The 287306-nt window shown below is 42.6% G+C and overlaps 14 protein-coding genes and 2 long non-coding RNA genes across 31 annotated transcripts in view; 14 read left to right on the plus strand and 2 right to left on the minus strand.

The window, feature by feature from the left end:
* Nucleotides 1–18535: 18535 nt before the first annotated feature.
* Nucleotides 18536–35961, plus strand: dcn (decorin). The gene is made up of 8 exons (XM_034578261.1): nucleotides 18536–18602; nucleotides 25455–25678; nucleotides 29294–29406; nucleotides 30623–30836; nucleotides 31955–32068; nucleotides 32425–32518; nucleotides 33372–33510; nucleotides 34408–35961. Exons 2-8 carry the CDS (start codon nucleotides 25474–25476, stop codon nucleotides 34606–34608), a joined length of 1080 nt encoding a protein of 359 aa, XP_034434152.1. The 5' UTR covers nucleotides 18536–18602; nucleotides 25455–25473; the 3' UTR covers nucleotides 34609–35961.
* A 7203-nt stretch (nucleotides 35962–43164) lies between these two features.
* lum (lumican) lies at nucleotides 43165–46901 on the plus strand. Its single transcript, XM_034578572.1, has 3 exons — nucleotides 43165–43322; nucleotides 44223–45101; nucleotides 45597–46901. The coding sequence occupies exons 2-3, from the start codon at nucleotides 44228–44230 to the stop codon at nucleotides 45749–45751; spliced, it is 1029 nt and encodes a 342-aa protein (XP_034434463.1). The 5' UTR covers nucleotides 43165–43322; nucleotides 44223–44227; the 3' UTR covers nucleotides 45752–46901.
* Nucleotides 46902–50788: 3887 nt separating this feature from the next.
* On the plus strand, nucleotides 50789–56569 carry kera (keratocan). Of its 2 annotated transcripts, none has more exons than XM_034578351.1 (3): nucleotides 50789–51115; nucleotides 55036–55910; nucleotides 56009–56569. In XM_034578351.1, the coding sequence occupies exons 2-3, from the start codon at nucleotides 55049–55051 to the stop codon at nucleotides 56176–56178; spliced, it is 1032 nt and encodes a 343-aa protein (XP_034434242.1). In that variant the 5' UTR covers nucleotides 50789–51115; nucleotides 55036–55048; the 3' UTR covers nucleotides 56179–56569. The 2 variants fall into 2 exon arrangements, with proteins under 2 accessions (XP_034434242.1, XP_034434243.1); XM_034578352.1 differs by lacking the exon at nucleotides 50789–51115 and adding an exon at nucleotides 53798–53862.
* A 1652-nt stretch (nucleotides 56570–58221) lies between these two features.
* epyc (epiphycan) lies at nucleotides 58222–70982 on the plus strand. 3 transcript variants are annotated; one of them, XM_034578227.1, is made up of 10 exons: nucleotides 58222–58525; nucleotides 61043–61241; nucleotides 66434–66602; nucleotides 66937–67428; nucleotides 67701–67913; nucleotides 68545–68676; nucleotides 68904–69062; nucleotides 69157–69359; nucleotides 69894–69989; nucleotides 70530–70982. In XM_034578227.1, exons 2-10 carry the CDS (start codon nucleotides 61050–61052, stop codon nucleotides 70698–70700), a joined length of 1827 nt encoding a protein of 608 aa, XP_034434118.1. In that variant the 5' UTR covers nucleotides 58222–58525; nucleotides 61043–61049; the 3' UTR covers nucleotides 70701–70982. The 3 variants fall into 3 exon arrangements, with proteins under 3 accessions (XP_034434118.1, XP_034434119.1, XP_034434120.1); XM_034578228.1 differs by having other exon boundaries at nucleotides 66937–67389; XM_034578229.1 differs by lacking the exons at nucleotides 66937–67428; nucleotides 67701–67913; nucleotides 68545–68676.
* An 855-nt stretch (nucleotides 70983–71837) lies between these two features.
* On the minus strand, nucleotides 71838–73799 carry si:dkeyp-38g8.5 (uncharacterized protein LOC568385 homolog). Of its 2 annotated transcripts, XM_034578233.1 has the most exons (4): nucleotides 73709–73799; nucleotides 73155–73248; nucleotides 72888–72975; nucleotides 71838–72795 (listed from the first exon to the last, which is right to left on the minus strand). In XM_034578233.1, the coding sequence occupies exons 1-4, from the start codon at nucleotides 73779–73781 to the stop codon at nucleotides 72073–72075; spliced, it is 978 nt and encodes a 325-aa protein (XP_034434124.1). In that variant the 5' UTR covers nucleotides 73782–73799; the 3' UTR covers nucleotides 71838–72072. The 2 variants fall into 2 exon arrangements, with proteins under 2 accessions (XP_034434124.1, XP_034434125.1); XM_034578234.1 differs by lacking the exon at nucleotides 73709–73799 and having other exon boundaries at nucleotides 73120–73248.
* A 959-nt stretch (nucleotides 73800–74758) lies between these two features.
* LOC117757265 lies at nucleotides 74759–78349 on the plus strand. Of its 2 annotated transcripts, none has more exons than XM_034578231.1 (10): nucleotides 74759–74805; nucleotides 75229–75306; nucleotides 75370–75570; nucleotides 76010–76154; nucleotides 76426–76558; nucleotides 76663–76783; nucleotides 76880–76958; nucleotides 77261–77363; nucleotides 77457–77565; nucleotides 77862–78349. In XM_034578231.1, exons 1-10 carry the CDS (start codon nucleotides 74790–74792, stop codon nucleotides 77921–77923), a joined length of 1047 nt encoding a protein of 348 aa, XP_034434122.1. In that variant the 5' UTR covers nucleotides 74759–74789; the 3' UTR covers nucleotides 77924–78349. The 2 variants fall into 2 exon arrangements, with proteins under 2 accessions (XP_034434122.1, XP_034434123.1); XM_034578232.1 differs by having other exon boundaries at nucleotides 74761–74805; nucleotides 75247–75307; nucleotides 75371–75570.
* Nucleotides 78350–79634: 1285 nt separating this feature from the next.
* depdc4 (DEP domain containing 4) lies at nucleotides 79635–92793 on the plus strand. 2 transcript variants are annotated; one of them, XR_004613070.1, is made up of 10 exons: nucleotides 79711–79800; nucleotides 80704–81127; nucleotides 81488–81636; nucleotides 81744–81939; nucleotides 82120–82367; nucleotides 82575–82717; nucleotides 82860–82985; nucleotides 83223–83301; nucleotides 83645–84251; nucleotides 92782–92793. XR_004613070.1 is itself a non-coding variant. In XM_034578230.1 (9 exons), exons 1-9 carry the CDS (start codon nucleotides 79725–79727, stop codon nucleotides 83842–83844), a joined length of 1641 nt encoding a protein of 546 aa, XP_034434121.1. In that variant the 5' UTR covers nucleotides 79635–79724; the 3' UTR covers nucleotides 83845–85390. The 2 variants fall into 2 exon arrangements, 1 of the variants encoding a protein (XP_034434121.1); XM_034578230.1 differs by lacking the exon at nucleotides 92782–92793 and having other exon boundaries at nucleotides 79635–79800; nucleotides 83645–85390.
* Nucleotides 86203–95774, plus strand: scyl2 (SCY1 like pseudokinase 2). Of its 3 annotated transcripts, XR_004613069.1 has the most exons (20): nucleotides 86211–86366; nucleotides 87761–87957; nucleotides 88607–88764; nucleotides 89120–89264; nucleotides 89843–89992; nucleotides 90118–90339; nucleotides 90487–90603; nucleotides 90708–90833; nucleotides 90957–91133; nucleotides 91375–91386; nucleotides 91601–91723; nucleotides 91909–92022; nucleotides 92187–92319; nucleotides 92439–92557; nucleotides 92967–93067; nucleotides 93453–93522; nucleotides 93640–93723; nucleotides 93815–93937; nucleotides 94032–95246; nucleotides 95314–95477. XR_004613069.1 is itself a non-coding variant. In XM_034578224.1 (19 exons), exons 2-19 carry the CDS (start codon nucleotides 87781–87783, stop codon nucleotides 94659–94661), a joined length of 2781 nt encoding a protein of 926 aa, XP_034434115.1. In that variant the 5' UTR covers nucleotides 86211–86366; nucleotides 87761–87780; the 3' UTR covers nucleotides 94662–95477. The 3 variants fall into 3 exon arrangements, 2 of the variants coding, with proteins under 2 accessions (XP_034434116.1, XP_034434115.1); XM_034578224.1 differs by having other exon boundaries at nucleotides 94032–95477; XM_034578225.1 differs by lacking the exon at nucleotides 91375–91386 and having other exon boundaries at nucleotides 86203–86366; nucleotides 94032–95774.
* Nucleotides 95775–100242: 4468 nt separating this feature from the next.
* Nucleotides 100243–104173, plus strand: LOC117757255 (alpha-(1,3)-fucosyltransferase 9-like). Its single transcript, XM_034578217.1, has 3 exons — nucleotides 100243–100457; nucleotides 100609–101414; nucleotides 103386–104173. Exons 2-3 carry the CDS (start codon nucleotides 100618–100620, stop codon nucleotides 103756–103758), a joined length of 1170 nt encoding a protein of 389 aa, XP_034434108.1. The 5' UTR covers nucleotides 100243–100457; nucleotides 100609–100617; the 3' UTR covers nucleotides 103759–104173.
* A 2882-nt stretch (nucleotides 104174–107055) lies between these two features.
* Nucleotides 107056–109253, plus strand: LOC117757729 (alpha-(1,3)-fucosyltransferase 9-like). The gene is made up of 3 exons (XM_034579110.1): nucleotides 107056–107059; nucleotides 108075–109149; nucleotides 109206–109253. The coding sequence occupies exons 1-2, from the start codon at nucleotides 107056–107058 to the stop codon at nucleotides 109070–109072; spliced, it is 1002 nt and encodes a 333-aa protein (XP_034435001.1). The 3' UTR covers nucleotides 109073–109149; nucleotides 109206–109253.
* A 1843-nt stretch (nucleotides 109254–111096) lies between these two features.
* Nucleotides 111097–115164, plus strand: LOC117757254 (alpha-(1,3)-fucosyltransferase 9-like). The gene is made up of 2 exons (XM_034578215.1): nucleotides 111097–111236; nucleotides 113904–115164. The coding sequence occupies exon 2, from the start codon at nucleotides 113913–113915 to the stop codon at nucleotides 115080–115082; it is 1170 nt and encodes a 389-aa protein (XP_034434106.1). The 5' UTR covers nucleotides 111097–111236; nucleotides 113904–113912; the 3' UTR covers nucleotides 115083–115164.
* Nucleotides 115165–116480: 1316 nt separating this feature from the next.
* tcp11l2 (t-complex 11, testis-specific-like 2) lies at nucleotides 116481–125031 on the plus strand. The gene is made up of 10 exons (XM_034578214.1): nucleotides 116481–116630; nucleotides 119123–119303; nucleotides 119412–119544; nucleotides 120582–120702; nucleotides 121265–121488; nucleotides 121573–121709; nucleotides 121980–122149; nucleotides 122782–122963; nucleotides 123058–123230; nucleotides 123333–125031. Exons 2-10 carry the CDS (start codon nucleotides 119135–119137, stop codon nucleotides 123593–123595), a joined length of 1572 nt encoding a protein of 523 aa, XP_034434105.1. The 5' UTR covers nucleotides 116481–116630; nucleotides 119123–119134; the 3' UTR covers nucleotides 123596–125031.
* A 1077-nt stretch (nucleotides 125032–126108) lies between these two features.
* apaf1 (apoptotic peptidase activating factor 1) lies at nucleotides 126109–161089 on the plus strand. Of its 3 annotated transcripts, XM_034578212.1 has the most exons (28): nucleotides 126153–126239; nucleotides 126902–127087; nucleotides 127170–127354; nucleotides 127577–127766; nucleotides 127929–128129; nucleotides 128323–128512; nucleotides 128778–128890; nucleotides 128992–129123; nucleotides 129389–129627; nucleotides 129827–129994; nucleotides 130177–130308; nucleotides 130666–130779; nucleotides 131926–132110; nucleotides 132486–132612; nucleotides 133069–133194; nucleotides 133284–133424; nucleotides 133618–133743; nucleotides 134311–134457; nucleotides 135079–135207; nucleotides 135479–135604; nucleotides 136425–136544; nucleotides 136940–137065; nucleotides 139679–139804; nucleotides 141371–141502; nucleotides 141596–141721; nucleotides 143386–143511; nucleotides 144929–145075; nucleotides 159481–161089. In XM_034578212.1, the coding sequence occupies exons 3-28, from the start codon at nucleotides 127211–127213 to the stop codon at nucleotides 159625–159627; spliced, it is 3780 nt and encodes a 1259-aa protein (XP_034434103.1). In that variant the 5' UTR covers nucleotides 126153–126239; nucleotides 126902–127087; nucleotides 127170–127210; the 3' UTR covers nucleotides 159628–161089. The 3 variants fall into 3 exon arrangements, with proteins under 3 accessions (XP_034434104.1, XP_034434103.1, XP_034434102.1); XM_034578213.1 differs by lacking the exon at nucleotides 126902–127087 and having other exon boundaries at nucleotides 126109–126239; nucleotides 127173–127354; nucleotides 127932–128129; nucleotides 159481–160813; XM_034578211.1 differs by lacking the exon at nucleotides 126902–127087 and having other exon boundaries at nucleotides 127173–127354.
* A 14427-nt stretch (nucleotides 161090–175516) lies between these two features.
* anks1b (ankyrin repeat and sterile alpha motif domain containing 1B) overlaps nucleotides 175517–287306 on the minus strand; it is a 163369-nt gene continuing 51579 nt past the window's right edge. The window contains exons 4-29 of one of the 6 annotated variants that reach the window (XM_034579033.1): nucleotides 283973–284125; nucleotides 281881–282024; nucleotides 275734–275809; nucleotides 273975–274076; nucleotides 270962–271084; nucleotides 270004–270191; nucleotides 265604–265735; nucleotides 256507–256663; nucleotides 247254–247390; nucleotides 237145–237331; nucleotides 224185–224840; nucleotides 223490–223612; nucleotides 221497–221566; nucleotides 219055–219161; nucleotides 211375–211473; nucleotides 209501–209653; nucleotides 190685–190792; nucleotides 189288–189491; nucleotides 187392–187517; nucleotides 184154–184225; nucleotides 182253–182339; nucleotides 181791–181928; nucleotides 181524–181691; nucleotides 179152–179271; nucleotides 177907–177998; nucleotides 175517–176786 (exon numbers count right to left, since the gene is read on the minus strand). In XM_034579033.1, the coding sequence (XP_034434924.1) occupies nucleotides 176738–176786; nucleotides 177907–177998; nucleotides 179152–179271; nucleotides 181524–181691; nucleotides 181791–181928; nucleotides 182253–182339; nucleotides 184154–184225; nucleotides 187392–187517; nucleotides 189288–189491; nucleotides 190685–190792; nucleotides 209501–209653; nucleotides 211375–211473; nucleotides 219055–219161; nucleotides 221497–221566; nucleotides 223490–223612; nucleotides 224185–224840; nucleotides 237145–237331; nucleotides 247254–247390; nucleotides 256507–256663; nucleotides 265604–265735; nucleotides 270004–270191; nucleotides 270962–271084; nucleotides 273975–274076; nucleotides 275734–275809; nucleotides 281881–282024; nucleotides 283973–284125 (3771 nt within the window). In that variant the 3' untranslated portion in view covers nucleotides 175517–176737. Of the gene's footprint in view, nucleotides 177999–179151; nucleotides 179272–181523; nucleotides 181692–181790; nucleotides 181929–182252; nucleotides 182340–184153; nucleotides 184226–187391; nucleotides 187518–189287; nucleotides 189492–190684; nucleotides 190793–201130; nucleotides 201452–209500; nucleotides 209654–211374; nucleotides 211474–219054; nucleotides 219162–221496; nucleotides 221567–223489; nucleotides 223613–224184; nucleotides 224841–237144; nucleotides 237332–247253; nucleotides 247391–256506; nucleotides 256664–261223; nucleotides 261340–265603; nucleotides 265736–270003; nucleotides 270192–270961; nucleotides 271085–273974; nucleotides 274077–275733; nucleotides 275810–277364; nucleotides 277384–281880; nucleotides 282025–283972; nucleotides 284126–287306 lie in introns of those variants that run through there. The other 5 variants (XM_034579029.1, XM_034579028.1, XM_034579030.1 and 2 more) reach the window with 5 other exon arrangements.
* On the plus strand, nucleotides 178010–184059 carry LOC117757680. The gene is made up of 3 exons (XR_004613184.1): nucleotides 178010–178096; nucleotides 183166–183379; nucleotides 183982–184059. It is a non-coding gene; the product is annotated as an uncharacterized LOC117757680 (long non-coding RNA).
* On the plus strand, nucleotides 199717–201201 carry LOC117757679. Its single transcript, XR_004613183.1, has 3 exons — nucleotides 199717–200491; nucleotides 200599–200817; nucleotides 201095–201201. It is a non-coding gene; the product is annotated as an uncharacterized LOC117757679 (long non-coding RNA).

Here is a 287306-nt window from a genome sequence, read left to right on the forward strand (position 1 = left end):
CAGCGATGGTTGTAAATGACAGCGTGTAATTTGTGGTTGTTATTTTTCACATTGATAACTGAATGCAGCTTCAAGAAACACACACACACACATGTAGTTTTGCTCTCTTTCTCTCTAACACACACACACACACAATCGGTTTCTCTCACTGTGCTGTACCATGAAAACCTCCCTTTTACTGCATTCAGCCCCTAAATCCATCCCAAACCCGAAACCCACCCATCTCAGCTAACTTAACCTTTAAACCTCAAACCAAAGCAAACCCGAATTTTAACTGTAACCTTAGGACCAAACTCATAAGTTAGGATTGACCACAGTGACCTCACCCGCCTGTGAAACTCTAACTTAATCTCACAGGGATATAAAGGTACGTGCAAAGGGTTAAACGGCCTCGGGAGAGAGGAGCAGAGTGCTATTGCTTGAGCGAGAGGGAGGTGGCGCTTGAGTTGAGCCGAGAGACGGGGGTGACACTGCGGAGGGAGGGGAGAATGAGAGGGAGGAGGGGATAGAGAGAGAAACCATGGGAGCCAGAGGGACCTCCAGACACACACACATACACACACTCTCACACACACACATGCATACAGCCCCTCATCTGCTCCTGGTCTGGACACACACACATACACAGGAGCATACAAATCAGTCTTTTGCACCAGGGTCACACACATGTGCAGGAAGAAAAGCTGTGCATTGTCAAATTGTCATGTTTTTCACATACAAAGCTTCTCACTCACTTTTAAAGACGACTTCTGCTGCAGCCTGTCCCCTGCTCACACACACATTCATGTGCACACATATGCACTCTGTTACACCGAGGCTCCACAAGGGGGCCTGTGAGTGATCTTCTTATGCACAGATATGGCAAAACAGAGAAGCAGTCTCTTTAGCTTTTAGTTACAGTCTTGAAAAAAACTTTAATCAGTTATATAAAGATAAAAAATCGACTTAACATAACAGTTGGTGCGGTTAAGAGAGATTTGCATGCACACTCATCAGGTGGCTATTGGAAGAAAGCAAAGACTGAGTAGTGTGCAGCAAATGAGACTCTACAGACGTCTCATTTTAACTAATGCAGATTTCAGAGGTGCACTGATCTCCGGACATTCTCCTGAAATTAACAGGAGGGGCTATAAGTGAGAACGCAAATGCAAATCCAGGTTTTTTTTTCTGCTAGCCCCCTAGTACAATGGCCAGCAAATGTCTTGAGTGAGCCCATGTGAGAAAACAGCAGGAAAATGTCCAAAGAATTCTCAGCGAGCGAGTGGGCGTGTTCATCACATTTCTAACTCACGACAGATGCAAAACTAAGTAAAAAAGAAAGAGAATACAAATATTTCAGAATGAAAAAGAGGTGGATATGTACAAGATGCTGGCAAAGACGTCAACTTGGAAAGACAATGAGATTCGAGAGCATTTAGCGAGAAGGGGCGACTTCAGTGTTGATGCTGTAAACATGTCCTCCACCCCTCGCCTGAATGTTCTGGACATTTTCCCATTGTTGTTTCTGACCCAAACAACTGCTGCGTTCTTCATATGGGAATTTTCTGGACATTTTTCCAGAGTTCATTTTTAAAACGAAACTACCTTTCAGAGTAGATATCATTTCCAACAACAAATAATTTTGTGTATTCAATCAAAAAGACCCTACTGTTGGATTATATGCAAGGTTATTGGGAGTAATTAATTACATAATTGTGATATTAACTTTAAACTTGTTTGCATTGAGGGTCTTAAACACACAACATTTAAATCGGCCAAGTCAGGGATACTAGTTGGACGTCTCCCAGGTTCCACCTCAGACCCGGCTAAACCCTGCGAGCCAGTTCCATTTACATAAAATGAAGCTGCCAACTGCCAAGTATTAAATGTGATGGTTGTTTACCATGAAGTCAATATCTGTTTAGTTTTCAACATATTTTCCTGCCGCTGGCCATTTGTTTCAGATTGTTTGCCCAGGGACTCCTGCAAATAGTAATTACTGTAGGTGCCTGGAGCCAACCTCAGGTCTTTGTTCTCCCTCGTCAGGGTGAGGCTCTTACATGAATATTACTCTATTATAACTCTGCAACATTACAGATTTTCATGTTTTGATTACCGGTTCAGACAAAAAGAAACACTGTGCCTCCAGATTCGTGTCTCTTGCCGAAGGATAATGCTTTGCCTCCTTCAGACGGACTCTTTGTGGAGTTATTTATTAGACAGACAAATTTCCCTCTGAAATATTCAGTGGTCAGTTTTCACTCAGCTTCCATTATTATTTACCCAGATATTTGCTGCTGCTTCATTAAAACTATGCCACAGTTGATTCAGGACGGGACTGTTTTCTTTCTGTGGGAATAATAAACACATATAACTCTGTATAACCTCAATGAGGTCGAACCTACCTGCCAGATACAAAACAATTTGCACAGTTAAATCAGTAAAGAGCAACAATATGCATTTTTACTATGTGTTATCTTTTAAGATGGTACGACCACAAAAGAGTATTTTTTTTAAATCAGACAGATCACCTAGGTGTATAGGATTCATTTGTTAGTTATTGTTAACCACTACAGGTGTTTATGCCCGGTATTTCAGAGTTTGTGTCAAGATTTAAAGAAAAACTCTTAATTTGCCCCATCAGGAGTTGGTCCATCTCTTTAAAATTCCACCTGAATGCACTTCCATCATCTCCTGTTCCGTTTTGATCATTTCATCTCATCTGCGAGTCAAAGGTTAGTCTTTCCTGTTGACGTCCGGAAAATTCCTGTCTTTATACTGGGCAGGCCAGTGAAAGTAAAAAATAAAAAAAAACCCTTAGGCCTTCAGGTGTCCTCCCCGAACATGAATGAAAACAAACAAGTCAAAACCACAGAAGGTCTTTAATTGCATTCCACTCATCGCTTGTAACACATTTTACAGAGTTCATTAATGGACCAACCCTTTTAGTAACTCCTTTTGAGAAGAGCGTTGTGTTTTTAATCATTTAAAACTATATCAGAATCTCCGCTGGCACGATTGTTTTTGAAAAGAATCAGGTGGTTTGTCCTCCACCATCTGTCTGCCCCAGGCACAGGACACTCGCACTATAAACCACCATCGGATGCACTTCCTCCGTTTTTCTCCGCTTCCTGTGTTGACTATTAACATGGTACCACACTTAATCAAAGTCTAGACAGGTTAGCATGAGGCAAACTGGGCCACTAATAACAAAACCCTGTTCAAAGGGCCTGAAATAGATGAGAATAAAGAGACAGACAGTGAAAGTAACACGCTGAGCAATTAAAATAAATAATTAAGGTTTTTGGTTTTGCATTCCCCCGGAGGATGACAACTGGAACACAGGGTTTTCCGTGCTAAGCAGCAGACATTACCTAAGCAATCATTTCCCCCGCTGCCTTTTTTACTGGTGTCTGTTCTGAATGTCAATGAGCAGACAAAACCAGCTGGGTCATTAAAGAGGATGTAAGAAAAGAGCTGGTGAGAACTAACATTTGCAGCAGCAACACATAACGTGACCCAAATACATTAAAATACAGTAGCCAACTAGAATGGCACTCTGTAGAGGGCAAACTGCAAAGGCCCAGAAGTCCCCTTGAAGTCTGCACAAAAGTTCACACACACATAGATATCAGTTTTCCATTTTTTTCCATTAGTATCAATGAATTATTCCCAGATAAAGAGCTGAAAATGTCAAATAAATATCTCACAATATTAAAGAAAGTGAAAACAAATCCCGGATCCCCCTTTTTGTCTAGATCAGTGCATGTCCCATCTTTCCACCAAGTTTTATGAAAATCCCTTGGGAGGTTTTAGCACAATCTTGCTAACAAACCAACCAACCAACTAACCAGCTGGTCAACCAACCAACATACCAGCCAACTAACTAGCTGGTCAACCAACCAACTAACTAGCTGGTCAACCAACCACCATACAAACCAACCAATTAAACAAACATACCAACTAAACAACCAACCTACTAATTAACCAATCAACCATGTAACTAACCACAATCGATGGTGGTAACACATCACCTGATACCACCGATTATTTTCCGTCATCACCCAGCACTAAAACATCTGACACGGAGTTTGGCTCCACTTCCTGCTTCTCCTCTAATTTGACAGCCATAAAACAAATTAGTAGCACCGGCCCTAAGATGGCAAAGGAAGGAAGTCAAAAGGGAAAGTTCAGAAGCTATGGCACAGGTGACTGGGTGCTTTGCTGAAAGGGAAGGCAAGTCTAAACACAATGAGATACTGTTGAGCTTTGGAAAGTTGCGCACTCTGGGAGTTTGTCCAAAAGATTGTCAAGGCTAATTTCTTTTCCTTCAACAACCGGAAGAATGACACATTTCTCACTTTAACAAAAAACCCAACAGAAGAACTAGATAATCTGGATGTTAATATAACAGTAAGATTAGTGGATTGGCTAATGATGATAACAAGTTTATCACTCAGAAAAGATATTAAAGTCAAAACAGTGACTGGAGGAAATGATCTTATCTGTAAGAGAAGATCAAGGTTACTTGCTATGAGCTCTGTAATGCTTTACTTTGCCAGATTAGATCTATTATGTTGTATTTTGGTTATAAAACAGCATATAATTAATGGTTACCTCCTCCATTTTAGCTGTGTTTATCTCATATCCCTGTTTTATGACTGACAATTACACTGATTGCTCATACTCACCCATTGTCATGGCGATTTGAACACGTTTCAAGGATTCACTGCTCCGAGTGTGGAGCAACACTTGGCAACCACATGATACACTTAACTCCTCAACTCTTCAAGGGGAAACGCTTCCAGGAAGGAGGAGTGCGGAGACAGAAAACAGATGTGACAAAGTTGTGATAGCAAGTTATCATAGACGCAAAAGCCAGAGCATTGAGTGATCCCACACTGAAGTGGTTGTCCACGCTGATAAGTCATCTTCATCTTGATTGCAATTTCCTTCATCAAAAAGCAAACATTCGGTTTGGTTTCTTACAAATCAATGTTTTCTCCTTAGTAATAAATGTGTCATGCCTTAATATGAATCTCTTCTAATAGGATTCAAATAGGATCCTTTCATCCAGCATCATGGTCTTTTTTATATTCATTTACAGTGGTTATTAGCACTGAGATACACAGTTATTATAGTTTCAACCGTTCCCAAACACAGAATCTACAGAGTATAACAACCAACTTACCATAAAAACGTGTACTTGTTAGTCTGCATCGTAAGACCGGCCTGATGTTTTTGCCCAGTACTATAAAACTGTGACCTGGTGCCAAACACAGCAGTTGTACAACAGTCAGTGTTATTTAACTCATTTCATCCACTTTTAACTTGTAAAAGTTTCTAAAAACAAAAGAGGAATGTAGAAGGATGATGGGAAAGCACCTCATTGAGCGACCTGGGAATTTTCCATCCCACTCAATGGATCATTGTGTTTTCTTGACTGTGACTCAGGTCCTAACATTAACTGGTTACAGAGATTGTTTTTCTCTATTCACATCTGGGTATTTTACATAATTGTATTAATCTAGAGCATAGGTTGAGGGATAAAGAATCACACCACTGTGGTGAAGGGGTCCTGATCATTTAGTCTCTCAGACTAAGAGTATGTGTGTTTACTTTACTCTCAATGCTCCCACCATCACAGCATCTGAATCTGATTTCGATCAAACCGCTTATCGCACCTTTTCTAATTTCCTTGAATTTTAATCAAAACCTGTGGCTCTCAGCTCCACTGCCATCCATTACCTCATTGATTTCCGAATGGTAGAATGAGAAAAACATTTGATCTGTTCACAAATGCTTCTGCAAAAGCGGATTTGTTTCATTGCAGACAAGTGTTTCACGGCCTCGTAGAGAAAGTCTAAACACCTGCATCTGGCACCTGATGTTCCTCCTCTCCAGGTCACGGATACAGACATCTTTTAAGGTGGAAACATTGTGACCACAGCTCTGTTCTCTTGTGGTCATCTTTCCCATCGGTTGCAAACATTAGACAGGAGCGATCGTGCAAAGCCACGTAAACTTGGATGTGAAAATGTGAAGTATGTGGAAAGAATGGGGGCAGACTCGAGAGTAAACGCAGACTGATCCAAGAGCAACTGAATGATCCTCCTGCCTGCTGGTCTTTCAAGAACTAAAATATCATCCAGACGTCTCTGGATGAGAAACGTTGGACCCAATAAGTAAAACCTTAGAGTTAGTCATTGGCTCCTGACCCTCTGATTTCCTGCCATAGATGCTGGCTGCTACGCCACCAGTGAGTTGGACCGAAAAGGCCAGTAGAAGAATATTTAATTTCATCTTACACTGGAATACACATGGACTGTTTAAAGCTTTGGAGCGGTCCGGGGCGTTTTGGAAAGCGCCATGAGAACGCTGGAGAAAGGTCTGACCACATCTCATCCGTTCCAATGGCAAAGCTGGTCTGCCATTGACCACAGATAAATTAGAGAGAGTCGGGGAGAGAACAGTTGTGGCCAACACCTAATTGGCTCCACCAACACTGCTGTCTGCTGATCCCTTTCCCCCCTCTTGTTCTGCCTTGTCCTGCTACTCCCTTCCTCCAAAAGCTGCCTCAATTTCTCCTTTGCAACAGAAAAATCGGTGCAGCATCCATCACTGTTTTGAAGTTGGCCCCAACATGTGTCTTGCACATTACAAGCACTCGAAAGCACTTTCCATCGTCTGGCGAGTGGTCCCTTGTGTCGCTGTGCAAACTAGTCCTACCACCTGAAATGCAATCGCGTGGAATATCCAGCGTTCCCAGCAATCCCATTTCTACCTCCTGTGAGTTGTGGAATTCATGGATGCATGTGTAGCAGTAAATGAGATATGGCCTCATACTTGCGCTATGATGTCACTGAGGAATTGGGAGTGAAGAGTTAGCCTGCCCTTTAGAATAAAAACAGGAGCCTGAAGAATGCTCGCTGCTCGACCAAAATACTCACATCAATTCATTCTGCCGTTTACACAATAAACCTTAGAATATTTATTTTACTACATTCAAGTAGCAAAAACCAACAGAAAATCCTTCCCAAAACTCACATAATGTACTGTAACAAACCTGCAGGTTCCTACCACACACTCTGGAGAAATAAACTTAAAAGCTAAAAAGAGAAGTTGGCCTGCTTCTCCTCTGGCACGTAAAATGATAAATGAGGATGGAACAGGAGAATATTTCCCCGGGAAACAAACAGTGCCTCCTGTCTGTCTCCGTGTCAGTCTGGCTGGAAAACAGGTCCTCCTACATATACAAAGGAAGTGTTTTGTCTGGTGAGGAGACTTATCTGGCACTCTCCGTTCAATTAGGATCAATGCTGGCTCTTGAGATTCATTTCTTCCGAACTCAACGGTGAAGAGAGACGGTTGACCTATTAACCAAAGGTCCTGACACACGCAGCTCCTGCCAGGACAGGGTGTAGACGGGACACTTTGGTGGCATAAGGACGATGTAGGCCAGATTCCACATTGAAGTTGTTTTTTTCTTTTATGGGCCTGTCTGAACAAGAGCTGCCTATTGAGACCACCTTTAAGAGTAGTTACTCCCACAGAACAGCAGTATTCTCTGTATTTTTTTATCCCTGTAAATGTTCAAAAAAGCAGGAGTCAAACATTACGCTTGATGAATAGGTTAAGACACCGTCCATGTTGTTGGGTAATGGTTCAAGTTGTTTGGTGAGAATTTTCCAAGAGAACTGCTGAAATTTTAGCCAAAAACCGAGTCAGCAATAAAACTGAATGGGAGTGTAGTGGTCTGCTTGCAATAACCGTGCAGGAACACTCAGAAACCCAAAGTCAAGTTTCCCACTGAAAGTGAAAGGTTAAGGCCATATAAACTAAAGACATGCATAAAAGTTAAAACTGCTGATTCTGAATCTACCTGGAGCAAGAACAGGGTGGAAAAAAAACAAGGATCCAAAACCTGACTAAAGAGTAAATGTGAACAAGCTAAAACCAGTCGCCATTGACCTATTTCCACCATTACTCTCTAACTTTGTCTATTCAAAGTGAAGGAGGTAAAAAATGAAGAGGAACAGAACTGTTTGAGCAGAATTATATATAAGAACAGTTTGACATACCTTCTGTAAACCAAATATGAAGCTAGCCAGCAGCTGGTTAGTTTAGCTTAGCCAGGTTTGGAAGCAAGAGGAAACAGTTTTTTCTTGGTTTTACCCAAAACACGAGCAAAATCTACCTCCCGGCACCTTCCATCCATCCATTATCTATACTGCTGATCCTTCAAGGGGTCACAGGGAGCTGGGGCCAGTCCCAGCTGACGTTGAGCGAGAAGCGGGGTTCATCCCAAAACATGGCTCGTACCAATTTTTGCTGTGAGGAAACTGCACCACTGTGCTGCCAAACTCCGTCAGTACTATATACAAATACAAATATTTAATATCATCAAATCTCAGTGACTTAACATGGAAGTTATGTCAAGGGCAAATCAACATTGTTGACTTGAGGGAAATAATGATTTAAATTTTCCATTTATATCATAATCATATAATGATATTTATATTCCACTTCTCTGTTTACAGCCATTAATTTGTTCCTACAAACAATATTTTTTCCTCCAGCAGCCTCCTGCTGCGTTCGGATTGTAACAAGATGGCAGCCCCACATGGTGCTGTCATCGTGTTGGCAGCTTGTTTATAATCCGTGTGTTGCTCTCCAGCCGTGTGCTGCTGGGCAGTTAACTGTATTTTTTATGTAATTCTGTGTTTGTGCTCTGCTGAAATATGTTTAAATTATTCTTTAAGAACCAACTGACAGGGCCTCTTTATCAGAACATCTGCTCCGACCAGACAGGACATTATCTCCTCTGGAATGATGTGTTAAATGTTGCCTAATACTGTGTGTTAGTGCGATGTCAACATCTGTTTATCCAGTTATTTGGCAGTTGTGTTTCTGCCAAATAACTCAAAAGTCAAAGAGCGTCCTCGCTAGAGTGCAAATGGACACTAGCTCATGATATTGCAAATTCATATTCAGTGTTATTAGCAGAGGGATGTTTAAAAAAAAATCCTGAGTGACTTTATTCACTCTCTCTTCCCATTTAACAGTATTTTACATACTCTCATTCCCTCTTTCCTTAATATCATCACCACATTAGTGTCCATAAACACTCTCTTTGACTCAGTGGGACAGACGTGGTAATCAGACACAATCCAGCCCTTGTTAGGGATGATTGTCTCCGACACGCCGAGCTGACGATGCCATGGCAGCGTTTGGCTCGTAATGTCTTTGCCATTCAGTGGCTTTCTGCTTTCCTGGCGAGCCAAATGGCGCCCGAGAGCTTTGGATCACCTGGTGAAGACATCACCCGTTTTACAGCCTCTCTGATCGCTTCCACTAAAGCGCTGTTAAATTCTCACCTTATTCAAGGTTAAAAGCACGGTGGATCTGTATCAAGTGAAGTGAATACAAAATACATTCAGAGAGAAAAACATACAGAGTTGACCTTTTTTTAATTAGGTTTGAGGGCATACATTTGATTTTTGCTTTACAAAACACTCCCGAGGATAAATAAATCTAATTTATTTCATCTGCAAAGTTGCATGTCAGATCTTTTTTTTGATAACCCTGACCCGAGCCAAACTTTGCGTAATAAATGCCATTGAAGAATTTACAGCGTCAGCAGTCCTTTGACTCTACTGACTCATTATTTCTTTGCACAACTCTCACACGATCGACCTTGTACTGAGAACTGGCGGGTTTATAAAAATATTGTTGGATGTGCGGAGAGTCTGGATGCTTCATTTTGACTTGATGAATTATTAGATTAAACCAAGATTTTTTAAGGAAAGCTCCTATCTGTTGTGTAACAAAGAAAGTTTTCAAAAGTTCAGGGGTTTACAGAATTCACATGATTTCATAACCGTAAATCTTATACTATAAAATCTTATCTTGTCATCTTATAATTCTTCTAATCACAGCTGATAACACATGAATTCCTTTTGACAGGATGCTTCAACCACCCTGTAACATCTCACTTCACTGATTTGGTGGCTTGTTTTAAGGCCTTCGTGCTCATATTCTCCATATGTACCACAGTGTTTAAGCTGTTACAGAGAAAAATGTGTTTATTTTACTCTCTGCCTACCTTGGGGTTTTTTAACCATAGGGGATTTTTTTCCACCCCAATATTTCAGCAAGTCCAAAAGCATTGCCATCTTTATTTGTTATCAATTTTGAGTGTTGTTGATGTTCCGTCCTCGCAAAATGCTGACGTGGTGCTGTCTTTGTTTATTGGATATGATCTGTCAAGATGCAATAATCTGACCTTCTGCTGAAATTCAATTGTTTTGTCTGAAACTTTGCTGGCATGGTGGACAATGACCATTTAACAAGCTGAAGAAAACAAATGCACACTTGAGTCCAACCTTAATTAACAGCCTTTAATAACAGAGCGCTTTAATGTCAGAGATAAAGGAATTTGGGAAACCACCTCCTCATTCGCAATATTTTGTTTGAGAGAAACAGCCTTGATATTAGACACTCTGATGGTTTGTGATCTGAACAGCTCAGTCGTCACAGAAAGCACAGCTACAAAACATGCATGTCATGTTAGGTAATACAAGAGGAGCACAAATCAAACTTTATCCCAGCCTGCTTCATATCAAACGAGGCTGTTTCCTTTCAGCCTCCTCACAAACCATAAATATTACTTGACCCGTGTTTGGAGTCGTTGGAGTTAATTTGGGTCCTTCGAGCACAAGTCAGTGAGTTTCCACCACAAAGATCTTTATCACCAGAGTTGTTTTCCCTCATGAATATCCAACGTAAAACTTTTCCAAAGGCTTGGAAGCCTATAGATTTTCCACCCTGGAGTGATATAAATAATGATGTATCAGTAAAGCTTTCTGTGGAGACAGAGTGTAATATTTGGCCGAGTAAAGAGTTTTGCCCTCATCAGCATCTGTAATTGCACCACGGTGTTAACTCTGCAATTTATTTCCATGACACACAGTTATAAGATGGAGGGGAAAATGTAGATATATAGATCTCAAAGCTCTTTTCATTGAAAGGCTTGGAAGCTAACGTATCATACTTCTCTGTTTAAACGCAAACAGCTCTGGGAGGGTCGGCGTCGCTTTGTTGGCAGACGAGAGAACTGCTTGGCTGCTCACCTCGGCCCAGTAAAACAGAAACAGACCGGAGTGGAAAAAAGAAAGACGAGTGCCCACCAAAAAACACGTCCAAACCAATGCAGGAGAATAATGAAGTCAATCAAAAAAGGCCCAGTTTGTACGTGCAGCAACTTCTGGCCCAGGACGGTGAACTCTGCACTGCGGATATGCGAACATGAGTAATAAGGGGAAAATACTGCACCCCTCCAGTGTGAAAGGATTATTGGATTAAAGGATTATTTGGCAAAAACAGATTGTTCTCCAAATTTTTACAGGTTTATCACATGAAAAGAGAATCTGGCAGTTAAGATGATGAGGGAAATAAAACAGCTTTTGGTCACAAGTTTGGTCGAGATTACAGTTAGTTAGTTAAACCGCATGAGTTTGGCTTCCACACCAGCACATTCACAATATCTTAAGCTGCTCTCAGACATGCAATGATGTTCAGACATTTGCCTAAAATCTTTTCAGTGCGTTTTTAAGTGTCCGAGTAAGTCGCTCAGACATCTTCTGGAACTTTTCTTGCCTAATAATCTCCTGTAGTTTAAACGTTTAATGTGCTTCTTTAGTTTTTTTGTAGATGTTGTTCCTCCATGTGTATTTTCTTCTAATATTCTTATATTCTGTTGAATCGCAGCCAATCTGAAATGTATTTTTTGTAGAAGTGATGGTCCTTGAATAAAGCTGCGACCGTGCATTTAAACTGCTGCATTTCTCCACAGTAACTGACAGAACTTCAAAGCTGAGCTCCCTCCTAACTTGACTTTTGACATTTTCCAGCATAGCCTGCAAATGTTAGATGCCATGTGTACTCATGTTCATCACAGCTATTCAGGCAGAGCTGACTCCGATTTCCAGTAACTGTCAACAGACAAAGCTGCATATTGAAAACGGCTTTCAAAAAAATCCAGAAAATAAAAATAACTGAAATAAACTTATTGCACTTGAATTGAAAAAGTGCCTTCACTACTGTGCACGTACTGAACTGTAGAAAGTGCAGACTGGATTATTCCAGGGCCACGTTTTTACAGGAAGGTTGCCTGAAAATAAAAAAATCTCTGTTTACAAAAGGTCTTTTGTTTCAAATAAAACCAGTGTTTCTAATATAATTACAGTAATTATGATGAAAAGATTTTAATTTCATCGAGAGTTCTTTTCCAACTACCGACACATCCCATCGCACAAAACTAAAATAAACATTTCTGAGGTTTTATGGATCATCCAGCTATTGATTCCCGGTATCAAATTAATAGGATGTGATTAGGTTAATTACTTGATGCGAAAGAAGAATGCATTCCATTCAGGTTGTGAGGAGAAGACTGGGTGTGGATCCGAGTTTAAGCCCAGCCCTGCAGCACATTCACAACCCACTAACTCCCGAAGACTCAAATTGTAAAGGCAAAGTTTTAAGCTGGTACAAAGGCAGATCCACTGAGTGCTGAGGTAGTTAAAATCCATTTGTTTGCAAGGTCTCTTATAAGCGATTCCACTAAAATATTACATTTCACATTGTAAACTGCTCTTCTTCTTCATAAACCTAATCCTACTTCCGCACTTTAAAACCATGCAATCACATTAAATCAGCTCTCTAATGCCATAATATTCAGGTGCCAGGCAGCTGTGTCTGACTAGGTATTTATAATGAGACTCGGTGAATGATTCTATTATGTGAGGCTCTGCACGGAAGACACTGCCGCCTTAGGACTGGGCATTAACACACATTTTTCATTGTTGTCGGTAACTCGTTACGCCACAGACTGAGTTGGTAAGTGCTCGATCTCTAATCACGCAGATCCTTCCCTTCTTCTTAAAAACCATCCAATCCCAATTAATCAATGTTTTAATGCTACACCGCTCACCCACCAGGCAGCTGTGTTTGCAAACTCAAACCATTTCCCTCTCGCTTATTACAGGGTGCGATGCAAACTTGGCCACTTGTGAAGTGTTTCCTCTTTTTACTTCGCTTTCCGCCAAGCAGGAGTCTGTCGCCATGGAGACAAAAAGTCCCGCTGGCCTTGAATGGCCACGTTTATAGCAAAACAGCACTTGAGTGTTTCCGTCACCCCCTTTTATTTTTCTCCCGAGAGCCATGTGTGGCCGAGGCGGAATAGTGAATGAGTCGCCTCCCTTAAAAAGGCCTTCGTGACAATTCAGTGTTCTCATCATCCACTTTCTCTCACATTCACTGGAGCTCATTTGGAGTAAAATTCTAAACGTGGCATGGGTTGGATCAGCGTTAAAGCTGCAGATTCACCAAATAATATTTTTTACTACGGAGTCTATTCATCCAGTATGAGTTCAGCCTCCCCAGTGTCTGTTTTACTGCTGAATCTGATCCTAAAGGTCAAGTATTGGATGATACATGGTTGTAAATGGGAACAACATGACCTTCAGTGCTTTGAGTCTCTAGTTAAAAACTTCACTAGGCCACTAATGGCAGAGTTACTGGTTTTTATTTCGCTGTAATGGTCTATCAGAGTGGCAGTGCTCATCTCACCCCAAACATGAAAAATACCATTAAAGCTGGCCAAGCTTTGTGTGTGTGTGTGTGTGTGTGTGTGTGTGTGTGTGTGTGTGTGTGTGTGTGTGTGTGTGTGTGTGTGTGTGTGTGTGTGTGTGTGTGTGTGTGTGTGTGTGTGTGGCCCCTCGTAACTTAAAGAAAGTGTGTAAACAGTGAACCAAACTGACAGGATTCCTCCAGAGCAATTATCATATGAATACGTATCAACACACAGTCTCACATTGATTAGTCCAAACAAGGTCATTTCCCACAGTACCACTGGCCCAGAACCTGATTGTCGGCCTGTCACTGCCATCTCTGGTGCCTTTGCTCTGCGTGTGTGTGCGTGTGCGTGTGTGTGTGTGTTTGTGTAGAGGGTCTGTTCTGTCCATCACGGCTGAGATACCCCAGTCACAGACGGGAATGACAGAGCTCCTTCGCCTCTCTGCTGCCAAATCACTTTAGAGTCTGGGATTGAGATTTGTGTGCGCGGTCCTGCTCCCGGGCTTCCGTTGGTTTGTCACTGGGACTGACAAGCGTACGAGAGACAAACAAAACTGTCTCCATAGAGGAATGTGTATGTTTGCTATAAAATATTAATGTTGTGAAATATTCAAGAATGAGAACAATTAAAAAAAAAACATGCTAGATGCTAATTTTGTGGCATTTTTGAGAAAAATAAAACGTATTTCAGCAAACTTGGTGAGTGGGGTCTTCATCATGCACCATCTGGCTTTACAGTTTTACATCACATCCCCCTCCGCAGGAAAACTCAGGCCACATCAAGGCCCCCTCTTGCACTGACTGTAAATGAAACATCATTTTTAGCTCGTTATGGCGAAGGAGAGTTAGCTGTCTCGCTCACCACAAACGATTCTCGGCACATGAGAACATGACAAGGATTTTTCTCTGCGGCGTTGGTGACTCTGCGGTTTGCATGTTACAGAGGAGCTAGTTTTTTGTGTTTTTCTGATGTGAACGCCACTTCACAAGCAGCTGATATGATCTTAAGAACAACACATGTAAGACTAACCTTCCCTTCACCCAGCAGCTGCCATCAAAGTGCTCTTGAGCAAGGCATTGAGGTTGCACACCGGCCAGCACTTGGGAAGTATTGCATTCTTTAAATTGAATGTTCAAGACTTGAATCTGTTCAACTCCCCTCGAAAGCCGCTGCAGTCGGATTGTACTCGATAAACTTTAATCAAACTCAAATTGGAACTGCTGTCAGATTTCTGCTATATTGGGAAGATGACTCATAGGTGCAAAAATGAAATACTAGAGAAAAAGTGCAAGGTTTTCCATCAAGTTGTTTATCTAGTCATCCCCAGAGGGTACGTCTCTTATCCAAGCCACACCCACCACCTCGCTTCCATCTGTCAAACCTGCCCAGACTCAAGGACGTTACCTGCAATATCCTTTTTTTACATGTTTGCTTGGAAACATTCAGATACATCATTTCACTTTATGGCATCATTAACTGACTTAATGAGCTAAAAAAAATGTAGTTTGCCCAATCATTTGCATTACAGAGCGGAGATGGTGCGTGTGAGTGAGCGTAGTAGTAGGTGTTGTTTGGAATGGCCCGGAAAATGTGAGATTTATAAGAGGGACATAGAGGGAAAATCTTCTAAACAGATTTTCCAGAGGAAAAAACGGTAGGCATGGTGCCAAGTAATAGGAGCGACCAAAGAGTCGAGACAGAATGTACAGAACGTTTAGTCTACAGCTGTCTTCAGAAAACTGTGAGTGTGAGTTTGCATGTGGAGCGATGGGGCAATGAGGTGCAGGTTAACCCCGCTACTGAACATGTCCACACAGGCTAACCCACCTACCAATATGTAAGAGTAAAGAAGCACTTGTTTTTATAAACTGTTTTTGGAACTACCTGTAAAACTACATTTCATCTATAACCCTTCTTTATGTGAAGTCCACACACAGAGGCATTAGCTTCCTTGAGGCAAGTTTAAGGATTAAGGACCTTTTACTGCACCCAGACACACAACTGTCGACAGCTCGATCACGGAATTGCTCTTTTTTCCCGCTTTGGGTAAATCCTTGGTGGTTTGCGGCAATAAGAGAAGTTGCTGGTGTCACAACCTGATATCAAACCTTTGACTCCTCTTTGAAGCGAGAGTACAGGTAATCATTCCTGCAAACTTCTGCTCATTTTTCCATCCTCTCTTTTGGAAACACATATAAAACTTAAAGCTACCTGAAATTCCACTTTAAAAACCCTTTGACCCTCTCTGTTTGATTCATTTCTCTTGTTTTGACCTCCCTGAACTACCTTTCGCCTCTTAATCCCATCAAACCTTTTACTACACCATCTCTCTCCTTGTATTGTCTCTGCAGTGGGACATTAACACCTGAGTACAAAGGTGGCAGGTATAGTTCTAATTGATAAGATTCTAACGTGGCACTTGTTGATCCACCAGAAACCTATTCTGCTTTGTTTTGCCTGAGGGGGGGTGAGACATCAATTTCAGCTCCAGGATTTGTGTTTTCTCTTTACACTCTTCTGCTGAGGCCACGTAGTAACCAGAGGTTCAGAGGTTAAATCCCCACAATACGTCCACATCTCCACAACAGCCATGTGTCTGCTCCCTCCCTCTAATATCAGGGGCCTACTTTCCATCATCTGTCACAGATTGAAGGACGCACACAGGATTTTCTCCACTCTTGAGCCCTTCATTGACAAATTTTCCTAGTATGATCTCAGCATTTGCATTGGACACCTGGCTTTATCCAATACTACACGTCATGCCGTAGTCCTCCCGTCCTTTGACCTTTTTCCATGCTGGTCTCTTCCTCTTTTCCTTCCTTCTGTGGACTCAATTTGAGCTTCTTTAGGTCTGCAGAGGATTACAGCTTGGACCTCAGGCAACAAAATTCATGGCAGCTTAGGTCATTATTTTCTACAAAATGACTTCTACGAAAAAGCAGTCTTCTTCAGACTAAGATGGACTATTTCAATACATCTGGGGTCTGTTCAACTTTGGCCTGCCCTTTGCCTCCTGCAGAGAAAGACTGTCAAGTTGAGAGAGACGAGGCCAGACAGGATGAGACCTGCTCTTCTGCTATCTGATCCTTTTCAGCCTTGAAGATAAAGAGCAAAAGACGAAGCGAAGATAGAGGGAGAGAACACTGGGAGGTAGAAAGTACTTTTTGCTGAGCCAAAAGTACTAGATTTGATTGTTAACGATTGAAAAGGAAACAAGATCTTCAGTTGCTGCAGGTGTGACAGGTGTTTTTGTTTAAACTCCCGTCGCTTGCGCACTTAAAAAGAACTGTGAACAACATCAAACAAAAAGTGTCACACACACAAAAACGTTTTTTTAATCAGGCTTTCTGCAAAAAGATATTCCAAAGAGATGTGTCTGAATTTTCACCGGAATAGAGTTGAAGTCTTTATTCATGGCTCATCATTTCCAGTCAAGGGTCAATAGCTGGTTTTATGAACCAGAGTAAATTACATCAAGCGAGCAGGTAGAGGCGGAGAGCCTTGGTCGCTGGTGGAGACATTAGCTAACGCACAAGTTAAACTTGAAACATTCGTGCACCAGCATGACACAGCAGCCCCCCTGACGCCATCCAGACACAATGATAAAATGAGGTCTGGTTCACTTGGGGTTAAAAACGAGTCCGCTGCACCCCCACCCCCCCCCCACTGCTGACCTGATTAGATCCAGCTTTGGCAGGACCAGTTCAACGTGCACATGGTCTAGATTTACATCCAATGGCAATACAGGAAATTGTGCCTTAATCGCTTTGGGGATCCCCTGACTTTCCTTGTAGCACCACCATAAGAACTGTCACAGATAGGGAAGACAAATTCATGGTACAGAGTATGAACTTTTAAACAAGAGATGAAATCTCATAATGCTTTTGAGATGTTGCAAGGGCCTAGTTCTCTTTTTTTAGCATAAAAATGGATCTAAGTGTAAATGTAAATCTGTGGTTATTTTGACTAAATTGCAAATACTCATCATGCAGGTTCAGCAACAAAATTGAATTGAAAAACATATCTTAAGTTTTCCTTGGCCACAGCATTGACAACGGGGGTTTTACCAATTTCATGAGGACAAAGAAAGGGACAAAAGTGTGTGTGGACCTAAATCTGTTCACCCACTCACATCGTGGGGACTTGTCTTCCTTATGGGGACCTTCCCTAAGATTCTCCCAAATGTAAAGCGTGAGAGTTTAGAGTGAAGACATGTTTCAGGGAAGGGTAGGTGTCCATCAGGATGAGAGTAAGGGTATGGGTTCAATTTGGGCATTTACTAATGATGGATACGTTTTGGATGAGGGGACAGGGATTGTTGTCACAGTGTTCCTGCGGGGATAGTGGAACTAGTGAGTGTGTGTGTTTGTGTTGTTTTGTGTAGCCTCTGAAAGAGGATGAATGGCACAGCGAGTGTGAAAGAAGGAGAAAGGTTTTTGTGCAGAGTTCTCAGCGAAGCTCCACAGAGGACCTATCATTACCAGATGTCACAGCGAGCGTGGCTGCCAGCCGAATCACTGCTTTTTGCTTCAAACTCCAACTCTCTGCCTCTTTCTTCTCTCTCCCTGTTTCTTCTCTCTCTCTCTCTCTCTCTTTGCTCCCTCTTCCTGCACTCTCTCTCTCGCACTCTTTTTTTTTTTTCTTCCACCCTTCTCCATTTCCAGCTGTTTTCGGAGCAAGCACGGGGGAAGTCCTCCACCAATTGTTTCGGTCCTGAGAGGAGCTCGACGGCCGGACCCCTCCCTCCTTCTGTCTCTCTCCTCTCTCTCCCCTCTGTCTTCCCTTCCTCACTTGCCCTCTCTCTCTCTCCTCCCCTTGTTGTGACAGAGCACACCTGCTTGATCTTGGCTGCACGCGCTCCGAGTCCAATTACCCCATAGGCCCTCGCAGCCACTTCACAGTCTCATCCCCCACTCGACTGGATTTTTGGGAGTCAAGCTCATCTCGCCCACTTCTGCTCTCTTTGCCTCACTTTTACTGAGAACAGGTAGGTGAATCCTTTAGCTCCTCCAGAGGAAAAGTCAGGGTTTTAATGAGCTTAAAAAGCAGGAGTTAGGTTTCACTTTGGACAAATTTTAAAAAGAGGGAGAGAAACATTGAGAATGTGGCAAATTTTCTTTTCTTAACTGACTTTCTGCATAAATGCAAACATGACAGGATCTGTTACTCATGATTTGAAAGTCACATTGTTTGCAGATGATGTTATTTCCTTTCTTTTATATAAGATGCATGTGAGGATGTTTGATTCTCTACTTCATACATTATGTTGCCTTTACCTCTCTGCTCAGCTTTTCCTGTGTACTTTTGTATGTGTGTGTGTCTCTGTGTGTGTTTGTTGTGTTGTGAATATTCCAAATATGTTGCCAGGTCTTGTTCCCACAACGCTCTTGGCTTTGTGATGAGAGACCTTAATCATTTCCAGTCCAATCTGCATGCAGCTCAGTGAAAAGACCAGCGGCTAGCGAAGGGGGTGTGGTGGTGCCGTTGATGCTGGTACCTCAGCCCTCTGCCAAAAAAAACCTTATTCTTCTGGCCTAGAGGCAAAGTATCTCCAAAGTATCCACCGCTGAGGGCCATGTGATATTTTCAGTTTACAGTTTGCGTTTGCAGCAATTGACCAAATGAAGTGTTAGGACAACTGTTTGTTGATTGTTTGGATGTAATCCATATGGAGCTGCCTTCCTCAAGTGTGTTAGTTTTGCGCATGCACAAGTGAGTCCGAATTGTTATGCTTTCATAGTGACAAGTGGTTGAAAGACTGCCAGGCTGAAAAGTTAGATTTTCTTTCTGCAAATCTAGCCTACTTCTTCTTTTTCCTTTTCTCTTTTTATTTTGCCCCCTTTTCTCTTTTCTTTCTGTCCCTGTGGGGTTTGAATAGTCGACACAGAAATGAGGGCAAAGAAAAGCTGAAACAACAATGAGCATTTCTTTGTGTTAATTCAACCCATTACTCCATGACAAGACTTACTGGAATAGCTGTGAGTTCTACTTCCCCTGACACGTTCCATCTCAGTGGTTTAGTTTAGATTGCATCCAGACCACTTCCACCCCAATCTCTTATCTGTCTGCTCTGGAGCTGTGTTCCTCTCTGTGGCGCTTGCTGCTGTGTTTTCACAGGAGCAGAACAGGACCCAAATTGCTAGGGGCAACTTAAAGTGCGGGGCTTTGAAGAGGATATTTAAAAAAAGCTGTACCTGGCAACACACAGTGCCATTAATCCCATAATGGTACAGCTTCTTCTATCAAAGAGAGGTCTGAAGGCTTCCCGGGAAAGCCACCACACAGCTCTCAGCTAACTCATTACATCCTTTCTGCCAGCAGGGAGAAAAAACCTAATAGGGTTCAGCTGCACTGAATTGCATTGAGTGAAACTGAACAAGGGAAAAACCCGAGACAAACAAGATAGGATCAAAAGTGGAACTTAGAATAGAATATAGGTTAAAAGGAGCACAAGCCCTGTACAAACATATACTCAAAGCAATAAAAGTATCTCACTGGTTCATATTTTGGAGTCAAGCTGAGCATTTGATCCAGGAATGAGTGAACCGAGGCTTTGGACGAGACATGGCCCAGATTTGCACTCAGGGGCTGCATTTTTTCCATCTGGACTTCAACTCTTCAGGTCAAAAAGAGCAATAGAACAATGGAATTGAATGGACATCAGCCATGAAGGCTTTTTTTTTCGCTCGCTGGAATACAGGAAAGTTCCACATGTCAGTCTTTCTAGCCAACGTTTTAAGGGTCAGAGAGTGAAAGAGAAATACCATAAGCTATGGGAGGGAAGGAGCGAGCTTTAATTGGGAGGAGGAGATGGAAAGAGAAGAAAGGGAGCGAGGGTTGGGCAGTTTGTCCACGTCTGTGCAGCGCAGTCTGTTGATAATGGGACTGAGGTTGATGGCATGCCGACAGCTCTCCTCATGGAACGGCTAAACTGTGGCTTAACCACTTGCTTGCTTTCTCATGCTAAGGCTCCAAACAACAGACGTGTTATAATATTATTCACAGTTCTGACTAAAGAATTTATATTGATCGAAGGGAGTGTCTTTAGCATTCTTGAACTCAAAAACCTCCCATGCAGGCATTAACGACGGGCAGCTCTTTTTCCAAACACGACTGTTTTGGCCTGACCCCTTATTACAAAGAATGTTTTGGCTCTGAAATTGTTTGTTGGCCGCGTCTTTGCATATTTTCAGATGAACAATCTCACTTACAAAATCCCCCGAATATATCAGACATTTGCTGAGGATAATGATCACTGACTCCTCAGACCACGGCCAAAGAGAAAACTCATAAAACCAAGTTTCCCAAGAAAAACTTCAGCATTGTTATCAATCAGCCGTATGTGTCTGAGCATGTGTTTGTGCAACCGTGTGGGAGGGGAGCTCACATTCATTTGCTGATGGGTTAAAAGGGCCACACGTTTTTTAAATGTCCTGTGGCCTTGTAAATACCTTCCAGTGATTCATGGCTGACAGACGAGCAGCAGAGATGGATGGAGGCTTGTGGAGGTGGTGGTGGTGGGGGTGGGGGTGAGGGGGGGGGGGGGGGGGGGGGTAGTGGACGGGCGGCGTGTGGGATGATAGCTGGTGTCTGCTTTATATTGCTTCATCACACCATGCTTTCTTTTGCTAAAACCAAAACTTGGTGCATAATCTTCAAATCTGTTTCTTCTACGCTGCAGATATTTCACTGAAAGATTTGTGAATGTTCAGCTAATGATTTCGCTTGATTTTCTGAGCTCTGTGGTTTCAGTGAAAGGGCCGTGACAAAGAGGAGAAAGTGACAAAGCAAAGGAGGGAAAATTACTTTACTCCCTCATGCGAGCTCTGCTTCCTGTCTGGGAATCATTAGTAATGCTGGGGCCAGACTTTGGGGGGAGGAAAGTGGAGGAAGGGAAGAGGGAGAGAGAGAGAGGAGACAAAAGAAGGAGACAGGAGATTTGACAAGGATGCCGCCGTCGCCGCAGGAAATGTCAGCCTCCGCCCCTTTTTTTTCTCTTGTCAGACACGGGATGATGAGTCGCAGGTTTCGGGGACTCGAGAGATGAAATAGAAAACGGTTAGCGTTCCATTTACCACGTATCGTTTTCTGGGATATGGTGGAGTGAAAATCTTTTGGGAATTCAGACCAAACTTTATCACATCTGAGCCTTATTGTTTTTTGATAGAATTTTCAATACCTCCCATCGTCCTTATGTGCAGAACTTTCTGTACTTTCCCCTTCACTTTCTTTGGGATTGCTTTCAAACCAGCATTCGCCTCAGTGCAGTTGAAGATGCAAAGTGAATCATTTCACCGATGATTGAAGTTTAGAGGAACATGGCTTGCAGACTTACTTTCCAAGGAAATCCTGTTTCACAAAACATTAATTTTTCAGAATCAGGTCCAAAATTAAATGGCCAAATTCATTGGATTCATCCTCTTCCAATATTTCCTGCTGCTCAAGCAGATTTTCTATTTATGCACGTTTGAGGGTTTTTTTCAGTGACATTTCAAAAGTCCATTACTAGGAAACTTGAATGTGAACCAGTTATGCACTGATTAGTGTCAGTCTACTTCTTGTGAATAAAGCCTGTCCCATTTTCATCTTGTTAACTGGCTCAGAGTTGTGTTACGATGCGATACTGGCTGAATGAAGCAACAAAGAAGTGATGCATAATGAAAAAAGAAAAGTTTAATTATCAAAATCAGGTGATTCTACAAAATTTACCCCAAAAAAAACTTTCATCTGAGTTGTGCATCAGTTTGGAAAAAAGAGCTACAGGATTTAAAACCGACATCTTTTTGTAACTTTGAGGTTTTCATTCTCTGATTTGATCATTAGGATTCTTCTGTATACGAGAAAATGATGAAAGAAGAACGACACTTATCTCAGAACAGAGAGTTGAATCTTCTTTGAAATGCTGATACTGGCAAGATGTGGAGCTCAAATGTTCAAGTCATGTCCCAGCATGCTGTGTTGACAGCCCTCTGGGTTTAGCATGCACACACACACACACACACACACACACACACACTATGTTCTGTAGATTCTTCAGGTGTGTGTGTGTGTGTGTGCGGCCTTCCTTCAGGGCCTGTGGACACATTAGAGCAGATGGTAATGAAGAAGTGATGCCTGGGGCGCAGCAGGTTGTCTCATGCATCGTCTTCACAGGTTCATCCCTGCTGGGAAAAACTTTGAATTTATGTTTTTTTATTTTTTTTTGTTGCATTTGACCAAAATGACCTTTTCTGTTTTTTAAATTTAGAAATACAAAACCCCCCCAGACGCAATAATATTTATGCCACTTATAGTTTAAACATAGTTAATTCATGTCCCAATTAATAATCCCTGAAAATCACTCCCATTCCCTTTTCCTGGTTTTGTTTCAAATTATTGTTTAATCTCATCATCAACAACTCCTGCATCTAATGACAAAGTAATAACTCTTGTACTTGGATTAATCATGCAGCCATTAAATGTTCCCAGAGCTCAGTCTGAGACTTCTTCTTCACGCCTGTCTGGCTGACATTAAAAGCTGCTGAAACGTTCAAAGTGATGGATTCATGGCAGGACACATGGACCCTCTGAGACCCTCCTATCTACCGAGGAACATGTGCATGTATATCTGTTTATGTGCTCGTGGTCATGGGTCAGAGCAGGGAGATGCGGTTCAGTAATCAGCAGCGAAACCTCCTGTTTTTTTTGTTTGCTTCGCTGCTCCTTCGGGCAGAGCTGATGCTACACAGGCTTTGTAGATAATCCTGAATGTTTTAGCCTGCAACTTGTGCCAGATGTGAGGAGTTCATGGCACCGGCACCACAATGAAAGCTTGATAAACTGACTCCCAAATACTTTTATTGGCATTGAACATATCGTACTACAAGACGAGCCCAACCCATCTGGCATCTTTTCAGGATAAAACAAACCATCAAAAAGCATCTACGAGCGCTGATGGACCCAGGAGCGCTTCACGTCGCTGAATCCAAAAGAACGGCTGAGCATTCCTGCCAAGTCTGCAGACAGGGTTTTGGTTGGATTGAGCTTTCAGCTGAGATACCAGAGTCCAACGCAGCCAAGATTACTCAGTGTGTTGAAGACTAGAACAGCGTGTCCTCTGGAGCGTCTGTATGTACAGACCAGGGCTTTTTGTTTCAGCGCCTCCCACTATAGAACCTTCTCCATGTTTCCGAGTGGAAAAACTGCTTCTAGACATTAAACATTGTTGTGACACTTCCAGGCTCAGAGTGCCGACGCATGAAATCACCCTATTGGGTGTTCTCCAAGTCTTTCCCACTTCATAGCAACAGGACAAGAGCAACAAAATAGAAATATTAAGAGGCAGTAGATATCCCGTCCAACACAAGTCTCCTCTGGGTTGAAGTGATTTCAAGTTCGGTCATACTGTATGCGAGCACTGTAACCACTGGCCTGAAGCTGTACAGTGTGTCAAAGCGGTGGCTGTTTTGTGGACGAGGTCTATAATTAAAGTTTGTGTTGAGAGAGTCATTCTCAGCCGTGATCCTTGTGACCTGATGTAACCCGAACCTGTATAATACTACATCAGCACTTCTCTTTCTCTTGCTCTCTCTCTCTCATTCTCAGAGAAACGGAGCACGAAAAACTATTTTTTGACACATAAAGTATGTAAACATATAAAGAACTATGTACAACCTGCTTTAGCCTTAAAATATGAGCTTAATTCTTTATTCGCAGTTCTCAAAAACTAAAATAACAAACAGTAAATAGAGATAAGCATCAAACAGATGTACATCATATAAAACGGCACAGAATGACTTTTGACTACCAAGGTTTTGGGTTAGTTTCATCATCCTGGTCATAATGTTCAGGTCAAGGGCTGCTGCAGACCAACTGCTCCCAAATCATTTGTTAGCAGCCGCGGCTAAAATCCGCCCTTCAATTATTGTGGCACAGAGAGGGAAGCAGCAACTTTTGGCTTCACGCTTGACAAGCAGATTGCTAGGTCTTTGAGACGTTGGTTTGTGTGTGCGTGAAAGGTCAGGGAGTTTGCGTGGATGTACACGCTGGATTTGAATTTTGTGTTTGGGTCAAAAGGGTTGTGGTTGTGTTTAGAAATAGACGACTACATGAAGAATCAGGATTCTCCCGCTGACTCTGGACACTCGCCTCTGCCTTACTGTATCTTCTGACACAATGACACCATGAAGTTCTTGGCAAACACGTGAATCACTGTGATTCATTGCTGCAGAGAAGAAGATGTGGTATTCTGCAGTGTCTCATGATGTATCCCCCGTGTGTCGCTGCAAAAAGCTAATGCAGATGTTACTCATTCAGCAGCTGGTGTTGTTTCGACATAGATCAACACTTTGAAAGAGAAAAGACAAACAGCAAACATTACCGGTGAATATTATCGTGGAAAAACGATAGAGTAGCTCACTACTTGTGTTTGTTTTGTCTTGTTGAAAATTCCAAAACGTCTCCCAAAGTTTGGTTTTGGCTTCACACCAACCTCTGCTCCGTCACCTTTGACCTTCTGCTGAAAAACTGCACTGTTAAATAGCTTATTAGGTCGACCTCACCAAATTGTTACACCCAAGTGTTGAACTCTCCAGCCCCCGACCCTCCACCTTTCACCTTTGACCTTTGCCTCTCTGGACTTCACGTCAGTGTCTCTTATTCTGTCTTTCTCACGCAGCGTCCCTCTGTCTGCCCTTGAGCCGCTGCCACTCTGAAAATCTATTTTTCCCTCTTTTCTTCTCCTTTCGATGACAGTAAATCAGAAACAGATAGTTACTCAAAGCAGTTTACGAACTAATCATAGGCAGACTGTTTTCAAAGTCTCCACTCAAACCTTTGAACTGTGTCCTCTCGTCCTCAGGCTCCCTGCTAGCAGCGCCATGAGGTCGGCCTGTCTCTCTCTGCTCCTCGTCACCGCCTGCTGGGCTCTGCCCTTCCGCCAATCTGGCTTCCTAGACTTCATGATGGAGGATGAGGCGGGATCAGGTGATATACCGGTTGTCAGAACCCCTTTCGTGCCCGAGGGACCCAAGTGCCCCTTCAGATGCCAGTGCCACCTCCGTGTGATCCAGTGCTCTGACCTCGGTAAGAAAAGACACCTGTACGGTACCATTCATGTTCCATTCACATTGCCATTCATTTAATGTGCCACATTTTTGTACTAGTGGTTCATTAAATACATTGAATCTGCTTCGAATGTGTAATTAATTATTTTCTATTATTTGTATTATTTTCTAATGCGATTCACAATCACCCAGAGCTGTGACGTCTTAATACAAAACGGATTAAGACAACAAATCCACATAGAAACAGGAAACTGGTCATTTCAGCTCCAGCTAAGATCACATAGTTTGCTTCTAGTGTTTTGTTTGCTTTATCACAAACTCCTCATGTATCTCCATCAGTGTTTTGATGTTAATTAATATAGTTAGGAAACAGTTTCATAATCCTCGTGTTCACATCCATTTTCTTCGCCCAAGCCTCCATTTGATGCCGTGGCCTGGATTCCAACTGTCAGATGCCGAGTCCAGACGAGCGTCTGCAGCCGTCTCACTGTGCTTTTATGGTGCTGAGTGACATTGCTGCTTTTTAAGAGCAGAAAGAGTCTCTGACTTTACAAGCCTGCCTGTCTCCTCCACCCACCCGAACCCACGGGGTCATTCCAGGGGTGTATTATGTTCCGCATTAGACTAGAGAACATGACACCGGTGTTGATAAGTTAAATGCTCCCAGATGTGAGTCTCATTCAGCTTCCTGTAACAATTACAGTATTTCCTGACTCTTGGCAAAATGTTTTCTCAAACAACGATGAAGATTAAAGGTTAGCCCGGAGAGTCCTGAAACAAATCCTCAAATGTTCCAAAACTTGTCTCCGAATGCAACGTTTATTCACACACTCAGTCAGCGTTTTGCTCCAGCAACAGTCACAACAGTTTACTCAGTTGTGATTGTCGGAGTTTGGAGTTGATCAATTCTGTTTGTTTAACCTGATGTATGGCGAATACAAGAGCGTGAGTCATCTCGTAAACTTCGCCACAGAAACGTCCCTGACCTCATTTATTCTTGTACATTGCGTAAACCAGCTTCTCGACACAGTAGGGTTGGACAGTTTTTTTTTGCTCAGCCTTTGTTTGCACAGGGAGGGGCACAAGCTGCGAGGAGACACAGGAAGGAGAGGGGGCTGATACAGATGGACAGACCGGGAGGACAACATGAAAAGAGAAGAAAGACATAACCAGACATGGACCCAAAACTGATAAAAACAGAAAGAATACAAATATCTATAGGTTGGTAGAGTACAATGAAAGATGCGACTGATTCAGGACACAGATGATGCGAGGAACGTAGAGGATGTAGACAGACAGGTGGCGGAGGAGTCGGAGCGACAGACAGGCGGTCGGAGCGACAGACAGTTGGAGGGAGTGATGTGCAGGAAAGGACTGGTTCCATTACATCAGTGCTGCTGCTGCCGGGGCCCCAGCCGCCAGCAGCAGCAGCAGCACTCTCTCCCCGGAGATGCAGCTCATTGGCCGGATTCTCAACTTCTGCATAGGCGATGTCGGCCCCCACTCCTCCATCTGTTCCCCAGACCCGCTGGCATCCACGCAAACACACACTCGAGACACACAGGAATAAACACGTGATTTTCACACACACACACACACACACACACACACACACACACACACACACACACACACACACACACACACACACACACACACACACACACACACACACACACACACACACACACACACACACACACACACACACACACACACACACACACACACACACACACACAGAGACCCGTGCAAGGCAGCGTCTGCTCACCATCACACATGCATTTCTTTTTCCCAGTGCATTTGCTTCTGGCAGGATGATGGAAGAGAAAAACTTAGCCCGAGGTTCAAATGAGTTGTGATTACTTTTCCAGTTGTGTGACTCAATCAACAGCTTTTTCTGTTCTTCGTTGTAGAAGTGTAAACTTTACTCTTTACTGTCTAACGGCTCAATTCTCTCATTGGAAAAACATGTATTTTATGTGCACTGATTGTGTAAGATGTGCAGACGCATCCACCCACACTTCTGGATCACCCTCCAAAAACTCCAAACTTACTCTGGCCTATGAGGCAATCAGGCCTTTGACGTGACGACTCAACTCGGCCAGAGCAGCGGACCAGGAGAGGACGTTACATAAACACTGAGAGAAAGAGCTGAAATGTTCCAAAGCAATCATTCACCTTCTATCCCAATTCTCTGTATTAGAATAGAACCATTTATAATGAAGGCGAGACGAGTCCCAGTCAATTTTCTTTTAAAGATTAATAAAGGGAAAAGTCCACACATTCTCTATTCATTCTCTCTAGTTGGTTTTAAGCCATTTTTAAGAAATCTGGGTAATATTTGAGGAAAATCCACTCAACAAAGCATTTGCATTACATATTGAAATCTTTAATTTCTCTGATTCCACACACACACACACATTCTAACAGATTAGCTTCACAATGGTGAGAATACATCTGCAGAAAGTACGTCCAGCTAATTGGTTTAATTTGAGACAAAATGGAGAACAGAGTATAAAAGAGTATTCAAAACTGCAAAGACTGAGAAAGTCTGACCTCGAGAACAATGAGAAATGTAAGTGATAGTATAGCGGTGCATCGTGTGGTGCTGTAATGATGGTGGTGACCACAAACAGCTGTGATGGTTTGTGGGTCGTCCACTGCCGAGTTGGACAAGCTGACAGAAAAGCAAACATGGATGGAGCTTTTAACAGAAGTCCTCACGAGCTCTGAGGACAAAACGTGCGCAGACGTACCGAGCGTATGTGGACTGGCGATGCCGAGGTTTAAGCTTCTTTGTTAAACAGTTTATTCTACGCCTCTTCCCCTGAAATGTAAACTGCACATTATGAATCTCAGTGTATTTATTTGTGTTGCCACGGACGCCTAAAAGCAAACACAATAACTTCCAGCTGCCTTCGCTCCCATCAGCCAAACAGACTTTCACTACAGATGATGTTTCCTGTGTCACATCAGCCATGACGTACCATATTTCAAGTCCAAGCTGAGCGAGTGAGTGTTAGCTCAGTGTCCAGGTATGCAGGCGCTTACACTCACTCCGGAGGAAATTAGTTTTAAGGTCCATTTTCACCATTTTGTGCCTCAGAGCACATCAAATAGTTATTAGGTCGCTGAAGGACGTCACCATAAACCCCACCATGCATAGGACCCTGTCATTGAGACTTTATGTAGCGCGCTACACTGACAAAGCAGACCTTGTTATTTCAGAGTGTTTCTCCTGTAAACGCCATTTAACTCTGTTTCCTGATTCTGTCCATTTGAGTTTGGATCCATAAGAGTTTAAAAGAGCTGAAAGTCGCAGAAAACCTTTTAAAAATCTAAAGTATTTAATAAGCAACATATTTAGTTGAAAGTCAGAAAAAAACATGTTTAGCTTCTATTAAAAGAAGCTGATGTACTGAAATATGTGACATTAGCCTTTTTCCAACTAAGGCCGAGCCACTTCAAGAGAGCAGCAGGAAGCTAACGCAAAACAGACTATTCTCAAGTACTGTTTTAACTTGCGCAGAATTTATCTAAATCATTCTGAGATTACTAACAGCGATGGTCCATATCTTGGCTCGAACTTTAATCTCAATCTTTTAACATTAACGATGTGTCTCATCACCAGGTCTGAAGTCTGTTCCTGGGGACATCCCCGACGACACCACCCTGCTGGACCTGCAGAACAACAAGATCACCGAGATCAAGGAGAACGACTTCAAGAACCTCAAAGGGCTGCACGTAAGAGACGTTTGACTTTGTGTGTTCACTGCGTGTGATTACCGAGGAGGATTGTTTGACCGTTTGTTTGTCAGCAAGATTACACAAACACAACTGATCGGATTTCAACGAAACTTGGTGGAAAGGTTTTTTTAACTTTCTGTAACATTGCTAGAAAGGGCGTTTTTCACCGTTTTCTTTAATTAATGGATGAAAGAAAACCCGACACATTCAGGGAACTGATATCCATGAGTGTTTGAAATTTGGTGCAGCTTGATTGAATTTAAGGGGACGGTCGGACCTGAGGGCCATTCTGGTCCCTCATGTTATGTAATGTGGTCTTATGTAACCATTACACTCTCTGCAGCCCCTCTTCAATATGAAAACCTGATGATCATCAGGAGAACAAAACAGATGCAACAAGAGAAACTGAGAAATATATGATTATAAGCAGCTGTGATAAGTGTGTTGCCTAAACACTGTCAAACAATTCGCAGCTCACAGAGTGAAACCAATCAATAACCATCAGGCACCATGAATCATCTTGCACCTGAGTTCTCTCCTCCTCCTCCTCCTGCCCAAAACACTCCTGTCTTCGCAGCTTTTACCAGAAACAGTGAATCCCCATGTCACCAGGTGCATGGAAACTATTCACCCGTATGCCGCCGCAGTCTCGCAGCCCCACACCTCCAAACTCCTGCAGCTTTCCTGCTCGCAGTAAATACCTCTGTCGGACAGCTGTGGCTGTTTCCACTGTAATGCAACCGGCCTCTCGAGGGGAAGGGACCACATACCTAACGTTTGGCTTGCTTTCACAAGAGCGGAACAGCAGGAGTGGGACTCCTCTGAAAATGCATTAACTTAAAGTAGCCTCAAACTTGGCCGTTCCATTTGAACAAAGCAGACACCGGGTTTGAGTATCGATGAGCCGCTGAGCTCCAGATGTTTTGTTTTTGTTTAATCTAATTCGGAGAGTGCATATTTTCTACGGTCTTGTGGTGCGTTTGGCAGCAGTGGTTGTTTCTGAATTCCATAGTTTAATTCTAAACGGTGATGTGGATTTTAACAAAAAACAGACTGGATTTGAAAAAAAAAATCTATAAACTAATACCCAGACTTCTGACTCCTCCACATTAATCCAATAAATGTTTGATGCCGGACTGAATTCCTTGAATTAATCTTTTGAGTAGAGACGTTCAGATGCATTTCACTAACTTGCTCATTTGCTCCATTACAGGCTCTGATTCTGGTGAACAACAAAATCACAGTGATCCATGCCAAGGCCCTGAGTCCTCTGACCAAGCTGCAGCGCCTCTACCTGTCCAAGAACATGCTGAAGGACGTCCCCGCCAACATGCCCAAGAGCCTGCAGGAGCTCCGCATCCACGAGAACGCCATCACCAAGATCAAGAAGTCCTCCTTCCAGGGCATGTCCCACATGATCGTCATGGGTACGAGATTAAATACACTTCCTGATGTGTTAAGGGATGTTTGTTTGGATAGTGGGAAGAGGGTCGACAGAGAGGGGATGGCTTATAGTTTCCAGCGGTAGGTCACATCCTCTGAGGTGCTGCATGTCCAGGATCTGTGGATGGCAGCTCAGCAGGAATGATCAAAATATTTACACAGAGTGAAACCCGTGTTTAAATGTTATATTCCACTATGTTTTATTCAGATTGTTTTGTTTCTCTGACGGTGGGTTTGACAAGGACATCTGAATGAATCGTATTACCTGTTTCCACCACAATAGATTTACTGGGAAAAAATGTTTTAACTCTACCTGTGTTTTAACCAGAGGAACCAGGGTCTAAATTTATTTTTAGGGCCTCAGGACACACATGTCTGAGGACTGCTCAGATATTTTCAGTCGCTCTCCATTTGTTAGATTCAACAAATCGTCGTGGAAGTGCAAATGGAACTGGACTAATGGGAATTTCATTTTCAAAGCTGGTTCCTTAGTTCGGCCTCATATTTCCTGGACTATTCGGTCAAAGGAGTCCTCCGGCGAGTTAACAGATTAGGCTACATAAAGAACCTGCTGCTCTTCAATGAGTAGAGCTTATTTTATGGATGTAAATGATGGTTTAAAGGGAAAACAACTGCTTTTGGATGGTTATTAGTGAGATTTTCCCATAATTGATGTTAAAATACAGCTTTATCAATGAATAGCGATTGTCAATGGTTAATGAGATTATTTTTCAATAGTAAAAAGAGGCTTATCCACAAACATGAGTAGAAGAAAGGTTTTTTTTACACATCGTACTGTATCTCTGACTTTTCAACCTTCCTGTTCCACAGATGTCATAAAACAGTGTGAACTGGAGAAAGTGCAGATTGAGTCACTTAAAGAACAATAATGTGAGACTTATGTTCCCGCCCTGACAGCTCTGGGAATCTGCTGCGGAATCTGTGTTTCAAACACAAACTTTTCTCTTGCACAAGACTTTGTTTACTCATGACTCAGCTTCCCGTAACACACCAGGAAGGGAATTAACTTCATAGATGTGATCCATTACTGCTGTTTTCTTCTTTCTTTCTGTGGTATCAAGCTCTCCTTTGCTTTTTTCAGAGCTCGGCTCCAACCCTCTGAAGAGCGCTGGAATCGAGGCCAGTGCTTTCTCTGACCTGAAAAGAGTCTCTTACATTCGCATCGCAGACACGGACATCACTGACATCCCCAAAGGTACGCGGCTGATATCTTTTTTACACAAATAATTTGGCTTCAGCCAGTTCAACGCGGCCAAAAACATCAATCTCCTTTCAAAAAGAATGCCCGCAGTGAAACAAAGGGCTTAAAGTGGAAAGAAACACAAACTGTGCTACGTAATGATTCAAAACAATCCCCCCTCACACGAGAGGTATTTAGTAAAATGATACATGTAACGAGAAGCATTTTTTTAAGTCGTTTGATTTGATCGACTTTGAAATAAAGTCTCGCTACAATCATCATCTTCTATGTGAACGTGCTTCCATCCCTTTTTTTCAAAGAGGACTATTTCTTGAGTTATCGATTGTAATCTCTGTCTCGTGGGTTGCCAGGTCTTCCCAGCTCTCTCTCCGAGCTCCACCTGGATGGAAACAAAATCAGCAAGGTGTCCGCCGACAGCTTCAAGGGCCTGAAGAACCTGGCTAAGTACTGAAAACTATCACCCTCTTCTTAAACCAGAAAACGTTACGATTTCCTTTTGACTCTTTGTACATTGACTGAGTAGTTGTGGGAAAAGGTGCAACTGTCATTACCACTCTGTGTCCTGAATACAAATGCGTAGAAGAGTAATGTCATTGAAAACCAGTGTTTGTCTCCCAACATTCAGCAAGACAACGTTTAAAATATCAAGAGTTCTAAAGGGAGTTCGGTGTGTTTGTCACGTGTCTGGTTGGGGAAGCTGGAGATCATGAGGAATATGAAGCCCTGAGCTGTAGTTCAGTTCAGTGAGTGGGACGACGCCAGTTAAACTCTCAGCTTTGTTTTCTGTCCATTAAAAACCGTTTAAACTGCTCAGACTCGGAGCCAAACAGAGTTAATTACTTGTGGCTGCAGAGGCTCAGCAAAAACTCTACGGTGTTGCTTCAAGTTGCATTTCATTCCTAATGACTTCGAAAAATGCAACTTGTCAGAGGGACACTGCATTATTTTTATCTTTTGTAAAAATAAGAATATGTATTTCTCGTGCTGTTTATTACATCTCACAGTTTTCAGATGTTTCAGCTTCACTCCAGCTCTGCAATCAGCTTTCATCTGATTCACTCTACATCAAAACCTAAAACCTAAACAGTAGTTTTTGGATAATCAAAATAACTGGTTTAGCTCATTTAACTGGTTTAACTGTGTTTATTTTATCAGGAACATGAAATACCAAGGGAGAACAGAGATGTGTCTTTGTTGCAGCTTGAGTACATGATTTGTTTGTTCTCGTGCACTGTGTTCTCGTGGGTTCCTTCCTCCTCTTCTTCGCACACGTCTGATGTTCTGACTCTTCCTGCAGACTGGGTCTGAGCTACAACGAGATCAGCTCTGTGGAGAACAGCACCCTGGTTAACGTGCCCCACCTGCGCGAGCTGCACCTCGACAACAACGTCCTGACCAGCGTTCCCCCCGGCCTGCCCGACCACAAGTACATCCAGGTGCGGCGCCCGTCACTCTGAACACACCACATGATCAAATGAACTCGTCACAGTCGTGCTGCTCATCCTCTCTCGGCTGCGTTTGCTTTGTTTAGCTTCTCTCTGCCCGATCACAAGTCGACCTCTGTAACAAACTGAGGAGAGTGTCGGTAGCTTCTCATACGTGATGAGACACGATGGTAACTTCTTTTGGCAGAAGAGAAAAGTGTAAACAAACCTGATTCCAGATCTTTTAACTTAAGCTTTGCTTCCAGTAAACATTTATTAACTGGTTTACTAGTACGTACAAGAAAATAGCTCCCAACAAACTGTGGGAGTGTTTGAACACAACAATGGAAACAGAATAATACAAATCTAAAGCAGAATTTAAAACAACTATCACATCATAACAGTAGAAGGTGAAATCTCTGAACTAAGCTTCACGGCGTTTTCACATTGTTCACAATTGTTTTTTTAACATTGTAGTTCTCTTTTCTTTAGTATCGTTCCATTGGATATGAAGCCAAATGTAATTCATTATGACCTTTCTTTGTGTATAATTTTGGATCTGGTGGCGTTAAACTCGACTTTTATTGTCTGAGTCGTTGAGTTTGTGGCACTTTCCGTCTTTTGTCTTATTTCTAGGAGCTTTCTCTTCCCCCTCACTTTTTAATCTTCTCCCTGCTCAGCTGCGGGATGTTTTTCAGCCACTCTCATGTTCATATATGTTTTCTTCAGTATCTCAGAGTGTCCTCGTACAGGACGCCCTTTCTTCTTTTCATCATTGTTTTTAGTTAAACTTCCTCAGGGATGCTGAGCTGTCATTATTTATATTCTGACGTGTTATTATCTCCTTCATCTGCCATCCGACTCCTCGTCAGTGACTGAAGATTGTCATTATTTTAATCCCTTCTCTAGGTGGTCTACCTCCATGTCAACAAGATTGCCGCTGTGGGAACAGAGGACTTCTGCCCCCCCGGCTTCAACACCAAGAAGGCCATGTACTCCGGCATCAGCCTCTTCAGCAACCCCGTTCCTTACTGGGAAGTCCAGCCGATCACCTTCCGCTGCGTCTTCGACCGCTCCGCCATCCAGCTCGGCAACTACAGGAAGAAGTAGAGCGTCCCCCTGTGCGCCTCCGCAAGGAAGTGTGTGTTTGTAAATGAGTGTGTGAAAGTTTTGTAAGCGTGCGAGTTTGACCGCAGCCCCACAACACTGACCCCTTACCGACACTGCCTCCCCCACAAAACGATGATGTCAATAACCCGCGCACTCGTTTCAAAACCTTTTAGTGGACATGGACCTCAAACACAACATATCATTCTTATTATTTGCAACAGTAGTACGTACACGGCTTACAGCAAACACCAGCATACGACGGTGGCGCTCTCACTCCCAGCACGTTCATAGCAGAACCAGTTTAGCAAACATCGCAAATAAGCTCCCCCATTCACGCCGCGACATATTTATGTGCATAATATGTTGAACATCAGAGATGAACCCAAACCAAAAAGATTTCCGAATCTCTCTCTCAGTGGAATATAACCTATTCCTGTTGTATGTCCCAGTTTCTGCCTATTGTCCAGTACGACGTATGAGCGCGCTGACCTGTAGAGCAGGCAGCAGGGGGGTCAACTTGTGTTTTTTACCTTTAACAGCTGGTATACTAGAATGTACTAGATATTGCCTGTGTAGTAGGAACCGCATCCGGAGTGTACCATCAGCACGCTGCCCTCCGGGAGAGAAACAACCCAACGTTTCTATTTGTATTGTGCTCAATTCAAGTAGAGATAAAAGCAACCGTGACTTCTATCACATTGTGATTTCTTGTGTTTACTTCAGTGTTGATTTAGTTTCTGGGTGTTTTTTTTTACACTTTTTCTTCATCACATTCCACCCCCCACCCCCCCACCCTCCCCAGTTCTTCTCCCTGTGTGTGTGTGTGTGTGTCATTCCCTTTAAAAAATAAATACAATTTTTTAAAAAAGGTGAAAATAGCTTCTAAAAATGTAGAATAAACCATGTATGTTTTAAACAGAAGCCATTCCCAAAGATTTATATGCATGCTCTTATTTTTTCTCCTTTCAACTTGAACCGGGTGCTTTCTGGATTCTCTTGTTATCGCGTGTATGTACGTCTCTTAATGTTTTTTTCTGCCTTTTTATTTCTTTCTTTATTTTTTTTAAGAGTACAGTAAAAATCTGAGGGTGTACGTGGACTGGCATGCCCACAGCACTCATACTGGTATGAATGTTGTATGTATAGACGCTGTATATAAATGCTGTATAAAAAAAGAAGAAAAAAAAAAACCCTCTCATCACTTAAAGGCACAAGCACTTACCATAGCGCAGACTTAATATATCAGCAAATTTAAAAAAAAAGGTGTTTCTCTCTTCTTTTTTTGTTTTCTTTCCCCGGAGCAGGGGCTCCAGCTAAGGTGTCCTGAACAAAATAAAAGTACTAATGGAAAAAGTAGCAGTTTTTGATGGATGTAATGAGCAGAAGTTGCATATTGTGGATGATGTGAATGGATTATTTGTGCGGCGCCGCGGGAGCTACGGCACAAAGTAGCACGGCGGCCTCCTGGGACACAAGGTCAAGAGGAGGCTCAGGTAAAAATGTACAGGTGAGAAACCTTCACACACGAGAACCACAAAGTAAAAGAGCTTCATTCGAACAGGGTGCGTATCAATGAAGGTGTCAACGAGGCGATTTAAATCAGTATGTGCAATTTGCTGCTTATCCAAATAAAAATGGGGATCTAGTGAATTCGTATGCTCCCAAACAACAGATACTTCATTCGAGGTATTTCACAAACAGTCCGACCACCTGACAACTGCACTTTGAAATCACGCCCGGCGAAAGAAATCTGGCTTTTTTTATGTGTATTTCCGCTTCATGTGCCCTTTTCGAAGTCATCCATCATTTCCACTTCTATCAGACACGTTGAACAAAGCGCTGCCTTCTTGTCATCTGGTAACAATAAGACTACAGATGTTACACCAACGCACCAGCGAGACTGAACTCCTCCGTCCTGTCGGAGATACCGGTCCAATTCTTCTTCTTCCTCTGTGTTCGGCTGTATCACAGGTGTTAGTTTGACCTTTTTGAATTTGATCAAAACAGCATTGTAAATTCCATCTGTGGCAGCGTCCTGTTATAGAATCCCAAACTAGACCTTCTGGAGGCTGCTGCTATTCCCAGCATGCATTGGCCAAGAGTCAGGTTCCATCACAGGATGTACTGTATATACATTTATATACGTCTGTGTAAACATATACACAGCCAACGCATTCAGTTTACAGCCTCCAGTCGCTCGTGTCTACGGTTTGTTGGAGGGAACCGGAGCTCCATGAGGGAACCACACAGAGAATATGCAAACTCAACACACTCCAGGAGGTTCAACAATAGGACTTGTCGCAGCACGGCAGCGAAGTCGGTCACTGAGTCGTCCCGTCGCCACATTCAGGCCCCGTGCTGCTCGGTGGAAGGGTCTGAAAATACATGCATTCACTTCTAGTTAGCTCTAATTCATATTGATGGGCTATGAGACTGAAGGGAACAAAAATATTTGCACAAGGAGCATTTCTGCCCCGTGAGCCACCAGTGATTTAAAGCCCTTCAGTCATTTACGTTACTGTAATGGGAAACGTTATGGTTAAAGAAAAAAACACCACCCGGAGACGTGTGGTGGTTGAGACGTCTGAAATACGTTGTATAGTTTAATGATCAATGATCGTAAAGATTTAGTTTCTCACTTTGTCCCCTTTGACATTATTCTCATACTTAACTGTGTGGTATGGAATCTCAAGAGTGAAAAAATGTGTTTATATCATTGATTTATTTTCAACTTTTTTATCATCAATCCAGCCCATACATATTTTATTTTTAAATGTAATCCTTTTAAACACAAATGTTAGACATGCACCTAGAACAATCAAAAATATTCTCATGATAGATATTTATCTATCTATTATTTATTATTATTACTATTATATTTTTGTATTTATTTATTAGTATAGTTTGTGTATATAATAACAGAAATAAATAAAGACATTGACACAAAAAGGTGTAGGCTGAAGGTGAGCCTATAATAATAGTAAAATATATAATTAAATAATATATATTAATTTATATAGCACTTCTGAAAACATAGTTGCAAAGTAAAAATGTGTGAGTGAAAGTTATATAGGAATAAATAAAAGGATAGAAACACTGTAATTCAAGCACTTAAAACTAGAATTAGGTCAGATCAGGGTTTGCTGTACAAGCTGTGATTTAAAGGAAGGATACACATGACTGCACATTACTCACTTATTTACATCTATCAGTGCATAAGAACCAGTATCACAATAATTCATTGATTATCAAATCCTCATTCATCAGGTGTCTTAAATGTATCTATAACTATTTTTAAACAATATTTGAAAACTGTAAATTGCATTAGATTCTCTTAATTCTCACTCAGGACTTTTCACTTGAATGTGGGGAATTAAGTGACCAACAATAAAACATATAAAGGAACAGGAACGTTTAAGAGTCTGTCTCCGGCTCCTCGGCCTCTGATATGACTCAGGTCTTGTGTGTTGTTTTTCAGACTGAAAAGCTTCAGTGTTTGAGCTCTGGAGCTGATCCCAGCACCTCAGAGCCATGACTGCACTTCAATCTGTTGCCCCCTGGTGGTGTTCATCAGTACTTCTTATTTCTACGCTCTCTCTCTCTCTCTCTCTCTCTCTCTCTCTCAATGCAGCTTGACCCCCTGGTCTGATCTGCTGCACCATGAGCACTTGGAGTTATAGCTTTAGGCTCCGTGCCACTGTCTGTGTGTGTTGTGATTTAACTGTTTAACGTGCACATGAGAGTGTGTCCCTACGTTAAGTTGCTGCCTTGTGGCACGTTATGCAACCAACGTAACCGGAGCTGCTTCACCAAGTCAAACCCTGAGTGCTGAGATCTCTGCGGAAAGCAAAATGTGCAGAGCAGGTTATTTCAATCTGCGACTTCTGACATGGACCAAACACAGTCTACGCACACACACATGGGATTATACCCATTTTCTACACTCTAATGGTCCAGTAGACCCATAATTAAGAACTATATCAAATCAAACTTTATTTATATAGCACCTTTCATGCAGGTTAGTGCAATTCAAAGTGCTCCACATTTGATACAAATGTATGAAAAAAAAACAAGCAAGAGAGGAAACAATTAAAACAACTATTTGAGATAAATACATGCAGTAAAATTTAAATAAAATAAATAGAATAATTTATAATATAATAATAATAAAACTAAATAAAATAGAGTTAAACAGAAGTTGAGATAAAACTGATACAGTAAAGAATAAGTGAAAGTCCTTAATGATGTGAACAGAGAGTGAACTGTAAATAAATAAAAACTAAAAATGTCTAAAAGGTTGTTGTTAGTCAGAAGCCCGACTGAAGAGGTAGGTTTACAGTTCACGTTTGAAAATGTCAACACACTCCGATCGCCTGGCAGACAGATACATGGAGGACTATGTGACTCAGGCGGCAGTGAAGCCTTGAGCGGATCTCCTCGGTGCCGGTTGACTCTCGCGGCACATGAGAGTCAATGCGACCAGGTGAGAGAATCACCCGGGCCTGCACGGGGATGAGAGCTCTAAGCAGCGCTTACCACACGACCGCATGGTGGGAACAGAGGGTGGTGTCTGGGCGACGTCTGAGATTTTATTAGAAGCTTCTGTGTGTCCGTGCCAAGATGTCCAAGAATATCCCTGTTTGCTAATATGCTTGCTTGGATCTCCATCTGTGTACCTCTGTCGGAGCATGTGCACGAGTGTCTCAGTTGTAAAGTTTTTTCCTCCGTGTGGCAGGGACGATGGTTTGTGCTGCACTTTCACACGTGCCAGATCGACTCGTGTGCCAGTTCTTGCCTTTCATTTTTCATCTTTGATTTACGGCGTGATATATGCAGTGCTGCTACTTGTGCTGTAAATCATGCAGGAAGGATGATGTCACTCACTTGAAGGAAAGAAAGAGCCAAAGCTTGAAGTTAAAAACATCAGATGTTGTTTTTGAAGAACCCCTTCTCATACAGAAGAAGACAGATTTTTTTAATTAAAAACAGAGGTGAACAAAAACTAATTTCTACCCAGCAACTGATGACCTTTATTGGAAAATATGACTACTTATAGATAATTGGTTACTTAGCTAATTATGCTAACATTAGCCCCATTATTCGGCTGAGCTAGTTGATTGTAAATAAAGATGGACGATGCATCTTCACCTTCTCCCACTGTACAAAAATGAAGCCTAAATTCCCCGTATATAGGAGCAGCCATCTTGTGCTCATGACGTAATTCGTAGCCAGAGTTTGTGCATCACAGATTTTCATATATGACATTTCACTCCCTTTTTATTGTGCCAAAAAATAATTACAACCAAAATTAGTGCAACAACAGACACTTGAACATAAATCAGTGTCTAAATGACAGAAACCATCTTTGGAAAAATGTATTTTGTGCACTTAAACTTTTTTAGTTTGGCCCATGTCCCATCTGCTAACATGGAGAGAGCAACAATAATGACCTATACTGTAGCCATGGCCCAACACCAGCCACCAGGGGGGCGATCCAGATGATGGCTTCACTTTGCTGTCATGTTGTCCATCTACTCTATACAGTGTTGCCAGATGTACGATAATAATCGTATTTGTACGATAATTTGTCCCTCTGTACGATTTCGATGTTTTGTGTTGACGCATCTCGTCTCACTTGACGTCTTTTCAGCCATTCATGCTTCTGATGATGAACATGACCTGTCTCATGTTTCAAAATAAGATCCTTGGGCCTTGAAAAAGGATTGTTTCTGTAACTAAATCGCTTCGGAATCTCGACACAGCTTAAAAAATATTCAAATACAAAACTAGTGTGAAAAAATACAGCACCTTGTATTAGGCTACTGGAAATAAGGATACAGCGTTACTTCACCATCAAAATCCACATTACACCAATAATAAATGCTCTTACTGTCTGAAAACTACCAGTGAGTTTCAAGCATTTCCTGCTTTGTTGCTCAATCTCGCTGTTATGGTCAAAAGCTACATAAATAAATTCTTCTAAACTAAAAAGTAAGAAAAACTCACATCACTGAACCCACATGGTGTCATAAAAAGCTGTTTCTTTTTTCTTCATCAGATACTGATCAAGTGATTTGCAACATTGCGTTATTATAACCTCTCACACTTAGAGGAGAATTACACAACGTTACGGTTAAGTGCAAACAAAGTATCTGGAAAAGAAATCTGAAAGAAAGTCGACGTCTGCCATCTGGTCGAATGGAAAGGACACGAGAGCACGAGACATCAACACAAAGCACTGTGACTAAGCAAAATGACAGAATGTTTGTTTTCCATAGCCGTCTGGAACAGCTTGAGTCTGGGTTCACGGAGGTGACAACACACCAACCTCAACCAAATAAATGTTTTGGGCTGTTTGCTGACGAAGGGCAATTGTGTCCGGGAACAAAGGAGCAGATGCTTCTGAGGGGGTTTGTCCAACCTCTGCCCGTATGAAGAGGATAGTGTGACCATTAATGCAAATTATGGAAAAAATATGCTTTGAATTTAAACCATGAATCAGTGCAGTCGAGGAGATATTGGTTGAATGGGACATCTACATGAAGCTTGTGAAAAAAGGGGCATCTATTGGATAACATGCAGAACAGCACGTATGTACCATGTGTTATGAAGCATTATGCAACACCTGCATCGCAGACGTAGCACATCTGGCTTCTCTTTCCCCACATCTCTTGTGAAGATGTCATGAAGAAGAACTGCAGTGCATAAAGATGTCGACCTTTCAGACAAAAGAGGGACCATATCTAAAGAAAAAGGGAAATTTAACAAGCCACCTGTGCTGCACGTCCCTACATGACACCAGAGCTGTGTCCCAGTTCAGGGGCCGCGTCCTAAGAAGGCTGCTTTTGAAGACTGATGCGTCACAGCAGCGTGACCAGGCTTTATCCAAGGTTTCTTGAAGGTTTCCAATGGGTGGATCCTTCCCAGGCCAAACATATCCCAGGATTCATTAAGAGCAGAATCGTGCTGGAGCTAACGAACTAGCTATGCTGGCGGCCAAGCTGCAGAAAGTTAGTAGCAAACCACTCCTATAACATAACCTATTGTTTTTCATAACATAACCTATTGTTTTTTCTGTATATATTGTTGTTGTATGTCCAATTTGTTGTTTTTATGTCCAAAGGCACCAACCACACCAAGGCAATTTCCTGTATGTGTATATATACTTGGCAATAAAAAGAATTCTGATTCTGATTCTGATTCTGATTCTGATTCTCCTCTGTTCCGCTGAAGGATTCACGTTCGCTTGGGACAAACTTGAAGTCAACCCTGAAATCTACAAAGACTTGATTGTTTCCATCAATTTTGGGTCAGAGTTGAGTTCCACAGATTCAGATTAAGATGCAGATGATCTAGTCACAGAAAGGTTAACAGTTGTTCCACATTCCTCTTCTCTTTTGTTAAGCTGAGAGCTTCTTTAGATGTATGACTTGGCTGCAGTTGTTTCCCAGTGAAAAGAGGTGAGATGACCTTTCAGATGCAAGAATTGGACATAACAATTTCTGGAAAGGGAGTTGAACGGCTCAAATTACTTTGGTGTGGGAGAAAAAGAAAAATGTGCAACAATCAAGACATTTTCCCTCCTACATGTGCTGGGAAATCAGATTTATCTGAGTTAGAATGTGAGGAATGAAGGTTTTCCACAAGATGGTCTCTTAGTGTGGTATGTGAGTAGAGTAACAGACCGCACTGCGACCAATTAAATCCAGCCGTCAATTCCCAGCATGCTCCGACGGCTTGATGGATGTCCACCAGCAAATGGCAGAAACATTTGGCCATTTTCTCCCCCCTACTCCATTCTTCTTCAACTCCATCTTACAGATAAGTAGAACCCCACCCCTTGTCAGTTGTATCCATTTGCCTGACTACTTGCTTACTGTAGAACTGGATGATTGCAGGGCTTTTAAGTGCATGGGCAAGAAAATGTGAGGGTGCAAGACTGAAAAAAGGAACAATTCGTAGCAAAGACATGTGGGATCAATTGGATCTGCTTCAACCTCCCACCTTTCTGCCATGCATTCGTCAAAAACAGTAGAAAAGAAGATGTTTGCTTCAAGGGTTATGTAAGAACTCTCTGGCCGTCTCGGAACCTTTTTTCCGTCAGATTTTCCGAAGCCTTATTCACAGCCCAGCAGGCACGATTGAATTTAGTCTTCTCCATAACCGGCGTCTGGCCCAAATGGCTGCCAGAGATAATTTTCACAATTTTTTCCACACATAGCTTCCCCTGCTGTTTAGACTTTTCCATGCGCCGTCTACCCAGCGCCAAGGTGAACATGCAAACACTTTGTCGGGAGGACAATTAAAGGAAGAAGCTGATTTGTGAAAGTGAGGAAAGGGCGGAGGAAACATCAGCCTCTATACATATTTAGAGGTGAAATATCCCCGAGTCCTGTTGCACCTGCTCCAGGTTAGTTACCACAGTTTTTGGGATGATGCTCCCCAGACACTGATGTCACCTTCGATTGATATGACGACTTGACCAACTCCAGGAAGCAGAAACCTCCTCTCCTCCCACCTCCTCTGTTTTTCCCTTTTCTGTCTCTCCATCTACCCCTCTCTCTCTCTCTCTCTCTCTCTCTCTCTCTCTCTCTCCTCCCCCTCTCTCCCTCTTTCCCTCTGTGTTTTTCTCCAGAGACCTCCAGTTTTTGAACACCACACTGTTCTTACCTCCTGGCCCTCCACCCCACACACACAAACAGAGAGAAGCTCAGGTAAGCTTGCATCTGGTGGCAAGGCTTTGTGATTTCCTGTTGGATTATTCCTCTTTATTTCTGTTTTCCGGATGGGGTTATGAGATGGGCATGGGCTAGTGCTAGAGCAGAGGAGGCTTGAATACTAATGCATGGAACAAAAAAACAAGCTTTATAGTTTGCATATTGAATTAAGAAAATCAACAACGATGTATTTGCCTGAATCTTACATGTTTACATGGATCTAAAGCGGCTTCTTAATGACTCTTTCAAGGCTTTTAGGTAACTTCAGTCATGGAAAATAATCTGTTGCACTTGGATCCAGTGTCTGTCTGCATTTTTCATGGATCTGGAATTCATTATTCTCGTTATGCATTGTCTGCATGGTGGATTTTGAACAGCCACGATCCAGAACTAGGTCTGGATTTAGTTCCTCATGCACTTTTTTTACTGTTTCAAATCTTAAACACATCTTTAAGATTTCTATTATATTTATTACTGTTTGTGTTTTGTGCATCATTGGAACATCTGCATTGTTCCCATTGGTGGTTTATGTAGAAATCAATCAAGATGATTTTGGTCCAAGCTTCAATGATGTGGCTTGACACAAACAACTGAATCAAGAAATCGGTTGACATGAACTCTTGATTGATTATAGACACTAACACTCAGGAGAGTGGGTGTGGCAGGGGGTATGGTTTGTGTCGGGGATGGGGGGGGGGGGCAGGACTGACATCCTTTTTGTCATGTCAGTTTGAAAATGAGTTTATATTTCCTATTTAATCATGACTGATGTGTTGTAAATCTTTTTTGTTTTAGGATTTGGAGTTTATTGAATTGTGTTGCTCTTGGCAACTCCAACCTCTAACTAATCTTTCTGTTTCCCTGCTTTCCCCTCGTCTCTGTTTGTTGGATCCCCAGGAGCCATGTCTCCTCTTCGTTTACCCCTGTTGGCTGTACTGGTCAGTGTGGCCCTGTGCCAGTATTATGAATACGACTACCAGCCTGTTTCCATGCTGGGACCCTCAGGGCCCAACTGTCATCAAGAATGCGAGTGCCCCGTCCTCTTCCCCTCTGCCATGTATTGTGACAACCGCAAGCTCAAGTTCGTTCCCGTAGTCCCATCAGGTATCAAGTACCTGTACCTCCAGAACAACCAGATTGAAGAGATCAAGGCTGGAGTGTTTGATAACGTTACTGCGGAACTTCGCTGGCTCATACTTGACAACAACCAGATCACTAATGCTAAAATAGCAAAGGGAACAATCGACAAACTCACTGGCCTGGAGAAGCTGTATTTCAGCTACAACAACCTCGAAGAGCCAATCATCCCTCCCTCAAGGGCCCTCGAAGAGCTGAAGATGATGAATAACAAGTTGTCCAAGTTCCCCTCTGGACTTCTGTCCGACAAAGAGAATTTGACCTCCATCAACCTTCAGCACAATCAGCTAACCTCTGATGCCGTCTCTGGAGCTTTCAAAGGGCTGAAGAAGCTGCTGTCCCTGGATGTGAGCCACAACAAGCTGAAGAAGCTGCCAGCCGGTGTCCCCAGTTCACTGGAAATCCTCTATGCTGACTACAACGACATTGACAGTGTTGGAGCCGGATACCTGAACAAGCTGCCGTCGCTGCGGTACCTAAGGATCTCCCACAACAAGCTGGCCGACGCTGGGATCCCTGCCGGAGTTTTCAATGTGACGTCACTGCTGGAGCTGGACCTGTCGTTCAACAAGCTGCAGTCCATCCCTGAGATCAACAGTCAGCTGGAGCAATACTACCTTCAGGCCAACGACATCAGCAGTGAGTGGCAGTAAACAGCATTTTCAGATATTTGCCTCAAAATGTCTTTTCCCAGAGGTGCCTTGCGGAGTTTTCTCAAAGTCACAGTGAAATGGAAGTTAGAGAATCTTTAGCTTCATCAATGACAGATATTTGCAAAGGGAACAGAATATGTGGGAAAACCTTCTCTGAGCAAACAGTGTAAAATGCAATAGTATAGTTTTTGCTAACATTACTGAGCTACACACAAGCTAATGGTCCAGTGTGGTTTTGTATGATGGTCGGGTTTAGCCTAAATCACATTTGATTGGATAAACTTATATGTGGCCGAGTTCAAGGTAAGTTATCAAAACAAGGACCCGCTTGGGAAAACATTGCTCTTTAGCGCTACTAGTGGTCAAAAACTCACCATGGCACCTTTAACTCTGAGCATAAGGTTTTCAAGAGGTATTTAACAAAGAATTTTGTTTTTCTACCAACTTCCATAACTTTCCCTCTATGTTTCATTCTCTGCAGAGATCGACATGACAAGTTTCTGCAAGTTCGTCGATTACATCACGTTTTCCCATCTGAAGCATCTGCGTCTGGACGGCAACAACGTCACACACAGCAACATGCCCCCCGACGCTGTCAACTGCCTGCGCCAGGCTTCAGATATCATGTTTCATTAAGGACCTCCCTCCAATCTGTGCCCTTTATGATATGATTCAAATCCAGGGTATTATATGGTATCTTCATCCATTAGATACACACGAATCTTCAACAAATCTAAAGCTGGGCAAATTGGAAAATAATTTTGAGTCAAAAACTTCAAAAAAAAACAATATAAAAAGTAAATTACGAAAAAGTTGTATGAATAGAAATCAATGTATATGCTTTGATTAGAAACACACACTTTAAACATTCCTAACTTGTATTCGAATTGAGATTTAACGGAGTAAGCAGCGGCTAAAGTTCTCCACAGTCTCTTTTCAGTTGTCATTTTGTTGTCCGTCTTGTACGTTCCAGTGTTTAGCATGTAGAATATAATATGGGTACAATGATGAATCCATTGCTGTGCAAAGGACCAGCTATAATGAGGATTGCGTACTCAGTGTTTAATGCCTTTGGGGAGAAATGATGATCAAATTGTAAAATAGTTGCAGTTGAATTTTCAGCATCTTACAGGATTTTTTTGGGGGGGGGGAATTCCAGCGTTAACTCCTTGTCTGTCAATATTTACCAACTTAAAACTCGATACCTTGATGCAAATGAGTCCCAGTGATTGACTTGAGTGATCATCTTTCCTGTGGTGTCTTTTGGGAATCACTTCAAACCCTGAACTAAAGCAGGATTTTCATGTTTCTGGTGTTGGAAATGGAATGAATGACACAAGTAACACTGGCGTTGACCTCAAAAACACATCCTCTCACTGAATGTCTCTTTTATCTTTCAGAAATCACGAGTCAGATTGTTTCTTCGTGTGACTTTAACTCCTCGCTGTCCCCTGTCATGCACATCGCTGCTTTGTATACAACATTTGCATTTCTTGCATGCATCCCATGGTACCATTCTTTGATAATAAACTACAGCTTTTGCAGTTAAGGTGTTTTTTGCAGTTGATAAATGCTTTTTTTTAAAAGAAGAAGAAGAAGAAGAACACAAAGTCAACTTGGCGACACGGTCGTGCTGATTGAATTCATGTTCTGAGAAAATGACATTTTGTTCAGGTTTGTCTTGTCATCGTGATTTCTCATGTGGCCTTTGACTCAGTTACTGCTCTTGGATTTTTTTTTCTGTGAGGAAACCGAACACAGTTGAATAAACTATGTTTCCAAAATATTTGTATGATATCGCTTTTTAAATTTCCTGTAGTTAATGTAGAGCACGTACGGAAACATCATGTTAAAAAACACATATCCTGAACGAAAGTTTGTGCTTCATCATATTATATTATATTATATTATATTATATTATGAATAGAGACAAGTTTGGTAAAAAAGTCAGATAGTTAACGATGGCCGGTGTAATAAAACTTTAAGGTTACACAGTATTGTTAAAGATATAAATGAAGTATCTTAATTGGTTTGTATAAATACCCAAATGTGGTTTTATATATATGATCAACATCAGAAACTATGCTCTTAGTCTAGTTTTAGCAACAAGTAAACAAACATTTTAGTTAATACAACAATATTGTTGTGTATCATATTGTCCACAGAGATAATTCAGTATATATATATAACTATGTGTAGTAGCAGATATCAGTATTAAAACAACCTTGTGTTAGCCACGGTTCACAAAAGGCTAAATGAGCTTCTGAGATGGATGGAAAGTCCTTCCAGGTATTATTCAGAGCCCGTACTTGTCTCTCTTTTCACTCTTTACGTTCTTGGCCCAGTTGTTTTTAAAGCTCCCTACATTGTGGTCTAACTTAGCATTTCTCTATCCCCCTGTTTGGAGTCTCTCAAGCCGTTCGTTTACATACAACCATCTTTGTTCGGTTTGTAGCTGGAGTCAAACAAAGGCTGCTGGTCCTGGAGGGATGCAGGGTCTGCAGGGTTTCGCTTGTTCCTGCAGCTTTCAGATATTTCCTGTGTAAATCTCCCGTCAACTGTCTCAGATAGAAACCACAAATTATCTACGGCTGTTTGAAGACTATTTTATTTGGTCTGTAAAGCTTTAACGCAGGAAGTTTAATATTAGTATCCCTGAGAGAGGACTGTAGCTTCCCTGTTTCCAATAAGACACATCACGGTTTGCATATTTGGCTCGTGTGAGGATCTGCCTGCTGTGGTTAGAAGTGATTCTACTAAAACCTTCATCTTCCTTTACAGCCAATCGTGAACCATTCTAGGACAAAGCATGTAGGTTTATCAAGGCTAAATCCTGCAGAGAGAACCATAAGTAATGAATTCTGTTTTCTCTCGCAGGTCACTTGAAAACAATACGTAGGAATGAGAATTTATGTTGTTATTCATATTCTTAGATTCTGTTCAGGTTTATTTAGGTGGAACGCGTTTTGTCTTGTGGTGATTGGAAAAGTGTGAGAAATGTGTGTCGAGCGTTGTGCCAGATGGAACGAAAACCATACAAACCAGCACATTCCTTTTAGTTTCTGCACCATGTTTCAAAAGCTTCCAAGAATCAATCGTATTTTGTTCTATTTTTTTTGGCTGAAGTCATTTTTTATTAAGGGAAGGTTCAAGATTTCAAGATTCATAAGATCCACTGCTACCCCACATTTCTCATAGTGCTCTGGATATTGTGTTTGTGGACTTGTCATCATCAGGTTAAACTATAGTTCAAAACCAGCAGTCGTGCACATGTTATTGTGTCATTTACTCATAATAATGACGACTAAACTGGACCAAGAAGATGAGTCTGGATTCAGTCAGAGCCTGAAAAGTCTGTTTTTCATTATCATTCATGTTTTTTCCAAAGACTCTTTGCTCCTTTTTAAATCATTAGATTTTGAAATAATTTAATTCGTTGTCTCTTTGGTCTCTCGTCCTTTCCTCCAATGTAGATGGTAAAATATGACAAAGACATTTAAGTGCTAGAAATGACAGAAATATAGGTTCACTTGAAACTACTTCAAACCACAGCCCCTTGTTACATCCTCCGAAATGTCCCCTGTGATATATGAACGCACTGAAAGTGTGTGTAATAAATCAGGAGCACAGTCTAACACACACTGTCTTTTGGTGTGTGCTTGACATTCACTTGTCACTTTGGTTTTTACAATATCAACGGTGCCTCTGCAGAGCCGTGCACTAACAGTAACACTCATCCCGGCTGATGTGCACCACATGTGCTGGATGCGTTTGGCTTCTTTTTCTTCTCTGTGCATTAGTCAAGAGTTCCTCTTTCGAACAGACGCTATTCAGAGCCAGTAGATTAGTAGACTAGATTCGTGGCAAATAGTTGTTGTGTAAATAGTTTCCAGATGTCCCATTCGATTCCTGCCAGGTGACTGTAATGTATTCCAGCTGCTGTACGTACAATTGGACCCACTTATGTAAATGCAAGTCAGTAGCTGTGTGTGCATTGGACTGTCATTAAGTGATGAGGGGGGGTGATTTTATAAACCCACAGCTTCCCTATATGCCACCCAACACTGGTATAATTTAAAGGTAAACCTGACACAAGTCTGGGGGTTAAAAATATTAGCAATCTACTCACCGCCACCGCTATTACAACACGATACATGTTTATTCTGATCCCTTTTTCACATTTCACATGTTTTTATATGGTCACTCGTACCTGTTCCCAATCTGAGACAATTTCCTCCTCTTCCTCCTGAGTGGCCCTTATTTAAATCCCGAGCAAAGCTTCTGCTGCCCCAGTCTAGACAATAAAGTCTTTTATAAGGCCTTAAGCTTCACATCCTTCTGCTGGGGACGTCGAGTGAAAGTAGAATCAGCTGCTGCAGCCTCGCAGCTCAACTCCAAAGGTCCGTCTTTCAGTCCAGACTGTTTCTGATGATTCTCGGACATTTCCATTCTTCAGGTCATCGTGCAGCGAATAACATAATTTACATCTAGTGTCTGTTGTGGGGTCACAGCATGAAATCATTTTAAACAGAGCATTGCCACAAAACAACCACTTTTGATCCATTGCACTGAAGAACTTTATAGTTCAGCTGCCGTAATAAATTACTCGTGTTCTCCAACGTTCATAAAGTTCCCAAACAAGAGAAGGAATTTGTCAACCAACACAGCAGTTGTGAGGGATTGACTAATACAACTTGTGTTTGGTTATTCATCATTTGGGAGGACATGAATAAATCAATACCAACATTTCACATCAATCATCCAATAGTTTTAACAGATTTTGGTGGAATGGCCCATTGGCAGATGGACCAATATTCTCAGCGTCTATAACGTTCCCCAACAACAGGGAATTTCTCACCCGCCACCACAGATGTGAGGGATCACATCATTTTTTTATCTCATTTAATGGGAAACCATCCAGCATTCTGCTCAAAACCACATGGTGGCACTAGAAGAAGAGTCGGGGGATCATTAAAATCATTGGGATTCATCATTTGGGAACCCTGAATAACTCCAATCCAATCCAATTGCTTTAAGAGTTTCTGATAAACCCAGCTGCTGACACACGGATCTTTACAAACCTACAAATTCACATTAATCCTAGTTGGAAAAAAAGGTTGCTGACTCTGCCTTGTCTACTGGGAATAAAAGGGTCCATGGGAGCTCATGGGTGAGTCACTACAAAAACAATACAGTTTGACGTTTGCTTCTAAAGAAGTGGTTCACTTTAATTGTGGTCTGAGGCTCCTGTTCCACCACAACACACAGTGTTGTATTGTGAAGCCCATTCTGGCAATGACCTCAAGTTTAAATTCTCTTAAGTGATGTCAGCGAGTCATTTATCATCACTCACGGACATTAACTACAAAGAGAAGACTTGGGTTGTTAAAAAGAGGGGAAGGGGTTGGGGGGGGGGGGGGGGGGGGGGGGGGAGTTCTCCTGTAAATAGTTGGGTGTGAACGTCTGAGCTCAAACTCCTCTAGGCTCCTCTCTGGCCTCACCTGACAACCCAGTAAACCACCACGAGGCCTCTGAACCGAAATGAACCATAAACGGGTGAGTGATGGGTAGACAGCTCAGTTAGAGACCAAATGGTTAAGTTGGGTGGGGTGACAGCCCTTTAACCCTCAGGAGCACACTGATGACTTCCATGTCTACACTGAAGAGGGGACAGGACCAAAGAGGCAGGAAAAAAAGGCTGCAGGGCTGGCAGGAGGGTAGACAACCCAAACTCTGAAAGGACATCCCAACTGACACACCATCGCTCTCCCACCCACAACAACACACGCTCCATCCTCGTAGTTCCACCAGTGCATGTCTAACGTGCAGCCCTAGTGGGACTCAGACCAACAACAATACAAGGCTAACCAGGTTAGCTCTGTCTTGACTGGAAATCAGAGCCACTGAAGCTGTGGACAATCATCAGACCTAATCACTGGAAGAGCAAGAAGACCAGTCCTCACCTGGCTGCAAGCAGACCACTCAAACCAGGAGAAGCAGGTAAAGATCTTATCTTTCTTTTGTAATAAATCAATTTGAAAGAGGAGAAGTGAGACATTAAAACAAACAGCTAATGGTTACTTTGCTTTATCATTAGCACTGATGTGCACCTTTCCAGCCTTTCAGAGCCTAGAGGTTAATACAAAAAAAATGATGTTAGTGTTTAGTGTCTTTTTTTGTTTCAGTCACTGTTACTTTATAACATCAATATCTGGATCTACACTTTCATAATCGATCAATTCACAATGTTTACACCCGGAACTTTGTAAAAAAAACAGCTGTGGTTGTTGGACACACATCTTGGAAAATCACTGTCACTGCCAGACATGTTTTATTTCCCTCTACACTTACACCCATAAACACAGTTACTTTCTCATTACTGGATGCAGTATAAGTCATGCTAACTCCTCCAAATGTTTAATGAGGTGGATTTTTTGCAAAGCCATCGACTGGAGCCCATCCTGCAAAAAGCCCGTGCAGTCCAAATACAACCCGTGGTGTAATTAACATAGCTGGCTCAGACACAAAGCCCCTGGCAGGAAATTAGCATTATCATATTCCTCTGCATGTGTTTCTCTTTAGTTTTTTAGAGTGATTTCTGTTCAGAGATCTGTAAAGTCTGACTCATCGTTTTCAGCAGCTGGAGTATTTAATTGTGAAAGCACATGTCCTCATTGGCTGTTGTTTTGTAATTAGGATGCAAGGGTGTCCCGTCTGTGTGGGCAAATATATAAAAAGTTTATTTCAGTGGAATCACACATCTTTAACTGTATTTTTGAACTTTATTCACATTTCTGACACCTTGAATAAGTGTTATTCTCACTTTTCTCTCAGTTATAGAGAATTCTAAGCGTAATTTCTTATCACATGGACATTTTCGACTGATTCTTGATTTAATCCACGAAGCTTTTATGAGGCTGCTGGACCTGTAGTAGTCATAGTGGTGGAGTGGAGGTGTATTTTCAGTGCAGAGGTTACAAGCCAGCTGTCCTGTTACTTAACATGTTGCATGCTAAGTAATTGTAAGGTTAAAAGCCTCTGCAGTCTGTCAGCAATCAGAGAGCGTATCAATCATATACCTGTACTTCAACAACAAAAATTAGCATCTGTAAACAACTAGAGATTTTAGCATTATACCATAAAGGTGTGGAGAGTGGTACACTCACTTTAGGCCAACCAGCTACATTTGTTTGGACGTCACAGGGAAAGATGCAAACATGTGTCTATTCATCTAAATGTCAATTTGTCGTTGACTTACAGTTCCTTTAACTGTCCCATGTCTGTCTGTGTGAGTGACCATGTGTAGAGGAATGATCACTGTGCACAAATGCCCTTTGGCTAACACAGGAGGAACTCTAATGGGCTTGTATGGCTGATGGCAAGTGCTGCTCCAAGTCAGCGAGGATTATCCTGTTGCATTCAAGCCTTTGCCGTCATTGCTAGAAATTAGCACAATCTCATGCTGGCATGTGGAGAGGTCACCAATCCTGACGCTAGCAATCTTCTGCAAAAACAATTTGCTTGGCCAGCGTGCAGTGAAATCCCCCCAGATTAAGTCTGACCTCCATCCCATAAAACCATTACCTCTCATGTCTGCTGACAATGTTTTGTGCGTAAGAGAAGTGTGTCATATTGGTGCTTTATGCTTTACCTGTAGAGACCAAACTAAGTGCCTTCCCTCTTATGAACATAAACTCATCACAATCCTGATAGTTCATCATTAAACAAAGTGTGTAATATTCAATTACACTATTCATACTCACTTTATGTACAGATTTCCCTCGAGCACTACTTTGAGAACACTTCTCTTCTATTCATATCCCTTCATCCTTCAGTTCCGGCAGATCTTTCAGCAAAATATTAATGATGCTCCACCTCATCCCACTGCCCAGTACAATGAAGCTATTGCAGTTTCTTTCAGAGCTGCCTTCCACCTGCTTCAAGGTGACACTGCTGGAAAGGAGGTCAACCGTGAGCATGAAAAGACACACACGCCTTTCTATATATATACATACATATCCAGTGTCAGCCAAATTATTTTCTCTGTTACGTTGTACTGCATTATCTATAGGTTCTACTTTGTTTATAATTCCACTTTCTCTACTAGTTGTCCTGTTTAACATGAGGCAGTTCTTGTACACATTTGGGGATCACGTGCTTACAGTCTTGGCAGCGAGGCTACATGGCCTCTTGCTGGTTCCACTCCTGTGAGCTGTACATTTGAAGACAATATTGTGCACATTACAATTATACTGAACTGTATTTTTGCTTTTCTTCTTCATCCCACATCCTCTGTTGCCTACAATCAACCAGATTCATTAATCCTGATCACACTGTGGACAGCAACAGCACAAAATTAGGGCAAAAGTGCAAAGGTCAGTAAGGATTTGTGAGTGGAGTTAAAAAGAGATCAAGCATGCACCCAAGGGAGGAAGGGTTTGTACATGTGGAAGTCAGCAAACAAAGAACACGAAGGCTTGCATCAGCCTGTTTCTAAGTGGGCCAAGTCTCATGCACTGAAAAGGCTTAAGTACGCTATACCATGGGATTATGACCTTTGATCCGTGCCGCATCTGATTGGCCGAAAAGGAGCTTTAGTGTTATCAGGAGTGACAGGCTGGCACACGTTGAATGAAAAAGCTAGTGGTACAAATACAGGGAGGTCAGAGGGATAGCCTCATCATTTGCGACAACACTTGTTGACTTGCTGAAGGAGGACAGGAAAGAAGGAACGTGCTAAATTTAAGGTAAGCTGGATATCTGGATGGCACTGATGGGTTGTGTGGGTCGGTTTGATATAAATCTGTCCAGCAACTTCAACTTGGTTTTATGGAAGAAAGAATCGCACTTTTAGCATTTGTGCAACACCTCGTACTCCGAACTTGGGTCAAGAAGCTTCGACAGCTGCACAATGAGAAAACAGGGGCACATCTCTCAGAGCAGATGTGCCGGGTTTGTCTTTGAAGTGTGCCCATCCATGGCCGACCCAGAATGAGTTCCAGAGGAACGTGGAGTGCATCAAAAATTTAAACAAGCAGCAGATGGCAGCTGAGAGGGATCAAGTTCAGGCTTAAGAGATGGATGATGGAAGATGGCAGAGCTGGACTTGGATTTTGTTACTTGCTCCTTTCTTTTTTTTTTTTATTGTACTTGACATTGTTTCAGGCAATAATACATCTATCCTCAGTAGAATATCTGCAATGCTTAGCTGAAATGTGTGTGATTGCATATCCATTTGTTTGCAATTAAATCAGCTGTACAAACCAAAGTAATAAATCTAAGAGTTGCATGGCATAGTTAGCCACACACTTTGCAATCAAACCATGAACATGAAGTTCAGTGTGCATTTTATAACTGACATGCAAAGTCAATTCAAGTTCGTAATTCAAAGGTTTTCCAAATGCAATTAAACCTGACCTGGGTCTGCATCCTGTCTTTGGAGCTTTACCTGTCACTCGCAGACACAGTGATGACCCTGAGAGAGCAGACTACCTTGACCTGCTGGCAGCTGCCACTGGAATTTAAACATAATGACATTAGCGGCAGAGTAAGCGACACGCGCTGGTTTTGGCCTATTTTAGGCAACTGTTTGCATTAGTGAATACTTAGTCAGCTGTTTCAATTGTGACTGAATCAGGCCACATGATTGATAGATTGGTGGAGATTGATAGGCCTCCTTAACCAAGAATCACAAAATAGACATGTGTTCTCACGTGCAAACAGTTGCATGGGTCATCACAGTATTGTCCTAATTCCTCAAAGACCCCAATCCTTTCTAAACGATATCATCTTATCTGATCCCATTTACCATGGATATGGAGCATTCACGTGTCTCGTTGCCTTAAGGCCCCTGTAACCCTGATCAGCACCCTACGCAGCAGTTTGCCTATAACATTGCTTTTTCTCTCTTTCTATCACAGATTGGATTTCAAAATGGCACATCTCACGAGCCTTCTCTGCATCTTGTGCCTGGTCGGGTCCGTCATCGGCCAGGACATGCCTTACGAGGAATACATTGCCCAGATCCAAGCCTGCCCTAAAGAGTGTCACTGCCCCCCAAACTTCCCGCGTGCTGTCTACTGTGACAACAAAGGCCTGAAGACCATCCCCCAAATCCCTAAAAACACATGGTATCTCTACTTGCAGAACAATTTAATAGAAGTGCTGTCAGCTGATGCCCTGCGTAATGCCACACAACTGCGCTGGCTGACCCTAAACCACAACAAAATCACAAGTGAAGGAGTGGAAGAAGGTGTCCTGAGTGCAATGTCTAACCTGGCGCACCTGTACATGGATGACAACCTCTTGTCTTCGGTGCCATCGCCCCTGCCAGCCAGTCTGGAGCATCTACGTCTCTCTCGCAACCGCATCTCCAAGATCCCCGCTGGTGTGTTCATTGGTCTGGATAAGCTGAGCCTCCTGGACCTCCAGGGGAACAAGCTGATGGATGATGCTGTGACTGAGGTGAGCCTGAAGGGTCTAAACAACCTGGTACAGATCAACCTAGCCAAGAACCAGCTGACAAGCATGCCTCTTGGCCTCCCACCCACCACCACTCAGCTTTTTCTGGATGGCAACAACATTGAGAAGATCCCAGCCGGCTACTTTAAAGGATTGCCCAAAGTGGCATTCCTGAGGCTCAACCACAACAAACTTGGGAGCAGTGGAGTTCCCCCAAATGTGTTTAATATCTCCAGCATTTTGGATTTGCAACTGTCCCACAACCAGCTGACTGAGGTGCCCGTCATTTCCTCAGGCCTTGAACACCTTCTCCTCGACCACAACAAGATCAAAAGTAAGTCTATGATTCATTTCAGTTCAAGATGCATTGAGGAGAGTTCTTTCATCCGTTGCATGTAATGTAACCTTGATTTCCTTTTGTTGTTTTTACAGGTGTAAGCGGCTCCAATATCTGCCCTGTCTCCATTGACAGTGTTGACGACTCTATCAATGAAAGTGTCCCTCGATTGCGCTACCTCCGGCTGGACGGCAATGAGATTAAACCACCAATTTCGAGGGATGTCATCCTCTGCTTCCGTCTCCTGACGTCCATTGTCATCTAACAAAATGAAACTCATCTACATGTCATTGGCTAATTCTTATTTCCCCCAATCAATGACTCTGCAATTTGGATGCTGGTCTAAAGTAATTGGACTTGTGACATAGGTCAAACTTGCATGTTTGTGAAATATTTTTACACTAGTTGGCATCAACTGACTTTATTGTTGTGTCTCGGGGAAAAGCTCATTTTCAGTTCCAGAAAACATGAAGATTTCAGTTTGTTTAAAATAAAAGTAACAACAAAGTCTTGAAGGAACCTTCGAGTTAGACGCTGAACTGAGGCGGCTGTTGCCCACTAGTTGTGCCTTATGTTGTTGTAAACATCCGCATTTAGAATTATGAACCAAAATCTCTTACAACATAGCATGACAGTGATTTAGGGGCGAATTATCATACTTATGGTATGTGAATATCTTAATGATAGTGACTTAATGTCATTATTGGTTTTTTTAGCAGGAGGCAGAACCTATGAATGCATAGGGAAATATATCTTTGGGTTTTTTATCTGCTGTTTCAGGAAAACCTTTCCTTTATATCTGTAGACTTGAAGCCAAACAAATGTTATTGTGTTCTTTTAACCTTAGAACATTATTCTGTTCTACAATTATGAATATGTACTGTAGGTAATTTATTTTTATTTAATATTGTTTGAGAAAAATTGTCCAAAAAATGCAAACATTTTAGAGTCCTGTCTATATTCATGGCCAATATTCCTTAATGTTTTGTATGCAAAAGAATGCCAACACTACTTTTTAATTCTGGTCATTATTGAATAACCAGAATTAGAGGAGCAAGAGATTCAATTTTAATTATCTTGATTTGAATAAAATTTCCAAAAAGGAAAATGTAATTTTGTCCTTTTTTATATCTTTCACCAAAATGTAAATTATTTGGTAGAAATACTATTGACAATCGGGTGTTTTTAGCCACGTCACTAAAATGTTTTTTTTTCCATTCATTTAACATTTTCTATGAATTACCGGACTTCCATTACATGAGTAAAGTAGCCTTGACCTAAATGTTGTGTTTGTCTGTCTTCACTCATTCACACCTCTTTGGCCTATAAAACAACATAAATAGGAAATAACATGCCCAGATCACCTTCACACCTTCTACTCCCAGTCAAGTCTCAGGTCTTTTCAACACATAATCCATGTTTTCACTGACACAAACATGGTATCCCAGCTCACTGTCAATTATCACATGAATTCCCAGGCTCTGTACAATGCACTCTGTCTTATACTGTGGGCATCAGTGACTGGGATAAGACATTTGAGGCCAAATTTCATTTAATTCTTTGTCTTTTTTGAGAATGTTTGGCAGAAGAAAAGCTCTGAATATAAACCCCAGCCTATGTAGCAGGTGCAGACCAATTTCTGGCAGTTCCCCTATGTCCTTTTCCCCTCACTCATCAAAAGGTCTCAAGTTACCATCGGAGTGAGAGGAAGAGGTGGGCAGGTTGAACGTTGTGGCCAAATAAAGCAGACAGGCTGAAGCTCGCCAGCAGCTTCCTGTGTGTCCATTCTTTTCCTTCCATCAATGGACACTAATGACAGATTGAGTATGTGCATCTCTTTGAATTCATCTGTGCAGAGTTTGAAAAAGAACCACGTGCCTTGCTCCGACCCCAGATCAGCCCATTGTCCGTGAAGTCAAAATATGTGATCCCTCAACTGACTGCAGATCTGCACATTTAGCCAGTGACGGCGCAAAGAGAAACCAGCTTCAACCAAAGAGGGAGGGCAGAGGCCTTTCCTCCAAGCGGGGACTTCCTCTCAGCTCCATGCTAACACGGGCTCCTGACAGAGATCCCATTGTGTACAAGCCCCCCCCCCCCCCCCCCCCCCCCCATACATGAAAGCAACACATGCCAAAGTTTCAAGTCGCACAAATATTTCAGTCTGATTGAGTCTTATAAAAATAAAGGATACTCTTGTAAAGGACAAAAAGGTATTTCGTCACTGGGGGGGGCCTTCGCTCTCTCTTTCTCCGTAGGCCTGGTGTGTGTGCTGTGTGTGTGTTTGAGAGGGTCCTGCAGGCTGGTGTTCAGTGTGGGGTGGGTGCTCTCCGAGTGACCAAAAGCAATCTGCTCTGGTCCAATCAGTCTCAGTGCCTACCTTCACACATAAGCGGCAGGGCACTCAGGTCTGCCAGAGCACACAGACCTACACACACCAACACACTCGTCACATTCACACACACACACACACCTTTCACACACTTCATACACACACACACACCCTCCCTCTTCAAGGCACCCTGCGCGACCTCTCACCATTGGCCAAGTCCCGGAGCCCTCAGCATCTCCATCACGGCTGAAGGGACCATTCGGGAAAGCAGGAGACAGAGGTAAGTGTTCTTGGTGCTATCTTCACGCTGGCTCAATGGCTCTGTGGTGCGGGGGATTAGACGGGCAGGCAGGTTTAACTAGCCCCTCCGAAACATGCTGCTAGTGGGGCTTTGCACTGGAGCTTCTGGTCCATTGGTTGGAGATGCAGCTGTTGATTTTCACTCAGGGGTTTGCTGTGGAGGGTTGCAGGTGTCTGCAATGTGAATGTGTTTCTTATCCTAAAGCAATGATGGTGATTGTTAAATGTTGGCGGGTGGTTTTATCAGCTTCAGTAGATTCAGGTGTCCAACAGGTGGTTTGGATCTGTGACAACTAATGACTTATTTTTCATTTTTTGCACTTTCTTCTGCCAGTTTTACTCAAAATACCTCCTTCCAATTTAGGGGAAAAGTGATTAAAATGTTTTGCTTGTTGTTAAAAAAGTTTTATAGATCCCCTCTTAAATCAGAAACAATTTTTCTCTAACCACGTTAAATTCTGTGTCACCTGCCTTTTGAAAATACCTGTTAACTTTTTATGTGAGACAAATGTACCAGTTTCCTCTGCTACAAGCAGCAAAGGGACGTCCGTCATGTTTGCTTGTGGCTTTTGAGGGAAAAAGGTAGAATCGGTGGATATCTGGAATGCCCAACGTGGAGCCAAGCATAACACAGAGGTAGTCCGGAGGCTACACTCATACACACACACACACAGTTTTCCACACACTGCACACTGTGATGGCCTGTATAAAAGCACACCTCTGTCTCCAGCATAGTCCTTCTTTCAGTATAGACATGCTGCATTTCTCAGGCTCGTGACAGAAAGTCAGTTCACTGGAGATGCTGGACTCGTCCGTTTTTCAGTCTGATGCATGATATTCACGTGAAAGTAAAAATAAAGAAAAACTGATTTGCATCGTTAGTCTATCGCTCTCATTTCCACAAAGATTAGATTGACGACTTAAATAACTCAGGGATGGTGTGTGCTTTTTAAAAAAAAATCTGTCCTCATCCTAAAATAGCAGCACAGTTTTCTCAACTTTCTCCCTCTCTGAAAAGATAGGTGTGTTAAGACACAGTGTGTGTCTGTGAGAGGATGTGTCTTTCCAAGTGTGTGTGTGAATGTGTGTGTGTGTGTGTGTGTGTGTGTGTGTGTGTGTGTGTGTGTGTGTGTGTGTGTTTGACTGCTGAATGAAGCTTTTCCTTGCAGGCGTAACTCACTGCCATCCTGTCCACAAACCTCGGTGGAATTTGGAGTTTGAGTGCTGAGACATGCAGCGACCGGGCCTCATAAAGCCCCTCTGTAAAGGGCGAGGGGTCGAGTTAGCTTAGAAACCTGTCTCTCCCTCTCTCTCTCTCTCTCTCTCTCTCTCTCTCTCTCTTGCACTCTCTCCCTCAGTCTTTTTCCTCACTCTCTCCATCTAACCCTGAGGGCCAGCGTCTTGTCCACCTCTCTCTCCATCTTGCTCTTTTCTCCTCTTCCTCCCTTCCCTCGCTCTCCATTTCTCTGCCCAGGCCTGGAGGACTTTCTTGAAACTGCTTCAGGGCCTGCAGCGATGTGGCTACACCTGCCGTCAGTGTGCTGTGAAAATTCCCCACTCTCAGATCATCTTTCCCCAGTCTAATATCTGGGATGCAGCTTATTAAGTGCTAATTAAATATACTAATCCTATCACAGCTTCACAGTTGTTATTCACATTTTTTAAACTTAGTCAACCTGGCTTAGCTTAGCAGGGAAATGAGCTACTATCCAGGTCAAGCCAGCAGTTAGTAGATCTACACTCATACCGGCTAATTTTATATTCCTGTAGAAGAGGAACATCTTGCCTGTGCCCTCACTTCAGATTTATCGGCCAAGAATCTTGCTGCAGGATTCTGCCAAAGCCTTTTTTAGTATGATTGGAAGAAACAATCGAAACCTCAGCCAAAGACACAGGAATTCAAACAGAGCTTTCTCAGGGTTTTACTGGAGAAGGAGCAAACGCAAAATCTCTGCTCCTCCGAAAAATCCTAAAAAGGCCGACAGTAGATGTCTAATAGAAGTTTAGCTCTGCAGAATCAAGACTACGTCCCCATGGTTCCTCATCAGATCAGCTGTGACTTCTGACCTTTGACATGCCACAGGAAAGCAGCGATTTAAGCCAAGATGGCTGCTCCCTGGAACAGTGAGCGTCCGGCTCAGTGAGGCGTGAGGCCCTCATACTCTGATCTCTTCAGCTGTCTGCACCTCAGTAATGAATTCACCAACCTTAGTGACCCAAAGTCAAGCCCTGATCTGTAACAATATAGAGATGCTGTACTGTCAATGGAGCCAATACCAGAGAGACCCGTCCTGTTGAAGTGCACCGATGTGGAACTTAAATCCTCAGCAGCAAGTTTAAAGCTGATTATCTGAATTTGTTGGTGAAAGTTTGCCACGTTTGTTCTTACTTTTCAATTATGTGTTTTGCCAGTAACATGGGAGAAATAATAAAAAATAGTGAATTGGAAATAAATGATGTTCCCTCCTCGATCTTACCTCCCTCTGTCCGTGTCCAGGTGGACGATGAGGATGCTCGTGCGGCTCGTGTTGGGACTCTTCGTCCTCAAAGCGGTGGTGGCCAGCCCCAGATTTTCCCGACAAGCGGACTTGGACTCATACGACGGCGCCAACTACGATGTGGATCTAGACAATTTAAATTTGGAGAACCCGGATATCTACGACTACGAAGATGGGCTGACAATTGATGATCCTCTGGTGAGAAACTGTACAGGTCCAAGACCATTTCAGTGATCCACTCTGGATTTATTTCTGTTTTCCTGGGATCATTCTATGTTGCCATTTATCTTTATTTTTTGCTCACCACCAAAAGGCAGACCAGGATATCTATGATTCAGCTGCTTAGGAGACAGATATAATCTTTGAGAGAAGGTGGAGACCAAAAACGGAGCTAAAAGAGAGGACTTACAGTCACCGGGTGGCTTGAAACATAACTCCAAATGAATGCTAATATGAATGATTTAATAGGCAACTGTTTGCTAACAACTTTGCTTTATCTTACAGGTGATATAATATGTCGGGTTGTGCTTATAGATTGTTGCCCAAAAAAAGTTTGACATGTGGAGCTGACGTAGGATTTATGCAACTTTTACCAGTTATCAGTTTAGTTGTTTGACATTACACACAAATATGCTCAATATCTTGATCTATTTCTGGAAACCTCGGGGGTGACAGACAGATACAAGCTGCCTCGAATTCCTCCGAAATCCAGATTTTCTTCAGATTTCACAAATCACAGCTGTGTTGGTGTAATAACTGGCTGGTTTTGATCTGAGGTCACCAGGTTCAGGGAGCAGACAGGCACCATGCTGCTACCAACAGGAGCCATTTGGAAAAGGGACAAACCGCTTTACAGCTTTACCCCAAATACTTCACATTCATACCTTGGACAGGCTCCACTCTAACTTACATGCCCTGGAGTCCATCTGGGCATGGAGAAGTTTTATTCCTGGAATCAAACATTATTTATGGGCATATTTTTTATCTTGTTTTTTCTATCTTTTAATCACGTCAAATTCAGAAATGTTTGCTTATGCGTGGCCAATTCTTAAAATCCCCAAATTGCTGCCAGAGTGTGTCAGGAAGGGTTACTAACGTGATAAATGGATTCGGGAAGTTCACTCTCTTCAGATCTCAATGAGTGTCATGTGGCACGCCTGCAGGGCATGCTGGGACGGCAAGATGTTTCATGTTCCCATTTATACTTTTATGCAACGAGGAAATTAAGCTAAAGTGATGTCAAATTGGCACGAGGCAAATGGCCCCATCCACATCCACATAGGATTTTCATGCTTCCTTTGAGTTAAACGTGATGTGGATTGCACTCACACAACTGGAGCTGTCCCACAATGCATTGCAGATTTGGCAGAGTTGTCGAGATGTGGTGGTACTGAGAACATAAAGCATAAAGTCGTAACCCACAATCTTTTGTCCCGAGTTTGAAATGTTTGACTTCTGGTCTGCAAATCTTGTGCAGACATGACAGAGCTCACTGTGGGAGAGTTGTCATGTGTCGTGGGGGGAATGGTTTTGATAATGTGTCTCTGCTTAACACGCCTGGATGTGACACAGCACGTTGCATAAGAGTCCGTGGGAGTAGAAACGTTCGAACTGAATAAACACACATTTATACACGCAGATTTGAGACGGAGCCGAATGCAAAGATGTGTCTTTTTGTTTTGTTGACAACTTATTTAAATGTGAGACGACAGAAGGTTGCTTGAGATTGAAATGGTTCCATTCACATGTCAGATGTCGGGGTAGAAATGAAGCGATGATAAGCTCCCTGCCTCTGGAATGCTGAGTCTTTACTTTCCACATCCAGCTCTTTGTTAGTGCGTCTCCTCTTTCCCCTCGAGGAATGAGAAGTTAAGGCTCAACTACGATGTTATGTAAGCAAGTATCCTCAGATCTGCCGCATTCAAAAGTCCCTGCAATTGCTTTAATCGCAGACTTTAGGTATATTTATCCATCCTTCGTTTGACACAGACTTTCTGTCTTTCGACATGTTTCCTTGAGTCAGATAACAACTTTAGAACTAGGTGGTTTTGTTCATTGCAGCTGGTACCTTGAATTTTGAACCTTTGTTGTACAGATGCTGGAGAAATTAACATTTACTCCTGTAAAATATAGATTCTATACAGAACTTCTGTATAGTAGAAAGTAGTTATTTTGTGAGCCTACTGTGGTTCTTCATTTAAAAAAAACATAATAACGATAGCTTTATTCATATAGCACCTTTGAAAACAGTCTTTACACAGTCCTTCACAAAGAGGACAACATGAAAATAAGAAAAACAAAACATGAAAGGTAACAAGTATTTAGCAATAGCATTTAAAATTCAAAGGCACGAATAAAATTATACAAAGTACACTAAAAGCCTAAAGCCATTCGGTAAAAAGTAATTTTCTTAGAAATGATTAAAAAACACACAAAGCCTTATCTGAAAAGTTCATGATCTTTATCTCATATAATCTTGTCTGTTGATTTACTCAAATATGGAGAATTTTGTCCCTGTATTTGTCTTGTTGGGAGACAGATGAAAAGATTGACACTACTGTCATGACTGTGCATTACACATGAAGCTACAGCCTGCAGCCAGTTAGCTTAGCAAAAAGAATGGAAACAGGGGGAAACAGCTAGCCGTGCCATGTCCACTCAAAATCTGCCCACCAGCATCTCTACAGCTCACTATTCAACTAATTTACCAGATGACCAGAACCCTTCATCCAGGCTGATGCTACTTTTGGCTGTGACCAGTATTTAAGCAAATCCTTCTGTCGTTCTGTCGCTTGTAAAAGATGCAGCTGGTGAAGCAACTGAATTTCAACTGACTGACATACAACATACAACATACAGCATACAGCATACAACATACAGCATACAACATACAACATACAACATACAGCATGCAACATACACAGCAACAACGTATTGATGCTCAGATTCAGCGTCTCTGCCTGTGCTCTCTGCGTTCCCGTGCAGTTTCCAGATTTTTCTGTATTTTTGGTGGCCAGCCTCTCGCCTCTTCTTTTCCCTCGAGTGTAAATGTTTGCTTTTGGGAAAGGGGGGAAATGAAGGGGAGGGCTGCAGTGAGCGAAGTCTGTGCAGGACATTTCAAAGGCCCACCTTGTTGTATCTCAAACTGTGCCTGTGCCAAGCTTTAACACTGCTGAATATCTCTTCCCCACCTGATTTAATGTGTCTACGTTGCCCTTTTCGAATCACTTCTATTTGTCTGACTTCGTTCATCTGGACGTTTATTTACTTTGACTTCTCCCGGCTTATTGGCATCTGATCACTTTGGTTGAAAGTGGCTGAAAAGACTCAAATATGGATTCTTGCAGCTACCATGTGTGTCTTGGTTCCACAAGGACCATTCCCTTTTCTGAGGGTTGAGTCAGACTCATTGGACGTGAGAGAGAGTCAGGTATTACCTGTGCTGGTGTGTGGGGTTTCAGGGCCCTCGTCTGGACAATAGTGGAACTGCAGGTTTAGTCAATAACCCAAATATTATAGGAAAAAAATGCAACGACTTTACATGCATGAATAATAGGAGATGCAAATAACTGGACCAAAAGCACTGTCATTCATAAACATTGCTTGAGTTGTCTTTTAATTGAATCCCTAACATAAAGCCTATTGTATAAACAAAAGTGCTACGCCTTTAATTTACAAAGTAATTTGATATTTATGCAAATGAAGGAAAAGGTAGCACGAATATAGTTTTACATCTAAGTCTTTGGTTTTGGCCTCTGCAGCTTAAAGTTTAGTAAAAGGCTCAAAACAAGGTCTGCAAACACCATCACCATCATCAAAAAGAAAGTAATAATGCTGAGAATTTCTTACCAAATATTAATTTCTTAAACAGATATTTTTCCCTATGATGTAAGGTTGGTGAGACGTTTGTTCTTATGTTAAATATTAAATATACAGGAGATATATGTGCAGAAATCATTGTTGCACTGTGGTCAGCTTCCTACTTTTTCTACCTCGAGTTTGCTGCCATCTAGTAGTGGAGGAAGGAAGTTATACCGTTCATCCTGAGGGGATGGACCAGTGCTGATCTCCCTTTCACAGATGATTCAGTCAGTTAAAGTGTTTTTTCTGTTAAACAAAGTAAAGGAACAATAGAGAGGGAAGGGCAAAGAAAAGCAATATACAGAAATATAATGTAAACTAGCAACTAACTGTGAGTGTAAACATATATGAAAAACAAAGATACACTTTTCCTGTTCAGGGTCAAGGGGGAGGGGCTGCTGCTTACACCAGGGTGCAAGAAAAAATATTTTAAAAGTTTGTCATTAACATTAAAATCTATTTTATGAAAAATATAACATTTATTTATTTATTTTTGCTCATATTGTTTTTTATTATTCTTCCTACAATGGTCCCAGATGTTTAACTATGAATCTTAATTTATGTTATTATTAACTTTTGCTCATGATGGTTCCAAATACATCCTATGATCATGTGACGCTTCGGCCTCAATGACTCAGCTGTAGCTGCTTGTTGGGAATAAATACATAAATACACAAAGTGTTAAATTCTCTGCTGAGTATTGTAACTGTAGATGTTGACGAAATAAAACAAACACTGCGAGAGATTTGGATTCTAAACATTACATTTTCCTGTTTCCTGTTTACTTACTGACCGTCAACACGTACGCACATAAATGCCAGTGTCTGTCTTTTGAGACAACGTCCCACTGGGACCTGAGGCAGAACTCGTGCTACACAACGTTCAACGTTGAGTTGTCAAAGATCTGTGGTTGGAAGCATGTGCATGTTTTAATAGTCATATACTGATGTGTTGTACCTCATACAAATACATGATTCATGACGTTTATTTGTCCAGAGCTGAAATAGATTTTTTTAGGCTTTGCAGGTTTTATCCATCTGCACAGTGTTAATGTCATTTAATCTAAATTTAGTCACTTTCTCAAAACGGTGTTAAGATGGAAAACTACAGAGGGTGTCTTCATAAATGAGGGAAAATCAGTTTTCTGAATACACTTTTAAAAACAACTGACAGACTCTTTAATGTCCAGTCTGTATAATTTGCTCATAATAACTGGTAAATTGATAATAAATCAGAAACTGCACCGACCTGCCCACCTTTAAAACATTAGGGTGAACTTTCACTTAATTATATTGTGTGTGTGTGTGTGTGGAATTGGAGCTTAGCTGTTGATATGTGTATGTTCACTATTTTATTTTGTAATAAAGCTAAATATCTGGTTTTCCCAATGAGAAATAATCACGTTTCCTTACTTCTTGGAAAATTAGCGATCCGGACGAACAAATTAGACCTCGTCTATTTATTTATTTTTATGGTGCTCATTTCTAAAATCTTACATTTTTGACTCACTGCTGCCGTCTTTCCCTCAGATAGAGATTGGAACGCTGGCCCCACCTGACTACAACTACCCCGTACCCGAGGCCTCGCTGGAGGAGCAGACAGAGGAGGAGGAGGAGGAAGAGTTGCCGCTAACACCCCAGCTCATCCCTCAGGGTTCAGGGGGGTCCGGGGTCCTCATGGGCCCAGACACACAGAAAGGTCTGAAAAAGCACAAGCGTTTAGGTTCTGCACACCCAAAAAAACATCAAGTCATTCGGTACAAGCGAGTTCAGGAGGGTTGAGAAGACTCGCTCTTCTTCGGGGGTTATATTTGTGAAAGCAGCCCATAATTAACAAAAAACACAAAACACTAATCTGTCCTCACATCTCATTTTCTGCATCTTCATCAATCATTGTGTCCATGTGCATGTCTTCCATTTAACTGTCTGTTTAAATGTGTCCAATCATTATGTCTCCTTCTACTGAACCTGATTCATGATCCATGTCTGTCTCATGTTTCTGTTTATTAATACCTAATCTTGTCTCTAACAAGAGGTGGAGCTGCGTCTGACGCCCATTGACATCCTTCATGTCTCCGGGGATTTTGGGGGTTCCCTAGGGTCTGGGGCCTCTGGAGCTTCTGGGGCCTCTGGGTCTGGAGGTTCAGGAGATCCACTGGTCTCTGGCTCCTCTGGGGGTTCAGGTGACATTGTCCTAATCTCCGGAGCCTCCGAGGAGCTGCTGAGCTCCGGGGGGTCTGGAGAGTTCTTGGTATCTGGGGACATCTTGATATCTGGGGATTTCTTGGGATCTGGAGATCTCTCAGGGTCTGGGGTGGGATCCGCAACCTCTGGAGCCTCTGGAGACATTGGCTCTGGAGGTTCTGGGATTTCAATTGAACTCCCCCTGGGCTCTGGAGGGTCTGGGGACCAGTCTGGTTCTGGGTTCTCTGGGGATCTCTTGATCTCAGGGGCCTCCGGAAGCTCTGGGGTTTCTGGGGACTCTGGTGAGTCTGGGGACTCTGGAATAACTTTATTATCTGGAGGTTAGTACCTTTACAGAGCAGATGTTGATCTGTGTTGAAATGATCTGTCTCTCTCTGTGATTTATGTTGATTTTTCATCTTAAATTCCATTTAACTGCTTCTTTTGTAAATGTAGTTAAATGTTGATCTTACTTGTTTATTCGTCTAAATGTCGTATTTGTTCATATTCAGTCTTTCTAACAGTGTGAGTGCGATTGATTGGTTAATTGGTTGATTGATTGTCTATCTCCCTAACTGCGTGTCCCCTAACCCCAACCTTTGGCTCTAACAAGAGGAGGAGCTGCCCCTCATTCCCGACACTATCCCCCAAGAGGCATCGGGTGCTTCTGGGGATTTCTCAGGAGCTTCAGGAATCTCAGGGGCCTCAGGGGATACAGGAGTTTCTGGAGACTTAGGCATCTCTGGAGCCTCCGGGGCCTCTGGTGTCTCTGGCTCTGGAGACGCCGAGGTCCCCGAGGTTGTTCTGGTCCCTGACATTGACGAAGGTCAGTATCTACTCTAGCTCTGTGTGAGATACGTTAAAGGAAGTGTAAAAAATCTAAAACTATATCTCACATGCCTAAAAAGAGAATTTATTACCTGAGCAAAGTGCTGAGCCAGCTAGTCTTTATTATGAACATTAGAATATAAGTGATATATGTTTCCTTTAAATAAAACTCCACAGAGTACCAAAATTCTTTAGAACAGGTCAAGATTTATTGTGAAAGCTTTATTTGAGCAATAATCTGTTTTATTCACTTCAAGAACTACTTTCACATTAATGTTTATACCAAGTCCACTGTGATTATCTATCCTGTTATCCCCTCATAGAGCCAAATTATACCACAGACAGATTTGGAATAACTTCCCTTAAAAGTGTTGTGTGTTCTTTTCTAACAATCATGTTTTTCGTACCCACTCAGCAAATCACATTTCATGTCATTAACACCGAAATACATTTTCATTTAACCCCCATTCATCCACTAAATGCTAAAAACACAATATATTAGCAGTGATGAACTGACGATATACTGGATGTGACTTAACCACAGCGGCAAACAGCTGATTGCCAGACTTCCTGTCCATGTCCTACTCATCTAACCTGTTTCTTTAACACCTGATCTTGTCTCTAACAAGAGGAGGGGCTGCTTCCCACTACACCAGAAACCCCTCAGGAGGGTACTGGCGGTGTAGAAGGGTCAGTGAGCTCTGGATTGCCAGAGTCTGGCGAACCCGACGAGCCCGATGAGCCTGTGGTTGACAGACGAGGTCAGTACTGAGCAAGACAGGGACAGAATTCAAAGAGGAATCAAATGAAATCTCTTCTGCGAGATCCTGATAACTTCACTTTGTTTGACTTTGGGGATTAGAAGCTCTTGGGGCTTTGAGGGAGGTTAAGTCCCTAAACAATCGTCCACTCTACCTCCTATTTCGTCATAATTGTCTCTCTCCCTTCTTTTCTTCTACTCCTCCTTCTTCTCATCCATGCACTCCAGGTATGCCCACTTGTTTGCTGTGCACGTGCCTCGGTGGTTCGGTCTACTGTGATGACTTGAAGCTGGACAGCGTTCCACCTCTGCCCAAAGACACCACTCACTTCTATGCACGCTACAACAGAATCACCAAGATCAACAAGTCCGACTTCGCCTCCATGAGTATGTTTCCCTTTCCTTGAATGAAATCAAGTGAATACTAGACCGGGCACCGGCCTTTAGTGAACGCCCAGTGTCTTTTCTCGCCTCCTTCCAGACAAGCTGAAGAAAATCGACTTAACCTCCAACGAGATAACCAGCATCGACGACACGGCGTTTATGGGTCTGCCCAACCTGGAGGAGCTGGTGATCCGAGAGAATCACATCTCCCAGCTGCCTGCGCTCCCCGAGACCATGACCCTGATCGATGCCAGCCACAACGACATCGGCACCAAGGGTCTGCACAGAGAGGCGTTCAAGGTACGTGCACGTTACTGTCCCACACCAAGGCCTTAAATCGTAGGGTTAATCAAGTATCCCATCGATGCATCAATCAGCTGAATATCAGACATAAATAAACACACACTGATTGATTATGGCGGTTATTAAATGTATTATTGATCAATAATTAGGAGACAGAAGTGACACAAAGGGTACAAACCAATAACCACCTGCTGCCTACACAAAGACAGAATAACCTTCTTACATTGGTTTAACAATCAGTTATTGGCCAATACTCATTGCATAGTTTGTCCACCAGGGGGCCCCATGTCCATTCCTACTTCTTGGAGATCCACATAAAAAGAAAAAAAATTTTTTAACATCATCAGTTGATGTGACGGTACAGTATCTGTTTCTGTGATCACGACTCAATATAGAGAACAATGTCGTCGGGAGGCAGATGTTACAGCACGTTCCTCTTTGAAATAATACTTTAAAGGGTTCTGTCATAAATGGTGACATCTAAAGATCAGGGATACTGAAGATCTGTGTCTTTGTTTTCTTTGTCTCCAGGATATGACTGGCCTGCTGTACCTGTACATCACAGACAACCACATCGACTACGTGCCTGTGCCTCTGCCAGACAGCCTGCGATCCCTACACCTACAGGTAGGTCGGCTTTGGCCTCACGTTTCATCGCTCTCCAAAAGGTCGACACTGAAGATGAAATGTTCAAAGCACTTAGGGTTAATCCTCTTTCTATTTCCAAATAGATAGGAAATAAATAGGATAGTCATCTGGAGTAGGATGTGATTATAGGTCTTGTATAAACACACTTAATCGGATGTCTGCTCGTGTTACAAATCAAACACTCACACACCCACGTAGTTTCTGAAATCACCTGTGTGTGACAGCGTGCATAAACTTTAATTATACTTAATATTTATATATTATATATACTTTGATTAACTTAAATCCTTTCAGGTATATTTGTATAGCCCATATTCACAAATCACAATTTGTTTAATAGGGCTTAACAAGCTGCGACATCCTCTGTTCTTAACTTCAATTCAAAACATGATCAGCCGTCGACCCCCTCTGTGCTCCAGTCTCATCTATAATCATCATAATATAATAAATGAAGTTTCATCGCAGCAAATCTAAAACACGTGGATATGTCTCATGCTGTGTCCTCCTCTTATCATGCAGCGCAACAATATTCAAATGATGCACGGGGACACGTTCTGCAACCTGAAAGATTTCAACTACATCAGGAATGCGCTGGAGGACATCCGTCTGGATGGCAACCCCATCAACCTCAGCAGGACCCCGCAGGCGTACGTCTGCCTGCCCCGCATACCCATCGGGGATCTCATTTAAACCACACAGACACATACTCTTGCACGAATGCAACCACATGCACACACCCTTTGTACATATTGACACACAAGACCAAACACACACACACACACAAACACACACACAGAAACCATTTGTTGACTCTTCAAATATTAAGAAGTCAGTCAAACTTTGTGTTGACATTTCATTAACGTCCACAAACACGTAAATTATGAGTCAGACTCTGGTGATCAAGCACATACACACTCTACTGCTCCTTTTTCCTACTGTTGTTCTGACTGCTATTTTCGGTATAACACACACACACACGCACACACACACACACACACACACACACACACACACACACACACACAGTGTTACCATCTCGAAAATTCAATTCCAACCAAGATGCATGTACACACACACACATATTTACACACAAGAACTTTGTCAAAAGCCAAATTGTTCCGCAACTTGATGAAGTGACAACATTCAGAGAAATCAGTTTATTAAAAAAAAAAAAACCTTGAACAACATGTACGTTTCTGTTTATTCTCTGTACAAGACTGGCAAAAGAAAAAAAAATATCTGTAATATTGTTTAAAGATGTTTGTTTTGTAAAAAATAAAAATAATATTAATATTAATAACAAATTTAACACTTTTGGAAATGTATACTAGCATAAACTTATTGAAGCTGGAGCTTAACGAAAGGTGAATTGAATCTAATGCAATAAAAGAAGCATTTAAATAAATCATCATTTGTTGTAAAGTCTGTACTGTAATATACAAATATATATTCTGAAAAAGAAACAAGATTTTTTTTACATGAACTGCAATATTTGGTTTATTACATTTCAAAAAATGATGTTTCAACCATGCACAATAGCTTCTACCAAGGACTCTAATGTCTGGAGTCAAACAACTAAAGACTATTGTTTGATTTGGGAGGGGGGGGGGGTGTTGATTTTGATTGTGGATGGGGTTGAGAATAATGCTAATAGCTTGCTATTGTGTGCTCTGTATGGAATAACCACAAGTGAATAAAGTTGTTTTGAAGACCTCTCTGAACCAGGAGTGGCTCAACGTTTTTCATTGAGAAGTTGCAGGTTTAAGAAAAGTGTGGATTTGAAAGAAAAATAAATTTTCAGACGTGACCTCCGGACGATGTGCAGACAGGGTGTAACGTATTCATTCTGCTCTGGAGATCACATGTTGTTTACAGCACATCTGGGTTTTATCATATTTGTATCTGTGACGTCATCAACACCCCCACTCGCTCGCAGGGAATCCATCGGCTCCTCCGGAAAGCCCGCAGAAAGTCCGGAGGCTCTCACTCGGACATTTGCGCTCACGCGGAATGTTCAGTGCGAATCCGAGAGCAGCTCAAAGTGAAAACTGATTTCGTAAATTCAAAAACTTTCAATGAGTTTTTCAAACAAATAAAGAAACCGCTCCTTCCTGTCCATGTCCACAGCGTGTGAGTCTTTCACCTCGCCGTGGTTTCCCGTAGCCTCCTCTGTTGTTTCTCTTGGTGCAAAGAGTCTCTCCAGCCGGGCTCTCTCCCGCTCCAGAGCCCGCCGCTCCCTGCACACAGCATCTTTGTCCTTCTCCACCATCGCCTTCTCCCTCTCCAGCACCACCTTCTCTCGCTCCACCGTCGCCATCTCTCTGTCCAGCGTGGCCCGGTCTCGCTCCAGAGTGACGACCTCCCGATCCAGCACCGCCCTCTCCCTCTGCAGAACCAGCCGCTCCCTTTCCATCAGCCGTATCTCCTTGTCCATCACCTGTCTTTCCGTGTCCATCACGTTCCTCTCGTCGTCCACCTCCTGCATGATGAGATTCACGTCCAGGCTTCCTTCCTCCTCCTCCTCCTCCTCATCTCCGTTCAGTGAAACCTCGATCTCCGGCCTGTCTGCTACCAAAGATACAGGGGGCGATGTCCCCATGGATAACCTCCTCCTCTTCTTGGGCTTGGAGATGGGTAAGAAATCACGAGTGTCTTTATCACCAGGGAAAACCTTGAGGGCAGGGGCGCTGCCTTCCAGTCGACCCTCTGTGGCTTCGTCCATCAGGTGAAAGTGAGCCCACATCTCAGGGAACACTTTCATCCCATCTGAGGGGTTCTTCAGGGCCTGAGGAGAAAGAGGTGATGATGACATCAAGTCGAGATGAAAACCAGCCTGAATGTTTTATCAATCTAATGGAAATATAAACTCAGGAATACCTTGTACTTCTTCTTCATGTTCTCCCACTTTTTAGATGCTTGACTGAAGGTCATCTTGTGTTGTAATCCCATGTGCTTGAGGATGGCCCTGAAAATATCACGAGTAAGGTGTTAGTTACAAAATGATAATAACTGAAATCTAAAAGCAGAGGATGGAAATGGAGAAAAACATTAAAATAAACAGTTTCGACAGTAAAATGCATCTACACATCTACATCCCTGTCACATAGACCTTTGCTTTTATATACATTTGACTCTGTGACGTACTTCCATGCCCGCCTGGACGTGTTCCTTTTTCCAGAGAAGAGGGAGGTATTACAAATCCTCAGCTTCACAAACTCCTCAACTTCTCTCGGACTCACTGAGAGAGAAAGAAGGGAGGAAAAAAAACAAATTAAATTTAAACTTGGGAGAGTTAAAAACAACGACAATTGACCGTCCACTCTTCTTAAGCTCAATAACATTTAAAAGATAGACAAATAAAAAATTAAACTGCAATTGGAGCTTGTTATTACAGTGTGCACGTATTACATAGATAGATAGATAGATGGATAGGTGGATAGGTGGATAGATGGATATAGATGGATAGATACATAGATAGATACATAGATACAGTATATAGATAGATTAGAGTGGTTATTTGTTTAAAGGGGAGGATGCACATTCATTTACATGTGCACTTAAGTCTAAATGATGACGTGCTTGTGTAACTTTTCCACATTGATCCATGCACTTCCCTCTGCGCCGAAGCTAACTCCAGCTGAGCTTGGCTAGCCTCTATGGTTAGCTTCTGTGGTTAGCTTCTATTCGCGTATACTTACTTTTATATATAAAGTCCACGTGGCCGCCATTAGGAGAAGTGGTGCTGATGTAGTCGTGATCACTGAACTCCATCTTCCCCGTTCCCCGTTCTTTGTTGTGGCCTTTTTTTTTATCAAGTGTCCTTCGTGGCTCGTTCCTCCTTCCGAGGGACCCTACTTTCTTCACCGCCGCCTGTAAAAACAGGACGCACCGGAGGCAGAATCCCATCACTGTCGCCACCCAGCGGTGTGGAGTGTTTATCACACTGCGAAATAAAGAATGACTTTTTAACTTTTTAACTTTTTGTTACAATCGACAAATACACATTGAAATAAAATACATATACACATTGCATTTGTGTATATACAAGTGTACAAGCAAAATCAATAGTAAGTAAATAATATGAGTAAATTATTAATATCAGTAAAGACCAATTTTACATATTGAAAACAAAACATATAGAAAAAGAAACAGTTTGCTTTCACTAATGCACAAATTTGAGACACACACGTTTTTTTACACACAAATATTTAAATGTCCACTCCACCACTTTTGATAGGGAAATATTTTATTTTATTTTTCATTATTTATTCATCACAATGTAGTTTAATATTTATATATTTCTTGACATGGAGGAAAAGTAACATTTACATTTACTTGTGCACAATTTTAAAACTCTTATTTTCCATTGAATGTTTTCATGAAGCTGAAAATGATTCAAATGTTATTTATAAATATATTTTTTTATACCTTTGAATGGAAGTTTCTTTTGTGATATTTGTCACAGGAAGATTTTTCATTTAAAACACGTATGACAAGTTGATAAGGTAAAAAAAAAATGTTTAGCTTGTGTTGGGACCTTTTGTAAAAGTTCAGTGTGTGGCTGGGGTCCCTTTCACATTTCATATATTAAAAACTAAGGTCTAAAGAGGTTTAAAAAGTTTCCCATCGATGAGTCACCAGCAACTTGACAAACAGCTGTGTGTGTGTGTGTGTGTGTGTGTGATGTCCTGGAGAACTCAGAAACGAAAGCGTTTTATACAAACTGCTGTAATCCTTTCGTTTTCATGTTAGGTATCACAGCAGAGAGCAAACTGCAGGATGGCGACAGCTCGCAGTGAGTAGAGCCTCTCCACTTTATCATGTTTTATTGCTTCCTGTTGTTCCCTGCAGCGTTGACTGTGTGTCTGTTACTGATCTAATTGATATTTGATGTGCGTGTTTATTGGCTTCTTGCGGCTTCTTTCGATCAGTGTAGCTTTTTCTTTGCCTCGTGAGAACAGCAGTGTGTGGAGACGTTGTTGTGTGTTGACACTGTGGATCACATGAAAGCAGAAACAACAGGACAACAACAATAATCTTCTTATTTTCTAATATAACGTATAATATAATATATAAGGGCTTTCGTCGTTTACACTTTAAGTTTCACTTTCAGTTATTGTGAAGTTCCATATGTACTCATAAGTACAAGTATAGACCGAACTTATTATTATTATTATTATTAATATTATTATTATATATTATGGTGGTTTTTTTACAGCTCCTGAGGACGAACACCCCCCTGAGGACGGTGATGAGTCGCCCAGAGGCAGAGATTCAGATGTAGACGCTGATTCTCAGGTTAGTCTGCGGACACACAGGATGTTGGAATCTGTATCAGTTTCATTATCACTTATTTACACGGTGACTGTGAAGGAGCCCTGCAGGTATTACAATAAGAGCCGCTGTCGGGACGGTGCCAGGTGCCCTTACCCGCACGTCTGCAAGTTTGCCCTGAGTGGAAACTGTCGATACGGGTCCGGATGTAAGCTGATACACCCCAGAGAAGGAAGGAGCTCGACTCAGGCCGGCGGGGGCGCCAGAGAGCGATCTACATCGAGAGGTGAGGAGCAGGAGGGGAGAGAATACCTGAGTGGAGAAGGACTTAGTTTAGTTTATATTATATATATATATATTAATTATATCTATCTATCTATCTATCTATCTATCTATCTATCTATCTATCTATCTATCTATCTATCTATCTCTCTCTCTCTCTCTCTCTCTCTCTCTCTCTCTCTCTCTCTGTCTCTCTCTCTCTCTCTCTCTCTGAGAGTTTAAAGACAAAACGAGTATATGGATAGAAGTAATATAACACACACACACACACACACACACACACACACACACACACACACACACACACACACACACACACACACACACACATATAAATAAAAATAGTACAAATGTTACAAGAGTATTTATAAAAGTATAATAGAATATAATTTAGTTATAATACGTTTATTTAATTCTGTTTACATTCATTATATTTTCACCAGATCCAAAGATTTCTGACAGCCGGCTCTACCAGTGGCAGATGAATGAAGGAAGCGGCTGGATGGATTTTAGTAATGATCACGTAATCGAGGCCCAGTATTGCCTGCCCCACACCAAAAGTATTACGCTCTACAACACCAAGTATGGGTAAGAGTTTAAAAACACATTGTTAATTATTTTTATTAAATTTCTTTTTTTTAATTGCTTCAATCACTCAATATTTGACGGCAGGTGGTATTTTGTTTCTCAATGTCGAGAAGGTTGGAGCTGAGTGTAGAAAAATAAGAAAGTATTGATAAATATACTTTCTACTATTGGTGCTGATATTTAATGGCACTAAATAGAATTTGAATGACACTGACCTCATCCTCTGAGTATTTGGTGCCAGTGGAATATTGATCTCTTTGTCTCTGTGCAGCGCCGTGAACATTGATTTTAAGTCGATGACAGTGTCTGGGAAGAACCTGAGAGTGAGACGTCTGGATGATGGAAACACCGAGTGGGTCTGGTTCTGTACTTTGTATAGTAAGTGGATCAAGTACGGAGACAAGGTAAATGGCCACTCAGTTTTGTTCACGTGTCCACAAATGAATTAATAGAACAGTTTTGAACCCAAATTCTGAACACGTTTAGATCTGTTTGTCTTCTCTTCCAGGATCCAGACGGAAAACCCACTCCGGCGAACAGCACAGACATAGAACAGAAGTTCCAGAGTAACCCAACAAGCTCTTTCACTTTCAGCATCGGCGCTAAAACCTTTGAAATCAAATTCGGAGGTGAAGTTTATTTACATTAACGTCACAGAATTTAGATTTTGATATCACTAAATACTGCATACAAGTATCTCATTGTTCCTTCTTGTCGTTTAACAGAAATGCGACAGGTGAGTTCGGACAGAAAGAGGAAAGTCACTCGCCGTCCACTTTACCGACAGCGCCAAGCAGGGGCAGGGTGAGTTTTATTTGTTGGCCAAACTGATAAAATTTCATTCCAGGGGGAAAAGCTCCCTGTGCACTATCCGTCTATCACAAAATCTGCCCACAAGAATATACTAAGGATCACTAGCCGACACATTATACGTTGTTTGTTTAATCTTTACAAAAACTTCAAGTGTAAAGACACAATACACAGTTTTTACGGGTGAGTTCTTGCCCAGGGGCAGTTGTCAGGCGACCTCCATTGTGTTTGTGCTTCCTGTGCCTTGTTATGTGCATTAGGAAATAAGCTAATTTTACGAAATGTTGTTGTAACAGGGTTCCTCAAGGCCAATCAGTTTCCCAGAATATCACTGTGGGCACCAAACCTCAGTGGCAGTTCGAGGGAGACAATCGAGTTTGGCACAACTTCAAAAACACGGTGGGTTACCTTCCGAGTGGCATTTACAAAATATTATATATATAATAGTTCTAAGCTACTCAATGCTAAATTTTGCTGGTCTTGTTTCTGCAGCGCGGCACAAATGAAACCAGCGATGACATTGAGCAGACGTTCCAGGACGACCCCAACCAGACCATGAACGTCAAAGCCAACGGAAACACCTACAATCTGGACTTCGGAGGTTAGATTTTGTTAGAAAACATTAACATTTTATTTTACAGGTATTTTATTTCCTAATTATTTATGAATAGATATATAAAAGGCCCATCTAACTCCCAGCAAGAAATCAAAAAACATATATTCAAAAAGTATTTTAGTTTAAAATCCATAGTTTGAGGTTTTTGTTATTAGCGTCACATTGTTCTTACAAGAAGAATCTCAGCTGGATCGTCTCTGTAATTTTCTTAAATGGGAATCCTGAAACACGACATGGAGAATTTAATCTATGTTGGTTTTTTTTACTGTTATTTTCTCCAGCAATGACCCAAACCAACCTCAAGACCAAGTTCACACGCAACATCAGACGTGTGCTGGTGTGAGCGTCGAAGAGGAGTTTGACCTCCAGAGGACAGCCCGGACGAAAGTTTCATTAATGTGGGGAATGCTATTTGTCACTGGCTTTCAATAGAATATGATCTGGAGTATATTGGTCTTATAATGGGTGACTTAATATTTTGTTTACATCAGAAAGGAATTCAGGATCAGATTTAATTTTTCTGAAGAACGTTGAGTATACCAAAAACGTTTCCAAAGAAAATTGTGCCAAATGATTTTTCCACCTTTATGGTGCAGAACAAACCTGCACTCCAATAATGTACTGCCAACTTGCCTTAACTTACGAATTTACAAACTTGTCACGATATGTTTACTTGATCTCATTCACATTGCTACATTACTACCAGCACACTGCCATAACACAGGAATGCAAAGTATTGTATGTTGACAGATCTGAGAAAGAAAATACACGATGCAACACCCCCCCCCCCCCCCCCCACACACAAATTAATATTTGATGTTGCAACACATTTCACACGGCTTCTTTTGTAACAGAAGTGACTCAAATGTAATGCAAATGAATTGAAGGCCATTTTGTATACTACCTTTCAGGGTTTTTTTATGACATTTAAAGCCATAACACAGGTTTACACAATCAATACTATGCAATTGTTAAAATTTGTTAAAATTATTTTAGTCAGTTTTACAAGTCCAGTCTTTGGTCTTATATATGCTGCTGAAAAAATATATATGATTATGAATTAAAATATATATCCTGTTTATTTTGCTGTTTGTTCTTTATTTGTGTGATTCTGAAAGTTACCAATCCTGCACATAATGACTCATCCACAGACGGAATCCCTGCTGTGCGAAGCAGAGCGGCACTATGTGACCTGGACACAGAGACAGAACTCAATGCAGATCACACTTTCATTTTCAGTGTACAAATATTAAAACCATAAATGAGAGAAGCACTACTGAAACAAAAAATACAGAACTTGCCTTGGATGGTGAAATACAGGCATCATTAACAACATTAAAGATCACTTAACATTAAGAAAGTAAATCTCAGATAAACTTTGTATGACGATAAATCTACAACAGGGGTCGCTGATCTACATTTTATTTTTATTCTTACATTCTTTTTTAATTTGTATTTATTCCTAAGTCTTTGTTTTATTACTAACATGTTCTTATTGATCTCTTATTTCATGTCTTAGATTTTCTTGATTTTCTTGTAAAGCACTTTGAGCTGCATTTTATGTATGAAAGGTGCTGTATAAATACATTTATTATTATTATTATTATGTGAAATAAATAAAGGATGAAATAACTCCAATGATAAAGTCAGTAAACCTCTGTATGTTTGAATGGATTCGCTGGGAAAATGTCTTTATATGTCTATATATTAAGTCTACAGGTCAGTTATTATGGTGTAGATATATGAAAATGCATGTGTGACAGCACATACTGGAAGACATTACTTTAAATATAGAAAACAATTGAATAATCTATATTGTGTGTGTCCTTTTACTATAAAGGTGAGTTGCATTTATTATAATTTTTGAATTTTTGTTAATATGAAGAAGATTTTACTCTTTTTTAATGACAAAATAACGAGATACATTGTTATTTTTAATGAGAAAAACTTTGTAAATCTAAATCAACGCAATTATTTTCAGAAAACAACAGAATTTATTCTCAAGTGTCTCCTAATGATATAAACTGTAATGCGTGTTGCTGCCTGTAGAGGGCAGCAGTGCGCGAAAGCCTGTCGGTCGGGTTCACGTTCAGGAAGGAGGAAGAAGAAGAGGGAGCGCGCTGACGTCACACGCGGAGCTCATCATGGCGGTGGATTTGACTCCTCGCTTCAGGAGGTTGAACAGCCAAACAAGAAGCCTGCGCGAAAATATACAGCACGGTGAGTTCTGGACGTTGACGCTAAACACCTTTCGCGTGACGTGGTTTCATTTTACGTTAAAAAAAAGTAAGCGAACAAATAAGAATCGGCTCAACTCGTCAAAACACCGTGTTCCTGCTGTTGTTTATGGATGTTTTTAAGGGACATTGACATTTGAATGAGCCCAAATGTTGTTTTGTATTGTAGTAAAGGGAGATATTGCAATAAACATACGTATATACAGCGTAGACTGGTTTAAGTGGGAAGGCATAGTAAACATGATGAATATAAACGCTATCTGCTGTGTATAAATGTGTATGAATTCACTCTAGTAAACTAAATAGTATATTGTATATGTAATACACGGTAACACTGTGTGTATATATGTACAGGGTTAGGGTTTTTAAACTCTTCTTTAATGATAAACAGCAAAACATTTTTACAAGCAATATATCCAATTATATTGGGGACTGTTGCTATTGATGAAGGTTGTGATAATTATCGATGTTATTTTATTTGACCGCGCTCAGTAAAAGTCCTTCAGTAACGTTCAAGTAGCGTTACTTCAAAATGCAGAAAAGCATCGTTTGAATCAGTCACATCATTACACATTCTATTATTAAATAATTGTCACTAATGCATCAATGCATAAACATACCACTGGAGCTGGTTGTAACTAATGTAGACTCATTTCCCAATTTCTAAAATAACTAACTATGTAGCTAAACACAAGCCCTACATTTATACTTATAATACTTATAATCTATTTATGTCTCTTTTTATTTATACATATTTAACTGATTTGTTTGTTTTATCTTTATCCTTTTAAGACTGACATGTTACAAACTGTGTAATTACTTTAATGAAGTCCACCCGACTAACCTATTTTAACCTGTTTTCCTCTAACACTGTGTCTTCTTATAGTTTTCTCGGGGCCCTTTGGTGCCACTCAGCTATGGCACAACATCATCCGGGCCCTGCAAACCCAGGTGGAGGTGCGTCGCTGCAGGCGGCACCTACGCGTCCATGCCGAATGTTTCACAGGCTCGGATGCTGTGGACGCCATCCTCAGCTATCTGATGCAGAATGTGGTGTTTTGCTCGAGTGAAGTGTCTCGTCTCAAAGCTGCTCGGCTCTGCCAGGCTCTGATGGAGGCGAAGGTGTTCGAGCCAGTGGGCACAAAGCTGTTTCGCAGAGACAAGGAAGTGACGTTTGAGGACAGCAGCTGCAGCCTCTACCGTTTCCTGGAATATAAAGTGGTACCCAGCTCTTCCATGAAGGGATGCAGTAGTGTCACAGAAAACATGTCACCAGAGGAGCCGGAGACTAAGAGAAAGAAGAGCTCCAGGTTTCTTTCACATTTAATTTATTATACTGAAGCTTCACTAATTATACTCAGTATGGAGGACTTGTTACAAACTATGAATTTGATTTGAGTGAATATTTACATAAATATAAACGTGTATATATATTGTTATATGAGACTAGATAATGTCTCGCACTTTGCTTTGAAAATCGTTAATGGAGTCATTAAATCAAGTAAAAGACACAGCTAAATAAACTATGACAGTCTCTGCATGCGTGAATGTTATGGCCATATTGTTAAAGTTGTATTCCCTAGGGTCATAAACCTTCTAAAACTGATTTTAATATATATATATAAGCACTAAGTCTTCAAGACTTCAAAAAGATACTTTTTTTTCTGCAGATACGAACTGAGAACAATCTCCAATCCTCTTGCTGTCGGACCATCAGATAAGAGGGTTGAGAGGCTGCTGAGGAACATCAACCTGCAGCCCACCATGTCACCGGGTTTAAATACAGCTGCAACATCTTCCGTCTTTCTGTCCAAGGCTGGTAAGACTGCGCTGGTCTGTCAGTATTTGACAGTACAACAAGTGTCCTGTACAAGATTGATCAGAAAACACATTGTACCAACCTTATTATTTCTATTCCATTCACAGTGGTAGAGGATGTTTGGAAGCAGCAGACACTGCTGCAACTGCTGCAGATAGTGGAGTTGCCCATGCTGGACTGCATCCTGACCTCTCCTTCCAGCGTTGAGCCTCAGGCCTGCAGAGCTCTTCTTCCCACCCAGGACCTGGTTATCTCCAACACGTGCCTGGAGAGAGAGATGCCCGACGCCCTTAACCTGCCACAGTTAGTGCTCTGATTAATACTTTTTTGCACACTAGACAAAAACTGATCCTGCTTAAATACACTCGCAAAAATTATAGAGAAAATTAAATGAGATAATGCTCTGGTAGTCCACATATTTTAGCTCCTGTTCATGGACAGTCAAATTGTATTTTGCTCTGTTTCATCACCCGTTTATCTCAGGTTGGATGGGTGGCTGTCGGCAGCAGCAGACTGTCTGGAGCTCTTCCCCGACCAGCTGATTGTGTTTGCAGGGGAGCAGCTCCGCCAACGCAGCGATGCCTCTGCAGAGGATGGAAATGCAGAGCAGATGTCCACCCAGAAGAGACTGCTCTTTGACACCATTGCCAAGTACTACAGTGGACAGGAAAAAGCTCCACTTCTCTCCGGACGCTACCTGGATATACATGTTGCAATTCTGAATCTCCTTGGTGAGAGTTGAAATGTTTAATGGTGATTTGTATGATTAATGTGTGAGAACCAATTTATGACCTTCTTGATTTCAAATAATGAGTGATTGTGCATATGAAGCATTTTGTCCCAGTGCCTACATTTCTGTTCTTGTCAGAACTTCCTCTCTTTGTGTGAGAATCCTGTCTGTTTGCTCCCTCTCCTGACCATGTCTTCTCTCTTTCTAGATGGAGGGAAGGTGCAGGATTCCATCAAAGCATCTCAGTTGTGTTTGCGACTTCTGGAGAGAAATGTGAGAGATGAGCTGCGGAGATTACTGGCCTTCATGGCCACAGCAGCTCACCCAGATGCCTGTCGTCTACAGAAACAAGTAGGTCACTCGTCTCCTCCTCCTAAATCATACCATCAGCTCCAGCTTTTTGCACACACTTATAGACATTGAATTAATGATTAAGCTCTTTTTATATGTTGTATTCTAACAATCACTGATATTCTGTTATGTTTCCTTTCAGACTGATAATAAGGCCTGGGTCTGCCGCACTTTTCAGAGAGCAATTGTCCAGAATCATGAACTGACTCGATCCCAGAGTGAAACCCTGGTTCTGTTTCTCATGGACAGTCACACTGAGCTCTTCAAGGTGCACTTCTCCTCTCTCCGTCTTGTTTGTGAACATTGTAATCAAAAACAAACAACATAATATTCTATTAACAGCAATCTGCGTATGAATGCAAATAAATTAAACAGACGTTAGCATCTCGGTCAATATGTTCCTCCTCTTATGTTATGGTTTGGTGTTCAAACTAGAAATACAAACCAGAAGGCTTCCATCGCCAAATTCTTGTCCTTTTTCTTTTTTTTCCTGAAATAATTACAGACCCCTACGTCCCTTATTGAAGCTGTGAGAAGAACACTGAGGACTATGCAGCTGGGAAAAGACCCTGATTCAATTGCTAGTAAGTCAAACACAACAGTGACTAAATATGCACAAGTTACACCATCACAAGAAACTCATGTATATAAAACCCTTCAGAACTCTTAATGGTTTTATTCTACTTCATGTTAATTTGGACGATGTGTTTGGAACAACAGACAGTCCCTGACGATCTTCGAAAATGATTTTTAGTAATAGTAAATGAGAAGTTTTAATCTTGAACTGGGGTTGAACTTCATGAGCTTAATTGTTTTGTCCACATTGTGACACTGTTGCTCCAGATCCACACCAAAAACAAATCACTTCTTCTATGCCCAATGTTCATCAACGCTCACACCAGTCACTTTCTCCTATGTGCTTTGCAGCGTTCACCTTCTGCCAGCAGGCGACACCGCAGGAGTACGAGGACCAGCGTGAGGCTACCACCCTGGAGAGCCTCAAACAGCTTCTACGTGATATTTCCTCCAGTAAGAGCATGTCTGCCAAGGACAAGAGGAGGCTGCTCAAAGAGTTCGAAAAGCATCACCCTGTGGTTTTCCTCCAACATTTCTGCGGCACCTTCTGAAGCGTACAGCTGGAGGGTATCGGTTTGATTTTCAAGGTGCACTTGACAAAGCCAAGTGTGTGATGGTACAGCGCTTACACTGAGGAATGATAATATTTTAACTAGATCTGATAAAACATGTTGGCCTTATAATTCTGGATGCTTTAAAAACTGCCATACTTTTAAATCTAGTGTGTAGAGATGGATTGATGCCTTATATAAATGTTTCCGCAGCATGTTGTGTGGCTGCGGCCTCCCTAATTTCTTTTAAAACACAGTGGGCTTCAGTAGTTGAGGTTTTATTTGTCGCTATGCTTTAAGTATTGCAATGGGTGTTTTGTAAACAATGAAGTTCTTAGAGTAATACATGTATTTTTCAAAGAAACTGTAGTGGTGACAAGAGGGTCCGGTGGTTAGCACTGTTTCCGGTTTGAATCCCAGCTTGGCCAGGCACCTCTCTGTGTGGGGTTTGCATGTTTTCCCCATGACTGTGTGGGTTTTCTGTGGGTATTCCAGCTTCCTCCCACAGTCCAATGACGTGCAGACTGGGGTTCTGTCAATTGGAGACTCTAACTTGACCGTCGGTGGGAATGTGAGAGTGACGGTTGTTTGTCTCTGGATGTTGACACTACAATATGCCAGCTACCTGTCTGGGATTGGCTTCAGCTCCCCCTGTGACCGTCAAAGTATATGTGGAGTAGATAATGGATGATTGTCACTGGTTTTGCACTAGTCCATGAAGGATAAATGATCAGCTCATCTGATATAATCAATGTCTAAATGTGGTAGTCTCTGAGCTGGGACATCTCCAGCTGTGGGTAGCAAGGAAACTGCACTGGTTGGTGGAGGCATACAATTTAGTATTTTTCGTTAGTTGAGTAACAACAGTAACACTGATTTTAGGTTGCAGAAATTCAAGATTTTATGAAATATAATTAAGTTATAAGACATAACAAAAGGGATCACTGGAAAACGTTGTATTGAGGCTGGGAAACAGCTAATGTTCCAACTGTTGTGTATCTTGCAGTTTTGGAAAAGCGATTGTGCACTTTGATAAGGAATTAATATTCATACATATCTAGTGAAGAATAGCAATAATATAGAAGCCATTTTCTTTTGGTTTTGAAGTTTTACTGTAGCTTGCTATTGTGCGTTTGGAAAAAAAAACACTAATGTAGCTGAAGTTTAACACAGGATGTAAATTGTTTTTGTCAGAGATGAAGCACAATGTTTTCCTCCTGAGAATGAATATGAAATGTGTTAAGCTAACAGTAGCTCAGGTTAATATGCTGTTTATTATTTTAATGGTGATTTTAGTCGCAGTAACTTGGTCAAATATGTTGGACTTTTAACTTTGTAGGATTTTACATGAACGATGAATATTAAAAGGCTAATAATCTAATCTTTGCTGAAGCACAGTACCACGCTCATTAAAACAAAAGTTGCTCTCAAATCGTCAGACAGCATCTTTTGTTGTGTGTGCCAACACTAAAATCATGTTAGAATGCACTTTATAATGCGGAAACATGCTTTATTTTCTGTTCGAATAAAATGTGCAATTGATCCAAAAAAACTGTTTCCATTCAATTATTTAGTGAATGAATATCCTCCTCCTTTAGGTTATTTTAACTGAATAGGAACACTGCAAATGGTTTTATTGAACTTCAAAGCTGTACATTAAAATCTATATGTTTACTGGTTATTCCCTGATCTCGGTTGCTGACTAAAGGCGACCGGGCCTTTGCTGTTAGAGCCCCGAAACTGGAACAGTTAACCTATTGAGCTCAGACGGGCAGCATCCAAGTCTTTGACCTCTCTTCTTAGAACATTTTCTATCGCAGAGCTTCTTCTAGCTCCATCATCTCCATTTTGTTTTGACAGCTGTCCTTTTAATCTTTACTTTTTTTTGAAGAAAAGTGCTATATAAATGAAGGTTTTATTCTATTGTAGTAATGGTGTACAGAATGTAGATAGGGTCACGAATTCACCTAAAAGTGACAATATAAATATAATGACGAAACCAGCTATTAAAATATATGATTTAAAAACAGGGTCACTATACAATTGTAGCTAATGCTACAGTTTGATCACCACCAGGCAAATCAAATATTTTAGAAGTAGATATTAGATGGCGGAAAAAAAAGAAATTGAAGAAATCACAAAACAGTAGAATAAGAGTTAAATCTGACAACGATAGTTAATGACTCAGCTATTTGTAATTATATGACATGAGGATATTAATATATATACTGTATAAAAAAATGCACATCCTTAAAATAGAAGTGAAAGTGTAACAACCGTAAATAATTGCAGATATCACACGTGAGGAGTTTTGCACTTTATTTTTTTGATGACGTCGATGCACCTGACGCCATCACTAAACCCGGAAGTGGGGTTGTTAGCTCCTCGGCGCGCTAAGCTAGCTCCTGTCGTATGCGGCTGGAAGACATGGGGGCTGTGTTTATCAGCCGTCACTGACAGCGCCACCGCCGAGAGGCCACACGCTACAAGGAAAACCACCTGACAGACATTTTCATACAAAGGCAAGTGGCCGGAGAGGAGGGAGGGGTGAGAATATTGTTGTTGATGACAGTAAACGCCACTGTCTTACCTTGCGCGTTGTGTTGCTAGCTAGCTTTGGCTACGTGACCACCGGGATCTGCTTGTGTGTGTGTGTGTTTAAAACAACAACAAAAATAAGGCTTTAGCTGTTAACCACGGGGGTGTCAGCTGTCCGGGCTACACGGGAGAGGTGGAGGGAAGATGGAGGTTTCGGAAACACTGCCCCATTACTATGGTTTCACAGCGCTGCGCCAGTTTCTGTTCTAATGTGTGCGTAGAGGCTCAACAGGACGGCTAACGTGGCTAACGTCGAGGTGTCTTGTCAACCGGACGTGACAGTCACGCTAAGCGGACACAGCGCAGGGTTAACACGCTAAGATGTGGTTGAGGTGACCCGTCGAAACACGGCCGAAGTTAGCAACCCGGGTTAGATAAACCGCCTCCTGGGGGGGCTAACGCGCTAGCCACTGTGCTAAGGTAGGCTCTGCGGTGAGATGACCAGCTCTGTTAAGTGGTTAGTTAACGTTAAGTGAATTGACACTAAGCCCTTTGTAAGACAACGTGTTTAACGATTTATTAAAAAGACCACTGTTGAAACTATATGAATTTACTTTGCATACACTTGTCACTTTGACTTCACACTTGCATCCTCTACTCTATATAGTAGTGCATGTTTTTACATTGAGCTCTCTCACTTTGCTTGAATCTAATCAACTCAATATTTCTTCTCTCCTGTTCTAACTTTATATAAATACTACTACTAATAAACTTTATTTATTTAGCACCTTTCAAAACACAGTTACAAGGTGCTTCATTAGAAATTAACAAAACTGGGGTAAGAAACACTGACATAAATGCCTGACAGCATCAGATTGAGCCATGCATATTAATAGACTGCACATTTTGTATATATAAAGCTTATTCAGCCTTGTTTCTATGTAGTGAAATAAACATTAAAGCACTAAAAGCCTGTTCAAGGCAGATAAAAAGATGAACAAGCTGTTGCCATTATTGTTACTGTCGGTCGTGTTCTTTTGTCGGACTTCCTGTTCCCTAAAACTCTATCAAGTACTCTGAAATATTTTGAAAGAGATACTTCACTGTGGTGTGCATGAGTTTGCCCTGAATCATTTAATATTTCTGAGGACAGGTTGTCCTATTATGGCGCATATTCTCCTCAGCTCAAGCTGGACGCTGACTGGAACTTTAATGTGCACATTTTTAAGCAGGTTTCTTGTATTGCATGTCGAGTGGATTGCTTGGCTTTTGTTAGGCTGTTAAAAAGGGTTCAGCTGCAGCTGTCTTCGTCAGTAACTGCAAAACCTGGTTTATAACTCTTTAGATAAACCGAATTTTTCTCCCCCTCACTCCTCAGCTGCCAGGTCCGGCCTGAACATGGAATCCATGCTTAACAAGCTTAAAAGCACTGTCACTAAGGTGACAGCAGATGTCGCAGGTGCTGTCATGGGCAACCCGGTGACACGAGAGTTTGAGGTTGGACGACATATCGCCAGCGGGGGTCCTGGAATGTGCTGGAGAATCTACAATGGCACCAAGAAGTCCACCAAACAGGTGAGTGTTAATATCCGCCCCTTGATCAGATCAACTCCAACTTAATTCAGCTATGGATACGCCTCGCGTCCACATTACCCCAGAGTTTTGGAGCCGCTAAAACAGAGAAGTCTAGAAATGCTGCTGGTCCTGTTTTAGTTTGAAACCTCAGGAGCTGCATTTTAGTACAAACAGGCAGACATTAAGATGTTTGGAAACAATGATGTAGACACTCGCAGCTGCTTGTTGATTGGATCTATTCGGTCATGACACAAACCTTCCCTGATTTGTCAGGTTCCTGTCACGTGACCCCCTTCTGGAAGAAACCACTGGCATTTGCCTCAGCTACCAGTGTAGAACGTAACAAGAATGATCAATTACAAGCATGGCTGAGCCTGTTGTCTTTGCTAAAAGTTGTAGTGCAGAGTGTAGGAGACAAGCTATTTTTCAAGCAATTTGTGAAATGTCCAGAGGGACACGTGTGCCTTCCTGTGTACATTAACTTGCGCAGTGTACGTTTTTAGGCATGTTGGTATGGAATGGGATTAAAACTGATAAGAAAGTCAAAACGCTTGTGTGCACAGAGTTCGTTTTAGTTTGGAAACTTTCCATACCAGAAATTACTTTGGGACTCATTTCATATCCTTATTGTTTGTCTTTGACCATAAAGGAAGTGGCAGTGTTTGTGTTCGAAAAGAAGGTGATCGACAAGTATCAGAAATTTGAGAAAGACCAAATCGTTGATTCGCTGAAAAGAGGAGTGCAACAGCTGACCAGACTGCGTCATCCCCGTCTCCTGACTGTGCAGCATCCTCTGGAGGAGTCACGGTGAGAAACACACTCACACATGTATCAAGGATAAACTGAATGAGTCACAAGTCAAAGGGGGCCTTGACATCTAAGATTTAAAAGGAAAATGGGAGCAAACACATTTGTCTTCTTCTGTGTGTGTGATTTAGTGTGTGAACAGATGGTTGTCAAAACTAGTTCCTGCATAATGTATATGCAAAATAAGGTAGAGATATTCTTGTCCTTCCTTTTTTCTTCCACTGTCTTTCTTTAAGTTCCGTGCAGGTCAGCTCTTACTTCACAGTTCTTGCCTTTTGGCTGTTTTGTTTATTTTCTCTACATGTTCAATACATCAACCTTTAAAGTGATGTTATTCCTTGTGTGTGGCCATCAGGGACTGCCTGGCGTTCTGTACAGAGCCGGTGTTTGCAAGTCTGTCCAATGTGCTGGGCCACTGGGACAACCTGCCGAGCCCTGTGCCCAACGACATCAAGGAGTACAAGCTCTATGACGTGGAGACCAAGTATGGCTTGCTACAGGTGAGAGTGCTCTGACTCAAATAAACAAATAAAAATAGAATAGAAACATCTCAGGAAGAAAAAGGCGCCTGAACGCTCCTGATTTCTGTGTTGTTGTGAACGCATCTGAGCGGAGAATCTCCTTCTGCGTTTTTCCATGTGTGAAATGCAAACTCCGGAGAAAGTCTGGACCCAATTCTGCGGACATCCTCTGGTGTAAACTTCATGTCTATACTGTTTCCATAGCCTATATAAGTTTTTTCAAGTAACCCTACTATGTTTGTCAGGTGTGTCACATAGCCAAGGGGAGTCCTTCTCTCCAGCAGAAAACACTGCGTCTGAAGCACCTTGTTTGCACTCCTGGCTTTTCTTTGACTACATCCTCAAATCACATGACCGCCTATGTACAGTTCTTACTGTGACGTAAAGCGATTGTACAATTATAATGTTACACCCTGGGTCCTTACTTTGTTGTGACATGGGCGTGTGTTTATCATGTCTCAAGTCTTGGACTCTGATCTTTACCCATGTGAGTGTAGAACAATGTGCTCGTACTGTGTCTATCATACCCTGACATTTTAATGTGTCTGTCTCTTCAGATCTCGGAGGGTATGGCCTTCCTTCACAGTGGGGTGAAAATGGTTCATGGCAACCTGTGTCTGGAGAACATAATCCTCAACAAGAGTGGAGCCTGGAAAATCATGGGCTTTGACTTCAGCATCTCCTCGTCAAACCCCTCAGATGCTGAGGTATGCTGGGGAGTTTTGTTCCCTCAGTCTGGCCTGTCAGGCAGGGCCTACAAGAAGCTCCACCAAATCCATGTCTCATAGTGTTGTCACATCTTTACATTCTCATATCCTCCTTTCCCCTTCAGCCCAAGTACACATGTAAAGAGTGGGAGCCCATCCTCCCTCCACTCTGCCTCCCCAACCCTGAGTACCTGGCCCCTGAGTACATCCTGTCTGTCAGCTGCGACTCTGCCTCCGACATGTACTCACTGGGTGTGGTCATGCATGCCATCTTCAATGAGGGCAAGCCCGTTTTCCAGGTCAACAAGCATGACATTTTCAAGAGCTTCAGCCGACAGCTGGACCAGGTAAAGTAGACGTGTGCGGAATGTGGAGCTGTGACAGTGGATGAAGAGAGATAAAATGTGACTAGACACTGCTCATGTGTTTTACTGTTACCAATCAACCTCTGAGTTTATGTGCTGTTCCATCATTTCTTTATTTTTCCATTGTAGCTGAGCAGCATGAATCCAGCATTGCTGAACAAGATCCCTGATGAGGTGCGGGAGCACGTCAAAATGCTGCTCAGTGTCGCGCCCAATGTCCGGCCGGATGCTGACCAGATGACCAAGGTTTGCAATAACATGTACAGTCACCAAACACATAGTATATTGTTTGCACTTGTGTTGGAACACGTTTCTTATCTTCAACATTTTCTTGGTGTTGACTTGTTCAGATCCCATTTTTTGATGACGTGGGCGCTGTCACTCTTCAGTACTTTGACACCCTTTTCCAAAGGGACAACCTACAGAAGTCTCAGTTCTATAAAGGCCTCCCCAAAGTCCTTCCCCAACTGCCCAAGGTACATGCTTGTATATTTTGCAAAAGGAAATGTAGTGTATATTGGGTGGAAAGGCTTTCCAATGCCCTCCAATGAAAACGCAGTATTACAGTCTGAAGTCGTTGCTTCTTCAACCTTTTGCAGAGGGTGGTGGTGTATCGAATCTTGCCGTCATTGACCTCTGAGTTTGTCAACCCGGACATGGTTCCCTTCGTGCTGCCCAATGTTCTGCTGATTGCCGAGGAGTGCACAAAGGAGGAGTACATTCGTCTCATCCTGCCTGACCTCACACCTGTTTTCAAACAGCAAGAGCCTATTCAGGTACAAAGGCATAAACCACTTACAGGAGGCTCTAGACACTGTACTGTTAAAATAAAGCATTTTTGGATAATATGTTCTAAGCTAAAACATTGTTTCCGTTTTGAAAAACAGTTGTTTTCTCTGGTGTGTTTGAGGTTTTGAAAGTGAGATTAATCTGAGTGAAGAACATTCTCTGTTTGGGCTCATTCTGTTACTTCATCAAGACTTGTCTCTCTGTATTTTTCTTTCCATGCCACCTTAGGCTAGTAACATGGTGAGTGGTCTCTGTTGTGAATATACTCCAGTTACATCAGCTAGTGTATTTGTTGTGTTGTCAATGTTGTAGCACTAAAAAAGACGTACTAAAGCCACTGAAATCACAGACTCCACCTACGTCCACTTAACCACCATACTTTTGAGTAGAAGGTAGGACAGTGTCCTCTTGCTTTTGACTGTAAAGTTTATCTAACTGTCCCTGTGCTGTGTAGATCCTGCTGATCTTCCTGCAGAAGATGGACCTGCTGCTGACCAAAACACCGCCAGAGGAAATCAAGAACAGCGTGTTGCCTATGGTCTACAGAGCTCTCGGAGCCCCTTCTGTACAGATCCAGGTACAGGGCTGAACTTCACTGATGTCTATTTTTAGCAGTCGACTTGGATTCCTGGGATTTTTTTTTTGTCACCTGCTGCTACCCTTTGTCTCTTTGAGTGTTAATCTTGAGAGAACAGTGAGAATAGATGCTGTCCTAGGCATCATAAAAATGTCATATTTCATGTCTTATCTGCGCCCGAGCAGGAGCTGTGCCTGAACATCATCCCCACATTTGCCAACCTGATTGACTACCCGTCCATGAAGAACTCCCTCATCCCTCGGATCAAATCCGCCTGCCTGCAGACCTCCTCGCTAGCTGTGAGTCTTGATTAGATATTTTCTGCTCCCCGTGTGCACCTGCCTCCTCAAAAATTAGATTTTCTATTGTGTTGTTATGTCTTTTAACTGTCTTTACTTTTTCCTTCTCCTCTCAATATATATGTACTTTGTCTTAATTTGTTATTTCCCTTGTTACTGTACAGGTACGAGTGAACTCTCTGGTGTGTCTAGGGAAGATTTTGGAATATCTAGACAAGTGGTTTGTCATTGATGAGATCCTGCCCTTCTTACAACAGATCCCCTCTAGAGAACCAGCAGTGCTCATGGGCATCCTAGGTAAAGATGAACCCCCCCATTCCACTTCCAACTCTTGTGATTCAAAGAGTCAAGCAACCTCTTCTTCTTCTTCTTCTTCTTAATTGTTGGTTACTTTAACTACTTTCTCCTGTCTTTAGGAATCTATAAATGCACTTTCAGCCACAAGAAGCTGGGCATTCCCAAAGAGCACCTCGCTTCAAAGAGCCTGCCCCACCTCGTCTCTCTTAGTATAGACAACAACCTCAATCTGAATCAGGTACTATACAGCCTACACATTTGAATTTCGAATGTAATTCACAAAGAATCCAGTTCTGTCTTAAGCTGCTTTCACACATGCACTGAACTCCAGAGAACCTCTGGACCTTCTCTGGAAAGGCTGTATGTGAGAATGCAAACATCTGTGTTAGACCCTCCAGACTTTCTGGGGAGTTTCTCCAGCCAGCCAGCAGAGTAAAAATCTGCCGAATGAGCCGGTGTGAGAACACAGCAGGAGATCCTCTGCAGGTTTCACTGCGAGCGACGCCACTAGTTAAAGCCTATGGGGTCGTGGCATTTACCTGCAAATCTGACAAGGACACATCATGTTATCTGCATCTGTTTTTTTTCTATCATCTTTACAATTCCGTTTTATGCAAGTTGCATCTAATTTCATCCACTCTGTTTAGTTTAACTCGTTCATGGCGGTTATACGCGAAATGCTGAGTCGCATGGAGACTGAACACAAGACCAAGTTGGAACAGCTGCATCTCCTGCAGGAGCAGCAGAGGTGTGTGTGTGTGTGTGTGTGTGTGTGTGTGTGTGTGTGTGTGTGTGTGTGTGTGTGTGTGTGTGTGTGTGTGTGTGTGTGTGTGTGTGTGTGTGTGTGTGTGTGTGTGTGTGTGTGTGTGTGTGTGTGTGTGTGTGTGTGTGTGTGTGTGACTTTACACTGTGATTTACACTTCAATACTTTTAACTTGGATTATTAATCAAATAGTCATAAATATTCATGGTAAACTTTCAGAAAAATTTGCTTAGACACCCGAGGTAATTACATCTCCAATTGAAAGCAATGAACGTTCAATGCTGGCCACATGTTTGACTAATGAGGTTTTTATAAATGAGTCTATCTATGTTCCCTTTGTTTTCTGATTTCTGTTGTCTTTTTTTAACAGGAGTATAAACATTTCAAGCCCAGGGAACCAACCAGAGGACACAAAGAGCCCACCAAGCTCCAGCAACCAGGTGAGAGGTCGATTCCATGTTCAAAGATCAGAGAACACGATTATAAGATCCTGAAAGGGCTGGAAATGTCATGTTTTTAAATCGCTGTAGTGTAATGATTCAAATTTTTTCTTTCAGATTGACGATATCTTTGGCAGCAGAGGGGTTAATGGAAAAGAGAATGGGTCTGCACCAGCTGCAGCAACCTCACAGCCTAATAGGGTATGGAAATGATTCTGCACCTCATTTACACAAAATGTCCCCTTTGCGCTCCAGTTATTTCATGGTCTCTTTCCCCCTGAACCCCCTCTAGATGTCTCTGACTCTCGAGGAGAAACAGCGATTGGCTAAGGAGCAAGAACAAGCAGTCAAACTGAGGAACCAGCAGCCGTTGGCACCACAGACCATCAAACAGGCCGCCACCACCAACTCACAGGTACAAACTGCACACTTCAGTGTACACAAACTCACCATTAAGCTCAAACACTGCTGATTCGTGAAGATCAATCTCACCTTATTTGACGTTGCAGACTAAAGATCTGACCAGCAGCCTTCTCAACATGACGACGCTAAACAGCCTGTCTTTGGCCAACACAGCACGACCAGCCCCAGTGCAGGGCAACACCATGTCGGCCTTTCCCTCCTCCAGCCCTGTGGTTGGCTCCATGGGCACCCCAGTGTCTAATGGCTTCAATGCACCTATGGGCTTCCAGACAGGGGGCATGGGGATGGGCATGCGGCCCACCGGCCCTGGCCTCTATGGCGGCATGGCCACCACCACCAGCACCCCAAACTTTGGCGCGCTGACACAGAATCACCCATCCATTGGGCAGACAAACAAAGCTCCCGACATGTCAGCCCTGGACAGTCTTTTTACACCCAGCAAACCCAAAGTCAGCCTCAACCAAATGGGTCCCATAGCCGCACCTGCAACCAACACACCCTGGCTCAATCAGTACGGTACTGCCCAGAACGCTCAAACTCAGATGCAGGGTATGCCAGTAGGTTCTGGAGGAGTACCCACTGGGTTTGGGATGCAAGCAAACCCTTTTTTCAGCCCACAGAACTTTTCTCAACCTGCTGCTGCCCCAAGTATGAACCAAAGTGGAGTTAAACATAGTGCTTCTGTCAACAATGACCTCAAAGACTTATTTGGGTAAATTTATGTGAACGGATGGCCGGTGAAGTATCTTATTTTAATAACTTTAGACAGAAGAGCCTTGAATTCTCACAGAAAAAGACTGATTGAATGTGAAGATTTGAAATCCCCTCAAGGATGTCGCTGTCTGTATTTTTAAATTCAACCTGGTTTCAAATTCTCAATCTTGCTCACATTCTGCTGGCGAATTAACCTGCACCTGAATTCAATATCTACCTGACCAGAAGGACTAAAAGGTTGTGGTGGGAACTTCTTCTATACTGTGTTCTTTAAATGCTGAGGTTTTCTTACTGTTTTGTACTCAAAATTCTTGGGAGTCCAAATGGCAATGGGTTGAGATGAATCCCAACTCAGTTTATTCAGGAAGGTGTTGTGCATATCACGAATGAGTGTTTTTCTCCTCTCGAACAAGCTGCAGAATCAGAATCATCCCCAAGGTGGCGCACATCTGCTCACTTTCAGGCTACTGTACCTTTTATTGTGTCTCCAGGCTGTTTTAGGATTTGCTGCATTTCATAAGTGATCAGACTGTTTTGTGGCTTGAAAAACAAATGTACTGCATACACCAAAATGAGCTCAGTGAGAGGTGGCTTCAAGTGTAGCACTGACACGCCTGCAGTGACTGATCTGCTTCCAGGAGACACCTCACACAGGGAGGGGGGTGTAGAAAACAAGCAGCCCAGCATATGTGGGTTAGATGGGGCAAACAAGAGCAGCCCCTCTGCAGAACGTCACCTTGGCAACCGTTTCTCTGCAGCACCTCCATTTAGAGAGCACAGGTTGGATTTACGGTCCTGTCTGCTCTTCATTTTTACCACAGAGCTGTTTCTCCTCCCCCCCATCACTTAATTTGATATTCAAGCATGTTAAAAAGGGAAAGATGTTTGTGTCAGGTCAATGTTTAAAACCACCACTTCACCTTCTTTTGTTAAAGCGACACTATGCAACTTTTTAACCTTAAAACAGCAGCTTCAGAAGTCATTAAAAAAACCTGCGTTTATCTCCAATATCCAGTGAGGAAACTTTTTAAATATGAAGAATTCTAAACAGAGATTGTGGTGGCTCTTCTGGTTCAGGAAGCTGGGGATCATGGGTATTATCCACCATTCAACAAGTTGTTAATGTTTTGTTTTTTTTCTTTATGAAAAAACCTCAATCTCCTGAATTTGGAGCCCAGCAGAATGAATAACCACATTTGGCTGCAGGGGGCGCTGCTGGTCACAAAATTACATAGTGTTGCTTGAACAACAAACATTGAATCGGTGTCTGTAAATGCAGTATGAGCGGTTTGTGTCTGATTGTGGGTTACGATGTGTTGACATCTATCATACCAGTGTCTTTCAAGCGATTTAATCTTTCTTTTTTCAAAGATCACATCTGCTGCTTAGGCTGCTGTGCCTTACATGGGTACATGTGTGGAACTAGACAGACGGCACTCATCTGTTACTGGAGTATTAATATTTCCCCTGTTAATCAGCTGTCTGCTTTTCAAACTACTTACTTTATCGCATGTTACTGATCTCGACCACTAAATCATTCCTGATTATTTCAGCGACCAATAACTTTTTATTTTCCGCAGCTGGATTCCTTCAATCGACCATTTCTGTTGATTTTGCACAGGTAAAGATATCATTCTATATTTTGATTTCAGCACTTTTCAGCTGTCAGAGGATATGTGCTGGCGACATATTAAGAAGTGTAAATATATAGTCATTTAAAAAAGCTGTCGCTCTGTGGGGGCCCTGGCTTTTTTATGTTCTGTTGATAGTGGTGAAGAGGCCTTAGATGAGTCGTGTGCAATAATCCTTCTCGGTTGTTGAGGGTGGAAGTTGATTTGCTCGAGCAGCTTTATTTCCACTGACCTACAGGAACGTCATAATCTTTCTGATTTCCTAAACGTGCGTAGTGTTGATCTGTGCTCATTCTAAATCTTACACTTTTGAAATGGCACCATTTAAAGTTTTTTAGATGCACCTGGGACACAGTTATCATTAACACGCTGAAGTGTAACGTCTTCTACCAGATGAACTTTTTCGTTGCCACCCATACAGGGTGAGCCGTCTCTCCAACTGCATGGCATCTGCACGCTCATGAATTTGACTCTTCAGGTTCTGATAATTCCCCCATTTTTGTCATACACTGCAAAAAAAAAACGTGTCTGAGGTTGAAATCTGTTTCATCACTAGAATCAACATGCACTGTGGTAGTTTTGATTTGATCTTTGCAGCGTATCTCACACACTTCCTGGCAGAAACCCAGCTGAAAACTAAAATCTTATTCTTCTACGAGATTGTTTGTAAACTACTGCTGTCAAATACTTGTTGTGTGGCCTGTGTTCTATGTGTTGAGGTGCTGGTCTCTGAGGTGGCTCAATGAAAATCTGTACATATAAAGGACAAGTACACAATCTATACTCTCAGAGCATGGTCATTATTTGCACAACATATGAAACAAACTAGAATTACCGCACTGTGGTTTTCTCAGTGTGGTTTTTTTGCCTCCGTCAAACTGCTGTTTCCGTTCACATATTTGTTTTTTCTTATCACCAGATAACAATACAAAAAGAACAGCATTAAATTCTCTTTTAAGCACCTTCTTAAGAACAGTTCTTTGACACCTGTAAAAAGCCATCCCATAATTTAGCTCCCTTTTATATTTAGTTAAAATTTTTAACATATATATATATAGATATATATAGATATATATCTGTACTCTCTACTCATTTGCAAAACAGGCTCGTTACCTTCGTCTTAATGTATTTGACAGGAGCTATCAATTTTCTTTATTTTGCAAGCGCCGCCTTCCCAACATCAAGACAGATTTCAACTTAAATTGACAATAACACAGAAAAGAGAATTCTTTGTTGTATATCACAAACGTGCGTAACTCATATGTCTGACAATTGTACACATTTCGTCCGGGTTAAAAGTTTCATGCTCACAAATCTTTTCTTGTTTTTACCCATTTGTACATGATGATCGATAAGGATGAATTAGGTTATTATAAGGAGCCTAATAAGAAGACTGTTTGATGTGACAAGATGACAAACACTCCTTATTATACCAGTAGTTAGGGCCCGAGCACCGACAGTGCGAAGGCCCTATTGCTTTTCGTGTGATTATTCAGGAAAATGAATAGCAATTTTCACAAAGAAAACTCACCAAACTACGCAGGCGCGTCAGGCCTGATAAAAGATTACGTATTCTGGAGTAATTTTAAATGGTTGTGGTAAAATGTACCTTCACGAAATTCGGTAAGCACGTGTATCATGACCGGACGAAAAAAAAAGTCCCTGGCACCAATTTGATTAACGCAACAGGAAGTCGGCCATTTTGGACTTTGTGGCCATTTTGGCCGTTTGTGTATTTTAACTAACTCCTCCTACAGCTTCATCAGATCAACGTCAAAATCAGTGAGTGTCATCTTATAAAGATGGAGATGAAAACTACCTTGATTTTTGAGTTTTCTTCAAATGGTGTGACCGTGGCTTGGCATCAAATTTTGATGAGTCGCCATCAAAACCCAAAGGTTAGGTCCTCAGCATCAGAGATTTCACACTCAGAATCAAGACCAAGAAATGCCTCCTCCTCGTCCTCCTGCTCTTCATGCAGCATCTCCTCTCGAACAAGCTGCGAAATTAGAATAATCCCCAAGGTGGCGCACATCTGCTCACTCTCAGGCTACTGTACCTTTATTGTGTCTCCAGGCTGTTTTAGGATTCGCTGCATGTCAAGAGTGATTATATTATAATTATATTTACATATGGAGCGGGTCCTCTCTACGGAGGCAGCCATGTCATATCACTGCCATTATGTGACACATTTTGTACAGTGCAATACAGAACATGTGCAATTGAAGTTTTTAACTCTTGACTTTAAACTTATTTATATAGTTTTTACATGTCTGTTTTTTTAAGTGTGTATGTGATCCACTGTTTTTGATGTGTGTGTATATGTGTGATCCACTGGAGACACTTCATTTCATTGTGCACTGTACAATGACAATAAAGGCATTGAAATGAATGTTATTGTGTCTTGCTAATTGCACACATGTAAATATGATGCATTACTTAGTCTCTCTGAAAGGTAGCTAAGGAGTGACAGTCATTGTGTGGGAGAAACATTGAGAAAATGGGTGATGATGAAACAGGACAAAAGGCTAATTTGTGTAACTCCACTCTAAAAGAAAACATACCATGCTTTTTCAGTGTGTACTTCGTTATATATATATATTTCTCTTTCTCACTAGTAATGGATTGTAAAATAAAAGTGGAATGAATGGTAGCTGATCCGTAGTGAATACATACTGTACGGGTCATTTTTGACCCACGTGTGTAAAAGTGATGGAGAAATACAAAATTTACGTGTGTTTATAAAGAAAGAAAGGACAAAGGAAAATGATTATTTAAGAATATTAAATGATAAAATACATTTATTTCAAACATATAGAAAAGAAACACTCCTGCATAAAATAACACAGGAAATGAATACGGGTCATTTTTGACCCATGTTGTGTATCAAAGGGTTAAGATGAAAGAATAACACCTGTTTCTCACTATTTAACTCAGTCTCCTCTAAATAAATTCTGGTTGTCTGTAAACCTCTTTCCTTAACTCTTGCAAGGCCTAACAAGACGAACAATGAATCCTGGGACAGTTCATTTGTGTTTTTATCTTGATTTTTTGTTATTAACTAATCTTTTATAGGAGAACTAAATTTGTTTAATCGGAGTCTAAACACGACCGTAATTGTACCGTACGTGTTAAGTGCTCTTTTTTAAAACAGCATTTAACTTCAACTTCCTAAGACGTACACTTTCAGAGTTGTGCAGTATGATATTTCAGATACATGTACAACCATTTGAATACAGATAGATTTTGAGATATTGAGCCCAGTGAGTCTTTGCCAGTACAGTAGTGAAAGCTCTGGTGCTATCTAGTGGCCATTTTAATATGCCCCAGTAGGAAAGATCCATTCACAAACAGTATAACAAAAAGAATGAGAGTTTTTCTCCTCTCGACCAAGCTGCAAAACAAATTAGAATAATCCCCAAGGTGGCGCACATCTGCTCACTTTCAGGCTACTGTACCTTTATTGTGTCTCCAGGCTGTTTTAGGATTTGCTGCATTTCAAGAGTGATCAGACTGTTTCATTTTTCCCACAGAGCTGTGTCCCCCCCCCCCCCCCCCCCCCCCCCCCCCTTTCTAAATTCTAAAATGCACTGAAAGCTGAAATCAGACGAACAATCAAAGTTTTTGCAGATTTTGTAAAGGAAGTCTGTCTGCTGTGTAAATTACGTAGACTCTGTTGGCTCAGGCAGGTGAAGAGGGGGAAGTAGAGGAGATTATTTTGATTGCACCCAAACTGAAATTTGAATACTTTTGGGGCACGGTTGATAGTGAATGGGTGATGTGAGAAACAACTGTTGAGGACATGGTTGAGACCTGTTCAACCTGTAGACCTAAGTTTTACTCTGGGAAGTGCACAGAGCCTCAACGTATGCTGTTTTTGCCCCTTAAAATGTAAGTGTTTTTCTGAATCTCTTGTTATAGATCTTGTACTTTATTGTAAATACATCATCTAGATGCCATATCCAGTTGGGAAAACATTTTCCTTGCGTGCGCTGAGTCAAATGTGGGCACTGCCATCAAACCAAGTGATAGTGATCAAAAGACATTCCTACGAGTGACGTGACAGCTTGCCTTATAAAAAAACAATTGAGTCGAACTGTAACCAGAGTTTAAAGAGAGAGGGACATCCCAGTCATTGTTATCTACCTGTGCTTTTTCTACATCAAGGTGAGACTGTTGCTTCATGTTTGTAGCGAACTGATTTGTGGGCTCAAAATCAAGCTGGAGTCATAACCTGTGTATACAGAAATGTTCAAATAAAAAATGGAACAAAACTTAAAATTACTGTCTTCAATAACCAAATCGTTTCTCTCTCCAGAGGTGAGCCATGTCCCTCTCAAGCTGCCAGATGACTTGTCAGCGGCAAATTGCCTTCGGCTGCTTACTGTTGGTGTGTTTCCTGCTAATTTCTTTGACATACTACAAGTCAGATATCGAGTTCCCGGATTTTAGTGATTATCTGAAGAGAGGCAATCATTCTTGTGTGTGCCCTGTGGAAGCACAGACCCAGGGCTCAAACCCAAACCGTTCCTCGGAGCAGCACGTGGAAGCACCTACTGATGGTCCCCAGCTGATCCAGGACGTGCAGGTGGACGCTGAGCCTGATACTCTTCTCTTGATTTGGATGTGGCCATTTGGCTACAAATTCGATATCACCTGCGATATGTTCAAATATAAAGGCTGCCGCTTGACCGATGACAAGTCTCTTTACCACGAAGCCCACGGGGTTTTCATCCACCACAGGGACATTCATGGAAATCTGGAAAACTTGCCGAGTGAGCCACGTCCCTGGTTTCAGAAATGGGTTTGGTGGAACATGGAGTCACCTTCAAACTGTGCAAAATTACCCGGACTTGATAACTTGTTCAACTTGACATCCTGTTATCGCTCAGATTCAGATATCCCAGTGCCTTATGGGATTTTGGTGCCACAAACATCTGAGGTGGAAAGTTTCCAGCTGCCAACCAAGGACAAGTTGGTCTGTTGGATTGTGAGTAACTGGCATGCGGGCTTCAAAAGAGTTCAGTACTACAACGAACTGAAAAAACACATCCAGATAGAAACCTATGGGAAGGCTTTTGGCAAAAATGTAGATGACCAAAACTTTGACAGCATTGTATCTAGTTGTACTGTAATTGACCATAATATTTTATTACAGAGACTAGAACAGTTAATTAGCATTAAAGGAACCGCCCTAAAATGGTTTAAATCCTATTTTTCAGACCGCTCCCAATTCGTGCAAATTAATGATGAGTCATCTGTGCGCACCAAAGTTAACCATGGTGTTCCACAAGGCTCTGTGCTCGGCCCAATTTTATTCTCATTATATATGCTTCCACTTGGAAACATTATCAGGACACACTCGGTAAATTTCCACTGCTATGCGGATGACACCCAGTTATACTTGTCAATAAAACCTGAACAAAGTAATCAAATAACTAAACTCCAAGCATGTCTCAAGGACATAAAAACCTGGATGACCCGCAATTTTCTCTTATTAAACTCAGATAAAACAGAGGTTCTAATACTTGGCCCTAAACACCTTAGAGATACATTATCTAACGATATAGCTGCGCTAGACGACATTGCCCTTGCTTCCAATGAAACAGTCAGGAACTTGGGAGTGATCTTCGATCCTGATTTATCCTTTAATTCTCACTTAAAACAAATTTATAGGACAGCCTTTTTTCACTTGCGTAATATCTCCAAAATCAGACATGTCCTTTCTCAAAAGGATGCAGAAAAACTAATCCACGCCTTTGTTACATCCAGACTGGATTATTGTAATTCCTTATTATCAGGCTCCAGCAGTAAGTCGTTAAAGACTCTGCAGCTTGTCCAAAATGCCGCAGCACGTGTCCTGACAAGAACCAAGAAAAGAGAGCACATTTCTCCAGTATTAGCTTCGCTACACTGGCTTCCGGTTAAATCTAGAATAGAATTTAAAATTCTCCTCCTCACCTTCAAGGCCCTTAACAATATGGCACCATTATATCTTAAAGAGCTGTTAGTACCTTATCAACCCACTAGAGCACTGCGCTCCCAGAATTCAGGCTTACTTGTCGTCCCTAAAGTCTCTAAAAGTAGAGTAGGAGCCAGAGCTTTCAGCTATCAAGCTCCTCTCCTGTGGAATCATCTCCCACTTTCAGTTCGGGAGGCAGACACCATCTGTACGTTTAAGAGTAGGCTTAAAACCTTCCTTTTTGATAAAGCTTATAGTTAGAGCTGGTCCAGGCTTGTCCTAGACCTGCTCTTAGTTAGGCTGCTATAGGTTTAGAAGGTCGGGGGACACATGACACACGGAGCTTCTCTTTCCAGCTTCTACTTCCTCTTCTCAATCTTTATCACATCAAAGTAATTCATATCCCATCAATACATGTTACTGACTTGACTTCTTCCCCGGAGTCCCTTTGCCTTATCGTCCGCAGATCCAGGGCCGCGGCTGTGGCCACATCATGGATTAGGATCTGTGGATCACGTATCAGAGGTCGTAATGGTGGATCCAGTATGGCGGATTCTGCATCGTGCTGGCTGATCGTGATAACAAAGGCAGATCCTTTATCGTGTTGGCATCAGATACTGGTAGTGGACCACGACCGAGGTGGCAGCTGATGATGGATCCTAATGGCGGCAGTGGACAATAACTGTGGACTATAGTGGCATCCGATCTTGATGGTGGATCATGATCTTGCTGGCTGCTGACCATGGACTATGATTGCAGCAGGACTGCTCGATACATAGTATTTCTCCTCAGACACTTGACCATTAATGACATTAATCCACCAATTCACTGACCTTCAGTTATACTTCAAAATGTTTACCCTAATCAATGCTGCTAAAACCTTTATCTTGATGTTCTCCTTTACACTTGACATCCATTGCACTTCTGTCCGTCCTGGGAGAGGGATCCCTCACATGTGGCTCTCTCTGAGGTTTCTACGTTCTTTTTTCCCTGTTAAAAGGGTTTTTAAGTAGTTTTTCCTTACTCTTGTTGAGGGTTAAGGGCAGAGGATGTCACACCATGTTAAAGCCCTATGAGACAAATTGTGATTTGTGAATATGGGCTATACAAATAAAATTTGATTGATTGATTGATTGTAAATTCTACCTCTCCTTTGAAAACTCTCAGCACAAAGATTATATCTCAGAGAAGGTATTCCATCCCATGAAATTTGGAACTGTACCCATAGTTCTTGGCACTTCAAGAGAAAACTACGAGGATCATATCCCAGGCGACTCCTTCATTCATGTCGATGACTTTTCCTCTCCAAAGGAGCTGGCAGAGAGGCTCCTTCACCTAGGCCAGAATACGACCGAATACATGAGATACTTTGACTGGAAAAAGAGGTATAAAGTTGAAAGTTCACAGTTCGGCAGAGACCATGCCTGCAAAGCTTGTCGTTACTTACAAAAAAACAGAGGATACCATGCTAGTCATTCTCTTACCAAGTGGTTCTGGGATCAATAGCACTGAATATAAGAGCATTGATCAAATTATCTTTTAGTTTGGTTCACTGATGAGAATGGGCTCAAGGGAACTTCTTTGGTGAAGGAATGATAATATTAACTGGATTCTAACCAGGACCCAGTATTTCTTATGAGGGTTTTCACCCCTGTCAGTTTGTCTCGTAGAAGGGTGAGGTCTGGGCCATGGAAGAACTCATTCACTTCTGGGGCGATTTTTAATTAAGGGGGCGGATCAAGTAAAAAAAATGTTCACCTTCTCTCACATTGCAAGACAGGGTGTCTTTACAAATCTTTTGTGTATATCTTAAGAAATTGTGAATCTTTAAGAAATGTGAGCCGGGAACAATTGGATGCAGATATGGATGTACACTATCTAAGTTTGAACCAATGTCAAACAGCTCCATGTTGTTGTGGTGGAATCTGAATTTAGATAGCTTGTGAAATACAAACTGCTAAATAAACTTTGTTGAATGTGTCTGTATGTGTATTTTTAACAACGAGGTAACATCGTGGAGATATTAATATATTAAAACTACAGCCAAAAATCTAGGTGTCACATTTGATTCTCATCTGAACTTCAAAACACACGTTAACCAAATCATTAAATCCTGCTACTTTTCTATGAAACATTTCTAAAATCAAATTGGTTCTATCTTTCCCAGACTTAGAAAAATTAATACATGCCTTTGTTTTATCCCGCCTAGATTATTGCAACGCCCTGTATACATGATTTTAAGTTTGTTTTAATAACCTTTTAAGCTTTTACAACACACAGCACACACTGTGGCAGCGTCTCCTGATGTGGGGCAGTAAACCAATAAATCCTGTTCCTTATGTCACGTTTCATTATTATGTACCTCAGTCAGCCCTCGCATTGACATCAAACCTGAAATACCTGATCGTGTTCCACTTGCACAGGAACTATGTCAAAGCTAGCCAAGCGATTGTTGGCCAAAGAAGTTCATAATAAGGGATTACACTGCACTATGTTTGCACATAGTATTGACATGACACGTTTAATGACAGTAATGCCAACAGTAAAACTTTAGCTTGATCCACAGGGCAGCCATCTTGTTTCTTTACTGTTTTGAACAGAATATTTAGCTTCACCTTGAGCTAAAAACAAAGGTAAAAATGTTTTCTTCTTTATGATCTTTGATTAATAATTTTAGTTCATGAATAATACCATTTTATAAGATGCTTTTTTTTAGACAGTAAGAATATGTTGTTGCAGGAACCATTCAAAATGGGGGCTGTGACTCAGGAGGTACAGTGGGTCATCCACAAACCAGAAGGTCGGTGCCGGCCATCTCCCTGTTGCCCGTGCTGAAGTGTCCTTGGGCAAGACATTGAACCCCAAATTACCCACAGGGCTGCAGTGTATTCTTTGAGTGGTCACCAGCACCCACAACCCTGAACAGCAGTGACGTAATACCCCCTTCCATTGAATTGTACCGAGTGCCAGTGCATGGCTGGTGCTCGTGCTGGTTCGGCGCTGGTTCAAATGGGAATTCTTTCAAGCACCAGTTTGCTTTTCCGTGGGCTAGAGCAGGGGCCGGCAACCTTTTTGACAATAAGTGCCAATGTGAAATGTTCTTGTTAATTAGTGTGCCATTTCAACATTATTTTTAACATTAAGTTTTATTATTGAACCACATTAATATTTACAACAGACATGTCATTTTATTCCATCCATATTGGCTATATATAGAACAACACTTTAAAGAAACACGTTTATGTCATTATGATTGCAATAATAAGTCTGTCATTAACCCCACCAACCACACTCATATTCAGAATTGCAAAAGCTTGCTTGAGTCTCATAGTTTTTGGCAGTGGCAAAGACTTTGAGAGAGTTGGCTTGCTCCCATACCTGGACACTGCACGTTCGATTGATTCTCCCTTGTCTGCCTGATCTTTGAAACTCCTCTCGTCTTTGGTCTCAAAGTGGCGCTTTACACTGGACGTTCGGCCACACAACATTTTCAGAACGTAACGTGCACACAGCACCGTCCTTATGAAAAACAGCTGTAGTCTTCTGCCCTTGAAGGCTGACCCGTGGCCCGTGCCTTCGTTTTTTTGGGCTCACGGGCATGCCATCACCAATACACCTGAACGGCTGCACTTCACGGAGATTCATGTGGGAAAATTCGAGCAGTGCCGGCTGGGAGGCTTCTTATTATTATTATTCAGAGGCGATTGGCATCCAGCCTATGGTGCATTACTGGCACTTAGTGGCTGGAAGGTGTTAACATCAATCAAGCTAAATAATACAGGCAACATGACTGTTGGTTCGGGCAGGTGAAGAGACGTGAGGGAAGGAGATTCTTTTTGACTTTTCAAGCCTAGATCTGTTAAGCTGAAGAAGGATTCGCAATGTTCTTGTAAAACAGATAGTTGGCAAATACCTTTCAAACAAGAGGGAGGAAGCTGTTCAACTGTAAACGCAGACCTCTAAACATACCCTGTTTAAGTGGAGTTACTCGTTATGCATCCTGTCCTTTGTTGTCAATATATGATCTACTTGACACATCTGGTGTGGAACAGTGGGAATCTGGAGTCACATGTGGCCACCGCAATAAACCAGAAGACATCATTTTGGTGACAATATTCAAATGACATGACTGAAATTCCTGTTAGACACACGAGACTTGGACAGAGACACTAAAGAGAGGGGGACGTCACAGTCATTATCTACCTGTGCTTTTCTACATTAAGGTGAGACTGTTGCTTCACGTTTCTAGCTTTACCTTAATGGAGTCTCTGTACAATTTTCATACATTTTATAAAACTCACATGTACATTTTAAATTGTAAAAGTACCGAGCAGTTTGGTTTAATGCGCAGAAGAAATTCTGACCGTCTCTTGTAAATTGTGCCGAATAAAGCTGTGATTATTGTTTTTCTTTCTGCTTGTGCGACCCTCTCATTGAGAACATATGGAGCATTTAAAAAAAATTGTTCAAACTGTATGTTCTTCCCGTTTATTAAACTGAAAGAAAGAAAAATCTTTTCCCATTTTGCTTTAGGTGTAAAATCTACTTTGAGTTCAATGTTAGGTTCAATAATGCATTTCTCTAGTTATTAGTTTCTCCCATTATAGTTTGGTCATTTGCATTTGAGGCTTAAAAATGTCAGCAGTCAAAATGTATTATTATATATGTATATTAGTAAATATGACAATTAGTTTTGAGGTAGCTTAAGGAATATAGACTTTCTTGTCATTTTAGTAAAAAGGACATGGAAAGGACTTTAACATCACAGCATAGCATGCGCCAGATTATGGTCTGGAATGGTACATGGGTACGTATGCAACTGGAATGACTTGCCACTTTCTCCAAAAACAAGTCATTCGGTAGTGTTACGTCCCTAAGACGTCTAGGGCATGAGGGACAAACAATTAAAAAACAAACCGGGCCAAAAAGAAGAAACCAGTAGGATGCTTTTAAATGAAACAAGTATTTTATTAAACAACTATAGGGTGAACACAAAACACCCTTCCCAAAAAGGAAGGGGGAAAAGAAACACAGCGAAAACCTAACAAGGAACAATGTCCATGACTTCAAAAGGAACCTTGGAAACAGCTCCACAGCCCGAACGCCAGCGCCTGCACACAGCACGTCCACACGCAGCTTCTCCAAACTGCTGCTTGGCCCACTGGTGCCAGATGACCCCTCTGCTCAGGGTTTTATCGGCCACACCCTGATTCCAGAGTGGCCCCAGCTGTGCCAGTGGAGGTGCTTCAAGAGCAACCCACCTGGAGGAGATGAGAGAGAGAGAGAAGCACAACACGGCACGTAACAGGCAGCCACGTACAACATTTAAACTCCTGAACGATTGACTGAGAAAGGACACAGGTATTATGATAAGGTTTTTTTTGTAAAGAAAATGTCCAATAACACCACCAAGTGGCGCAACAATTACTGCAGGTCACTTTTACAGTTTCAGAAAGAAAAGCTGAAACTGTTAAAGGCAGATTTAGAAGTTGAAAAAAAAGAAGTTATTATATTAACTGATTAGTGGGCTCAAAATCAAGCTGGAGTAACAACCTGTTCATACAGAAATGTTCAAATAAAAAAAAAAATGTTTTCAAATCAAATGTTCTGTCTTCTATAACCAACTCGTTTCTCTCTCCAGAGGTGAGCCATGTCCCTCTCAAGCTGCCAGATGCCTCGTCCACGCCAAATTGGCTTCGGCTGCTTACTGTTGGTGTGTTTCCTGGTAATTTCTTTGACATACTACAAGTCAGAAATTGATATCACTGATTTTAGTGATTATCTGAAGAGAGGCAATCATTCTTGTGTGTGCCCTGTGGAAGCACAGACCCAGGGCTCAAACCCAAAGCGTTCCCCGGAGCAGCACGTGGAAGCACCTACCGATGGTCCCAAGCGGATCCAGGACGTGGAGGTGGACGCTGAGCCTGATACTCTTCTCTTGATTTGGATGTGGCCATTTGGCTACAAATTCGCACTCACCTGCGATATGTTCAAATATAAAGGATGCCGCATGACCGATGACAAGTCTCTTTACCACGAAGCCCACGGGGTTTTCATCCACCACAGGGACATTCATGGAAATCTGGAAAACTTGCCGAGTGAGCCACGTCCCTGGTTTCAGAAATGGGTTTGGTGGAACATGGAGTCACCTTCAAACTGTGCAAAATTACCCGGACTTGATAACTTGTTCAACTTGACATCCTGTTATCGCTCAGATTCACATATCCCAGTGCCTTATGGGATTTTGGTGCCACAAACCTCTGATGTGGAAAGTTTCCAGCTGCCAACCAAGGACAAGTTGGTCTGTTGGATTGTGAGCCACTGGCAAAAGGGGCTAGAAAGAATTCAGTACTACAACAAACTGAAAGAACACATCCAGATAGAAACCTATGGGAAGGCTTTTGGCAAAAATGTAGATGTTCAAAACTATGACAGCATTCTATCTAGTTGTAAATTCTACCTCTCCTTTGAAAACTCTCAGCACAAAGATTATATCTCAGAGAAGGTATTCAAACCTATGAAATTTGGAACTGTACCCGTAGTTCTTGGCACTTCAAGAGAAAACTGCGAGGATCATATCCCAGGCGACTCTTTCATTCATGTCGATGACTTTTCCTCTCCAAAGGAGCTGGCAGAGAGGCTCCTTCACCTAGGCCAGAATACGACCGAATACATGAGATACTTTGACTGGAAAAAGAGGTATAGAATTTATAAGTCACAGTTCGGCAGAGACCATGCCTGCAAAGCTTGTCGTTACTTACAAAAAAACAGAGGATACCATGCTAGTCATTCTCTTACCAAGTGGTTCTGGGATCAATAGCACTGAATATAAGAGCATTGATCAAATTATCTTTTAGTTTGGTTCACTGATGAGAATGGGCTCAAGGGAACTTCTTGGTGAAGGAATGATAATATTAACTGGATTCTAACCAGGACCCATTATTTCTTATGAGGGTTTTCACCCCTGTCAGTTTGTCTCGTAGAAGGGTGAGGTCTGGGCCATGGAAGAACTCATTCACTTCTGGGGCAATTTTTAATTAAGGGGGCGGATCAAGTAAAAAAAATGTTCACCTTCTCTCACATTGCAAGACAGGGTGTCTTTACAAATCTTTTGTGTATATCTTAAGAAATTGTGAATCTTTAAGAAATGTGAGCCGGGAACAATTGGATGCAGATATGGATGTACACTATCTAAGTTTGAACCAATGTCAAACAGCTCCATGTTGTTGTGGTGGAATCTGAATTAAGATAGCTTGTGAAATACAAACTGATAAATATACTTTGTTGAATGTGTCTTTATGTGTATCTTTCACAACGAGGTAACATCCTCACATCCTTCATGACACTTTGTTATTATAATCTTGATTACGGTGGTTCTACATTTCTTTCAGTCTGACTGTTTCCCTCATGCAGTGCAGCAGCATTATCATCAGGTTCTCTACATCGTCAATAGTCTCCTTTTAAACAGATTCTGATTGTTGTCTGTAAACCTCTTTCCTTAACTCTTGCCAGGCCGAACAAGAAGAACAATGAATCAATTGTTTTTTTTATCTTGATTTTTGTTATTAACTAATATTTTTTAGGAGAAGTAAATTTGTTAAATCGGACTCTAAACACGACCGTAATTGTCTGGCAGAAATGCGTGTTAAGTGCTCTTTTTTAAAACAGCATTTAACTTCAACTTCCTAAGACGTACACTTTCAGAGTTGTGCAGTATGATATTTCAGATACATGTACAACCATTTGAATACAGATAGATTTTGAGATATTGAGCCCAGTGAGTCTTTGCCAGTACAGTAGTGAAAGCTCTGGTGCTATCTAGTGGCCATTTTAATATGCCCCAGTAGGAAAGATCCATTCACAAACAGTATAACAAAAAGAATGACTGAATGTCATCTAGCGACCTCATTTTGAGGGTCCTGGTGTTGTGGGGGCTTACTGGGACAAAGACAGGGAAATAAGAAGTAGTAGTGGTCGTAATAATAGTTGGCTAGTAGTAGAATAGCTCCTCCAATTGTTTCATAAAGCACCTTTAGAAGCGCAACATATATTGCTTATACTAGAGACTCTGGTCCCTTTTTTGACACATCACAGTATAGGAAAAGTATTAATATAGTAAAAATAAATACTATAAATGAAAAATACAGATTGTTTCCAAGCATAAATTTTAGCCTCAGGGTTAAATTCAACCAGAAACTGCCTCAGGTTGTATTCATTCCTACATTTTATTTAATTCTATTTATTCTGAAAAGGATCTATATTTTTTAACATGTTTGTCTAAGTGGATGCCTCTCTACTATATTTGGCATAAGTAAAAACTACTTGTTGAAGTAAAATACAGGTCAAATTACCTCGAACAGTTTCTGCAAGTTTTTTCCTTCTGTCCTTTGTGGAATCTCAAACAAATTAACTTTCATTCAGGTATTAAATGGAGCTACGCCTGCGAGCTAGTTCAGGCAGGCAACTCGGGCTGCGCTGCTCCAATCATGTGACATACATCATGTGACAAACCTCACTCTCCACAACCATCTATAATACAACCCCACCTTATCAGGTGGTCTATTTAAGTAGAAAGAAATATCCCATCATCCCCTTTGCTCGCACTGCTTCTGCAGTATTGCTACCAGTTGTTCCAGCCCCTCCACCACCCCAGCATCCACCTGTAGGCTCTGACGGGGCGGGGGGGGGGGTTACAAGTATTTGCACATCACTCCCATCAATCCTGTGTAAACATATGGGGGAGGGACTAAGGTGGAGCCTAGATGCCAAACACTAAACCTGTTCTAATTCTGCAATAAATGTGAGTTGTCTGACTGAACTCTTGTTATTTCATTTCCACCATTCATATGTGATCGTTGTCCTTCGACGATGCAGGAAAGTACCAGCTTGTCGAGCATCAAAGGATATTTTAGACTCTGCGTTTACAGCATTTTCAGATAAATAAATAAATAAACTTTTTAAGAAACTTGTTTTTCTACTTCAAGGTGATATTGTTGCTCTCTTCCTCTTATTCAATGGATTCTAGTGGTGGTTACAGAAGAGTCTGTGAATTGTGCTGAACAAATGGTTAGTTCGTTAGTTCATTTCCTTATAGATTTAAAATCAATTTTGAGATGTTTACAAGAATTTCCCTTTTTACTTTTGAAGCTTGTTTGGTAACACATTTGTATTACATTTTCAAATATTAAATCCTGCAACAAAGCTCCTGCTCCATATATTTTATACAATTGCTTTTCTATTCTATGCTGTTATTTTTTCAAATCAATCTAACCAATCATTCCTCTGTTCTAATCCTTTTATATGTATGTACGGTGGGCAACACTTTCAAAAAATGCACATGCAATTTACATTTAATTCATGTGCAGAACATTTAGGTCCAATTAGGTTTTGTGCACTTTATTGAGAAGTGTGTAAATGGGCTTTCAGTGAATGATTGCAGAAACACAGGGTAGCACTTTCCCAAAAAATATAATACAAGTGCACTTAAAAACTTGCCAGAACAAGTGTACTTAAAAACTAGAATATCTCAGGATGAATACTTCCCGTAAGGCCCAACAGTCTCCCAATGACACCACATTTAAATTCCCTTGATCCTCTGTTTTATTTGGAGACACACCAACTTGCACACAAATATATCAGTCATGTCCACGCATTATTCCTGGGAAATCTGTGAAAGTGTCAGAACAGACACCCTCAAAATGTTAAAGAAAGTAATATAATAAATATTCCTGGTCTGCTGCTTTCTTCAGATCCAATGCCAACATTTAATGGGTTTTTTCTTGGACCATGTCCCATCTGTCCATTAAGTTTTGCAGGAATCTGTCCAGTAGGTTTTGTGTAATTAAACAAACCAACCACCAAACAAAATTAATTTGATCTTTTTGCTTCAGAAAAACTGAGCAGATCTTTTTCTCTTTGCCATTAAAGGTCACACAAAAGAAAGATTATTCAGTGTTTTTTTAATTTGAGGTAATGTTTCAGGTACATGCTGCCACACATAAATAGCAAATTGGTTTCAATTTTGTGGCTCTGTTGGCTCAGGCAGGTGAAGTGAGGATTATTTTTGACTTTCTGACTGCAGCCTCAATCTGTGAAACTGAAGTTTGAATCCCATTGTTCTTGTGAATTGGGAAAAAGACTTTACAGACAGTAGAGAGGGTGAGCTCAGTGAGGTACAGTACATATCTTGAGGGAAGGGGCCTCAGAACCTGTTCAACCTGTCCACCTTAGGCCAACTAAGTGAAGTGGACAGACCATCAACAACTATGTGTTACACATCGTGTCCTTTATTTTCCATACAATACCTAGCGGCCACACCCAGCTGATAAAATGTTTAGCTTTGACCGGAGTCCACTTACAAATGTGGACACTGCCATAAAAACATAAAAAAAAGGCATTTGTGTACATTCAGGTGACCCTATTCAAATGACTCTTGTCAGAGTGACGTGCCAGAAAGGCAAATAAAACCGAGCAACATTTTCTATCTACCTGTGCTTTTCTACACCAAGGTGAGACTGTTTCTTCGTGTCTTTGGCTTTACCTTAATGGAGTCTCTGTACAATTTTCATAGTATCATTTTGAATATTAATAGTACAGACCAGCTTGTATTATGCCCGGGAGTTATTTTATGTTTGTAAATTGTGCCGAACAAAGCTGTGATTGAGAACATACAGAGGAACCCTTATTGAACTGAAAGACAGAAAAAAGCATTTTCCCATTTTGCTTTAGGTTTAAAATCTAATTTGAGTTCAATGTTAGACTTAAAAAGCACTTTAAACGTTTTGAAAACATGTCTGACACCAGTATAAATTGTTAGGTTCAGTAATGCATTTTTGTAGTTATTAGTTACTCCTATTATAGTTCGGTCATTTGTGTTTGATGTACTTGAAAACACACAGTATCTTTGTCCTCTGCTGTTCCTATAGACATGAGCCTATAGTGATAGTCATGGCTGTAAAAGTGTAAGGTGCTTCATCTTACTCATGAAGGCACACATCTTGACACTTTCCTCAAAGAAAAGAACAACTCTTTATTAGATTCTGTGCTTTTATTCTTAGTGCAATAGATTGTGACCAAAGTTTGTTGGAAATCTGGCTTTTGTGTAACAAATGTTGAGGCTTACAGATTTTAGGAGACAAAATGTGTAATGAAGAGAAATTCGATAAAGGCAGGCAGGCGAACAGAAAAGTCAAAAAATAGTCAAAAGAACTGAGCTGAAGCAGGAGGTGAGACTGGGGGAGATTGACGGACACACAGTGGCTGGTGTGATTTGGACAAGCGATATGTTTAATATTACTAAACTTAAATAAACAGACAACCAGCGCTCTGTAGCAGCGGTGACCAGGACTCATCCCCATCAATGATGTTGTCGTTCACAACAACAGTGCCTCATTTGCATCAACATCAGCTTGTCTTTACTCATCACAGCTCAATTACAGCAGGTCACTTTTAAAGTTTCAGAAAGAAAAGCTGCACGTCCAAATTCACACATTCATGTAACTCAGTAGCTGTTAAAGGCAGATTTAGAAATTGAAATAAAAAGTTATATAATATATTGACTGATTAGTGGGCTCAAAATCAAGCTTTAGTAACAACCTGTGAATACGGAAATGTTCAAATTAAAAATAAAACACAACCTTTTCTCTCTCCAGAAGTGAGCCATGTCCCTCTCAAGCTGCCAGATGACTTGTCAGCGGCAAATTGGCTTCGGCTGCTTACTGTTGGTGTGTTTCCTGCTAATTTCTTTGACATACTACAAGTCAGATATCGAGTTCCCGGATTTTAGTGATTATCTGAAGAGAGGCAATCATTCTTGTGTGTGCCCTGTGGAAGCACAGACCCAGGGCTCAAACCCAAACCGTTCCTCGGAGCAGCACGTGGAAGCACCTACCGATGGTCCCCAGCTGATCCAGGACGTGCAGGTGGACGCTGAGCCTGATACTCTTCTCTTGATTTGGATGTGGCCATTTGGCCACGAATTCAATCTCACCTGCGATATGTTCAAATATAAAGGCTGCCGCTTGACCGATGACAAGTCTCTTTACCACGAAGCCCACGGGGTTTTCATCCACCACAGGGACATTCATGGAAATCTGGAAAACCTGCCGAGTGAGCCACGTCCCTGGTTTCAGAAATGGGTTTGGTGGAACATGGAGTCACCTTCAAACTGTGCAAAATTACCCGGACTTGATAACTTGTTCAACTTGACATCCTGTTATCGCTCAGATTCACATATCCCAGTGCCTTATGGGATTTTGGTGCCACAAACATCTGAGGTGGAGAGTTTCCAGCTGCCAACCAAGGACAAGTTGGTCTGTTGGATTGTGAGTAACTGGAATGCGGGCTTCAAAAGAGTTCAGTACTACAACGAACTGAAAAAACACATCCAGATAGAAACCTATGGGTTGGCTTTTGGCAAAAATGTAGATGTTCAAAACTATGACAGCATTGTATCTAGTTGTAAATTCTACCTCTCCTTTGAAAACTCTCAGCACAAAGATTATATCTCAGAGAAGGTATTCCATCCCATGAAATTTGGAACTGTACCCATAGTTCTTGGCACTTCAAGAGAAAACTGCGAGGATCATATCCCAGGTGACTCTTTCATTCATGTCGATGACTTTTCCTCTCCAAAGGAGCTGGCAGAGAGGCTCCTTCACCTAGGCCAGAATACGACCGAATACATGAGATACTTTGACTGGAAAAAGAGGTATAAAGTTGAAAGTTCACAGTTCGGCAGAGACCATGCCTGCAAAGCTTGTCGTTACTTACAAAAAAACAAAGGATACCATGCTAGTCATTCTTTTACCAAGTGGTTCTGGGATCAATAGCACTAAATATAAGAGCATTGATCAAATTATCTTTTAGTTTGGTTCACTGATGAGAATGGGCTCAAGGGAACTTCTTTGGTGAAGGAATGATAATATTAACTGGATTCTAACCAGGACCCAGTATTTTGAATGTTTGTGTGTAAGTAGGATTTAAAAATAACTGCTGGATGGATTTCCCCTTAAGTAAAAGGAGATTAAGTTTCCGTTGCTGTTTGAATGGTTATGCAAGAACTACTGAACCGATTTTATAATTTTTTAATGATAATCAATATTAATGAATTAATGTATATAAGGGTGACATGTGGGCCATGGAAGAACTCATTAACTTTTGGAGCAGATGTGATTTAATGGGCTGATTCAGATTTTAATTTTTTTACCTTCTTTTACATTGCAAGACAGGGTGTCGTTATCTTTTATTAGATACTTTTAGATAGGTAATATCTATGAACAGGTACAATTTGAAGTGGATATGGATATATCTGATCTTAATACATGTATATGCAATATATTGTGAAAATGACCTTTTGCATAGTTATGTGTTCTCCAAGTGCCTTTCTAGCTACCTCCGCCAAGGAGATTATGTTTTCATCTGTCTTTGTTTGTTCACCAGATTGCACAAAAACTACTGAACGAAATGCTTTGTGTTGGACTTTGTTTTGGGTTAGTCTTTCTGGTGTTTGATCACAGATAACACCGTCACGTCCTTCATGACACTTAGCTTAGTCAGTCACCTGTGAATCATTTACCCCTGAACCAGTGTGGATACATCTGCTTTTTTATAGCCTACATTTTTTGTCTGCCTGTGTATGCATCTGCACAGAGTCCAATTTGACAGGCTATTGGAGAGCATGTGAAATAAACAATGTAAAGCACTTCCTCACGTTTTACATATCCATATGTCAAACCTTGTTCATATTGCATTAAAAAGCCGACACCAAATGGATTCTGATGTGCATTGTCTACACATCCAGTATTTCATTTTTAAAATGTTTTTTTGGGGAAACTTGTTTTTATTAACTAATGAATGTAACCTCTGGAGTGAAAGAAGGAATTTGCATTTGTGCATGTTCGTGGGTGTGCGTGTAACAGTGTTTCCTCCGAGTCTGTGCAGACAGCGTGTGTCGAACTGAAGCTCATTATAAAGGCCACATCCTGTGATTAAATGAAACGTCCCATCTCTCATCCAGGAGGCTTCTTCACTTCAGTTCCACACGTGTTGTTAGTAAACAACACACACACACACACACACACACACACACACACACACACACACACACACACACACACACACACACAGATAGACACGCACTCAAACATACACACGATGATGTCACATCCGTAAACAAAGACGTCCCACATGAAGCAGAGCCAGGTGTACCCCCCCCCCCCACACCCCTCTGTTAGTTTGGAATGGTCTCGCCTGTTTGTCCACCGAGCCAGCTGGGACTCGACGGATCTTTAAAGCGCAGAACGGAAAAGCACGAGTCCTCCCTTCGCACCTCAGACAGTTCTAGCCTCGGTCCCTCTTTTCCGGACATTTCGAATGAGGTAAAAATCCGTTTCCTTCCGCACACTCGGTTCTTCTCACGACTACGAGCCAATCGGCTTGGTCGGCAACTTTGTCCACGTTTAGTGTCCTCGCTTTGTCGCGGAGCGTGAAAAACGAAAGGGAGCACGGAGCCCTAACGTCAAGAGTTAGCATTGGAATTAGCCAAACTCGTGATTTGTGTCCCAGTGGGGACGTTTGGTTCAGCAACCAAGACGCCTCCTCTGTCCTAAACAACATGGTGGAGTTCGACATTCAGCAACAACCAAAAGCTGTGAAAGCTCATTTACTGCTCCGTTAGCTCCGTTTATATATTGTTAGCATCCCAATAAAAGGCTCTGTTTGACATGTATGTGGAGTTGTTGTTGTTGTTGTTGTTGTTGTTGTGGTCTGCATCGGGGGATCACGTGTACCCACTGTTTTTATTCGCGTGCCTCGTAACCAAACATTTTCCATGTAGGGGTGAGTGACGGGGAGCTGCAGCCAATGAGGGGAGCAGCCCACGTTTGTTAGCCCCTCCTCCACCGCTTTGTTGACATTATGCTGCAGTCGAATCCGGATCGCAGGAGGCTGTCTTTGTTTCTGCAGGAGTTAATGTAACAGCAGGTCACCTGTGGCAGAGCAACGTAAACCTCCATTGTATTCATGTGCTCTTCTTAGTGCGCGTGTCATGCATTTGTATTTGGCCACGGCCGATAAGGATAATCCTGCAGATTGTGATGATGTTGTTCAACCATCCCATCACAATGATGTATCTTGCAGTCAGCAGTTTATTTTGTATTTAAGATAAATGAGTCAATATGACAAATAGAAAAGGCATATCTCCGCCAAGGGCCAGTAATCCCCTTATGAAACCACATTTAAATTCACTAGATACATATTTTTAAATGACATCTGCACCAAATTGCACACACACACGTATATATCAGTGCCCTGAATATGCTTGATTTTCCATGCATTATTTCCTGGGACATTGGAGGAAATGTCAGAACATCCTTTTTTTCTCAGGTGACTGTGCGACACACTTCTGTTGTAGAAGGAAGCACAATAGAGAAATGTGCCTGAAATGTTAAAGAAAGGGGGGGGATTCCTGGATCTGCCTCTTAATCCATATCAAGATTTAATGGTAATCTGTAATTTTTTGCTAACAAACAAACCTGACAACAAATAAGGGAACAAATATTTATAAATACAACCATTAAGTATTCTCCTATCCGTCAATCATTAAGGTTTTACTTTGATGTGTTTGTCTGCATTTTACTTCTTACTTTAAGTGGATGACAGACAGAGTCCACATAATCTGTAATACATTTTCTGGACTGCACTCCTCCCTTCACTCTGGATAATCTCTGAAAATTGGCCTGCGTTGCTGCGTTGCTGTGACCTAGCTGTCAAGTCTAGCAGATGATGTAATGAATGGGCTTTGGGCCACGGCAGGGGGGTACACGGAAGTTGCACATGACCCGCACCCACCCCCCTAACCTCCTCGAGCTATCTTTAAACCAAAAGAGCAGCAAGGGAGTGTGCTTTCAATTTTGGCAGCAGATAACTGAGACCAGAGACAGGAGCAGGAACACCCAAGGGTCACCCTGTCAGCACGATATGTCTTTGATATTATTAGAAAGGCAGACGCCTGCTTATCTGTAGACGTTACAGTAATCAACAAACATGCTTGTGCTTTTTTTTTTAAAGCTAAGTTTGCTGATTTGCTTGTGTGTTTTTAATGATGAAAACATGTTCATAACTTCCATGGTAATTTATAGTTGGTCTGAATTTATCTCAGTTTGTTTACACACGGTGCACTAAGGTGTTTGTTTCTTTGTGTGGACGACAGACGGCACCGGTGTAACAGGACCGTTGAGAAGCCCACTGTTGTCTCATGTTGCCCCGGAGACACTATAGACACAGGGCTTTGTTAACCTGAAGGAATACAGGCTTTTGTGGAAATAAGGTGCTTTGGTGTCCTGACTTTGCAGATTATCGTCATCCCCTGTTGCAGCAAACAAACGGTCAGAATGAGAATGAGTTTAATAATATGTTGAATCTCGGAAGGTTGCTATCTCTGTTTCCATAGGACCGGCTTGCCAGCTCTTTTATTGTGTGGTGTTTTTGTTTTTCTGTTTACAGCCTTGGCAACAGCAACTATTTAGAAAGTCAAAAATGAATGTGCCCTTATTCACAAACAGTTACACTGTTAAATACTTGGAAAAAGCACAGGTTGAACTAAGGTAGAGTTGAATTTTCTTTGTCTCTCAATATGTCCTAATCTACCTACTTTGTCTGTACATTCTATCAGCCTTTAGCAACACAGAAAAGACTTCTTTGTGGAATAAATTCATGGTTGGTTTTAATCCTTTAATTGGATTTTCTTGGTAACAAAGAATATATAGACTGTCACTAGTTGTGAAAGAAAGAAACACCTACTGACAGGCAGAGTTAGCAAACGTGTTAGGAAATCCAGTGGCTCTTTGTTCACATACTTGTCATGTTGCAGCTATAACCCAAGATGCCTCTAAATGATGAGCGACCCACCTCCACATCCAGCGGTGAGGACCAAGGCAGTGATGTGGAGTCATCGTCAGAACGCTGCGACAGCATGACGTCTACCGGCTACCCGGACTGCTCCCGTGAAAGCTTCACCATCGACGGCTCCAGCAAGCATAGCACGCCATCCTGTGAGTTTGTCTCCGGCACCTCTTTCTCTGGGCTCTTGTCCGTACTGTCCACACCGCCGCCATCATGCAACTCCACCGGTTGCACACTAATTTCTTTGTTTTCCACAGCGAGTCCACCCAAAACCTTAACCATGGATGAAGTCATGGATTCTGCCAGTGACCTCTTCAAACTCAGCCTCGCCCATGAGATCACTGTGAACCGCAACTTCCATCTAGAGCCAGTCAGCCTACCTCAGGACAGGTAAACCAGCTGCCTAAGATCTAGTGTCTCCATTTCTTCTATATTTGATGGTGTTGAGTATATTTCTTATACTGAATATGCATATCAGTTTGTCCTGTTTGCTGATAATGGACAAAACACCCTCTCACAATGTTAAAGAAAGTGGGGGGGACAATGTAATGTTCCATCTTTCCAGGTTTTTTGGTAATGTCGAATTCGATCATTAGAGATTTTCCCTTCAATGTATTATTAGATAAAATGTTTATTCTGATTGTTCTAAATGGGTGTATTTCTCACAGGTCTTTGGGTATTTTTGTAACTCAAAGTAATAATACTATTTGTTTGTAATGTCTGCTTGTATATTTTTAAGTGAATAAAAACTTTAATTACAAAAAAATAGAAAAGAAAAGCTGGTAAAGGGGTCTGGCACGTGACACTCATGGGATTTTTTTATCAGCAAACATGAGATAGCAGAAACACAGAGGCTCCATTATATGGGACCAAACTGCAAGAGAAACAGTCAAAACAATGCTGCAACAACACAGTAAAATAAGAAGTTTAGCACTGCACATACTGTTTGTACATCATAAAGGTGTTTTATCTATCAATACAAATGATAAGTATGCAACCTAAGATCAAGTCAACTTTCTCTATCAAAGTAAAAGAGGTTCAACTGAATTCAGTTAATTATTTTAAGAAAAGCAAGTCTTAACCCTGAAACAGCCTATGGGAATTGGGTAAGAAAGTAAGGGCCTCTCTGTCCCAAATTGTCGTCACTCTGTAAGTTCTAGGCACAAAATTGACCTCACAATGTCTTTACATGTACACACACACACACACACACACACACACACACGTACACACGTACACACGTCCTTTTCTCCTGTATTCAGTGATTTGTTTGCAGGGATTTTTTTTTCTTGTGGAATAAAAGAATACATGTCACACTTCTTGGTGCACCCTCCTTGCCAGTGATAACATCAACGACTGACGGTCATGGCAGCTTCTGACAGATGATATACGACGCTCAACCCTTCATTTCTTTTTGTGTTTTTCAGTTTATGGAAAATGGTTTCAGACAATGTCCACAAAGCTTTCTGGGACATCCTGGAGGCAGAGCTGAACGATGACCCGCCTGAGTATGGCCACGCTATCAAACTGTTGGAGGAGATCCGAGAGGTCAGCATGCACACTATGCTGCTTTCAGACATGTACTGACCTCTAGATATCCTCCTGATATTCTCCTGAAGGGATGTGTGTGAGAACGAAAAATATCCAAATCAGTTGTTCCAGACATTTTCCGGGTTTTTTCCAGCTTTTGCCAGCTCTCTAGTAAATTGTCAGGAGAATGTCCAAGTGAGCCCACGTGAGGATACGGCAGGAAAAAAAATCCAGAGACTTTACAGTACAGACGACTGTGCGTGTTGATGACATTGCAAACACGGGACGGAAGGCTCGTGTGTCCCGGACAATCTCGTATGTGAAAGGCAAAAACTCCAGACTAAATTTTCTGGAGTTCGTGTCTGAAAATGCCTACTGTCTGTTCTTTCCAGCTACACTCAGTAGAAATGCATTTTGCTCTGATTAAAATGTTCACGATGTTTAGTTATAACCATCCTCTTAAGTTTTTTTTTTTTGGTTACATTTTCTCCATCACCTCTTTTGTGACTAAAACACGAAGACACAAATCATGCAAAGTCACAGATGAGTGAACAGATAAATCATTTTCCTCTTTTGACAGATCTTACTGTCATTCCTCAACCCGGGTGCCAATCGAATGAGGACTCAGATCCTGGAGGTGCTGGACATAGACCTGATTCGTAAGCAGGCTGACAACAATGCTGTGGACATCCAGGGACTTGCCTCTTACATTATGACCACCATGGGCAAGATGTGTGCACCGGTCAGGGATGAGGAGATTAAGAATCTGCGGGAAAGCTCAGATAACGTCGTGACACTGTTCAGGTAGACACAAAGTTTGTTTTGAAAGCATTTAAAAACTTTCAAGTGCTAAAATTATACATTGTCTTGACTGTTTCTTTTCATCAGGCAAATTTTCCGTGTACTGGACTTGATGAAGGCGGATATGGTCAACTTTAGAATTGATAATCTGCGACCGGTGCTGCAGAGACAGAGCGTTGAATATGAGAGGGCAACGTTCCAGAGCATCCTGGAAAAAACACCCAGTAAGTAAACAAGAAAACACTTTTCACTCTCATACTTTGTTATTATGTTTGTCAAATACTTTTATAGTATTATAAGCTGCTTTAAGACATGCACTGAACTCTGGGGAGCCTCTGGAAATTTTCTGAAGGGGCTGTATGTGAGCAGCCAGGCCCTCTAGTAAAACTTTAGCAGAATGTCAGAAAAAGCCAATGTGAGAACACAGCAGGATAATCTCGCGAGTGGGGTTGTTGATAACAGCTGTACTGAGTTAGTATGATAACTTTATTCAGATGCTCTGGACCACACCACCTCCTGGATTAAGTCCGTACTGGAGGAGCTGCAGTCTGCCACAGAGCAGAGTCGGGGGAAAGAGCGAGCTGTGCCGGGGCCTTTCCAGATCCTCAATGCTGCCCTCCTCCATATCCTCATGTGGGACTACAGTAAGAGTCCACTGCCTGAGGTAAGATTGTGTTGAATTTGTGTTTTTAAGAGAGAAAGTTTTAGTTTTTTCTTTTGTTGGCTTTTATTCATGTGGCTAATTATTATTCGTGAAATATATAGGTTGAAATGCTTTTGTGGAATAACATTTTTCAAACACCTTACACATAAAACTTTTATCTGAAGGTCTTTTCTAAATGTCTCCTAGGATTCAAAATCTCATCATCGAAAGAACAACAGAAATGTCTGTTTTTAGAGAGTGTTACATGCTGTTAATACGTCTCTGTTAAAACAGTGATGTCAGACTTGTTGCTGTGAGGTTGGGAAACCAAATATTGAGCTTTAAAGGAGCTTGAACTTAGATTTTTTAACTTTGGACAGAGCCAGGCAGAAGCAGGCATCTGGGGGCTCCTTCTAATGTTTAACTTTTACTGTCTGAATCTGTTTGTAAAGACAGTGATCAACAGAAAGAGAACATTACAGACGAGAGACACCACTGTAGTTTAGGCATCAGTTGAGACAGAGAGCCTTGTGTGTCCCCAACAGCTCCAACTGTTAATTTACTCAACACAACAAACTCCATAACCATAAACAAGTGAATTTCCCAAAATGTTGAACTATTTATTTCAGTCTCTTGTCTTGTTTCCCCTTCAGACGTGGATTACAGATGAGGTACGTTTGCAAGAGATTCAATGGAAGCTCCAGCAGTGTCAGGCGGTGAACGAGGTGCTGCTCATTGTGCACAGCACAATCGGTGGACCGATCCAGAGTTTACCCTCCCTGTCCGACCGCCTGAAGAGGATGACCAGTGTGTTGCTGGAAGGCATGCACAGGCCGTCAGTTCACGTTAATTCATCTCTTAACTTATCTGCTGTCTACTTCACATCAAAGAGGAACTCAAACCTTACCTCCTTTCTTCTTTATCTTTAGGGGCTTTAACCTAAAAGAGGCACTAGAGAGCGTCAGTGCTCAGATCTGCTGTGAGCTCAACAAGTCTCTTACAGAGAGGAACTACCCTGCACTGACCCCGGCGTTGCAGGCCACTCTCGCAGGCCAGATCTGCAGCATCACTCAGAAGGACAATCCCATCCGAACTCTAGTTGGTGAGGCAGAGAGAACACAAAACGCAAAATGAAGATGATAACCAGCCAGAAATCGTGGCTGGGATTTTCTAACCTTGTGTCATTCTTTTACTTTCTGTGCAGAGGATCGTGTGCAGCAGTACTTCATGATGCTCATCTGCAATCCTAAACCACAAGCCAAACTTGAACAGGTACCAGCTGGCTTGACTTCCATAAAGCCAGAACTCGCATTGATGGGAGCAAAGTTCATCACCCTGATCAACTATAACAAGAGCGTCTATGGACCTTTCTACGCGGATATCATCAGGAAGGTGATGTTCAGCGGGAGCCCACCAGCAGCAAACTCTCCTCAGAGCACGGCTCAGGACGCCGTCGCCTCCGATTAAAACCAAACATTGGCTCAAGGAGTCTTGTAGCTACTTGATATAGCTGAAGCTAAGGAGGTACCACAGCTGCACAGTACTACTGCTTTGCTCAGCCAGTGTTCTCCAATAGTTGGAGTTACCTTCAGTGTATTACAAATGTAGTATTTATCGCTACATTGAGCAGTGAAGGCACTGCAGTGTAGGCTCCATTAGGTCAACATTTAATGTGAACCTACATCCTTTGTGATCAATGTTCTAATATAGGCTTTCCTATGAGCATCCACAGCTTATACCAGACAATGATTCATATCTGAACCAGAGAGAACCTGCATTGTGAGTTTGTCAGTAGACCATAAACTGTATATAAAGATGGACGAAATGGCAGCCCCAAACATAGTAACTGCAGTATAAGTCATAATCCCTGCCTCCTCCATGTTAGCAGATGTGACATTGACCAAACTAAAAAGTCTACATACACGACAAGTTTCTTAGGATAAATTTTTCTTTATTTGGTTCTGTGAAAACAGGCTGAAATTTAAGGATTGTCAGCTATGACTGACTCACGATTGTTCGAGCGTGTGCAGCAGCGGGACCTCACGACATCCCCTGATGCTCCCTCTGGCTCAAAATGATGTCATTGGTGCAAAATGGCAGCGTTCATATCTGCAGTATTTTGGTTTCATATCTGGTTAGTGGGATGATGTGGAGACGTGTCGTCCATCTTTATTTACAGTCTATGCCATTGTCAGTTTCCTGCTTTGTCAGAGGGAAAAAAGGGTAAAACCTTTGTATGTCTGAGACATACAATAAGCTTTATGCAGCAAAGATGAATAAAATTCAAGCATATATATATATATATATATATATATGTGTATATATCTTAAAAATTAGCAGAGTAGCATTTACCTATGGTTAACTATGACCGCCATTAAACATACCAATGCAAATCATGAGGTAGCCCTTTTTCCATTGAATTAGATTTTGATCGTTCTCCCTTTTTTAACCAGCCACAGAACTAAATATTTCTCTGTTTGTAATCCACTGATATTATGCTATTACAAGTAATTTAGATCTAGAAATGGATATTTGACTTTTCAAATAAGCAGTTGTCTGCATGAGTAGCTTTTTGTTTGGATTTTGTCCTTTTAGTTTTTGCTTGCGAGTGTTTGTCATATGTTTTAATGTTCTACTCTTTTACTTGCATTCTGATGGTGGAATACTTGTTATATTGATGTAGTTGCAATTATTGTTACATTTTGAGGTACCGTCGTTTTTACAGTATTGTTATGTTGTCTGTTGAGGCTGAATTGGTTTTGGAAGGTGCTGAACTCAAAGTGATTTTGTGTCCAAAATTTCCCGCAGACCCAAATATGCTCAAAGAAAAAAGCAATTATGTGCTTGGGAAGTTTTTGTCCTCTGTACCACAGTTAATATAATAAAAAAGAGACACATTTGAAGTTAGTTGTTATGTATTTTACGTGTGCGTGTGTGTGTATGCGTGTGCACATGTCTTAGGGGCATGTGCGTGTGCGTGTTTGGGTTAAGATATGAATTGTGGTTAGGAATGAGACGGTTAAGGATAAAATATTAATTAATTTATTAATAAATTAGTTTGTCTACAATGAATTGAAGTACAAAACCAAAATGCAAAAAACAAGCTACACTGGACTCAAAGTACATAAAATATTCATATTAACATAATATCTGAAATGCTACCGCACAATATATTTACACTCATGTAATAACATTGTAAACATGCTGATAAAAATATATGTATCGTAATTGTCATTAAAAATACACTAACCTCAATGGTTTTCTAAGCAAACAAATAGACATTAAAGTGAGGTATGTGTAGAAACGTAACATTAAATAATAATGCATTATACTGACAGTCTTTACAGTGAATGTATCAGATATTCAAAATGATAGAAATCATGATTTTTGCTCAGAAAATTAGGAGGGAACAACCCATTTGAAGTACATCCTTAACGATTAAATATGGACCAGATTAAATTCTGTTATTTTCTCTAAATGGAAATACATTTTAATTTAATTAATAATAATCTCCCCGTCATTAAAAGTTAATTATTATTCAGAAATGACTTTTGTAACAAGCTTTATGTTAAGTTCATCTGTTCAAGGCCCCTGTTGAGTAAACGTGCTGTCACCATGCAGCACTGGTACCTTTACAGGAAAATCAGGAAAATCTTACAAAACTGCGGAGATTTGATTAAAAGTCAACGCTTTTTACACGAATAGAGTTGTCTAATTACAGATCGTGTGTGTATTCAGCCCGGAAGGATCTTTCTGTGAGCTCGTTTTCTGTTTCTTCGCGAGGCCGACGCGTCTAAATTGGTCGAAACAGATTTAAACGAGCAAAATCAACGATCCGTGAAGGCGGCATCGGTTTGCCCAGTTACAGGATCTCGAAACGCGTGAGCTCATTCGGTCACGTGGTCGGAGTCTGGGCCGTGCTATTGGCTGCCGCGAACCGAGGACAGTTGTTTTTGTTGTGAATCCGGAAGCAGCCCTTCTCCTCGCGCTGGGCGTGTAGTTCAGCGTAAATACAGGGAAACAACGCGTTGTAAACTTTAAAACGTCCAGTCACCTCCCGGATATTTACACTTCAACACACACCTTGGTCGTTCCGGAGAAGAAGCTGCCGGTAAGTATCCACAAGTGGCTTCTGTCTTTGTTTCCTTGCAGCAGGTCTGAAGGAGTGAACTTGTTTAAACAAGTACGAGGAGGAGGCAGGTGTGCGCTGTTCAAACATGTAACCAGACTTGTGTGTTTATCCCCTGTTTCACTTCCCTGTTGTGGAGATGTGACCTGTCAAAGTCCGGGTCCCTCCTAAAAGTTCAAATCGTTGTCAGCCCCATGCAGTAGCTCGCTTGATTCAGATCTGGGACACAAACAATGAAGGTGTCTCACACGATCCAAAACATCATGCCAACATTTCATAGGGATCCGTGAGGGTGCGGCTCAAGCTGTGCTGATCTGACACAGATTGACCCATGTTAAGATCTTTTTAAATACACAATAACAACTTGTCAGACTCCCTGGGACCAGCAGAACTCTGTAAGCAAGATGAGATGTCATCATTTCTTTATATATGTTTGAGGGATGACAAGCAACAAAGGGGCCAAATGAGAGCATCTGCTCAGTGTCTCCCGGTTTACGGAAAACATGTTGTAGTGTACAAAGATATTTTACAAAATGTGGCTCTTTGTAGCAACAGTGTTTAGACTTCTCTTTCCTCTCGGTGTGGAAAATCTTGAATGTATAGATTTACCCCCAAAAGGTTGAAAGGTATATTTACTGTTGTAGCAATGCCTGGCAGACCTTTGTGGCTTTTAGGGAAAATGAAACAGCTGCTGGGAACCAGGCCTTATCACCCAGTGTCCCCACTAATGTTCTTGTGACTCAATGACTCAGTCAGGGTGTGTGAAAAGCATTCATAGAGAAGTGGAGTAGCAGCATGTTATTATCTGTGGCTTTGCAAGGACACGTTCAGTATTTCACTTTCCCCTCATGTGGGCGATTCATCTGTCATTACCCCACGTCATCGTTTTTCCTTGTTTTAATTCTTACTATGCAGTGCAACGGCATCCTGAATGGTCGGTGAGTTACGCAGAGATGGCGCTGGAGGAAGGGGCGCGGAGCTGTCTGCTGCGCTTTCACCACAGACTGGAAGAAGACATCAAACCCTCATACCTGATGGACCACATGATCAGTGATGGTGTGATCAATGGAGACGAGGAGGAGAGGATCAGGACTCAGGTGAGCTCTGGACTCAAGTCTCAACAACTGACGGTTTAAGAAGTGAACTGTCAACTTAACTGATATCTGTGTTTCAGATACTTTACTTTTTAGATTGCTGTATCTTAGTCATGGCAAATCATGAAACTGTTCATCTGCTCAAATGAGAACCCTCAAAGTATCAGCATGTAAAATATATATTATACCGTCCACCTCTCATCTCTACTGTCTCTCTCCATCTAGCCCACCAGAAAGGATCAGGCTGCGGCTCTGCTAGAGCTGCTGCTGAGGAAGGACAACCGGGCCTACATCTCCTTCTACAACGCCCTGGTTAAGGAGGCATATAATGATTTGGCCAACATGCTTCACGATGACCTTCCGCAGGTCTCACAAAATGCACACAAGAGCTCCTCTGATGGTTACACATCTAATGGTGAGGAAGGGGGGACATCGTGGGTGGAGAGACTGGAGGTTTGGAAGTTTGTTTTGTGGGTGTGTAGGTGTCTGTGAGTGTGTATTATTAAACCCGTAGGTGTTATTTTATGCATGTTGGAAAGTTACACCTTTAATATCGATCCCCTTCCTGTTTGTATAACAGTCCAGGCGGTGCTGAGTGAAGGCGGTGTGCCACAGAGGCCTGTGGTGTTTGTCAGCCGACCGGAGCTTTTGAACCGGGTCAGAGAGAAACTCTACCGGCTGAAGAAAGAACCTGGCTGGGTCACCATCTTCGGGATGGCTGGCTCAGGCAAATCTGTACTGGCCGCAGAGGCTGTCAGATACCAAGGTATCATTGAAGGTGAGTTATCTTTAACTGATTCACTGAATCAACACTAATTCACACTAACACTGATTACTCAAGTAATCTTGGAGTGATTCTCATTGTCACTGATGCTACAGTTTCAACATTGTTGCTTAGTCATGAGCTTCGGGTAGCTTCTCACCTCTTTCCCTGTTTGACCTCTGTCGTTTCACTCTCTGTCCCTCTGCAGAGTGCTTCCCTGGAGGCGTCCAATGGTTGTCTGTCGGCCAGCTGGACAAACCAGACCTGCTGGTGAAGATCCAGTCGCTGTGTTTCCGCCTGGAGCAGCACCTGGACACCCAGTCTCTCCAGCGCCCCCTCAACTCTCTGGATGAGGCCAAGGAGCGCCTGCGCTTCCTCATGCTGCGCAGATACCCCAGGTTGTCATGCTCAGATCATCGTGATGTACCTTTTAAAAAATTAAGCAAAACACAAAATTATGAAGAAAATACGATAAATTAAGATTTTTTTTTTTTATTCATTTACTGAGCCATGTGATTTTCAAGGTTTTCAGTAAATAGTGTACTTGATAGCTGCAAGAAGGTCAGATGATATATGTCATTATTTACTTTTATGTACTTTCATTTCTGTTTCCAGTTTATTCCGTCTGATCACTTGAAGGTGTCTATTCTGGATTATTTTTAGATCTCTGCTGATTCTCGATGATATCTGGGACAGCGCGGTGCTGAAGGTGTTTGATATCCACTGTCGGATTCTTCTGACCACCAGAAACAGAAGCCTCACTAACTCAGTTAGCGGTACGCACCCTGTTGTTTACTCTGCTCACTACACATTTGCAAACTTGAATAAATGAAACCGTAGAAATTGTGTACACTGTAATTGTGCTATTATTTTATAGGGGCTAAATATGAGGTGGAAGTGGAGAGCGGACTGGATGAAAACAAAGGACTGGAGATACTCGCTCTCTACACTCAAACTAACGCCCTGCGACTGCCCGAGGAGGCTCGCAGCATTGTCCGAGAATGTAAAGGTCTGTAAACTGAAACACACTGAACATGCAATCTGTAAAAAGTGCAGATATTATTACGTATCTAATTTTGGCTTGCAGATAAAATATACACATTTCTTATGGGGTCATAGAAGGAAACAAAAACCTCTAAATTATGCGCCTACAAAAATCTGACGTAAATTAATCTTTAACACCACCAAAAAATAAAAGCAGTTAAAATTGAGTCCTCCTCAGCTTCTGCCGACAGATTTTGCCATAACACACAGTTGTTGCCCCCCCGCCATAGGCTCCCCTCTGGTGGTGTCCCTGATCGGGGCCCTGCTCAAGGAGAAACCCGACCGCTGGCGTTACTACCTCTGCCAGCTGCAGCAGAAGCAGTTCAAGCGCATACGGAAGTCCTCATCTTATGACTACGACGCCCTGGACCAGGCCATGGCTGCGAGCATCGAGGTCCTGCCTGACGAACATCGAGAGCTCTACAAGGACCTCGCTGTGATCGAGAAGGACGTTAAAATCCCAGCGAAGGTTTGGCTTAAACTTAAGTGTTTCTCTGTGGTCTAGCATTAAACAAATTAAGCATGGTTCATTCTGCTACTTGTAATGGACTCATCTCACTATGGTCCAGTGCTTGGAAAATATCCCATGATTCTCCTCTATAGAAGAACTAAAACTCCCAGTCTTTTCAAAGGTCACACAGGGTAAACCACGTTGTCCCTTCTCCAAGGTGTTGTCTGTTCTGTGGAACATGGAGCCCGAGGAGGTGGAGGACATTCTCCAGGAGTTTGTCAACAAGTCCCTGCTTTTTGTGGACGCGAACAATAAACCCTGCCTGTATTACCTCCACGATCTTCAGCTGGACTTCCTGGTGGAGCAGAACCGTACCCAGCTGGAGGTGACATCTCAAACTCTTTGATTCTTTCTGTTAAGTGTCAATTCAACAACTTAAACTTAAAAGCAGATTTACAGACGTGGTTTTACTATAGAGGTGTTGGTAAGCATAATGCCAAGTGGATATAATTAAAACATTTAACAGTCAACGAGACATCAATTCATATTTTTAATATTTGATTTCAGAGTCTTCACGCTAAAGTGGTGCGTCAGTATCAGCAGCACTACAGAGACGGTCCTCCCATCTTCGGAGACGAGGAGTGTCTTTATTGGATCAGATTTCTGACCTACCACATGGCTAAAGCCAACCTTACCCAGGTAACACACACACACACACACACACACACACACACACACACACACACACACACACACACACACACACACACACACACACACACACAGTTCAGTTGTAAAATTGTATTGTTTTAGGCATGTGCAGAGATTTTTAAGTGTGTGTGTATATATATATATATATATATATAGATTCCAATTCGTTTCATAGCTTCATACCAAAAAAGCTTTTCATTTCTTAAGTTTTTATTTATTCCACACATTTTAACAGTTATATACAAAACAAAGGAACATACATGTTTCTCGTAAACTGAAACAGTTTTTCTCTTTTTCTCACCATGACTGTCCCCATGTCTTTTCTCATGGTGTCTTTCTGTCCAGGAGCTCTACTCCCTCATGTTTTCTCTGGACTGGGTCAGCATCAAGGCCCAGATAATGGGTCCAGCTCACCTCATCAGTGACTATGTGGAGTATGGACCAATTCTGGACAAAGAGGTCAGCAGATTATCCAACTTTACTTTGCATGAAACAAAGTGTGTGTGCGTGTGTGCGTGTGTCTGTAAGTTTTTTACCGTCACAAGACAAGATTTAAAGGGTCAGAAGGTAATGGTGTCGCTCACAGCCCTTCATTAAAATGTGAGCTGTATACTATATAAATAAATATACACGAGTCCCTCCCCTCAGGGAAAATACAAGTTTAGAAGTCCATCTGTCCCTCTTGCCCTCTCCATGAAACTTTGTGAATTAAATAAAAAGTGTGACCATCTGTTATTTCCCCCCCAAAGTTGTTCATGATTATCTCCTTTACAAAGATAAGTGTTTTTGCCCTTCCACATTTTGGCTGTCCCCTGGTCCCTTTCCAATTTCCATCACTACAAGAGAGAGGGCAGATTTGATAAAGGTTTATTTGACACAAGTGAGGACGCGTGGGGCTACGCAACTGATTAACCAGGACGTGCATCGTAAGAGGACATTGTTCTTCTTATAACAGTAATTTAATCTCAATGTGAGTGCATAATGTTTTCATGAGTAATTTTCAACCTCCTCCGCACCTCTAGAGATAAGTGAGTTTATTTATTTTTATAAAAGCACAATTCAAGAGTAACAAAGTGCTTCACTACAAACTACAAATACCGCACTGTGGTTGTATGTGTCCGTCCAACCAGAGAAGTTTCAGTCAACATAATTTATTTTTCCAAATTCATATGACGTCCCTTTGACCGTTGACCACTGAAATCTTACCAGTTAATTTGTGAGGTTAAGTGAACATTTGTGCTAAATTTGGATTCTCACGAGGTGTTAAACATTATTGAAAGACCACAAACAAATTAGAAACAGAAAATTCATGGGTGACAATGATTTGATTCACTCTTGTTAATGTAGAAGCAGTCCTGAAACAGCATTAGAACACCAATAACTTACATTCAGAATTAGAATTTTTATCATGTTCAACAATGACAAAGTTTACAATAGGCTAAGCAAACAACTTAGATAAGAAACAAGGTCAAACAAGCAAGCAAAGAGGATGATAAGGGCAAAACACAAGTGTTAGGGTGATAAATATGGAAAGACTTGTCCAAAGACATTTGTCGTTTTCCATTTAACAGACTCCAGTGGACTTTTTCTTTTCTGTCCTCCCAGAACAGCGAGGTGCGCAGTCAGTTCCAGGAGTTCCTGTCTCTGAACGGCCACCACCTGGAGCAGCGTCCTTTCCCCGACGTGGTGCAGCTCGCTCTGTCTCAGCCACACAGCTCCGAGGTCTACAAACAGGCTCTGCTGCAGGCACAGGAGCGGACCAGCACGGGGAAACTCTACTTTGACTGGCTGTATGCAAACAGTTTTACACGGTGTTTGACGTGTTCTCAAATTATACGTGCAGATCAGATGTATTATAATTTCCTTCTTAGGTGAAAACTGTGAGCACAGTTACACAGAAGAGTTCTGCAGATGTACATAGGAAGATAAAACGCGAATTGTCACATCACTCATTTAAAGTGACATGGTGAGATAAATGCAATCAAGTCAGTCTCATACTTCAGTTGAATGATTTTATTGCAATTTAAATTTGTAACCTGAACATTTTATTCTAACCCTGTCTGCTTTCAAATTGTTATCGGTGATCATGTGTTGTGTGTTCTAGTTTTGACTATTCTTTGTGTATTTATGCGTGTGTGTTTGTGTGTATGTGTGTGTGTGTCCAGGAATAAGAGCAGTGTGGAGAGTCTCTCCCGTCTGGTGATCCACCCCCACCAGGGCTCCATCTACTCTGCCTGCTTCTCCCATGACGGAGCCAAGATCGCCACCTGTGGAGCCAGCAAGACACTCAAGGTATCAAAGACTTGTTTCTTTACGAATATATATATGTGTGTGTGTGTGTGTGTGTGTGTGTGTGTGTGTGTGTGTGTGTGTGTGTGTGTGTGTGTGCAGGAGAGAGATAGAGAGAAAGAAATTGTGAAGGGCAAATAGTTTCCATGGAGACAAAATAGTGGAAAATATGAAGAGTGATCCACTCTTAAGGGCAGAAGTTTGTGTATAAATAAAAAAATGTAATAAAATGGGATTTGTAAAGATACAGAGATTTGAAGTGTTGATCTAGTCCTCGGCAACAGATAAGATTAGGGTCTGATTGTTAAATCTTATGATGATATTGAAGGGTCATATACTTTGGACCTTTGAAACCAGAAGTGAATCTGTAGTAAATTTGTGCTAATGAGTTCAGTCAGTACTTTTACTGCACATATATGTGTTGTAATTGAACTGCTGTAATCGTACCTCACTGCTCAGGTGTTTAAAAGCACCACAGGCGAGAAGCTCACAGAGATCCCGGCCCACGATGATGAGGTGCTCTGCTGCGCCTTCTCCCCGGACGACCGTCTCCTAGCAACCTGCTCTAGTGACAGGAAGGTTAAGGTAAGGAGGATTGTCCATCATAACCAGCAACAATCAGGCAATAAAAATAAAAACCAATGCGAAAATATCTGTATATCATTTGAAACCAGGTTTGGAATGTGGAGCGAGCCAAGCTGCTGAGGGTCTTTGCGGAGGAGCACCAGGAGCAGGTCAACCACTGTCAGTTCACAAACACCAAACGACAGGTCCTGCTGGCCACCTGCTCCGACGACAATGTCTTGAACGTCAAGGTGAGTGAGTGTGTGAGTTCTTCTTAGACACAACACGACCCTTCCTCCTTTGTGTTGGCTGTCCCCTTCTTTCAATATTAGTCTTTGTATAACTTGCACTAAAATTGTAAAATGTCAATATATATGTGAAAATAAGTTATTGTTCTTTATTAATATTTCTCCCCTTTTTCCTGTGTTTTCCCTGTTTCTGTAGGTGTGGAACCTCAACAGACCGTCCTCCCAGAACACCATGTTTGGTCACTTTGAGCCCGTCAACCACTGTTGTTTCTCCCCCGATGACACCTATCTGTCCACGTCTTCTAACGACGGCACTGTGAAGGTGAGTGCTATGAAACTGGATACATGTAAAGCTCTCAGGCAAAAACTGTACTTTTTCGAGTATGCCGTATTATTTATAACATCGGCGCAAAATAATGTTCAGTACAGAAGTCATTGATTTTGGCTGTAAAAAGAGTCTCCTGCTGTCTCCTGGTGGATATGTCAAGAACAGGAGTATCAGATACTAAAAACAGAGAGCATATTTTCTTATGTGATAAGTAGATAAGTTATTTTCTAGTACAAATAAACAAACAAATGGACCTTCTTGGCAGAGGTAATAAAAGATGCAGTCATTATCTTTATCCTACATCTGACCAATGAAATAAGACCTTATAACTTATTTAACTTGCACGATATTGTAAAAGCATCTATTTTTACAGTTAAAAAAAAATATAGGATGTTGACACTTATAGAGATATCGCCAGGAATCACTTCCAAATCTGTACTTTCTCAAAACTCAGTTAAAAAATATACATATACTATATGATGCATCATTTCGAAATGTACAATGCATGTGCAGGTCTTATTCGGTGCTGACATGCGTCTGTGTGTTCTCGTGTGAATGCAGCTATTTCAGGTGTCGTCCGCCAACGAGTGGAAGACGATCAACGTGAGCAGCATGTTTACGGAGAGCGACGAAGCCGTCCTCGTCAAGTGCAGCACCTGGTCTGCGGATGGCAAGCGTATCATATGTGCTGCCAGGAACGGTGTTTTGGTGAGCGTTTTGGAATGTGAATATTATTCAGAAAAGTATATTTATGCTTTCTTAGTGCAGAGATGCATGCCATTGTTCACTGTGTTGTGTTGTGGGCGTCGTGCTCGTCTCAGCCGTACAGATAAATATCCATCACCTCGAGGTTCGGTTCGTCGTCGTGTCATTTCGGTGAAGAAGACAGGAATGAGAGGCTGTTTGTCAGGTTGTCTTTTAGAGAGTCTGAAGAGCGTGTGTGTCCTGGTTGTGAATGCGAGCAGCCCCTCCTCTCCAGAGCTCTCCGAAATCAGTCAGTCTTGTCCTGTCATCGGTCTGTCTGCATCCTCCATGTCTTCATTCATTCGTATTCTGGGAAACGACGCAAACACTGCGGCGCTTGTGTCTCTGAGGAAGAGGAGACTCATGATGAAGTTTGCCTCAGGTTGAAATGTTCAGGCACAAGATGGTACTTCTGCTTTTTATAATCAAATCTGTAGTTTTTGCAGTGATTATTTGTGTTAGTTTGTACTGACTTTTCTTATTGAAATCAACTTTGATTTACAATGTAAGTTATGGCAGCTTTAAAAAAAATGTATTCACCAAGTGCAAGAAACTGATGTGTGTGTGTGTCCGTCTGTTTCTCAGGTGTTCGATGTGGAGACGTCGGACATGTTGTTGGAGATCAAAACGAATCGCATGAGCACCGTGCAGTACTGTGACGCCTGTCCGACCAGTAACCTGCTCGCCATTGCATTCTCAAACTACGCTGTGGAGGTAGAACACGCATACCCTCTCACATACACATTTATATTTAGTGTCTGTTTTTGGTTCTTCTGGTTTCAAAAAACCTCAAATGCCACGAACCCATCGGTGATTGTTCTTAATCCTCCAATTGTGTGTGTGTGTGTGTGTGTGTGTGTGTGTGTGTGTGTGTGTGTGTGTGTGTGTGTGTGTGTGTGTGTGTGTGTGTGTGTGTGTGTGTGTGTGTGTGTGTGTGTGTGTGTGTGTGTGTGTGTGTGTGTGTGTGTGTGTGTGTGTCTTCCAGCTGTGGGACCTGGAGTCCAATAAAAAGATGGCTGACTGCAGTGGGCACCTGAGTTGGGTCCAGCGTGTCCAGTTCTCTCACGACGGATCCCAGCTGCTCTCGTGCTCCGATGACCAGACTGTCAGGGTGAGACTGAGATTCTGCTCCATTCGTGTGTGAACATCCCCCGATACTGTCACTGATGTTATAATTACCTCTTGTGTTTTCCTAGAGAGATTTTTCAGCCCCTAAGGAGGAAATTCTCAGGAATGAAAACACAATTATCCAACCAGGCCACAATATACTGAATACTGAATAAAATTAGCTTTATGTTATTGTTTTTGCACTCGGGTACCTCTACAAAGTCTGAGACCGTATGAGTAGTGTAAATATATATTTGTTGCTCCATTAGGCCTGAATATGCTCGAAATAAGGAATATACAGCTGCTGTATGATTAAAGAAACCGGAGGTCTGTGTCCTCGCTGCGTTTACTTGCTTCAGGCTCTTTCCATTATAACTGAGGTTATATAAAAAAATGTCAACTGATTTGTCCTAAGTCATAAAATAAACAGCCTGAAAACAGTTAAATTAACATAAACAAGGACATGAGTCTGTGGATCTGAGCCGGTTGTTTAGTTGGAAGGTAACAACACTGACCTGAATAATGTAAAACAAGAGCGGCAGACAGAATTTGTTTTGGAGCTGTTAGAAACTAAGAATAACCAACCATAAAATTCATGGGACAGATAAACAGTATATGAGAAACCTATTTATTGCCAATGACTGTCTTTCTCTGCAGCGTAATGATAAACAAATAAGGATAATCAATGAATTAGTAATCATCAATTATGTGAAAATTTGAGACGACAGACAAAGAAAAGTGAAACGCAATTTCATATTTTGCTCTTTTGCTGCACATCCACAACAAATTCTACTCAAGCTTCACGTGTGTTTCTTGTGTTGTAGCTATGGGAGACGAAGAAGGTTCACACCACCTCTGCCGTCCGCCTGAAGAGAGACTCTGACGTTCTCTTCTGTGATGGAGAAATCACCGTATCGGCTGCCGACAACTGCAACAGGCTGCAGGTGAGAAAACAAAGGAGAGGGGTTTGAATAATTTCTAAATAGAGTAGTTTACTTGTTGAAGCAGGATTGTTTCTCTGAGAATGCGATCAAGTGCAGACATGTATGGGTGGTGCTAAAATCTAATATTGGGTTGTCTTGAGCTGCTTCCAGAGAATCTGCAGACATTCTCTGGAGTTCAGTGCATGTCTGAAAGCAGCTCACGTCGATATTCTGTGAATTAAAAACATTACCTCTGTAGCAGAATTAATACGTCATGTCCTGCCTCTGCCTGCTGCACCACCCCTCAGCTGAACACTTGTGTTGTTGTGAACGTGTCTGAGAAGAGAATCTCCTGCTGCGTTGTCCGGACCCAAATCGTGTCTGAAAACAGCTACATAAATCAATGTGTGTCACAGGTACGTGACGGCAAGACGGGATCAGTGCTGTTCCAGTCAGAGGAGCTGTCGTCCAGGATCCGGTGCACCTGTATGTGCAAGCAGCCCTCTGCTGTGGCTCTGGGACAAGAGGATGGAACCGTACAGGTAGAAAAACACATCTTCCCTACAGTACTTATGTTTCCTCTTTTGTTTTTGACAGGGCAGTCAACTTACTTTCAGGGCACATTGAGTCATGAGATCTGACACGAGCACTGTCGCCCTTTTTTTTTATCTGTCCTGTCAGCTGCTCACCAGGTCAGCCTCTTTCTTTCATCCCTCTTTCTCTACACTCCTCCTTTTTGCCTGTGATTTGTTCTCCCACTCTTCTTCCCACCTGCTCTCAAGTCTCTGTCACACACTGCTCTTTCTTTTCATCCCTTCTTTTGTTTCCTTTATCTTTCCTCTCCGTGCTCCTCCGCTCCTTGTCTTTGTGGTAAATTGTTGTTTGCAGGTGGAGAAAGGAGTCCTAGTCTGCTTGGTGGTACGGTTTATTGCACACAACAGCTCATAGAAGCACAGAGGATTGGTGATTTGAGTTCCTAAAACTAGAAGAAAGGAGAAGTTATAGTTTTTGTGCAATCAAGTGATGCTCCCAAAATACGCAACAAAACGTTTATATCGTTGGTTAGAAATCCATTTTCCTGTGAAGTAAAGTTCCTCCTTTTCTTTTCCTGCGAGTGTATCAGTTTGTTTTTCACTCACTGTCGAGCCAAGACTTTTGCACCAGTGGTGTTAAAGAGTAAGAGAAGACGACACGTCGCTTTTATTAAATTTAACTGTCTAACAAAAGAAAGAAGCTGCACCAACATGCTGCAGCCTTGTTGTATATCTTGATCACTTAAGAAATCCTATAAGTCAAATTACAAATTGAATATTACATTAATAATTTATACTTAGTCACTTACCTCCAACACTCAGTTATAGATTCATTCTTAGTGTTCTTAATCCTGAGGAAGTCTGTACTGCGTTTGCTGTTGTAGTGCCCTGAGCTAACACCAGAGGGGGCTGTGGTGCTACATGGAAGTGGTACTGACTGCTGCAGTGGGAGGTATCCAGTTCCTCTTCCCTCCTCTGGTCTTATTCACCATCAGTTTACTGGAGAGAAAAATGACTTCATAATAATTCATGAACTTCATTCACAGCTGCTGGTGTCTGACATACCAGCTTTGTTCTCTTAATATAAACGTTGAAGTCTTCATGACACACATGCAGGAGGAAACAGAAAGCCACTGTTTGTTTCTTCATGATCGTGGAAGTATGCAATCGTGAGTGTGTGTCTGTGTGTGTCTGTGTGTGTCTGTGTGTGTTCTGTACCAGGCAGCTGGGCTGACAGCTAGTCAGGTACTGTGGACGGTCGGCGGTTATGTGTTCGAATATCAAGTGTTGTTTGTGTGTTTGTTAAATCTGTTAAATTACTTTTCCAAAGGGTAACAGCAGAATAGGCAGATTGTTGTTGTTGTTATTGTATGTGTCATCAATCAGCGAAGCCTCAACACTGACCACCAGACATGTTTACTCCCTTGGCAGTGGTACTTAAAACAAGTCTTTCCTCCGGTTTTAAACATATATATATATATGTGTATATATATTTACATATTTTTTGCTGAACACCCTCTGGAATATTTGCTCACTTCACCATCCCAGAAAAGCTGCATGTGTGAAACCTGCCCAAGCGTTTTCTCTCGGGGTCTTTGAATCTCACGTCTCAGTGCTGAGAGCTTTAGGAAACCTGGTTGTCGTTCCCCCGGGCTTGTTCTGCTCAGACAGTTTAACCTTGTCCACTGAGATGTAAATATTTCAAACATCACAGGTCTGTACTTTATACTGTCAGAAATACAGTTGCTCTGCTGCAGTGAAGAAAATGTTGTGCTGTACTTAATAAGTTTTATTCCATTTGCAGGCGACTCTGGTTGGAAAAACAAGTCATTTTCTATAGAAGTCTGAGAATGACTAAAAACTACAAAGAGGCTCTAGAGGATGTTTTTCTCTGCTGCCATGTTGCGTGTGCGTGTGCGTGTGTGTGTGTGTGTGTGTGTGTGTGTGTGTGTGTGTGTGTGTGTGTGTGTGTGTGTGTGTGTGTGTGTGTGTGTGTGTGTGTGTGTGTGTGTGTGTGTGTGTGTGTGTGTGTGTGTGTGTGTGTGTGTCTCTCAACTGACAGAAAAATGAAAAATATTTATTTAACATTTACTTTGACTTTTTAGTGTGGCCCAGGTCCCATCTGCTAACATGGAGAAGGCAGGGTTTATGACCTATACCGCAGCCAGCCACTAGGTGGTGATTACAACTCTTTGGCTTCACCTTTGGGTAGCAAGTCTTCCTGGACCTTCCCTGGGTCGTAGTGTTTGCATCCCACTTTTTTGAAGAAGTTGCAAAATCTTCCAACCAGCATCAAATTGCCTGGGACAGAATCTCGAGGGCTGTCAGACCCTCAGCAGCTGCTCCCTGCTGTCCCGACTGGACTGGACACACTTGATGTGCTTATCACCATCAAGCCAGCAGCCGCACCTCACCTCTCCCCTCCTCCAGCCCTCCCCTCGAAATGACAGGAGTTTTTTAAAAGGAAACTCCGGGGGACAGTTTTCCTCCCCGAGTATAAATCAGCCATCACTCAAGGCTTGCAGAAGTTCTCGACACCGGGGTCGAACCTTACGTTACCTAAGAGTGGAGCAGCTTACAGGCAGTTTTGCTGTTTACTTATATTTGGGTTCTTTCTTGCAGGTGTTGGCGGTGCCCTCTGGGAAGCTTCTGGCCACTCTGCTGGGACATACGAAGACGGTGCTGCACTGCCAGTTCAGCCAGAACGGCCAAACCCTGATCACATCCTCCGAGGACACCACCATCAGGGTGTGCGGCTCTTCTTCTCCTCCGTTTATGCTGTTTTTGTTTCTCTCTCTCTGTCTGCGTCTGTTTGTGCTTCTTCCATTCATCACTCTCTCCCTCACCCCACCGTCCTTTTCTTGCCTAATTCACGCCGTGTTCTTTTACCTCCCTCCCCCAACCTGCCTCCCATTTCTCTTCCCTGCTATTGATTATTCTTCTCTCTCATCCCCATTCCTCACCTTGAGTAAAACCGTCGCTGAATCGCTCATCCCCACAGTGCTTCACTTCTCTGTGCTTTTCTCGCCTTCCCCTACCTGTAGCACTCTGCCACCTCTTTTTTCCCGGGCCTCTTCACCTCTCCCTTCTTCATCCCCCTCTTTCATCTCCTTTGCCTTCGGCTGCGTCGCTCTCGATAACTCTTTATCTTCCTCCCGCTCTCGTTTTGACCGGAACTGTCTATGTTTGTGTGTGGGTATGTGTGTGTACTTCGGCCCATTACCCTCTCTCAACCCCCACCCTTCATGCTCTGTTGCTCGTTTCCCCCTTTCCTCTTCCCCCCTCTCATCTCCTCCTCTTCATCTTTTCTTTTCTGCCGACAGACCTGTCCACTGCAGCACTTCCTCCTCTCTCTCCCCGACAGCGCGGGGCCTCGTTCCGTATTCATGCTGCAGCTTCCCGCAACATCCTTTTTCTCGGGCCGTCCGCTGCTTATTCATAAGCTTCTCAAATTTATGCTGTTTGACGTGCGCTCGCTCGGAAATGGAAGTGTGGATTTAGATGTTAATGCGGACGCAGAGTGAATGTAGAGAGATCTAATGACACTGATGTTAGCCGGTGATGGATTATAACCTTTGGACACATGACAGAATCTATTCGGAGGAAGAAAAGGGGCGACATAGCATAAGGGCATGATAAAATGATCTGGATGATGCTGTTTGCCCTGGCCTCATTGAGCTGAACTCTGATCTCGACTCATTCACCTGCCTGCATGCTGGCATAAAACAAGCACTATGTAGACCAGTGTGATGTTGCATTGGCATAAATTCTGCACCTGAGACACCAAAAACAAAACTTTTACAGGACAAAATGAAATACTGTGATCTGCTGTACCACAAGCAGTGTTGTACAGTTTCTCCTGCACTCAGAAGCACACTGATGTATTACCTCCCTGTGTATGTGAGGCCGCACTGCAGCATCTATAGCTCCCTCCCTGTCGTATGATTGGTGGACGCTACATGGCTGCGACGCTCTTTTTCTCTGCTTCTTTCTTTGCCACTACTTTTATGTCCTTTTCTATCTACGTGAATATATCTGGAGACTTAAAGGAAAAGTCTGGTGTTTTTGGATCCAGGTTTTTTTCATCATTATTGTGTCCTTTCGTCTGCCAAGGCTCAATTTTAAATTCAACCAAGCTGCACCAAATTACACACACTCAAAGATCAGCTCCCTAAATGTGGCTGATCTTTTTTTCATCAATGTCTGTGAATTATTCCCTGGGAAAATGGTGAAAAATACCCTATCTATACTTTGACTTTTTTAGGTTAGCCCATGTTCCATCCACTAACATGGCATCTCTGCTGCCCCCTGTAGGTGTGGAGGTGGCAGTCTGGCGAGGGCAGAGTACTCCAGGGTCACAAAGAGCAGGTCAGGTGCTTCTCTTGGCTCAACAGCTCAGCGGCAGACACAAGACTCCTATCCTGGTCCTACGACGGTACTGTCAAGGTGACGCTCACACACACACACACACACACACACAGTCACACTCAAAACAAACAGCAAGAAATCAAATATTGAATCATCTCTGTCTTCCTCGAGGTCTGGGACATAGAAAGTGGAGAGAAGCTGCAGGACATCGACACTCATCAGGGAGCCATTCTGTCCTGCCATGTCTCACCAGACGGTTGCTTGTTCGCCACCACCTCTGCTGACAAGACGGCTAAGGTTCAACACACTCTCACACACACTCGTAGTCATTTTTATAGGATGAGCCATATCTGTTGGTGCTGCCAGTAACAAGACGACCTATTACACATCAACATCTTCCCTCTAGCCTTCTTCCGAACTTGTTACTTACAGCACATTGCACATAGACGCGTTGCTGCGGGTGATGTCTGAGGCTAAAGGCTTCACCAGCAGGGAGGCGAGGGACCTTAGAGACTAAAGCGTGCAGCAGCGAGAGCGCCAGGTCTGGTGAGTTAGCTGCTGGTCAGCCGGTCCTTCAACGCCCACATTCTGTGATTATTTAGTCTGACTAAATGGCAGAGCCCGTGGACCTGCTGAACCACCAGCCTGGCAGATGGGCTGACTTGCAAACTGACCCACTTCGCTGTCTGGTTGTAGTTTTTGCCAGGATTCTGTTCACTAACACTGCTGTGCTCGACTTTGGCCTGACTTTGACCGACTCTGTAGGCTGGATATTGCCGTTTTTCCCCAAACTGCTCTTAAATCATGGCTTTTCCTACTCAACGCTGAACTGCACTGCGACTGTATGCTATTTGAAACTGGCTTCTTCTCAGTGTCGCGGGTTCAGTGTTAGATTCGTGTCTCTCCGTCTAATATTCAGACACGGATGACAACTTGTGTTTCTGAGTGTCCAGCATAGAAGAAACAATAAAAAAGCTGCAAGCAGTTCATCTCCAGCCACTGCCACCGAGTTTCACACGGGAAATTTGGGTTCGGTCTTCCTGTAGACTGCAGCCACTAGGTTGCCGGCCAACCTGGCTTCTGTCGGTCAATGGTAGTGAGAGAGAATGTGTGTTTTATGGATTTGGCAAAGACGATAATTGAGCTTCGTGTGTGTTTGTGTGTGTGTGTGGCTGGTTAGCAGCCAGCTACATAGTCCATGCTTTACAGACCGAGGGGCTTTGGTAGCTCAAAACAAACACGCCCCCGGTCTCCATCTATCTCGAGGTCAAACCAAAGCGCTTAGCCTTGAGTGTCTTTGTTGAACACCACAAAAAGAGAGACAGTATGCTCTTCCGATTATCCCTCTTCTTCCGTCTCTTTTCTCCTGACCTTCAGATGAATGGGACTTTGTGTGCAGACATAGTTAGCCGGCTGCCAAATGAAGGGTCTAATTATGAGCTGTGTTATTTTCTGTGCAGAACACGATGCAACCAGGTCAGGATGAAATACGGTGAAAGCAGACTAGGATGGAAAGAGAAAAGACGGCAGGAGTAGAAGAAATAAAAAAGGGAAAGTCAAAAGAAGTGAGGGAATGACAACAGCGGAGAGTGGGAGAGTGCTCATTAACAGTTGCATCGTTCTTATGCGGTGCTCTAACAACATTAACTCTGCATTTGGCACAATTATATGTCCTGTTATTTCCCGGTAAACACTTCTGTGTTGGTTTTTCTAATTATACCTCATCCACAGTGCAATATCGCACTCTTTCCAAGAGAAATCCAGCCAGTTTAGATGCCCTGTGTTACAGAAATAGGTAACCTAGTCTTATTCTAAATGGGTTACGATGGGATCAGTCGCTCCCTTTAGTTCTAGTGTGACTTTTGTATTAACAAAGTCGGAATATGACCATTTTCATATCATTTTTGAAAAAACTAAAGTACTTATATCAGTTTTTTTTCTTCATTATCTTTTGCTCTTAGTTGTGGCACTGTGAGTCCTGGCAGTGCCTCCACACGCTGAGCGGTCACCAAGACTGTGTCCGAAGCTGCAGATTCTCCTGGGACAGCCGATGCCTCGCGACTGGGGACGACAACGGAGAGATTCGGGTGTGTGTTCAAATCAATTTATTTCTTGCTATTGAGCCCTAAATGCAAAAAAAAAAGGTGACAGGTAGAGGGAGGGAAGAAGAATGTTTACGAGGAAACTGAGGGAGCGAAGAGAAAAGTGGACTGATGGAGGTGATATGAAAGAAAAGATATCGGGTGCAGGAAAGACCTCCTGCCTCAAGAGGCGAAGGAAATGACTCAGGCTGCCAAATTGGATCCCAAAGGTTTTGACATTGGCACCGTTCGTCCACTAACAGAAAGTAAATGAAAAGTTAAACTGTGTTCAAAGATGAAGACGAGGAGAAGTCGCCAAGCTCCGGTTGGCCTTCGTAGACCGCGTCAGTCAACACGGGGTTAATGCCCTTGAGTGGCCTCCGGGCTGAACCTGCTCCGTTATCCAGAGATGGCCCAATCCCTCAGATCCAATTACATAAACCACACCGAAATCTCACCCCTGTTTCTATGGCAACAAATCTGAGTCATTCAGCACAAAGGCATGCCAAGAGTTAAATATAGCCGTACATGTGATGTGTCATTGTCAAAGGCGCCTGGCATCTGAACACTTGCATAACAGCTGCAATATACGTGATTTTCTGCACCAGGGATCACCAACCATCATTTCGTTATGGTGCTTTGTGGGTAATTTCTCATTTAGGTTAACACAAGGTTCATTCGTGACTCATTTGGTGTCTTTCTGGAGCTCTATGAAGTTCATGAACATGCTCAGTTGCCATGGAGATGGTTTGGTAATCATCACTTGACCTAAGGTTGACATGTTGGTCATATCTGATGCAAGAGACCATCCTTGAACAGAGACACCGGTTGCGGTCTACGTGGCCCCGGAAAGAGGCGGTTTTCATGGATGAGAGTCTGGCCTACAGAGGATTTCCGTGATCGGCGCCACCAGCCTGTCCAGAACTGCAGTTGGACGTAACGAGAAAGTCGTAATGCTTCTTGGTTTTTCAACATGTGTCCTTTTAGCTGTTTGGTTGATTTAAAAACTTGATTCTCAAGCATCGGACGTCTCGTCGCTTGCCAGCGCCATTACCTCTTTGAAAAACTGTTGGTCACCAAAGCGCAGTGAATCCTGGGATAGGTTGGGCCAGGAGGGATCCACCAGTTGGAGCCTTCATTTCTCAGAGAGGAAAGGACGCGTTCTCATATCATGACCACCTGTATCACATGATCAAAACAGTTGAGTCAAATGAAAACAACTGAACCATCTCACTGGCAACTGAGCAAAATCCGTCCACCTCAACATGTGGCTGAAAATCGAGTTAGTTCATAGGAAGGAATACATTTTTATAAAACCTTTTATTTTTCTGACAAATCTTTAAATACCATCACAGCTGGCATCTTTGTCATTTGTTAGGGGAACTTTCCTTATGGATGGTTTATAATGTTTGGATTTTCACAGCTCTGGAGCGTCAAAGACGGCTCCTTGCTGAAGATTTGTTCGCGGGACGGTAAAGACGGCATGGACTCTCTCCACGGCGGCTGGGTGACTTGCCTGCACTTCTCCCCAGACAACTCTCTCCTGGTCTCGACTGGTGGCTATATCAAGGTACGATAACACAGCAATCCTACTGTTAAGATCCACGATGTATTCACTATGAGGAGTTGAAGAGAACTAGACTCCAGTCACGATGTGGAAACAGGTCAATTATGATCTTGATATCTGAATACAGGCAGTGTATACATGTATGTGTGTGAGAGGGAGAATCCAGGTTGAGTTGATTTAGAGATGTTCAATGTGTCACAGTATCAACAACACAAATACTGTGTGTCCCAACATGCACCGGTGATATATTACCTAGAGGACTGAACTGCATCGGCTCAGGTTTATATAAAAACGCTCGATACCTTGGAGAATGATATCAATGCCTCTTTGTGACGAGACCACAATAGTGTGTGTGTGTGTGTGTGTGTGTGTGTGTGTGTGTGTGTGTGTGTGTGTGTGTGTGTGTGTGTGTGTGTGTGTGTGTGTGTGTGTGTGTGTGTGTGTGTGTGTGTGTGTGTGTGTGTGTGTGTGTGTGTGTGCGCGCGCCTCTTATTGCTTTTACCTTTACAGGAGATGGGGTCACAGAGCGGACAGCCTCAGCTGGGCTCTGATTGGCTATTTGCTGGGCAATGATGTAATCCTCAAGAGAGAGCAGTTCTGATCGATGAGGCTTTATATCTCAGATTAGTGTGTGTGTGTGTGTGTCTTTGTTTATACCTGTGTGTGTGGGTCGACAGAGATGTTACTGTTAAAGTCAGTGATGCTTTTCTTCAGGATTTTTGTGGACAGACACACACACATTAAATCAGAAACTTGAGACACTGGCCTGCTCTGATTGAAGCACTCGTCCGTCACTCATCGTCTTAGTCCTCCGTTACATTACCACGACAGCCATGACTATTCTGTTAATCAGCTTCTAGATCACTCCATTCCTCCATTGCGCGGACATTTTTGTGTCCTCCTCAATAGAGCATGCAGACTTGAGGAATCAGCTCGTGGATGTGGGGAGCAGTGAGGGATTATTATGCCTGTCTTAAAGGATGAACCCCCGAGTCGGGAGCTTTGATTGATTAATTGTACTGTGTGTCGGCTGGACAGCTACGAGGGGCCACGCTGTCCGTCACAGTAATTACCGTGACAGAGTGTGTACCTCTCGTATAGCCCCGCTGAGTGAGGCAGCACGATGATAATCTAACTGTCAATCTGTTTTAGTAATCTTTGCCGGGCGTGTCTCCGCGCTCGCCTATTTTACAATTAGCTAATGTCCTGAACAGAAAACTTGGTAACTGCGTTGCACTGACTTGTTAGTTCTCCCATGTTTCTGGGCTGCAGATATATAGATAAAAAAAGGGAGCAAGAATACCAGCGTTGTCAAAAAGAAAATCATGGACGTCAGTCTTGGAAACAGGCTTGGCAATCGTCTGAACATCCCCATAAGGGTCTTTGGTTTGTGTTTATCCTCAGCTGGTGAAAGGGAGAGATTTCGTTAGGGAGGATCAGTGGGATTGTGTTAAATGTGCCTTTGAATCATAGTTGTGGACTGATTGATATTGAAGTTTGGCTTGGATACAATACAGCCCCAGAAAGCTCTGAAAAAATGCCTTTACTGAGAGTTGAAAACTTCTTTAGTTTTTCATACTTAGAAACTAGAGGTTAGAAATCATTTTTTACCACATATCTTGATATTAAGATAAAGGGTCAGGTTTAAAATACAGATAACAACATAGATATAGTATCTCTTTGGTATAGCATACTGTACATGTGTTATTGAACGATGCTCATGTTGTCTTCATAGTCATGTTACAGTAGCAGACTAATAACTGAACAAACTCACGTTGAGACTCACACTTCAGGTCTAAAGTTTTCGAACACCTGCGTTTTTACCTCCAGGAAAAAACCCACGAACGTTTGGTGCGGATTCAACAATTTGTTTTTCAACATTCTCCCTGATTTTTCTCAATGAATAATTCATGGATCTTGCTGAAAGAAAAATCAGGCATGTTTATAGGACTGATATTTATGAGTGTGTGGGCAATTTGGTGCAGGTCCAAATAAAAAATCTGGATCTAGTGAGTTTGAATGTGGTTTCATGAGAGGACTGTTGGGCCTTGGCGGAGGTTAAATTAACATAATTTTGTGTCTCGGAGTTTCTGAAATTCAAACAGATAACAGATAAAAAATTGGAGATTTTAAAACCATGGAATCATGGAATGGGAGATCATGGGGACCAAAAAAGTCAAATGTTGCTGCGTGTTTTTTGACCACTGCAAAAGAGGTTTTACATTCAGCAAATCAATGCTAATATTGCTCTGTGTCTGCCGGATGTTAAAAAAGGCGTCTGTTTGCCAAGATGTTCCCCATAACAACTTTATAAGGTTGTGTGTCAGTGTTGTGTTTACATCTTGTTGTGCTGCCACCAAGAGGCCCATCAACAAACCTGATTTAAAACACACGACAAAAGCAATGAGTACCACACGAAAATGGGAAATATTCTGTTCTTACAACGTGTGATGTTTCATTGTGTACTATAGTCCCAGAGCTACTGTGTTCAATATTATTTTGGAGATGAGAAATAAAGAGACTCAAGCTCAACTTTATTAGACAGCAAAAATAAACAGTAATCCACGGCTCTAAGCTCCAGTAAATTATTATGCACACACAAAAGAATTTGAAGGCAGTCACAAATCCGTTTTATGGACTTCTCGTAAATACTGGTGAGATAAGAACATTGTGGATTATGTGTTACCATAAACACAGCCCCTCGAAGCATTGTTTGTTTAATTACTATGATGATAATTTTATTAATCATAATATAGATCAATTAAAAATCTGTTCTACAGCAGATCCATACACAAATAAAAACAAACCGTATAGTTTATGTTAACCATCATTGCAGTGACAGCGTTCCTGGAAGAGAATAACTCGGGAAAATAAACAAAAACGAGCAGAGAAGACATGTTTTTCTTATCATGATATGATTCATTGGAGGGTTTTCAGCTCTGAACATCAGAAGCCCTTGTGCACAATGACTCAGTGTGTTGCTGTTGCCGTTAAATGGGATGATGTTGTCATTGGTCGGATAAGAGCAGGAGAAGTGACAGCAGGCGCTGTCTCCCATGGTTCTCGCTGAGTCAATCAGTTGAAATGATGTAACACGACGCTCGTAGCAAATCATTTTGCCTCTTTCTACTTTTGTCTTTGGCTCCACATATAGAACGAAGCTTGTCTTGTTTGTTCCAGTATTTTTTTGATAAACTCATTTCTGTCAGTACTTCTGCCCTAATCAGCTCTCGAGCTACTTTTTTTCAGCCTCTCTTCTTCTCCCTGTGTTTCACTCCCTCTGCCTGCATGGTCGGCTGAATGGTGTGAATGTAATTAAAAGCAGCGGGCTGTTGTGCGGGCTGTGTGCTTGCCCAGTCCCCTGTTGTGCGTAGTTACCTGTGCAGAGTGTTTAATTAAACATTTCTCATGCTCCTCATCACCAGCGTTTCACTTTACACAATAAAAACACAACGTCCGTGCTTGTGTCGGTGCATTAGGTAAGCGTACATGCTTGTGAACAGATAAATGTGTGTTTTTTTTGTGCATGTGCGTCAGGAGGTGATGAAGCGGTGCTTACTGAAAGAGGCCGTTATATCCGACACTGATTCCCATCAGTCCTCTGTCCTTCTGCTCCACATCCTGCTAGGAAATACCTGTCTCACACCTGGCCTTGATGTAGACGCACACTACCAATGACACACGCGCACACACACACACACACACACACACACACACACACACACACACACACACACACACACACACACACACACACACACACACACACACACGGACACACAAACTGTAAATGCTGATGAGTCGATCTGTCACAGAGGGATCCAAGAGGGAGGCAGCAGGTGTGAAAAGGCTCATCCTAACTGCAAGAACACACAGGCCCAGCAGCCCAGAATAATTCACACCAAACTGTAACAAAGACACAAAAGCACGGAAAAAAATTATCACTTTCTACTAAAATTGACCATAGACATGCACTGATACTGAAGATCCTGTCAGCACCTCCCGTCTTCCTCCGTAAAGTCCCCGAGTAAAAAGTCAGCAGAATGTCTGAAGGAGCCGATGTGAGGACACAGCGGGAGATGAACCGCAAGCAAGTGGCGTGTAAATGATGTTTCCGACACGAGACAGACGCAAAGATGAAAAAAACTAAAAGATAACAAATATCTCAGGATGAAAATGTAGTGCCGTACTCGTAGAAGACACAGACGAAGATGTGGAGAGAGTTCTCCACACGTCGCACATCTGTATTTACAGTCTATGATAATGACACATCTTTCTAATCGTACCTGCTTTTTATGCTGTGAACAGTTTCTCAGATTCTAACGTGTCTTTAATTAATCTTAATCGATATCTCTTGGGTCTACTTCATTAAGCCAGCTGTCTGAAGTGCTATCTCATCAGCCGGGATGTCGGACCTGGTCTGAACTGTTAATCCCCCTGTTCCAGCTGGTCTCTGACTCACTGATACGTTCATCATTCTGCTGTTCACCTTGTGGGGAAATCTGTACGGGGGAAAATAATAAGAGTCTGCTTTATTCAGACCACTGATTTGTTTGGTTCACTTTGAGCAAGGCACTGTTGCTTCAGCCGCGAACAGGCTTGTGAAGGGCAGTTCGTACGACGTGTAGTTTGACGTTTTGGGAATTATTATGAGCTGTGCTGTTTACTTGAGCACTGTAGTGAACCTCCCACGGGTCATATGCTAGTAATAAAATATATATTCACTGTTGTGGAAATTTGTGCCAACTGATTTACACATCAGTACTTTGTGATCATGTGACATCCGGAGGGAGCCTCGTACTTCCTCTCAAAGCACAAAACTACAAACACTGTGTCAGATGTGTCGGCGGCTCTACTTTATTTATGCCAGTCAGTCGGGACTTGTGCGACCCGACAAGCGGATGAACTTCTCAGCAGCAGAGTGCACAGAGAGTCCCCACTCATAACGCATATATCACCTGGATGTACCTGCAGATCTCTGAGGATGCAAATGATGTTGTGCCGTGAAATAAAATATAAAATAGAGGGTGAGCAGCACATCATTTGTTTACGTTTTACTTTTTATCTAGTTTTTCCATCTTATTCTATAACAGATCATTCCCTGCAATGCTATGTTTCTAGAACTGTTATTGCCAGCGACTATTGATCAGTGTAAAGGCTTGATCACCACAGTATTTCACACATATTTAAATATTTCTGTGGCATGTGGGATGTCATGGGTGTAGAAAACATTTGCGTCAGTGCCCTCTGAAGTCATGACAGCTGCATGTTTGTGCACATGCACGTGCGCGTCCTCAAGACACAGGAAAAACAACCTGCTCTTCAAAATATTGCTCCACAGAACGACTAAAGGCCAAAAAACCCAACAGGATACAAAAAAAAGATAGATACAATTTCTCTTCTTTTGTCTCCGAGGCTCTCGTGCACACGCACACACACACTAACCCCCCCCACGTTCGCACACTGACATTTGTAATACACACTCACACTTCCGAACAGTGTATCCCCAGATGGATGGGAGTGTTTTAGATGATAGTTCTCCCCTGCCACCACTGTTGTCAGACATCACTTATCAGCCGAGACTGTGATGGAAGAGAAAGAAACAATTTCACCTTATCTCACCTTCCTACCCTTCCCTCGCTTTCACTCCCTATTTCTCTGCCTCTGTGTTCCCACCAGACCTCCGCCTTCCGCCGTCTCCTTCATTGTTATCTCTCGGTTTCACACCGTACTTTTGTTTTTCTGTCTCTTTCTGTCGTTTTTCTTCATCTGTCCATTTTGGTGACCTGACATTTGAAGTCTTCCTCCCTCGCTGGAAGTTGGACATTTTTCCGTTATCACACTCAAATCCCTTTTCACCGTGATGCTGTTTTGATGCCTCCACGCCTTGAGGGAATTTTCTCAAATTAGGTATAAACATTCACGTGGACTTATAAGATGAGCCCAAATACTCAGTGGAGGATGTCGAGGTTCAACGACCACACAAAACCCTTTCTTTCCTTGTGAACGCGTTATCTTGAGAAGGCCTCGAGAGAATCCGATCAAATTTGGCACAAATGTTCACTCACAAATGAACTGATCAGATTTTAGTGGTCAAAGGTTACGGTGAACATGATATCTCAAGTCTCCACTTCCCTCAAATTTTGACCAGTTGTCACCTTGGACTCAAAGATCCACTAATTAGATTTCAGTGGTTAAAGGTCACGATAACCTAAAACAAAAAGCTTGTACTGGCTGGTGGAGGCATTCAACAGCAGGGCAGTAATTCTATTTTCCAGCATATCTGACTAAAGCTCCTTCAGATCAGTTGAGATTGCTTTCACCCAATAGGTGTTAAGTCAGCCTCCCGCCTTCCTTCTCAGCCTGAGCCATCATCGTTTAGCGCGTCCTAATGAGGCCTCTGCGGGGCAATGAACTATTACCGTCAGTCATCAAGCCAAGCCAGAGTCAAAACGAAGCGGGGGGGGAGAAGGAGGTCTGGGATGAACGTAATGAAATGAAGGAGAGAAGGTTGATCTGACCTTCCCTCAGGAGATGTTTGATGGACGGCCGGATCTGTCAAAGATCGAGAAGCGCTCGGTTAGCGAGGAGCAGCTGAAGGGAAAGGATGGAGAGTGGAGAGAAAGAGCAGTCACCTCTGAGGGATTGATCGGGTTATCAAGCTGTCAAGATTTTTGTATAATGATATTGGCTAAGCCCTGAGTAAATGTGTCTCCATTTCCTTTAACGGCAGAGCAGATGTTAGGGTTTTTGATCAAGGCTGAACATCAGTCAGTCCAAGTAGCGATTCTTATTGCTCAGGCTGAAGTGATGTTGCCTGTAGGTGCCTCTGCCTGAGGTCTGTTTTCATTTCCGAAGTCATAAATATACATTTTTTTGCAAATGCAGTCTCTAATGGTTGAAAATAACACAGCAGGTTATTTGTAAAAATAAAAATGGTATTTTAGATACCAGGGGGTTTGTTTACCGGTGTCTGAGCAGAGAGCATAGAAGAATCCGGAAAATCCGTTTATATAATTGATGGATTTCTTTTCGAGAGTCACTGCCATGTTTTAAGATGCTTGAAAATATATAAAACACAAAATAGAGAAAATGGCATCTTTGAGAAAATGCCATGTGATCAATTTAAAGGAGACATATGATTTCAGTTTTTCTTTCCTTTAGTGTGTTTTATGTTATTTGTGTATGTCTGTAGTGAAGGGAGCTCCTCTCCCTGAAAACACTGAAACTCCTGAAACACCTCGTCAGTAGTTAAGAAGTTAGTTAGAGTGGTTGACCAATTACAACTGAGTGGAAAGAGAAGCTGCAGCAATGGCCAGTAGAGGACAGGGATGTGATTCCCTAACATTAAAGCATGTAAACCTTTACACGTAATAACACAAACTCAAACTATGAACCTGAAGATGAGCTTTATATGTCTCCTTTAAAATACTAATTTTGTTATTTCATTTTTCACGTGGGCTGCATCTCGAAACATGTAGGACTCTGACCCTCTCCTAGCTAAAAATCAGTTCCTTGATGTGAATGGCCAGTAGTAGCCAAGTCACGTTCATTTTATTTATTTATATATTTATAAGTTTCCCTTAAAGAGTGATGTATTGCATGTGACAGCCTCTATGATTAGTTTTAATTTGACAATGGGGAAACCCCCCCCCCCCCCACAAACCTCTTGCTGGTGGGAATAAATGAGAAAACTCTGGAAGAACAAATAAGGAAGGAACCGTCTTTCAGGACAGAAAACTGTGGATGTAATACAGCAAAATTCAACTTTCGTTTGATCTCCTGCAGCACTTCTCAGAATATTGACCCCTTTGCATTTCTCTTGGATATTATTGCAACCGCACAGACTAACCTCACCCGTCGGCTTGTACTTTCATCCCTGCACCGCCCTCCCACTTCCTTCAAAGTTGTAAATAACATTCTGACAACTGCTGTCTTCTGAGAGGACACGTATGTGTACGACCCAGCGGAACGAAGCCACCGTGTTGGTTCCAGCAGCACTCGCACTTTTGATTTCATTCAGCACGTTTCTCTCGTCTTTCTGCCGTTTCAGAAGTAAGCACCCCGCAGTGCTGTGGCAGCGTAGCAGCAGACCTACCTCTAAAAATAACTACACACACTCACAAGATGCAAAACAGCCCCTGAAAGTGCATTCATCTTTTTTTTTTCCATAGTCCATTGTTCTATTTTTCCACCATCTCTTTTTCCAGAGGTATCAGAGGTTATTAAAAAAATGTAAATCTTATAATTCACACCTTTATTCCTCATGTGGTCAAATCACAACCAGAGTAGATGTAGTTTACATACGTCCTTGACATCCTGCTTCGGCATCTGCATTTCTCTCCCTCACCGACGAGACAAAGCGGGAGTGAAGAACTTTGAGCGAGTTGAGCTCAGAACGAACTTGGCCTGGATTCTGTGCTCTTGTTGTCAGGCTCGGGGTACAAACACAGGCTGGTGAAATATTTATCCGTCTCTGGGAGGCAGTTGTTTCCCCCGCGCTGCTCATTAAGCCGGGGTTAATTGTGTCTCTCACTGAAGAAGTGAGGGGCCTGTGTGTGTGTGTGTGTGTGTGTGTGTGTGTGTGTGTGTGTGTGTGTGTGTGTGTGTGTGTGTGTGTGTGTGTGTGTGTGTGTGTGTGTGTGTGTGTGTGTGTGTGTGTGTGTGTGTGTGTGTGTGTGTTGTGCACCAATCACACAGAGATGAGTTGAGGCAGAGTGGAGATGGTAGAACAGTGATGGAGGAGAGGATGGAAGGAGATGTTGTTGGTGTATTCTCTGTAAAATGTATTTTACACAGATAAATATGTTTACGACATAAAAAACTAAATTTACAAATCTGGTCAATTTCATTACCATTATTAAATCATTATAGTATTACTGACAGCATAATACAAGAGCAGTATTTGGTACAAGTTCGAATGCACCTAATGAACGAACTTCAAACTTTATATTATCAGAGGTGAAGAATGCAAACAAATGAACCGGTTCAGTTTGAGAAAACTAATTTTCTTCAAACGAGTATTTAACCTAATAATCTTGATGTAGGCAGGAGAGACGGACAACTATAAACTGAAGGAAGGAAAAGTAAGTCAGTAAAATATTAAATAAATAACCTTTCCCACATTTCTATGAGGACAACTTTTATCTCGTATGTTTTTATACCACCTATAAAGTTCTAACACATCTTTGCCTTTCTGTGGTTTTAAGGGCTGAGTTCTGAGAGCGAATGAAAGGACTTGACTGAAAACACCAGTGCTTTGTTTATCTGTAGATCTCCATCTATCCAATCCATCAATCCAGATTTCCTATTAAGCTCCCACTCTGTACTTCAACCTCCTCTCTCTCTTCATTATTTTCCTCTTTTTCCCGCTCACATCATCGTTTTATTCCCTCTTTTATGTTTCTGTGTCGCTTTTTCTTACTCCCCAGCTCCTCTTCACCCCCCCCCCCCCCCACCAACAGCTAATATTTTCTCTCTGACTTTCTTCTTTGTTCTCTCTCTCTGTTCTGGATTCTCTCTGACAAATCTGGGATCTGCCACTTTCGTGCAAGCTGTAAGGATTGACAGAAAAGAGAGAGGTGTGTGGGAGAGAAAGAAAAATGAACGGAAAGAGGAAAAAAGTGCTTGAAAGAATGAAAGAAGGAAAGAAAGACGGTGTGGGGGAGAAAAGTGTGGTGGATTGTCTGAGCATCAATATTTCAGTGGACGGAACCTTGGATGAATAATTCAAACTCGATGTCACACTGTTTCCCTCCCAGCAGGACTTTTGGCGCGGTCTCAGACGCACAAACACACGCACACGCACGCACGCACACGCACGCACACACACGCACAATCATTTTCTGAAACGAAGGTGGCCTTACAGAATCGCCTGAATCTCCTCCAGCTGGTCCCCCCCCCCCTCTTTAATCCCCCTCCCCTCCTGCCTGCTGGTCGTCGCTTGAGTCTTTATGATTTTTTATAGAGCGTAGAAACTGTACCTATCCCCCCTGGACCCTGTCGGTGAGCTATTTATGTTCGAGGGAAGATTAATTACTTCCCTCCACCCCGTCTGAAAGATGCCACCGTGCGCTCCCTCACACACACACACACACACACACACACACACACACACACACACACACACACACACACACACACACGGACAGGTATTTCCGTTATGTAAGCGCTGCTGACTTTCCATCAGCTGGTCTCAATAAGCAGACCCATTTAGCCTCACCTGAGCTAACGCTGAGGGACAGTCGGAGGAGATTCGCTGCCCCTCAGCTGTGAGCTGGATTGAATCGGGGTCACACACACACACACACACACACACACACACACACACACACACACACACACACACACACACACACACACAGGCAGCCCTCGCGGCTTCCCCGGACGTGATTGTGACCCCTGTGTTTGTGAGCTTGATGCTGAGAGGGAGCTTATCTGAGCAGGCAGAGTGTTGTGGCTTTACAGATAAGGGGTCGGTCGCCCTTGTTGTTCTGTGCCATTAGGTTTGTGGTGTCTTTTTACACCGTGACATCATTCTTACAATACAACAAACAAGGGTCCGAATATTCTCGCTTTAACGTTAACTACGCTCAGAAAGACGGCTGCTTTGCTTATCCTGCATCTGTTTGGTGTGCAAACAGATGCAAAGACAAGATGCAGAACCATGACAGGATATTTATATTTAAATACTTTATATTAACATCGGGAGCCGGTCACCTCTACGAAGGCCGCCATGGTTTTTTACAGTAGTCCAAACTGGACAAACTAAATATTTTGAGTTTTTTAGGCAACTGCAGGCTACCAAAGGTTCTCTGTCATGTTTGGAGGGGGAGGGTGAGGTGAGGGGTATTCAGCTGCAACATGCAACTTCACCACTAGATGTCACTATGTTCTACACACTGAACCTTTAAATAGCAACACTGCGTTAATTTGAAAGACACTAAACAGAAATATGATATGAACTCTTATCCTTTCGTTTCTAACTGGTATTAATTAACGAAGGAAAACTATTTGCTGTTTTACGGAATAATCTTCGTAATACTTTTAACCTTCGTTTGCTGTATGAATTCTAGATTGTAATCGACACACTAAATATAAGCGTGTGTCATTTAAATGTTAATTCATTCATGTCCTCTCTATATATATATATATTTCCTCTTGGCCCCACTGTGTCTGTTCCTTACATTAGTATTCATGTAATGTGCAGCTAACGTTGTAGCAGCCTCATTTTCCTGCCATTCTTCAAGTTAATTTCAGCAGCCTCAGCACAGACTGAAGCCAGGATGCTGCGCTGGATGTTTGGAAACACAAAAAAACCCAGAGATGGTCACACATAGACACGGTAAACACACCCGGGGGTATTGTCCTCTCGCCAGCAGCGTGCACTGTACAGTCATTTAGCGTCTACGTGCTCCACTGGCTCTCCCATAAATCAATGGTCCCCTAGTGATGCTGTTGATATCAGCACATCAGCCATCTGCTCCGAGGACATGTGCTCCGTGTCACATACATAACACTGCTCTGTGTTCCCATATGAGACACAGGCCCTTATGGAACCCGTCTCGCTGTTGTTATGATGAATGTGTTTCCTTTTTCACCATTTACAGCATCTCCAATCTTCATTTGTGTCTTTGTTTAGTGCTCGTGTGCCCTCTCTCTTTTCATTCTCTCTCCTCTTCCTCGTCTTAAATCAAAGAAATCTGACTTCTTCTTCATTTCCCCTGTCCTCCCCCTCTCGAGCAGATCCATTAATATGCATTCCACCCAGTCTGGTCTCGTCACCGTCCTCTGGTGTAAATGATTCAACACAGTGGTTTTCTGGACGTTTCTTCATCGTAAATCCAGTCTCACTCGGAAGCTAACGTAATTTTCGCACTTTCTGTCCACACGTTTCTCTCCTTTCCACCATCAGTTGACTCTTTCAAACATTTACTCTGCACCAGCTCTCGTCTCCACACATCACATCTCCCTGTTAATCCTTTTGTCTGTCAGCAGATTCAGTCTTGTTGTTCCTCGACTTTCTCTCATCTGTGCTTTTTTTAAATTCTCTATTTTCTGTATTTATTCATTTGTGTGTGTGTGTGTGTGTGTGTGTGTGTGTGTGTGTGTGTGTGTGTGTGTGTGTGTGTGTGTGTGTGTGTGTGTGTGTGTGTGTGTGTGTGTGTGTACGTGGAGGCATCTGAGTATTATTTCTTTGTTTGAGCTGTCAGAGCTTTGGCAGCCAGCAGCCAGTTTCCCTTCCATTCAAATGCAATCACAATTTGGAGTCTCATTCCCTCGTCTCATAACTGCACATCCTGGTTTCATCCCTCCACCTGTCTATCGATCCCTCCTTCATCACGTCTGCGTTTCTTCATCAAGCCACGTGTCGTACTCTCCTCATCCCTGGATAGAACAACACAGATTTCATTTATAATGAAAGATCCGTACAAAAAGAATATATGTTGCTCTTGCTTAGTTTTTCTGTCAGCAGGATTATGCAAAAAACTACTGAACGGATTTCCATGAAACTTGGTGGAGACATGGGTCAAGAGAGAACTCATTCAATATTAAGCAGATCCAGACAAAGAGGTGGATTCAGGATTTTTTTTTTTATCACTTGCTATTTATTCTAGGAATAAGTCACGGATCTTGACTGCTGGGCCTTTTACTAAGAGCAATTCTAGTTCTGTCTTTAAACTGGGGCTGATATCTTGCTCTAGGTATCATAGTGTGACCTTTAAAAATCCTTTTCAGATATGAAATAAAAACTTACCATTATTCCTCTTGAAAAATCATCCATCTTAATTTGGCCACTCTTTACTTTACAGGCCCCGTATTTTCCAGCTTATTCCCTTGGAAGCTTTCCACATAATTGGAGCTAAAAATGAAATTACATTCAGCTGAATTACAAGGATCTTTTCAAAATAGGCAATTTGGTGTAAGTGAGAGATCTATGACGCCTCATCCCCTGGATACTGGAGACTAATACAGATCGATCCGGTGCCTTGTTTGTTTTGCAATAATTATTCAGAGCAAGAGGAGGAAACAATGATATGGTAAATACATTTATATGCATGTATTCATGTATATATTTGTGTGTGCAGTGACAGAACACGAGCTGGGTGAACGGTTGCTGCAGCCCTTGTGAATATTAATCTTACTATGCAGATGTTTTGCAGCTGCTTCTCATCGTGTGTGAATCAGAGTCCAGTAATCTTCAGGACCACCAAACACTGATTTGTGTTTATTTTACGTTCAGTCTCTTTATGTTTATATTTACGACAGAAACACAAAATTTAATTTGTGTTGAAATGTCCGGTTCGCTGTCTGGTCACATTTGGCCTCGAGGGCAGCAGAGATTTAAATAGCATCGTAGATTCATCACGGTGCCGTGCCACCAAGAGAACTAAACTAACAGACGTTACGTAAAGCAGCTTTTTACATTTGTAACAGTCGATTGAATGTTTCCTGGTAGTGAGTCCAGTATTTCTAGCAGCGCCTGGTGTAAAAGTATGTTCCTCTGTGATTCCTGGGTGATTCCAGGTGAGGAAGCCACATGTATGAGGAGAGAATTGATTTCTCTTTACACAGTGAATTATTAATAACGGGTTAGCCGTCCTCTGACTCTGACAGTTACTTACGAGCTATGTTTTTAAACAGAAGATTAAAAAAAGGTTTATTGTCGGATCTGAGTTGTGTCAAAGTTGAAAGTGAGCCCCCCCCCCCCCACACCCCTCCTGCCAGGTTATAAATGATTGACTTGATGTGTCTCTGATGATTCATCCCAGTGAGTTGCAGCTTCAATGGAAAGAAAAAAGACTTTAAACTGAGATTAAACAGAATCACTCAGGAAAACTGCTCTGGGTGTGGTGAGTGGGGGGTGTGTACGTCTGTGTCTGTGTGTGAGAGTGAGCCTGTGGCCGGGTGAGAGTTTGAGTCTGATAATATTATAATATTAAATCCATCATGGTCTTCTTAGCAACCAATTTGTCTCAGGATCTGACTCAGATCAGACACTACTTGACTTCTGCCATTATTCACCCGTCACAGAGCAAACGTTGAAGTCAGCATGAAATTCGCGCTCAGTCGCTCGTTACAACTAGAGCGCACGTTGTGACGTCATTAGAAGCTGTCGCAGGTTGTAAAAAACTCCATTCTAGTCGGAGTCGAGTACAAACATGACTGCAGCGTTTATCCTCTCATCTACATTTTTCCAAGAAAACTAATTTACACATTTCCCAAAATGTCCCAACAATATTTAGAGAGTGTTTCATTGTCTGATGTTTTCACTGTGTTTGCCTGTGACCGACTTGGACATTATAAACATTGTTGACTTCAGTCAGGTGTTGATTACGCTGCCCAGACTCTCTGCAATAGTTTAATGTCAGTGCCGAGCTTTAAAACACTCTCGTTCTTATTTCCAGTGGTGGGATGTGGAGCGAGGCGAGGCCCTGCAGACCTTCTATCCAGCCGGAAGCGCTTTGAAGAGGATCCACGTGTCGTCCGACTTCTCCACCTTCGTCACCATCGACAGCATCGGCATCCTCTACATCCTCCAGAGGGTTGTATGACAACGACCACGCTGACGACAAAAGACCAACCAAAAAGAAAAGACACAAACCAACCAAACAGAACACGTTGAAAAACAGTAGTTCTTATCACACAGATGTTTCTCCAAGTGTTCATTCTTTTGGTTTCATTATTGTCCAATGGGAGGAAGTGGAGACACGTTGTCCATCTCTACTTTATATACAGTCTGTGTCGTGTAGACGCACCATGAAAGGTTCCTGCTCCAGCCTTTCTGTTTTTACACATCAAGACAAGAGATGCACAGTTAAAGTTTTGCTGCCTAAAAAAAAAAGACAAATCTCTTCTACAGTGAAGAGAAGGTGCTTAAAAAAAAGGCGACATGTTTACTTCCACCAAAACCAGCAAACCTGTAAATCACGTCTTAGATCTTTGAATCATTCATAGCGAATAAAGAGATAAAGATCAACTCAAATGTGAATAAATGTTAATCCATATCAGCAGCAGGGCTGACCGTTGTTGCATGCGATGAGTGGTTTTCTGCTCCACCGTTGTAATTGATACAAGCTATTGTCTGCCGAGTCGTGCCGACCCACGCGAAGTGGCGAAGTGCATTTGACTCGCCTGTGCTGTTATGTTCTATTGACTCTTAATTTTTTTTTTTTTTATATCTGTGTGTGAGGGTATGTTTCTGCATCGGTAGTAAAAAAATCATCTGAGCCTTTTGTTTACACTGCAGCCTCGGCCTGCAGGAGAATTCTGCAGCTACGACAGGATGTGTACGTTTTTATTTCCACGTCCACCAGCATGGCTTGAACGTCTGCTGCTCAGCATTAAAGTTTGATTAGCGCGGTTAAGTTTTAATGAGCGCTCATTTAAAATCAAATCCCTAATCTTTTGAAAAGACTGTGAGTCTGTTTGTACATCCTGAATTTGTACTTTAATCAAAGGTAAATGTTTTCTATAGAAGAATCGCACAGGGTGATTTATAATTTATCATCAGATTTCTACTCGCTAAAGTTAAAAGGCAGATTTTGTGCTTTGCTAGTATTGTTTGTACCAGTTCTTTTTTTAATCTAAAAACCACTTTTTAAACATTTTTATCTGCACGTTTTCTGAGCCTCTTCGTGTTCCGAGCACTTTGACGCAGGAGTTACAATCTTTCTCTGAGCATTTGGCAATTATCGCTTTGTTCAGACAATTAAGAAAATAAAATTCCTGTTCCCTTTGCTGCAATCTATTAATCTCAGGGGACAAGAACAAGCTACAAAGCAAGGATGAGTTTCAACATGTATAAACAATGCTGTCGTCATTTTCACGTCGTGCTCTTCCTCGTTGGTGCTTTTAAAGCCGCCGTAAATTCAATCAGCAGATTTCCTCCCCGTGTGGAGGTCTCTGTCAAACGTAAATGTTGAGATATCGACGTGTGCTCAGGATGAATCGATGCTGTGATACTTTGTGGTGCAATGTGAGTGTAATTTATAACAAATTAAATTACATACACCATGATGTTGTTGTTGTGTGTCTGTGTTGATCTGGTCACCTCCCGACTCTGAGTGATTTAATTTCATGATGCCGTCTGTGTGGAATGATTGTGAGTCCTGCACTCGCGGACATCCTCTTCCTCCTCCTATTTCTCCTCATCTTCCTCCTTTATCTCCTCCTTGTCCTCTTCTCCCCCCCCTCTTCTTCCTCCTCCTCCTCTTCCAGTGTTTCAGTGTTTAAAATATTATCCAAAAAGGTTAAAAAATAAGGTTTTCTTATAGTTTATGTAATTAAACAATAGACAAAACATGTAATTGTGCTATTCTGCACTGTACAGTAGTGTAAAAAGAGGACGTTGATTGTGTATAATATCAACACAGTTCAATGACTTCTTAATAAAACTCGCTGTCTTTCATCTTCATAATTTGTTCCACTGTTTGAACCACTGAGCTATTTTCAGACGAGGAACTTGTCCAGGAAAATGAAAAATCTCCCTCTTTGTTTTAGTTTAGTTCTGTCGTCTCAATCGAACCCTTCAGAGACGAGTCATCGCTGTGAATTCTGGGAAGCAGACGGAAATAAATCAAAACATCTGCATCGATCAAGCTCGTAGGGACAGTTTCAACAGCTGCCATTCTGCTGTCGTACCCAGTGTTTGACAGATTCCTAACATGTTAATTGTTGAGAAGCTTGTCTCCTGAAAGTCGACACAGGCGGTTGTTTGTCATTCAGCGTGTGTAGTATTCCACATGTTAATGTACACACGATGGGCGAGGACAGTGTGGACTACGATTCATAGTAACAGCTGTTCACATTAAATGAGGTAATGTTTAATATCTGTCATCACATCCATCAGCCGAGTTTCATTAAACTTGAAGAACACATATCCAGCTTTGAAGTTAGTTATGGATCAGTCTAGTGTGATTCATCCATCCATCCCTTATCTGTAGCTCTTCTCCTTTGAGGGTCACAGAGGGGCGGAGCCTGGTGTGAGGAAAAGATCATTCATTAATTCATTCATTCATTAATCTGGGAAGTGGAGTAGTCTTTCTTAAGCAGGTCCATGGCTACAACTTAGATCATGTCCTCTGTATCTTTGCTGTGGGGTTTAAGGCAGTTTACATTCAACATTGGTGGATATTTTATAGGCTGGTTCCAATATTCATTATTATTTATCCTTTTTGTAACTTTTGATAATCATTTTATGAAATTGAACTGGTTTTATACCAATCAATTAAAAGTTATATCCCATGACAAACGTATTCCAGTATAAAACCCCTGTATCTAAAAAAAAATGTATTTTCTTCACATTTCTTTGTTTGTGTTTTTACTTGCTGTGTGTTTGTCTCATATGTTGTGTTGTTACTGATTGTTCTGCATTGTCCCTGTCAAATAAATGAAAAACGAAGTTAAACAGAGCACAAAACAAGGTAACAGCAATTGTGCATTATTTATATTAATCACAAATTATTTTAAAAAGTGTTAAATACTAAAAGTACATTCAGGGACTTAGTTTAGGCAGATAAGATAAAAACAAAGTTGCACTACCTCTCCCAGCCACAGGGTGACACTGTTGCACAAACGCGGTGAGGATGACCTCCGGTTGAACTGGAGAACTCAAGGTTCTAACTCATCTGTTAGAACAACGATGAGGATGGTGAGAATAAAAACGACCAAGAAGCGGTGGAAGGACGGTTAGCAACACACAGACCGTTAAACATGCTAGCTGGCTAAGCTAACCCTCCAACGGCTAACAAGCTAGCACACCTGAAAAGGACAAGATGAAAGCCCCGGGTTTAAAGGTCAGACTTCTTATGTTGGCTCATGTTTGTGGAGTGAATGCTAAGCTAATGTTGCTGTGGCTCTTTCACGTCAGGTCAGTGGCTTTTGTTCCTGTTCAGCTCTTTATGATAAACTAAACTAAACTAAACTAAATCAAATCAAATCCTGTATTGATGGATGCTTGTGAAACCAGTAACAGTGGAAGGTCATTGGATGTGTTGGATTTCTGTGGCCAGACATGAAACATGGATGAGCCGAGCTTCAGGCCTCTGTGGTTTATCTGCTGTTGCTAAGAAGTAAACACATAAACGAACAAAATAGAAATGAATTGTTATTTAAGCAGTTTGTAAGGAATATCTTGACTTTTCAGCTGAATGTTCAATTTTATGCATTTTTTGTATTTACGTTAATGTTTATTTAGCTGAACTCCAGGTGATGAATAGATGTTATTATCGACTTCTCCAGCTGCTGAACCACGGCAGCCAGTCGACCCAGGAGCTGTGATGATATAACACTTCCCTCTCGGAGTGAGACACAACAGCTGCAGATCAAAGATCACAGTCCAGTATCATATTGCATGTGTGTGTGTGTGTGTGTGTGTGTGTGTGTGTGTGTGTGTGTGTGTGTGTGTGTGTGTGTGTGTGTGTGTGTGTGTGTGTGTGTGTGTGTGTGTGTGCGTGTGTGTGCCTGCCTGCCTGTATATGTATATCATTGATTTACACACGACTGGTCTGCGGTCCATGATGACGTGAGGTTTTCACCTTCACTGAGGCTCTGATATATGTCTTCAACACATGTCACATTCCCCAGTAAACTCGGGGTGAACTGGTGTCGCTGGGTGGAGGCAGGGATCCAGTTCCCGGCCGTGTTCAGTGTTCTGGCAGTGATTTATAAAGCCGTGCTGTGATTCGTCAGTGCTTAATGAATTAGATTTCTCTGTGATGACAGGCAGGTGTGGAGGGCTAACGGGGGATTTGTTGGCTGTCAGTAGTCACCAAGTCCGACTGAAGCGAAACCAGTATCAGATGAGAGCCGGTTCGCTGTGGAATCGAATCTGCACAACATCTTCTCTTGGAGTTTGAAGTCAGACTTATGTGCTTGGAGAGTTATTATGCTGCCCTCTTCATGCTCGGAAAAATTACTTTTCCAGTGCTAAGTTTATTGTACTATGGAAATATAAACTTTATATAAAGTCTCTTTGGGATTAGCTAGTGACCCTTTTTCTAGTGTCGGGCAAATCAACAGCTCTTCAAGTCTTCTGAGGTCTTTTTTGTGAGGCATGGTTCACATCAGTAGTTTTTTAGACAGCTGGAGTTTGGACACAAGCTTCTCAGAGAACAACTTTGGCTGCAAAAGCCCCAAAATGTACACAGATCTTAACTGAACTAACTTAATTCCACACGGTTACTGTTAGTAAGCTATCTTAGCGAAAATGACATCCGACCAATCAAATGCCACTCTGTTGGTGCAACATTAATCGGACTCCCAGCAGAAAACAACGCACTGTCAGAAAACCAGCAGGTCAGTCAGAGTATCAGGCCACTCAGGAAGAGAAAATACCATCCAGCTATTCCAAAGATCCTCCCCGAGTAAAAATACGTCTTTCATGAATCTCCCCACCTGTTTTTCATCTTGAGGACCAGCTCTGATTACCTGCGGCAAAACTGTCCTTCATATAAATTTAGAATAATGGCGAGCTCCAGCACACACACAACAAGAGGCCCTGTTATCAGGCCAGCACAGCACGACCCTGCCCACTTATCCTCTGACAGTAAACTTGAAAGCATTTGTTTCAGGGTCTTTAGACATTCTGGGCGCTGCAGAGCTTCATGGCTGCCAGTCACATTTGGGAACCGGTCCAATCGTGGTGCAAGACTTCCAACAGCCATATGACATATGACTGTAATGCAATGTTGCCAGCTGCCCGCCAGACTTCAGTACTTTCTATTTATACGTTGTCGTTTAGTGGGTGATGCAGACGCGGCCTCTTTCTCTGCTGCACAGAGTTATTTATGAGTTTGTATATCCTCCGTTCCGTATTATTCCCAGGACTTGAAACAAGAGGAGAGAAAAGATTGTGTCAAATTTAGGGTGTTGTCTTTCAGAGGTGGTGCAGTGAATGTCTGCTGCATGAAACACAAGTGACTTAGAGGAGGATTTAGTCGTGTCGCAGCCAGGATTACACACATTTGCATGAACGCAAAGAAAGCTTAGCTGTCTGATTTAAATATGCATTGAGCCACGGGCCTATATGAGGAAAGAATGTGAGCATCTTTAATTGTTGCTGAGGTCATCTTTTCCACGTTTCCCACCTGTGCACGTGGCTTTGCCAAGTTCTGATAATTAGCTGCGATCCTTTTGCCTTCAAGAGTAAATTAAATGCATCTGATACTTTCAGCGCTCGGAGGTGGGATTAGCTTCAAGTATCTGGTTTGGTCTAAAACAGCCGATTCGTCTGGATTTGTTTGCTTTTAAAAAACCTCTTTATTCGTCTGAGTGCATAAATGTGTAACAGCAGATCTCATGTGGCTTTTTCTAAAGGAAGAACCGGGAACTATAGTCTCCGCCTTTCCAGTGCATCTCACCCTCCCCGCAGTCTCCACGGGGTTGGTGTGAAGTTTTTAAAGTCTGGTCGAGGTGATGCACTAACCTCATTAATTCAGCGCTCTCCTACTTAATTAATCTTTGTCTGCTGCAGAAGTAATTACAGCTATCTGGCTGTCTGAGTGTCTACACACTACTGACACCACTTTCCCCTCTCGGCTGCAGGATTTCCTTTCCTGCAGTCTCTGATGTCTGTCATACTGTAAGCGCTAATACACAGCGGCATGACCCCCGAGCAAAACCAGAGCAGAGGCTTTGTCCTGAATCCTCCGGGATATTGTCTGTGGCACCAAAATGTATTTTAGTCTCAGTGTTGACTCAAAACGAAGTCATAGTAAGAGATAGAATCATGAATGGAAGTGTGACGTTCAGAGAGCCCACAGTGTCGGCTAATGTGAGAGTGATGTTTAAACCTTCTTGTCTCCCAGTCAGAGATGTGCACTTGCATGTGGACACGCAGGAGACTTAAAAAAGGTTCTGTTTCAAAAGAACTAGGCTCCCCTCCGGCTTTTCTCTCGCCGTCTAAGACTTTCCATTTGTTTTTCGTTCTCTCTCTCTCTCTCTCTTTGCTCTTTTCTTTCTTTCCTCTCATTAAATTTTCACTTTGCTTTTTTGCAAGCTGGTGGCTATGCGATGTGCAAGTGTGCAACTGTGCATGCAGATGTTTATGCAGCCACCTCAATTCATCGCCACACATGGACGTTTTTAAAAAGTGAAATGTTCTCAGAGAGGCACGAGGCACATCTGAGTGCTTGTGCATGTGTGATTCTGTTTTCATGGGTACAAATAAGTTATTTTAGAAACTGTGTTGGTTAGTTTAAAATATGAATTGAGCTGGATTCACTCAATATTAAATCCCATGGAGAGAAATGCACTAGTTTTTTTTTTTTTTTATCCTTGACCCATTTCTGACTCCCTGACCCACATAACTCTGTAAAATCTGGTCACAATTATATAGTTTCACTTTAAAAAATGGCTCAATGCCTTTATTAAACAGCTGATCACAGTTGGTTTTAGCAGAAGTTACTCAAACAGAAATAAGTGCTACATTAGTTGGACAATTTATCCTGTCGATTATTTTCTAACAAGAATACTCCTGCGCTCACTAGAACGCTCACAGCTACAGGACGATAAAAACTTTATGGATGTTTTGATGGCCCACTGACATGGCAGGATCTCTCCTGGTGCCTGAGTGAGGGAAAATTCGGTTCATTTTGCTGCCACAGTCCGTGCATTTAAAGTTGTTCATAAACTAATCTCTCTGTCCTAATTCTGATTATTGGCCCACATAAAGACTGAGGCGCACTTTAAGAAGCAGCTGGCAAGAGAAGAAACCGAATAAACCAGGCAACCTGAAAAAGGCCTTATCTGCCCTTCATGTAGTGTGTGTGTGTCTCTGTGTGTGTCTGTGTGTCTCTGTGTGTGAGTGATCTCTACCTGCCATCAGGCCTGGTGACGGCTGCCAACAATGGCAGCTATACAATGATTACAAGGCTCTGAGCTCCCAGCCCTCATACCCAGCTCAACACACACACACACACACACACACACACACACACACACACTTGTTCCTCTGTTCTTTGACCATTAGGTCAGTGACACCCCTCGAGTAGTAGGTCACCACATTATCATTCCCCTGTGTCCTTTGACCATGTTTTAGTGTTACATCCTCACTCCATGTGGCGGAGGGACTGTGTGAGTGTGTGTGTGTGTATATGTATGTGTGTGTGTGTACGCTGTTTCTCCTGACCTTGGCCAAACATTGGTTTCTGTTCCTGTCAGCTGTTGGCTCAGCTGCGCGCCACCTTTATTGCTTTCCCTCGTTCTGCCAGAAGGCTGAAAGCCAGAACTCATTCCATGTTGGGTCATTTCCCATTTCTCCTTTGCTGCTTCACCTTCCCACAACCATGCGCCCAGTTGGTTTGGGCTTGATGCAGGTAGCACAGAGTGAGTGGGCCACGTCACACAGAGTGCGCCTGAGAAATGGTAAAAATCTTTAGCTATCACGGGGCGAGATTGAGGAGTGTAGTGGAAATTGGAAAGTGGAGGAAGGCCCAGGAAGAGCAGATGCTGTGGTCGCCCATGCCTCACCTTGTCCTGTAGCCCAGCAGCAACCACACTGACACGCCACAGGAAAGAGGGGGAAGAGGAAGAGGGGGAAATGGCTTACCTCTTCTTCATCTGTCCAATGGACGGCATAGATCATGTCGATCACATTGTGTATCCAAATATCTATATGTTGTAGCATATTGACTCATGTAGCAGCCTTTATTTCTTGTTTTTATTTATGTGGGGGTTTATGTAGAGTTTGTGTGAGGTGGCTTGTCTGTGTTTTGCTTTTGACTGGAGTGTGGAGCTTAGATGAATTGTTAACGCTATCTTTATTTTTGTTTTGTATTTTAGTTTGAACAGAAAATAAATTGTAATGATTTATTATTCAAATTACTAATTTATGTTTTAGTAATAAACCTCCAGTAGTAGTATTCTTTTCAAATGGTCCAATTTCTTTTCATCTGGGTGCAATCGTGACTTTTTAAAGAATTATTTTGTCGAATTAACATTATTCCATTATATGGTGTTTTCAGTCTCTTTAAAGCCTGTAGGTTTGTGTTGTATTACGTCTTATTAAAGTAGCAGCAAACAGACGTCTATGTCTCACTTATTGAGATTAATGGAAAGGTTCCCTGCTCAAGGGCACTTCAACCAGCCTGTTGATGATGTGTTTACATTCACTGGCTGTTTTGTAGCTTACAAAACAGCCACTTGACCACCCTGCAATCATCTATTATACAAGGAGAAGCAGACAATCAAAATGTCTCACTTTACAACTCATTCGCTCCCATTGTGTCCCTGCAGCCTCTTCAATCACACAGTCACTGCCACTCCTACTCCCTCCGACACCAAATGCATGTCGGCTCATAATGTGTCGGTCATGAGGCTGGAATCAGACAAACCTTCCATCTTTTATGATGAAGCAAGGTGCTGCTCCCTACAGTTAAACCTCTAAATGCACATAAACGCACTGCAGACAGAGGTTTATGTTTATATCTGGTTTTGTACCCGTGCATAATATTCATGACAGCAGGGAAAGTGGAGGCCACTGGAAGTTCAGCTGCAGTTTTAAAAGCCTCTTAGAGCTCAGTGGAGCGACAGTCAGTTCTGACGTAGCAGCCTTATGGGTGGGACATGCATATTATGCACTGATCAGATTATAAAGTCCCAAGATGCATTTCCTGATGTTTTAGTGCACATGTGTCGTCTTAGGGAGAGCTTAACAAAACTACACTGTAATTTTAAAATCCCAGCTTTTTTTTAGTTTTTCATCAGAGTTATATAAAGAGCTCTCGGGGGGAGGGATACAAACATCTTATTTCTGAAATCAGATGATCTTTAAGTCGCCATTAGGAGAAAACTAGAGGATGAGCACATGGCAGATTGAATTAGGAATCCAAGGAAAACACAACAAATTCCAAAACACTTTTAATGCATCAAAAGTCCAAATATAACGTAACCTTGACATTTGCGTTCTCAATTACAGACCCTCCGGAAAATTGTTCAGACTTCAGTGCACGTCTGAAAGCAGCTCTGTAGAGATTCATTGGTGTTGCAACAAATCCAGGTATTTTCCAAGCTGGGAACTACATCTAAAATCGAACCTGCTCACAATCCAACTTTTCTCCTTCATCCTTACGTCAGGATGGATTTGCAATTGCTGCCTTTGTTGTTGTGCTTCAAGAATCCTAAACCCTCGTATCTCCCAGAACCCTGAAATGCATTTAAGGGTTAAAGTCATTTATTTTCTGTGCAATCATTCTGGTCGACAGAGCCTGTACAGATTGGATTTCAGTCTGGAATAAATCTAATATGGTCTTTTGTCTTGGGACATTTACTTCTAATTATTAAGAAGGCTACAAACACCGGAGCCAAGCTTGTGTTCACGGTGCCATGTGAGACTGGGACTGGAAGGACTCCACTGGCTGTGGGCACACTGGCAGCTCACAGGATGTTTTTATCAATGCAGCAGCACATTAAAGTTGAGGCCTTTTGACTTCCTGAAGGTGAAACTCTTGAATCTATCCAAGTAAAGTTGGTGAAGTTTCAGTGGCGCTGGTTGTGTCGTTTGGTTTATGTTGCTCTGGGCGAGCAGCTGTCTGAGGTTGTTTTGCTTCGGGGCAGATTTGCTCTCTACTCTTCATTTTTACGACATTGTGGACCTGAAGATTCTCTCTGCAGCTCACAACACTTTATATACAAGCTGGTTTTATGGTCCTCAGTGTAGATGTTAGTTTTCGTCGTTTTGTCGACAATATTTATTTATGAATTATTTTACGGTATTATATGATTATATAATATCCTGTATGTGAGTGAATATCAGTGAATAGAAGGAATTTGGGGTTTAATCTAAAGTCCGACTGATTTATCATTTGGCCGAAAGATTCATGTTTTCATTTTACATCTTAATTCATCTTTTATATATTTGGTTGTATTTTCTTTTCATTCATAGTTATTTACAAAGTTACAAAGTTTATGGTTAAACTTTACAAAAGAAAGACTCAGTTACATGTCTTCTTCATAACGGTTTGATTAATAACACGAGTCAACAAGTTCTCAAATCCATCCAGTTATAAAAATCTCTGTATATAACCATTACAAAAAGCTCCTGGTCCTCACCCTCTGTCTCTGCCACCTATTATTTTGACCGAGCAACAAACTGAGAGTCCTTCCTAACTTTGTTTTGTAAGGACGCCATTGCTCTATTAACTCGTTCCAGCGCTCTTGCGCCATTTAACATTGAACATTGGTTGTCCCAAACAATTAGCGGTGCTGCAGCTGAGCTCAAATGAAGGCAGACAGAACTGGAGCAGAGTGACTCCAGCAGCCTGATGAGCTGTGGAGTCCGTCGAGCCTCCGGAAGCGTCTGTGTCTGTGCGCTCATGCAGTTTATTTGCTTATCTGCCTTGTTCCTTTTTCTTAAAAAGGAGAGAAAGCTGAAATATTTGTTCTTGCAGTTGTAGCAGACACTAGACTAGGGATGGTTCATCTCGCATGTCTCGACATTTAACCATTCATGACAACAGATGGCTTAATTTGGCCTAATGGCTCTGCTCTAAGAAACCACTCTGTCTGTTCAATGAAGGCTGCTCTTTAAACAGAGCGCCTTAATGTGCCGTCGAGGTGGAATAAATACGCTGTGGTCAGCTGATTGTGGGACCAGTCTGAGATATAGAGACAGAGCAAGGAACCATTCTGCATTAATGATAAAGTATCTTGTTTGTTAAATCTGAAGTGGACACTTTGTGGTGTTAGATGGTTTGAGATCACATTTATTGGGCGAGTGGAGAGGCTTTGATTGGACGTTGGAAGAAAGATCACATATCCCCAAATTATCTGTAAAGTAACAGTGGTTAAATATGAAATACATAACGATGAATGTTAATTGGATAAAGGATCAAATGGTATTAATTGCTCCTGATAACAGAATCACAGAATTGAACTATTTAACATTTTGTTTTGGATTCAGTGAAACCCTAAGGCCTTAAGTAGTGCTAATGGGAGATAAAACTTTTCCTGGATGTTGTGATTTGTATTTTTCACTTCAACATTTCATTTTGTTGCATGAGCATCTCATTGGGCTCTTTAGAGAGAAGCTTGTGTATTTGTTTGTTTATAAAGCAGGAAAAGTGCAGTTAAATGTTGTAAAGAGGAAGCTCTTTAGTTGAAAGCTGTTTCGCAGTCTCCACATCTGTTTTAGGCATTTTAATTTAACCACTTAAACAAATGAATAAGTAAACAACTGGTTAGCACTACAAGTACAAAACTCTTCTCTGTCTAATTAGGATTAAAAAGATGAATGTTTTGTATATAAACATCTTTCCCTAATGCAGCTTAAGCTTCCACTCTTCTCCTCGCGGTGTTAATATTTGATCTCTGCTTTTTTCCTAATTCGCCGTTGCGTAAAAACACATTTGTGATCTCTGCCTCGCTGATTCTTGTGTACAGGAAAGGTGACATAAGCAGCTTTGTGTGACGGCTCGGCTTCACCGCTGTCACTTTGGCTGACTGCTGAAAGACGACTCGCTATGAGCCTCGCAGCGGTGGCGTCTTAGCTCTCGGTGTTTTGGGAGCGGCCGTCTAACTCGGCTCGGATACGCCGGCCAAGACGGCTCGAGAGAGAGAGGCCGTCAGCTCTTATCGCAGTCATGCCAGTTGTAGTTTTAGTGTTGTGCAGGGTAGATCAACATGCAGCTTCTCCCACATGTTTTAACACCACCCACCTTGTGTTTTCCACTCCGCATTCAGCTGCACCAAATGTTACATAAAATGCCTCCTTTGAGCCTTTTGCAGCGCCGTCAAATCTCATTTTGCTTCAGCACTTAACCTGCACGCTTATCCTCAGCTCATGTGGCACTCGGAGCAGATCCCAGCAAACTGATTTGAAGTCTGTTTCATGCAGGATTTTCTTACACAAATCTCCACATTCAGTGAAAACAAACTTGATGCACTTCTGAGGGGATTTTCTGTTTCCACCGTCACCAACCTCAGGTCTTGTTCCAACTCTATTTTGACCAATTCTGATTGGATTGAAAGCAGGCCAGAAGCACTGGTTGTTGTTATGTAAACGTACAGGAGTCTCACTTCATTGAAAATCACCCAGTGTCTGAAAGTGACCAAGATTAGTGCCTGTTTTAAACTATATTGAATTATACCAATGTATCTGCATTAAGCTAATAAGGTGGAGATGTGTTTTTCAACCTTTTTACCCTTGAAAGTTTGGAGGCAACCGAGTGTTTTTCTTTTTGACGACAGCACAAGAACATTTCCTACCGAGATAAAATCTGTGAGTGTGTTTTGTGTCCTTAACAGAGAGAGAGAGCCTTTCAGCTTTTGCACATTGCGAGCCAAGCCCAGCAGGGAGTGTGTGTGTGTGTCTGTGTGTGAGTGTGTGTGCGTCTGTGCTTACTTACCTTTTTGCAGAGGCAGTGTGTTTCTCGATCACCCACTTTCCGGCCGGTCAGTTTCCACGTTGGACTCTTTCAGTACATTATGATAATGTGAGAGCTGTTGCACCACATCTGCCAGGTGCAAACAAAGTGTTTTGTTGTTGGTCGTTTATCGAATGCAGCAAATCATCTTTATGCAAAAGAGTTTTTTTGGTGCAGACCCTCCTCCCACCTCTGGTCCTTGTATGTGCGTCAGAAACATATAATGTAGTTGTATCACAGACCAGCTGTTTGAGTTTGGTATTTACCAGCTCTCTGGTTGAAGGTCTCTATTGAATGAATGGCAATTATTATTATTATTATGATCATCAATGTTGTTGTTGCATGAGCACTTTTCTAGACGGTCGTCTCATTTAGCCGGTAGCCGTGGGCAGCACACACCATCTGGAACTCTGGCCGTCTCCCGCAGTCTGACACAGACGGAGAAACAAAGCATGTTCTCTTCCTGTCTTGCACGTCACTGCAGACGGTACAAATGTAGGAATCTGTGGGCAAACCACCAATCTTTCCATCCCCACTTGCTTTTTCTGCATCTTCTCTCCCATGATATTCCCGTCTTCCTTCGTTATTCTCTCCTCATTGTCCCTTTCTGTGCTTTGTTAAGTCCCGCGCCTCCACCTCTGCCAGCGCTAGAAATAAAATCGAGCTGTCGGAGCTTTGGGGGAGTCTAAATACAGCAGCCACTGGACCACTCCGCACCCGTGGTCTAATCTCCCACAAATAATGTCTTGAATTACCTCCCACTCTCCTCCCGCAGTGGTCTGCTCTTTTCAAACAATAAAATGTTTTGTCACCCCTCAACACAATGCACCAAAATGTAGCCGCCCGTCCTTTCTCCTCCAATCACAGAGAGCGGGCCCGGCGGTGACTTCTATTGGCTGCAGATTGTAACTGTCCAGGCTGCAAACAGAGTGCGGGGCCTTTTCACTCGGTGGTTTATAGTTCATGACAAACGCTTGTTCAGCCGTTCGGATGCTCACTGTAAATGTCAGCTCGATGTAGTTCAGTAGACCACAGGCACTCATGCTTAGCACCACACATCGGATTATTATTCTTTATTCAGTGTTATAAGGCGGTTATGGTGTGTTAAAGATCTACCAGAGTTGTAAATCCAGGGTTATTCTACACACCAACGCGTTTAAACAGAAACATTTGTATGAGACTGTGTGGAGGGTTGGGCTTTGATAGCATTTTATCAAATAGTATCACATCTACATTTGTTTAATTGAGAATTAGGTTTAGCTTTTAACAAGGCACATAAGTTTGAAGAGAGTAAAAAATCTAAGTTTTAGATTGTTTATCACCTTTTGATAATACAGTATGCAGCAACGATTAGTCAATTAATCCCTTGGTTAATTAACGGAACATATTCATTATAATATTCATAATTTTTCACGTAAAGATGCCAAACGTGGTGTTTCAGCTTCTCATAAGTGAGACTTCAAATCGTCTTAAAATGATCATAAAAATATAAATATCTCTGGTCTTTAAACGTTAGTCAGACGAACCTAGACGTCTGATGACATCCCACAGTTTTGAGAAAACTTCTTCAAAACTTTATAATAAATGATATTATATTTCCCTGTTAATCGACATGTTTTTCTGTTTAAAATGTCAGAAAATGGTAAAAACACACATTTGTCACATTGACCCAAGATGCCCGTAACTTTTCCACTTAGCGTTGTGTAATATTTTCAAACTGTGAGCATGGTTTGGTTTATTCTTTGGCTGAAAGCTCCGTCAGTCAGATCCGGGTGGACCATGTGGTGAGAACAGCCAGAGGGGCTGCAGCTCTCTAACCCTGCCAGCCTCTTCATGCTAGTTTAATTAAATCCTGCATGGCTAAGCTTTGTTTGATAGATTTTGTTGTATTTCAATAACAGATCTATTCAGTTGGCTCATGTTTGTGAATGACTGATTAAATGTTCATATGTGAGCTTCCGTCTGAAGTTTAAACTCATTTAATAGTTTTGTTTACATGTAAGTCTAGTGCTGCAGCTTTTATTTACTTTGCTCCTGAGTCTGATTTACAAAGTGTAAGGAAAGATGTGGTGGGAGTTTGGTTTTATTGTGTTTCTGTGGTGGTTCTATTGTTCAGGACGTTTTGTTTTCATAGCTGTTTAACTGACTATTAGCAGGATTGTGTGCAAACTACAGAATGTGTTTTATTGAAACTTGGTGGAACGATGGGTTATGGAAAGAACTAATTCACTTTAGCCAAACTGAGTGCTCCACCCCCCCCCCCCCCCCATCTCCTCAATGATGTTTACAAAGCATCGTATGTTGTTGTTCAGTGCTCTGGAAAAGTGAAACGGGCAACAGATGGTGTTGTGCTCGTGTTGTTTCTCATTCAGATTGTGCTTCACTTGTACAGTAGCACAGCAAAGTCCCCTTCGGTCAATAACTGGCCGCTGTGATGGAGTGCTGTCTATTTATAATGGCACTGTCGATATAGGTTTGTGCTTATGGGTCAAACTGTGCGGGGATTTGGTCACCATGGAAACTAGCAACACGGGAGCCCAGTCTCATTACATCGAGTATCAAAGTATCAGTCGGGCTGTCTGAAGGCCGCTGGAGGAAGTTGATCGATGGAATGAGAAGCCGGCAAGAGGCTGATCCGCTGGAGACGATTCTCCTGAGCTGAGTTACTGGAGAAGAGTATGAAGTCACACTCATCTCATTAGTTCTTATCAGTTCATTATTTTTTATTGTGTAGACCTCATAGATTTGTGATATTTTTCTGACATCTGAGAAATGAGATTTGTGTTCGAAGAATTCTTTAATATTAGATTCTTAATTATTTAAGGTGTTGCAGAAGAAAAAAAACAAAACCTTCCTGTCTCTGCCTCCTTGTTGATGTTCTCCATGGAGCTGGATCAGTGAAGGGGGGGGAGCTGTGGAGTCACTCATCATACTTTAAAAATCCTGTACACAAGGTTTATCACAATCATTACTTTTTAGACCTGACATTTCAATAGACTTTATATATATAGAATAAAATATTTGTTTCTATTTTCTGACATTTCAAAGGTGAGCAGAGAAAATAACTGATGACAAAATTATGGTTGTACAAGTTGTATTTTATTTCATGTGCTTTACAAGGATATAAATAATGGCCAAAATTACAAAAATCAGTGTGCTGGAAGCCCAAGCCTATGTACATTAGTTGGTCAGCAGTGATGTCACCATATTACCCATTTCAGTTTTCACTCAAAATACAATCTCTACAGTCTAACACTTTCTTTTTTCAATTTCCAACCTTTATTTTGGTACCTTGTTTCCAGTGCCATGTACTGCAAGTCCTTTATTCTTTTCTCTTTTACATTACACGTATGAACAATGAGTTGGCAAAATATCTATGTACATTTTATAATTGGACAATGTCTCATCCAAATGATACAGTAATACTGCGTTTAAAATAGTACATCTGCTAGATAAGAGTAGAGCCCCATGAGAAACGATGGAGGGTTGACCTGACCAGAGTTAGCGAGCCACCTGCAACATTCACTCTCTGTGTACAAGTACATTGTTTTTTAAAGGATGGCCATCATTCTCAAGCTCGACGTTTTCATCTCAGCATATCATAGAAAAATAATGTAACATTAAGACAACAGTAGACAAGAATTGCACAAGAATAATCATAATCATCATGGTAATATAATACTCTCATATTAAACATTAAAATGTCGGGCAATTACGAATAGAATACTTTTTTTAAACATCAGATGCAGTTTTTGTTCACATAGTTTCATCCTCTGCTGTGATGACACACCTGTTGCGGTTGAAGCGTGCTGCAGCTAGTCCAATCACATTGACACGCTTGTGCATATATCTCTATTATTTTTCTGACTTTAAAATAAAAAGACCAAAAAGAGCCAGCCCGACGTCCTCGAACACATTTCCCATTCCAACATTGACACATGCCCAGTGGTGCCTTTAGCCAGGCCAGTGTCTGTGTCCAACAGATGACCTCTAACCCCCCCTCCCAAAAGTTCAAAGGTCATGCCTCCCAGCTGGCTGCATAAAACAGATCCTGCTGTAGTTGCAGAAAGTTGAGGCTGCTTCAGATAAGTGTACATTCAGAGCAGACCGTGGTCTGTGGAGATGCAGTTAGTGTGTGTGTGTGTGTATTGGTCCAAAGTTTACTGTGTCAAGCATTGTGTGAATGAATGATGTGAAATATTTTGTAGTCAACCTTAAACACTGGGGTGGCGTCCATGTTTGTAGTCCTTTGTAGTCCTTTTTGCATTGTAAGTGTGACAAGGTCCGTGTTTAGGGCTGGCTACATTCTTTGTATTCCACAGTAATAGGCATGAGCTTCCGGCATTGCCCTGCAAATGAGATGACATCACTTATCGAGAGAGCCCTCACACCCCGCCTCTCCACCGGCCCCCCTGCTCAGCAAATCCAAAATGGCCACCATGCGTCCTACAAGCCACATGCTAAACCTTTTATAGACAAGATTTTGTTCCCCAAAATAAAATTAGGTTCATGGCCAGGGAGGAAAAACAAAACGCGTGGTTAAAATGATTCTGAACATATGTACACACGTTCTGAAAAAAGGTGCTAAAAAAAGCAAAAATCACCGACATCTTCCTGTGTCACAGGTCAAGTTTTAAGCAGTTTGAATCAACATGTTTGTTTATATTTAAAAAAAAAAGAATATTGATATAAAGAATCAAAAAGTTGAAATACATTCTGGTAGCCTGCTGGATGAACCAGTTTAAGTCAAAGTTAGACTGTGCTACATCACCTCTCCTCTTTGATTTTAAAAAAATGTTTAAAAGGTCAGAAGCTTCCTCCAGTCGTCATGTTCAGACAACATCCCTCAACACTGTCAGCTCCCTCACTCGGCTCAACACAGCTAAAACACTGTTATGGCTCTTAGCAGTTTTCTGGTTTATCTCTTTCAGGTTTGTCGGGGCAGTTGGACGAAGGGGCTGGAAAGTAAATAAAAGCGAGGGATGGAGGAAGGAGGAGGAGAGAGACGAGTCCAAAGGGTTACACCCATCGAGAGGAGGCAAAAACAAAAAGCAGAACAACCAACTGGTTGACCGCTGACTGACCGGCATACAGGAAGTGGAAAAAAGGAGCTGACCATTCCCCCCCTACAGGTGGAGACAGAAGTGCACCACACTCTGGGTTCAAAGGTCATGCGCCAGCCCTGCAGGCGGGAAGATTGGGCCAAAAAGGGGGAGAGCAAAATGAAAGAGACAAGGAAAAGAGAGAGACAGCGCAGCGCCAAACGTCATCATGCAGTGGACAGGCTCGGCTAATGGGGGCGGGGCGGGATGTTTTGTTTTTTATTTTTCAGCCGGTGAGGTGACACGGCGGCGTGCTTCGCTCGAGCCCGACTCCGGGGCGGGGCCCCGGTACAGGGCAACCTCTGAAAGGCACACACACACAGGAGTGGACAAGGCGGGTGTATGTTAGAAAATAGTGGTCTCGTACTTGGTGTTGACTCCTCTCTTGGCCTCCTGACCCGGCTCCACAATCCACGGCACGTTGGCGTGGCCCTTTTGGTCCATGGACGGCTGCTCCATCTGACAGAGAGAGAGAGGGGACGTTACAGAAAAGGAAAAGAAGAAGAAGAAGCAAAGAAGTAGGACAAGAGAAAATTGACGTTTGGCACAATTTTAAGGTAAGGACAATTTTCCGATTCAATTTCATACTAATGTCAGTGAAATCAGTGAGATAAAGTGGAATGAAAGAGAGGAGGATGTGATGCTGACAGAGTGATGTAGAGGGAAATAACTGACGACACATTTTCTACAAAAAGCACATTAAAGATGCATCAAAGATGTTGGTGTCATTCGGCAATAAACTAACAGTCATGTTTCTTATCTTCTCTCAACACACTGCAACAGCAACAAAACCACCCAGAGTAATAATCCAGTTCAGTTTTCTCTCTTCACACACACACAACCACAACAAGGCCTAATAATCTTGTTATGAGGTTACAGGATTAAGGACAGACGCACACTTTTGATCCCACAGCTTCATCCTCACATGAAGCCAGTGACAGAAGATTGTCTGCCTCCAGAATAAATTCAATATCAACAGCCTCTGAATGATGTCATGAGGAGGGTCTGAGCATTAATGGAAGTAATGCTGCAGAGATTAAATCCAGCGTGATCTACTTCTGCAAACAGCAACCTCAGTGACCCAAGCTGATGCAAAACACACTGTATGCAATGGAAGCCTGGTGCACATTTGAATCGTTTGCAGTCCAGTCCTTTTCAGGACCCTTTAAAAACTCAACTGCCTTGAAGAAGATGAAGATGCTGTGAAGTAGTCGATTCGAGAATCACCCTCGAGTGCGATGTTATCTCACAAACCACAGACTGAAACAGTTGGTATCCATCATCTTTCCCAAAGCTGTTTGTAGTTTTATTACACCGTGCTAGTTTTCGTATCGTTGCGAATGAACAAATAAAACAGTAGCACTAAAGTTGAGGTCTTAACTTGATGATATATTAACCATAAAGGAAATAAGTGGGTTGGCTTTGTCACATCTGCCTTTTTTGAATAGTCATGTTACTAACTGTCGACATGGAGATAAGACACAAATACTCACTGCAAACAGGACACACAGCGACTGAATAAAAGTCGACGCACTTACAGATGGTTCTTTCTCCTTGATCAAGAGAAAAGTCATGTGGAGATAAAGGATAAGAGAAGGAAAGCGTGGAGGACCTGTGACTGAGCTTTGTGAGGAACATGGAAGAGTCGAGGGGGAGGAAGAGAAGGGTGCACAGGAGGCCGGTGAGGGGTGTAAATATGGCCCAGTGACCAGCGGCTGGAGGGGGACAAGACCTACAGGGGCAGAGGTCACACAGAGGTCAAATTGGGCCTGCGTGGTAACAACAAGAACAGCACGGCAAACCCACAACGATGACAAGAGTAGCTGCACGGCAACAACACTTCAAAACCACAGCAAAAACCCATGGCAACAACACGGTGGCAAAGTCATCGCCCCGGCAACAGCATCACTGAAACACAGCAAAACTCAAGCTAGACTATTCGCCACGTCACGCCACATTTATAGAGCAACTCCTGCATGGCAACAGCAAACTTACAAAACATCACTCTGCAGAAGCACCTTCACACGCCAGACGCCATAGGTTTGTCATGAAAAACTCTGCCGGTGAGTCGAAATAGCTTGTGGTTGCATTTCAGTTGTGTTAACGTGGCAACAAGCTATTTTCACACCACTGGCAAGATTTTTATTCACTTTAAGAAACAGAGGATAGTAAAAATAAATCTCATACTGTTAAGGTCAAGTATTTCAACGCCATTTTGAAGCTTCACTCAGATTACACCAACATGCCGACGCTGATCAAAGACAACAGTGTCCTATCAGACACGTTCACACTCATAAGGGGAAAGTTAAGTGGATGTTGAGGGAGATTTACAAGCAGATGTGCTCAGATAACACACACAGAACATAAAAATAATAATGAGCGGGCCGTGGAGAAACCGATACTTCTGGGCAGAAAAACAAAGCGGCGGTATTTTAAAGCACAAGGGCCGCGGAGGTGCTGCAGGATGGAGATTATGGCTGGCAGGTGGCAGGAATATTAAGTGTATTCTGCAGAAAGCCCTGCTGCACATCACAAGCCATCGACTGCACACAAGCACGCATGCAGAGGAAACGGTAATTAATGGTTAATGTGACTGTAGCCGAGTCAGCAGATTGTGTGTGCGCATGCCATCGTCCATCATCTCCGTAGGCACAGGACCACACGCGAGCTTTGCAAAGACACACACAAGGCACAGGAGTAGAGTGAACACACGCACAGACACTGCATGTCTCCTCACTTGCTCCAACTATAGAGAGTGAGACCGTTCCTCCCCTATCACCATCTCATTCTTCCATGACTCACAGTTTGTAAAGGGTCCAGACAACGCTGATAATAGCAGCGGGCGTAACTCTATACCGGGTCCGTTTGGACACACATGTGCCAGCCGATGCGTGTCAGTGGAGGAGGGAAGTGTGTGCAGACAGAGTGGGTTAGCGTGACTATTTTAAAGTTGTGTCTGGGTTAATGGAAGGTTGACAGGTTTGCAGATAGACTCTGTGACGCTGTGGCTGGAGGAGGCATGAAGACCAATTACTGCTGCACATATAGACACAACTTTATGATAGAATGTGGGAGAGATATCTGATATCACAAAGCTAGTGCCGGGTAAGCAGTAATATTTTATTGGTGTCGACCATAAATGAGTCTTCTCCTCTTCCTCCTGTTGTACAAAAATGAAGCTAAAATATCTCTTTGGAGCACGAAGTGATCATGGTCCTGACGACACACGTGCTCGGAAAATGTATACATTTTCAGTCTCAGTTGTCAATCATGACGTTTTCATAGCATCAAGCAAATAATTAAAACCAAACTTGCAGGAAAAATGACCCACACTAAAGTCACAGAAAGACACTCCTACTAACTACAGCATTGACATTGTTAAATGTCAATACATTTATTTTCCAAACAAGTCTGTGGCGTCTTCCACACGACGGTTCTTTATCTTCTTACATAAAAACTCACAAACAAGCAAACAGGCATCATCTATCAGCCCCGTGTGTAAAAGACTGCAGGGACATTAAGACCTAAGAGAAGCTCAACAGATCAAATATCCACCTACATTACTACACTGCCACAGTCTCCTGGGCCAAGACTCTCACTCACACCAAACACAAGCATCTCAGGATAATCCCAGCAAACCAAACAAGAGTTAAGAATGATGTAAAATGATGTAAATGAGAAGGGATGAGAGACTGTGACGAATCAGAGCAGGGGGATGAGGTTTATGGACAGATTCCAGTGGAGATGGGATGCTGGTTAGGATTAGTTCCAAGCAGTTATAGAAAAGCTAAGTTTTAATCCAAGAGTTTAGAGTTGAGCAGTGAAATGAAGGTGAAAATCCATCGCAAAATATATTCTTTATAACAATAAGTTGATCATGAAATGGAGATCCAGTTCAAAACCACCTGGGTTTGCTGACGTGAATTTGACTTTTGGATGGATTTTGATGGATTTTCCCTTCAGGTGAGCGGCTGTGATGCTTACAGATTTGCGGATGTTGACGCGGGGCTTGGGGACAGGTTTGTTGGGCTTGCTGTCGAAGCTCTCGGGCAGCGTGGACGACCCGTGGCCACTCTTCCTGGCCTGCAGAGCCAGCTGGTAGGCCACCTCGAAGGCCTGGCCGAGTGTCAGGATGATCTCATACGCCAGGTTCTGACAAGAGGAGGCCAAAGCAAACAGTGATAAGAACATAACAAACTTAATGAGTTTGATATCCGTCTGTAAACACAAAGGCCCAGTGTCGGTACTGACCACATCAAAAGCAGTGAAGACGTGGCAGTAGTGGTGACTGGACTTGAGGTCTTTGGTAATGTAGGCGAACGTGGACAGATCCTCTGGATCCTGAGCCGCACACGAGATGTTACGAATCTCGTGCTCTGCGATGATATTCTACAAGAGGAAGAAAGAATTAGATCGATGATAGTCTATCAAGCTAGATAATAAAAGAAGTTCTGTGTCTTTCACGCTCTGAATGTGTTTGTTATTCAAAAGGTTTAACCTGAGCCAGGCCATAAGACAATGATGACAAGCCTCACCTCAATGCAAGGTTAGTTGCATTGAGGTGTTAAAATACGTTATTTAAGTACTTTGTTTTTGAATCCACTGGTATCGGATTGGTACTGGGTGTCAGGAAGGGGAAACTGGAATCAGGAAGGGAGTGGAAGCCTGACCTTTAATGTGTTATTTAGAGGCGTCGCACAAAGTGAACAATACCTTATTTGTGGCGTCGATGAACTTCACTCCTTTGTAGGACACGGAGAGTACGATGGTCGGCACTTTCTTCATCTGTTCTGTCGACTTCTTGGAGTGCACACATAATGAAAGAGAGACAGAGAGAGACAGAAGGAGGAGAGAGGCACAAATGACTTTTGACGGATTTCACACACAAATGACAAAAAATAGGAATCAGTCACAGGATTGAGCTTTTTTTACAATCCAATTAAAACTAGTCCCAACTTAATGAAATTCTGTCGGTGAAATCTCCACTGAATTAAAGAACCTTTTAGTTTTATACAAGACTTAATCCACGTGTTAGAAGCTGCCTCAGGTCTACGAGCAATGTGAAAAAAACAGGAAGTTGAATGAATAAAAGAAGCTTGAGGTAAATGAGCAAATTCAACATTCAGTCAATTACCAGTTAATTCAAATCATCCCTAAAGGTCGAGGGTTGTTTTCAGCCTCATAAAAAAATCAACTGCTCCTGGATTACATTTCTAAAATCCAATCGGCTGCAGCTCCACAAATCCAATAAGGCTGTGAGCTGTTAAACCATATCAGATATCGCATATCTCTACTCGTTCCTTTTAATTACATACTGGTACTTTAACGCGTCTCTATTACCTACATCTGAAGTCAGTCATTATTCAGCGAGAAGAAACGTGTGATTTACAGCCTTGTCAGCCTCCCCCTCCTCGCTGTCGTTCTACCTGCCACTAGCTTTAATATATTCAAAGAAATAGATGTGAGATGAGTCCCTTTCCCACAATCTTCCGCCTGTCATCTCCATCTCTGAGTATCCACTTTTCTATCATACTCTGTCCTCCTCTTCTCCTGCTGTCGAAATCGACTCGCTCCTGTGCTTCATATCTGTGTCATGTCTTTGTTCTGTTCTCTCCCTCCTTCTCAGTGTGTTGCTGCCGCAGTTCGGCCCTGTCAGAATCAGGTAGTGCCGGAAAGCTGACAAAGGCAGTGCTGCCCGGCTTCGCTGGCAGCCAGCGGCTGTGAAGTTGGGATTTAAACATCCGCATCTACCTCCACAGCGGAGGCAAAGAGTGACAGATGAAAGCGGCGAAGCTGGGAACGAGGGGCGAGCAGGTGAGAGCTGAAGGAAGGTTCACACGGTAAAACACGCCGGAAATATATGATGTGAATTTCACTTAATTACACAACCTTGGTGAAAGAACGAAAGATGCCCTCTGATGTGGCAACAGAAACATGGAGACAGAAGAGGGAGGAGGGGAGAGAAGGAGAAAGCTTTGCTCAGGAATATTACAGCTTATCTTCACACTGCAGCAGCTCGGGATGAAGACGAGAGATATGAACTGAGCGCCAGAGGAGAGAAGGAGTCAATGTTTCAGTGAGACACAAAAATTAAGAAGGAAGCTGGAAGAGGAGACATGGATCTAAAGAGACAGATAACGGAAGTGAGTGATGGAGGAGGGCAAGTGAAGAGTGAACAATACACTTCAAGGTGATTTAAGGTAAAAGAGGTACAGAGCCTCCCAGGCAAGGATATCAAAAATAAATCCCTCAATACACTTAATCCACAGTCATGATATTTTAAATTTGTTTAAGTTCTAGAAAATGTGAAGGCGCTGAGACTGTGAGACGTTGTCCCAGATTTAAAGGTCCAGGAAGGTTTTTTTATCCAGGTGCTTGACTTGAGAATAGTTATACTGAAAATAAAGGATCATAATTTAATAAAACTTCTTCTTTCTTTCAGATTGTGTTGCCAGATGTCGGCAGTAAACCTGAGGAGTGAAGTAATAACAGTACCAACGATAGCAGATGGCCAAATCTACGCAAAATATAACCCACGTTGTAATAAATAGAATTATCCCACATGACTTAAATGAAGTCTGTCACAGCAGCAGCAGAAGTTAAATGTGCTTTACCCTCATTTTGGCACAAGCATCTTGTGTTGACTCCGTCCCTCTCAGCTCCTTCACCAGCATGGAACCCAGGTACTGTGGAAAAACACAAACACACATGATTATAAATACACAGGGTTTGTATTTGTATCTCAGTGTCTGTTTATATCCATAAAACTTATTTCTCCTTAGCATTGTTCAGCTTCAAACTTTGTTTCCAGTTCTAGTTTGAGAAGTTTGACAAGTCTTCTTTCCTCTGTAACTGAATCAGCTGGGGTTTGTTCACAGACTACGATCGATGCTGAAATCTGAACTGCAGCTGAGCCTGTGTCCTCTGTCCTCTCACAGACGAATCCCACCAACATTCAGTTTTCCCAATGAGTTTAAATGGAAATGATGGAGCTGCCACAGCTTCTAGCAGTGGTCGATTATGATCAAATGGTCTGAGCGTCACTGGCTAATGATCAGCGAGCAAAGCTGCAGCTGAATGTTAAACTAAGAGAAGGACACTGAAGCACCACTGCTGACTGGTGGCAGCTTTTTTTAAGCAGCAATGTCTCTCCTGATAACCAGCGGCACCAGTTGTCCTAGATCCACAAACCTCACCTCAGTCTACAGACACTTTTATACAGATGTCCTACTATTCTGCCTTTAATATGACCCCTCTCTGTTCTGTCTTTGCTTGTTTGGACTGAACCAAAAAGAGCCTTCATATTGCCGCCCTGTGTTGTGATATCATATTGTGGGTGTGTGTGGCAGATAAGAACTACAGATTCATACAGAGGCCAGATACGGCCAACTGCTTAGTATCTGTTCAAAACACACACTCTTACCTCAGAAGAAGAGATTTATAATCGTTTTTAAATATAGCTGAATTATGTTTGTTGACTTAGTGTAAGGGTTATTTATCATCTTTATTAAATTAACTTTAACTACATTCATTCTGTGACAAACACTCTATTACTTCTGATATTGCAAGTACTTAATGAACACTGTGTTTACGTCTGGCCACTTTAAATGCACACACGCACACACAGCAGTGATTAGATCAACCTTGAGCCTCCCGGAGGAACATTAACACCTTCTGCTTGGACACGACTCTGCGGTCAGGTTCAGCCTCTAACAACGTAGTATCTGATTTAATAAAGAAGCTACTAATAGTGACGGTGTTTTACAGGGACAGTGTTTATGTCGACATTAGAGCACCTAATGGTTGTGACATTCACCCCCTCGCTCCGCCCTTCCAGCCTAATCCCCTGAAGTGGAACTCTAACAAGGCTTTTAGTGAATTAGAGGAGAAATATTTACAGCCTCTTTTATCTCATCTGAGTCAACGACGCCAAAATCAAGTATCAGAGGATTGAACGTGGACCTCAGTGGATTTATCTCTGCTCTGATTAGCAATACATTTTCCGGAGCCTTTTGGGCAAATTGCTCTGTGTGGTGAATTACGTATTGTGCAGCACAAACCCTGACTTTCAGTGAGCGAGCCACATTATGCACAACACACCAGCTGCTGTCTCATCTGCCTCTGGGGGCAGTTACTGTTGGTTTACGCAAACGCACAAACATTTTCGACTAATCCCAATTTAGCAAATGTGTCTCCTGCTTTGTGAGAATGGTGCTTTGAGGTACAAGCTAATATTAGCATTCTGATGGGACCACAGTGACTATGCTAAGATGCTGCTTGGAAGATATGTCCTAGCATATGTCCACCATCTTAGTTTAGTGTGTTAAAATACAAACCAAAGCTGACAGCAAAGTTTATCCTCTGGGGACCATAAATGTCTGTATGCCGGTTTGTACTGACCCAGTTATCCCCATGACACCATTGATATCTGCACCAAATAACATGGTGACCTGTCCTTCAGTAGATTACACAAAGATGTAAAAAGTGTTTCTGACATTCTCTCCTGCCACCAATTCCCCAGGAAATGATTCATGGATCTTGATGAAAAGAATCTGGCATATGTAGGGGACTGATATCTATGAGTGTATTCAATTTGGTGTAGCTGGATGGAAATTAAGGTAATTTATGCACGTTACTGAGAGCTATACTAGTGTTTATATCACTTTTCCTTATATGTAATGCCATTTTCTGAAGGTGGTTATGCCGTTAGAATCTCTGCAGCCTAAATTACCTTTTGAAATTACTTCAGTTAATATGTTCTAACTCTTGTTGTAAACCCGACATAATAAAGTTACAGTGTCATGAAAACGCGAGCGGTGCTGATACACCCTGTATTCTGTCCTTTTGGCTTATTACCACCCTCTTCTCTCTATTAACACAAACACAATCCACTCCTCTCTTTCCTCTCTGCCTCTCATCACTGTCTCATCCATCTCATTTATTCCCCCCCCACTCCCTCCGTCTTGCGTCAGCTTGCCAACATTCACACCGAGCGCTCGGCCTCCCGCTCCGTTCTGGCTCCAGCTCATTTATCTCACTTTCGGAGCTTTCTGGAGCCCGTTGTCCTGGGACGGCGAGTGTTGGAGGCGTCGTCATGAATGGCTCCGTCCTTCTTTTCCCTCGGTGGCCCGCTCATTGTACGTTCCCCTCCTTTCTACCTCAAACACGGTGCCTGTATAGTTGTGCTGTAAAAAACCCCAGTGGTCCAAACGGATGCTATCCCTCTTCAGATGTGAGAAAACAAAGACGAGGGGATTGTTGACTATTTCTTCACTGCCTCCATCTTGTCTTTTCCTGTTTTCATTCTTTTTTTAATACAGCATCACTTTTAATTTCTCCTCTCGCCGAGCTGTTAGTTCAAACTTGAAATTCCATCTTCCTGCAGCCAACTTTCCCTCTTACTCAATCATCCCACTCATATCAACCAGAACCAATAAGAATCTGCATGTCTGAAACACCCAATAAGGTTCAGGCTCAATGTTTCTGAGAGCCAATAGTATGTCAGCTTGCTTTTCTGCAGCTCTGAGTAACTGATCATTGCAGTTGGGCCGCTGAGCGCGTGAACCAATCAAAGGGAACAAGGCTGTAGTCATGGTAACATACATATATAACATCCTTTATGTAACTGGCAAAGGTCTAAATATACCAAAGTGCTGAGAATGACTAAGAGCAGTGCTGAGTGAGAAGCTGAGGGTCATTGGTGAACAACATTACTACCTCCAGTGTGTATTAGTGGCATGTGAGTTCAAATGATTGAAAGATGATTGATGATTAATAATTAAGGTGTAATAATTGATATTTCTAACACACACAGTTACAGATATAATGGAGAAGTGAAGGGGTTGGACTCACGTAGGCTTCGTAGTCGCAGGACTGGAAGATGAGCTTCTCGGGATGATGCTGCCAGTACTGAACCGGGGTGGACGAGGTGGCCTCGTTTGGTGGACGCAACGTGATTGGCTCGCACCACTCGCCTGCCTGAAACAACAACCAATTGCACGTTAGGACGCAAGCTGAATCGCACAAGATTAAAAAGGAGGGGACTGGACACGGAGGCTTGTGCTAAGTATCTGATATTTACACAACTTGTTGGCCTGAGTTGAAGTTCCTAATGTCACAGCTTTCCTCGCTGAACATGAACACGCCTTCAAAGGGACACGCTTCAAAGAACATCCGAGAGGGAAATTAAATGTGGATGAATTGTGCTCAGCTTTTAAATGTTTCTTTAAGACTCTTTGCTGCGGCTCACCGCTCGTTCACCCAGCGAGCTTTCAACTTCCAAACAAAGGAAATACCTCAATCCTATCTGCATACCTCTTAAATATCTGTGGATAACAATTAAGTTTGTTTTATGGCCTTTCATTCTCTGGTAAATGAAAGCAGATGGTTTTGTGTGAGGAGGTATTCACGCATGCTGCGCCAAAGTCTGCGTGTTTGTGCCTCAGCCCACATCTGATTGCTTGTGTTTCTAATCCCCTTCAGAAAGTTGCTGAGGGACTTTGAGGTGAGACCTTACGAGTCAGATTCGAATATGTCAGATAAACAGCTTCGGGGATAAGTGTTTACAAACGGGCATTGGCCAAATCTTTGCTGAACTCCTCCAGCTTAACAATATTACACAGGAGCTCAAACCAAACGTTTCAGAACATTAGAGCAAGTACATGTTTTCAAGTTATAACCCAAATTTTAAAATGACCCTGAATATGAGCAGAATACGTCTCCTCTGAGTCAGAAAACGTGTTTTCTAAAAAAGAAAAAGGAAACAGAGATCAGGCGATTAGGGAAGAGCCGGCGGCAGAAACATTCAAAGTGTTGACAGTCAGAGAAGAAGGGTACTGAAACTAATAGTTATTTCTCTCTTCTGACAAAGCTGAGTCATCAGAGCCACTTCAGCGTGGCGTTGTATCTGGAAACAGGGGAAACACTGTGACACACACACACACACTTGAGAGATGAAGCAGGATCACCATAAGTGTGTGATAATCTGCGCTGATAAGCTCTGTGACTCACACAGAGACACAAAAAGACCCTAATCATATCGAATCAAAACACAGCTGCTGCCTCGGATGTGTGCGCACGTGTGTGTGCGACAGTCGTTGTGCTGCTGTTGATTGGAGGTTGTACAATTGTAATTTAGCATTTGGCTGGAGAGTTGAGAAGTTTCTTGTTTATGCAGAACTATGAAGAATTAGATGTTTTGATGAAAATGTTGAAAAGGCTTTTTATCGACAATGATGACCAGTGTGCGAGTATTTAGAGACATAAACATTTGTTTCCTCCGGCAGTAGATTACAGCGTTTTCCATTTGTAATCACGCCAAAATAATCATTGCACATCTACCACTGAACTGTGGTAATTATCAAAGTTTAAGGCATAAATTTCCTGTTTTCTTTACTCTCAAAATGTAAGTGAGCTCTTTCTGCTGCAGGTGATTCAATCTGGATTTTCAACCAAAACAGGCAGATGAAACACTTTTGGTTGGAATCTTGTCTCTTAACCGATGATTACAAATGAATTGTAATAATCTAGAATAACCCTTGAATGAATATTACTAAAAATCGGATTTTAATATTTTGTTAGATTAAAGCAAAGAGGAAAGTTTGGTTCTTTGTTAGAAGGATCAGGATATTTTACTGAATGTATTATCAGTAAATGATGATTCATCCAGCCAGGTGAGCGTCTCTATGACCATTCATACTCTCCTCTCTCCATTCATCCCTCCATCCTCCCCCCCCCCACCTTCCTCACCATGCTGACTTGGGCCATCTGTCGCTCCAGCTTGGATCGCGGCACGTCCTCGAAGTAGTTGTCGTTGCTGCGCTGTCTGCGCCGGGCGTCCGCCTGCATGATGAGGTGCTGCACGTCTAGAGATCCGCCCGGGACCCCCGCCGTGTACGCCGCCTGGCCCACCGACGGGCTGAGCTGGGGAGGAGTGTGGTTCCCGCCGGGCTCCTGGGACAGAAGAGAGAGAGAGAGAGGCGGGCCGGAGAGCAAGAGAGGGTTCATTCATCATCTCATAATGTGCTGTGTCACTGCTGCAAGTACAATAAGTAGGGCAATTGCATTCAGTGTACACGGTGAGATTTCTCCAGTGCTGCCGCTGTGAACCAGTGCCTAACATTGTTTTGCTCTGAGGCAAAGACGCTCCTGTACCCAGATGCTCTCAGTGGGACCATCAGGGTCTTTGAGCACAGCACCGAAGCTTCTCCTCGTCCCTGTTAAGTCACTTTAAGCAAAAGCATCGCGTTGATGCTTTGAGTGGAAAAGGGTGTTTAACAGGTTTTTATAGGCGAGCGGAGTCTAAATTTCCCAGAAGAATTAGGACTTTCATATGTTTTAATGGTGTAATGGTCTTACACATTAGAAGGTCACTGATTTCTCTTGGGAGACGTTTCACTTTCAGTTGATTACATGTGAGCAGACTGGATGGAAGAGGATTTCTCTTTCTACTTTCTTTATTTTGTGGAAGCTGAAGCGTTTCCAACTTCTCTCCTCAGTCCTCATCCTGAGCTTCGTTCTGTTCACTCAACCCTTTCTGCCCTAATGCACTCAGCTGTCCGCTACTGTTTGTACTGTATTACTGAGTAAACACAGCCCTGAGCTCACTCACTGGGAGGAATCGCTTTACCCTGGACTCGGCTCTTCAGTAAAATCTTAAAATACCATACTCATATTTCATAACTACTATACAATGACATTTTTCATAACTGCAAAATAATGCTGCTCAAAGTCTCAGTCTATTTTAGTAAAATGTCTCCAGGAAGAGGATAGTTTTCGATTATTTTCTGGCCCAACACAAAACTTTAATCCTCACACGGACATGTTGTGACACAGGGAAATAAGCAGAATCCACCAGTCAGACACACATTTGATTCACTTGGCTTAACAGCGCAAAGAGCCAGAGACTATCATGTGGCACTGATGGGAGATGGAAACCAGCTCCTTGTGATTAGCATCCCCAGGAAAAAAAATGGCGGAGAGGAAGCTGCAGTGTGTCTGCCATTTTGTGCCTGCCTGAGAGATTTGGGGAATCAGTGGGGTGGTAACAGCCGTGTTTCCCTCAGAGAAATATCTGCCATGAATCCATAATAACTTGTGATGTTAACGTGGTTCATACAACGTCCTGCTCACTGAGACACACTCACCCTGAGGGAGATGGCCCGCGGAGGTTTCTGTGGGGTTTCTTCGTGTAGCCGGTCCCCCAACGAGGCCAAGATGCGTTTTCTGTGTCCGATGAGATTGATCTTCAACACCTGAACAAAAAAAACACAGATATAAGATGACAGTTAAATAAAGGTTTAAATAACACGTAGCTTATTCTACATGTATTGTGCATGAAGATCAAAAAGAGCGTCAAAGGGAAAAGCACAGGGGTCGTTACAGAAAGATGGATTCAATTAATTTATGCTCATTTTGTAATTTATGACTTTGTTCTTTCATTTCATCCAAATGAATAATAAATCGATTTCTCCTGACCCAGCAAAGTATCAGTGTAAATCAGAGCTGGACACTTTTGGACTCAAGTCAAACGTGAGTCACAAAAAATAAGGACACGAGACTTTGACTTTGTCACATTCTCAACCTTAAAATCCAGGAACATAAAAGATACCAACAGGCAGCTTCACATTAGCTGCATCCATTTCACATTCACTAAAATATGCTTGTTGCCTTTTCTTATCAAGCTTTTGATGAATATAGTTTGTCACATCTTAAAACAGTATTTTTGGTGGTGAAAAGCACTCTTAGTTTGTTGAGGAATAAGAAATGATTGAGATTAGTTTTTCGTTTAAAGGAGGAAACACATTGCTCAATATTACAGCTCACAACCACATTTTAAGCGTCATTATTATAACTCAAACAGAAATGTTCATAAGTACAAGTTGAGCTTTAGACAGTTTCCTCCTGCCTCCAGTCTTCATGCCAGCTAAGCTCCATGCTCCACATTTTGTGTACGGACATGAAAGCTCTCTTCGTTTTCACATCCCTCAGCAAGAGAGTGAATAAGCACATTTTTAAATTGTCATACTGCTCCTACAAAAGAACTCTGAGTGATAAAAATCACAAATCCCAATAACAAACCAAGTAAATGCAGTTTTTTCCAAAGGTAATTTTCTGATAAAACATTGTTCCCGGGGGGGTTTACTGAGAGTTTTTTCCCCCACTCGTAGCCATTAAAATACAAATTCTACAAAATGAGAATGTGGAAAAATTGGTAACAGTCTATTGATTGTGCCCGGGAGCTCATTACACAAGCACGAACACAAACACACTCAGGACTCCAGTGAAAGAATTCTTTCTTTCACTGGTCGCCAGGCGTCCGCTGACTGTGCCAGTTACTGCGTTTTCTAAAGAGACGAGCTGCAGCATATAGGAGGACGTCTGCAGGGACGTCTGCCCCGATGTCACCGGAGCGTCAGTGTACAACAAACTGCCGGCCGGCCTGACGGAGCTGCCTCTCTCTCCTCTGGAGCGTGAGAGAACCGTTGTGTGTTTGTGTGCGTCTTCTGGGCCAAAAGGTGGTAATTAGCCTGGATGTGAGGCCTTGCTGCGAGTCTAATGATCCTCCCGACAGTCTTTCTGTGAGTCGGTGCAAACACACAACACACACACACACACAAACACTTCATCATCTCCTGCACTAATTACTGCTCTACATCTGCTGGAGAAAACACAGAGAGGAGCTGGATGCACATGCTCTGGTTTTATGTGCAGATAAACCTGAACGCACAAACCCAACATAAATAAAACAGACCTCTGCATAGTGAATTGAGTTTATATGCAAAATGCATGGAAACAACTCGGGTGTAATTTGTCAAGTAAGCACAAAAATGTCAAAACGCTTCCACTCGTTTCTTATTTTCACTTCATCTCGAGCATTAAATAACAGAAATAGGAGATTTTGGATATTAGCCGTTAACGGGTTAATCTCCTTCCGGCTCCGCTCCTCTCTGCTCAGAGACAATGTATCTTAATTGTTAAATTTAGACGGATCAAAGGGAAACGGAGCGGAGCTGGGACTCGAGTCTAGTGAAACTAATTGGCGTATTACGACCACCCCCTGCTCCCTCCACCACTTTTTACTCACTCGTCTCTCCTCTCCTGCTCCTCCTCTCTGGATTCCACAGCCCCTCTCTCTCTCTCTCTCTCTCTCTCTCTCTCTGTGTCTTTATGGACACACGATATCAGAGACGCTACAGCTTCTGTGTCTTTCTACTAGAGACGACACTGGAAACTCACTGAGTTCGGTGCGTTACAATCATGTGATTTCATCTTTTCTCAGGTTTTGAGGATGTGACGCACTTCTCCACCAGTTAAAAGACGGTTATGGACATTCTTAAAATATCCAAACGGATTATTTCTATCAGAGCGACATCACCGTACTCGTGAGTCATTGTCAGGATTTTAACTTGGATATTGTTTCCAGTGCAGTTTAGTAAATTTAGACACTAGTCAACAGGATATGATCAAGAAACGTCTAATTGTTTGTAGATTCTTAAGAAAAATGCAAAAACGTTTTGAGTTCTAGCTTCATCTAGAGATTCAAGAAATTTGGCATCTCCACTAGAGCCAAGTGTTGGAATGAGCCTCGGTATCTGCGTTAATGTCTGCAGATAGGAAAACCTTTATTTTACAGAATAAACATATTAAATACTTTGTTATATTTGTATTTTCTTTTCCTTTATAGTGATTTATAATTAAGTTTCTGGTTAAATGGTCAAATATCAGCCTCAACTATACATTTCTTTGTCATAAGAGCTTCATAACAACATCTTAGGAATCATTGTCGATTTATTTAAAAGATTTATGTTGAAATATTCTCCTGAGGGAGCGAAGGCGTAACACCGGTCCTCACACTGCTGTGTCATCACATAGATACAAATATACACACACACACTTGCACCATTAAAAGCACAGAGCGGAGCTGTGTGTGCTTCAGTGTGTTACACTTTATGTAACAGCATCTGCTTCAACTACAGTAGGAGCCTCAACCTCAAGTTCAACCGTCACCATGGCAACACTGAGCCGCAGCAGCCCACACTCACTCATCCAAAAAATATATACACGCAAACTGTATATCTGTGCAGATACCTGCACGTGGACGTGTACTCACATGTGCACGAGCAGCTCCAACAGCTGTTTCTCAGCCTGGTGAGAAGATTGTATCGAACGCAACACGACGACGATTGTAAAACATATTTCACTCTCTGATGCTTCACTTCATCTTCCCATCTGCGTTTGAATTACAATCACAGCAGCAGAGCTCACGCAGCATGCACCTGGAGGATTCTTCTTATATTTAGTGATCTTTATCAGGGTTATTGTTCATAATAGCAACATTTTCAGATTTTCACTGGAATTTCAGACACTGGACAACTACAGAATTTCATTTAACACAAACAACACTAATCTGAAGGTATAGTCGGTAGTTTATAGAGTAAAGAAAAACAAGCCGGTGTCCGTGGCCCTCGCATCGTTTCACTGAGACGTGATGAAATGATTGGCTGGCGTATCCGTCACACCTCATTATTCACCTTTAGTCGAAATAAGTTGTCTTTGGTGAAGTCTTAAAATACGCTCTTTATTCTCGTCGTGTTTGCTGACCCAGTTTGTGACGAGCGTTTTCAGCTTCAAACCACAGAAACATCTATTTAACAAAACCAGTTCAACCAGAATGAAGGAACATCAGTGTCTCTCCCTCCTGGAGAAGCACAAAGCTTTTCCATGTATTTCTGCTTCACGCTCTTCGCATTAGAAATAGATGGAACTAGAAGGGCGCTTGGAAAACGCCCTTTCTCGCCACGATAAAGAAAAAGAAAAAAATCCTAGATCTGCTTCAGAATGTTATTGATTCTTCTTTGGGTCATTTCCCAACTCACAACTGCATTTCATGGAAATCAGTAGGTTTTGAGAAAATCCTGCAGATTTATATCAAAGTGAGTGTAAACTTGTCTTCCTGCCTCCCTGTGTCTGCTCCGTATCACTCAGCAGATTATTCAATGACGCTTTCTTATCCTCTGGTCTTTGAGCGCAGCAGTGTGAAGTGATTTGTGGAACTGTTTGCCTCCAGTGTTTGGACGTGCTGCTGTGTTTGTGTCTTTTGTGTGTGTGTGTGTGTGTGTGTGTGTGTGTGTGTGTGTGTGTGTGTGTGTGTGTGTGTGTGTGTGTGTGTGTGTGTGTGTGTGTGTGTGTGTGTGCCGATCAATGCACTAATCCTTTTAACAGTCCCGTTAGCCCAGACTGAACGGGCTTGATTAACGGATTAGCCGCCACACGGAGCTGTGCTCTCTCTCCCGGCCGTCTCCTCTCTGAAGCCCGCTGTCACTTCAGTACGAAAATTAAACCATGAAAAATGACGATCTGATTCTTCGCCGATCGTCACGTCGACTCTTCCACCTTCGAGTTTTTCAACTTGATGTTTTGAGTCATGAAAAGAGAAACATGTCCCTGGAGAGTTGAGAAACTTTCACCTGCCGCCAAAAAGAGAAATCCTGTTTCTGCTGAATCATTTCCTTCAACTTCCCAGAAAATGACCGGCTCTAAATTAAGAAGGGAAACCACATAATGAGGACAGCTGCAGCGGCCGCTGCAATAATAAGGGTTAAGTGGAGAGGGTCGGTGATGGAGGACATTAAGGACGACCTCCCTCCGTCAGGACACTGGGGACAAAAAGCCTTTTCTCTGCTTCCTACTGGAGGGGAGATTGGAGGCTGGTCGGGTCACTGGAGCGTGAAACCCATTGAGGGACGCGACAGTCCGGTCACTGTCTGTGCTCGAGCTGGCGCACAGTTTTAATGATGGGGACGGAACGGAGTGAAAACACTTTCATTAATCTCTGTGCTTCTGTTTAATCGACGCTGACTCGTTTAAATATCCCTCTCGTCCCGTTTCCTTCCCCTCCTGTTCGCTCTCCGTCCATACTCCCCTGACCTGAAATCACTGCTCATCATCTGCTCTCACACGTCTCTCCTCCGTCCTTCTTTCCACTCCGCTCCCCCTCTTATATCCAGATGACAGAGGGAGAGAACAAATAGTGTGTTAGTGATTGGGCCTAATAAAAGACGACACTCCGCAGTGAGAAGACTTTCTTCTGTTCGGCCTTAGCAACGGCCTGTGATTGGTCCCTCTTTTGTTTGTTGGCTTTCTCCTCGCGTATCTACCGTCTCCAGGCTCGTGTCAATATGACCGATCGCCTCTCCCCCCTGCAGACGATGAGGGCGTGACCTCAGCGGTATCAACAGACCCCCCCACGGCCCCTCGGGCGGCGTCCGCTAATGGTGCGATCGGGGGTCCAGCGCCACCCGCCCCCGCCGACACATCAAAGAAACCTGGATTGATTTTCCACAGCTAAGAATCACTGGAGTGAGGTTACTTAAACGGCCCGGGTCAGAATACATTACAGCCCAACTCAATGGTTGTATTGATCGGCACATACCCTGAATCCTCAGAGGCTGGAGAACGCCGGCGCGGCCGCCACTGAGGACGCAGGAGTCACGTCCTCTAGAATATATTTCTCTCTTCTATGAGATTTGTACTACATTCACACCAACAGACTCTGGATCGTCTGTGTTTGTGAATGTGAGGCTGAATGGTTCTTTCTCTATGTATGTTCCCACAGCTGGGTCCAGACTTTCTCAGATTTGTTACAGAGGCAGCTGGAGATTCTCCACTCAGACACGTTAACCACACAGAAATACCATTAAAGGAAAAGGATATAGATAATGAAAGCATGGATGAATGTTTCTGTCATTTGGACTAAAAACTTAAATGTATAAAAGTAGAGTCTTGAGTCTATGAAAACAGTTTTCTCCTGGTTTGAGGCAACAAACGTTCAGCGTCAGAGTTTAAGAATGAAGTTATAAAGTAGTGGACACAGACCAGGAGCCAAATCTCGACAGTTAAGTATGTGGTGGTCAATGACGCTATTATGGCCGCCACTAATCTGTTGATGTACGGGAAACACTGTGAGAAATGAAAAATATTTTCAGGTCATTATGACACTGTGGTTAGAGAAGTTAGACTGTGGCCGGCGACCACAATGACAAACAGAGAGCTGCAGCTTCCAAGACTTCATGGTCAGGATTCTGATTCGGTTTCAAGACTGTGTTTCCCAAAATGGAAACACTGAATAAATTGAATGAAAATAGTTTTCATGAGGTTTAGTTTCCTCCACCACATTCAATAAATATTCTAAAATAAATAACTAGGAAATAAATAATTAATGAATGTGAATTTTCTGACATTTTTAAAAAGCAGTGGTTTGGTATTTTGGGAAATACACCTTTTCTTTTTCTAGTTTCCTATGTAGCTGGAGCCAGCAGTTAGCTTAGCTTAGCATAAAGACGGTAAACATCTCTAAAGCTCAGTAATTAAAACTGTAGATCTCCTTTGTTTAATCTGCACAAAAAGACAAACACAGAGAAACATTTTTTAAGGAGGTTGTTTGCCGGACTTCTCACTGAGAGCAGTTGCCAACCACTGGAAACTTTCACCGACTATTTCTTTGAATACACAGGAAATTGTCCAGAATTTGGTCGAGAGCTCGGGCTGGAGAAATTAAAAACACGTGACCAGCGTCATGGAGTTTGGAGAATATCAAAATGGTTTGTGCAAGATATTTAAATCTAAGAGATCATGTCAGCTAATGATCCTTCCCCCGACCTGTGGCACCAAATCTGCCCACGGGGATAAAATAATCAATAGGAATTGTTACGCAACAGAACGGATAGAATGTGAATAACGTGCACGTTCGGCTAATTCTTCACCCTGATTATTGACGTCTCTCTAACCTTTAACACTTCATCACAGTCGGCCGCCTTCCTCTCCTCGTTGTCTCATCCCTCCAGTAACGAGTGGGGCAAGATTAGTATTGATTTGCCTGGACACAATAGATTTTACACACACACACACACTTTACACAATCTCAGACTCACTGGCAAGATGCTCTCTCTCTAGCCCCTTTACCCTAATTTCAACCATCACAACTGATTGTTTCCACCAAAACCGAAAAACCTAATTCTAACCGTTAACCTAAAAATACATTGGATCTAAGATTTGGTCCCCATGGCAACACAAGTCCCAATCGGTTAGTGTGTATTCACGTTGAAGTCCCCATTGGGATATGAAAACAAACCCGCACACACATACAGAGAAACACTACATTACAGTGAGGGTGGGGGACACTGGAGGGAAACCGGATACCACGGGTTGCCTGGCAACCAGGGAGCTGGAGTTGTAGCTAAGGGGGATGTGTTAAAAACGATGGACCAATAGGATGACTCGTTACACTGCTGAGAAGGCAGGCGGCCAATGGGAGTGGGCCGTTAGTCAGCCTGCCTACATGGAGACAGATATATCTCCATTAACAGCAGGAGAACTGTAAGTATGACTGGAAGCACAGGCTGCATGTGTGTGTGTGTGTGTGTGAGAGAGAGACACACACACACACACACACAGAGCTGCTCGTGAATAGAAACCTCCATAAGACAGGAAATGGTTTATGAATATTCTTTTATGGATTGATAAATACTTCAAAGCCTTGAGATGTGACTGATTTTCACACTGCAACTCTCCTCAAGCCCCCGCTGTGTGTGTGTGTGTGTGTGTGTGTGTGTGTGTGTGTGTGTGTGTGTGTGTGTGTGTGTGTGTGTGTGTGTGTGTGTGTGTGTGTGTGTGTGTGAGAGAGAGAACAATATTGTGTGGGAGCTTCAAAGACTTCATGCACCTTTCGTCTTTAGTGTTCGAACAGTGAAAACGCAGAAGGAGATTTTAAATTAAACACAGAAACAATAAATATCACGTTATAATGTTAAATCCATTATTAATAAAAGTGTCAGTTCTTCGATTATTAAACCGGTTTGATGCTTGAATGAGTTTCTGAGACGAAGCAGGGTCTTGAAGCCGACAGTGTGACCTGTGTGTGAAGTGCGTGACCTCATGACATGACACAGTGAAGGGTGACACCGCGATGATGTCTACGTTGGTGACGTGTGCGCTGCAGCAGCTGCTCGTGGTCGGAGGCAGTGGAATGTGTCGAGTACAGTATAGGTCCTGTTTGCCGGGGACACAAAACCGGCTGCAGATACAGGATCAGGTTAATAGGAGGCTTGTAGCAGCCATATGTGCATCTGATAACTGGCAGCTGGGGGACAGCTCCTGACGGCCCCCTGCTGCTGGGCTCCTTCGCGATTCTCCCCGAGTAGTGGGGAGCTTGAAAAATGAAAAGAGGAGCTGTTGAGTAAATGTGCCGCCGCTGCCGCCGCCGCCGTCCCCGATGCAACACAAGTGAGAAATGTTGCAGGAGAAGGCGCCGATGTGTGTGATGGAAGCTCCGACTATTCTTAAATCTATGACTATCTTTGTGATTCCTAAATTCTGAGAAGCTGCTTGCTCGTATTTCAAAATGAAAAATGGAAGAGATGTTGAAATCAATTTAACTTTCAGTCCTTTGAATGTGCCGGTGTAGTGTTGTGTTATTTTTCGAGCCCGACTGATTTATCTTATTTGAATTAGCTGATCATAAATCTTCTCATATCAGCCTTTCACGGACATATCAGTCAATATACGCAGATACAAAAAAACGTTTGTTTTACAGAATAAACGACGTAGAAAAGATGCACTTACAAAACACATATTTTCTGAATTCAAGTTTTATATATTTGCTTGTATTGTTCTTTTCATTTGTAGTTATCTTTATAGTTAAACTATAAAAAATGTACATTTCAGGTACATTTCCTTCTCATACAGGTTTGATAACAAAGGAATTATCGCCCATTTTGTTTCTAACATTTCATTCTTGTATCTGCACCAGTGTAAGTATTGGATTTTTTATCGGCTCAAGTAATTTTTTCGTGAATTATAGCTTAAAATCTAGTTGACATTGATATACAACTATTTCACCACTTAAATCTAAATGGGTCAGATATCAACAAGCTAAGGTTCAATTAACTATCACTAACAGCAGTTAACTAATAACTAACCTCTACCCAACAACTACTTTGTTTTCATACTGACTAAGAGCTGGTGCAACAGGCTCCTCATCTGTATCAGATAAGGCACACACATGTTTACACACAAAGACATGTGTGCACCTCGGCCACTTTAGGTAATTAGGTCAAATGTTTCCGATGAAAACAAGAGATCCGCTGATTTACAGTCTGTGTAGGCGTCTGTCACGTCTCCTGTCGTGTGACCCACTTCACTCCCAGAATAATATGTCAACACTTTGAAAGTAAACCGTCCCGTCCTCACGTCGGCGACTGACGGGTGTAAAATAAAAGTGTCCCTGCAATGAATCACCCTTACTTCTAAGAAATGAATAAATAAATGAATAAAACAAGTTGTGTTTTCTGAAAATGACGTAGTTACACCGGCGACTGTAAAAGCCCGTATCACACAAACGTCCTTCACAGGATCATCCATCAGGCTCTGCTTTCTGCCTCCTGAATAACGCCGGCCAGTGAAGAGGAATCTGTCGCCGCGGTGACAGTTCCATGAGCAGGAGGCTGGATTATGATTGATGGAGCGTCGTCTGAGGTAAACAGCATCTGGGAGGATTTCCAACTCAATCTTTGTGTTTGTCCAGCTCCCTCCTCAGCTGCTGCGAGAAGGAACATACTTGTCCTCTGCTCAGTCCTGCTGGGACCTGTCTCCTTCTTTCCCACTTTTTTGGGTCTTGCACAATCGCGGTTGCCTTCTATCCCTTCATCGTTTTTTTAAGAAAACAAGTTCACACAAGCGAGCAATTATTAACTTATCATCTGGGCGGTGGACAAATGTTAGAAGCTTTCAACTGGAAGTTATAGTAGAAAAATATTATGATCGCTGCTTTACGAGGAAAGTGGGGCGAGGACATTAAAAGTTTGAAACCTGAAAAGATCTCTCTCTCTCTCTTAAGGTACTATGTTGTTTCTCTCGTCCCAGATTTGACTTCTCTCTCCATCTTCTCGGAGAACGTAAGTGCATGCAAATGAGATTGGGACAAATTAGGGCAGCAATTGGATTTCAGTGGATTTAAGTGCAGTAGTAATACATCAGCTATTTTTGCCTCTTTTCCCCTCAGCTTCACTTGACTCACTCTGGAACCAGGGACTGGATTTAGCTTGTGGTGCTGACACCCGACTCGGGGAAAGTCGTACATGACAATAAACGTGGTCCGGTCTCGGGATGATGGCTCAGATTGAATAGATGTTCAAGAAAAACCAAAGACGACACGTGAAAAACAGGCTGAACAGATTCCTCAGCATCAGATCAGAGAAAAGCTACTTCATTTTCAGCGAAGGTATAAATAATTTAATATGCCTCCCTTTGTTTCTCTGCAGCAAACTTGTGTTTAATCAAAGACGAATGAATTCTTCAACACTGAGCTCCGAGAAAAGACACCTACACACGAAATGCATAAAAAAAACCTTAATCTCCAACTCCTGCACACACACACACACACACATTGCCCTGCAGAGTATCAGCTGTAAAGATGCATGACTAAAGCAGCAAGTGAAAAACAATCAGCTCTCATCATCGCATCCCTTCCCTCTTTTTTTACATCTCTCGTTTTACAGCTCTCCCTCTTCTCCTCCATTCCACTCCAGACTTACCTCAACCAAGACGGGACTAATTCCAAATGAAAGGTTGAGAAGTCAGTTCCTCTCCTGCAGTCTTTTTTTTTTTTTTCTCCTCTCTCTCTCTCTTCTTCTCTCCAAGACAAGTGTTTCTCCTTCCTCCTGCCTGTCGTCTTCTCCTCCAACGCTCTCCTGACTTCACTCCTCTCGTCTTCTCCTCTCCACCACCACCAGCTTTTGACTCCCTCCTCTCTCACACTCACTCCGTCTGCAGATTTCAGGCGCTCACCAACTCCTCCTCTTCCCTCAGCTTGCGGCATCCAGACTACATCTCCTACATGTCTCTGCTTGAGCGCTCTCTCTCTCTCTCTCTCTCTCCCTCCCTCTCCCTCCCTCCCTCCACACACACTCCCTCTCTCTCTCTGCCTGCTCTCTCTCTCTCACTCTCTCTCTACCCAGCTTACATTTCCCCTCCTCCTCCTCTCCATCTCGTCACTATGGAGACACTGGGCTTGTACAGGCTCACAATACGTGCGTTTGTGTGTTGCGTTAGTTGAGAGAGTTCAACAGCAGCAGAATCTTCGATATAATAAAACATAAATGTATATTTCAACCAAAACATTTAATAAATACGTTTATTCTAATGTCTGAATGACTGATTAGCAGCTGGTTTGAAAACACCAAGAACAAAGATTGAAAACAGAGGAAAAGCAGCTAGCGTTTGTCAATCCAGGCTAACAGTGCCCACTGGTTACCTAGCAACCTCGTGATCGGACAAGACTACTAATTGACAACTGATTGTTCGACCACACAAAAAAAACCCACAACTTGTTTTGTTGTTCTTGTGTTTACTTTTTGTACAGATTAAACAAACTAAATACAAGTTGCGGCAACGTGTACTTTGGACAGACCAAGGCTAGCTGCTTCCCACAGTCGTTATGCTAAGCTAAGCTAAAAAAGCAGCTGGCTGTAGTTTCCTATTTACGACACAGACGTGAGGGTGGTATCAATACTTTCATCAAACTTTAATTGTTTAGAAAATATACTGAATTAATTGATTTTTAGGTTCAGGAATCGTTAAATTTCTCCTCCCATGTTTTTATATACACAAGCTTTAATGACCATAGAACCACATACTAACTCAATTCAGAGGACGCGTTCTACTCGGCCCACGGAGACGCCTCCTTGTGGGCTACATAGAAACCACAGGCCGAACCGAAATGAGATCGTCTGGTCTCCAGAGTCTTTCCACGATTGACATCACCATCTGGTCCCGCCTTACTGCTGTTGCCTAGCAACGGAGCTCAGGTTGAACCTGACAAGAAAGTTTTAATGCTCCTTGGTTTTTTTTTTTTATTACATGAAGTGTTAGCTGTTCGGTTGAGTCGAAGCATGAAACGTCTTGTCGCTTGTCGGCGCCTCTTTGAGGAACAGTTTGTCACTGAAGTGCTATGAATGCTGGGATATGTTGGGCTGGACAGGATCCACCCGTCAGATTGGCTTGGTTGGCTGCAGCCTCCGAAGGAAGACGCAGCTGGAGTCTAATGCAGCTGCTTGTCTTTCATATTCAACCAGGAGTGTTTTTAAAATATATGATTTATTAGAACCCTCTATTCCTGTGTTTGATCGCCATAAATGGAAAGTGAAAAGAGCAAGACGGGAAATGACCAGCAGCGTCCCGAGCTGGATGAACCCAGGACATTGTGGTTGTTGGTCATTGCCCTAACCTCCACGTCGCCATGGCAACCATCCTCAACCCAGGAGATTTTGATGCTGATCCAAGTCTTGGACGTGCCCCAACTGTAATTCAACTCTCATTTTCTCAGTAGAAAACAAATGGGACATTTACTTTGTAAAACACGTACCGATGCCCAAGCTGCAGCCTCCACTTTCCAACTCCATGTCATTAGGCTTTATTGTGCTCGCATATTTTTGTTCAGCTCCAGACAAGTTTAGACATCTGGCAGGAAACGGCTCGGAGCGAACCGACTCCCATTTATCTGATCCGAATGAGTCAATGTTCCTTTAGGCCTCATTTGCTTTGAGATCGTCACCGAGGAGTTTCGTGCAACATACGGATACGTGCACAACATTCAACCACAACAACCTGATTAACTCATCTCGGTACGAAATTTTAAATGTTTGACGTCAGAATCTAGCTACAACAACACCAGTGTTTGTGTGTGTTTATGTTTGGTGCTTTATATTAATCATGTGCTTATTATTAGAGTTTATATTTACACGCCTGAGTGTCAGATGAATGAAATCCAACCCACAAAGCTTGACGTCATTCAGACTATTTCTGTCTTGACAGGCATCTACGTATGTGATCCTCAGGAAATATCTTTGCAGAACAAACTCTTTAGTCTCCGATGATTCACAAATTAAGCATAAATTTGATTTAAACAAAAAGCATAACCACTGAATTCTTAATCATTTGGGATTTAAAGGAAATCAAATGGGTCTATTACTGATTTCACCGACTATAACACGTGATTGGTTCATCGCTAATTGGGCTTCGATGGGGTTTATGATACATCCGTGTTCACACTGCTGAATGTTTAAATGATCTTAATGCATCTGAGGTGTGACCACTGGTGAACGTGTCAAACAAGACACACGTTAACACCAAGTATGAACTGGGCCATCGATCCTCCGTCGTTAGCGAGTGAAGCTGTTGACTGTGAAGCAGCAACTCCGCCTCTAAAGTAGAACAAGTGAGCCACAGGTTCATGATGTGCTTTGGGGGGGGGTCACACACATTCTCTCCTGACACCTCCCACACCATCTCCTGCACGGCGAGCGCTACAACAGGAAGTGCAAACGCCAAATAAGGCTGCAGGAGAGCGATCTCGGCCAGCAGAGACGGTGAAGTACACTGCAGTCCTGAGGCACATCCACCCACACTGGAATTAACACCAGCTACTACTCACTCGCCTTTTCACACAATCTGTATGTGAACGTACTTTATCCTCATGTTAGGACACGTATGAAATGAAAAGAGGGTGTGACGGCGCGATTAGACGTGTTTTTGGTGTGAAAACTGAACTAAATAACAGAAGTGTGGATGCGTGTGTGTGTGTGTGTGTGTGTGTGTGTCTGTAGGTTCTATTGTACAATGTATAGGATTGATCCTGCAGTGTCTAACGAAGGCAGGAACCATCTGGTGTTGGGATGTGAGACAATCTGTCCATTTGGAGAGGTGACAAGGAAGGTGATAAATACAGGAACATCACACACACACACACACACACACACACACACACACACACACACACACACACACACACACACACACACACACACACACACACACACACACACACACACACACACACACACACACACACACACACGGAGGGAGAGAGAGAGAATTTTGAATAATGTCAGGAAAAGGCAAATCCAGCAAACACACACACATTCCAATTCATTTATACCAAGTGCACATATCTCTCGTCTCTATGGTAACTAGTAGCCGCCATGGCAACCGAGTACACGTGGTAAAAGAAAGGCTGAACTCTCATGACTGTCCTCAATTTATTTTGGACCCCTCATACAGTTACACAAACATATTTATGCACGCACACACAGAAAGTTTGTGTGTGTGCATTTTGAGGTTTTCGGGACAGATTCCCATTCTGTGTGTGTCTGTTTGTGTGTGTGTACTTCCTGAAATGGCATGCTGTATTAACTAGGAGAATGCAGAGACAAGTTGAGCCCTGTAGGTGAGTCACACACACACACACAGACAGACACAATGTGAACACACACACCAGCAGGTCGTCACACGTAAGAGACCAGAATGATGTCTTCACTCCAGTTCAACAGGGTTCAGCTTCTCCTACAAACCACATACCATACATGTCGATAGAGAGTTTCGCAAATATTCTTTCCAGACAACTGACTATTGGATCAATATCTCAAATGGGTTTAGGTCAGTGATGGGGCGTCAGGAAACTTCGCGAGAGGTTAAGAGATTATTTGCAAACAACTCACAATTAGAAGTATCTGTCAGGAAAACACATACTTTGTTACACATGAACTAAATCCTGTGAACTCTGTCGGTCACCTATTTGTTTTTCTACCCCCGGGAACAGAAGCTACCATTTGTTGCAGGTACCGCAGACGTGATTTGTCAGTGACTGAAAAGCGTCGACTGAACAAGGAGGAGAAATCAGACAGAAAACATCGTGCGGCTGCGGCAACAGGAGATATTTTGCACTTGAAGCAGATATTCAGGGACAAGTTATAGACAACAGAATGTGCAACGTGCAAACTGTACCTGGGAACATTTCAAATAAAAGGAAGAAAGACATCAAACTTATGTAATTAGTCTCAGGGACGAGCATCTGGATCAAAGCTGCTTTGTGTGATGAAGTGATTAAGTGTCTGTCGACTATCAACTGCACTTGAGAGCGAATTAGCACAAGAAGATATTCAGCTGTATTATGATATAAATTGCTTTGGAAAGAGTTCAGTCATTTTCTTTATAGACTAAGAGAATAAAGTAAACGCAAAGACCAGATCCTCGGACCTGAAGACAAACACACAGGTGAACCAGGGACAAACAGCCTCCTCTGATATCAGGCTCCACTCAGCGAAAGGACGATGTCCCTGGAGGAGCAGAAACTATCTGAGCTCCACTGTCCTGAACGAGACTTTTTCCTAAATGAAATCCGTTTTTCTAATTGCCTCGCTCTGGGTTCTCTGAGGTGGTCTGACTGAACCAAAAGGCAACAGCGCCACCATGTGGATACGACAGGACACAACTGTAAGTGATCGCTGCACTGCAGGGAAATGAATATGTAAATCAGGGTCTGTTCATTTAGATTCCTCACACAAGAACAGTTATTATGATTGTAGGCATGGAAAGTTTTCATCTGCAGTTTCACCATCTTTGTGGCAAACTTCAAAATCCGAACTCCTTCATGAGTTTATTCATTTCTACGAGTGCGTCATGCACATTATGAGCTCAGACTAAAACAGGATTACAAGATAGATAGATAGATAGATGGATAGATTATAATATGATGTTTTTATAACATATATAAAAATATGATTTGAAAAATGTACTATCACACTTTTCAAGGTTTTAAAGACAGGTTTCTAACTATTAGGAAAAAACCTTAATTAAAATATTGAAATATCTTAAACTCTACCTTTATTTTACAAATCACGTCTTTTCTTTTGGCCAATAACGATGAATTGACCATCGGCCATCTCTAATATCAGCGTTAGTGTTTAGTGTTCATGTTTTATAATGAGTCTTTTCAGTGTCGGATGAGATCACGTCCTCTGAAGTGAGAAGCTCCGACTCTGACAGTAAATTATTTGTGCGACTTCAGACGTCACCAGGAGACTCACACAAACACACAATACTACATTTACACTCATCTGACATGAAGGACTGGAAGGAAAAACTCAATTATGAAGCTCTAACCATCACATGCATATTTTTATAAAGAAATTACGCAAAGATTAATTGGCTGTCAATCTACTGATATATTCAATTTAGCACTTAATGCTGTATAGATATCATCCTACAGGTGGAGGTACATTAGTACATTCACTGGACTGTGTGACCGTTTTATAATAATGAATTCATATAAATATTAATTGAATAATTTAAAACTCATTCTGATTTAGATTTAATGAGTTTTCATTTCAGGTCTTGAGGCTTTAGATTCCTAATTTACTATACAAGGCTTTTTTTTTTACACTGACATGTCACAACTGTCACATGAATAATTGAATATACATATCAGAAATTTTAACTGTATATATCTCTCACACACACACACACACACACACACACACACACACACACACACACACACACACACACACACACACACACACACACACACGCCCTCTGTCTGCGGTGTATTGTGTGTGTGTGTGAGTGTAGACAGCAAGGATTAAAAGGTGTTTTGAGAATGTTAATCCCACAGCAACAGGACAGCACAATATGTGTCCCATCAAAAGGAGACAAACACACACACACTCACAGACACACACACACACTTGTATCCATCTATTTTAAAGTGCTCTAACAATCCCTGCCACTCCTCCAGTCTCCTCAGACTGTTGCCCATAGCGATTATCTGGTCATTACATGAAAGCAGTGGACAAAGTCTATTTTTAAGACTCCTCCTCCTCTTTATCTGCCCCCCTCCACCTCTCTCTCTCTCTCTCTGTGTCGCTTTAATTTGTTCCTCCACAAAAATATCTCACCCCACCATCTCTCCACACACACTCGCACACCTCTCTCAGGTGCATTAGTGACCTCTCCATCACCCCAGAGACTACTTCAGAGACAGTGTGCTGCTGCAGTGCTGCACAGTCATTACAGAACAGCCTGTACACCAGACAGACACACACACACACACACACACACACTCTCTCTCTCTCTCTCTCTCTTACTAGCATGATACGATCAATAAGAGCTGGGCAGATGAAAGAAATAGAACCTATAAAATAAACCAATGGAGCAAAAACATTTCTGTGTGGACCAGGCTTTGTGCATGAGGTAATTTTCATTTAGAAACAGGAAGTGGTTTTCCCCTGTTGCTGCAAATTGTCTGAAGTTGATTTAAGACTCCAAAAGTAGACATTAGTATGTGGACACACTCACTGTACATGTAGTGGACTTGTGCAGCCTCTTGTGGTGACAATCGGTTCTACACCTGTTTCTTTACTAACAGAGGTTGAATTGATTAATTAGGATAAACCAGGATGTTTTATATCTTATCCACATGCAGGTTCAAATTAAGGACTTAAGGTATCCATGATAAACAGAACCTTTAAAAAACAATATATATATCCTTCTTTCTTTCTTTCTATCTCTCTCTCTCTCTCGATCTATCTAAGAACATTTAAAAACATATAAAAACACATAAGCAAGTATTCACACGTTTCTATCTTGCATATGCATCCAGAAAAACACACACACACACACACACACACACACACACACACACACACACACACACACACACACACACACACACACACACTCACTCAAGCGCAGCATGTGGGTGGTATCCCCAGCGCTGTGAAACATCTTGCATCCCACATGCTTATATAACTCCCTCTCCACCTCCTCCAGCTGATCACTCATCACTTTATCACTTTATCCTCCACTGGGAAGGAAAAACATCCCCCCTCTCATCTCTCTCTATTCCCCCCCCCCCCCCTCTCTCTCTCATTGAAATCAGCTCATCGGGCGCCCCTCTGCATCCGAGCACGATTTCGTTTCCCTCTCGGAGCATCAAAGGGGCACAGCTCTGCCACGCGGCCGCTGCAGTAAATCCCGACTCTACTGAAGATTTAATGTTGGTGAGAAATTCAATCGCAAACCTTCAGCACTTGTGACAACACGGGAGCTCGAAAGTCAAACCTTGTTATCATCCACCTTTACTGACATTTACAGACGGGGAGATGCGATGAAGGGAAGCAGCTGTAAAAATGGTACATTGCAAAATTCAAGCTGCCGAACAAAGTGCAGCGAGATGAAGAGCTGCTGTGACACAAAGTCAAATACAGAAAAAAAAGATGTACGGTTATGATATAACAGCAAATACGGTCCTCCTCCCTTATTGTTTTCTCAGCACACATTACTGTAATGAGGAGAAATGTCTCATGGGCATTCTGTACCATTATAGCCTCAGCATCCTCCCACAGAGAAAAACCTTCACATGCACCTCAGCCTCACTTCGGACACACAGCCAGATGTGTGTGCAGATGTGCAGGAGACACACATTCACTCCGTCACACGAGTGAAGGACGAGGACTCAAAACGACAAACTCCACAGAGCCCCAGCTGGGACACACCGCCCCTCGTCACAAAGGGAAATTCTCCCCTATAACCTAATCATTTGAGATAAAACATGCTCTCTCTGCCTAAAGGTGGAAGAAAATCTATCCGTGGAGAAACATTGTTTGAAAAGAGGAAGTTGTAGACATCACATATTAACTTTGTTTAGAGGATCACGCTTGTTTTATTCTGTATTTTGCTTATTATCAACTGATTCACTAAAAAACACCAAAACTAAAACTCACCCATTACTTTTCTAATTCCCTACAATCCCCTGTTTTGTCCCTATAAATGTGAAAGTGTTTTTAGGGGAACGTTACATCACTGAATAATGCTTTTGTTTGGTACTATTTTCAGCCATGGTGTAATACACACATTGTGCTCTGGTGAGCGTTTCTGGCAGCAGGACACTGTACGTGGGATAAATTCAAAAAATAAACCACAGTGCTTTTACTCATTGTTATGAAGGAACGTGTCACTCCACAGATAAATCGCTGTTTAAAGTTACGGCTCCTAAACTGTAGAATATCACCTGTCACCTCCTGTTCAGAAGTTAAGGGAGGAGATAAAAAAACAAGTTCTAGACTCACATTGATGAGCTCGATCTCCCAGATCTTCTTGACGAGCTCCATGGACGTGTATCCGTTGATGAGAAAGGACTTGGTGTAGTCGCCGAGCTCCAACGACTCCAGCCACTCCGCCACCGACGTCGGGTTGTTGCCATCGTAACCCACAGGCCGCACCTTTGGTTCAGAGGAGATGGAGAGAAAGGTGAGGAATCCTGGACTTTTACCAGGGTGATGTGAAAACTACCGAACCGATTTTATTGAAACTTGGGGAAAAGGTGGACTATGGACCAAGAAACAAAACTGTACCTACCACTGATGTGTAGCTGTGTTAATGTGATGTGGCTTTAGGTACAAGGCTTGTTTGAATCTAAGGGGACCGTTGGTAGAAGTCTTTCTGTGTGTTCTCATAAATGCAGAGATACTGGAGTTGTTTTGCTGTTTCTCTGCCCATATGGTGCAGTCGCTCTGACCTGGAGCTCTGTAGCATAGACCAGCTGCTGTAGAACTCTGTACAAATACCACGATACAGCCTAAATAACTGTTTGTTATATAACCTGACAGCTGTTTATTCACATCATACTTGATTGCTGTGCTGCACTTTCTTCCCCATTTTCCTTCTTGACTCTGCCGCCACAGCCTCGGTTCTACATTCAACATTTATTGGATCTTCCTCAGTTCAGCGGGGGGTGCAGGAGCGAAGCGGCTACAGAGTTACAGAGCTGGAACCGAGTGGGTTTTACACAAAAAAATACTTCATGAATACATCCTGGCTGAATATTTTCATAGAGCAAACAGAAAGCTCACGTCTGGAAGAGCCAGAATAGGACGGAAACAGCAGGGGGGTGATCCCCCAAAAATACTTTCTGTGTTACGCGAATCCAGTTCATCACTCATTCACTTTTATTCTGACATTGGAAACAGCTTCAGAGAGTTTACGGTGCTTCAAACGAGAATCTCCACATCCGTCAGCTAAAGTTGAGCATTGCATACGTATGTGTGTGTGTGTGTGTGTGTGTGTGTGTGTGTGTGGGCAGACAAAAGTTAAAGGTAGAATTTTTTTACAGTATTTCTAAGAAGTTCCGTGTGGATGAGAGGAGGAAAGTGCTGAGTGGAGATCAAAGTTTTCTGGGTGCCTGCGTGAAACCTGCTTATCTCAGAGTTCAGAGTCTCTCTCCACAGTCAAACACCTTTGAAGTCACTTTCAGTCACACACACACACCCCCCCCCCACAGGTATTTGACCTTCCTAACACACATCAGCAGCCTGCACACAAACTGTCCTTCATATTATTCTAATATTAATTATTCTGACTCCTTTTTAGTTATTTTTACTGATAAAGCTGAAGTCTTCTTCTTCTTCTTCTTCTTGATAACCTCTAGCAGTTTCTTGTATACCACTACTACTTCTAATACTACTAATAATAATTATAACTACAATAATGCTAATAACTCAAATGTATATAGCTATAAAAAGAAGTCAACAGTGCAGAGGAGAGGAGCCGAGACATTTACAGATTCAAAACCAGCCAAAAGTATCTTAAGGTCACTTCTGTTTTACTGGGAGCAAGAGAAGCAAACAGGAGAGATGTGCTCAAATCCTTTGGTTTTAATTAATTCTCTGGCTGCAGCGCTGGAGGCTGTGATGTCGAGTGGTGCCGACTCTTTGGTGCCGTGTTCAAACTCAGCCTCAGACTCAGAGTTAAATTACACAGAAATATGGTAAGTAGAGAAAATCTTTGTACAGTTAGTTGGAGCTAAAATTGAAGATGTGCTCTTCGTCGAAATGGATAATCTTGGATAGTGAATTTACAACAATAAACCCAGACTAGAGAACTCGGCTGCGCTTCATGTCTGAGTGGTTCTTGTTGGGATTATGTGACTTTCTGTGGTACTGACCCGGGGCAGCAGCCGAATGGCCTGAAGGAGACGTTGTCTGTGGGCTGAGTTGAGGATCCCGATCTCCAGCAGGTCCTGGTCCTCCACCACGTTGCTGCCCTGCGGAGCAACAAAACAACAACCATGGTTACGGTCGGCTTCACGTAACATGACCTTTGTCGCATTTCTCGCACATTGTGTTAACAGCAGCTTAATACAATTAATACAAACAGGAAAAGTGGAAAAACACATTTAAATTCCTCAAACACTTCAACGTGGCGTCAATTTCTTTAACTTGTTATGTGTAAAGGAAACTACGTCACTGGTAGATATGGTAAAACATGCAAAGCCGCTGGTGTGGTCTCATTTCCATTAAGAACACCTTCGCTGTAACAGTATTATAAAGCAATGTTTGATTTGTATGATCCTAATAAAACCCTCCAGGCTTTTGGTGGATTTTATTTTGCCAATTCATTCTTTGGAAATGAGAGGGAGTAAAAATGTAAAATTCAAAGTTGATAATATTCCTTAAAAGGCCACTATCTTGTTCCCAAATCTTGTTAAGTTCTACATCCACATGCCAGCAAGGTCGTTACGTTGTCGAGACACTATGATCCAGAACTAAAGCAGATTTAGAGATGAGATAACAACGTGCAGATTAGTTGATGCACGTTCTGATGAAACCTGCCAGTGCAACTTAAAGTACTGCTCCAGTTTATTTCAATCAAACGATGAGGAAATAAAAACAGCTAGAGAACATGAGTGAAAACAGGAAAGTCATGAAACAAGCAGTTTTTTTTTTTTAAGACTAGCAGCCTGTAGGGGCATCATGCCGACTTCACCTTTAATTAATCCGATGGGAAACTTTAAGAGACCTATCAGTCATCCCCGCCCCAGAGAGACAGAGAGGAAGCCTTCATTCAGACAGATAATTAAAGGAAAAGGAAGGAATGGAGCAAGAGCTGCAGGATAGAGTAAAGGCTAACTCAGCCAGAAATACCGTGAAAAATATAAACTGTGACAGAAGAGAAAGGTAAACCTGAGGTTATCGCCAAAATGATGGTGGTAAATAAGGGGGAGAGTGTGAGCGGCCTGGAGGCTCGGGGGGTTCCAGGACCACACATAGAAGGATTAAACCTTTACGTCTCCTCCCTGTCAAACTAATAACAGCGATAAACATCCAATAGACCAGGAACAAGAAAGCAGGTAGATACCAGTTATCTTCCTGTTTCCTCCCCCCCCCCCCCCCTCTATTTCAATTCTGTCCAGAGGTCGACGCAGCGGATCGCTGTGGCCTCAGAGATAAGAGATACGGCAGCTGTTGTTCAGTGTTCACACCAGCAAACCAGAACAACACTCAGCTCGTCTGGGTGGATTTACGTTTGAGAGATTTGAGACAGCAGTTACAAACTGAATATTATAGTTCTCTTGTATTTTCTCTTGTGTGTTTCTCTCACAACAGGATCTACATTTCTGAATATTTAACTAGTCTCCTAAACTGGATCTGCAACAAAATGTATGACTGTACTGCAGCTGAAAAAATAACCCTCCTAAGAAATCATATTTTAAACCGCTAGATCCAGATTTTAATTTGGATCCTGTTAAGATTCTTTCTTGCCCCATTGTTCTACCAAGTTTTTGCATAATCATGCAACCAACCAACTAACGAACAAACTAATCAACTAACAAACAAGCCAACACATCAACCAACCAAACCAATTAACAAACCAACAAACCAACCAACAAACTAACAAGCAAACCAATCAGCCAACAAAAGAAAGAATCTGACCAACAAACTAACACAAAACGGTCAGTGGTGAGAACACAACCTCCTTGGCAGACATGAGGTCCTTAGGAGATAAAGCAGAGCCCAGAAAACAAACAGTCCTTTTAAGTTAGTAGTTGTTACTCTCTCTTTGTTAATTCTTCATGTATCCATGTGGTATTTATCCCAAGATCTATGTTGTGCACTTGGAAATGGCAGATACAAGGAAAACTTCGTGTTAACACAGAAAGTGAAAAATAGCTTTAGAGAGAGAACAAACATTAAGGAGCTCCATCTTGTTCTATGAGGAGCCCAACAGGGAGCAATTAGTCATGCCTCTGAACCCCCCCCCCTACAATCTACTCTGCTCTGTGAGTCATTACTCTCGTAGCACGGTAACTCCCAACGTCGGCTCGGCTCTGCGCTCTATTAATCAGCCTGGGAGCTGCTCTATGAACCACGCTCTTCTCACAGAGGAAGAAAAATGGGGTACGAATAACTTAAAGAACAGGAAGTGCCCAATCAGCTGCAGGGGGGGGGGGCCCGGAGACGTGTTTTACTAACACTCCTCCTTCAGCATCTCTCAGGTTTAAACAGCTTTTTGTTTTCAAAGTGTGTTTACGTTTCAAACTTTGGTTCAACAAGGTAAAGTGGAGGCAACCTGCTGGAGGGGCTCTATGGTAGAAGGGACATGGAAATTAGCCAAGTGCATGGATTAATAAACTGAGAGCATGGATTAATATGCCATGTGTTTAAAAATCTGTGGATTAATAAACTGAAGGGAAATCATCATTTGGGAAAAAGCAGAGTTAAGATATTTAAGAAAAAGAAAAGACTTCCGATACAATCCAGTGAATCCTTCCCAGATGGTTCGTTACCATCAGAACCATCTGGGAAGGATTCATTGGAAGCTGGTTGGAAAAAGGCAGATGCTTTCAAAATAATTCTTGATACAGGTGATTGGAGGAACCATCTGTCTGTCAATGCAGTGGCATTATACTTTTTCTTGAAGTATCCAGCTCGTTTTAAATCGCTGAACACTTGGTGTGCATCACAGGTATGAACACTAACAATCCATTTCCTGGCGGCTGGAAGGTGTTTAGCCTCCTCATTGTTGATACGACTGCCACGACCTGTGGTTTTGCTTGTGACACTTTGACTGCACGGCTTAATGACGGCGCCGCAGTGGGTCACAAACATTCAGAAATTAGAATTCATGTACAACTGCAGGGGGCTGAGGCGAAATTAGAGATATAGCAAAAAAATTGTTATTCAGCGACGGCGGCAGAGGCTTTTATCAGCAGCAACAGGCTTGGGCGAAAAACTACAAATCATGCTCGGCCTATTGTGTGTGTTCTGTTCCTTTCATGCTCGTGTTCATCCCTTCGCCTTCCAGTCTCCACTGGTGTGCTCTCAAAGAAACTGGCCTCTTCTCATCTTATTGTTGCCTCTTTATTATTCACTTCACAGACTCTCTCAGTGGATTTTGGTTTCTTAAAGGTTTCAGATGCATCATTCTTCTCTTATTCCTTGTTTGCCTATTTTATTATGAATTCCTTTTGGAAGATGATTAAAAGTCAGACTACTGAAAATAATTTATTTCTACTGTCGTTTCATTGCATCCCTTGGAAGAACGGTTACGTAAGAGTCATTTCACTTCCCCTGCAGCTGCTCTTATCGATTCCCTCTGCATGATATCATGCGTTATCTCTTCACTTGTGCCATTTATGTGCTACAGCACCTCCATTCAATCCTAAAAGAAATTCTTTCACACTATTTGTTTGTTTGCCAGTTTCCCCTAATGAGAGTTGCTCTAGTAACTATCTTTCAAGTGAGCTGCAACAACAAGTCACACATAATCTTGTCCTGTCCACCATCAGCCTCTCTCCATCCTCCTCCTCCTCGTACTCCAACAGTCTGGTCACGTATCTAATTATTTATTACCATGTGCCGTGTTTGGTGCGAGTGCTTGATGGTAATAATGAGTGTTGAGAGCTGGGAAGATATAACTGAGCAAGGAGAATGAGCTCTGCTGCAGACTAGTCCCACAAAGAGGCCACAGTTGAGGGGGATGGTAGGTTTCCTCCAGATGATCACGTTTTCGAGCTGATCCTTCAGCATTGGGGGTGTGAGGAGCGACACCCAGTACAGTAAAACCAGTATCTACAGAGGTTATGGTGAATCCAGCCTGACGAGGATGGTAAAATCTCATCCAGGTGAGAACTCTGTAGTTCCCCTCAGCTCTATGAGGGAAGTTTAGCATCTTTCAGCACTTTGTTTTGGTTTTTCCTGCCCAATCCTTGATCAGTCTCCATTATGCACTATCTGCCCAGCACCAAAGAAAGTCAAGCTTAATTATGTGTAGCCTGACTAGTTAGTTAGCTACCGAGCCAGCAAACAGAGAGTGATAATGAGGCATTTTAGCATTAGCCTGGAAACTACTTTTTCTAATTTGAATTCGCAGCTTCAGTTTCCAGTCGTTTCATTTCTGCAGGTTTTTAATTAAAACACAAAACAATCTATATGAATCTGCTTTTGTTGTTTAGCTCCACTGTTAGTTTCCCTCACTCCCACATTCATGCATGTACAGTCATTTAGAGTGAGTGCGATTAGTCTCCATCCAGTGTCCTTCATATTAAACGCTGCCTCCATAATAACCACTCCACCCTCTTTCCACTTGTCCATCAATCTAGCGCTACTTGTCCTCTACTGGCTGGTTAAGGTGCCAAGACACGCCCACTCCAATGACCCCCATTAGTGCTAAATGGTAATGGTGGATGTTTATATTCCTGCACACTACATGGTGCCTTTTGCTGACATTGAATCCGATGCGGATCAGAATTGAGGTCGAATTCATTTGCAAACCAATCAGTCGTACAGATGAACTTGAACTGGTCTCGAAAATGAAAAGAAAAAGAAATAATAATTCCAATGCAGCGACTTGTTTGAGTTTGCCATTTTAACTTGATTCCTCATATGGAGAGATGCTGAAATGAATTTGACCCACTCCTTTCCTTGAAGGATCCACAGTCAATAATAAAGAGGAGCGCAACCAATATCAGCGTAATCCCTGTAGGCTGTGCCTCAGCTGCTTTAATTTCAATTTGTGGTAGCGGAGTTTTCCCAAGGTTGGAAAATATTAGCCGTGTTCAGTTTAGTCACGAACAGCGAAATGAGGGTAAATCCCCGCTCAGGAAGTGGGACACCAGAAAAACTCGAAGAGACCCAGAGAGAAGCCAACTCAAAAAATAACTTTAAAGTCCCCATGATGTTTGCAAGGCAGTGACATGTCAGATCTAAAGGCAGTTCGTGAGCTGTTGAGAAACATTTTCAGAGAAGAGCGACGGAGCCAGGAGAACAGAGAATCCTTAAGTCCCTCAGAAATATCACCAGAAACTTAACAACGATCAACAAGGTGAAAATGAGAGTAAATGAGGTGTGCACACTGATGTGAAGGCAGGAGTGTGTGTGTACGTGTGTGCCAGAGGAAGAGGGAGGGGGCGTAATGATATGAGTTCACTTTGGAATTGACTTAAATCAGAATTAAATTTAAATGAGGTGAGATGGGTTTGGCGCGGTTGTGAATTCCTTCACTGATGTTTAATAATCAAACAATATATTCATATTGAAAAACGACACATCCTGTGAACTGGACAATGTTCCAAGTGGCTTCTGTTCGACAACTTCTCAACTTAAAGCTGCACTAATCTGTGTTAATATTAAAACTGAATAAAATGACCTGTGGGTTATTGTGCATTAAGCTCCAGTTTCTCTCAGTTCCAACAAAGTGCTTGAGCGTCGGTTCCACCTGGGGGAAGTGGCTCGTTTCAGTAAACAGCTGCTGGATGTGTTAAGAGGCCACAATGACTTCACACACTTAGCTGATAATATGTAAATGTGGTCTTTGTGTCCTAAAGTAAATAAATAGTCAATTATGGTACCAAACAGGAGGTTGAAGTGGAACTCATGAATTTGTTGGAATCTTTATGTGGAGAAGACTTGCAACCTTATACTTCCTGATTCATGCTGTGAAATGTGTCCTAAACAACTTGAGGGAAAATAATTTTATTCCCATTTCTACTGCTGAATTGTGAATCATATCCTGGAGAGCAAACCATGCAAAATCTCCACAGAAATGGTTAAATATTCATGCTGAAGGCATTATCATACATCCTCTGAGGATTTACAGGGATGAAGAAACGTAATCCTCCTAACAAATCGATTCCTTTGCTCTTTTTCCCTTGATTTGTTGTATTGGTAAGTAGCTATGTCCTGCATATGTTGCAACTTTATGAAATGTATTCACTGTATGTGTTATGTTGCTTTGGCAACATGTTTTTCAATTAATTCCACTAACGTAAGATAAAGAAAAAGAGGAGATGGGGGAAAAGGACAAGAAGCAATGAAGGAAAAAGTCCACAAAAGTCGAATATGGAAAAACTTAAGACAATTGGCCACTGCAGAGATGTGAGATTTCTAAATGTAGATGAGTATAGAGAGCGGAGCAAGAGTGTCCTCGCTCATATACACAAGCTACACACACAACTGTATATCAGCTTCAGGGCCACTTATCAAAGTCTTATTAAATGCTTCATGATGCTTGTGACTAGTTACTGAGACAAAGAAAGAATCAGAGAGATTCTGTGATTTCCTCCTGTTGCCAGGGTAACCAAAGAAAAAGATGCAGGTCACAGTGAGTGGAAGAGTGGACACACACACACACACACACACACACACACACACACACACACACACACACACACACACACACACACACACACACACACACACACACACACACACACACACACACACACACACACACACACACACACACACACGACTTTCAGACTTTCTTTTTCAGATGCCTACATACGCTGTTAGTTGTCGTCATATCAGAAGAGAACATCTAACTGTTTTCACATTTCTCTTCTGGATGTGATGACGTCAAGTTTGTGCAAAAACAAAGGACTAGAAAGCCTCATATCTCAGTATGATGTTGTTAAGTATCGTCACATGAGAACTTATAGATTCCTCTGCTAGTTAGTAAAATACTATAATGCTAATGATGCATTGCTTCTAAATCATTAAGATAAACCCCAAACTGATTTAGCCATTTTGGAGATATGAGCTTCTTTCCCCCCCAATAGTGAAAATCTGATAAACTCATCCAGTCAGCATCTCTCTGCTTGTCACCCATGTTTCTGCATTAGGTGCAGTTTCTCTCAGCTTGGCTTCACTGCATCTCCTTCGCTTTCCCACTTCCTCCTCATTCTCGACGTTATCACTCATGAAACCCTCTCCTCCTGTGGACGTCTCTTAGAAACACATGCACACACGCATCAGAATGCAAAATGACCCAGAAAGTTTCTCCTCCAACGTCACTGGAGACAAACGCGTCATTGGACATCACAGGACCAGGTTGCATCCTGGTCCACAGGCTACAGGTGGTCTCACCTACTCTTTCTACGCGTGTGTGTGCATGTAAGTAAGTGTATTAATGCAAAAATCATTAACAATCAAGGTCTGCGACATGATTTGTCAGTGCAGTATGAGCATGTTGGTGTACAGCTTGAAGCTGGAGTTGAGATTTCTGCTGTGGCTGAGATGTGGCGTAGGATTTCTGTGCGTAGGAGGACCTCACATGGCATCAGTGGGGAGAGGCAAAGGAGGAATGAGAGAGAAAAAGGAGGAAAGCCAAAAAATGAGAGAGATCAGAGTGAAAGAGGAAAAACTAGCCTTGCTAATCACTGCAAAGACAATATGAGAAATGATGTGTTGTACCTAGGGGAGCAGAGAAAGCTTAGATGGGGGGTGGAACAAACAGAGAGTGGAGATTGAATCTAAAGCCAAAGATAAATAACAACAAGAAGGGAAGAGAAACTGAGGATCAAACCTCAGAATTTCCCCCCAAAAACAATTGTGCAAACACTCACCATAAACTGGACGTTGTCGAATCCATTGGCCAGCAGGTGGTTCTCGTACTGGACCAGGCCGATGGAGTCGAGCCACTGACCCACAGATTGCAGCGGGCAGCGGGGACCTATGAGGGGGTGGAGGGGCAAACGCTTCAGAAGGGAGTAGCCGTCCACGCGGTAGCAGCGGCAGTCCGGCTGCGAGAGCTGGCACTGCCACATCATGTTATGGCGGGCAAAGTGGCTGTCGAACGAGCCCGCCATGCTTTTGAGGAGTCTTTTGGCAAGGCAGCAGGAGGAGGAGGAGAATAAAAGGGGGATGCAGGTAGAAGGGGGGGAGGTGAAGAAAGGAGGAGGAAGAGGAGGAAGGTATGGGGTGCTAGGCTAGAGGCATGGTGTGGATGGAGGGGGTCAGCATGCAAGGGTGCAGGTGGGTTCAGGCGTCCAGTTGCTGCTTTTCTGAATCCAGCCGGAGGGAGGATGAGAAGGGGGCGGAGGGTGAAGTTGTATCCAGAAAAAGAGCTTCGGTCCTGGGGGTAAAATCCTGCCAGAGATGGGTGGTGGATAAGACTGGAGTTTCAGATCCGCGAGCAAAAGCGACTGACTTGTGCGTGTGTGTCGCGCACAGCAGCCGCTTTCTTTTTCAGCTGTTGCGCTCGCTTGGCTGATCCCTTGATCGAGTGTGTGTGTGTGTGTGTGTGTGTGTGAGAGAGAGCGTGTGTGTGTAAGAGAGAGAGAGAGAAAAAGAGCGAGAGCTGCCTGTGCTGTGGATTTCTCTTTATCAAGTACTCCCACTCATCTGTATGCTCCTGCAGCCTCCTCTCTCTCTTTCTCTCTCTCTCCTCTCGGAGCACTGCTTTCCTCCCTTGTTCCCTCCTCACTCCCTGTCTCTCTTTCTCGCTCCCTCTCTCGCTCACTTTCCTCTGTCTACCTCCTGTCTCTATCTTCTCTGAGGGTTTCGATCATCACCCTGCGCTCGCTGCCGCTCTACATATATCTGTCTCTCTCCAGCTTCACAACAGCTCAAGCTTCTTTGTCTGCGAGAAGCCGAGCTCCCTCCCACTCACACACACCACGCTGAGTGTATGTATGCAGTCTACATGTGTCTACATGTACATGTTTGCCAGTGTGTGTGGTGAGCAGTGGCGATGTGTGTGTTGGTGGTGGTGGGGAGGGTTGGAGCTGTTTTGGCACAGCAGGATTTTTCCCAGTGGTAACCATGGTTAGCAGCAGCTTTGCATTCACAGATGAAAAGAGAGAGAGAGGAGGATGAGGGGAGGGGATCGGGAGGTGGAGGATGGGGGAGTTAACGCAGGGAGAGGGGGATGAGCGCAGTAAACAGAGATGAGTAGCGGAGCATTGGATGTGCGCAGGTGAGGAGGGTGGCATAAACAGGGATTTGATGCACACAAGACAGTCACACACACACACACACACACACACACACACACACACACACACACACACACACACACACACACACACACACACACACACACACACACACACACACAATGAAGATAATCCCTGAGTTTTACAATTAACATCTTGTTTTCCGTGATATAAAAGAAGCTTTTTGCACAAGTCAACAACAACAAGACGGTTGTTCTCATTACATCATTTCTCCCGAGCGTCACATCCAGTGACTCTGCCTGAATCTGTTAGTGTTTCCTCTGTGTGTAACCAGCACAATGTAAACAGGTTGTGCACCTGCCTGTAGGTGCATGTTACTATCTCGTTGAAAATGCACCAATGAAATAACAGTAACGGCTATAAAGCGTCAGACCAACACTCAGATGGGCGCGAGTGCATCAGCTGTTTAAACAACATTGACTCTAGCTGTCACTTTCTATTTGAAATTCAAACACTAATTCAAATGTGGGGCTAAAAAGTTCATATTCGAACTGTGACGACCTGATCAGTCTAGAAGTGAATCAGACATGGTTTGCCTCGTGATCCAGCAGAGGGCGCTCACTGTCAGCTTGACCTATTGCATGCCCTCTTGACCTATCTGTAAGAGTAAGAAAGTCATGTTATGTTGTTTTGCCATGAAATCGGAGGACGCTAGCGAGCAAAGCCGTCCTGCGCCGACTATCACCAAACCAAAGCTTCGCAAAGTATCTTGAGGAAGTGTTTTGGGTTCAACACTGTAGAATGTCAAGTAACGAACAGAGGTAAAGCTGTTTGTCGACTTTGCAGCATGCAACTGCCTCCAACGAGCATAAATCTGAAAGTGACAGCCCTAACTTTGACCTTCCCTTTTTTCCAAAGTGATGTTTCAGGTACGTTTACGTCTGGTTTTTCCAAAAAGAGAAGTTCGGATAACCTGTCGTGTTTCTTGCCTCGTCAGATTTTGTTGTTGAGATGTCGCAGCGTTTCTCACATCTTACAAATAACTTTAGTAATAACTGATTTCAGTCAGATTCACTCACACTCTCACATACATATTTGTGCGTGTTTTACCTGAGACGTCCTCCTTGATGTCCAATCCGCTCCCTATCCCTGCCCCGATGGAGCTCATGATCTTGTCGATCTGAGCAAATGGGAGGGAGACAGAGAGAGAGACGGGGGTGAAAACCAACGTTAGAGAGCTGTTCATTTCCCAGAAATAAGGCTAACCCCTATTTCTGGATTCAAGTGTCACATAACATGATCACTACGCCAGCCAGCACACTGAATGTCAATCATCCCCCGGGTGAATTGAAGAAGCGTGGAGGAGCAGAGGGGAGGATGCAGGAAACCTAAAGACAAGGCACAGCAGAGATGAAGGAGGAGGGAGTCTGGATTGCAGAGAGCTACAGTGGCCTCATTAGTGTCTGGCTGAATGTCATCCTTGACCCTGGACCTGCTGCTAACCACTGATCTGCGATCTGCGCATCCCTCCACCTGTCAGGACTGCCGGCTCACCGCAGGTCAGAGGAGCCTGGCCCTGCTCCAGCTGCACTGGGGATAATTTTGTCTTCAAGTCTTTCCACCAGAAAGCCTGTGCATGTGGTCAACGTTCCTAAAGAGTAAATCTAAACCAATACCATGTTTTATTTCTCAACATAACCAAGTTGTTTTGTTGCCTAAACGCCAGAGAACCTTTCTCCAGTAAAGTAATTTATAGGAGACACACTCTGCCCATATTCTGATTCATACAACAGTTCAGCAATTTTCCTGCTAAAGCCAGATTAAAGCCTAAATGACTAACATACACTGATCTAGCTCTTCTCTCCCGTAGCACTAATGAGTATGAGTATCTTCACACTGTTGTGGGGCTTCCCCTTGTGATCAGTCTCCTGCTAATAATGAAACTCTTTTCTTGAGCACGTGCTGCAAATAGATTGACTTTGTTTTGGGTTTTTTTCCTCGGTGAAATCCCCCACACGTCCCCCTACACTTTCCCTGAAGCCATCTTATCTCGTCCTCCCGTAGCTCGCAATTAAACAGGAAAGGTCACCTTAATTGCTGAGAATTACAGGAGAACTCCATATGGTAATTCATCACCATCAGCCAGTTATGCGCTGTGTTGAGGAATTAATGAACATATACATGCAAATGTGGACAGGCAAGTACTTTTACCCACATGCATTAGCATCGTTTTGAAGGAGGATGATTAAATCTCTTACACACATTGTTCTCTGAAGGAGGGAGAATGCTGTGAGGTTCCTAAAGCGTGTTCTCTGTGGGGTGAATGCTGAGCAGTGAGCGGAGGTTAATGCGTCTGCGCCCCGGTGTGTTTACTGAGGGCCGAGACCCCGGCCGTGTTGTCCAGTCACTAGATGACATTTGTGTCAGCGAGCCTTTTATATCCCAGACGCCTCGGGGACAAACAAACCGAAACACGCGGCGCCCTGAACCTCCGCACTTGACCCTCTATAACGGAAAACTGCTTCCTCTCTGATATCTTCCCTGCAGCTCTGTCGCCAGTTAGAGAAGAGAATCAGGGAAATCAGTGCAGGAGCATATTAAATCAGCACTGGGGCTCCTTCTGCAGTGGAGTTATAAGAAGTTTTTTTTTTTTAAACTGAGAAAAGACTGAAGTAGCTCCGAGCTGTGGAAGCAGAGATTTCGTCTGTCCCCTGGAGAGACGGTTCATTTTGAAAAGCAATCGAGTTTTAATCACTTTTACTGTAAAAAAAAATCTGTGTCAACGTACAGAAATGGATTGATCCATCCTCTCCCTCTTTACGATCTTGATTGATGCTAAACATCTGATAAAAAGCTGTGCATTCGCCCGACAGTGCACCAAATTGCACACACTCATAAATATCAGTTGTTTTTTTTTAATCAAGATCCTCGAATTATTTGCGGATTAATCAACGAAAAGGTTGTAAAACCTCAACAATTTATGAGCTTCTTTCCTGAGCCTCACCACATCCTTCCTCCAAATTTCAGGGTAATCAGACCAGTAGTTTTTTGCGTAATCCCCAAACAGACAAACAAACACAAAAGGGAAAAAACGTCTTCTTACCTCCTCCCACTCAGCAGTGAAGGAAGGCGTTCTCTCCAGTCTCCCCCCAGGGCTGGCACCCTCCCCTGGGTTCGGACTTCCAGGCCCCTGCCCCCGAGATCCAGACCCCCAACTGTGCTCCTCCTGGACATAGAAATGAACCATTTTGTTCAAGAATTATTAAACTACACGCAACCTTTTTTAACCTTAAATATGTGGACAACTAAAAACCTGAGAATAAAATGCAAGTCCGTTCACGGCTCATAAAAGTTTCAGTTATAATGAAGCCATTTTCATCAAACAGACTATGCATCTATCTGGTGATTTATTTACTATGAATTAAAGGAGTCCTCTCTGAAATGTGCTGCACAGCAGGGAGCACTGTGGCCCAGATTCTTGAGTTATCTAATTGGTTGGACTGGTTTCTTTGCCGTTTTCTGAGATCACACCGCATGATACAGCAAGATGCAAACTACCTCCACCGCTGCATAATTCATACAACTGAATATTTACAATAAATGCGTTTGCTTGCATTGATCTTGGTGCAAACCTAAACTTTAACAAAAAAGAAAAGTACTTTTAACAACTTTTATTTCAAGAGGCTTTCATGTTTCTTTGGCCTCTTACGTAAATGCCTCAGAAGAACGAGGCAGTACCGGGAAATAAGATGTATATATGTATATTTGGGACTGAAAATTATTATGGGAACAGCTCACCTGTACGGGAGACACAGCTACCAGGTTGGAATCAGACTTGGAAAGAGACTTTGACAATTGCAGGTCCAACACGCTCCGGGGAATGGACCTCATCCTCCCCAGGGTGCAAGCCCTCTCCTCGAAGCCAGCCCCAGATGAACCGTCCTTGGATTCGCCCGATGTCTGGATCCCCTGTGACTCCGGACCTTTCTGGTTTTGACCGGAGTAGTGGGAGGGCGGGCGGTCCAATGTAGACCACCCACGAGGCTGATCCCGCTGATCGCTGTTCTTGGGTCGAGCCTGATCCTGGTTGACCCTGGTGTGGAAGATAGTCCGGTACACCACCTGAGGCTTTTGCGGGTCGTTGGCGGTCCTCTGAGGCAACGACTCGCCCCCTGTCCTGGAGAAGACCTGAGTGGGTCCTCCTCCAATCACGATGCTGAACTCTGGGGTTTGCAGCAAACTGCTCTGGACGTCTGTGGAGGCATATTTGCGAGGTTTGGGACTGTAGAGGTTGTAAGGCGTGTCAGGGGTCTCGCAGGCTGGAGAAGAGCCATGAAGGAGGCCTGCAAACTCCTCCGGGATGTGGCTCTTCCTTCGATCCTCCAACAGAGGGTTCAATGTGGAGGAGGAGCAGAGGGGAGGAGGAGGAGGGTCTCGTTGGTACGGCCCGTCGTCTGCAAGCAGGAGACACACAAAAACAGAGTGATTAGCATTAAATCATGTAAATGTGCGTGAAATGATCCTGTCAAAACAACGATACACACTAATGAACTTACATCAGCAATTCACTCATTGCACAAATAACACACAATAACATTCCATGAAATGTTAAGTACACAACAGAACAGAGAGAGAAAACACTGGAAAACAAGCAAAGCTGCAAATAGGAGGATAAGAACACGCTAATGCATCTTCTGCTTCGCTGGGGAAAAGCTGCTGGTTTCACAGAGGAGTCATAAAAGAAACTCCTGACTTGGATTTTACACCTCTGCTCCTCCACTGTCTGGGTGCATGTGAGTGTGCATGTGTGTGTATGCATGATCTCTCTGGGGCAGACGTTCTTACACCATTGACTGATTATTCTTTTTTTGGGAGGGGGGGTGCTTTCAGAGGCCGACTCACTGTCTGTGTGCAGCGGAGTGAAAGAACCCACTGAAAGCTTTTGATTCTCCATATACAAGTGTTCGTGTAATGATAGATGAATGTGCACGAGTGTGCGAGTGTGCGTCTGCTCGGCTACACACACACAGGTTTCACATGCTTATATACACATCTTCAAACAGCTTGCACCTGAGGTCACAACAACTGCCTGGCGTGTTGAAAGGATGAACAAGTTGCAGAAGAACAGGTGTATTATTTGATCTTCTTCTTGCTTTGAGTATTTGCTGCATTTCACCAGAGCGGAGTGACTCTCAAACTCCAAACACATCTTCAGTTCAATACGAGCCTGTAGCGAAGGAGCAACATCAGGTTCCAGAGAGATTAAGGTTGTAACTTTTGCTCCACGGGGCAAAAAAAGGCTCTGCTTATTTATTTTTCACTTTGTGCAAAGTCTCCTGCACAGTGTGATGGACATTGAATCTATGACCACAGATGGACAAAGTGAATAAAGTGTTGAGGACTGTAAACCTTATATGGAGTATTATTTTCTTGTCTTTATTTAAGAGCGTGGTTTTTCAGTTTGAGAGCGTGACTTTTTGTTTTGTCAAAGTTACATCATCATCTCATGTTGAGGCAGTTTAAGGAAGTTATGAAATAGTTCATCAACCTCAACTTGTACAACCTAGAAGGCTGCACACCTCGGTCACGGCTATCTCGACATCTTAAAGAAAGACACAAAAAATGATTGACTCCGCCCATTTATCTGAATCCACTCCAAAATGTAATGGCTTCGTCTTTGACTCACACCCCACTGTTCCACCAAGTTTTAATAAAATGGGTTCACTAGTTTTTGGGTAATCGTTGTCACAAACACACGAACGGTAATGAAATCATAACCTCTTGGCGAAAGGTAAAAATCTAATCAGTGTTCATGTTCATTACACACAATGGGGGATTTCAGAGAGTTTGCTAACACTGTAAATACTACTAAATACTAAATACTGTACAGGGATGAATGGAAGCACTTTATGAATGGCACAGTGTAAAAACTACATTCATACATTTCTAAAGCACAACAGCATGGCCACCATTCATAACAAGTGTACTGTGATTTGTGGGTAATTTGTTAGAACATGCACAACTGCAGGTGATGTTCTTTAATGTCACGTTAGATCAGTTATCAGCAGCTGAATCCTCCGTAAACATGACATCGCTTAAAGACACACACATCTGAGAGCTGCGAGTGTGTGTGTGTGTGCGTCTCTTCATCCTTTTTCTCTGCTTCTTGTCAGTGTGTGTTAGGATTGTGTACCAGGCCATGTAAACAATTTCACCACTGATAAGCATCACAAAGAGACACACACACACACGGTCTCACAATCACACAGTCAGTGAATAGAACGAATGGGAACAGAGACTGCGCACACACACACACACACACACACACACACACACACACACACACACACACACACACACACACACACACACACACACACACACACACACACACACACACACACACACACACACACACGCGCACACGCAAAAGCACACGCAAAAGCACACGCACAAACTCCACAGTCTTGTAATCAAACCGTCAGCTGAATAATTGCATGTATCTCCACTATACACACACACACGCACACACACACACACACACACACACACACACACACACACACACAGACAGACACACACAGCCAGTGTTAGTGAGCACTTCCTGTCTGTCCGCACCACATCCAGCCACTTTTCCATACACAACAATTACATAACGCAGCCCAGCGACACAGAATAACCCCTCGAACAGACTTTCATTAGAAAACGTCTGAGATTTTTCTTTCCCAGAGAAAACTCCTCAAGCTCGACTTACAGGAAACATTCATGGTGATTTAAACAGGAGATGTTTGATTCTTTTGAGCTGAAACAATAAAAAGTGGAACAACTTTAACATCAGTACTGGAATGGGGAGCCTTTCCATCCTCTGGAAGGTGACGCTGCAGTTAACTGCACCTTAACCGTGTTCGCTCTGAGTTTCAAAGTACGACATGTAGATATTCACGGTCTTCAGGTAATGAGGTTTAACAAGGTGACTCATCCTGACGCGTTGCGCGGAGGGAAATTGTCTTTATTTTCCTACACAGGCTGAAAGCTCGTTAGTTATGACTAATCCTCAGTATTTTAGTGACGTAGCTCAAAGATCAGTATAAATACACAGTGTGTCTGCATTGTCTTTTAGGTGATTGTTACAATCTGATCATTTCCGTATTCAGAACTTAAATTCCTGTCCGTATAAGGAGTTTGTACGACAACGAGAATATAAATAATCATACAAACAGTTGTTCCATGACGCTCATTGTTCTTTCCGTTTGCTTCTCTCCATCCAGCTGAGAAGCGATAGCAACAGGTGAGCCTGTTGGTTGCTATGGCTACAAAGAGCCCCAGCATCAGCATCTCACTGTTTCTATTTTTCCCCGGGGCGGCCAAGTGTCTTTGGCCTTCAGTAAAAGTGTGCGGCTGATAAACACAGCAATCAAATCAGAGTGTGTGTTTGTCTAGACAGAAGAAAAGAGACACTGCAGAGGCAGGGGAGAGATTCCTGCCGGGTACAGAGGAGAGGAGAGGGTTGGGAGGAAAGTTACATACAAGAAACTTTTGTAAAGGAAAAATATATATTTCAGGTAAAAAGAAAGAATTAGAACCTGATAATTGCGGAGTTGATGAGAATATCGACGTAATGACGAGTGGCAGTGAAATAAATAAATAAATTCGAGAGCAGAGCAGAGACGTCGTTTGGCTCAAATGAGGCTTGACCGTCTCTTGTTTCTCTTCTTCCTTTGCAAACAATCCATAATATTCCTCTGTGTGTTGTTTTAACCTTCATTACTTATCCACTCCTGAGCTTCAAAATCACTCTGCAGCTTTGCCTCATTCCCTGTCCCCTGTGTGTGTGTGTGTGTGTGTGTGTCTTACCTGCTAATTCAAGGCAGTATCTCCTCAAACTAAAGCACAAACACACTGACTGTACTGCACAAACACACAAACACACACTCACTCACCACTGAGCTTCTACTGAAATTAATAAGATGGTGAAACAACTTCTGCAGAATTTAACACCTGCATTTCTGTTGCACAACTACAACGCACACAAGTTGTGACACGCAGGAACGGGGATGTTTGCCTTGTATGTATGTGAGTGACTGTGCAACAATAAATATTTCCCACTACTACTCATTGATACATGATTTAACTCTTTAAGAACTGATTTGTCTGAACACTAAATCCAACACAAAATAATATCATGAAAAAAGTTTGCAAGTGAAAACCGCCACTTATTAAACTTAACAAAAAGAAAACATGCTTTTAAAAAAAAATATAATTCAATCCTTTGTATTTTTTGTATTGTTTTACATGATCTTGCTCTCGTTGTCTCACTACCATCTGCTATTATGTTTGAATATTGTGTAACAAATCCTGGTTTCTAACAACATGCTGACTGAGCTGACTTCCTCCCAGACAGCAGACGGATGTGGTCCACGTCAGACGATGATGCAGCACATGTGGCCCAAACAAAATGGATGTGAGCACAAAGTTGCCACAACTATCCTAAAACAAATGTGGGCCTTTGTTGGAGCGAAACGCCCGAGTGCCATCACCTGCGCCAAAACTATTTTGGCTGTTTAGAGTTTGCTTAATTGTGTTGCTTAATAAAATCCCCCTGCTTAAAGCTACTGTGTGAATTGGACACAGCTTTACTCATAAACCAACTCATGTTGGCATGTAAAGTAAATGTTCTTCCCAAAATGTTCCTCTCTTGGCAGCAGCAACTTTACAGCAGTTAGATTTAAGAGTAGTGAAGAGAAAATCTCCAATTCAAATTAATCTCATCATACAGTGACTAAACCCAGAACAAGATGATATGGGTGGAAGGAAGTTTTCAGAAGGTGCCGAGGGAAATGCATCTCCAAAGAGAAAACTTCATTTATCCTAGTAGGAGACAGGTGAATCCATTTTCCTTTCCTGTTGTAATTGCAGTAAGATTGAAAAGCCTGTTTAATTGCTCTTTAATAAATGTTTGCAACACCAGACAACTGGTGTCCTGTCCCAGTCTGTGATGGAGAGGAAGGGAATATAAGAGGATTAGGGAGCAGGAGAGGGAGGGAGGAAGAATAATAACAGAAGAAGAGGTGGAACAGGACCTCAGGGAAGAGGTGGAAAAGGTGAACGTTGAATTGCAGAGAGAGAAAGAGAGATATAGGGTGTGGGCAACAGAGGGAGGCAGAAAAAAAAAAAAGCTTGTGAATGAGGCAATCCGACTGAATGGAGTTTAAGTGGAAGCAAATGAGTTATGGAGAGGCGAACTGTGGCGGCGCAGCAAAAACCCAAAAAGCCGGGGAGGGGCTGACAAATGACGGCGAGGCTGAGCTCAAGTGAGGGGGTGTGCGAGGAGCATATATCAGAGAGCCAGAGGGAGAGAAACAGAAAGTGAATGAGCACTTGCGAATGGTGGCCAGAGAAACGAGGGAGAGACAGAATGAAGGATCGAAAGACAAGAGTGGGGGAAGGAGGTAGAGAAATGATGGGGCAGGCATACGGAGCTGGAGGTTATATATCAAAATGGGAGGAGAGAGAAACTGCGTCGTATAGCAAAGGAGATTTTGCAATAAAAGCTCGTTCATTATTGATTTTCACACCGACTGAAGATCATGAAAGTATTACAATTTGCATTTAAATAAAGTTGCTGGACACAAACTATAAAAAAACAAACTCATCTCACTGCATCTTTATCATGTCACTCATTCTTTTGTGGTAAATGCCTTAAATATTCTGTTTATACAAAGAGACACAAACAAATACAAGCTCTCGTGCTCATACACTGGGAGGTTTTTCTGTGTGTGTGTGTGTGTGTGTGTGTGTGTGTGTGTGTGTGTGTGTGTGTGTGTGTGTGTGTGTGTGTGTGTGTGTGTGTGTGTGTGTGTGTGTGTGTGTGTGTGTGTGTGTGTGTGTGTGTGTGTGTGTGTGTGTGTGTGTGTGTGTGTGTGTGTGTGTTTGTGTTTGTGCGTGGCAGTGTCAGGGGGCCGGGAGATGATCCAAACATCAGATAGTGCTCATGTTCATCACCCCGTCTCTCGTGGCGCGGCGCTGACTGTTATTAAAAACTACAGAGTAATATCTGAACTGTCACTCATCCCCGAGATTAAAGACTGAGCCTTATTTCCTAAGCGCCGCAGGTCTGGATAAATCAGTATCAGCTCCCCCGAGCCGAGGGGCGCTAAGCGGATGCTCGGTTGGTGCTGGGCTATGCTAACGAATCAAGATAGTAATGTGGGGCTGTGGTGCGTCGCTGCGTGGGACGGACGATGACTTCAGGACTGGATCTGACGATTTGACGAAGGGTTAATAGGCAACAGTAAATTCAGTGAGTTACACGTGAGAGCTGCAGACCCTTGAAGTGCTGCTGGAAATGTCACAAGCACCATTTGCTCAAGACACTAAAGTGCTCTTGAGAAACACCAGGGAGAGAGAGTGTCATTTATGTGATGTGATTAGTCCCAGCATGCGTCGGCTTTCCACCCTGTTTCCTGAACTGGTTTCCAACCTGTGGGGTTCCGGACCCCACCAGAGACCACATGTTCAATCTAAATCTTTTTCCTGAAATTTTCCAAAGGGGCTGTATGTGAGAATGAAAATGTCAGATACAATCGCTCCCGGCACTTAGGAGCAAATGAATAAAATGGGTCAAATTTTCTTTGAGATGCAATTTTTTTCTTTTATTGTCATCTTATATTTTCAGCTCATCATGTTTTGGATTTACCAGGTGGGGAGTCTTGTTTTGTGCATGTTGCACCTCAGCCTCATGTCTGTGACCTGTCAGCTGGTGTTTCACCAACAGGAGCAAACAGGTCGGTCTTAACCTCGCTCCCCGTGGGACGTGAAGACAGAGCGGTGAGACTCCGTGTGGAAAGAATCGCTTCATGTCTGATGGTCCGTACACATAGAAACCCAGCCTTAAGGCAGAGTAGGGCCAGTCTGCAGATATTAAATACACACTTTCATTCCTGATTCCATATTGCCACGGCAACGGGTTCGTCTTTTGCAGGAACCCATTATTCATGTCTCCAGAAGTTTGACAGTGACGACAGTCTCTCCCTAGAGTCACTGAACTTTCATTTGTGTTTCACACACAAGATCTTTGAGGGATATAAAGCCCTGAACATGTCCCTGGTGTTTTTACAACCCACTAACAAAGATGGAGACAGAGATTTAAGATTTGGCCAAAATATAGTTGTTTGTATCTGTTACCCATGCACGAGGATGAACCCGCATGACCTTTACACACTATTTCACATCTTCAAAGGTGGTGGAAAATCAGCTGTACAGGTTAGAGAACATGGCTGCAAACAATACAGCTTTCACGTCTCCACTTCCTCCCACTATCCAGAAATGAAGCCAAAATATCCTGGAAATGAAAACTGCCATCTTGCACCTATAAAATCATCTGAGTCTGAGGGAGGGAGTCACGTTCATGAGATCATCATCGTCATCAGGAAACAATGAGCACTTAAACATCACTGAGGAAAGTACATTTGACTTTTGAAGGTTGCCGTCATGTCGTCCATCTTCATATAAAGTCTGTGAGACACACAGACACAAATCTGTGTTCGGAATAAAACTCGCTGCCTTTTGTTTATATCTCTTACAGGTTCCAAGGCAAGCGCTCTGCCTGAGCAGGTGGGAATTCAGTGTTTGGCTCAAGGGCACTTGAAGCATCAAACTTGAGTCCATTTAAGAGGTTTATCAACACAACGACATACAAATTACTGCTGCTTGTCTCAATCATCAGTCCGTCACTGTGAGTTTAACCTCAGCAGTAGAACATATTTATATAAATCTGCTCCACCACATTTATTGAGGTCATTTCTGCTCCAATCTGCTTTGTTTATCCGGCCTTTTTAGTCATTGTTAGTTATATAAGAGCATAAAAAAGGAAAAGTTGGAAGCAAAGTTTGCTCCCGGCTTCTTTCTGAGTCTCTCTTCAAGCTCCACTGCTGCTTAATGTGATCAACAGCACTTTCTCTATGAATCTTACCCAATTTCTGCTACTTTCACTTTTATTAGTTTGAATTGAGTCTGGTCGTGTGTGCGTGCTGAGACGAAACACGACTTTGCGGAGCGAACACTCTGGTCCCTGCCACTGAAGCTAAATGCCGTCAAACACACGGCGGCACTCGCAAATTACCTGAACTCGTCTTTTTAGCGCAACAGCCCGAGGTTGAATCTAAATGAAACAGTATGTGTGATCAAAACCAGCTTAATGAAACTGTGCTGCTAATTAGAGCTACAGCTCTGAGGGCGGGACAATTCAGAGAGGACACTTTAATAAAAGGACTGACAATGTCCTCAGGTGCAGGAATATTAATACACTCTGTATTGAGTTGCTGCTGAGTAATTTATTGTCAGAATATTAGTATACACCACCTTTAGATTGTATATAAAGATGGACGACATGAGGGTGCCCCAAAAGTGAAGCCAAAGACTCTCGATTGCCCCCTAGTGGCTGGCTGCAGTACAGGTCATAAACCCCACCTCCTCCGTGTTAGTGTATGGAACATGGACGCTATAAAACGCTATAAAAATAGGGTGAAATGTCTTGATTGACAGCTAATAATGACTCGCGATTGGTCGAGCATGTGTATCGACGGTGCCTCAATAAACATGTCGTTCCATCTTTATCTATTTATTTATGGTACCACCAAGAGTCGCACCTCAAATTAAATCAGCACTTTTCCCTCAGCAATACCTGAATATTATTAAATTCACAGAGATAAGATATATTGCAAGGCTTTCCACTGAATTGCCACTTGGTTGTACAACAGATATAACTAATAAACTTAAGTGTGTTTTTACAGTTTACAAGCACACACACACCGACATTCTTCTCCCGTTCTCGTCCTCCTGCCTTTCAAATCAAACTCAAGCTTTCAACCCTGATTGACACTCTGTCACGCCCCCAGTGAAGAAGCAGCGAGAGGGGAGCTATAATTTCATCACATCCGCCATCTACCACATGACAGGGGTGTGGGGGTGTGTGTGTGTGTGTGTGTGTGTGTGTGTGTGTGTGTGTGTGTGTGTGTGTGTGTGTGTGTGTGTGTGTGTATTCTAACGGCAGGGAAGATTCCTGTTATCTGATGTAAGAGGAGATCAGCACTGCCACATTTCTGCCTCCATGTAAAATGAGGTGGAGGCAGAAATGGTGTACACATGCTCATTTCTGTTAAATGATTATGATCAAACGTGTTAATATCAGTGGCCACTAATTGAAGGGCCTATTTCATAAAGTGTCAAACTGTTCAGGCGGTGGACACAGGAGAAGGGAACGGCTTCAGATGTGATCGTGTCAAAGAAAGACAGCAAAGGGCAGAGCCAAGGTGTCAAAAGGACGTGTAGGTGCATGAGTGCCTGAGTATCAAATGAATGCAGCCAACACAGGCGCTGCTGACTTTGAGGGCGACTTAATGATCAAGCACAAGGCGCTGACAGACCCTTTGTGTGTTTGTGCTGAAGAGTGCGCTTGTAGTTGTGAGTTGATGCCAAGGTACAAGTGAAGAGTCTAATATTTGAGAACAAAGACCTGAATTAAGCAACGGAGGCCTAATGAATTTAACTCCTTCCAGTAAACACACACAGCACTCAAACACACGGAGAGAGCCGTTGATTGCTTTGCCATTTTCGGCTCATTAGCTGCAGCTCATCGATCTCTGTGGTCGAAATGCATTATGAAGAAAGCAGGAGTTTGTGTTTTGCAAGTAGATGTTTTACCACAACTGAGTAGAGAACTCAAGAGAACAGCACGTCTGAAGCATTTTCAAATATTAAATGAAGCAAAAGAGTAAAGTAAGTCCACCTTAAATAAACAAAACAAAAAAAGAGTGAAGGAATTCCATCGTAAAAGATTGACGTCAAGTAATTCCACTTTAAATTCAAAGAATAAAGTAAAAAAAGTAAAGTTATTCCACATTAATTCCTAAAATAAAGGAAAAGAGTAAAAAAAAACATCATCTTTTTTTAACTTGTCACAGGGGGCGCTGCTTAATTCACGTAGGACCACTGCATCAACAGTTGCACTGATTTAGCAAAACACTGCACTGGGCTGGACTCCCTGCAGCGAGGCCACCGAGGGAAGGTTTCCTCAAGTGACGTCCAACATTACGTAAACCGAGGCTCCGCAGGATCAGCGCCGGTGATGGATGGGGTTAAAAATAGTGCCTTCTTTTTTACCCAGCTGCCCACGCGGGTGCCAGACACCTGCGTACGTCCACTGCAGCTATTGTGTAAAATGTGAGGCTGGTGCGGAAGAAGAGTTTAGGATTTTTTAAGGGAGAGAACGAGAGGAATAAGAAGAGGAGAGACAGATGTGGGGAGGAGGGAAGGAAGGAAAGACCTTTTATGGTGAGCGGAGGGTAAAATAAAGAACTCCAATCACTTTCTTCTCATTTCAACCCTCAGAAATCTAACATTTCATTCTCTCCGTTTCCTCCCGACCCCGATAACGTCTCACTGTCATTCTCTCCCACTCCTTTTTTTCACTGGCATCCTTTACTCTTTGCCTTCTGTACCCACATATATACATACATACACTACACTATATATACCTCTCTCTCTCTCTCTCTCTCTCTCTCTCTCTCTCTCTCTCTCTCTCTCTCTCTCTCTCTCTCTCTCTCTCGTTACCATGGCAACCCCACAATGGGCCTTACACAGCTAATAAGTAGAGAGAGCAAGAGGGATGAGCGGAGGAGCGGAGAAGCAGAGAGAGAAAGAGAGAGAAGGGAGGGAGGAAAAACAACTAAATGGAAATATAAATGGATGCCAATCTATTCCTGGTATTAGTGATCGAGGCAGAGAGAGAGAGAGAAAGAGAGAGAGAGAGAGAGAGAGAGAGAATTATTCAAATTCATTCTAGGTTGTATCTATAAAATTGTGTGAGTGCTTATATAAAGTATTTCTGTAAGTGCAGTATATAAGGTATTATGTGTGCATTTTAATTACTTTAGTGTAAAGGTTATTTTTCTAAATCGGAGCAAGAAAACAACCTCTTGTGATATAACTGGGTGAACAATCATCAGTGAACTGCAGGAACGGGGTCGTCCACTAAACAGAAGGTCGTAGGTTCAATCCCCAGCGTTTCCACTCTGCATTCCAAAGTGTCCTTGGAAAAGATACTAGACCCCAAATTGTCCCAGAGTGTGAATTGTGAGTGATGGAAGCTTATGTAGCTGCATGAATATGGATTGTACTGTGATATGCTTTGAATGGTCGATAAGACGCTATATATATATATATTCACAGTAAAAATAGGAGATCAATAATTGCTCATTATGTTCAGTGGGTTCAAGAAGGAAATTACACACGTGTTACATAAACATCCACAGCTGAGCTTCAAGAGGAATGAAGATGAACATGTCTCATTCAATTTGATGTCTGTGTGCGTCTCTGTGTGCGTCTCTGTGTGCATGCACCTGTGGATTGATAATGGATGTGTTTTTGTTTGAGGCACCACACAGATCAAAGCCTCGCTGGGCCTCTGAACTACTGGATGAAACACGCACACACGGACGCACACACACAGACAATGCCTCCCGCCTGCTTTCTGTCTTAGCCTGACAGCAGTGGGTGTGAGGGACAGTTGGACTGGCACCCAGGTGAGAGAAGGAAGTATTCACAACCACGTCACTAGCTGTAGCTATCGCCAAGGCCGCTTTGCCATGACAACAAGGAATCTCGTCACCATGGTAACGCAAGAAGCGGGCGACGAGGAAATGACAGAGAGGAAATGAGGCTCAGGAGCAAACCAGGCAGCGAGCCAGTGGTTCCCACGTCCCAGTTTCCTTCTGCGGTGTCCAAGTGTATTGGAAAAATCCATAATACAATAAATCTTTAGATAAAAATACTGCAGACAGTATCAAATCAGAAATATAGAGAGAAATGTATTTTTAAACGTGAGCATGCAATCTGAAAAAGTTGCTTATATATTAGTTATTTTAGGGTTCATAACAAATTGTAGACAATCGCATTAAAACACACATGAATAGAAAACATGTTTTTGCATTTTTTTAACATTCATGTATTCGTGTTTGTTCTAAAAGAACTGAAATGTGCGTCATGTGCAGATTTAATACTTAACCGCCCTCGTTAGGAGCTTCTTTGGAGAAAACACCTCCATTACATAGTATATTGCTTTTGGAGCAGAAACATTAAAACTCAGTGGGGGGGACGTCATCAGATGAAACCAACAGTGTTTCATCTCGTCAGACAGTAACAGCGACGCCCCACAGGACCAACGCAGCATCTTCTGCTGATGTCTTGGAGCCCGGGTTCTTCTCAGGATATCCAGGACAGTGTTCCAGCGTGAGGAGCTGGTTTGCATCCTGATTTCCACTCAGACAGACTTCAGATGAATATTCAGTTTTCACCTGATAAAACCCCTTTAAAATGTCTCTGCTCTGCACAAGACTCAGATAAGCACTGATACAGGATGATACAAATCTGTTGTAGAATATTTCTCAGAGCTTGTTTCCCTTCAATTCTTAGTCTAGTGGGAGGTTATCATGCTTCACTAAAATCAACAGTACATCAGTGCTGCGATGTGAGGGAAACCTATCTACATGATACTTATGCCATTTTCTGACATGAACTCCTGGGTTTTTGTCGTGAACTTCCCCTTGAGGAGGTATTTGTGTTTCTGCTGCTCCTCCTCCAGGGGGAGGTCAGAGGTCAGGGTGGACAGTTTTCCCCTAACTGGTGTCTCCTCCGGCCGAGAGACAGAGCCTTTCACATCTACCGACCTCCCACCCTCCCGTCCGTTTCATGAGTCTTTACCTGTGAGCTGACAGTCGTCGTTGGAGCCTGCAGAGTCTTCCTGGTTGGGGCTGAGGGGGGGGCTGGCAGGGGGGCTGGTGCTGAAGCTGGCGTAGCCCAGGGACGAGCTCACCTCGCTGGGCTCACAGCTGTGGTTCACTGGCCTTTGGACGTCCAGGGACGAGGACAGAGAGGTTCGCTGCTTGGGCTAAAGGCAAAACAGGAGTAAGAAAAAGATTAAATATTAACTATATTCTCTCATGTAGCTGACAATTGTGTGGCTTTATTCATTGGTTCATGGTTTATGTAACATGTAAAAATGGTGCAAGGATAGAAAAAAGAGAGGGATAGAGATTATAAGGGAGAGGCGATAGAAAGACGGAGAAACGGACAAAAAGAGAGAGAGAGAGGATTTCATAATGACAGCTCACAGCCGAGTGAGAGAGTGAGACAGAGAGGTAGAGGACAAGTGAAACTGTAGACTGGCACCTGGTAAACACATCTTACATAATGAGGCATTTGCAGCTCTCAACAACCTGCTGCTGCTTCACAAACAGCTCCAGCAGTCAACACCCTGCTGTGTGTGTGTGTCTGTTTGTGTGTGTGTGTGTCTGTGTTTGTGTGTGTGTGTCTGTCTGTGTGTTTGTGTGTGTGTGTCAGAGGAAAGCAAATCAATACAGTGAAGCACCAAGGTTAAAATAAAACCCTGAAATACTGAAGGAGACTGACACACGACATGGACCACCTTCATAAGACCTTCACTGAGTCCAGGGACAAAAAAACTGAACCTTGACTAAGAAAGAAAGAATGAGGGAATGGAAATAAATGCAGAGAAGGGGAGAATGTTTCTATTCTTTCTGCGCTTGGTGCAAAGAAATTGGGTTTTTAAGCATCTTCAGATCGACTGGACTAAAGTGAGATGAAAACAAAGGTATAATGGGAACAGGGAAACGACTCGAACGTGGAGGACGCATGCGAGATGAAGAGGAACGGAGAGGACTGGACAGGGTGAAATGGAAAAACTGGGGAGATGAAAAGACACGGTGAGAGAAAATGGCAGCACTGAGGAAAAGAGGAAAAAAGCGAGGGAGCAGGACACAGAACAAATGATGGGAGGAGGTAAGAATGTGAAGCAGGAGAGGAAGAAAGAGTTGGACGAAGAGGAGTGAAGCAACAGAGGAAGGAAGAAGGAGGCAGCATCATAAAAGAAAGGAGAAGGAAGGAACATTAGATGGAAGCTACGAATTATTATTTTATTAAACATGAAAAATGAATATAATCTTTTAATTAAAAAGAGCTCCAGATAAGGTTCAACATATAAAAAATACGGTTATTTGCTTTTTTGTAAGTTTAATGAGGAGAGAGATTCCACTCGTGTTTGTAGAGTTATCACGAAGCCATAATGCTAAACAAACATAAGCAGCTCCTACATCTTAGTTCATATTTTATATACGGCTGCAAGAGTCGTATTGATCTTCTCCTCCAACTCTTGGCAGGAAATTGTAGTGTACAAAACTATAGGGTTTGTTTTTCAAAGTCATTTGAAACACTTCTGCTGTAAGAGAAAGGTCAAATCAACAGAAGTTCAACCCACAACCTGATATCAGCCAATAAACACAGAGCTTTTCACGGCAGAACTTAGAAGAGTAGAAGAGATACAACTAACGTCCCCTGACCAGAGCAGCCACAGCAGCACTTTTCTTTTCCAGTGGACATTTGGTCAATGGGGAATAACACCACAGCAGCAACATCCCACAGAGACCATGGATGTTTAAAGGACCAATACATCAAGCGGACAGGATCACAGCAGCACGGACGAGCAACGGGGAATAAAGACAATGATGTATGAGCCCAACGGGGAACAGTCCGGACGGGGCAAGGGGAGAGACAGGGCACAAACCTCGCTGTCAAACAAAAAAATTAATCTCTGTAATCAAGAAAAACTAAATAGAAGGAAAATAAATCTTTCACAGTAAAATAAAAAACACTTCTTAATTTGTGCCCACGTAAAAAAACAGAACCTATAGTGTTGTATAAGTCGGCTCTCATCAGATAATCCAAGTCCAAGACAATCGACCCAGAAAGATGGAGCTGCTGATGTGGGACACTGTGGCATTTCAAAGTGAGAGGTTGTAGTTGTGTCTGTGTGTGTGTGTGTGTGCAAACGTTTAATGAGTTTATTGGCAACTTCAACTTCTCCTTTTCATCGTTCAAGCATGTCTTAACACCCACACTCATCGGCGCCTTGTCTCGGTGCATTTCGCTTCAGCTTCTTTCTAACAACTAAACAACTCGTCTCTCTGGGCTCACGCTTATTAGGAGCTCACACATGCACATAAACACACTCACACCCAACAAAACACACACACACACACACACACACACACAACACTACACGCTGTAGTTCTGGCTGAGGCTCAGCGTGTACAATGCAAATGGGCAGCAGGCTAATGAACATGCCATGGCCAATTGGATTAATGAGCGCACACACGCACGCACGCACGCACGCACGCACGCACGCACGCACGCACGCACACACACACGCACACACACACACACACACTTTCTCTGTCTGTAACAGCATCCCTGGGGGGAAACATGCTGTTTAACACTTAACTAATGGGTGTAGGTCCTAATAAATGACACAACCATTAGCTAGAGAAAAGTATTTCCTCACCCAAGATGAGGCGGGACGTGTCTCTGCAGTTTGAGTTGCATGCACAGACTGAATAAAGTTTTTCCTTCGTGAGAAAATGAGAAATCATGTTGATTAATGAACCATAATCAATTATAAAATGATCATAATTACCAGATCAGATACTGTGGAGTCGGGAAACAAATATCCACTGTTGATGAATGGGACGTAATTTACTGTGCAACCTGTTCGTCATGCTAAAAAAATGACAATGTAGTTGTACTAAGAGTGGGGGGGGGGGAATGTTGCCATTTCCATTTAGTCTCTTTACCGGCTGACAAATTCATCAGTTTAACGTGAGCTGGGGACTGAAAGGTAATTATCCTCGTGGCTTTAATCGATATTTTCTGTTGTTGGAGCAACTTCTCTCGTGTAGAACGGTAGCTTGGAGTAAGTGACGCTGTATCGAGCGATGCGTGCGTCTTTAGAAGAAGCAGAGTTTTTATTTCTGTCGTTTTATTTCACGTGCACGGAAGATGAAACACGCAGGATAAAATATTAAACCACTCAGCATTCAAACACACACACACACACACACACACACACACACACACACACACACACACACACACACACACACACACACACACACACCCCGAGTCCCTAACCTAAAATATCCTGGAAACACAGGATCTCTTGTACTTTTGACGTAATTGGGAGCCTGACCCACTGTTGGTGGTCAGATCATCATCTGAAATCATAGTGCTGTTTCCCGGCTCTCCCACGCAAACACCTCCCTCCTATTATCTGCTATCAGTCCACTCGCTCCTCTTGTCGGAGTAAACAGTCTCTCACTCTGTCCATCATGTGAAATTGTGAGAAACGCAGGAGGCTGAACTCCGCTCGCTTTGAACCGGCAGTATTTCACCTCCTGTCCGTTCCGCAGCACTAAAGCAGTTTTTCCTGCCATATTCATGATGGCACACAATTTAAAACGCAGTGCAGAGGCCGGCAGGGGCGAGCAGTCCATTTGGCTCACAACCAGCGAGGTGATTGAAAGGCACGGCTCGCTGGAATCAACAAAGTACTACATACAGATTCATTTGTTATGGGCTGGGAAATGCCAGGAAATAGCCCGGACGTTTAACTCCCACCGGGGAGCTTTTAGCTTTAGCTCGAGTCCGTTTCAAACAGCAGTGTGTGACCTGTGTCTCCTCTGGGGCCACAGGCTGAATATCCTGCTGAGCCGGGGCCACACACACATACACACACATCGTATACCTAAATAAGGAAATGTAAAAAAAAATGCTACTCTGTTAAATCAGCCAATATATATATAGTAAAATCTTCAAAAGTAAATTATTTTTCTTTCACCTTAGTGAAAATCTCTTTTCTCACTGCCCATCTTTAAAAGCCAAACAACCAACATGATTGTTTTATCGGTTGTGTGTGAATGTGTGTGTGTGTTTGTGTGCGTGTTTCTGCACACGTGGGCCCAGCGCCAGTACTACATGGACAGAGCTGAGACACATTCCTGGATTTATACAGAGCAATCATGTATTGCAATCATGCGCAGATCCGAGCAAATATGCCAGAAGATTAACTGACTGGAGCAACACTGTCAGAGCGGGATCGTCAAGGGTGTGTGTGTGTGTGTGTGTGTGTGCTAAGTGACTGACGTGTGTGTGAGCAGATTAATGAGCTCTAAATGCCAAAGTGATTAGTGATTTTCTGGGGAAAACAGAGACACATTGACAAACGTGTCTAAAAACAGATTAACATGAGACAAACTCCACAAAATGAAACTTTACTGGAACACCGAGGAAAGAAAACAGTGATACATCTTCATATCTAGCACGAGACCATAAACTACTTTATCTACTCAATCGTCTAATGCTGTTCTGTTAATTGATCAACAGCACAGTTTATAAGGAAAATCACGTTGGAAAGATTAGTTTAAAAAACAAGCCATTCTTGGACTTTTCAGTGTCAGCGTGTATGTTTGCTTATTTGTGGGAGTTAAAACTTTTATGTTACAGAATAAACAATGAAGAATGTATTTAGATTACAAACTGTTTTCTTAATTCAAGTTCTATATAGTTGGTTATCTTTCTGTTTTCTTTTCGTTCGTATATTCATAATAAATCTATTTGTGTTGAAGGAATGTTTAAACTGAAATGTTTTACAGTTACGATCCAGCAGTGCAGAGTCCGTCGTTGTGCTGCTGGAGTCTGGGAGTGTCTGTTGATTGTCTTGTTTGTTTACTATAATCATGTTGTCATCTCATAATCACTCCACAGTGATGTTCAAATTACACATTTCCCCTTGTCACTGCTCCTCGATCCCTGTTGGTCAAAACAAATCATCTTTACTTGGAGGAACGCACCAAAATCAATACCTCTCTGTTTTTCAAAACCCGGGTCAGGTTGATTGACGGCAGTGCTCATTAGGTGCCCTGCTCGAGAGCACTCTGACCACAGCGAAATGGAGGAGTTGAGAGCATCACTCAGCGGGTTATGACCACGCCACAGCCTTCTTCTTCTTCTTAACGCTCCTATAGGCTGCTGCTTCCTTTATGTGACAGCTGAGTCAGCACATTTACCATCGAGTGCTTTATTATCTTCTGAAAAGCACCTGGTGAGTCTGTCGATCTGCACTCCACTCTGAGTGTGTGGTCAGGAGCTCATTGTGTCATTGTGTGCGCTCTTGTGTTCGTCCAAATGCAGGTACCTCTTTGTGAGTGACAGCAGACGCGGATGCATACGATCCACACTGTGCATCCACGTGCACGTACAGGATGTGTGCGTGTCCCAGTCTAACACTGTCGCACACGACCAGACATGATAAACAGAAGCTGCTCTCCGTTTCTGTGCCACACACAGACACTCACACTCGTATGTCTACACTTGTGAGGACTTTCACTGCATCACATCCCCACGCTGCAAACACTCACCTAGAAATCTACCTTATCTTGTCATTCTGTTTATTCTAATCTCCGTCTACTCTTTACATATAATATCATCTTCTGTCTCTCTTTTTCCTCATTAAAATGTTTTTCTAAAATCTGAACAAAGACGTGTTTAGGGGACTGATATCTTGGTGGAAACCTGCGCTCGACTTTTACAAAGGCTGCACTTGGATGTAAAAAAGAGCAGAATGTTAAAACAAAGAAAAACAAAAAAAACTCTGTGATGTGTTATGCAGGTGAAATTAGAAAAATAAGCCGTGAGCCATGAAGTCAATTTGGATTTGGGACACCTGAGGTTTGGAAGGATTATTAGATGCAGCAGCACAGCAGCAGGTTTTATAAAACTGTTTCGTTATTAAAGAGGCTTTTTCTCCTGCTTCTCGGAAAAGGGGAGATTTACAACTTAATAAATAACAGTTTCCCAGTAATTGCATGTGTGGTTGACAAAGAAATGTCATTGCCTGATAACGATGAAATGTGCAAGTGTAAAGGATGAGCTATCATCAACTATTCTTTAGCTGACAACCATCTGTGTGCCACCTATATTCTATTCTCTACTTGCTGCCTCGAATGTCTCGTCATGAAACTAGAGTCACGAATTCAAACGCCAATTATTTTGGATAAAAATATAAATCATTGACGGCCCAGACGTCATTTTTCTTCCTCTTTTCAAAGACTAGATTCTCCGAGTTGTGACTGTATCCAAACAAGGTTTCCAGAAAAGACTTTGTATTGTCACTTTTGTAAAATACAAGAAAAACACCTCACTGTGTGTCAAAATATGGAAAATACGACAAAAGCTTCGTGCTGCACAAAACCAACAAACACATGACTCATTCCTGGCTTCACTTTTACTTTGAGCAAAAAGTGTTGCTTGGAAAACAGTTAGAAATCTTTTTAAAATGTACAGATGGTTAAATAAGTGTCGGTAGTTTAGGTCCTGACTTTTTCAAAATAGAAAAACAGATGCTAAGTTCTGTGATTTAAATGTTATAATAATAAATAAGAGGCACAAAGTGGGACTGGGCCAATGCTACGTACAAGGAGGCTGCTTTTTGAGACAGTGGTGAAAATGTCGTCAAACTTTTAGACCTCAAACACAAACCGATCCTCACAAAGATGTCGATGTTTGTGCGTTTGTGTTCCAATATGTGATTCATGTGCTTGTCAGAGAAACCAGCTTCACTGAGCTCAAACACGAGTTCCACCATGTGTTTCCCTCTGACGGGAATCTCTTTTAAACTGTTCAGATTCACACACAAGCAGCAAAGTAGGACACGGAGCCAGTGGGTACATCTGATAACCCCATGACGCAGAGTATAGACGTCTCTGAATTCCCTCTTTCACCATCTTTACATTCGTTTAATTAATCCTTCATTCTTTCTGCCCCTTAAATCCCATCTGACCACGTGATCAAGAGCTTCAACACGTCCAGCTGACGACATAAAAACGACCCAAACATTAAGCCCCAGCGCCTGTGTTCTCTTCGCATCTTTACAAAGGGACTGCATGTGTTTTAATCAGCAGCATTGGTACATGAGAGGAATTGTTTCTTTTAAACCACAAAATTGAAGCGCGAAAATTACCCAGAATGCATTTTTATTTACAGCAAAAACCCCAGGGAGCATCTGCACTCCAGTGTTTGTCCTTGGAACGACAAAAACACCAGTGGGATGAGATAACCTACAGGGCACCTCAATTCAAAAATCATGTCATTTACTGTTACGCTTTTAAATGCAGTTATAGATTAGCTTGTAAAAATCCAATAAATACAACAGATACTAATTAATTGAACTGTGTTTTACAGTTGTTCCTGAAATTGGAATAAAAAAGTCCCTGTAGGGTTTCAACCAGTTGGATTCCTCTGTTGTGTCCAGACAGGCCTCTCTGAGTACATGTTATTGCCAAATATGATTTGAGATATAATTATATAACTGAGCTCAGATCGTCGTGACACAGAATCATGGTGTTGACAAACAACAGGGAAATTTAATCCAATTTGGAAACTTTTGCTGAAAACCCCCTCTGGAAGCCTGAGAGCACCACATTAATATTTCAGCACAGAGAGGAGGAGGAAGGACTGTGGAGCTATAGCCAGACTCTTCTACACATCCGGAGCGGCAGCATGTATGTGCAAGGCCCTTATATGTCTGTGGTGTGTGTGTGTGTGTGTGTTCGCAGAGTGTCAGACGTACACCGTGCACTGATGACATAGCCAGCGGGAGCACTAAAATGAAATGAAATAAATTCTAGAGAATTAATTAGGCGCCATAAAATTGAACTCGGGTGCTCCTTGATTATGTTCGCCTCAAGCTGAGCGCAGGCCTGCTCGGCACCGCATGTGATCCCGCCACGCACTTTAGTTAACATGCCAAAGATAGGCCCTGGGAGGGCGGGGGGGGGGGGGGGGGGTTAGTGGCGCAAGCAAGAGGGGAGAGGTTGAGGTTCATGAAGGGCAGGTAAGGGGAGTGGATTTCATTTAGTAGGTATATGCAGCTTTATTTTTTATTTGAGTAATAAAGAAGTCGATTGATTCAAGTTCCCATGAAAGAGTTTGTCCTTCTGACGACGTCTCCATCATGAACGCCCAGGAAACCAACACGTCAGAAGCAGGAAGAAAGCCCCGTGGAGACCAGACACAGAGTGTTGCACTTTTAAAACTTTTACTTTAGTCCCGATTTCAAACTCAGCAACTGAATGATTTTAGATCTCTAAGAAGTTCAGTGTGAGCCATGATGGAAAAATGCAGCTTCAGCATCTAGACTTCTAGGAAGAAGGAAGGAGAAGGAAGAGGAGGAAGAATGAGAGGAGGCAGGAGAAGATGAAGAGACAAAGAAGAGGAGGAATGAAGGAAGGAAGAATGAAAAAGAATAAGGAAGAGTGAGAAGAAGAGGAAGACGGAGAAGAAGATAAAAAAGAATAGAAGAAGAAACGGAGGACGAAGAAGAAAAGTGGAAGAGGAGCTTTTCTTTCTTGATAAAAGTTTATCTCAGAAGAAACTTCATAATTATAAGAATTTACAAAGTAATTCATTTACTCTGCTTGCTCTACAGAATTCTGATATCATACGATTCTTCCCTGAACGAGCATCAGTGTTGAGTCGCACCTCTTCCGCAGAGTGAGAAAACAACTGCCTTTAATTATCGAGGTGCGAACTGTTGACGCAGCGACTGCTACTATCGGCTCAGAGACAGAGGTGAGAGGACTAAACAAACCTCAGGTCCCTGATGAGGCTGATCTGAATTTCTGAATGTTGATTCGAATTTATTCCTGATCGGCGACGCATTATTAATCTACTCTACTGCTGCTGCTGTTGTTTTACAAGATTATTTAAAAAGTAACAGAGATAATTATATTTCCTCAGCATCTCAGGTTTAAACAACAGGGTTTAACTTGGAAAGTTTAGTTTCTGATATGATATTTATTGCATATTTCTTTAACAGAGCGCTGGTTGCCCGGGAGACTCTGCCCCTGAAATAATCCTATTGCAGCACTTTTATTAGATTCCACACAAGTAGGCATGAGTCACTTCTGATGATGATGATGATGAACCTTCCTCAGCTTCAGGCTGCATGGACACTGAACTTTAACAGGCTGCTGGATTTGGCTTCTCCGTCTCGATCACCTTCGACACTGTATCCTCCACGTTACAGATGTCGGAGTTTGAGATGATGCTCGGCTTCTGTGTGGCCGGTTTTTAAAAAAGGCAGCTTTCAGATGGAAGTGAGGGTGGGAGGAAAATATTGATCCATGTAAGGACTCAGATTCTTCGCCGCTTCAATTCCTGTGATAGCAAAATTAGTCTCTCCTTCCAAATTACATAGACTTCTTCTATTTCCAGGCTCTTACTGCAGTGTAGTGCATATGAAATGAACCTCATGCTGTATTGAAGAGGACCTGGAATTAGAGGTAGAGACTAGAAACTCCCTACAAATCATGTGAGAGTCACTTTCTCAAAGGGTTGCAGGGGGTCCCTGGCAAAAAGGGAGAATCCTTTCTTTTCACTATATTGTCATCCACATGTAAAACCCTGACTTCTGATTTCAGTATAAAAGTGAATTTACTTCCTGTAATAAAATCTGTATTCAGGGGGGAGGGGGGGGGGGGGTTGTCTGTCTGTGTTTACATCCACGGTGTCACGTCTGTCACAGTATCAGGCTCTGAATCTCAAGATAGGGTCTCCTCTGTGTTTCTGTTACTGTTTAGACGCACGAGCATAATAGAGAAGCTCAGATACGCTGAACTCTTATCTGCTCGGAGAGAAACTGACAAAGCAACAGACACAGAGAGAGAGAGAGAGAGAGAGAGAGAGAGAGAGAGAGAGAGAGAGGAGTGAAGATGAAGCCAAACAATCTCAGGGAGAGAAACAGACGTTTACCAGTGTGTGTGTGTGTGTGTGTGTGTGTGTGTGTGTGTGTGTGTGTGTGTAGGTGTTTAAGCTTCGTGTGGGCGGATACAGTGATGTTCAATAATGCATCAGGTGCCTCTGCAACAGATTCATTAGAGCGTGGATCCGCGCACGCTCACCTGTGGGCGGATGACTCTCTCGATGTTCTTCAGGGCCGTGTCGGGGGAGGGGGGAGAGCAGTCTGGAGTGGGGCCCGTTGAGCAGTTGCCATGGTTACCGTGCTCCCCCTCACTCACCGGTCCATGGGACAGGTGACCTTGTGGGGAGAGAGAGAGAGAGAGAGAGAGAGAGAGAGAGAGAGAGAGAGAGAAGTCACATTAAAGAGTGAAGTTACCAAACAGAGCAAAGCTAAGGAGGTGGTTTTCTTGAATGTTCAGATGACGTCACAGGTCTACACCACTTGTGAGCTTTAAGAGCAGCAACACAAATTTAAATTGTGCAAACAACAGGATTTTGAATCACTAGTCAAGCTAAAACTTAAATGTACTCACTTCCTTAAGTAGTATCACATTATATATTTGCAGATATGCTCTAATATGAAACCTATATTTTACTGAACAATTCAACAGTGCAGCAAATACAACATAAAACTGTATAATCTATTTAAGGTGAAAAGAAGGACAAATATATCTTGTGTGTTGCACCTCACATTTTGTAATAATAGAGATGTGTCAGCATGACAGAGAGGTGTCTTCACTTTTCATCTGACAAGACTCAGCAACAAACAGGAGGACAATATGGCAGCTGTCCAGCGAAGTTTGACGTCCACCTCAGACAAGTGATCTGCTGAGTTCAAGATCCTGGTGTCGGAGCTAATTTCCCCAGCGTGTGATCGTTTAACAGAGGGGTGCAGAAGAAGAAGAACAGAAGAAGAGGAGAAGAAAAGGAGAAGAAGAGGAGAAGAAAGAAGGACGAAGTGCTGAAGTAGCCCGAATTGAATTTCAGAGGGAGTGAGCATCTGTCTTAATCAACTGCAGGAGACACACAACACAGAACAAAACACCTTTCCTAAAATACTGCTGTCACACACACACACACACACACACACACACACACACACACACACACACACACACACACACACACACACACACACACACACACACACACACACACACACACACACACACACACACACACACACACGGTGGTAGCTTTCTGTCAGCTGCCACCTGTCTACATGGATCCTATCAGATGTCAGAATATCAGCCAATCATGGTGTGAGACCCAACCAGGAAGAAGAGGGAGACAGACACAGACACACAGACACACACACACACACACACACACACACACACACACACACACTTGAGATCAAACCCTTGGAATAAAATAAATATTCCTTATTATTTAAACTTTGAATGTGGTTGAATGTGTGATTTTTCACAACTCCCACCAAACCACAATCTCTTCACATATTCAGAAAGAACTGAACCACACAGGGGAAAACAAGTCGGATTGCTGAAGTTATGGAAAATGGTAGTTTCCTGCCGTTTAAACCCGTCTGCATGATATTTACTAGGTTATTTTAAAAGGGAAATATGTATTTTGTGTAAACCCTTTATTTTATCTTTCTCTCTTTCAGTGAAACTCCCTAGTATTTGATTACTGACATCGTTCCTGTCAGTAATGGACAAGGAAAAGCACGTTGCCAATTCCTGAGAGCCCCATTTGAAAAACAGGATTAAAGAAATAGGATAATTGAAGCACAGACGTCAGTGACGTGCATTGGAGGATAACACAGACAGTAGATGTTACACGGTTAATTTCATTGGCAGCCGATTTCAAGTGCCTGTAATTGTCTGCTCTTCCTGTGCGGAGCTCACACGAAACCTTTCACAACACTTTTAATGACTTTTTTGATCATGTGCTCATTTATTTCTGGTGGATCATTACAGCTCAGTGAGACGAGTGGACGATTAAAAACACTGTTGTTACACTTTGAGGGTGCATGTATTTGCAGGAAAAGCAATGGGATACAAAAGAGATGCAATAAAAAACTATTTTTTACTTTGTTCACCTGCATCATGAAGCTGCTGTCGAACTGAAAACTGATGCTCCTGAATCTCCATCTTCTGTCATATATATTTATTCTAACCTCCACAGTCTGGCTGCAAAAATGCCTTCAGGGAGCGTGACACAGCTTTACATCAACGCTCACACAACGCATGTGTGTCTTCATTTGTGTGCATGCATGAGCAAACACAGACAGAGTTGCACGGTAGATTTTACTTAAGGTTGCACACAGCTGCAGACACACACACACACACACACACACACTCAATAAAGAAGCCACATGGAGCTAAATCAATGATTACGTGTGGGCGTAAATAGATAGAATGAAAAATGAGAGAAAGAGAGAAGAAAAGAAAGATGCAACAGAGGGATATTTATAGAGATAGAGATTTTGTCCTATTGAGTAAATAAGCCTGTCAACACTGAGACTTTGATGATGGATGTGATGTGTGGTGTGTGTTTGTGTGTGTGAGTGTGTGCGTGTCTGTGTGTGTCTCCTTCAGATATGCCTTCGGCTCACTCCTGGGAAACACAAAGGGGAATTTTGCTTATGTTGGAGTGTGCATATTTAACACATTCAGGATCATCTATATCTAATAACTGCAGCGTATAACCACAGACTGTAAATAAACGACACATCTCCACTTCCTCCTTTTGAACAAAAATTAAGCTAAAATATCCCTCACATGGGTGCCGCCATCTTGCGCTTTCGACGTCATTTGGACCTTGAGTCTACGGAGGAGTGATCCAGGTGAGGAGCCGTGGTGGCGAGAGCACGTCGATACATGGGCTTGACCAATCAGGAGTGAGTCTCAGCTGTCAATCATGATGTTTGCCCTGTTTTTATAGCATCAAATAACAAATTAAAACCAAACTTAAAGCAAAAATGAACACTTGGTAAGAACTATCTACCTAACCTGACGGAAATCAGCTTTATATACAGTCTATGGGTTTAACATAACGATGTGTTGAAGTTAATATGTGTGAGACCGCGAGAAGTAACCTCGGGGGGGAAAAGTGAAACTTGAGCGTGTTGCTACGAAGCGTAACAGAGCCTGGATTTTCACAAGCCTTCCAGTGGACGTCCGAAGCCATGCGGCTGCACAGCTTGTTACTGCAGACGTGCAGCACCGTGCACAGGAGTGTGTGTGTACACGAACGATCGGTGTGAGTGAGCGTTCAGATCAGCTGTCCCCCTCCTGCTCGCCTAACAAGACAAAAACTGTCAGCTTCAGACGTGTTCTCCAGCCTGTCAGTTATGCCTCTATGCCACTGTGACGAGGAGCTTTTCATATGTTTACTGTGTGTGTGTGTGTGTGTGTGTGTGTGTGTGTGTGTGTGTGTGTGTGTGTGTGTGTGTGTGTGTGTGTGTGTGTGTGTGTGTTCATCTCACACATCTTCTTTTAAGTCAGAGTGGCAAATTACAGCTGAGCACTTAACGTAAATGGACTGCATTTACACGGCACTTTACCCAACAACAAGTCGCATTCAACCATCCACACACGCATGTTCATACAGCATCTGTACAGGCTTCTATTTTTTTCCATCACCAATCATTCACACACTGACGGAGCAGCCATCAGGGAGCAGCCGTCAGGGTTCAGAGTCTTGGCGTGCGGATTCGAGGAGCTGGGTATCGAACCAGTGAACTCTGCTCTCCCGATAGCGTGATCCCTCAAAATTGTTCAAACACCGAGCAGCTGTAAAAACAGACTGAAACAAACAAGTCACTGGGACTTGACCGTTCTAATCGAAAAGCTCAGGAGTTGGGACTTGGTGCCATTAAGCACTCGAAGCCTCCAGCACCGACCGGAGTGGAATAAATGAGGCGAGACACAGCAACGTCTCAGCTTTATACACTGGGGAGGACTGAAGGTGGAAGTTAATATCGGAGGGAGAGTAAGACACTATAACATAGAGCTATACTCAAAGATGTTAGAGGTTTTCTGTGTGTAAACCTGTGACTGGATCATTTGAGCTCGTATTCAATATTAAGATCGACAAACTCTGAATCTGCCGTCAATAGAAAGCTTAAAAAACAAAACAGGATCCAGTAAATACATATAAAATAAGTGAGAAAACCAATTTCATTGTTTCCCTGCTGCCATAAATATGAAATTCAGGATCTCCACCTGTGTGTTGACCTATTTTGTCACAAGAAAAGTTCACTGAGCAACTGTATGTGGCCTTTTCAAGTGTTTAAGAGAACACACACACACGCACGCGCACGCAAAAAACACACGCAGAGACAGACAGATTTGCACTTTCAAGCTGCACACGTCAGCAGCGGCTTGTTTACCAGCTGGAGATGACAAGTGTGTGTTTATCTCCAGAGGAGTCGCATTTGTTCTCCGACCACTTGGCTCCACTCTGCTCTTTCTGTCTGCACTATACGTGAGTGCAGGTTTGGCCTAAAGGTCGCTCCTCCCCGCCGCTCCGCTGGCTGCCTCTCCATCTCACCTGCCAGGCTTCGGTGCTGCAGCGTTCGAGCACCGCTAATCCTGGGGTCCAGACCTGATGTGCTAGAACTGCAGAATTATAAAGCGGCTGACTTACTTAAAATTATTATTTATGCAACTGTGTACATTTGCTTTGAGAAGTGCTTTTCAAATAAAGATGTTATGAGGTTAGGTATCGGCCAGACTGCAGGGTTTACAGTGTTTTCTGTGAGAGAGAGGAGCTTCCTTTTCCAACGGGCTTTTGCCGTTTGAACTTTGCAGAATAAAAAACTATGCAACACACTAGAGGAAAGACAACTGAAGAAGAATCGTATGTCTCTTTTAAGCTACAGTTGGTAAGTCTGCACTACAGGTGTTGGAGTAAACATGGAAAACCCAGTCAAAATTCATCTCCTCTCATGAATAAAGAAAACAAATAGCTTGCGTCACTCCGCTTTCTACTCTTCTAACAGTTGACGAACAGATGCTGCACATTGTTTTATCCCTGTCTGTACACGTGTAGAACAAATGAGATGAATCTGCCAGAGGAAAAACGAAATGTATCTCCAGCGAAGTGTTGCAGCAGAAAAAAACGGGTTCCCTCATTTGAAACAAATTAAATTCCATCAGAAAGGAATCCATCCCCTGCGCTGAGTATAATCCTGAGCTAATGTAGGAAAATGACTGCCTGGGATTATGCACACAAGTCTGCACTCAGCGCACTTTACATTACAAAGAGGAGGATTCCATTTATTCACTGTCATGTCAGAGGACATGTGGTGCAGTGGGATATCGTGCATTAACATTCCAAAGCAATCTTTCCTGAAAACGCCGGCGTCAAAAGTGGGAAGAATCTAAGGAAACAGCTGTAGGAAGACAAAGGGGGGGGGGGAATGAAAGTAGAATAGAAAGAAGAGAAGGAGGGGGAGTGAGATATCGAAGAAGCAGAGACGTGAAAAGAGAGGAGATGGTTTGGTTGGTGGTTTAAGGGACGACTGTGGGACTGCAGCAGCCCACAGACAAGAAGCAGCACAGGCTGAACTTACACTGCAGAACAAATGATCCACAATCCTTTAGTTCCACAGTCAGCTCTTACAACGTGAAAAGCAAAATCCGGAGAAAGACATTTACCAGAGTCCATGTCCATTTGTCACCTAATGAAAATCATTAGTTGCTCAGCGAGGAAGCCGTAAGGGGACAGTGGACGCAGCTCGCCACGTTACCTCAGATTAGCAAAGGTCTAATAATGTTAATGATCTATCGATCTACAAAACTTGTTAAATGATAAGAATTTATCACTTCTGCACCTTAAAGTGAATATTTTCGCAGCTTATTTAACCAATTCCATTTCTGTTAGAATCTTAAATTTGTTATTGATCACGCCCATTAATTTCTGCATCATGTTAGCAGCGGGAGATGCTACTATTCCACAGGACTGCGTGAAAAATGAAATTGCAGTGTGGCAGCGCAGGTAGGTGACAACGAGCACTGAATCATTACCTCATTAAAATCCTGATTTAATTAGGTCATTACATCAGGATCAGTGCATCCGATGCAGCAGTGTGGCCCAACACGAGCAGAGAATCCATTAGGACACAGAGAACACCTGCAGAGTTGTCAGACACGTTTCAGCAGTTTGTTGCCACGAAAACAAAAACCAGCGTCTTAATCATTCCAACATTTTCTTCAGAAATAAAATGCTTTTTAACGTCCCGCTGTGTCAGGGGGAAGGACGTGACTTTGAGAGAAGGATTTGCTTTTATATGTCTTCTTTGTGTTGTTGTGTTGTGTTGTAATTACAGTTGCCTTCATAATGCTTTGATTTATTAAATGCGTGGATGCATTTTTGCGATCTGTGAAATCTCTTTGTAAACCCTGTTCTTAAAAGGTGCTATACACCTCGTGGCACTTTCATGAATCAGCCACAATATCATGAGACCTGATGACATCGAATGAGTCACTTCATCTACTGGGAAAACATTGGAACAGATAATAGCTGAGGAGGGGGTCATGTGATAGGAGCCTGGCAAACCAGTAAAGGTTACTCAGGAGTAGAGAAGACGAAAACATCTTTTATCAACTTGTGCAGCACCTAAACAATCCTCATCTGAATCATGTATGTTGAGCCCATATCTGACGTTAAAGGTTTCTGCAGGATTGACAGGATTGGAGTGCGTCTCTCCATAAGTACGCTTGTGCGTGAGCACACACTCGTCGGCCAAAGCCACTTCAGCGGCAGCTTTACTTTGCACTCAGTGTTATTAAGAGCAATGTACTCAGGTACTGCATGTTTTAACTGCAGCGAATCAAAAGAACAAATATCGAGAGAGGAAACGGGGCCTCGGATTCAGAGCAAATTAAAGAAGCTAAACTCATTAACTCATATCATTAAAAGTAAATTCACACCTCTATTCATCCATCTGATTTTCAAAGGCGCAATGTGTATTAATCATGTTTTTCTATTTTTGGGTACATTATTATTTTGATTCTCTCTGAAGTGGCATCTGATCATGAAACATTAAAACAAGTTCATTTGAACTGCGATTAAATGTAATTATAAAATCCTTCTTGCGAAACATGACACTAACCACATGACTCAACTGTCGAACAAGAGATCTGTGGAGAAAGATCATTTTTTGCAGTGTAATGCACCAAGTCTTTCTCTGCTCTTCCTTTTTCTCTTCCCTCTCATCTCGATCCCTCCTTCTCCTCCTTCCTTCATCATCATCCTCCTCGCCTTCCTCTCAGAGCCACATAATGAGCCTCTGACTCACACCCATGTCCAATTAGCCTGACATATGACTGGACTCAAAGCAGGAATCCAGGATTCTCCCTCCTGCTGTGTCACAGATTCAGATTCATGTATCCGGCTTAGCCTGAGACGACCCTCCAACTCGACTAGATGCATCATCTGCTCGCTCGCTCCGTCTCACTCTCTCACTCGCCTGTCGTTACTTACTACCTGCAGCCTGAGGCAAAATGCATTTCTAGTCATTTTTACAAATGACATGGAAATGTACAGAGTTCCTCCTCACCTCATTATCTGTTAATTTCTCTCTCTCTCTCTCTCTCTCTCTCTCTCTCTCTCTCTCTCTCTCTCTCTCTCTCTCTCTCTCTCTCTCTCAGCAGTGCTCAGAGAGCGGAGAACAAACATGACACCCACACTGTTCACTTACGTCAGGGGAGGAATTTTATACCAAGAGACACTTTGACATAGAGCAGCCAGCATCGCGCCACACACACACACACACACACACACACACACACACACACACACACACACACACACACACACACACACACACACACACACACACACACACACACACACACACACACACACACACCTATATTAGTGAGGACAATAATTGACATGCTTTCTATTTCCCGAACCAAAACTTAACTCTAAAGAAGTCTCTCTCCCTCTCTCTCTCTCACACACACACACACACACACACACAGTCAACAGTGTATATTGACAGTTCATTTCTGCTCAATCCAACAGCCAATCACAGACAAGCTGTAACGGCCAAACGTGGGAAGAGACAGACACACACAACACACACAACACACACAACACACACACACACACACACACACACACACACACACACACACACACACACACAGGCCTCACTCCACTCCTGTTGGGGAGGGGTTCGATGTGGGGGGGGGGGGGGAGAGGGAGGGAGGGTGGGTGTCACTAGCAAGGCAGTTCCCATGGCAACATACAGGTGACTCACCAGCTGGTGATGCAGTTGCTGTGACAACCTGCAGTGTGTAGAATCGCTATGGGAGCGGAGTGAAAGGAAAGAAGAGGCTGTGGGTGTTTGTTGTTGTGGGAGTGCGAGTGCGACGCTGCAGACCAAACAAGTGGTGAGCAAACAGAATCGACTGGAGCGTCTGCGGCCGGAGGATTAGCTCACGCTGAATCCAACAGTGAAAACAGATTTGACGACAGCGTGACGGGCAGCGAAACAGTTGAATCAGGAATAAAGTGGTGAAATGATTCCACTTGTGAATCCATATTTAGACGGGATGTACACTGCAGTATGAGGAGGAAAATGAAGTGTTTGTCGTCCTCCTCTGTAAATAGAGTCGTCTGTCTGACATTCAGCCATCGTCAGCTAACAAGACGTGATGAGAATTTTACAAAAAAACAAAATTGAAACAGGGTTGCACAAAGGCTGTGGTGATGATTTTAACAGGATGTCGCCGGCGGCCAGAATGCAAAATAAAATGTCATGAAAATTGATTCAACATAGACAATAAAAGAAGGATTTACAAAATGTGGCCCAGGCTCAGTAAAGGTTGAGAGGATGTGGTAGATAAATGGATTTAAAACCGACCTCGTTTAACTTTCCCTGAAGAAATAAATACAAAGCAAACTGCGCTACAGACATAATTTCAAAAATACATGTATCACTCTCACCCACGTTTTCCACACATGATTATTGCCATTGTCACTTGTGTTTATGTTGAACACACAATACGCTTGGCGGTGGGATGTTCATATGGACGCTTGTTTGTTAACACAGTAAACATGATCGGCCACAATATGTTGCCCTGCGAGTTTATTTTAAAGAGTCCAAAGCACAAAACTGAGTATGACAATCCACAAGAGATAAACTACAAGATAAAAATAAAGGTTTAATTGTCAAGCATGCTTTGCATTAGAATAATTTCATTTAAACTTTGATTTAATAAGATACTCCAACTTCTATTAAGCAAATTTCCACCAGTAACTGGTGCACCAATGGATTAGAAATGATTCCAGCAGAGCAACAAACAAAGATTCCTTATTTTAGGAGTGAAGCAGAACCTCTTCAGATAATTCAGAAAGCTGAGAGTGAAAGAGTTGACGGCCGTGATCAGGACCCCAACACTAAGAAGCATTAAGTTTGAATCCTTCTCCTACCATTGCGGGGCCCGCTGTTGAACCGGAGGTTGATATCAAGCGAGCAGGGTTTGCGTGTGACGGCGGTCGTCACAGACTCGTACGGGTTGTCCTCGTCCTCGGGAAGGAAAACGTCCAGAGACGGTGACGTGATGATCTCTCCTGAAAACTTTGAGTCCTAAAAAAGAAAACAGAGAGAAAAAGAAGTGTGAGAAAGATTCATGAAATACATCCGGTACTGATTGCGTGTGCAGGAAGCGGCAGGAAGTTTTCCCTGTAGCATCTTGACAGAAACCCCCCAAAACACAAAGCTTCTGGTCAAAACTGTCGCTGGCACAAAAAAAAGGATTCATCCTTCAGAAAACTGTTGAGATTAATAAAGATTATCTCATGTTGATTTGTTAGGGACGTTTCTTTCATAAATAATAGATTCTCATCAAACTGCTGCAATTTGTGAAAAATCGTATTTATTTTATGTGATTTTACGTGGTTTTTTTAACAAGGCCATAATCTGATAAATCTAATTTTTTAGATAGAGCTAAAAGGTTTTATATCAATGTGTTAGGTTCCTAACTGATGAAAGAGGGGATTGTTAAAATCGGTGCTTTGACGGAGCAATGGCTTCGGGGTCTCATCACATGGTGGGAATGGATTTTAGAGAAGAGCAAAACAGCTGCTGGGAAACGGCACAAAGTTCACTCACAACTAACAACATCAGAGGTGAAAGACCTGATAAAGTTATCAAAACAGTTTCTATTTTGTCTCAGCCGGCAGCTGGAGCTCTCACAAACACAAATTAAGAGCCTCGTTTGCAGAGCATCAACCGGGGAGATTTCCAAAGTGTGAAAAAGTGACACAAAACTAAGACAAAGCATTTTACTTTTTGTTTAACATGAAAAGTGTTGTCCTTAGAAATCCAGCTGAGAAATGACCTGCAGGCAGAGTATCAGCACACAAGCAATCACAGAACCAGAGGTACATCAACTCCAGGGGGCAGCACCAGTGTTTAGATGTGGCTCCCTACTAAAAACGTTAATTTTATCACTATTTGATATACACTTGACCCAAAACATGATACGGCCCAAGTTTACTGAAAACGATTAAACGTCTGACCTTCTCCAGTTGCCGTGATATTGACAAAACTCTTCTTCATGACATAACTCCTTAATACCGACGTCAAACAAGGTTTTTACTTTCCCGAATCAAGCTAAATGTCAACTTGTTAACTCCACGTATTATTCAGGAGAAGAAACAGGTGCTCCTCTCCTGCGGATACGCGTCTTAACTAATCGGCCTGACTCCCCGACCACAAATAACCTCAGCAGGGTTCTCTACAGCCTTCAGCCTAATACTGCAGATTTGCTCCACAGCCTCTCAGCGATGAGCCGAAGCAGCTTCACTGTGAATTCTGAGCGGCTGCAGGTCGAAGCTCACCTGACTTGACATCTGCAAGTACGTCTCAGTTACTGCGTCCTCAATCCACATCTCCTGCTTCTTCTCTTTTAACTGTCCTATCACGGCGAGATGTACATATATCATCTTCAGGAGAGGAGATAATACGTCATCTTTACAAAAAGAAATCAAGTCTATACACATTTTATGATACAGATGAGCCTCATCATCTTAAATACAGAGGAAGAAAGTACCTCTTGTTGTTCTTGACATCATGTCATTAGACCTAATGAGAAGGGTACTCTGTCATCACTTTGGTTTATTAATGCTGTTGCACTTTGTTTGTGCAGTTTATTGTTAATCCTCCTGAATAGAGAGTTTGCCAAATGCCCCTAATATGCAAACTAAATGAAATACATCACACAGGGGAACTTTGTTCGGAGACAATTAATTCATGTTAAAGCTCATTTGTGCTGCTGTCACGTAGGAAAATCGATACGTCTGTTTCAGACTATGTAATATTTTACAGTTTAGCCATTACATTTATTACTTAGAACTATAAAATAAAGACAAATAAAACCAAATATATTGGATAGAAAATAAACTATTTTTATCTAAACATAAATAAACATCTTTTCTGCATTGTTTCTTCTGTAAAATAAAAGTTTCCAAACCAACAAACAATATCTAGGAAAGGTTATCGGCCAACACGATTTTTAACGACCAACCCATTTATCGCTCTGGTTCTATTAAGAGCTTATTTCTTTGGGACCTTTATATTATTTTTTATCGAGTTCTCTCTCTTATTCGGGGAGAATCTCATGTTGTACTTCGTCGCAGCTTCGGCGGTGAAAAGGTTGAGCCCCAGAGGATTCACAGAGAGATAGAAAGAGCCGGGGACCAAAAGGTTCCTTATCTGTGAGGCAGATACCCGGAGAGAGGGAAAAACAAGAGGGAGCAATGTGAAGCAGGGGAAAAGGTTACGGTGGAGAGAGTCACTGCAGCCGGAGACACAAAACATTTCTTTCCTCTGGATGCCGGCCTTTTCTCCCCATAATGCAACACTCCATCATCATTTCTGAAGAGTCACTTCAGAACCTGCCCCTGGTTGAACCCTTTCTAATGGGATCAGTGGTTAACGTGTCACTATGGTGATAAGTTGTGGGTCTGGATATTCCTGCTCTCGACCCCACTCCAAATATATTTCTCAACCCTCTGACTCCGACCCCCCCCCACCTCATTTAACACCCATTACTCCTCCTGTCATCTGCTACTACATTACCCAGACTGCACCAGGCCATCAATCACACACTCAGAATGCATTAATCATTCGGGCTGATAGAGCAATCAGTCTCTTGATGATTCCTCTCGCTCACACCACACTTTAGTAAAGACCTGCAAACCAACACCCCTCAGGTTTTTTTTTCTGTCTCCATCAGCTCTCAATTAGGCTGCCATTACAGGCTAATGGAGACCCGGTCGGCCTTTCATGCCTTCCCTCTGCAGGTGGTCTTGGCCCGGCCGACACTGATGTGATGTGACAGCCTGGTTATAGTTGATGGAAAGGCAGAGAGCGCTATGATGGAGTCCTAAAGACCCGCTGGGAGTTTACTGCTGCTTTCAGGCACAAAAAAAAACCTCTGCTCCGAATTATAAACTCATCTGACAGCTCAGATTTAAAGTGCAATGAATCATCTTCACGTCACTTTTGAAACTCAAGCAAAACTTGCAAAAAAGCAATAGCACAAGTGAGAAAGCTTTATTTTCCACTGTGTGTTAACATCGGATTTCTGCAAGAAGATGATTTATTAAATGTCACGTAAACCAGAAACTTGATTTACATAGTTGAGTTACGGTGGATAAAAAAGAGCCAGGCTTCATTTATACTTCAATGTTTTCAAATTAAAACTAAAACAATTTCCATATATCATATAACATATCTGAAAACCTGTTCTCATACACTGAGCGTGTGCGTGCTGGTTTGAACAGGAAGCAAATTGTCGACTCTGCAGTTGCTTACAGTAGCAGAAAATACTGCCAGCAAGAAACAATGACGGTGAAAAGTAAGAGGACGACGAGGTGGAACTGTTACTGACAGTAGGTGTTCACCGGTTTCATCAAAGTTAATTAACGTGTTTTCAAATCGCACCAAATTCAACACTCAACTTCTAGATAAACAAGAGTCAGGCTCCGTGGTTGATAATGTCAGCCAAGCACTTTGATCCAGACTGAAACATCTCCACTATTAGATTCCCACGAAACTTTAAATAAACATTCATGAGGTGATAATGTTTTCCAAGTTAGTGGAAGTGAAAGTAAAAGTAAATTACTTGCTATAGAGACAAATGGTATTGTTAAAAACATTCACAATATCCCGTCAGATGAAAGGAAAGTGTGAGATTGGGGCTCCGGATCATCAGCTCTCTTTTGTTTACAGTCATTACCAACATGTAATAATTAATTAATAATTAGTTTCCGAAATAAAATAAAAAGCCACAGGTAAAAAGTGGCCTCATTAAAAGAAGCACTGAAGAAAAAAAACACATGAGAGAAGCTGAGTGGAAATGCATCTCTGCAAAGCTCCCATGAGAATGAAACATGAAAAGGAATGAGTGAAAGAGACGTGACGCAGGAAATGATTTAGAAAAGTGCCTGAAATTATCTGTAAAAGAACAGAGAGGCGAGGAATCACACTCACTCTGCATCTACCTCTTATCTCGCTCATCTCGAGATGACAAACTAACCCTCTCTCATCATCTGTCATTACTCCCGTTACTCCAAACCTCAACCCAAACAGCCACGGAGGAGCCAGAGAGGGAAAGAAACCATTGTGGCGACAGAGAAGGAACAAGGGAGGGAGGGGAGAAAGTAGGTAGATGAACAGATGCCGGGATCCAACTCCACACTTACTTCAGAGTTCGTGTCAGCGGATCTCGAGGAGACGAGTGCAAGATTAGAGCGACAGAGCGGGAAGGGGAAAATGAGTTTGCAGTGAGGAGAGGAAGCAGAGGAAGTGGGAGTGCAGGGCAGCTCGGAGCAGAGGTTTCCTCACACACACACACACACACACACACACACACACACACACACACACACACACACACACACACACACACACACACACACACACACACACACACACACACACACACACACACACACACACAAATAAGAAAAACGTAGAAATTTTAACATGCTTGATTTCTCCCACACAAGAAAATTCAGCTGCTCCGAAGGGATCAACCAGCTGGAAATTTGAGCTATTCGTCCACGGTGAAGCCCCGGGAACGGGAACTCAAACGTGCCGATGGAATTAATCTGGAAGTGTGACAGCAGGTTTAGCTACCTGATCCTGTGACGGTGTCCTCGCTCCGCGTCCTTCACGGACCCGGGGAGGTCAGAAGGCTTCGGAAAAGTGCAAGAAAAGGCTTCATGCGGTGCGACGTGAGCAGTCTCTCTCTCCGACAAACAAACACAGTCATTCACTTCCCTCCCTCCACCCTCCGCCCTGGTCTCTATCTTTCAGGGCAGAGATAGCACACAGAGAAACTTGTGTCTGAACTGCACAGGAAGAGAGGAGACAAACAGAGGCCTCCTCTGGCCACTAATTAGCAGGTCGTACGCAGCTCCCGTCCAACTGCAGAGGCCAGATTAAACGTTTTATGTGTGTGTGTGTGTGTGTGTGTGTGTGTGTGTGATGGCGCCGGCACATGTGACCCCAGGATTGCATGTATGTAACGCTGTGTGATTATATATGCGTAATAATGCACTGTAGGGTTTGAACATACTGTCTGCTGTGATCATGTGAGAGCTTATGTGTTTTCTTCCTCGTCTGGGTTAGAGCTGGATGTGTTATATACATTGTGTGTGTGTGTGTGTGTGTGTGTGTGTGTGTGTGTGTGTGCTGATAACACAAATAGGAAATATGCCGTCGCTGTGGTCACGTCTGAGGAACTTCTATCTTAATCCTGTGACTCTCTCTTCCCTCCGTCCGCCTCCTCAGCTCCGTACTGTAGAAATCTCAGCCCGGCCTGCAGCTCCGTACACTGCAGAATGAGTTCATAGGCCATCAGATATGAATAGAGGCTATAATTTGCTGGCATTTCCTCATGGAGGCTATTTGATTAGAGAGAAAAGGGGTGGTGGGGGGCTGGACACCAGAGAGGACAATGGACCCTCTGAGGGCCTCGTCGAGGGGAGGTGCAGTCAAGAGGGGACAGAAGTGGAGAGACACACACTGACCAAAAAGAGAGATTGGCGTAACTAACTCAAGCTAATATGTAATAAAATGTGGGCTCCTTGAGATTAATATCAGTCTCGTGCTGTGCATTAATGAACCCAGGTCATTGTGACGCCTGAGGCTCCAAATAAGAGTCTTCAGCCATGTTCGCTACCCCTCCCCCCACACACACAATTTGATTTCCCTCCATTACTGGCTAATCCTTCGGAAATCAGCGAGCTGAGCCACCCGTGGGACACCAGCAGTCGCTCCTCGGGAAAATAACACCCTTCGCATTCCCCACGGTCGCTGTATTTAACCGAGCTCAAACTGCGGCTTTCCCCTGGCTCCACGCTTCATCCCAACAGACACCGGAACCAGCCAGGGCGAGCGGCGGCTGACGGAGCGCCGCCGCCGCAGTCTCACCGAAACCTTCCCTGTGTTTAACTGCAGCCACAACAAATGGGGGGGACGTTTCAGAGGCTGGGAGGGAATGAGTGTGGACTAGTCTGATATTGTATATATATGAGATTTAAGGACTAAATACACTTAACATTTATTGCCATTATTTCTAAAGCAAATTAAAATTCATGGACTGTTGTGATTTGTGTCATTTTCACATTAAAACAACAGCAGATCAGTTTGAGCTCATTTAGATTCTTAAATTCAAAGCAGCTATAGAATATTTATATCAGTAGTATAGTAGTTTTATTATGCAGTTTTCAGGTTATTTTCACTTCTTACCATAAAACAGAATAAAATCGATAAAATAATAAAATATAAACTAGACTCAGTGACTCTTTGTGTACCCGACAGTAAATTCAGTGGAGGCTCACAGAGCGAAAAACTACGTCCCAGTTATAATTTTTATGGGTACTCGGCTTTTTATGTCTGAATTATGCTACAGGAGTCAGGGACTAACTTTTTATAGGATGAATACTACACTTATCAAATAAACCTACACACACAGAGACACACAGACACACACACACACACACACACACACACACACACTCCTTACTGGGCTTAGTTATGCCATCATTATATCATTGTATGTTCTTTGAGGGTCACGGTGGGAGCTGGAGCCAATCTCAGATGACATTGGGGCGAGAGTTGGGAAACACCCTGGACGGGATATGACCCATGCAGACACATGGAGAACAAGCAAACTCCACACAGACAGACCCCGGCCAAACTGGGATTCAAACCGGGAACCTTCTAGCGTGCGGCGAGCCACCATGACGCCCATAACAAGCTTTTTCTTTTTCAAATTGAGAATTTTCACAATATGTTGTTAAAACCCAACCTATTCAAATGTTTAAAACTAAAAAACCTCATGTGTTCTCTCGGAGCTCGCTCAGTCCTTCACTCACGGGCGTTCAAGGCTCCTCTCCACTAATCTCTGCCCCCCTTGATCTTTCTTAACATCGACAACGGCCCTTGTGGGTTTGTGATCATAACCTGCAGCAGACCTCCTCCCCCTCATCTGCTTAAAACTGCCGGGGTCAAGTCCATTACAGGTCAACAGCCACCTACTCAAGAAAGAACAACGGCTGGAGGAGGAGGGAGGAGGAACACGGACGTCTGAGAGAGAGTGTGGAGAGAGAGAGAGAGATGGAGGAACAACAGGAACGGAGGAATAAATGGAAAAATGCTGATGTGTCTCTGTGTGATGCACCTGCGCTGACGGAGATTTGTCAAGTGTGGACATCCCACGCCTGACGTCTCATGAATGTCTGTGTTGCCTGGCAACCCTGAGGGCCACTGCTTATCTGCGTCTTGTTCTCGCATTTGTTTTATTATCTTTCTCTCAAGGTTTCCACCAGCGAGATGTGGAAACCGTTTTTTTTTTAAAAGTCAGCACGGCAGAGGAAACCTCCTCCACACAAACTTTGGGCGTAAGATGGCGTCCACATGGCAACAGGGGGAGGACGACGTTGACGATAGTGACGAAAACACGAAACTTCCTTATTCAGGGATGTAGTACAGAGCTAAGGGGCTACGTGCGCTGCAGGACCAACAGGCTAGTGTTGCTTTAAGGCTTTAGAAGTTTTTATAGTTTGATTTTCTGTGGGACTTCTTAGAGTCAGGCCACTTCTTTGACTGACAGTCCTGAGTGACAGCTGCACAACCAAGACGCCCGGCTTTCAGGCGATCGATACAAAGGTTAACACTCATCTGCGGGAACAGAAAGTGAAAGATAAATGAGGCAGGGAGCGAAGATGAACATGGGACAGAGCGGGATGATAGAAAACAAGCGAAAGAAGAATTCGTTCTTGTGGGATGAGAAGATGAAAGGACGATGAGATGAGAACGATGGGAGGAAAAATGTTCCACTTGGTTCAACTGTTTACTCACAATTACACAGGGCAAATCAACACGGTGCTAACTTCATTATCAGTTTCTCTTTCCTCTCCCACTCGTCCTTCCTTCTCATATCCTCTCCCATAACACACACACACACACACACACACACACACACACACACACACACACACACACACACACACACACACACACACACACACACACAGGTGCGAAGCTCTCCAGGATGTGTGCCAGTTGAGCAGGCGAGCTGCCAGTGTTCAAGACAGAGGGTCTGTTGTGTTGTCAAATGTTCGGCTGTTTGAGCCAACACACGTCTCAATGCTAAACACTCATCTGCACATACATAACCACACTTAAACACACAGCACGGGGGGGATGAGGGGCTAGTCGGCGAGGAAGGAAGGAAGGAAGGAAGTAAAATAAAAGGAAGGAGGAGGAACACTAGGGGCTGAGTTTGGATTTAAGTTGGTAATAAGCTCCTGTTACACACTGGAAGTGAAGGTGAGGAGTCATTCAAAGTGTAACACCCACATTAATTATGCAAAATGTCCTCAGGAGACAACAGAGCAACATTTAGATAAACAAAATAAAATGTAATTTGAACATGCATGGATTTCCTGACAGGTCCTTTTCTCTCTCCCCCTCTCTAATAACTAATAATTCTAAACTTTGCAAAAAATCTATATAACTAAAACAGAAAAATCATATGTCTCCTTTAAGGACAGAGACAGAGGAAGAGGAAGATATAACATCGTCATAACGAGCATGAGAGCAAGAAAGAGAAAGATACTGAGCGGAGCATCCAGAGCTGCCAGCAGAGCCAGTCTCTGCAGTGATGGCTCATTCACTCCGTTCCCACGGTAACCAGTTAAAGTATTCACTCAGAACAATGGCAGCATCACTAACCTGTAATTTCACTGTAGTGCTTCAGTGTGTGTGTGTGTGTGTGTGTGTGTGTGTGTGTGTGTGTGTGTGACTCTTCAATCATGTGACAAAGTTATATTTTGATTATGAAGTGATACGATGATTATGTTCTACAAGTTTCATTATGGTTGCACTGAAGAGACATTAAATGTTAATTAGCAGTGAAAGTAATATTTGAAAGCAGATTAATTCAGGGTGTGTGTGTGTGTGTGTGTGTGTGTGTGTGTGTGTGTGTGTGTGTGTGTGTGTGTGTACCTGTGAGAGGCTGGAGAAGCCCAGGTTGCGGCAGCCGTTGCAGGGCGTCAGGGCCTCCCAGAATCCAGTGGGGCCGCAGCTTCTTTCGGCCTCATCTTCCTCCAGGGCTGGAGGAAGAGGCGGGGTGGGCCGCTGTGAGTAGAAATGCAGAAGATAAATCAATTCCCATAGAAAAACAAACATCGAGTAACAGTTGGAAGGTCAAAGGTCAGAAGAACGATGAGCTTATTCTGTATCATCATCATTAACAAATGAGCTTAAAAGAGAAACCATTCATTTAATCATTCACTTTGATCCTGACTGATCATCAGGGGGCAGATCCCAAAACTGATATAAGGGAGTAAAACAAAAAGGATTTATGGGCTGATATATATATTAAAGAATTGATACCGATTTCTAAGATGTCATCATGAAACCCTTATGACAAAGGAATGTAGGTTGAGTATTCTTCCTAAAACCGAGAGTTTAATTTTCATCCTCAATTTCCCTTTTGAGCTTTATATATTTAACATAAGCAGCAACTGACACACAACTTAACACAAGTAGAAATGTGTGTACTACTGTAAATGCCACGCAGAAAAGAGTTCAGCCAAAATAAGGAGGTGCAGAAACAGAAAAACAACTTTAACACAGACACACACACAGTCACGCACGCTGTGTCCTTTCCTGGGGCTCTCTGGCTCCCAGGAGGCAGGTGTGTGTATGAACTCTCTGGCATGAGGGTCAGGAGGCGTCAGATCCAGCCCCCCCCCCCCCCGATACGAGCAGAGGACGCAGGTCACAGCAGATTATAGACGGAGCAACATCACCACATTGTCTGATCTCGACAAGCAACAACAGGAGGAGCAAAGAGGCCGAGGGAGGTCTGATGAAAAGAGGGCGAAGGAGGACGTGTTGAAGGAGGGACGAGTTGTTGAAAAGAAAAAAGGCTCCGGCAGGAAGAATATTGAGGGTAATAAAGACGGAGGGAGGAACAGATGGGAAGAGGAAGAGATCAGCAGCGAGACGGAGGCAACGAAATGAGGCTGAAACCAAAAGGTCACCGATCGCTCCAGATTCCAAACAGTGGAATATTGATTGATGTAGAGCGGACTGCAGTCTGCGCACGCACACACGCACACGCACACACACACACACACACTGAACTGTATGTGTGAACAATAGATACATCCAGAACAAAAGAATATCAGCCAGTGTTCAATAGAAAGGACACCATCCATTATTCATGCCTGAGAACTGAATAACTGATCAATGTAACATTAGTCGTCTCTCCCTTAAAAGCTAATTTTATTATTTTGAGAATTTGACATTGTTTTTAAATCATAAATTCTTTGACCTGAACTGATTTGACTGTAAAACAGTGTATATTCGAGCTTCACAACTTTAAACATACGATATGTAACTTCGGCCTCTAGGGATTTTTCCAACGACATACTTATTTGACCGGGAAGTTACAGTAGAGACGGACAAATCCGGCAGGAAATTGGATATGATGCAATTAAAAAGGGACCAAATTAAATGTTCTGTTGCCTTAAATTAAATTTCTCTGGGTCAGAACATTTTTGGAAACATTTTCGATAATTTAGACCCCCAAGTCAACTAAATATAGAATATGGGACTCGTCGTTTTTAGACATTCCATATATTTTCTTGTTTTTCTGACTTTAAACATTCCTGACGACAGATATTCATAATCACTAAAAGATTAACCAGGTGATGAACTTTCCTCTAATACTTCCTGCAGGGTTATTTTATTTTGTAAACAGTTGATAGAACATAATTAGATCAAACTGTTAATTTGCCTTTTTACCTTTTGATTGATATCAGCTCTGTAATTGCTCAGTGCTAATTAGCAAACGTCAGCATGATGGATAAAGAAGCTCGTAAATATTCCACGCTCGTCCTCAGTATGTGAGCCTCGTCCCTGCATGTTGGCATGTCAGTGTTAACATGTGGCCCAAAGCAAAGCTGTGTGTAATTACAGCATCGCAGCCGCACAGGTTCGAAGTCTCGACAAAATTCGTGCCTCATGTTTGAATATTTAAAAAAAAACAAATGAGGCAAAAAAATGCCAAACATCCACAATTCCAGCTTTTCAATTATGAGTTTTTGCCGTTTTCTTTTTATGAATTGCTGCAGCGTAAATGTTCTTGGATTTACAACCACCTTGTTCATGCACTAGGAAAACATAAAAGGTATATTTCACTATTTCCCGACACGTTTTAAACAATAATAATAAAAAAAAAAATTATAATAATAGCAGAAGTCGGACATTTTAATTAAAAGTGAAACTAATGTTCAGTTGCAGCTGCGTTTTGGAACGCAGCTTCAGTCTTTGGAAAATGATTTAACTCAAATACATGTAAAAGCAGAATGAATATATTACAATATTACCAGTGTCAGTAAACCAGTTGCACCAGCTTTCAGAAACATTTACAGTCCAACGCTAATGAGCACATGTACTGTATATGTACTCTTTAGAAAAAAGGACACACATTATTATTGCATTACTGCTCGGTTTACACACAATGGGTGATGTCACAAGCCTGCATTCATCCTGTGTGTGTACTGTATGTGAGTGTGTGTACTGTATGTGTGTGTGTGTGTGTGTGTGTGTGTGTGTGTGTGTGTGTGTGTAGAGAGCGGGCGAGCTGTCCTGCGTTTCCACATGTTTTATTCATGTGTAATAGACACATCCAATCACATACTAATGTCTCCGGCCACATGCACACACGGCAGCCTGGGGCCTCTTACACACACACAGACACTGTAAATGTCAGTAATAGAATACAAAGTGGTACTTATAGAGAGAGAGAGAGAGAGAGAGAGAGAGAGAGGGACACAAGATGGATTGAGATAATTAAAGCGTAAGTGAGCAAGGGTGTGTGCATGTGTTCCCCGCACACGTGTGTGAGCCTCTGCACGTCTGACCGCTCGCTGCACTGGGCACAAACATTCTTCATATGCTTCCATCTTGACATTTTTATGGAAATGTCAAAGATTATGAGTCATTGGTCAACTGGTTGAGGTGTGTGTGTGGTCCAGGTATTACTCATGTTGTGGGGACCTACATCTGTTTCGACATAGAGGGGGACATGTCTCCCTTATGGGGACAAACAGCAAGTTCGCTTAACGGTGTTTTAAGGCTTTAAGGTTAAGGCTGGGTTCAGGTTAAAGTTAGGTTTAGGTTTGGCAAGTTAGAACTACGGTTACGGCTTTAGGAAATCAATGCCACTGTAACGTGTGTGTGTGTGTGTGTGTGTGTGTGTGTGTGTGTGTGTGTGTGTGTGTGTGTGTGTGTGTGTGTGAGAGAGAGAGAGAGTGTGTGTGTGCTGCAAGGTCAGAATAATGGAAAGAAAAATAGAAAGAGACAGGGCTTAATGGGCAAAGAACAAGCACAGACAATCGCATGTCTTCGGATGCTTCTGTGTGTGTGTGTGTGTGTGTGTGTGTGTGTGTGTGTGTGTGTGTGTTCTAGGTGCTCAGGTGGGAGGTCAGTGTGATGGACGACCTCCGTGTCCAGCGTCTCACTTGATGGATTGTGGATGTGATAAAGCCCACAGCCCAGTCGTGTGGTCACTGTTAGAAACAACCTGCAGCTGTGACTCTGTTCTCGGCATCAACACGGACATGAATCAGCTATTTGTCCCAAAACGGATTCAAATAAATGATCAGTTTCCCTCTGTGAGTGCGGAGGAGACGAGAGCAGGCACCACAAACAGGATTACAAATTAGAAGAGGACATGGTCGATTAAAAAGAAAACGTCCGCAGGCTGTTCGAGCACAAACAATAATTACAATTCTACACAGATTCACGCAAACAACAAACGGCAGCAGTTGTGTTTCAGCAACAACAAGTGAATACTGAACAGAGGAGGCCAGCTCGGTGGCATCAGTCTATCTGACACTGCCCTCTGTTGTCAAGATGGATGAAGTACAAGCATTTACTAAAGTCACACACACACACACACACACACACACACACACACACAGTACTGTAACACATTTCATAGGAGCCGCATTAAAGTTTATCTATATATTGATTTTATTTATTGTTGTTTTTTATTTTGTGCTTGTAAGAAGTGCAACCTCTTCCCTCAAGTGGTAAACTTTTACATGTATCAACAAAGTTTTAAGTAAAGCTACAACTTTTATTTTGTCAAAGACGTTAAAGATATTCAATTTAAATTGGAAAAAGCATCAATTATCTTCTTCTGTCGACTAATCACTTCCTCAGGTTATTATTCTAACTCCTGTCTGAAGTTAATTAGGTGCTGAGTTTGACTGTTTATTGAACATAGAGCTGCTCCAGTATAAAAAGCCTATATTGCTTCGGTTATTTAACATTTAAAAAAGGTCTTGAAGTGACTTTTAAAACCCGAACCAATCCTGTAACTGTACCTTGTTGCCTCGGGTCAGGGTCCCGTTGGGTCGATCGGGCCGGTCCTCGTCTGACAGCCGCCCGCTCCCGAAGCTGTCCATGGAGTGGGAGGAGATGGTGTGGCAGAGCTCCTCGAAGGAGTAGTCCCTGTCCCGGCACTTCTTCATCTCGTGGAGCAGCTTGGACAGCTCGCTCGTCACAGCATCATCTGGGGGGGTGCGAGGAGGAAGGAGTAAGGAGACAGCAGTGTAGAGACATTTCCTCTGACTGCCGGGAAGATTAGTTCTTTGATTTCTAACTTGAGAGACTGCGCAGTTAAGATTTAACACTTGAATCACCTTTTGGGAAAAATCAGAGCCAGAACTAATGTCTGTAAATCAACTAATGTCTGTAAAACACGTCGTCTGTCTCTCTTCTGCGGAGCTGATGTGTTCAAATGGCTCATTTAGCCACATTCTGAGGTGCTAATCACTTTCGCTCGTCTCCCTCCAACAGTCTCTGAGGTAATCAAGGTAATTATGGGATCTGCTGACAATCACTGAGAGAGGAGAGCGGAGCAGCTGATCTCAGCTCGGTGCAGTGTCACAGTCAATGCACAGGGGGCAGCGCTGGACAGGGAAACACTGAAGGAGCTGCTCTCCTTGGCTGCATTTATAGTGCAAGAATAAAAAGTTAAAATCAAGTTTACAGATGTATTTTCACTACAAGAGACACAAACCCTAAGCATCCACTTGCAATATATGTTGGAGGAAAAATAAATCTGCATCATCATTCCTGTACTTATGAATTAATTTTTTATGTTGATTCTTTCAGAGATATTGAGGCATATTTTAAAACCGATTCCTCAACCTCATGCAAAATGCATTGTTCCCTGGGTTGTGATTTCACATCTCTGCTTCTGGCTACAACCTCAGTCTAAAAAGGAAATCATTTTCTAAATGTCTTTCTGGTGAGATATAAAAACTAAAATGGACTCACTCTTGTGTCTGAGGGAGGGGGAGGCGGAGGGCGAGGGGATGGAGGTTCGAGGTGCTGGGATGGGACACTTCCGGACAGGCTCCTCCACGATGCTCATCCTCTCCATCTCATCTATCATATAATCTACAGAGACGAGCAAAGAATGGGAAACATTTTGCAGAAATCAGGGAGAACGTTTGGAGGAGAAGTGTGACGGCAGTGGGAGGGTGTGGGAGGACGAGGGGACGCAAATATGTGTTTAAAATCATTTTGGAAAAGTAGAACAAGAAAGTAGAAAAATCCACAATCGCATGTATGTGATGAAGAGTTTATGGTAAATCTGCAGTTAAATAGATTTCAGTCATAATGGGGCTGAGTGAAAACAATATTTAAGTGACTAGTAAGAAAATGTATTATCATTGTTATGTGAAGGAAACAAGGGAATGAAATGCTTTAGGTTCCAGGTACGGTTGTGTTACTCTTAGTTCTAGTTTGATTACAAATGTCTGTAAACTGTATAAAGAATAAATAAACAGTTATATTTACTTATTATACCACTTCACAAAAAACAAAGTATAAAGTGTTTCACAAATAAAAGATACAGGAGAATACATAAAAATAACATAAAACCAAATAAAAAAAGACATAAAAGAATAAAAACACTAACATTTAAACAAGACCACCCATTACAATAATAACAACTAGACAAATATGTTTTTATTGTTGATTCAAAGAAGATAATGAGAAAGATCAAGGGTTTTATAGAATAAGGTTTGAATGACTCAATAAAAGTACTTTAATGAAAGTGCCCTGCTGTTGTAAAGGCAAACGAGAATAAATGTGGTGGGAAAAGGAAAAGAGGGGAGGAAGAGGAGGAAGAGGAGGAAGCTGAAACCACACAAACAAACACTGACACACACACACACACACACACAGGAATCATGTGACAGCTTATACCTGCAGAGCCCTAATGAGGAACTCTGCTAATGTCAGGAAAGTGTGTGTGTCTGTGTGCGTTTGTGTGTCTGTCTGTGCGTTTGTGTGTGTACGACTAACAATCCTGGCATTCAGTTCAATTATTATGACACTGCCACATTTGCATGTAATTATAAAGTGCACCAGAGTCAAAAAGGAAGGATTAAAATGCTCTGACAGTTTTATTGCTCTGCGCTCGTACATCACATCAGCCGATTCTTCATAAACAACAGACGTCACACGGCTCCGTGTTACTCCGAGTGTCACAGCCGAACCAACGCACAGTGCTCGGGTTCATAATCAGCGGCTGCCGGGCAGTAACAACGAGAAGCGTTAATGAATTCGAACAGTATAGGATGAATCGTGCGCTGTAGATCAAGTGAGGATCTCTTCATAATAAGCTGCCTGTGGCAAACACAAAGCCCCTCAGCTGGTAACATTGAGTAAATGACAGGTCTTTTGCTCTCCGCGTCAGTGAATGTGTGTGTGTGTCCTTTCACATCTTCCTCTCCAACAGGAAATGGCATGCAGCTGATCTTTTCACTAAGTCACAGCTGTCTCCTTTTTCTCTCTCTCCCTCTCACAAACAACCAATTCCAGGCCCTTATTTATGCCGTAGTCCAAATCTCCACGGAGATGAGATCTTGATGGATGCTATTCCAACTCAATATCTACGAGCACATGGTTGTTGACATCTGAAAAGCTGCACATGCTTCATTCACTTCTTCCAAAGTGTTGTTCTGTGGACGTCTCATCGTGTTTTCTCATTTAAATATTCTAGTAAAATCTAAATTCTGCTCCGAGCTCCCTCCGGATGTCTGAGGCCACCCGGAGGAGGAAACCATTTCAGCTGCTTGTACTCACAACCTCTTTCTTTCCGTTTTCGATGCGGAGGGTCGGACTGTTGCACTGTTAAGAGGCGAGTTCAGTAAAGACCTGATCTCCTTCACGCTTCAATCTGGACCTCGGGACATCCAGAAGCATCTGGTCGTCAAACTTCAGTGATCGTATGGATTAATATCCCTGTGGCTCCCTGGCTAGATTGTTTTTGCAATGTTCAGGATCGGACAAACAGAATCTAAATGATACTGGATTAAATTCAAGTGAGAAGACATTCAACAGGAGCTTTAAAACGTTGGGCAGACGTTACATCTGGTTTGTTGTCAGCTTTGTGTCTTTTATTCTCTCGCTGTGCCTAATTGGTAGCTGTTTGCAGCCAACACCCGCCCCATGCGTCTAACACGCCGAGTGGGATGTGGGGTCCCCCTTGTTCGAGACCTGTTCCAGCTGCTGAGGCGTTGCCCATCCCCACTTCCTGTTTTCTGTCTCTTGCGCCAGGGATCCTGATTGGAGCTGCGCCCGGTGTGGTTCTCCAATCGTGGGGATGCAGTTGGGGACTTAGTAGTTTAAAAAGCTTGGTCCAGCTTGAAGGTAAAGCAGCTGGGATTCTCAGCTGGCCAACGTGCCGCCTGCCACTGTTTCAGACTGGTAGATGTTCAGGTAGCTACGCATCTCACACACCCATTCTGTCTATACACACATACAGGATATCCATAAAAAAGTTTAATCTCAAAGCCATCGACTTATCTAGTAAAACTAAACATGACCAACAACGTTACGTAACAGCAGATGATTTAAAACAACCCTGCAATGTGTGTTTGTCTAGTACAACCTTTACAGAGCTGGAGTTGTGTAACTAACTAAACTCACACAAGAGCTTCCATTGTTTCCTAATGGAAGATAAACTTCCTGGAAAACAACATTTCTCAACTGGATCACATCCACACACACAATGTCATATTACACATTTACGTGGTAAAACCATTTTATTGAGCCTTAAAGAAACGGAATAAATCTGTATTAACGTTTTACTAAATGTACGAGACACAAGTTCTTTTCTTGCTCCTGCAGCGACCCAATTTCTCAAGTGAAATTCATCTAAATTGAAGAGTGTGTGTGTGTGTGTGTGTGCGTGCGTGCGTGCGTGCGTGCGTGCGTGCGTGCGTGCGTGCGTGCGTGCGTGCGTGCGTGCGTGCGTGCGTGCGTGCGTGCGTGTTACCTTGGATAAGAGCAGTGATCTGCTGGGATTTGGGTGCAGGATGTTCCCTCAGGATCTCCAGAGCTGCTCTCCCCTGACTATCTGTCAGATTGGTGTCGATACCTGGGAAAGAAAAGACACACATACACACAATGGGTGATGGTTTCCGGAGGTAGAGCGGGTCGACCACTAACCAGAAGGTCGGTGGTTCGATTCCTGACGCTTCCTGTCTGCATGCCGTAGTTTACTTGGGCAAGACCCAGAAAATTGTCTCTTCATCTACAGCTTTCATCAAGTTATTCAAAGAACAGAGAGACACTCACTCACTCTCACACTTGACGATGTTAAATTAGGATCCCAGACAGTGGCGCACTCATGAAAGAACAAAACACAGTGACAAGACAAAAACAAGACACACAAAACAAACTCAGACATGGATACACACCCAGACTCATAAACAAGCTCAGTAGTGTGAAAATGAAGCTTTTTGGAATTCTATTTTCATAAGATTCATGTGTTATTTTCCTCCACTGGAATCTTTACCTGACTGTTCTCTCTTTAATGCTCTTCCACTTCTACATGAAAAATATATGTTCTTCTATTCCAGTCGTTCTACTGGGAACCATTAGGTATAAATAAAATAAATAATGAATACACACAGGGAGAAAGCACATTTGAACTTGATGTAATTTGTCGGTTTCCTCTTTTACTTACTTTTTACGCGTTGCATTGATTTTCTCTTATTAGCAGAACAACATGTTTCTTGTGTTTTGTAGATGCACGGAGCAAATAAGGTTAAACCCACTCGAGAGGGGGAAGCAACTCAACTATTCAAAATGACTTATTGATATAATAAGAAACAATTCTTCGTCAAAATGTCTAAAAACAACTAGACCCGTCGGCTGTTTGATCCTGTGGAAAATCTGAACATGAAATAAAAGAAAACATGCTCTCGAAACGAAAGACAAGGAAAGACAGAAAACTTTGAGATAAGATAGTTTCTTCTTTCCACAGTCAACGAGGAACTTTGATGTCTTATAAATGTTTAAATTTCTGAGGAATGAAATCTCTCCACTAGAACCAAAACACAGAGATATTTTTACTGACTGTTTATTGCAGTCCTCAGCCGTTTCCCTGCATAGTTTATGATTGACAATGAAAACAAGGCCACTGTCCTGCGTCTAACCCCACCTCCCATTCTGTGCAGACATGTAACAAGTTGGAGGTGTAACGGGTCAGACCAGCACGGCCCCCATGTTTATCCAGGAAGTTAATAAAATCGAGGCCACGCAGAGGAAGTCCTGCAGGAAACAGGAAGTGCTGAAGGAAAGTGAGGGAGGGGACGGCGGCGGGATCAAAAGACGACAGCGTCCAGGCTTTATCCGCTTTGAGCGGTGGGAGAGGAAATCTACAAAATGTTTATTTTACTCAATCATCACATGATAATGATTTTATTTGCATTTTAGTCAATATGTGTCACGCTGACCTCTGATCACATTGTGTTATATATATTTATCATATATATTAGCATTGTCTTGTATTATAGAGAATAGACGAACCAATGATAAATGGAGAGTCCAGGATTTAGTGTTTAACAAAGCTGAAGAATGCAGCAGACAGATGCTCGGAGTTCACCTGAGGCTAATTTCAACCCACAATCTGGGAAGAAAAAAACATGTGGCCCGTTTAGCTGCAGGTTAAACTAGGAAAAGAAAACAAGACAAACACACACATGCACACACAGAGTTTTTGTTCTGCTGAGACGCATTAATGAACCCACCTGAGTCGAGCAGAAGGCGAACTACATCCATCTTCCCAAAGAGAGCTGCCTCGTGGAGGGCACTGCCATTCTCCGTCTGAGAGGGAGAGAGAGGGAGAGAGGGAGAGAGGGGGGGGGGAGAGAACCTGAGTGTTAATATTCCATCACTTTAACAATTTAAAACCGACAAAAAACGACATTAAAAACTGCATTACAAATTAAAATTCAGTAAGTTGCCAACTACATCTGTAAACGCCCCCTGATAACATAATGCAAACTGTTTGCACCAACTTTTGGAACGAACGACAGCCAATGGGGAAACTCCAACACTCCGCTGACCAATGGCGTAACTTTATTATTCGGACACACAACGTTTGGCTGACATCACGTTTATGGAGACGTCCCAGTTTCCCTCACCCTCCACCGGCCTGCATCAGCCTCCAGTGCTACTGATGGGCATATTACAGATATGATGCAACACATGGAAACTACGTGGGGGGGGGGGGGGGGGGGGGGGGGGGGGGGGGGGGGGGGGGGGTCTCGTCTAAGTGGGATCTCAAGTGATGACGAAGCCACTTTCAATAGAGCAACACTCAAGAGCCACTACACAAAACTGAAACAGCTGTTCCGTCGCCCAGTGAAGGTGACTGAGAACCAAAATAGATTTAAAGGCAGCAGGTGTAGAATTTTAATGTGACTGCAGCAGATCATATATTATCATGACGACATAAGTTATGGTTTGTAAAGAATTAACTGTGTGTGCAGCAGTGTGCTCGGTTTAGAACCTGCATCAAATACAACAGATATGAAGGAATATCTGAGTCCCACAATTAGTTACACTTCCCCACAATCAAAGATAATGTGAAGTAGCCAAGTAGAGAATAACCCTCGTATTTAATGGTACCTAACATTTTAATATTTAAAGACTTTTTAAATCCTTAAATTCAGATTATGAAATTTTAGAAATCTTTTCAAGGCAATTTTATTTACCAATAAAATGGTACAAGCACTTCCCAGTGTTAAATCAGCTGAGCTGAGTAACTGGGTTTATTCTTCCCTCATTTGTTATTTTGTTATGCGTGCACCAGTGCATCTGGTGTCACACCAGTTGACTGATCTACAGGTGGCAGCACTGCACCACAGCAACACACCTGCAGAGACAGTGAAGATCGACAATGCATGTAAAAAATGCAGTGTTTGAAAATGCAACAAATGTTAGGCAGAGGGTTTATTTACACTTATTTTTTAGATTAGTAGGTGAATTAAACCCCTTTAGATTTTCCCCTAACTTCAGTTTGCATGGTTGCTGCACTTACACACTGAATATACTGCTGCGTACACCGTGCTGGAAGTTAAACCACCCATCAGGGACATTCAGGACTTGAACTTGACCTCGTGCTCGTGGGTAAATGAAGCCACGATTAAAAACACGGCACAGAAACATGCACAATACGCCGAATCCATCGCATCCTTCACGCTTGGCTTCCTGTCATCACCGAGGAAAAACCTGGACTGAACCAAACTCCCTGGCTTAATGAAGACAAATTATTTGGACAACAGCCAGGCCTGCTGATATATAACCGGCCGGTGAAATTCAACTCAACACGGCGCAGCACCAGATTAACACCCGCTGCAGGGAATACTAAACTTACTTTAGCCGCTCTGTTTCCCCGACAGCAAATGTGTCATCGCCACAGGGATGATGGAGAGATGGGGCAACGCACCAGATGCAGCGACGCCCTCGGAAAGGTCAAAGGTCAATGGTCCGGCGAGCCAAACAGATATTTTTTTTCCAGGGGTAGATTTTAAAAAAACGAGGTGAGCGGTCACATTTGCGGAGTCAGTGAGTGAATCGAACTGTGGGTGTTTCGCCTGTGGAGGCAGTTTTTTACCCACGAGGAAGTGAGAGGAGGTGGGAGGGCAGGAAATGATCCACCCCCTTTCCCTAACACACACACACACCAGTTGCCCTCTTAACCCCTTGTGGTAATCTCTGTACCACTTCCTGTCCTGTTTCCCATGGCGTTGATGCAGTGATGTCACCACAAAACGAGGAAGGCGGTTCTCACTCTCTAGGAGTTTCCGGGCATTGAACGGAGGATTACTTTCTGTTTCAGAGCTGCTGGTGGGAGACAATGGGACGACTGTAAATTCTCAACTCCACTTACTATATGCACTCTAGTGTGTTATTGTGTGTGTGTGTGTGTGTGTGTGTGTGTGTGTGTGTGTGTGTGTGTGTGTGTATTTATACTAAACTTTTGACTGGAGCTGGGTCCCTGCCCACCCAGCAGCAGGTTCCTCCTCAGGGATTTCCCTTCACATTTATGGAAACAAAGAGAGAGATACATACACAGACAGTGGGGAGAGAGAGAGAGAGAGACTGTGCTGCCTCTATAAAATATTCATTCACACTCAGATAGACCTATATGGCTTGACTCCAATTACAGACCTATACTAGTGCTCTCTCTCTCTCTCACACACGGAGCTTTCAACTCATGACAGGGTGGCCATCTGCGAGTCGCCCACAGCTTTCACTCTGCACTCTCAACTGTGCAGCTCTGACACCGCAGCCATGCAAGAAATGCCACAGATGGATGGGAAGACCGAGAGGAGTGGACAGGAGGAGTAGAGAAAGACTGGAGGGGAGGCGGAGGAAAGAGGACACATCTTAGTGTGTTTATCCACAACTATTGACCACTCAATTTATATTAAGGATTTTGTAGATAAATACAGTGTTTGGTTATTTGAGGATTGCTTCCTGCCTGACTAGCCGTGAGACGTTTCTGTTGGAAGTGGAGCTCCCTTTATATCCAACTTTAACTTTGTAGAACTTTTACATACACAAAAAACATATAACACGCCAGAGAAAAGAAAACACTAAAACCCCATCATATGTCTCCTTTAACTGATCATTTATTAAATAACCAGAGCGGAAGACAAACCAGCACTTTGCATTTTCTATCAGATTAAAACCTGCTAATAGTCGGTTAATGAGTTTTGTAATTTACTGCATCGCACACACGGGCCCGGCCGACACGGACTCATGAGACGAAATAAGCTGATGTGAGGAATTTGTCAGACTTATTACATGCACAAAAAAAAACTCGGATAAAACATGACTCATGCAACAGAACTTTTCTAATCATCTAACTCATTAGAGATAATCCCACAGAGAAGGCACATCTACTCGGCAGGTGTGCAGCAGTATCTGTCTGTGTGTGGAAAACCCCCACGTTTACCTGCTAATTTTGGTGTAGCAGAGGTAGTAAAGATATCAGCCTCTGAGATACATGAAAATATTCTCAAGGAAAATCTGTGAAAAGGTCTCACAATGTTAAAGAAAGTGATGAATAATTCCTGGATCCTTCCCTTTCTCCTGATCCAGGCCAAAATGAAATGGGTCCTTTGTTGGCCAATGTCTTTTCCTTTTCGGGGAAATTGGTTCAGTCATTTTTGCATAATCTTAATTAACACAACACACAAGCTGACGGACAGGGGGCGAAAACATAACCTCTTTGGTGGGTGTAATACAGAAACAACTGCGGAGACGTTTTGAGGTTTGAAATGCTCGTCATCACGAGAAAGAAAAAGAGGAAGAAAGAACGAGAAAGAGGGAGAGAAAGAAAGAAAGAAAGAGAGAGAGAGAGATTTGCATCAGCGGGTATAGAGGAGCAGATGAAGCAAATCAAAGCCTTGTACAGTTCATCTTCAATAGACACATGGAGCCTGAGGCCAAATCCCTGCAGAGAAACAGAGCCCTGCTCCTCAGATCGGGAGCACGCATGCACACACACTAACACACACACACACACACTAACACACACTGCAACAAGGACAGACGGCAGAGACGATGGACACAATGCTGCCGAGTCATGCATCTCCTTCCTATAGTGAGAACAACAGATCTACTCCTGTATCCAACAGGTCAAGTTGTTTCTGTCTTTCCAGAAATGAAACAAACAGACAGACACACAAAAACACACACAAACACACACATGTCCATACTGCTGCAATATGTTGATGACAGATTTGAACATACTGTATTCTGGAGGCCAGGGGCTGAATGTGATAAAGTATTCTCCTCAGCAGATTTGTTTTCTCGCTGTCACACACACACAAACACACACAAACACACACAAACACACACACACACACACACACACACACACACACATTGAGTCTTTAACTGAAAACCATTTCACATGCTCCATATTCTCGATATAAACCAGACTTACACGGTCAGGAAAAGGGGAAATGTAGCATCTGTTATGACGTTTGTTATAGTAACAAACGAACGTGGAGTCAGTTCAGATTTCGGCGGCAGGCGGAGTGAACGCACCGTCTCATGTTTACCTCAAACTGTGCAGTAATGAAACCTCCACAGTTTTCTTTATGAAGTCAAACCCTGGTATTGATCACTCTCTGCCTCTGCGGCTCCGCAGCATCTCAACTGTCTTTTCTCTGTATATCTAGACTCAGCAGCTTCCAGAGACTTTGAGTCTGACTGAGCCCGGAAACCCTTGAATCTGCTTTTCTCTTTAATCCTCAACGATCACTGAACAACACCGACCCGATTAAAGAATCAAAGCTGTAAACGAGACTTCCTCAGTGCATAAAGTACTGAAGACGGAGGTGGGTTCGGGTTATTGCAGGTTTTATGTTTGGTTGTTTACTGCAAATGAGTAAACCACGACAGCTCCCCCCAAGTGTCTCCATCGCCCCCTGGTGGCTGGCTGCAATTAAGTATTAAACCTCACGTGTTCCATGTTAGCAGATGGGATCAATCATCATCAACCCCTACATGTTAGTGGACGGGACATGGACCAAATTAAAGTGTCAAAATACGCATTAAACAAGTTTTTCTCAAAGATGGTTTCTGTCATTTTAGGAAGTTCTTGTCATGCTAATGTATGTTCATGTGTTTCTGGTTTTAATTAGTTATTAGGGGAAGTAAAGACGTGTCGTGCATCTTTATCTACAGTCTATGGTCTCAACAGTTTGAGTGAATGAGATGTTTAATAATTAATGTGATGAAAAAGAGTTCAAGCATGAGCACATGTTATCTGTTCCAGATCTGTCCCACGAGAATAGTTCTTAGATCAGAAAACCTTTAAGATCAGTTGTGTTGTTTGTGATTTGAAAGAGAAAAAAAAGGGAATTCAGCAGAATTAGTCTTCGGAGACTGATTAGCACTGATAATGGTTGTTTTCTGCACATTTAAAGACGAGCTAAGTTAAATATTTGAGTCTGTCAGAGAAAATCCATCTGCAGAGGAAGAAAACTGTGTTGCAGACAGCAGCAAAGCGTGTCCACATTTTGACAAGGCTTCACGAAAACAAATGACCCAGAAAGAGTCGGGACAAAGCTGCAAACAGCGACCGGAGAGCACAATGGAATGTAAATGAAGGAAGAGAAGAGCAGGAAAGAAGCACCACACTTTAAATCACTGTGCATTTCTGTTTTCGGGACTGATGATGTAGAGAGAAAACAGTGAACTCTTGAGGACCTGTCAGGAATACCCTGTCCCCTTCCTCCTCCTCCTCCTCCTCCTCCTCGTCATCATCTTCCTGCATTCTCAGTCTTTCCTCTCAATCAATTATTCATCCCACCACCACACCACGGGAGGCCTACGCAGCATATGCTCTCTAATACACACACACACACACACTTTCAATTCTGCCAAGCCCGTGGTGGATATACACACACACACACACAAAACTGTACCCTCATTAAATACACAAAGAGAGCGATATTCACATAGAGCAGAGATGAGAGGAGATTCGCTCGGACAAAACAGGACAGACGTATCTTTCTCGTCACTTCTCCACTCGCAGGTACATCAGATAATAAAACCAACTGAACGCAGGAAATGTCAAGTCCTACTTTATTTGTCTGATTCCTCCAAACCACCGTATTGAGCATGTTTCTATAAACCAGAGTACGGTCCAAAAGATTTAAAAGATTATAAAACTAATATTGTTAGAGCCACTTTCTGCTTAAGAACACCAGCTTACACCAAATCACAGCGATGATCCCTAGTGACCACATAATTGTTCATTCTTCGTCAAAAATGTAAAAATCAATAGTCCTGTTATTCTGTTATATTTATCCATAAAAGACGAGAACAATTCACCGACAGTTGAAATCTGTAAATGAGAGTTTTCCTACCACACAGTTGACGTCCATGCCGGCGTCGAGCAGCGTCTGCACCGTGCTGTGGTGTCCGTTCCGCGCAGCCAGGTGAAGCGGAGTGTGTCGGCGAGTGTGGCAGGTCATGAGGTTGGGGTGAGCGCTCACCAGCATGCGCACCACCTGCACGGAAATATATACAAAGCAACACGTCGATGACAAAAGTGCAATATAAGGAGGAACCTGGTGATGTCTTCTACCCACAACAACAACAACAAAAAGAATCACTGAACAGCAGAGTTGGATTCTAGAGAAAATAGAAACAGTAAATGTTCTGCTGATGAATCATCTTGATAAGAGAAATACTTCTGGGGGGCAATCCTGCTTCAAAGAGATCATAACCAAGTAAAGCAGTCATGTAACTCTCTGGATTTCCTTGAAATGGTTGTTTTTAGAAAGGCTTTAGTATGAGAAATTGAATTAAACTGTCCATCCTGTTCTTTACTGCCTCTGCCAAGTAGATTATGTTCTCACCCGTGTTCGCTGGTTTGTTTGTCCATTACGTGATTGCGCAAAAAATAAAAGAGGCAATTTGCAGCAAACTTAATGGAAAGATGGGAAACAGGCCAGGAAAGGATCCATTACATTTTGGTGCAGTTCCAGTTAAAGGGGCAGATCCAGAAATTGTTTTTAATCACCTTTCTTAAAATGTAGGAGTCACGATGAAAAGAAAAGTTGATATTGAAATCCACACTTACCACTTCAAAATTAGAAGCAGCTTGTGTATCCAAATGTGAAATCAGTGCCCACTCATGATTATGAATTTTGAGAAGTAAATAAGTCCGTATAAATTTTGTAAATGAAATGTGCCAGGGTAGATTGAAAGGTTCAAAAAGTCTTAACACACAGAGAACGATCAGCCAAAGATGATAAATCAGCATTTCTTTGTCTCAGTCGATCATCAATCTATATTTACTGTAGAGATGTTTAATTAAACTACCTGTCAATCAACTTGACTGTAGTAGGAGGTTGTTTTGAGTCCCGGCTGTGGAGCTACTTTCTTATTTTGATCCTGGATGGTGCTTTTAATAGCTCAGCTCAAAAAGACTAAGATCTCTCGAAAGCTTCCTCCTTTCCTGTGCCTGTGTGTGTGTGTGTGTGTACTAAACTTTTGCCCTGTGTAAGTTACATCTGCACACAGCAGTAGCTTCCACCACAGGGATTTCCCTTCATTATTATGCAGAGAGAGAGAGAGAGAGAGAGAGAGAGAGAGAGAGAGAGAGAGAGAGAGAGAGAGGAATCCGTGCAGCTTTTATAAATTATTCATTCACACTCAGACAAACCTGTATGGCTTGACTGCAATTACTCACTACCTCAGCAGAGAGGATGTGTGCGTGCATGTGAACGTCGGCAGGCGTTTGGAGCAGACTCCTCTCAGTGCGAGTGCGAGTCCTTGTCACAAAAGTAAAGACTTCCCTCGGTGTGAAAGGACTGATTGACATGCACTGTGGTCCTGCTGTCCTGAGGAAAATGCAGATGAAGTCGCCAGCTGCTGCTTTTCACCTGCCAGCGACGACGTCCGCCAGGATACATAATGCATGCAGAGGTCCACACTCGCCCTGTTTTCCTGCGTCCAACGCTTCGGCTTCGAGAACTGACTGTTCACTCGCTGCCTAATATATTATCTCGCCCTTTGACAGACGCACCCTGTGAGGAGATGACGAGTTCTCCACTTCCTGTCGATGGTGTGGATGCTGCAGTTGATCAGAAGCTTTTTTTTGCAACAACATCCAGTTAGTTTACTCCTTTTGCTTCAACCTCAACTGACTTTAGCTTCACACATTTTGGCAGAGTAACAATTAAAATTTCCCTGCATATTAAACATCATTATTGGTGCAGTGCCCTTGCAATGACCAATTCTGTTCTCATCCATTTCAAAGGCTTGAATCGTTCCAGGAAATGGAAATTTTAGCTTCTCCCCTCTGGGTTGTATCAAAGGTTCAATTTTAACAGGATCAGATATTGTTTTATCTGTTCTGGTCATCAGGCTGTTACAGGCTCAGGAGCCAGGTGAGGAAATCATGGGTATTGTAGCAATATTAACTCAATTAAAAATCAATCTGTTTCTCACCTGAAGTCGCCCATACAGCGCCGCCAGGTCCAGGGGCGTCTCCTGTTGGCTGTTCCTCATCGTGGGGTCGGTCAGCTCCTGGAGCAGCACTGCAACGACCTCCGAGTGTCCGTACTGGGCCGCACAGTGAAGAGCCGTTTCCCTCTCATGGTTCTGTGGACGAACGAAAGGGGGGGGGGGGGGGGGGGACAACATGAGATAAGGAAAGCAGGAGAGGGAAACATGACACAAGAAGGATGGAGGGAGGCAGCAGAGCAGGTCAAAGGTAGAAGGAAGATAGGCAGGCGGGGGGAGTAGAGGGGCGGGAGGAGGAGGAGGATGGAAAAACAGATGATAGAGGTGACGTTTTTTGCTGATTTCTCAAAATTTAGTTCATGGATCTTGATGAAAAACATCAGGCATGTTCTGGGGACAAATATTGACGAGCGTGTGAAACTGCAAATAAAAATCTGGATCTAGTAAATGTGGTTTCATGTGCTCATCACTCCCCCATTATCGCTATGTAATCATCTCTGGGGGTGTGATGAGGTCAGAGCCGAGACGCCAAACTCAATTCGACTGTCACATTTATGGATTGCATCATAGTCATGTGAAATAATGGGGGTGTAACTCACCATAACTTCAACAGCCACATTTATCAGAGTAACCTGGACCTCTACGACGATTAAAAGGTACCATTTAATTTACGCTGCATCACACCCTGGCCTCACTCTGGCCTTGAGATCTCTGAGATAAGTGTGTGAGTTTCAAAAGGTTACTCTGAACTTAGAGAGGAGGCTCTTGTGTACAGAGGAACCGTGAGCCACTTTCAGCCTCTCTGGGGACCCCTGTCAGGGAAAGTACACTACCGGTGGTCCCTGAGGTGCCGCGGCTCTGAAAACAGACCAGTAATGACTAGGATACTGAGGCAGAGGGACACGTATACAGGAGAGAGAGAGCGACATGATGGATAACCATAGATAGGGAGGGGAGAGAGATTAAAGAGAAAGCACACGTGAGGCCTGCAGGGATTAAATCTGTATATGTTCCTACACACTTGATAAATGGATGATTTGGCAGCCGTACATCATATAAGCTTGAGTGGGTCTTATCTAAAAGGGAAGTTAAAAAGAGGCATTCATGTAAATCTGGAGTTTATCCACGAGGAGGAGGAGGAGGAGACAGCGTGAGAGGAGAGGGAGAAGTCGCAGGTAGGTGGGCGTGCAGCGTCCTCAGTCAGGCTCCACCCCCACTCCTCCAAATATGGTTACTTCTAGTTTCGAAAAACCAAGATGGTGCTGGACAAAATGCCAAACTTTCAAAATCGGCAGATTTACGAACCAATGGGAGGAATCACGGTGGGTTTCCACTTGGTGTGACAATATATAAAGACGGAGGACACTGGCAGCTCAGCTCATAAACCCCACCTCCTCCATGTTAGCGAATGGGACATGTATGTTACCAAAAAAGTAGAGGTTAAATATCATTCTAGGTAGCTCTTATCACTTGATGTATGTTCAAGTGACATGATTGACGGCTGAGACTGACTCGCGATTGGTCGAGCGTACGCATTGACAGGACCTAGACACTGTGGCTCCGCACCAGGATCACGACACTGCACACTGACTCCACATTACATCATCGGAGCAAGATGGCAGCATTTGCATCGGGGAGAGATGTCGTTCATCTTTATTCATCGTTCAGTCTATTGTCTTAACAGCAGCGTGTCTTTTCACCTGATCAACATTTGAAAACCTTTAAAATACAGATTTTCTTAGAGTGACTCGTGTGTAAAATTCCCTGACATGTTTCTCCCTTTCACCTTCAATCTCTCTATCATATTCCCTCAGATTCCCCTGCCTCGCATGCACCTCTCGAACTTCCAACGATCGCTATCCAACACACCGTGACCAGGCTGCTCAGATCTCATCTCACGCCTCCTCTTACACTCCTTCTCCCCAGAGCCACAAGCCTCCCTCTCTCCTGGTCGGCTCCCCACCTCACTCAGCTCCCCACTTTCATTTAGCCCTGCGAGCGGCGAGCGAGAGAGATGAAGAGATACAGAAGGAGCTACTATATGAAAAAGACACACATATATATATACACACACACACACACGCTCACACAACATACACGTGATCGAGCTGCGAAAAAAAAAAAAAAAAAAGATGTGAGCTTTGCTTTCTCAACCAATCGCGTCCCTTTGTTTGCCCCTCGGCTCGCACACCCCTCCATTCATAGGCGAGTGGAACGTTCGAGAGCCGGTCTGATTGCAGGTCCGCTGTAGTGTAAGAACAATAATCGCACACTGACGCACACTGTAATTCACATGCATCACAGTTTACTGGTGGTTGGCTGCATTACGTTTAATAAACTCCACTTGCTCTGCTCCTGTGTGGATATTCTACTTTATTGTTATTTTCCACTGGAGTGACTATTTCCTGAGGGAGCCTTTAAGTTCTTATCTACTCACTAATGTATACACTTTCTTCCTCACACAATAATATATATATATATATATATATATATATATATATATATATATATATATATATACACTCCTGCCGAGTCCCAGACACAGAAACACAGGGCAATCCGTCATCATTTGCTACTGACAGTATTTAGCAGTGTCTGGAGGATAGGTCCTTCATCTATAATCCAAGGTAAACAAAAATATATCAATTACATGTACTTCTTTAAACATTAATACAAAACCAAGTCCCCTGACGAACACGAGGAGGAGGAGGTGAAGAGGCAGCGAGACCAGAACTGATGGCATTTTCCACCCGAGTCCATTATCTTTTCAAGACGCCCCAGACAGAGCATCATCACACTTGTGGCCGACACTTTACACTCAAGTCACTGGACGCACAATATGAAGGATGGTGAGATTATGGTTTCCATGGTTACCAGCAGAAATCATCTACAAAGCCCTGTGGTTTTGCCAGGGAGGTTGTGTTTTTACCCCCGTTTGTTTGTTGGTTGTTTCCTTTATAGTTGTGATGCCTTAAATATCATAAATAAATGTTTCTCTCTCTGTGATTTCACTGCGAGTACAGGAGTTCAACACTGTGCAGAGCAAGTCCAGTACAACCAGTGGATGGTGGCTTTTACCCAGACAGCTGTGACTTCGCTGTTAACACGAATGCACCAATATTCACAACACGTATGCAGAGAGATTTGGGATTTTGGCGCTAACAGATGGCAGAAGTTACGGGAGCTCTGACTCAAGAGACACATTCAAAAAGTTGAAATTTGAATTCCTGGAGTCAAGTCACCTTTCTCTCTGATTTAGTGTGTAAAAAAAAGAAAAATAAGGATTACAAGATTAGAACATGTGTACCACTTTGCTGCT

Source organism: Hippoglossus hippoglossus, chromosome 23 (assembly GCF_009819705.1).
Source record: "Hippoglossus hippoglossus isolate fHipHip1 chromosome 23, fHipHip1.pri, whole genome shotgun sequence".
NCBI lineage: Eukaryota > Metazoa > Chordata > Actinopteri > Pleuronectiformes > Pleuronectidae > Hippoglossus > Hippoglossus hippoglossus.

Bases quoted from the DNA above. Each gene is read 5' to 3' on its own strand.
- depdc4 (XM_034578230.1), top strand. From the start codon at position 79,725: ATGGCGGTGGATTTGACTCCTCGCTTCAGGAGGTTGAACAGCCAAACA. The intron at 81,637-81,743 runs GTAAGACTGCGC...TTCCATTCACAG, and splicing joins CGTCTTTCTGTCCAAGGCTG to TGGTAGAGGATGTTTGGAAG. The intron at 81,940-82,119 runs GTTAGTGCTCTG...CGTTTATCTCAG, and splicing joins GACGCCCTTAACCTGCCACA to GTTGGATGGGTGGCTGTCGG.
- LOC117757254 (XM_034578215.1), top strand. From the start codon at position 113,913: ATGTCCCTCTCAAGCTGCCAGATGACTTGTCAGCGGCAAATTGGCTTC.
- kera (XM_034578351.1), top strand. From the start codon at position 55,049: ATGGCACATCTCACGAGCCTTCTCTGCATCTTGTGCCTGGTCGGGTCC. The intron at 55,911-56,008 runs GTAAGTCTATGA...TTGTTTTTACAG, and splicing joins CGACCACAACAAGATCAAAA to GTGTAAGCGGCTCCAATATC.
- apaf1 (XM_034578212.1), top strand. From the start codon at position 127,211: ATGGCGCTGGAGGAAGGGGCGCGGAGCTGTCTGCTGCGCTTTCACCAC. The intron at 135,208-135,478 runs GTAGAACACGCA...TGTGTCTTCCAG, and splicing joins TCTCAAACTACGCTGTGGAG to CTGTGGGACCTGGAGTCCAA. The intron at 135,605-136,424 runs GTGAGACTGAGA...CTTGTGTTGTAG, and splicing joins CCGATGACCAGACTGTCAGG to CTATGGGAGACGAAGAAGGT.
- scyl2 (XM_034578224.1), top strand. From the start codon at position 87,781: ATGGAATCCATGCTTAACAAGCTTAAAAGCACTGTCACTAAGGTGACA. The intron at 88,765-89,119 runs GTGAGAAACACA...TGTGGCCATCAG, and splicing joins CATCCTCTGGAGGAGTCACG to GGACTGCCTGGCGTTCTGTA. The intron at 89,265-89,842 runs GTGAGAGTGCTC...CTGTCTCTTCAG, and splicing joins CCAAGTATGGCTTGCTACAG to ATCTCGGAGGGTATGGCCTT.
- LOC117757255 (XM_034578217.1), top strand. From the start codon at position 100,618: ATGTCCCTCTCAAGCTGCCAGATGACTTGTCAGCGGCAAATTGCCTTC. The intron at 101,415-103,385 runs TTGTACTGTAAT...TTGATTGATTGA, and splicing joins TTTGACAGCATTGTATCTAG to TTGTAAATTCTACCTCTCCT.
- dcn (XM_034578261.1), top strand. From the start codon at position 25,474: ATGAGGTCGGCCTGTCTCTCTCTGCTCCTCGTCACCGCCTGCTGGGCT. The intron at 29,407-30,622 runs GTAAGAGACGTT...GCTCCATTACAG, and splicing joins AGAACCTCAAAGGGCTGCAC to GCTCTGATTCTGGTGAACAA. The intron at 33,511-34,407 runs GTGCGGCGCCCG...TCCCTTCTCTAG, and splicing joins CCGACCACAAGTACATCCAG to GTGGTCTACCTCCATGTCAA.
- LOC117757265 (XM_034578231.1), top strand. The intron at 76,155-76,425 runs GTAAGAGTTTAA...GTCTCTGTGCAG, and splicing joins CTCTACAACACCAAGTATGG to CGCCGTGAACATTGATTTTA. The intron at 76,784-76,879 runs GTGAAGTTTATT...GTCGTTTAACAG, and splicing joins CTTTGAAATCAAATTCGGAG to AAATGCGACAGGTGAGTTCG.
- epyc (XM_034578227.1), top strand. From the start codon at position 61,050: ATGAGGATGCTCGTGCGGCTCGTGTTGGGACTCTTCGTCCTCAAAGCG. The intron at 67,429-67,700 runs GTTAGTACCTTT...GGCTCTAACAAG, and splicing joins AATAACTTTATTATCTGGAG to AGGAGGAGCTGCCCCTCATT. The intron at 69,063-69,156 runs GTATGTTTCCCT...GCCTCCTTCCAG, and splicing joins GTCCGACTTCGCCTCCATGA to ACAAGCTGAAGAAAATCGAC.
- si:dkeyp-38g8.5 (XM_034578233.1), bottom strand. From the start codon at position 73,781: ATGGAGTTCAGTGATCACGACTACATCAGCACCACTTCTCCTAATGGC. The intron at 73,249-73,708 runs GTAAGTATACGC...TTTCTCTCTCAG, and splicing joins CGTGGACTTTATATATAAAA to TGAGTCCGAGAGAAGTTGAG. The intron at 72,796-72,887 runs GTATTCCTGAGT...CTTTCTCCTCAG, and splicing joins ACATGAAGAAGAAGTACAAG to GCCCTGAAGAACCCCTCAGA.
- tcp11l2 (XM_034578214.1), top strand. From the start codon at position 119,135: ATGCCTCTAAATGATGAGCGACCCACCTCCACATCCAGCGGTGAGGAC. The intron at 119,545-120,581 runs GTAAACCAGCTG...TGTGTTTTTCAG, and splicing joins GTCAGCCTACCTCAGGACAG to TTTATGGAAAATGGTTTCAG. The intron at 121,489-121,572 runs GTAGACACAAAG...TCTTTTCATCAG, and splicing joins AACGTCGTGACACTGTTCAG to GCAAATTTTCCGTGTACTGG.
- lum (XM_034578572.1), top strand. From the start codon at position 44,228: ATGTCTCCTCTTCGTTTACCCCTGTTGGCTGTACTGGTCAGTGTGGCC. The intron at 45,102-45,596 runs GTGAGTGGCAGT...CATTCTCTGCAG, and splicing joins TCAGGCCAACGACATCAGCA to AGATCGACATGACAAGTTTC.